At 42.5% G+C, this 213,377-nt stretch overlaps 6 protein-coding genes across 12 annotated transcripts; 4 read left to right on the top strand and 2 right to left on the bottom strand.

Annotated features, from left to right (window-relative positions):
- Window positions 1–20,456: 20,456 nt before the first annotated feature.
- HELT (helt bHLH transcription factor) lies at window positions 20,457–22,398 on the bottom strand. Of its 2 annotated transcripts, none has more exons than XM_064149392.1 (4): window positions 22,081–22,398; window positions 21,615–21,719; window positions 21,379–21,475; window positions 20,457–21,246 (listed from the first exon to the last, which is right to left on the bottom strand). In XM_064149392.1, exons 1-4 carry the CDS (start codon window positions 22,105–22,107, stop codon window positions 20,750–20,752), a joined length of 726 nt encoding a protein of 241 aa, XP_064005462.1. In that variant the 5' UTR covers window positions 22,108–22,398; the 3' UTR covers window positions 20,457–20,749. The 2 variants fall into 2 exon arrangements, with proteins under 2 accessions (XP_064005462.1, XP_064005463.1); XM_064149393.1 differs by having other exon boundaries at window positions 20,457–21,243.
- Window positions 22,399–72,861: 50,463 nt separating this feature from the next.
- On the top strand, window positions 72,862–110,088 carry ACSL1 (acyl-CoA synthetase long chain family member 1). The gene is made up of 21 exons (XM_064148978.1): window positions 72,862–72,937; window positions 81,873–82,100; window positions 88,264–88,378; window positions 88,739–88,803; window positions 89,975–90,076; window positions 93,570–93,669; window positions 93,809–93,987; window positions 96,569–96,601; window positions 96,775–96,826; window positions 97,617–97,690; window positions 98,653–98,730; window positions 100,459–100,593; window positions 101,607–101,741; window positions 102,473–102,568; window positions 103,907–103,979; window positions 104,649–104,737; window positions 106,860–106,976; window positions 107,295–107,438; window positions 107,897–107,998; window positions 108,079–108,150; window positions 108,346–110,088. Exons 2-21 carry the CDS (start codon window positions 81,900–81,902, stop codon window positions 108,484–108,486), a joined length of 2,103 nt encoding a protein of 700 aa, XP_064005048.1. The 5' UTR covers window positions 72,862–72,937; window positions 81,873–81,899; the 3' UTR covers window positions 108,487–110,088.
- Window positions 110,089–111,106: 1,018 nt separating this feature from the next.
- On the top strand, window positions 111,107–122,766 carry CENPU (centromere protein U). 2 transcript variants are annotated; one of them, XM_064148974.1, is made up of 12 exons: window positions 111,107–111,336; window positions 111,491–111,628; window positions 112,748–112,862; window positions 114,245–114,350; window positions 115,598–115,697; window positions 116,367–116,436; window positions 117,419–117,536; window positions 117,914–117,992; window positions 118,904–118,951; window positions 120,159–120,220; window positions 121,414–121,570; window positions 122,284–122,766. In XM_064148974.1, exons 2-12 carry the CDS (start codon window positions 111,578–111,580, stop codon window positions 122,419–122,421), a joined length of 1,044 nt encoding a protein of 347 aa, XP_064005044.1. In that variant the 5' UTR covers window positions 111,107–111,336; window positions 111,491–111,577; the 3' UTR covers window positions 122,422–122,766. The 2 variants fall into 2 exon arrangements, with proteins under 2 accessions (XP_064005044.1, XP_064005043.1); XM_064148973.1 differs by having other exon boundaries at window positions 111,108–111,336; window positions 116,364–116,436.
- Window positions 122,711–138,322, bottom strand: PRIMPOL (primase and DNA directed polymerase). The gene is made up of 13 exons (XM_064148977.1): window positions 138,167–138,322; window positions 135,041–135,225; window positions 133,886–133,977; window positions 132,522–132,663; window positions 131,989–132,136; window positions 130,242–130,508; window positions 128,065–128,227; window positions 126,790–126,887; window positions 126,407–126,493; window positions 126,214–126,322; window positions 124,986–125,068; window positions 124,856–124,902; window positions 122,711–123,407 (listed from the first exon to the last, which is right to left on the bottom strand). The coding sequence occupies exons 2-13, from the start codon at window positions 135,218–135,220 to the stop codon at window positions 123,105–123,107; spliced, it is 1,719 nt and encodes a 572-aa protein (XP_064005047.1). The 5' UTR covers window positions 135,221–135,225; window positions 138,167–138,322; the 3' UTR covers window positions 122,711–123,104.
- CASP3 (caspase 3) lies at window positions 138,275–152,171 on the top strand. Its single transcript, XM_064148975.1, has 7 exons — window positions 138,275–138,424; window positions 144,616–144,708; window positions 145,995–146,119; window positions 146,842–146,970; window positions 148,651–148,826; window positions 149,303–149,420; window positions 150,746–152,171. Exons 2-7 carry the CDS (start codon window positions 144,635–144,637, stop codon window positions 150,967–150,969), a joined length of 846 nt encoding a protein of 281 aa, XP_064005045.1. The 5' UTR covers window positions 138,275–138,424; window positions 144,616–144,634; the 3' UTR covers window positions 150,970–152,171.
- An 18,080-nt stretch (window positions 152,172–170,251) lies between these two features.
- Window positions 170,252–212,753, top strand: IRF2 (interferon regulatory factor 2). Of its 5 annotated transcripts, XM_064148970.1 has the most exons (11): window positions 170,656–170,744; window positions 184,852–185,058; window positions 188,103–188,224; window positions 189,137–189,244; window positions 195,214–195,313; window positions 195,915–196,091; window positions 198,878–198,924; window positions 202,699–202,810; window positions 206,297–206,461; window positions 210,397–210,443; window positions 211,372–212,753. In XM_064148970.1, the coding sequence occupies exons 4-11, from the start codon at window positions 189,158–189,160 to the stop codon at window positions 211,681–211,683; spliced, it is 1,047 nt and encodes a 348-aa protein (XP_064005040.1). In that variant the 5' UTR covers window positions 170,656–170,744; window positions 184,852–185,058; window positions 188,103–188,224; window positions 189,137–189,157; the 3' UTR covers window positions 211,684–212,753. The 5 variants fall into 5 exon arrangements, with proteins under 5 accessions (XP_064005038.1, XP_064005041.1, XP_064005040.1 ...); XM_064148968.1 differs by lacking the exons at window positions 170,656–170,744; window positions 184,852–185,058 and adding an exon at window positions 170,252–170,343; XM_064148971.1 differs by lacking the exon at window positions 184,852–185,058 and having other exon boundaries at window positions 170,648–170,744.
- Window positions 212,754–213,377: the final 624 nt, after the last annotated feature.

Genomic DNA, 213,377 nt, shown 5'->3' with positions numbered 1-213,377 from the left:
TTCTTCTATAGGCATTGTGATGGTCTCTTCCTAAAGAGATGGAATTATTACTTTCCTCCTAAGATGACAACATTATAAAGGAGTGCTGTTGTGTATGAGGTTTTGATTTCACTTAAAAGAGATGTTTAATCTCTACACATGTAAGATTTCTGCAAGGAAATTTCTTGTATTTTGGTGACCTCAGTAAGGAATTATGGCAAGACCGCAGCATTAGACATTTTGGTTTGTGTTGTGCATAACAGAATGGGTATGGCAAGCACAGTCTTTTTTATTAAAAACCAAAACCAAACAAACAACAAAACACCACCACCAACAACAAAACTCAAAAAGAATGTCCAGAAATGATAACAAGCAAGAGAGAGAAAATGATGACAGTAATAGTGAAGGTTTTTGTGCCCTCTTGCCCTGTGACCTTACCAGCCTGCACTGAGCCAGTAACATCTTGATAACTTTGGAGGAAAAACAAATTCTCTCCTGGTCTTGGAATGGCTCCAAAAGATGTTACATATTCCCTGCTGAAGATGACCTGGTTTAGGGTTTTATTTATCCCTACTAGGTTCTGACTTGGCCATTATTAAAACTCCACAGTGAAGCCTTTACTAGCTTTGTCCCTGTATTTACAATACCTTTTGACTGAGATGTCCAAGAGCTTTAAACATATGCTCTAAACAGTGGATGGTCAGCGCTGACATTTGTTACAAATCTTTTCAGAGGGCCATGTGAAATCGTTCTAATCCGGGAAGAGCCACTGACTCACACTGTGATCTGACAGAGTGACATATCACTTGACCTCAGTCACAGCAGCTGTAAAATGAGGTGGAAAACCAGGGCCTGCCAGAAAAGCAGAGGATACTTTTCAGGAGGGATTTCTTGAGCAAAAAAAATATTTCCAAACTGTGACTTGGCTTCTTTCTTTTTCCTCCAAAAATTTGTTATGACTTTTAGATAACAATTAAGTTTTTTGACATTCTTCTTTAAATCCGTTTTTGCAAGGGAAGGACATGTTTATGCAGCTACCTTTTTTTCAGTTACTTGGAGGGAAACGAAACTCCGGGGGCTGATTTCTACCAGTAGGCTGACAGAGCGGCAGCCCAGGCACCCCTCGTTGGAGGACAGGAGCAGCAGTGTTTCAGACAAAAATATCCCTTCCCTCTTCCCTCTGCGAAGCTCGGGACAGCTGCGGCAGGGTCAGCGGTGACAGCGGACGATGCCGACGCGACAGGGCTGCAGGGGGCGCCGCAGCATTGCCGCGGCGGCACCGCAACTGCTCGGCAGCGGCGGCGGCGGCGAGCGGAGCGCAGGCTGGCACCCCCGCGCTCCGCACTGGCACCCTCGGACTCCACGTCCCCGGCCCACCCACCCTGAGCCTTGGGGCTGAGGAGATAAAGGAGGGAGGAAATGGTCTTGCTCTTGCTGCAAGCGTCTTTGTGAAGTCGGGAGGAGACATCCCAGCCGTGTCCCCCCCTGCTCTGAGGTGGGGTAGTGGGAGCTCGGTTATTTGGTTTTTTTCATTTGGGCTTAATGTGGCCAGCCGGTTACTGGAGAAGTGCTGGGAAATGTTCGAGATGCCATCAGGTACAGTGGAACATGTTCTCTGTGAGATGGCTGTGGGTGCTTTAAACAGCAGATGAAACTCTATCCTGTTCAGGCAACTGTGTCCCTGACAGATTTTCTCGTGTTGACATTACCAGCGTTCAGATTTCAGTTTACTGGTGTTTGAGGACAACCTTAAGCAAGAGTCTGTTTCACCACCCATTCAGCACACTTATAGGTTCAACCCTAGGTTTTCTGCTACATATTCATGTGAAACTTTCTTCCTCACCTTAGCTGATCTCTCTGCATAGTGGGGTAGATCTTGAACGACTAAACATCTGGAAGGCTGTCCTAGGTTGTATCCAGATGCCACCTCTCTACAGAGGAATCTTTGGTGGGCAAAGTTTTTGTGTTTGGTGCTTCTCTTTGCAGTACCCTGCATGGCAGAGCAGAAGGGGAAGGAAGCTGACAGAGGAAGTGGACTCCACTGAGCCTTAGGGGTCAAACTATAAGGTACATCCTCCGTCCTCAGGTGTGAGACAAACCGAGATGTACCCAAAAAAAGCAAAACAAAACAAACTCCAAAACAACCAAACAAAAAAAAACAACCAACCAAACAAACAAAAAAAACCCACACTCAGAAACAAAACCAAAACAAACCAACAAAACCCCAACTAACCCAAAAAAACCAAACCAAACAAAAAAAACCAAACCCACCCTACCACCAGCTAAGCCTAGTTAAGATGGAAATAAGTGCACAAAAGCAATCTCATTCCAGCCTGTAGCAAAATTATTCTAACATAGCCTCTACTAGAGCTGTCTGGCATAGCCACTGGAGCTGATGCCCTGCTTGAACTGTGCTGTTCCACTTGCATTCCTGAGCTGTCAGAGGCTAGCATATGGCTGCATAGGCAGTGGTGAGCAGCAGATGCCAAGCAAGTTTGTTACAAATATAAAACACAATAGGTCTTTCTATCTCCCAGTGTGTTTTCCCTAGTCCTTACCCTTTTTATTGGCAATGAAATGTAGATGCATGTGAGGTGCTGTGTACCCAGCTGGATCTGACCTATGCACATCTCAGGGTGTTCCAATCTACCTTTAGTTGAGGCAAAGATGAATAGTTTTTCTCTGAGTATGCCCAAAGAATTTAAGTAGTCACATTATAAACAAGTTGTCGGTGTGGGACTTGTGCAGAATTCTTTTGTTCATAGTTTGCTTAATCTTATACAAATCAAGCAAAATTAGCCTGAAGGGCTGAAGCAGTTACAGACCAAGGAATCCTAGCAGTGGCAGTCCATGGGAAGGTGAGCATACCACCTCCCTCTTCCTGGTGTACCAATCACCTACTGCTTTCATTGCCATTACTGACCTGGTACCTATGGCACAGAGAGCTGCACTTGACTGCCTGACTCTGATGACCTCAGCTACCTCTGCAGTTGATGTATGACAGCTAGAATCATGCTGGCCAAGAGTACATAGTGTGCATCCCACGCATAACGCCATCACTACCTTTGGACAGTTTCACCAACTCATACAGTTTAGAATTAGGTATTTAGGAATTGCTTCAGTTTCTTTGTGACTGGTAACAGTTAAGTGATCCTAACTGGACAGTTCTTTAAAAATAAGAATTCATTTTCACAAGCAACCTTTAATTTAATGTTCCATGAATGCAGAAATAAACTCTTTGGGTCCCAGCTCTAATTTGCACATGTATTGCCAATAGACTAAGAGTAGTTTTTATATATATATATATATATAGTATTTTCACATAAGTTTTCTAGCATGGCTTTGAATTACCACAGGGACATTCTGTGATTCTGTAAAGGAGAAAGACATGTTCTCCATCCCAGGGATATGTAACGTCTACACTTTCTTTCCCTAGATTTTCTACATGGGCTATTTAATGAAACAAAGAGTCAAAGATGATGGTGATTCTGGGCAAAACTCTTAAATCATTCAGTCCATCTTTCTGATTTGGGCAGAACACCTTGCTGCATGTTTAAACTTGACTTTGAGTTAGCTATTGTGTGTTTGCATCTGAGCAGTCAGTGAAATTGCTTCCCTTCACTTACAGGATTATTTTTTTTAATTAATCTATAAAATTTTGAGGTTTTAATTATGTGGTTTTTTTCCCCTTCCCCCCCCCCCCGGCAGCTTCTAATGAATATTGAAATATGAAAATACCCTTTCTTCTAATCAATAATGTATTTGTATATAAAATGTATTTTCAGATGCTTATCCCAGATAGAAGTATAGGAAGCAATATGCATGCTGTCTCTGGAAAGGGCAGGGTCTACAGGATAACACTACTTCTAGACTTTTCAAGGGGCTCTTTTCTAGTAGTGTCCAGCAGAATAACTCCTGGTTCTGCGACTCCTTTTCTTCCATGTCTTCTCTTTAAAGTAAACGGAACCAAATTCTGTAGCACTACTGGGAAATTCTTTGAGAGCAAGGCTGCAGTATGCATCTGTGCCTGCCAAACAGCTTTCTAATTCCCAGTTTCATTTCCTGAAGATACCTGAACAGAGCTGAGCTTCTGGGTGTCTGAACTTCTCCGTACTGTCTGTATTGTATCTAATATCTCAGTCACTGTTCAGAAGATTAAATGCTGTATAAAAAAGCTTAACAGAAGTTGTGACCAAACCACAGTAAGTATATCAAAGGTTCATCCTTCCTCCCCCAAAATATATTTAAAGTTGTTTAATATTATAATATTTGGGGGGGGGGGAAGTCCAGAAATGTTGTATTCTTTCATGACTAAGCAGAGCAATGTTGCTAGTTCAGAATGCGCTGATGTCTTGGACCCTTTGACTTTTGTGGGTGGGAACTAAATCAGTGCTTCAGTTGCACATTTCAAGTGGTAAGGAAAATAGAAAGTGTACTTGAAAACACTTGTGTGGTAGCAACTGTCATCATGAACCAGACCCCAAAGGGGCAGATTTGCATTGCACTTGCCACCTCGATGTTCGTCTTGCTGAGTGTCTGATCAGCCAAGCCAGACTTCCTTCACTTGAAGAAAGCTTCATTGGGTTATTTACTGATATATTTATTAGGGCAAACTGTCTGTTCAGCTTTGAGAAGAAGTTTTTATAGCATTTTTAAACAATATTCTGCTTTCACACATCTTTTTATGATCTTCTGCATTTTTGTCCCCCATTATCTTTAGCCTTTATGCTGAAAACTGTTATTACAGCAGTTCCCAGTAATTTACATAGGCTTTGTCCACTCCTTGTGAAGAGGAAATCTTTGTATTTCAGTAAAACCTGTGAATCTGTTTGGAAAAGTATTTTGTGAAAAAAAGACAAAATTTTCATTTGAAAGCATAATTTTCTGTTTTGTCTCACTTATCACTTAGTATACCTTTTAATTGTTTTATTTTTCTCTCTAATACTGAAAATATTATACTATCAAAAGTGTTCTACTTTCAATATTAATGATACTAATGGAAATATTACTGTTTTATCTAATAAGTTTGACACCAGAAATAGGCAGAGAGTGGTGAAGTGTGCCCACGAGATAAAGCTAAGAGATAATGTCAATAAAGCTGAAGTCAGAGACAACGTAGAAAGTGAATTGGATAGTCTTGAGGGCATGAAATTCAGAGTATGCTCTTAATCATTCTCTTGCTTGCTGTTAATAGATGTTTCTCTAATGAGCTGGGGCTTCATCTATTTGAAACTGTGAGCAAGAACCCTGGCCTGTGCTGCTGTTTCTGAGATGATTGAGCTCTCAGTGCTGTGCACCACTGCTTTTGCCTCCTGACATTTTAAAAGGCATCCTGACAGCCAATGGAATAAGAGCATAGCTGAACAGGCTCCCTCAACTCTCAGAGGGCTGCAAAAGGTAGCATATTAGTGACATACTGGCATTAGTATTCACCAAATTCATCGCCCAAGCATTAACCTTCAAGGAGGAAAGGGGGACTTCTGGGATCCAGGGAGGCAACAGGCCTCTATATGGATGTGGGTTTTAGCACAGCCTGAGAAATTTGCTCACTGAGCCTTTAATCTGAGGCAATGTTTTAAATTTAGTATTATTAAAGACATTTGTTTTTTTTAAATGCCCTTTATTTCTCTGTTTAGCAGCCTTTACTTGAAAATTACACAGAGAAGGCTGATTTTGAGAAGAAGGCCTAAGAATGGCCAAAAGGAGGAAAATTCCATGTGCAAGCAGAAGTCTGTGAGATGGCATTCTGCTTAAACCTGCCTGTCTGGTTTCAAGATGTGTCTCAAGAGTCAGTTTTACTATCCCCAGCATATCTAGTGATGCCTGTCCTGAAGCAAGATAATCCATTACAATCTGGCCTACCCAAGTATCTACAGTATCTCTCTGAATTTAGTGAAAAATATTTCACACCAGCCAACCTTCAAGTGTATCTCTGCAGAAGGACATAAAACCCAGCAGGACTGCCTTATCTGATTTATCTGCATTAACTGAAGTGATGCTGTCTTTTTCGATACGTGTGACTTCTTGCCTCCAACCCCCATGCTGAGATCTTGTGTTCCTTTTTTCCCCCGGGTCATGTTGTACACAGAGTTCCCACTGTGGCTTTGCTCTGCTGGGTCAAGGGAAACATGAGATGACAATTTTTACCCTTTTCTATTAATGATAAAGTTTGGAGAAGGAAAAGCAAGAGCTGTGTGTGGATCTCATCTTCAAGATTAATTTCATAAGTCAGGGCAAAATGTGAATGTGGACCTTCTCCAGGGCTTTTGACCTCCTGTACCTTTAAGAGAGGAGTAGCAGAATGGCATCTAACTGGCTCTGTAGCTGTCCCAGATTTTAACTGTTTTCTTCTGAATAGCAAGTATGTGATTCAAAGAGCGCCTGGCAAAAGCTTCTTGTATGTTTGCAGTAGCAGCATTGGAAATATTTCATGCATATATAAGAACCAGCATCCGTGTAGACTGTTGTTGTTTTCTGCAACTTTCAGTGAGTTTGGGAAAAACTTATTATTAAGTTCTGCTTCTCTTTCTTTCTTTAGAAGAGACAGGGAGAGAAAGCTTGCATTTTCTACCATTTCCCAAGAGGCTTTTTATCTGTTTAAACCAACTAGGGATTTTTCACATATTGACATAAGCATTCATTTGCTAATTTGCTGGACATTAAACTGCACAGCATTCTTGAATGAGACTGGAATACTTGGATACTTAGTACTACTCAGACTCCGCATCATTCCCAGTACACATATGGTTTTCCTCCTCTATCTCCTAGATAAAAGTCACTGTTTGATCGCCTTAAGGAAAAGAATGAGTTAAATGGACCAATATTCTAGCCTTGGCTCTAAAACTAGGTCTTTTCAGAAACTCCTCAGCACCTGCAGCAGCTAGGTCATTTGCACATACATAAATAAATAAATTAACAATGAATAAATAATTTAATCCCACCACACAATGCCACCTTGCAGATCTGATCCTTTGCTCCCAGTGAATTTGTCCATTCCTAATTCTTTTTGATAAAGTCCTCAGATACTTGCTGACTGTCAGTCTAATTTTCTTATTGTTTTCGCTTGATTAGTTCTGTATGACCTAAGGTCGCCCTTAAAATCCACATCTCTCGTGAAGACTCCGAAAGGCCTTCTTTTTTTCAAAGGGATGGAAAGTGCCTGCCATTTCTCCGGACAAAAGCCTGGAAGGTTTTCAGTTATTAGCCTCCTGAAGCAGCCCTTTCGCTCACCCAAGCGCAAAAAAAACTCATTAGGGGGCACCTTTCTTTCTGGCTTCTTTATCTGATGCATGTAGCGTTTGCGTGTTTCAAGATTTGCAGGTCTTGGATGAATTTGGACAGCCTCCCTTTTAACCCTGCCGGCCCACAGTTATGCCCACCACAGACATTCACTGTAGCTCCATGGCCTTAACCACCTGGAGGTGCTTCGTTTATGTAAAAGCTACTTTACACTGCAGTTTGTGGTGAACAGAAGACACGTCAGTGTGCTGCTGCACTTTGAAGCTACACTCCCACAGGGTGTGGGTAGAAAGGCAGGCCAAGCTGCCAGCTGCTGATGGGGTCGGTGTTTTGCACTTTGCGATTAAAATATGAACTCAAAGTTAGTGTCTGGGTTGGGCAACCCTTATGACAGATTTGCAAGACTAAGGCAGCACAGTCTTGAGAGCCTGCCATGGCTGGCCTCCGTTATGCCCTGACCTACTTCTTTTTTTTACAGGCAGCGAGTGACCTACTCTTCTTGTAAAGGCTGAGTTGGCCCAGAGAGACTCTCCAAAGGTATGTCTTCATACATATTGTATCTGGGCACCTTGCCCTTCAGAGAGAATGTCTCAAGGTTTATGGCTCCTTCATTCACTTGGGCTGGCAGAGGTTACCTAAACAGTGCTGCCTAGCAATGCCACACCTGTGATTACCTTTTCAGAAGAAAAGCAAACTGAAATTGTACTGGCAGGTACTACAGTAAGGAATGTTTCTCACTTACCTAGGCTCTGGTATATCTGTGAAGAACAAACATCATGTGACTGAAAAGAGAAGTAGGAGCAAGCCAGTTGTATTTTTCAGAAAAGGGCTGTCTGGTCTCTTTGATGAGAGACCTCAGTTTGGGCTGGGATCCGAGCCTGAGAAAGGGAAAGATGCACAGAAACAGCAAGAAATAAGCAGGTCCAAAAAACGGAGGTAGACGATACTCTGGGCTGGCATAGAAAAATAGGTGACTTGCTATGCTGTTTGTCCTAAAGACCAGTTTCTCTTCCACTGGGGTAGAACTCACTGTGATCCCTCATGATTAAAATCTCATAAGAAAACTTAGGTCTGCAGGTGAGATTGTATTTTCAACCACACAAGTAAGTTTTGTGGCCATTAGTCATGGTCTTGGTTGTTTCAAGGGATATTGTCCTTTTTAGGTTGGAAGAATACACCACTATTGTTTTTCCTCACTTGCCAGTTTCCCCAAAATCCCCATGATACCAAGGCTTTACCTCATCTGATACCAAATTGAGTGAAACAGCCCTCAGTACAGTAAAGCAAGCTGAGTGCATAAGGCTGCTCTTATGTGCAAATCCTTGCAAGGTCAACATTGCAAACTGCATTATTCTTTCCAGTGGCATAAATTCTGAGCAGTGATTAGTTGGCTGTAATGTCAAGTAATGCAAAAACTATGTGATCTACTTCACAGTACAAGCACTTACATTATGATCAGAAGAACAGCAGAAACTAGAAGAAATGAGAAACCAGAGGGAAATTTTGAACTGCAGCCTGGAAATAATACAGTTTATTCTTGACTTGTGGTCTGTTAGTGGAGTCCTGCTCCCCATTTCTAATCTGCTCATGGAGTAGCTGTCAAAATTCATTCCACACTTTGTAACCTGGGTAATCTCATCTCCTGGAAAATGTCAGGAATACAGTGGATCCTGTAGCATGTTGTTGAGACCACATAGAAATTTTTATACTGTGGTATATCAAATCTGTAGAGGCAGCTGATGGCAATAGGAGACAAATCATAAGAAACTGCATCAGCATGGTAACAAGCAGAGTCTTGTTTATAACTTTTCATGTCAGTTTCCTTCCCTACCTCAAGTTATACAGGGGTATTAAAACTTCAGCAAATAAACAGTACCCAGCAACAGATTTTGAAGTTTCTGATGAAAGTAATTTCTGATGTCTCGCTCAGGAGATGATCTAACTTCTATTAAAGTGTTAAGACACACAACTTTAGAAATCATAATAAAAATAAGTTAGAACCATGGTGGCTGGTGACATCTCTGGGGATGCATTCATTATCCCTTAATCAGAAGATTTTCTATCTGAGCAAGCATTACTTTTGCAGTCTGAGGTCTGTTGGCCCAAAACTGTGGTCTTCAGAAAAAAATCTGAAGATGTCAGTGATATTGCTGGATGTTTGCTGGTTAAAAACATAGTTATTTGGCTAATAATTAGAATACCTTCCTATTTTTCTTCAGAATAGTCATTATCTGTTGTCACTCATTTTAGTGCCATTACATTTTGTATTTTGGTGCACTGAGCAAAGGGCTGACAGCCAGTCTGAAACAGTGTGTGAACTGTGCAAGGTGGAGAAGCTTTAATAAGGGTGACACACTGGGTTTTTGGGAGTTAGTGAGACATTTAGCTACTTCTCAAGCTTTAAGTATTTTCCTAATCCAAGCGTTGTTCACCCTGAAAGGGCACTGATAACTTAAGGTCATGGAGAACCTTAGCTATAATTCTGACATCCTGGTGGTCAGGATGTGGGCAAATGTCATTTATTTCAGTGAGAAAGAAATGTTGAGGGAGAAACTGTTCTAACATGGTGCACTGTTCCAAAAATGTAATGAAACTGAATGAGTAGGAGGCTCAATGCCGAAGCAGCATCTAGGTAAGGATAAGTTTTCTTTTCAAAATGCATGAAGGACAAGCTTCAGCAGCAAAACTGGTTGATTCTGAAGAAATCAATCAATTCTTTTTCTAAAAAAGGGATTAAACATTGTCTATCCTGTAATGTATCTGTGTGCGATGGAATGCTAGTTCTTAAGTACATTAACGAAAGCACAGCACTATTCTATTCACTTATGTTAGCAGCCAGGGCTGGTGAAATGTCAGTGACTATAGTGAAGAGGAAAAGAGAGAAGAGCAGGAGAATTGATTTCCATTTGAATCAATGGTGAAATTCTTCCCAATGTGCTTGTCCTTAAGAATTTCAGTTTTGTGATTTATGAAGGCAAAGGTGGCAGGGGAATAATATGGCTGCTATCAGGCAGACATCTTGGAGCTAAACTAGTGCTATGGAGAGACTCAAGCTTCTGAGCTCGACCTTTTGACAATCAGATTATGGAGAAAGGACACTGACTTTCAGAGGATGGCTAATAGATTTGTCTGGAACAGTGCTTGCTGGGGGGAAATAGTAAAAACCCATTCTTCCCCATCTGCAATTCTATCCATCTGTTCTTAGCAGTACATGCAACTAGTATGTTAAAAATATCCATCAGCAGAGATAACCAGCCACTGAGACCCTTAAACACTCACCAGCTGTCTCACTACCATAGCTGGACCTCCAGTCTGCATAACAGGCACACAAAACCAAGGCTCTTTTGTAGTTTTTTTAATGAGCAACAGGTCTTGCAGATGAGATGTGAGAAGTTTTTGTGTAACTGTGTCGCTGGAGGGTGAGCTTCTTTCAGTTAAGTGTGGTATTTTAGCATAGAGATGTGTAACTCCTCTGAAATATCTGAGCAGATTATTTAGGCCACGTGCCAGGTAGCAATGAGAGTGGGATTCTGATGCCCTGATTTTTTCCCCGTGCTTGTATATCTGAATCTGACCTATTGACCCTGTGTTCTCTCCTTATTCAAAAGGGGAAAGAGATATATTCCAAGAAAAATGAGTTCACTTTTTAAAAACTAAAGTCAGACTGAAGAATTGTCCTCTGGAAATGTCCATTTGTCCCACTTAACTGGAAAAGTCCTTAGAATGATTAAGTCATTCTTAGACCTCTATCTTTGAGATGTGCAACAGTTAATTTTAAGTCAGATGCTCATAAATGTCAGTATGTCCTTCTATTATGAGACCTTGGAAAAGACTTTTCCTTTTTGATTGGATGTTGCTTTATGAAACAGTATTTTTTCCAGGTACATGAATTTAAAAATCCCATTAGTCTCATCCCATCTTTGTATTTTAGTCTGGTAAGGAATGAAACTTGCCAGCATCCTGTCTGCATCTGTGAGGCTACAAGCTCCAAAGCACACTGTATCGTCACTTCAATCCCTGCCCAGCTGTGATGAGACACCCAAAGGGATGTTTTTGCCCTACCAAGTGACTGTCATTTTCCTGAAATAATCACTTTGTTACAGTGCCCTCTGAAAGACCTTTAGGAAGCTGAATATTGACCACAATAGTTCTTTGTTCCAGAACTCCATTTCCAAAGTCCCTATAAATTCCTGATGGAAGAAGATTGAGTTCATAATTCACTTTCTAAATATCATCCTACTCTGAAAAGGCAAATTGATTACATTTTTTTTCTTTTAAGATCATACAAAAAGCTAGCAAAATACAGTAAAAAATTCCTTTGCAAACCCTCTGTAAACTAACATAGACTATTTCACAGTGTCGTAGTGTCACAGTATCATCAGGGTTGGAAGAGACCTCACAGATCATCAAGTCCAACCCTTTACCACAGAGCTCAAGGCTAGACCATGGCACCAAGTGCCACATCCAACCTTGCCTTGAACAGCCCCAGGGACAGCGACTCCACCACCTCCCCGGGCAGCCCATTCCAGTGTCCAATTTCCATGATGAAAAGAACAGCATTTCTGTTCTTTGTGTTGCCTATCCATCTAGCTATGTCAAATACTTCTTGTAGACATGCATACCTCTTACCTGCTATATTCAATAGTGTAAGTTGCTTTGAGAATGGCTGGTAGAAGTTCCTTTTGAGAGCATAAAGCAATGCTGTATATACGCAGTTGCTAACTGCATGTAACATATAACAGACTAATAAAAATCATGCTACTAAGACTAATTTTCTGAAAAGGAGAGCCAAAGGTGCAGCATAGTGAGTTGCAAATAGCTTTTAAGATGAAGTACTTGATGAAGAATAGGATGCCATTTTGTTGCTTGGAACCTCTTCACTGTGGAAAAGAGATCCTTTGACCTCATTGAGTTGGATTAGCTCTTCACAGATAGAGATTGACCTCTCATTTAAGTATAGATTGTTGTTCCTAGTTGTGATTTGGGGTGTGTGTGTTTGTTTGTTTGGGGATTTTTGTTGTTTGGGTGATTTTTTTTGGGGGGGGTTTATTTGGTTGATTTGGGTTTTGGTTGTTTGGGTTGGTTTTTTTTGGAAGGGGTTGTTGTTGGTTTTTTCCCTTGGAAGAGTATTTTATGCACTGAATAACAGAGGCAGTAGGACCTGTTCTATAGATGTTCTGTATATAACTTCACTTTGTTGGCCAAACTAATTGTGTGGTTAGGAGCAGGTTAGGTTGTTTTCTTTCCATCTGTATAAACACTTAGCAGAATAGCTGAATTAATAAAGTTAATGTGAGGAGTCATTGAAAAATGTATGACTCATCTGTTTCATAAGCTCTCTGCTGATGCATCTCCATTGTGTCTACTCCTCATGGACACAACTGTAGCTTCTGGGATCTCCAGGATGCTTTGCCCACCTGTCCTAGCTAAGGATTTGGTCCAAAATATATACACATAGGTAACAAGCATATAGGAATACTGGATTTCCTACAGATGGGGATTTGTAACCTGCTGCAAACAGTGGTGCCTTTAATAATAATTTTACTGGCTTTCATAGAGCCTTGCTGTCTAGCAGGTTCTGGGACTATACAGTGAAGAAGGTACTCTTGCTCTTGCTCTTTATCCAATTATTTTCTCTCTCTCTCCAGACATCAGAGAGAATTTACAAGACTTCCAGTAATAAAGCTCCAAGATCTGTTTTTAAATCTCATTTATTTAGGAGTGGAGAAGGTACTGTGTGAAAAAAATTAATTGTGAGATAGAAAAATTATTATGACATTGTGTCATTAAAAGGGAGGTTTCTTAGTAGAATATGCAAGATCAAGTTTATAGTGATTCCCTTAGAACATTCCCATATATAGTTGTGTTATGTGTAGTGTACATTGTCTCAGGGTTCCTGAGGTTCTTGACGTCTTGTAATCTGTGCTTGGTGAATATCACTGCTCCTGTTTCGAAACAGAAACTATATGAGGATTCTTCTGTAGGTTTTGTTGTTATTGTTCCTTCTACATATCCAATTCGTATAAACCCATGAGTCAATTTGATGGTAAGAGTAAGTTATTTCAACCCAACCACCTTGGATGAAACAACTCTGTACCCAAACTTTTACTCACAGCTGTAGTAACGTAGAATCATAGAATTCTCTGTTAACATCACTTGTTGTACTGAGTGAAGGTAAGTGTATTAAATACTTGTTTCTGACAAACCATGAGGTTGCCCTGAGATAAATTAAAGACATTTTAGTTTGAGTAAAAAGATAAAAAGACCTGGCTTATATCTTAGTCATAAGACTGATCTTTAGAATCATAGAATCAACAAGGTTGGAAGAGACCTCCAAGATCATCCAGTCCAACCTAGCACCGAGCCCTAGCCAGTCAACTAGACCATGGCACTAAGTGCCTCATCCAGGCTTTTCTTGAACACCTCCAGGGATGGCGACTCCACCATCTCTCTGGGCAGCCCATTCCAATGCCAATCACTCTCTCTGTGAAGAACTTCCTCCTAACATCCAGCCTGTACTTCCCCTGGCACAACTTGAGACTGTGTCCCCTTGTTCTATTGCTGGTTGTCTGGAGAAGACACCAACCCCCACCTGGCTACAGCCTCCCTTCAGGTAGCTGTAGATAGCAATGAGGTCACCCCTGAGCCTCCTGTTGTCCAGGCTAAACAATGCCAGCTCCCTTCAGCCTCTCCTCATAGGGTTTGTGTTCCAGGCCACTCACCAGCTTTGTCACCTTTCTCTGGACACATTCCAGCATCTCAACATCTCTCTTGAATTGAGGGGCCCAGAAGTGGACACAGTACTCAAGGTGTGGCCTGACCAGAGTTGAGTACAGGGGAAGAATAACCTTCCTCATCCTACTAACCTCACTATTCCTGATACAGGCCAGGATGCCATTGGCTCTCTTGGCCGCCTGGGCACATTGCTGGCTCATGTTCAGCTACTATGTACCAGTACCCCCAGGTCCCTTTCTTCCTGGCTACTCTCCAGCCACTCTGTCTCCAACCTGTAGAGCTGCTTGGGATTGTTGTGGCCAAGTGCAGAACCCTGCACTTGGTCTTGTTAAATTTCATCCCAAAAAGATGAGATTTAAATGCTAATCTCTGTGAATTCTTCCCTTGGAATGGCACTAATGCAGCATGCATGGGAAGTCACAAGGATCTAACAAAGTCATAGGCAAAAAACAGAGCTAGACTAGCAGATACTGAGGAAAACTTAAACTGAATCTAGCTGTGCTTTGGAAGAGGACCTGCATGGGCTTCCTAGCTACAAAGCACGTGAGGCTACATACACCTCCAGAGGAGGACAATGGAGGTGCCAAAGTCATAGTCCCCACTCCTCCCTGCTGTGGAGAAAGCACTGAAATACTGTCAGTGCTTTGTATTTGCAGCTCTAAGTTAGATATCTCCTTCAACTTGATATTGTGAGACCAAACCCTCTCTGTCAGACTAACATCTAATCTCTCCTTTCAAAGGACAAGCCAGGGCAGAATGTTTCCTTCAAATAAATCAAAAGTGGCTTTGTAGAGGCAGAGTCATTATGAGCAGGAGCTCTCAAAGAGGGACATCATTTTTTAGCCTCAAAGACTTCAACCTTGATACTTCAGCTTCCTAGAAGATTGTCTAAGCCTCAGGCTAGGAACTGAGGGCTGAAAGATGAAGGAATAGGCTAAAAAATCAAGCAATTTCTGCTGTAATTCTAATCTTAAAGGTTGGATTGCACCCTGCTCTATATGCCTGCACCCTTCATGGGACTGAAAGCATAGTTTTGGTGCTGGAATTCACAAGAGATAGAGTTGAGCTCAGAAATGAGGAGCTGCCTGGCTTCCACAAAGCTAGGTACTTATACATATTTAAATATAGCACCACAGTGAGCTGGTGTAAATCCTTTTACGAGCTCTGGATTAAGCCCTCAGCAGGGACAAAACCACCTTCATAATCACACATAATCACAAAACTACCTTCATAATGTTCACCTAAAGTGTAACAACTGAATCATAGACTCTCTCGTGAGTTCCTTGTTGCTCTGAAGAACTTCTTTGTTCAAAAATCATATTTTCTTTTTTGTTTCTTTTTTTTTTAATTACACAATTGTTATATAGACTAGGACTGAACTTTGAGGTGTTGTATTACTACAGTAATTAAAAATTAAATTGCCTCTGAGCTCTTCAGAGCATCTGTGACAGTTTCAATTTCTTCTCCACAAAAGCATTTTTTAAGCCTATTGCCCCTGACAAAACATTAACCACATTTCAATTGCAGTAGTTTGAAGGTTAATGTTAACCAGTCTGTTTCCTAAACTCAATTGGATTTAATAATCTGAGTTTGAATCTTCCAGACTACTTCTCTTTCCTCACATTTAATGCTTCATCTACTTGTCCTCATTGTTGCTGTCTTACCTTTTAAAATTAGTTTTGTTTAATACACCACTTTGTATGCAGTATGGTATGTGGGTAGGCATCAGAGTTCTAACTTTATATACATGCTAAAATGTCTTCCTTCTACTTCTTGCCATAATTACATGTTCTCTTCAAGAGAATCTCAAGTTCTTTTCCTGAAACAGCCTTTACACAATCTGTGGGCAAGTTTGGTAGAAATAAAGAGGATGATGTGAGAGCAGGTGGATTCTTCCAAGGCCAGAGGCAAACCTGTGAGAGTAAATGCTGCATCTCAGCAAACATAAAATTGTCATCTGGAGGATTTTTTTCTCAAAGCCTGCATTTACAAAGAGGTTACTGAACAAATGTGTAGTTGCTTCAACAGCACACATCCAATACACAGGTTGCTCCCAACCACCACAGGTCTCCTCACCCTTGTGCTTGAGCCTATCTGGGCTTCCAGGTACATTTAACTCTTTTGGAGAATGTGGAAGCAGGGCAAGAACCTGATCTGCTTAGGATGGTCATTGTACCCAGGCACTTAGACACCCTATGCTCACAGTATCACAGTATCACCAAGGTTGGAAGAGACCTCACAGATCAAGTCCAACCCTTTACCACAGAGCTCAAGGCTAGACCATGACACCAAGTGCCACGCCAAATCCTGCCTTGAAGAGCTCCAGGGACGGCTCTCCTAAGCATTTCTAGTATGAGCCTGGTCAAATTGTGCAGGCTACCCAGGGATATCTTTGAGTCTAAAGAACAGCAGGTGCATCCCACAGAGCAGTGGACAGTAAGACTTGTGAACTGGCAGGATTTTTGCATGGGAAAGGGATCATATCCATACCACTAGGAAGCCATCAGTTGTGTGTGCTGTTCCTTCTCCTTCACTCGGCTGCTTCTCTGCAGTGCACAGCCCCTGTAGATGTGCTGATGTAACTGGCTGTGGTCCAATGTTTTGACCTGGGTCACTGACACAAAGTAAAATAAAAATACTATTTTCTCATTAGCTGGTGATGTAATTGATAAGTTGCCCCCAAAAATATGATATTGACATGAATTCAAGAATTATGCTCTGTGGCATGGACTCTTGTTTGCAAAGCTGGAAACTGCACAGTGCAGCACTGCCACTATAGCCCCCAAGGCTTTTATGCCTTCAGAGTTGTGCAAAAATATGTGAAGACAGAAGAATTCTTATTTCTGTTTTATATGTTCATAACCATTTTTTACTTATTTAAATAGTGAGAGTGGCACAGTAGCACTTCCTTTCAGTCTTTGTCTGTTGGGTGTTTAAAATTAGTTTTTAAGGCGGAGACTTTGTGCATGGTCTAGTTAAGTCTCTTTGATTTAATTGACAATATTTTACTTCTGTGATAGTGCAAATAAATCCTTATGATGATTTAAGAATTCGGAGATGTTTTTCAATAAGACAAAGACTGACAGAAATTCTTTTACTAAGTACTGTTTAATATTTTTATCAATGATGTAGACAGTGGGATCAAGTGCACTATCAGCAGATTTGCAGATGACACCAAGCTGAGTGGCACTGTTGATATGCCAGAGTGACAGGATGTTGTCAGCAGGGACCTGGACTAACTAGAGAGGTGGGCCCCAGTGAACCTCATGAAGTTCAACAAGAACAAGTGCAAGGTTCTGTACTTGGGCTGGGAGAATCCTCACTATCAATACAGATTAGGGAATGAGGTGATAGAAAGCAGCCCTGCAGAAAAGGACTTGAGGATGCTGATGGAAGAGAAACTGGACATATGCAGACAATGTGTGCTTGCAGCCCAGAAGGCAAATCTCATCCTAGGCTTCATCAAAAGTTGCACTTCCAGCAGATTCAGAGAGGTGATTCTGCCACTGTGCTCCGGTGAGACCTCACCTGGAGTACTGCTTCCAGGTCTGGAGCCGCTAATACAGGATTGAGCAGATCCAGAGAAGGGCCACAAAAATGATCAGGGGATTGGAGCACCTCCCCCACAATGACAGGCTGAGCGAGCTGGGGTTCTTCAGCCTGGAGAAGACTCCAGGAAGACCTAATATAGAGAGGCACACAATGAACTCCATGCAGGGCATGCAGAATCAACTTTATTACAGCTACAGCTACTTTTATACCATAATATGAACACAGAATTAACATAATACAAATTATTTACAGCCTCATTTTGAACTTACTTCTTCCCTTGATTTTGTTTCTTACTGAGACATCTCTCCTTATCTTAACTCCTGCTTCTTTCTTACAGGGGAGAGATCCTGTAACTCCCAGGAATCAACATTCTTCATTCTCTACACAGTTAATTATTTTTCTTTCTTGCATTCCTCTTTCTTGCATACCCACAACTTACTAGCAACCTTCCAGTACCTGAAGGAGGCTGGCAAGAAGGCTGCAGAGAGACTGTTTCCAAAGGCCAAAGGACAAGGGGGAAATGGCTTCAAAGTAGAAAGAGTAGATTTAGATTGGATATTAGGAACACTGGAACAGGTTGCCTAAAGAGGTGGTAGGAATCCCATCCCTGGAGATATTCAACATGAGGCCCAACAGGGCTCTGGGCAACCTGATCTAGTTGGCAGCACCCCTGCTTACCGCATAGGAAGTTGGACTGGATGACCTTTTGAGGTCCCTTCCAATCCAGACCATTCTATGATTCTATGAAGTAAATGATGAATGAGTCAGTTTCAGATATAGAACTGCAATCCCTCATTTTGCTATATTTTTCTATTCCCAAATAATTATTTCCCTTCAGCATACAGAAATTACTGACATATGATTTTGCACAATTGTTTTCTGGGTTGAAAATAGTTGTAGTGCATGTAGGACTCAGGAAGTGTGAGGAAAAAAAGGGAGTTCAGATAACATGGGGAAGAACAGGTGGAAAAGAGGATGTGAAAGGCATGGGTAAGCAAGACAAAATAAGACACAAGAAATCTGAAGCTCTAGGAAGGAGGGAGATGCTAGCTGGATGAAAGGAATAGGGAATGACTCAGCAAGTCATTCATTGTTGGGACTGTTAGCCAAGCAGGTGTATAAGAGAGAAGGTAGTATTTTAGAGTGCTGGTATGGCCTTTAACTGGCTCAGCATAGGTAATACCTACCTACTACCTACTCCCAAACAGCAGCAGCATCCACCTCCTACATGCTTCCATCAGAGCTGGTGAGTGATGCTCACAGCAGAGCTAAAATAATTTCAGAAAAAAAATAAGGGAAAGGGAAGGAAAGGGCTAAAAATCTCTGCCCTCTGGACACAGCAATGTGCACATATGCTGACCTGAGAATTCTCCTCCCTGTGCCCCTTCAGGAGGGTCACCCTGCACGGGTGCAGAGCAGACGAATGGGTGCGAATCCTGGCTGAGAAGGCACCTGGGCTTCCATCCCCAATACCTCTGACTTTAGAAGATGCCAAGATCATTCCTGGGCTGAAAGCCGAGGTCTGTGGGGCCAGGGGTGAGCTCAGAGCCCTGCACTGGCAGAGGGAGGGGGATGATACTTTTATCCTAAAATCATTATAAAACCTAAGAGGGGGGTTCTTCTCCACAACTTAAGGAAAAGGGAAAAAATAAAATCCAGAATAGCAACACTGGAGATACAAAGAGTGTCATGGACCAGCACAAGTTTGCAAAATTATATGTAAATGACCCGAGTTTTGACCGTGGTGGCCCTCTGCTAAACTACTTAGTAAAGGAAAGTTTTGTTTGGTTAACAGGGTCTAGAATGCAGACTATATTAATAATGTGTATTTCCAGGAAACGCTTTATTTTTAATGCTTCAAAGCCAAATGGGGTTCAGGAGAATTTACTTCTTACAGATTAAAAACTGTGCAGCATTTTCTCCGTATTCCACACCCAGCACTGGTTAAAGTGAGCGTAGAAGGCATGTGTATTCTTAACAGCCACCAGGCATTCTGCTCTGCCGCTGAATGTGTGTGGCTGGTCCCATATTGCTGTGTGTACACAGAGCAAGAGGGAGGTTTAACATCCTAAAGGTGTCCCGAGGAAATGAGCGAGGATTTCTCCCCTGTCTGGATGACTTACTACATTATCCCTCCGTATGACCTTTTCCTCACTAATCTGAAATAGCAGCTTTTCCTGTATTTACAGGTTAAATGGAAGATACACATTCTACTTTTTACTCATTGTAATGAAGATCTTTTTGTTTGTCTCCGAATAAAGGGTCGGGTTGGTTTACAAATTGTGGGTCAGCCCATTCGGTGACCTGGGCAAACACCCCGGGTCAAACCTCCTCAAAGGCTCCCCACCCAACTGGAATAAGTTAATTTACCCCTCGCCGACTCCCGCCCCGCTAGCCATAACCTATGCGTCCGGGAGGGTACCTAAGGTACCTCTGCCCTCCTGCCTGAGAGGACCTTTGGCTCTAGTGGGACCGCAGCTGCCCTGCCAGGCTCGGCAGGATAGAGCTGTGCTAAGGCTCCGCGCCGGCAGCGAGCTTGGAAGAAGCCGCTCTCAAGAAGTTTGATTTAGTTTATTCCCGGCACCGCTGCGGCTGCAACCTGCCTCTCAGCCCCCTTATTCTTCCTCCCCTGAATGAGCTGCGCCGCAGGGACCAGCCGGGAGATCTCCATGCATTCCAGACGCGTGTCTCTGGGAGCATCCCACGGGGTTCAGGAGAGGCAGGGCATACCCCACTCCGCGAAGCATCCCTAGTGACCGCCTTGGAGCAACGTCCCACCGTGTCGCGCCCTGCTCGCCCATTATGCTAGCCCGCGGCCGATGCCCGCAGCAGCCACCCCCTGTCCCTCGCCGACCACGTTTTGCTCTTTTTTTTTTTTTTTTTTTTTTTTTTCTCTCGTGTGGGTGAGAAGGGAACCCCTAACGGCACCCGAGGAAGCTCCCTCCGGGGAAACAAGATGGGGCGGCGGGTATAAGCATTTATTCCAAGGCATCGCTTGTACAGGCACTGCACTCGGAGGTGGGAAAAAGAGCGGGAGGGAGGAGGCGACGAGGGGCGACAGATCCAGGCACCCGGAGAGGACGGGCGGGAGCAGAGCTGGGCTTTGGGGGCTGGCAGGGGCCGGGGCTCCCCGCCCTTTGCGACCTCCTCGCATTTCCCTGCCTCCTGCAGGCTCCCCGTGCGCCCGGGAGTAACTCGCAGCGTCCGCGGTCATAAATAGGATTTTTCAGGCGGGGCCGAGTCTCTATAGCATGGAAGGGTGCTGGCCCGGGGGCAGGCCGAAAGCGTTGGGGTGGGAATGGCCGAGAAGGTTGAGGTAGTGGCGGTCCAGCCCCTGCACGGAGGAAAGGAAGGTGCTGCGTTGTTGGCCGGGACTGGTGAGGGGCACGGCGGCGTTGGGGAGGTGGTAGGGCAGGGAGGGGCTGCGGGCAGCGCCGTGCCAGGGAAAAGGCCCCCCTGAGGGCGGCTGGAGAACGGCCTCGCTGGGACTGTGGCCGTGCCCGGGGCACTCGGGACCAGGGTGCAGCTGGTAGGAAAAGTCCGGCTCCTGAAGGGAGCCCAGAGAAGTGAAGAGGGGCTCGGTGACGAAGCGCGCTTTGGACTGGAGAAAAGCCAGGATGCGGGCGTATTTTGTGTCTTTGGTCTCCATTCTCTCCACCGTCGTCAGGTAGTGGACCAGGTTCTTCATACACTCGTGGTACCCGTAGTGGAAGTAGTTGGCGAACTCGGAAAGCAGCTCTGCTGGAAAGGAAGGGGCAGCGGAGCCGAGCTCCTCAGGGTCTGGCCGGAAGGGGTAGGAGGGACCAAGAGCCGGCCCCACGCAGCGGGTGTCCCGACGGGTGTCCCGGCGGGGGGCCGCCTTCGCCCACCTACCCTTCTCCCGGCCGCGAGGGAAGTCCGCAGAGTGCAGGGCCCGCAGGTACTGCACGGTCATCTCCAGGATCTCCGCTTTCTCGAGCTTCCCCGAGCTCTGCAACGGGCGAGGGAAAGGGGCATCACCTCTGCCCTGTGGCTGCGCTGCCTTCCGTCAGGCTGCCCCCCAAGTCCTCCCTCTTCGGCAGGGGTGTCGCTCTATACCGTCGAGAGGCTGCCCCCCCTCCCCCGCCTACCTGTTTGGCCAGAGCCATGGGCACCGTCTTCCCCAGCTCGGTGAGGCAGCGATTGATACGGTCCCTCCGTCTCTTCTCAATCACTTTGTGGGAAACCGGCGTCCTCTACGAAACACAGAGGTGCGTTAGTTGGGGGGAAAAGCCAGATCCAGCCTCTCTGGGGAAGCCGCCCCGACCTCTATCCCTCCAGGACAGCCGGTCCCAGCCGGGCTCCGAGCAGCGGCGCCAGGCGTGACGCGGCCCAGGGGAGGATGCTCCGGTGGCGGGTCCTCTCCGCGCTGCCCCCGGGGCTTCCCGTCTGAGCGGGCGGCCCCAGCACGGCAGGCTTGTTTTTGGAGCGGGGTTGGGGGAACAATTGTTTTGTTGAGGTTGGAGTTTCTTTTAAGGGAAAGGCGGTGAGGGGACCAGGGTCGGGTCTGTCCAGAGGCTCCGCAGAGTTGTGCGCGCAAAGCGGGCGGCCACTCACCCTCCGCTCCTTGAGTTTGGAGGCCATGGTGGGCACTGCATCCCCGCTCCCTCTGGGCCCCTTATAAAGCCATCACTACTTGGGGGGGACCCCGGGGGGCCTCCACGGGCCCGCTGATCCCATAGGATTAGGGGCGAGCAGTGCCGGGGGAATGTATGCATTAAAGATCAGGGTGGAAGGGGGCGAGAGAGGGATGAGGGTTGGGGTTTTTTTTTCTTCTCTCTTCTTCCTTTCCCCCCCTCCCCTCCTCGCCCCCGTCCACGCAGCCAGGGGCGGCCCAGCTGTGTCACCCCACGTGGACCTCGGGGACACACGTGACGGTCCCACAATAGCGGCGGGGATGGGGCCGAGGATGCGGCGAGCGGAGCGCAGGGCGCGGTACCGCGCTCTGCGTCTCGCTCGCCGCATCCCCGGCCCCATCCCCGCTGCCTGCCTGCAAATCCCCGGCACCCCCCCACCCCTCCCCTTAGCCCTGGCGCTGACTGCATTTTAAAGCCTGTCCAGAGTCATTAAAGTAATTAAGTAAGCCCTTAATAGGCTGTTCCGCCCAGTTCAAGGGAGAACCCTTGGAGACGGAGTGGCCCCGTTTGTTCTCAGGCTTTTCTCACACGACTTGGTGACACGTCCATCTTTATAAGAGATGGCAGCGAGGCTTTTTTTGTTTACACCGCTTTATGCGCCGGGGACACCCCGGCAGGTGTGGGACCGGGGGGCTGGCACACGATATCCCCCCTCCTCCCACCCCCCCTCTTTATTTTTTTTCGCCGGCCCGGGGAGGCTCTCGCCAGCCTTTGGCACACGACGCTCCTTTTTTGTGTGGTGTGCGCGTCTGTGCGTTGTTGTTTTACCCCCCCTGCTCCCCCCCTCTCCTTTGGAGAGGCTCAATTTGTAGCCTATTATCCTATAGGAAAATGTCCCATTGAAAAGTATGAATAGTTTCATTGGGCCTAAATTTTAATAATGCGGGTCAAAGAAAAGAGGGGCAAATAAAGAGGGGATCGCAGCTGGTCCGAGAGTGCATTATTCGGTGTCACCTGCGAGCGGGATCGCCGACAGACCCCCTATTCATTTGCCTAATTTTGGTCAATTTAACAAACTTCAGGAGAAATTATTGTGGCATTGTTAAGGAGGGTAAAGCTTTCTGATCGAATTAACAGCATGTTTTGATCCGGTAAATGTCATTAAAAAGAAAGAAACAATCGCGTTTAAAGGGGGGCTCCGAGTTAAACGCGCCAAGTGGAGACGCCGGAGCGCAAAGCTCACAAAGGGAGCAAGTAACTGCCACAGGGGAACTTTTGTACGCTCACATTGCTGAGGTTTTTTACACAAAAAGGCATTATTTCATACTTGAATACGTTTAATCCAACAATTGTCTATTTTCTGCAAACATATTTTCACAGCATTGTTAGCTTTCCTCTCCGCCGCCCTCTGCCCGGGCAGCCGCGCTCTGAGCCTGGCGAGCGCACCGAGCCCCCGGCCCGCTCCGCCCCGCCCCGCACCGCCCCGCACCACCCCCGCCGGGGCCGCCCCGCCGCGCCGGGGGGGCCGCCCGCCACCACCGCCCGCCGCCCCCTCCCCAACCGGGCGGCGCGGCGGCGGGCCAGGCTCCACGATGGTCCTCTCCACGGCAAGCGGTGCGCCTCCGGGGCCGGCACAGGGTGGCGGAGCCCATCCGCTCACTTGCCCCCCCCCCGGCCCCGCCGCCACTTCCAGCCCTGCCACGGGGTGCCGCCACCCCCGAAGTGGAGAGGGAAAACCTAAGGGCCACCGTGAGGACTGGCAGGACCGCCCGGTGCCTGGTCCATCTTGTCTGGGAGTCATCGCCGAGCCCCGAGCAGCGCCGTAGGAACGGCATTCGTTTCCAGATGCGTGAGCTCGGGGAGGCGGCGTCTCAGACATCTTCATGTTCTCTTCCGTGTCCCGCATTTTCCCATTCCTTCCTCATTGGGACTGAAATGGAGAAAACACCCCCACATTGTCTTCCCCGGGAGTGCACGGCAAAGGGCACCGCCGCTCTCACCCGGTCATCTCCCAGAATGGGCAGGCGGCAAGGCGCGATGCCGGTCCATGCCCCGCCGCCCCGGGCAAACTCCGCAGCCGCCTTGGGCTGGCCGGGAGTGTGGAGCGGCCCCACGGGAGACGGCGGGAGCCCCGGGGCTCATCTGCTGCGGACGGCGGGGCCGGCCGGGCCGGCTGCCCGCCCGGACGCCCCTGCATGCGGTGCTGTTGACCGCATTATGCTTCCAGGAGCCTTGTAGGTTTCAGTATATTCATTCTCGTACAATGGGATTAAACACTAACCGTTATCATCCAAATTAACCAAACTCTGAATAGCAAATACGAGGGCTTTTATTTCTCTTCTCTTTTCCTCCATTGGCGGAGTTGGAGTTGATCCTCTTACTGTCTGTGTTAACCGCCAGCTGCAGGCACCTGCGAGGCAAGTTTTTACACGAGGGAAGTTGTTTATTTTCTCGCTGGCTGTTCCTGCATTGCCTCCCTGCGGGCCAAGCCGCCGGTCGGGGCAAGAAGGGGTAGGGGCGAGCCTAGGCAGCGGAGAAGGGGTAGGGGCGAGCCGAGGCAGCGGCGAGGGGACACGAGGAGGCCGCGGCTTCCTGGCGTGTGCTGCCGCCTCGCCCTCGGAGTCTTTTGGTGAGGCTGAGCCAGAGGGGCATCACTCGGCATTGCCACGGTCAGGTTTGCAGCCTCGTAGGGAAGCCAAGATAAGGCTTTTTTTTTTTTTTAATAGATTTTAAGTCCTTGTGAGTGCCTGCTCAATATCCCCGCGGAAACGCTGGTAGGGTTCTTTGGCAACCCAAGGCGGGCACCCGCGTCTCCATCTCCCAGCACCAGTTTTGTGCTCTCGCCCAGCTTCCTGGCCAGCTGCGGCCCTCTGCTCCGGCGAGGGGCTAGAGAGGAGCTGGGGCTGCTCGGGATTCGGAACGCGGACCCTCGGGACGCGGGGAGCAGTGCGCTGCCGACGCTCAGCTACTGCGGGAGCGGCAGCTGCAGATAGGTAGTTCTTAGCCTTTTGGTAGCGTTTGGATAGGTTGGACTGGATGATCTTGGAGGTCTCTTCCAACCTGGTTGATTCTATGATTCTATGATTCTTGCTGGCACTGGAATGCCATGCCCTGTCCAGACACGGATTCTGCTGGGGGGAGTCTTCTGGAAAGTGTCAAGCTGCTTTAAAGTGCCACCTGATTTTACCTTGCTATGAAAACGGCTTGCCTCCCTGCTTTTTCTTGTCTACTCTTCTGAATCTAAAGAGTTTTATGCCTCTACTTCACCAATCCGGCGAAGCTGCAGATATTAGGCTTGCAAATCTTTGGTATTGTGTGCACTCGAGAAGCAAATGAATGAGTCTCCTCCCATGGAAGGTGCTGCCCATGTAACTGGTGAATTGAGTGCAGAAAGTCAAGTGTTGGAGCAAAGCTGGGGCTGCAGTTTGCCTACTGCATGGTGGTCTGGTTCAGTGCTCCCAAGAGAGGTACTGAGATCCTGCTGTGTAATGTGGAAAAGCAGTCATGCTCCCAGATGATCTCAGAGCAGGTAGTGAATGAAAGAATGCAAAAGATGCAACAGATGCTACTTGTAGGAGGAGGCAGCTTTATTAATTGGCAATCTCAGAAGAAGCGGTGATCTTCAGATCATTGAGAGATGTTTAATTTAGTAGCTCCACCCTCAGCTGTACATACAGTGGTTCTGATGCTGTACTGGATTTTGCTGTGAGTTTGTTTACTCTTGCACTCTTGATGATGCTAGGCTGGACTAGCAAGTTTGTAATAACAGTCAATTTTTTTGTAGCTCCTAGGGCTCCTTGCCTCAGGTCTAGTGCTGCTTGTTTGTCACCATGTTCCCCAGCTGCAGAGATACCTCTTACCTCAGTGCTACTGTTGCTTCCAGCTAAGGGTCTGCCTCAGTGTCTTCCTTCTCTGTCGCAGTGGAAGGACCACATGCCCCTATGTTGCTCACTTGACACAAATGGTGGCATGAGCAGATGGGATGTGATAACATGACAAGACTTCGGGCCCCGTCCCAAGGTTGTCCTTCACAAAAGAAGCTCCATTCATATTGTTGGGTTGGTTACAAGACACTCTGCTCAAAAGCCAAGAGTGCTCTAGGAAGTGCTTTTATACTTCTGTATATCACAGTATCACAGTATCACCAAGGTTGGAAGAGACCTCACAGATCATCAAGTCCAACCCTTTACCACAGTGCCCAAGGCTAGACCATGATGATGTTCTTCTTATGCTGCAATATACAGCAGTGTCCATAAACTAAACTTTGATCCTAAAAACTCAAAAACTTTGGTCTTTACCTTAGGAAGTTGTCAAGTATCTCTCGATGTTTCTAGTGGCAGATAGGACTTCCAAGTCAATAGTGCTCCTGCATGCTGCTGTGTGCTTGTGCACCTCCGAAGCGGTGTATTTCATTGTAATTATGTTTTGTAGTGTGGTTTCAATCTAATCACTTTGTTCTTAAAAATTAAAAGCCTTTTATAAGTGTAAAATCTGATCTGATTTTCTTTTGTATGCTCTGGTTTGTGAGAACATCAGTTAGAAGGTTGCTATGTTCATAAAGGCTCACTTTCCATAATTTTACACCTTTTCAGCCTTACATTTGAACAGATGTTGGAATTTGGAGTCTGTGTCAGCCTCTGCATCATTACACTGTGGATGATTGCCAGCAGGAGAGGAGTATTAAAAATGTGACACTTGGAAAAGATCCCACTTTATTTATTTAAGGACTTAACAGAAGTTTTAGTGGATGAACAGAATACCTGAAAATGCCTAAACCCACCCACTCAGGAGCCTGACTTAGTCATTCTCAAAACGATCCACCCCCAAAATCACACAGAGATAACTGCTGCCTTGCCCACAGTCTCATTCTTTTGCCACTAAACTGACTGTGGTCTTTTATTTACCATCCTTCTGGAGTGGTCCTGTTTAGCAGTCTGACTTGCAGGGTATTTCCTGCCATAAAAAGTTAGAAAAGAGAACTGCTGCATGGCACCTGTGAAAACCAGGGCTTCAAAAGCTAATGATGTTTGGAAGATGATGATGTTTGGAGTACCGATTAGTTGCAAGTCATTCTTTCACATATGTTCTTGTAGTTCACAGCAACTCCTTTGCTGACTTTCTTCTTTTGGTCAGATACAAAATTTCAGGCTTATATGTAAGATATTCACTGATTAGAATCAAATGTGGTTATTATCTGTTACACACATTTACAGAAGCTGATGTACATCTAGAGAAGACCTGGCACAACTTTTACCTGTCAGACATTCGGATATGCATTACAACACTTGACTCCATGTGCTATGTGTTTGTACAAGGTGAGCCCCCCCAAAGCTGTAAAGGGATATTTGCAGCTTTCCTGATGACAGCTTTTTTCTCATCTACTTCACTGTTGAGACAGGATGTTTTGCTCTTTAAATGGCAGCCCATCAAAGTGAGAACGGGATGCTAAAATTGATTTCAGCAGGATTTAGGAATCTTTGTTGAGGTGTATGTTAGATTGCACGTGACAGAGATGAAATAAATAGCTAACCAGCTGACTGCCTGGTGTGAATAAACTGTTGGCTCAGAGACTACAAGGGCTCTTTCTGCAATGACACATATAATGATAAAACATCTACCTCCTCCTCTGCAGTCTTAGGTTGCAATGAAAAAGTTTTCCCTCAGTATGGTTTCACAGAGGACAGGCACTTGATGCACTAAGTAATCTTTTATGATGAAGTAGCTGGCTTCATGAATGAGAGAAGAGCAGTGGATACTATCTAGCTGGACTTTAGCAAGGCTTTAGGTACTGTCTCCTGTAATATCTTTACAGAGAAACTGATGATGTGTGGGCTGTTTGAGCAGACAATGAGGTATGCTGAAAACTGGTTGAACTACCAAGTTCAGAGGGGGATGATCTGTGTTATAAAGACTAATGTCTAGTCACTAGCAGTGTACCCCAGGAGTCAATACTGAGTCCAGTCCTGTTCAATATCTTTGTTAATAAGCTGATTAATGGAGCAGAGCATACCCTCAGCAAGTTTGCAGATGGCACTAAACTAGGAGGGATAGCCATGATGTCATCCACATGCACTTTGACAGGCTGGAGAACTGGACTGATGGACCTCATGAAGTTTAACAAGGTGATATGCAAATTCCTCTATCTGGGGAATAACAACCTCATAGACCAGCACATGCTGGGTGGTGACCATCTGGAAAGCAGCTCATCAGAAAATGACCTGGGGTCTTGGTGGACTCCAAGTAGAACATAAGCCCTTGCTGAAAACAAAAGGCTATTGGTATCCTGGGCTGCATCAGGAAGAATGTTGCCAGCAGGTCAAGGGAGGTCTATACCCTCTACTCAGTACTGGGTAGCCCAAATCTGGAGTGCTGGGCCCAGTTCTGGGCTTCTCTGTACAAGACAGAAATGGATTATCTCATAGTGGAAAGAGTCCAGTAAAGGGCCTTTCCTGTGGGGAAAGGCTGAGAGAGCTGGGACCACCCAGATTGGAGAAAAACCTCAAGGGCGTCTTATCAATTGTATCACAGTATCACAGTATCATCAGGGTTGGAAGAGACCTCACAGATCATCAAGTCCAACCCTTCACCACAGAGCTCAAGGCTAGACCATGGCACCAAGTGCCACGTCCAACCTTGCCTTGAAGTGCCCCAGAGACGGTGACTCCACCACCTCCCCGGGCAGCCCATTCCAGTGTCCAATGACTCTCTCAGTGAAGAACTTCCTCCTCACCTCAATACCTATAGGGAGGGTGCAAAGAAGATGGAGCCAGTGGCAGGACTGTTGGATATAGAGCAATGGGCACAAACTGAAACAAAAGAGGTTTTGTTTAAACAAGGTAAAAAGTTCTCTGCCATGAGGCTGGTCAGTTACTGGAACGAATAGCCCAGAGAAGTCTCCATCCTGGAGATACTAAAAAGCTGTCTGTATATGGTCCTGGTCAACTGCCTCTAGGTGACTCTGGTTGGGCATGCAGGTTCTATCAGGGACCTCCAAAAGTCCCTGCCAACTTCAGCCACCCTGTGATTCAGTAATTGAGTTGCCTATGTGAACGTTTGATTCCAATGTAATTCGGTCCTAGTTTGGTTCGACATAAAATAAATCTATTTTAAGGTACAGAGCTGATTCAGCTCTTTGACTCTCAATAGGATGAGACTCATTTAGATTCAGGGGTTCTACACCTATCTAAAACAGAAGAAATGGGAGAGAGGAACTGCCTTTCTGTGTATTGTATTTCACCTCCTGTTGCATTGTAACAAGACTCATTAAAGACTCATTAACGTCCATTGTACTTATGACTGCTTTGTAAACAATGCTAATTCAATAGGACTTCAGAGCCTAATTCCCTCTAGACTTCTTTGTAACTCCTACCCACGAATTTCTTTCTATCTGAAGTGGAAAAAGAGACCCCTGTGAGAGATCTATGGACTTTGCAAAGCCTTCTAATTTAGTAATGCCAAAGTTCAAGCATGCTATTATTATGAACCCTCAGTACTGAGCTTAATGCATGGACTAGGAGCTTCTTTTCAGCAAAATGATGAAACCTTTGGGCCAGTTAAGCTTTGTTCTACTTTCCCAGAGACTAAGCAGACCAAATGCTATTCCCTGTTACATTGGCTTCCAGGGAAGTAGTTCTGAAATGTTCTAAATATTTGGCTTGTAACAATCACGGTGCAAAGAAACATAGAAAAGAGTCTCAGTGATGGGAACCACTCCTTTTTTCCACCTCCTCTGTAGAAACAGTGAGGTGGTATCAGTGGGCTTGCTTGTTACACTGATGGGTGGTTATTGTGAAGTTATGAAGTATTAGCTTATTTATTCAAAGAGGGAAGAGAAAGACCAGAAGGCGACGTATGGGACATGCAGCTGAGCGGCACTGCTCTGTTAGCTGCTGGGTAAAGGTGTGTCGCAAGAGTTAAACTGCTGAGTTTTCGTTCCTTGACAGTCGTGCATTTCTTGTTGAGCTCTGAAAAGTGTCCTACTTCTGCCTGGGTTACTTGTCACCAGGATCTTTTAAAAATAGCTTCATGGGGAAGGATACTACCGTGAGTAGCGAACAGAGAGGTTTGCTACCCTCCTCCCAACGCACTAGCGCCTCCGCGGGGAAGCCTGCTCCGCCCTCCCTCCTTTAAACCTGCTCAGCCTTGTGGGGACATTAGGAGTTCGCTGCTTCCCTCTAGTGGTCGCCACCAGCAGATAAGGCTTCTACCTCCTTTCTGATCAACTCGCTGAAAATTAATGTCGTGTCTGATCAGATGCATGAAATTCTGTGTTATGAGCACCGCCTGATTCACGAAATCTCTGGATTTACACTTGGCGACAGTATGGACTGTTCGCCTGTGTCAACACCAGCTGACACCTCTTTAAAAATACAGTTAGTGCCTTTCAAGCCTGCAATTAGGCATCACCTATCATTTCTTTGCAATCCTTCACACATTAATATATCTTGCTTTGAATAAGCTTACTGAGATATTTGTTCCTTAAATTAAAACAATTCAGCCCTTTAAATATTATCTTTTAATAATGAGTAAGTGATTCTTTCAAAATGGTAATATTAGTAACAATGATGCTAATAATAATTACTGTTGAGAAACGTCATAGCAAATTAATCATTGATAAATAGACTATATGGTTCAAACACTAGTTAAGTAGTAGGACTTGTGCTTTTTTGCTCAGGTTATTGATTCAAAATGCTCGGGGCTCTGACTAAATTCTCAATTTTTATCCCAGGCAAATGCTGCCCGAGCACGGCTCTTCTGTTGGCATTAGAGGGCAGTCTTGAGGGTTTGAGTGTCTGTACTTCAACCTGGCTAGGATCTAATTTAAATCAGGCTAGCTTATAGCTATTTTTGCTCTGTCACCCAGGCTAAATGCAGTACAATCAATTAGGGAAAATGGTCTCGTTAAGTCTAGCTCCTAACCGTGCTGCTCATCAGTGAACAACAACAACCACAAGTTAGGTACAGCTGTGTAGTTCTGCAGATAGAATGGCTGTAATTATGAGATCCTCAAAACAAGGATTGTGTTCATCTACTGGCCTATGCAACAAGCACTCGCCCAAAGAAAGTCACCTTTACTTTTATCTTGGGAGATTAACAGAGTGGTTGATAGTTTTGGTTTGTTTTCAGCAGCACAACTTAGTGAAATGAATGTGCTTAAATTCTCTCCAGAGTTACACAAACCACTGCAGGTTTTGGCTCAGGGACATGATACCATCACACATATGAACAGTGCAGGTTGTTTGCTCTGTTACATCTTTTGTGCTCTTGCTTATAGGCCAATGAACGCTGGTTACCGTCATCTTTAGGTACAACGTCTTTGTATTTCACCACTTCTCCTTCAGAATTATGTAGGACAAAGGTTACAAAAATTCTTGGCATTTGCCATATGATGTGGGAGGAAATCATCATCAGCTGAGCCTCTTGTGTAATCTACTCGTATTTTGGGAGACTTGTTTGGGTAATAAAATGTTCGCTTTGTGTACTGATCAGGCTGCTTTCTATAGAGTAAAAAGTGCTTGTATAAAAATATCTTTGAGATAACTTTATAAAATTAAACCTTACAAAGGTTTGAGGATAATTTCCAAAGCCCAGGTTTGTGTGATTTACAAGGAAATGTTCCGGAGCAAATAGAAAACAAATCATTTTTCATGAACATGAGATGTCAGAGGATAGTGATTCACCATTCTGCCGAGGGAAGGGGAAGAAAAAATGGTAAGCCAGGGGAGAACATGTTTCAGATCCTGAATCACTTCTGTGTAAACCAGGCTGACAGCTATTCTGGTTTTTTTGAGGATTGTTCCAAATTCAAAATCACTTGTCTTGAAATGCTCTTGAATGGTCCTAAAAATAGCTTAGTACTGGAGATGTCAAATTTCCCAGTAATTTCTCTGAGATGTCAGCTATATTATCTGCCATGGGAAGTGATGCTCTACGCTCATCTCCTTGGGAAGATGCTGCAATGCAGTAGTCTAGAAAACTAGAAACATCTTCTCTGTTTCTATGATTTTCAGTGTGTTATGGATATCTGTGAAGAAAGAAGATGTCATCCAACTGTAGAGCTAGGAAGGTCTCATGTTCCCTAATCTGACAGCTGGACCATTCATAAAGGTGAATGGGGATCTTGCCACGTGCTGTGCCAGCAGAGCAGATTTTTCCAGGTAGTGGGGCAATGTAGCAACATTAGGGTGGTTTCCTATAATCTGTCTAAACCTGAGTTAGGCTGATTTTCCCTCCTGGTCCCATGACAGCCTTCTTACCATATAGATCTGTGCAGCAGGAATCTGATAAGAGTTTTTCCCACTCTTATCAGAGCCATACCAATTCCAACAAAGGCTGGGAATCTGGAAAAACCTGATTTCCACTAAAACCAGCCCATGGCAATGCCTTTTGATACTAGACAGAGAGCAATATCTTGGGTATCTATAGGAGTGCTACATCTGGAATGTGAAAATCCTGATCACCTTGAACAAATAGCTGCTCTAGTTATGTCAGTCAGCCTGCAGTATGTGTAACAGCTCTGAAACCAACTGAGAAGTCTGTAGGAGAATTATCTCAAACTGTCTGAAACTATCAAATGGCAGCTCAAGGAATCAGTAGTTCACACATTTGCAGGTGTTTGGTGTACAAATCAAATGTACAAGACTAGCCTACTGCACTTTGACTGAATGTCCACTGCCACCTAAAACCACAAAGTGGAAGCAGAGAAAGAGGTCATCTCAGGGAGCAGCATCTTAGCAGTGTTCTCTAGTACTGTAGCTGGCCTGTTCCTCCCTTTGGAGACCACAGTCTGCAGAACTCTGTGTTTCTTCACACTGTCCTCAGACAGTCTTCTCTCTGCCCTGCTCCTGACTGTCAACGTGCACCACTCGGGAAGAGGGAATCCTATAATAATGAACAAGTGGTAAAAAATTCATTGACTGAAATCCTTGCACTTGTAAATCCTTGCACTTGAACAGTCACAAGGCATTCCTTCTGCCTAGTTTGACAACTGGCAATCGTGGGTGAGGAAATCAGGTGAGGAAGGAGTCGTGTCACAGCAGATCTGATTTACAGGGCTGGGCTGGGTTGCACAAGCTCCCACTCAAACTAGGAGGCCCATGGGAGCCACCAGCAGCTCACCCCACTGCTCCTGAAGCAGGCTTCTCTGCTTGCTTAATTGAATAACAAGGGAGAAAGGTGATGAGAGATACAAATTATAGCTGAGAGAGTAGTTAGTGTTTAAATGGTGCAAGGTTTTCTCTTGTGCCTGCTGCTGTGCATAGGGCTGTGTAACAGATGTTTGAATGGAAATGATGAACTTGCTGGTCTGCTTGGTAGGTGCCAGCTGCCTGTTAGCTTCTCTTAGCACATATTCCCAGTCTGAGGAAGCTACCACAGCACTGCAGATCAACGGAGATGAAATACTGTATTTTATGGGCATAGTAAAAAAGCAGTCAAGGAAATGTTAACAGCTATTTTATACCAGTGGAGTAAAAAATGTATTTAGCACCATTCACAGCTAAATAGGATACCCAGTGACATATGTAAAAGGATAAGAGGTAGGCTGGGAAGGGAAAATCACCAGGTTTCCTAAAAAGTCTGTTTTCCCAGCATTTTTCTGCCACTTTCCATTCCCTTTCTGTCCTCTCTTGTATACTTTGGAATCGCTCCCCTCACTTCTTTATCCTGTCATCCATGGCTGGGATCTACCCAAGTAGTCCTCTACCTACTGTTACTTCACCTTTTTCCATGGAGGTGGGAGCTGATTGCATGTTCACAACTCCCTCTATTTGTGTTGAACTGTGATCAAAACCCTACAGCACACAGATATTTGATTACTGGGGACACAGCCTGCCAAAATTCTATTGCAGAAAGAGTTTATTAATTCAGCATGCACTTTTGCAGGTTGTTTTTACCTCAAGTGTTAACCTGTTCTGTGTGAGGAGAAATTGGTTTGAGATAATGATGGGAAAACCAGGCAGCTGTCTGCTGAAGTGCAAATGCACAGTGAAGAGCACTGGCAAGCAGCACAGGCAGTGCTGAGAGAGATGCATTTCAGTGCATTTGCTGCATAGAACCAGAATGCTGCTTGTAGGTTCAGTTCTCATCTTCTTCCCCATGCATCAATATAAAGTCAGCTGCAAAATCAAGAGAAAATGACTGAAATCTAGAAGTGATTTTAAGCTAAAGTAACGACAATGTGTTTTTTCTTTTGGAGATATTTCTGCACTTGATTTTTCTTTTAACTGAAAGCTAGAAGTGTTATTGAAACTGCAAGTTAAATTAGGGGAGCACAGGGTTGTCATTGTTACTGTTGTTGTTATTATTGTTGTTATTTTAATATTGGTACCTCCACCTTTAATAAAAGTGTCTTTATTTAAAATGTAATCTTAGCTAGAGGGCATTCCTCTGCAGGATGGGGAGTCTGTCAGGAAATATGTTGATGAACTAATAAATGGATGAACATTAAGGTGCTATGAAGCAGGTTTAAACACATAGGATATTAAATTTGTTTAAACACATAGGATATTAATTTTGTATTTCCATCAAGGAAAGAATCTATATTATCTTCTTGGCCTTTGTGACTGTAATTGGAGGCAGAAGAAGTGGGTCCAGGATGTACATAGCATGGTGCAGGGAGCCCACAGCTAGCACTAGCTGGAGTATATACTCCCCAGTGCTGTATGGGAGGTACCTCCTTGAGGCAGCAGAGCCTGTTAGTCATGTCGGGTATCTCAGCATCTTGCTACGTGGCACATCTGGGACATACTTGGGAACATTTAACTTTGTACTCCTCTTGGGGACAGCAATACAAAAGACCAGCTCGTGGTCTTTTGGAAATGGAAACATCACTGCAAATATTCAACTGCTTTTTTGCTTTTCAAAAAGTTATTGGAGCCCTGAAAAGAAAAGAAGCAGCTTTCATTCCTCACTTTTTTATAGATGTTCTTCACTGAACGTTGTCTTGTTCACCAGAGCACGGGACGCACCTTCTCTCTCACTGAAAGCACTTTTTAATGTGCCACTGTTGTGTTATTAGGCAGTTGGAGAGGGAGAAAAAGTGTGGCCTCAGATGAAACAGGTAAAGGTAGAAGGAGGAAGACATTAAAAGAAAATTTAGGAAGCAAACTGGACTGATGTTGTTCATTCGATCTGCTGTACTAAGGCGTCATCTTTCAAAGAAACAGCATTAACAGAGTAATTGTTAAGCATCCTGGGCAGGAAGCTCAAGGGAATTGTCCAAACCTGGTAAAAGGGAGAAGTAAATTGCTTAATAAGCAATTCTCCATTTGTAATCCTTTTTAAACTTCACCCTAATCACCGAGCTTAACAGCAGTGCTGTGATAGCAGAAGTCATACATTTTTTTTTTCAGGTCAGACAGTTCTTTCTCGTTTCCTGAGAACTTAATTTTCCAGTACTACTTTAGGACTTCGGCTGCCTTTATTTAGCAATGTAAATTTCAGTCTCCAGACACACAGGAGTGTCTGTTGTAATACCCTTACTGAAGGGGAATTGCCAGTATTCAGTATGTGGGAGATGTATTGTCAGGAAGTTTAAGATTGTTAGAAATTTAAAAGCAGGTACTTGTTTAAGTACTTTGCTAAATAAGACTGTGTCTAGGACTGTTTCTTTTCCAGTGGAATTTGTATTCTTAAATCAGTGTGAAAGGTTTCTCAGTGAAGTGCTTAACTCGATAAGCAAATAGCCAAACAGCTAAACAAGCTGTTACTGAGGGAGTTTTGTTTTCCTGTGATTCTTGGAAAAGAACGTGCATGAAAGGTGATACAATCTGACCTCTAAACAAGCTGTGAAGATTGCTAAACAATCCATGGTATCTCCCAGAAAATGAAGAAAGCTCTTTCAACAGATAGAGGCTGGTTGCAGCAATATTAGGCATAAACAGTGGGGTTGAGGGTTTTTTCCACTATTTGACCTATTTTTTACTGTCCTTTTGGTAGAAAATCATGTTTTCTCTATCTGATGTTTTGGTATCTGTGGGCTATATTTGAAAAGGAGCTTTAAGCCTCGCCCCAGGTGTCCCACTGGAGAAGCGCGGTTCTGATCCTTCAGTTAACCACAGGGATTGCCTGCACAGCGCTTTGAGGCAACTTACAGCCCACAACACAGGATCCAGAGTTGAGATACTTCTGCGCCACAGCCCAGTGGTTACACTCACCAGCAACATAAGAGACAGTGTCTACCTTCCGTCTGACACCAGTACACCAGTACTTGTTTTCCTTTGGGTGGATTTTCCTGCATATTTCTTTTGTTTTCTTTGTTGGGTGTGATTGCTTCTACATCTCCATCAGTGCTGCTTTCCAGCTGAGACATTTCACTGAGGTTTTTCAAGTTCTGCATAGCTGCCGTTTATCTTTGCTAATGCATCATGCTAGGAGTTAGCCTCCCGGTGCCTTCAGATGAAACTTGCTTTAATTCTCAGAGTTCTTTAAATTCATAATAAAGCCCCCCAAAATGCTGACATGCTATGAGATTTGGTGACTTTCTTCAGGGTTTGGTTCAGAGTAAATTTTACGGCTGCAGTTCACAGTCCATGGGAGACCAAACAGGGTGTATTTGACTTGGATTGACCTGTCAGCTAAGTTCTGGCCTTTGCCCTTCACTGATCTTGTGTTCTGCATGTTATACAAGACTGTAGTCTAAATGACAAATCATTTATTTGGGAGAGGGAGGTCCTATCAGCAATCGCTTGGTGTGCTAAAAGCACAACGGTCCTGACCTGTGAAGTATGGGAAAAAAATTCCAGAGTATTCTCTGATTTCTTGTGGACTTTGGCACTACTCTCCTTCGTGTGTCTCTTATTCACACCTGCTTTCATCTGGTACATTACATTCTCCTCTGTGCTCGCAGTGTCAGAGTACTGCCATGTGCAGTACAGTTGCTGTGTCAAGTGTGTTGGGGGTGCCTTTCTTTGCTTTGTCCCAAGTTAATTCTGAATCTCTCTGTAGCGTCTTTTGAAACATGTTCTTGTCCCAGGTCTGAATCATGTCGCTTGTTAGAGGTTGCCTGAGCTTCTCAAAGATAGCTCCTTACCTCCCACTAGTCACAGATGCTCTTGCTGTCTCAGCTCCATCTGCACAGCATCGTAGTCTGGACTAGTTTTACAGCAGCCTAATAAAGACCTGTTTCCCTACAAGAATGACCTGCTTTTGCCTCCTCACTCTGCACATGGGCAGTCCAGTGAGGACTGGAGAAAGGAAAGGAGGCATGATGGTTCAAGAGGAATTGAGCTGTGAAGAATTTGTGGCTGAACTGATGTATTTTTGTCTTGTGTATGGTGAGCTGACCTGGAAGACACTGCTGGAACTCCTAGATGTTCTTAGTGAGGCAGCAGGTTTTATTCAGGAGGCTCTCAAGGAGCAAACCTGCATTATTTTGACATTTCACGACTGAAAATGAATATTGATCTACCCACAATCATGCCTTCTTACTCTCTTTCTCCTGTGCTTCAGTTAGATCTTTTCCCTTTGGCAGGTGTAAAAACAAAAGAAGAATACTATCCCAAAATGTACTGTAAATGTAATGTCTGAGGAGTTACTTGAGGTTGCATGCCTAGAAGTATTGCCTGTTCAGGATTTTCTGCCAGGTGTTTCTTTTGATCTATGCCTTGCAACTGAAGACTTTCCTGGTAAGAAAGGTGTGGTGATCTTTAGATCAGTTTGTTTACTTTTAAGCTAGGTACTTAGCCCTCTGTACTTACTCAAGAGAGCCTGTCATTGAAATCAGGTGTTTTAGCTGAATACATATTACCATGATTGAGTCAGTCTGCATTTTGCATTTTTAGATAGAAGCATTTTAACCAGAGAAGGCCTACATCTAATAAGAGATTTTAAGAACAGACTGATATTTTTAAACCTTAAATGTGTTTAAGAAGAAAATAGTTTAAAACAGCATCTTCATATGATGCTCAAGTGGCTTCTGGGCACCTCTCCCTGCATACTCTCCTGCAAACATGTGCACTTCTGTTTTATATAGTCTACAACTACCTGAGGGCTGGTTGTGGCCAGCAGGAGGTTGCTCTCTTCTCTCAGGTGGCCAGCGCCAGAACGAGAGGACACAGCCTCAGGCTGCGCCAGGGGAGATTTAGGCTTGAGGTGAGGAAAAAGTTCTTCACTGAGAGAGTCATTGGATACTGGAATGGGCTGCCCGGGGAGGTGGTGGAGTCGCCGTCCCTGGGGCTATTCAAGGCAAGATTGGACGTGGCACTTGGTGCCATGGTCTAGCCTTGAGCTCTGTGGTAAAGGGTTGGACTTGATGATCTGTGAGGTCTCTTCCAACCTTGATAATACTGTGATACTGTGATATGGAATGGTGGCACTGTTTACAGATGTTTTACACATAATATAAGGTAAATAAGCTTTACAAGCAGTAGATATGTATGATGTATTTGATAAGGGTAATTGAGTTAAAATCGTATAAATCAGCATGACATGCATGATTTTCCTCAGTGACACGTTGAGAACATTTTGTGGCTTGGGATAAAGGCTGTTAGAAGGATTTCAGTGGGACCAAAGAGCCACTTTAGCTGCCAGACAGCTGTATGAGGCTCCTCCAGTCTTTGACTGGATTGTGTAAACCCAGTCTGATCTGGTTAGCCTTTAGATATATGGCCCCACTTATAAAATATGATGTGTATAATTGTATTTATGTGGACCCTTGGCCAACAGTGGCATTGACAAGTTAGCATGTTGAAATGTGCAGATGTGAGTATTAATAAGCAAGAACATTAATGTGTCTGTGTGTTTTTCGTTTGAAACTGTACTTCTTGTATTCCCCATTTGTTCATTATTTTAGTGAATGTAGAATAACTTAGTAGCCTCCTGTGCAGGCTATACCATTATTGTGAAAATGAAAGTCAGGTTTTGTAACCCTCTCCCTTCTTTATTAGATTATCCCTTGCCTCAGTGATCTTCTCCCAAATAACCTCTAATTATCAGTACCAATGGGAGCAAAGCAATCCTATTTCGTCCCCTCAGGGCACCTCAGCATTTGTGAATGGTTAACTCTGATCTCAGATAACTGGGAAGCCCAAGCCAATGGCATTATTTTAACCTTTTACCTATATAACTCTTCCCATAACAACTGCGGTTCCCTCTGCTCTCTCTACCTTGTAAGCTAAGCAAAATCTTGAGGTGCATTCCTAGCAAATGCTGAACATTTGTCACATGCAAGGGACATGCACTTGTTGCCTGCGGAATACTGTTGTCCCATACATTATTCTGCAGTTGTTGCTGCTTAAGAGACTGCAGAGATGACCACTTTAGATCGTTTTGTGGTTTATGGATGGGTGCATATTGCTCCAGCACGCAGTGTCACAATGGGGTTGACAAAGCCAGCCTGAGAGTAAGGTCCCGAATTGCTACAGCAGTCTGATGAAATGCTGTGGAAAACGCAGTTTTGCAAGTCAGACAGAGGTGAGCCGCAGACATGTCACTGGGAGTGTGGGGAGGACGAATCTGGGCCCCAGGAAAGTCAATCAGCTGGAGGCTCAGAAGGTATAAAGGTCATAAAGTCTGTGTCAAGTGCGAGAAGCCATGCCCTGCCGCTCTTGCCTATGGTACTGGTCACCTTGAAAAAGGAGCCCAGCTCAGCCTGGCTGTGCAGATTTAATGTGATCTGCCAAGACAGGATGCACTTTAGATGACATTTTCTGGTTGGTGTGTTTAAATACAGCTTGCATCCACACCAGGCTTCAACCTGACCTAATCTTCTCACAGAAACCCTATAGGAGCTAGTGGATGGTCGTGGGAAAGACGCCTGAAATAGCTTGTTTGCTGCACACACAGGCCACAGGGATCATAGAATCATAGAATCAACCAGGTTGGAAGAGACCTCCAAGATCATCCAGTCCAACCTAGCACCCAGCCCTGTCCAGTCAACTAGACCATGGCACTAAGTGCCTCATCCAGGCTTTTCTTGAACACCTCCAGGGACAGTGCCTCCACCACCTCCCTGGGCAGCCCATTCCAATGCCAATCACTCTCTCTGACAACAACTTCCTCCTAACATCCAGCCTAGACCTCCCCTGGCACAACTTGAGACTGTGTCCCCTTGTTCTATTGCTGGTTGCCTGGGAGAAGAGGCCACCCCCCACCTGGCTACAATGCCCCTTCAGGTAGTTGTAGACAGTAATAAGATCACCTCTGAGCCTCCTCTTCTCCAGGCTAAACAGGCCCAGCTCCCTCAGCCTCTCCTCGTAGGATTTGTGTTCCAGGCCCCTCACCAGCTTTGTTGCCCTTCTCTGGACACATTCCAGCACCTCAACATCTCTCTTGAATTGAGGGGCCCAGAACTGGACACAGTACTCAAGGTGTGGCCTGACCAGTGCTGAGTACAGGGGAAGAATAACCTCCCTTGTCCTACTGGCCACACTGTTCCTGATGCAGGCCAGGATGCCATTGGCTCTCTTGGCCACCTGGGCACACTGCTGGCTCATCTTCAGCTTACTGTCTATCAGTACCCCCAGGTCCCTTTCCTCCTGGCTGCTCTCAGCCACTCTGTCCCCAGCCTGTAGTGCTGCTTGGGGTTGTTGTGGCCAAAGTGTAGAACCCTGCACTTGCCCTTGTTAAATCTCATCCCATTGGCCTCTGCCCACCCATCCAGCCTGTCCAGGTCCCTCTGCAGGGCTCTCCTACCTTCCAACAGATCAACACCTGCTCCCAGCTTGGTGTCATCTACAAACTTACTGATGCTGGACTCAATCCCCTTGTCCAGATCATCAATAAAGATACTGAACAGGACTGGGCCCAGCACTGATCCTTGGGGAACACCACTTGTGACTGGCTGCCAACTGGATGTGGCACCATTCACCACCACTCTCTGGGCTCTGCCATCCAGCCAGTTCTTGATCCAGCCAGAGTGAATCTGTCCATACCATGAGCTGCCAGCTTGGACAGGAGCTTCTTGTGGCAGACAGTGTCAAAGGCTTTGCTGAAGTCCAAGCAGACTACATCCACAGCCTTCCCCACATTCACCAGGCGGGTAACCTGATCATAAAAGGAGATCAGGTTGGGCATGCAGGACCTGCCCTTCCTAAACCCATGCTGGCTGGGATGTGGCCATAGGGTTTTCAGGGGCATTTCCCAGGCGGTCTGCCTGCACAGCTTTGTGTAGGGGCAGCTTTTGAGCACATAGCTCAAGCCCACATGGAGTACCATGCCACTAGGATGTGCCTGGATAGGTGTAGGGCATGAAGAGGTAGGGGTCCATCAAACAGCATTTAGGAATCCTTAGTGGGATTTCTGTGACAGTGTTACTGGTAGTGTTAATGGGGAAAAATGAAAAAAAAAGACAAGAGAAGATGATGACATAGTATCCAAGCTAAATGAAGTGTCTTGTAGACTGCAGTTGTGCTGTTAACATTTTTTAGGGGTTGTTGAGGATGGGGGAAAAACTGAGAGAAGGAATTAATTTTGACTTTTCTTTTTTTCCCTCCTGAAACACAGATCTCACAAACCTGCACTGGCTTTAAAAAAAAAAAAAAAATCAAGTTTGTATTTGGTCTCTTTTAAAATGAAATTTAGTTTGAAATGACAGGCTGATATTTTGTATTGAAAATGTATTAAAAAAATATAGTGGTGAATAAATGGTGAGGTAGAGGTCTGAAGCTGTTGAAACGGATGCAAATTTATGACTAGTTTTACTAGCTGCAGGAAAAGACACAATGACCTACAGTCATGAGTTTGAAATCCCTGTGTACTGAGGCAGGAATTAAAACAGTAGTTGTTCAGACAAAATTATTTTCAGCCTGAATATTGTTGCCTTCAAGTAATGCTGCCATTCTGCTGTTCATCTTAAGATTTCTGTGCCTCAGGGCCAGTCAGACAGTTATGCAGAACAGGTACTTAAAAACAAAATAGGAAGGAAATATTTCCTTACTTAGAGCAGTCAAGCTGGGAAATCTTCTGCTATAGGTGAGTAAATTGTTATTATTAATTACTGTAGGCCTGGAAGATTGCTCTTTCAGCACGTACTAATAGTTTCTGAGTAAACAGATATTTCCACCCCAAGCTCAGTCTGGGCCAAAGGATGAAGGCGTTTTGGCAAGGTGGAAAGAAACTGACAATGTGTAGTACAACTTCATAGATGATGGTCCCAGAAGATCTTTTCTAATTGTCTTTCTAAAGGCTACCATAGTGTAGCATCATTGAGACAGAAAGAAGTAGGAAAATGTGGAAGCATCTCAGTAAACATTTTAATTTATCATCCTTCTTTTCAGTGGAATAAAAAAAGGCTGTGAATTGAATGAAACTGTGAGGTTGATAAAATATTTAAAGTGAGGAATGAGGTGGTTCTTCTATTAAAAAAAAACCCAACATAATTGCTATGAATGATTGTAGCAAATTGAGAAGATGGAGGAAGAAAGTCTTGAATCAGAAAGCTGGTGGGAAAGAGCTAGGTGAAGTTCAGGTAATAACACAGCAGAGATTATATGGGGCTACATGAGTATGACACAGATAGTGGGGACTGCAAGCAGCAGAAATAACAACAGTAACTACCCATGTCCTTAAATCTGTTTTCCTCCCTTTGTTGGTTTTGATCCAATATGAGAAATGTGAGAAAAATTAGATACTGTACTGGATTTTCAGGTCAAGTATATTTATATCTTTGTGAGTCTGTCTGCAGTGCTTGAAGGCAGAAGCTTTGGGTGTGACTTAGCGTCCCTTTCTTGGCTAATTTTCTAATACAGTGAACTCTCAGCCAAAGTGTGTTGAGATTTGACATAATTTGAGGTCATTCTGGACTTTAACTGCCAACAAAATAATGTCTGGTTCCTGTTTTGACTTCATGGTCCGTAGTATAGCTTTACTCACTCTTGAGTTTTTCCTGCTCACTTGTGAGTCCTAAACAGAACAGATATTTTCCCTTTGTCTTTCTGGAACCATTCTCTTACAACTGTTTGGGGAATAACATAAACACAGAGATGACAAATGTGAGATAAAATATACCTGTGGTGACATGTAAGGGAGCCCTAGTGTTGAGAATGTATACACTGACATGTTAAACTCATCTGTGTTTGAAATCAGAGTAAACAAATAGGGTTATGCAGTAAGTTTTGCAAGACTACCCGCATAATCATTCTATAAACCAACTTAACAATGCAAAAAAGATGCAGAGAATGATAACTGCCTAGCACTCCTTCCCTTTCTCTTTCCCAACCTTGCTTTGAGATGAAATCTGATTTAATAAAATTGTATCTGCTAATACACAACAGCTCAACAACTGAATTCCTTTGTGTGAACACTCTGCTGTCTGTGTATGATGCAATGCCAGCCTAAGTGATCTTGAACAGAGAGAGTTGTACAGATTCGCCAAATGAAATCAATTAGAATGGCATTTTAGTCTAATTGATTTGATTTCTTTGTGCAGACAAACTTCCAGTTTTCACGTAGTGAAACATCTGTTTGCACCAAACTATATCAAAATGCTTTGAGAGTGCTAAGTGCAAACATGTGTAAGCATGAAATTAATGTCACGCCCTTTGCTAACTGCAAAGTTAATCAATAAATCAGGCTGTCTTTTGAAGATCAGAGTATGTGCACAGTATTTTTGTGGACTTTATCAGAGTACCTCATCACTGTGAGGTGATACCAGCACAGTGGCCTGCAAAGGAGGACTTGGTTGTTACTCGATGTAGAGAAGGGAAAAACTAATACTTAGGTGTCCTGAGATAACCCTGGGCCTCCAGGTCATACCTGAGTTTTTGTCTCTTTAAAGCATGCTAAACTATTTGGTAGTATCTAAATTTGGCACTAGATGCAAGCAAAGTTGATGGTTGCCTAAGAGTAGGCAGACATAAGTGGAAAAGTGATGTTCTGAAGAAGGAGTTGGGGGGCACACAACACATCAAGTTATTTCTCCCTTCTCTCTTCTCCCCAGGTCAGCAGCACCAAGGGGAGATTTAGGCTTGAGGTGAGGAGAAAGTTCTTCACTGAGTCATTGGACACTGGAATGGGCTGCCTGGGGAGGTGGTGGAGTCGCCGTCCCTGGGGCAGTTCAAGGCAAGATTGGACGTGGCACTTGGTGCCATGGTCTAGCCTTGAGCTCTGTGGTGAAGGGTTGGACTTGATGATCTGTGAGGTCTTTTCCAACCCTGATGATACTGTGATACTGTATGTGTAATTTGCAGGTAATGAGGAGGGAAACAAAAAGAGAGACTGAATACTGTGGGTATTTACACATGCAAAGAGTTGAGCTAGACCGTGGTACCAGGGATTTCATTTAGCTTTGGTACCACGAGGCTCTCTGAGGCAGCAGTGTCTATCAGAGCCCTTCTGCCACTGCCCTTCAGTTGAATTTTGTCCACTCCAAAGGGGAGAGCAAAACATGCCGTTCTGCCTCATCCTCAGAGCAAGCACAGTTCAGCCTTGCCTAGAGTGCTGAGAAATGCTGAGTACCCAGTACCAATGTGCAATTGGTACAGCAGAGCTGCTAGAGCAAAGTCACGTCTTTAGCTATGCAGAGAAAGGAAACAGAAACCTTTGGGCTTGCAACACTGGACTTCGACATTGTACTCAAGGGTGGCAGACTGCAGACTGACGCAGGCAGAAAATGCATGACTCAGGCAACCTTAGTTAGTAGAGCTCAGAGGAAATAAACCGTGCTTGGAGGCATTGCTTCTGGGCATGTTTGTAATGGCTTTTCTGCACGTTTGAAGGACAGGATATTCACTATCAAAAAGAAGTAAGGAAGCAGTAAAACATCTTCATAAACAAAATATTCTGAGCAAGATGTGCACATAAAAGTGTATCACCTTCTGTAACATTAAGTTGTCCATAGATGGTCATCTTCACAAATTTAGTGTTCTTCTTGCAAAGAATCCCTCTCAGCACAAACAGATTTCAGGACAATGTAAACAAGTTTCATGGCAGCAGTAGGTCAGGAATAGAGGCAATTCACCCTACTACTCTGAGAATATTAGAATCATAGGGGCAAGAAGTGAAAGTTCATGTCTTTGGAAGTGGCCCACGCCTCATTTTACCTACTAGTAGTTTATCAATACCATCCATTGATAAATCTGTGCCATCCTAACACAGAGCGGATCAGGAAAACAAGATATCCCATGCTAGCTGTACTCTGACAGACTGCAGAGTGATGTAGCCACTCTACACTTTTTCACTCACTGTGCTGGAGCTAGCTGATGGCAGAAGAATTTGTAAAATCTACATGATAGATTTGATGACCTGCATGAAGTATAGTGTGAGATGTATATGGGCAAGATCCATGGATTCTGATGATTCTGTAACCAGAGACAGTGGCTTACAGAAAAAATATACATCCCAATAAGAGCTGTGCTGGAGAGGTTCCATCAAGAGGTCTCCTCAAAGCCTGTGAGATGTTGTCCTGAGATGAAGGAAGAAGTTCTTCACAGAGAGAGTGATTTCCCATTGGAATGGGCTGCCCAGGGAGGTGGTGGAGGCATCGTCCCTGGGGATCTTCAAGAAAAGACTGGATGAGGCACTTAGTGCCGTGGTCTAGTTGATTGGTTAGGGCTGGGTGATAGGTTGGACTGGATGATCTTGGAGGTCTCTTCCAACCTGGCTGATTCTATGATTCTGGCTGTTCATGTGAGTGTCCTGAGCACTAGGAGGAGCACTGAGGGCCTTCAGGTCATGGAGGCATAACTTTTTGGTCAACTCTGAAATCCTCTTTCAAAGCTACAGGAACTGTCTTTTCCTTACTGCAGAGTCTCTTCCTCTTGATGCTGAAGGGACAAGGTGAGGTTAAGCAACTGACTCCTGTAAAGAACTTCTGTAAGCCAAATTAGGTAGAGTCTGCCTCCCGTGGCTTGCCAAGGAGATGCTTAGTAGGTGTGATTAATTATGTTTGGGGTTGTAATGAACTCTGTTAAGTTCTCAAAGCCGTGAGGGGCTGCGTGACCACTTTGATATTTCTATAGTAGCTGTGAGTGATTCTAGAGGCATCTGGGTAAAACTGTGATTGTGAAATTACCTGTAGGCTGCCAAGTATAGATATGAAACAGATGAAAGCCTTAAAAGCAGTGCTTAAATCTCTCTCAGTCATGCTTAACCTTTGGTGACTAAAATCTCACTTCATTCCTTGCTGTATGTGTATATGACAATTTTCATGCCCTCCCAAGCTTCAAACAAAAATAACTTGGAAGCAAATTAACTTATTTTCTCTACATCTGTTAGTCTAAAAGCTGTCATCAGCTTTACATCAAGAAATGTTTTAATTAAGTTAATTTTTTAGAGCAAGTGGCTATTACAATAATTGTGGGGAAGTGGGGAAAGAGTGGCTCACTTGGAACTCAGACTTAAGGTCCAGTTTAATTTGTTGGTGGTTCTGTGGGAGGAAGAAAATGAGAGAGAGAGCAAGAATCAAAAGAGACAGCAGAGTTGGAGCCCCGTGGCAGTGATTTCAGGAAGGCATGCACACTGCTTCAGCACAGCTCAGGCAGGTCAAGGCCACTGTGCCAGTGTGCTAGTTTGAAGCTAGCTAGAATGTTTTGGTGAGAAGAAGTAGATTACAGGCTGTGAAAGGAAAACAATGTTGATGTCTACTTCACTCACAGGCTTGCTGAGATGTATAGGAACAAGAAATAAAAACATAGATAACCACTCTCGCTCAGGCTGCTGGCTGAGCTGCGTCTTAATCTCTAACCTCACCCTCTATTTTGGACTAATCCACTTTGCTTCCTAACCTCTGGCCGAACCTCCATTCTTCCTTGGGACTGGGGTAAGGTTGAGAGGGGTAGGGGGAAGGTGAAGGGGCGGTTGAGAGCCCCTCCTGGGGACTCAGGTTTCTGGGAGGGCTGTTGTGTTTTCTGTATTACCTTTTACCTTGTATGTTTCTGTATATAACTGCATATACTGTAAATATCTGATTGTATATTGTGCCAGCTGTAAATATAAGCTTCATTCATATTTCCAGAGCTGGCTGAGTGATTTCTAAAGTGTTGGGGGTGGGGGGGTGGGAAACACCCAAACCATCACAGCCAGTAATAGCAGAGCACAGATCAGCTGAGGACATCCACCTGTGTTTCCATCCAATGAACTAAAGCAGCTAACATGGACTTTTATATCCATGTACTCTGATGCCAGCATGAAAGAGGAGGGGACAGTACCTGAGCTGTTTCAAAGCCTGTCACTACAGTGTTAACTTGCACACAACTTCTTTGTGACATGTGCTTTCACTTAGCAAACCTTAGGCCGCCACTATTTGATGCAAGGCAATTTTTGATCCAGTAGCAGGAGTTGTGAAACTAGATTTATTGTTATGAAACCACAATAATATCCATATAGTCTTAATATCTGGGGTGGTGACAAGCTGGTGTTATGAAAAACTTTTGCACACTTTGTATGGAAACAAAGATGGGATCATTGCAGAGCAAGTCTTCTTGCAACTATTCAGATTGCTTCTCCACAACATCCAGTCCTTGTTGGGAGCAAAGGGCAGATGCTGAGCTACATGCAGGCCTGGGCAGGGATGAGAGGCACTCCTTGGGTGTCCCAGGTGAAGAAAAGCTGCTCAAAAGCTGGCAGGAGCATTTTGCAGTTGTGTAGATTCTGCTTTTTAACTGCTTGTGATTTCCAGTATTAGATCCTTGATGTCTTCAGCAAGGGCATGACTGTGATAATTCACCAGCAGCAACAGTCCTGGAGAGCCTGTCTTACAGCCACAAGTGCAGTACATTCCTCTATGTCATCTGCATTTCAAACACGTATCTGTGCTGTACTGACTGTGGAGAAATCTAGGTGTCAATAAGAGTAAGTGAAGTGCAACTGCAGATCAAGGCTGCAGTGCAGACAGGTGGAGCAAAAAGCTGGTAGAGCCTCTTTGTAATACCCAAACTTTGTCTTTAGGAGCCAGGAGGTTTGAGTTATGACTGATACTGGCAAAGAACTTATTTTAAATGAGAGTCATCCCTGTGACCTGTATCCTGAGAATGAAGTGCAGCTCACTCAAATGGCAAATCAGCAATATAATTTTGGAATTAATTATTCAGTAACTTTATTGAAAACAAAGTCCAAAAGCATGTGATAAGCAAGGAGCATGTGCAGTGTGTGAGGTGCATGGTCATGCCTGTGCTGAGGATGGAGAGGGGAGCACAGAGCAGGGAGGGACAGGCTTGATTGGATGTGAATAATGGGCTTGATTTCCAAGCTTTTCATCACGAAGCTTCTTCCAGACTGAAAACTTCCCTGTTCTTCCTGTTTAAAGCAGATTTCATGGCAAAACAATTCCAAGACTTTGGCCGTCATCCAAACATACTTGGAGCTGTAGTGTTTTAGCTGATCAATGGGCTCCTTTAATTTTTCTGTCATGCAGCCAAGATCTTGCTGTCTAAAGATAATCCTCCAGTTCAGCTTTATCAACTAAAATTACTCTTACTTAAGGAGTGCTGTAGGAAAAATAGTGTTTGGCTTTAGCGAATCTGGGATTTCTGTAGACTGATAATGGATATTACATCAAAATATATATATGCTGTACGTGTGTGTGTGTGTATATACACATAATACAAACTTAATAGAGTTCAACAGAATGATAAATTCTGCCTAAAAATAGCAAGTGACTGACATTTATCTACATTTCTTGAGGCAGTAGGTAGGGTCACATAGTTTTTATAAGCTCTTGTTTATCAAACTGTAGTTTAGTACACATCTTCACTGTAAGCAGTGGGCTTGTGGTAAGAAAAATCATGTGATGGCAAGCTGTGTGAAATGAAATTGCAAACTGTATTGTGAGTACTTCACTTTGTGGTCTTGTCTGCATGTGTCTTGAATTGTTTTCTGATTAAGGGCAGGATCCTAAAACTTATTCATAAAAATGATCTGACTGCAGGCAAGAGGATTGCTCCCCACAAGCTGTATTGTCTGCAAGGGCAGGATGTGCATACCCTGAAGTTACAGCAGATTAACTGGATGATGATGCACTCAAAAGGACGTTTTGAATTTGTTTGAGTCTTCTTTATTTGTTTTTATTCATTTGTTGACCTCAGATCCCTTTTTCTCCATCATTAAAAGCTGGTGAGGAGACATTGTGCTGAGCACAGCCTTGCAGGGCTGAGAAGTGGGGGCTGGACCTGTATGCTGTAGGATCTTAGGCCAGAAGAGTTTCTTCTGCTACTATACCCTGATGGTGCTGGGCAGATGTTAGGTGCTTGCAGTGAAAATATAAATGTTTTTTGATGGCTTGTGGCAGAAGGAGATCCCATGTCACTAAAACAAACAGCAGTATAAAAAAAGATTTTAAATCACTTTATGCAGGACTTTTTTCTGCATTAGGATTTTGCCCTTCCCTCTAACCTCAGAATCTCAGTTAGCTTTTATGTCCATTTTGCTCACTGGTTATTTTGCAAAACCTTGAGCTTTGGTTGTCCATGTGTGGGGCTTCCAGAAACAACAATAACTGAACAACTGCAGGGGTTTGGACTGCAGGCATCTACATTAGCTTGTGTCAATGGCTGCTTTATTGTCAAAGTTCCTAAATAGTGTCTGTCATTTTCAATGACTGGCTGGAGGGAGACTGTTTTGCCTTTAACGGGGTGGCATAGTTTTCACAAAGCAATACATTTGGAATGTATTCACGTCCAAAATTCCTTTGGGCTATCTTTTTGCAATCCCAGGATCATCGCATGCTTACACTAATGTCTCCTGATGGATTGTACTAACGTGGCCTTATCAGTGACATTCAGGAGGTACAGCTTTTCTCTTTTCTTTTTTTCCCATCTGCCCATAACTGAGTCACATTCGAAAAAGGATTGCTGACTTTTCAATGACATCGAGATTCCCACCATGCATGCTTAACTGAGTGAAATTTCTGCATTTCCTTTTAACCAGTGCTGTTATTTGGCAGATTTCTGTACACAGTGATTGTCACATATGCAAAGGACTGCCAATGGCTGCTTTGTGGTAACCGGGGAGGAGGAATTTTTACAGTCTCCTGATGGATTTGTATTTTCAGTTCATGATTTTTTTCATTCATTAGGCAGTTTGTGTGGTTTCAGAAAAATAGTATTTCTGTTCAAACCAAACACATCTCCTATTCTGCCTGTGAGAACACCAGCTCAGGAAACAGCACTGTGTGTATAAACTAGGTTTACATTTACTTACTTTTACTTGACATCCTGTGGGGCTTCCTTCTCACTTTCCTGCCCATCCTCCCCCATATTTTTTCAGGTAAATACATTTTCCCCAGGATCCTGTTGTTCCTGTGATAATCTCTGCTGTTCTTCCTGCGTGCAGCCTAATACTCTCTCAAGCCTGTTCAAGTGGTGAGACAGCTGTCCAGGTAAGGCCAGGTAAAAGTCTGAAGAACATCTTATCACACAAGTGATACCAGGTCTTTATCCAAATCTTGCCTGAGGATGTAGGAGTCCTTTTACTACCGTTTTCACCTGGCACAACATGATCTCTGCTATGCCTTCTTGCAGCAGTGTGTCTTTTTCAGTGGGTCATTAAATGAAAGTGATACTTCTTGTTTAACTCGACCTCCTGCTGTAATTTACTCTTCCTGAAACTCCAGAAGGTCTTCATGCTGCCTGAGAGGTTTGCCCATAGTGGATCAGTGTATGGTGGAAGCATTAGCCTGGAAAGAGACTAATCTGAACAAGTTTCCATTATATTTCAGGAAGTTCCAGTGAGCATAAATTCACTTAAAACAATTACAGAAGTGACACATCCCATCCGTAAGTTGACTAGAAAAAATAATTTATGAAAGGATGAAAAATAAATGTCGTTACTGGAACTCCAGATTTCTGTCCATCAGATTGAAGCTCAATGCTGTTATCTTGAGGTTTTGTAGTCAGAAGGAGCAATCTGAGTCTGAACTCTAAAATGTGTATTTCATTACTCAATTATTATTAAACCTGGAGAGGTTTTCTGGATTCATGTCATGGTATCTGACATATCCTAACACTAGCTCTTGTTTTTATAACGTGGAGGAGTCTCTGATCATAGAATCAACCAGGTTGGAAGAGACCTCCAAGATCAGTCCAATCTATCCCCCAGCCCTATCCAGTCAACTAGACCATGGCACTAAGTGCCTCATCCAGGCTTTTCTTGAACACCTCCAGGGATGGTGACCTTCCCTTCCTTGGCAGTGTGCAAACAGAAACCAGAAAAAAAGAGTCCCTTCCTTCTTCAGATAAACTCTGACCCAATTTGAGCTAATCCTGAGAAGGGTGACTGCCACTGAATGCTGCTGGGGAGTTTCAAGAGGAAAAGGACATTGAAGAGTTTTGTGTGACAATCCAATTTAAGACAAAGCTTAGTCACGAATTAGCTCAGTTTTGATGACATTATCAACTCTGCATTCATCCCTAGCTTCATTCCTTCAGATGTTTCATTGTTAGGGATTTTATTGATGGAGAAAGATCATGTAAAACATCAGCTTCTGCTAAACACAGTTCTGCTTGAAGTAATAGAAAAGCCCCAAATCACAAACTCCTTGGTAGATTTAGCCTGAGCATGGATATTGTAGACCTTCTTGACAGTTAGAAGGGAGTATCTTTTTTGCTTTCTTTTATTATGAATGGAGATGAATGAGCACATTTTCTTCTTTGGCTCCAGATATACAGTGGGAATCCTGAAAAGTTATGAAGGGCATGAAGGCTCTGGTATCATTTTAGAAATAAGTGGCCTCAGTGCTGATGTATTAGTAAGTAGTGAAAACCCAAGGAGTTTAAGTTCACAGCCTTGCTGTGTGTACTTTAACATGAGGCCCGTTGGCTTTGATGCTGAGTTGACAGTGTGATTCAAGTTGTGGTGTCCTTATGTCATTTCAAAGGATGTCTGCAAGAAAAGAAATTTCAGAGTTTGTCAAGTTGTGAGCAACAACAGAGTGAAAAAGGTCAGTGCTATGATTGCAACAGGAAGAGCAGATTTTATTGACTCCTATTGCAATGATCTTAGATATAAAATACATTTTTATACAATGAAAAAAGGTGACATTTGACAGTTACAAAGTAAACTGCAGCACTGATGTTATTCTGCTTTGAAAATGGTTTTGTCACTTCGTGTGTTCTTTAACAAAAGTACTTAATACTGGGAAATGTGCAAGAGAGAAAGTACAGGAAATGGATGGGTGGTTCCTTTCTTCCTTCCTTCCTTTCTTCCTTCCTTTCTTTCTTTCTTTCTTTCTTTCTTTCTTTCTTTCTTTCTTTCTTTCTTTCTTTCTTTCTTTCTTCCTTCCTTCCTTCCTTCCTTTCTTCCTTTCTTCCTTTCTTCCTTTCTTCCCTCCTTCCCTCCTTCTCTCCTTCCCTCCTTCCCTCCTTCCCTCCTTCCCTCCTTCCTTCCCCCCTGCCTTCCCTCCTCCCTTCCGTGCTTCCCTCCTTCCTTCCTTCCGTCCTTCCTTCCTTCCTTCCTTCCTTCCTTCCTTCCTTCCTTCCTTCCTTCCTTCCCTCCTTCCTTCCCTCCTTCCTTCCCTCCTTCCTTCCCTCCTTCCTTCCCTCCTTCCTTCCTTCCTTCCTTCCTTCCTTCCTTCCTTCCTTCCTTCCTTCCTTCCTTCCTTCCTTCCTTCCTTCCTTCCTTCCTTCCTTCCTTCTTTTCTTTCTCCCTAGCTAGTACTCAGTAAGTGACTTTAGCACTAACAGGAGTCACAAAAGTGTCATCTGCAGCAGTTCATCCTGAGTGGAACAGTATAGCCACATCTCAGCCACTGCTTTGCCAAGGTAACCAGCACAGACATGGCAAGGTAGCTCATTTATCTGGGTGAAACAAACCATACCAGCTCTTTCAATCGTCATGCTCTGTTGCCACCAAGGATCTTTGCAAAACTGTTGATACAAAGTTGTATCTTCTGCCACCTTTCTGTGAAGTACATCAGAGAAGGTTTGCAACATAGACCTGATCTGTTTAATTTGAAATAAAAATAAATTAAAAAAAATAAAAGATTTTCAGTCTTATTCTCTAGTGAGTAGACACTGGAGTAACACTGAAGTCTTAGTAGGCAGAGAGGAAGAAACATTTCTTGGTATTGCTTTTATTCTTGGTATTAATTCTTCTGTGTGGGCAAATCAGAGCCCTTCTCTTTGCCCTTCTTTCTCAATCTGTGAAATGGAGATAAAGTTGCTCTGAGATTTGAGATGGCTGGACAGCGCCATAGTGATTCAAATCCCTGGGCAGTTTCAGAAACCTAGAGGAGTCAGCATCACTGTGACTTAGTTGGGAACAGTCCTGGTTTGGTCTGGTGTGTGTCAGCAGAAAAATTGACCTTAGGAGGGTAAGTTTGAAACTGTAACTTTTCAACTAGTGACAATAATGCTGTAAAACATGAGGAAAGCTCTGCACAGTTGAAGGAGACATGCTTATGATGTAATCAGAGATGTGTCTTGTGATTTGTTCTGTGGTAGCTGTAGATCTGGAAGAAAATTAGGTAATGTGGTTGTGAAAGAAAAAAGATACTGATGAGAGCACGAGGAGATGATTACTCTCTTTTTATAGAAAATGGGAATCAGCTGTGTTCTTCAATGGTTGGAAATAAAATATATTCAACTTCAAAGGGAGTTCTTGAAAGGCTGACTTAGCTATACCAGTCTCTCTTCAGTTCAGCCTCTGGGTAGCCCTGTAAAGTTGTCCAAGGTTTGTTTGTAGCCCCATCACCTCCTGGCTAAGACTCAGAGGAGATGCTGGAAACAACTGCAGGCAGTACCTGCTCTGTGGGAAATTGTCTTTCTGCCAAAATGGAGACTTTTAAGCTCTCATACTATTGCTCTCATTCCTTTGCTTTGCAGGGAACATAGTGTGTCTGAATGACTTCACTTCAGTTTATATGCAGATTGTATCTACCCTGGCAGCAAAAAGAAACCAGGCAAAAGCTCTATAGATTTAAGGTACTATGGGGTTTGGGTCTAATGTGACATGCTACCTGAAAAACAAAATTAATTGGAGTGGTAGGAGAATGGCATTCTCACACATACCTCTTCATAGCTCTGATTTGCCATCCAGTCCCTGCAAGGACTTTGTGGCAGAGCTTTTGCTGTGTAGCCACTGGCTGACGTAGCTGGTGTGATCTCAGTTTCTGTCTCAATGGTGCTTGGAGTAGGAAGGGGTCATCAGAGAGCCAATGCATATAAGGGGTGAAATGATAGCTGAAAATGGTCTCCTTTCAGTTTTAAGCCATCAGGATTTGCCGACTCTCAGTGATCAGAGCCGACTGCCTGCACAGACCCCCGGAAGTTTCTTAATGTACCAGAAACTTGTGCTGACACAGAATGGGCCAGGACTTCCTCTTCTCTTTTACTGCATCACATGCGTAAGAGGCTGGTGATCCATTGCACCACGCAGTGGAAGCAGGTGGTTTCTTCTGGCAGATGCTGATGATAATCTGTCCCTGGAAGTTAGTGCCAGGGTTACTCCCAGATTGTACATCTTTGCCAATCAGAGCTTGCCTTGATGCTGGTTGATATGGGCCAGAGGCTGCCCCGGTGTCTCTCTGAAAAAGGAGGAGAGGGAGGTGCAGCCCTCTGAGCACAAAGGAGAGCTGGGCTCAGAGGGCACGCTGCAAGGAGCATTGTGCTAGTGCTCCTGCTGTGGCTTCTCCCCATGATGTCTCAGGACTTTGACTAGGATGTGCTCATTCTGTGCAAAGTGGAGGCCAGAGCTGCTGTCCAAGAAGTGTGTGATGTTGATGTTGCCCGTGGTCCCAGAGTTGTTCAAATTTTGAACAGGGAAAGAAATTAGGAGTCTTTTTCTTGGGTATTCATTTTCTCCTCTATGTGTCTGGCCTGCTGCTTAGAGCAGGGGAAAAAAGGTGATTGCAAGTTTGTGAGTTGTATTCTTGAAGCTAAGATGTGTAAACAGTGCTGTGCTTGGGAGAGTTGGGTACGGGAAGGGAGGTTAGGATATGTGCTGGGGTTAGAGGGAGAGCAAGCAGGAAAACTACTGCCAGAAGAAAGGTAAGAGATGCCTTGGAAATAAAGGACAAGGAAGAACATTTCCCAAGTGAGAGAGACTGGAGAAGGGAGCCCTTGGTGTAGAAATTAAATTCGTTGTCACTGATCCAAAACAGTACCTGGGACTAAGGAAGTGAAAAACTCCTTGCTGGTAGAGAACCTTCTTGGAAAGACATTTGCAGGCTCAACAGCTGGATAGTTCGTGCTCACAGGCAGGTGGGTCTGAGGGAAAAGCCTCAGCTGCTCTCTGACCATGTTTAAACGTGCAGAAAATATATTTTACACAAGCAAGAAAAAATATATTTAAAACAAGCAAACAGTTATGTCCATGACCAAGTTTTATAACCTAGATTTGTGCAGGGTCAGTTACTGCCCCATCTCCCAGTTTTCTGATTCTGCACCAGGTGTTATTTCTGTTCCTATTTCAGAACTGTGATCAATACTTTAAGATACAAAGTCTGTGCCCTTGTTTCACAGGTGTGTCCAGACTTTTCTGGCCTTGCTGCAGTGCACAGCAGTCTTCTGCTTCTTACTCTCATCATCCTTCTCTGATGGCATTCAAAATTTTCTCCTGTCTTCCTTCACTCTTGTAAATTAGCTGAGCTGATGTGAGTGCATGAGGCCTGTGGGGCAGTTTGGTCTCAGGACTGCTGTAATACAGCTTAATCCAGTCAGACTTCAGATCCCTGCCTTGTACCATGAGAGCTCTCTGAAGCAACAGGCATTCCTCCCTAAAGGCAGCTGTAGCATTAGAATAATTTTGTACCACAGAGCACACCTCAGGATTCTTTGTTTCTTCGACACATCCTTGAACACACATGCCAGTATATGTAGAAACCTGAACCAATACTATTCTTCTTGGCCTTTCACAGTGAGCACAGATGAATGTGTGGCTTAAGCCCTTGCTGTAACAGACTGCTCTGCCATGAAGTGCTTCTCAGCAGTATGGCATAAAGTGGCAAAGCTATGAAACTCCACTGCAGAGAGAGGTGCTGAATTCAGAAATCAGCTGCTCCGTGCTTTCTGAAGAGGTGTCAGCTCTATAAAGAAACCTTTCAGCATTAAGTTCCTCACTCCAGCCAGGAAAAAGGCAGTGAATAGCCTGCCTAGAAACAAATTAACCCTCAGCACTTCTCCCTTTCCCAACTTATTAACATATAAAATCCTTGAACTGACCTAGAGTAGATTTCTTACCCAGAAGAGAGGGCAGGTGCCAAGAGTTCAGTGGCCTTTTACCATTGTTGTTGAGTGTATGCAGAAGATGGTCTGGTTTTGATGACTGCCATCAGTAGTGCAGAAATATAAGCTGCCTTTGGATGTGGTGGATTTAGAGTTGTGCACCTGTGTTAAGGAGGAAGAAAGCAAGAGGTGTGTAATTGCCAGGCAGTTGCAATTAAAAATAGAAGATAATTTACAACACATCATCTTTAAATTGCTTGTAAGACCAGCTCCACTGTCTGTAGACACCATGCCTGTGTGGTCTGAATGTGAGTAACCATGCTAATGAAGCATTAATAACCCACACTGAAATAAGCTAGTAAAGCTAATCCAGGGGAGAAGGAGCTACTTGAATGCCTTCTTTCAATTTATTACTGTAATTAACATTTTGTTTGGTAGTCACAGAATTTACCCTCCTATCTGGACTAGTCAGGAGATAAGAAAAAGACTACTGCATACAAAGACAAATGAAAATGTAGGTCAGAGTTGTGGCTACCTATGGAGACTAAGGGCTTGCTCAAAGAATTAGTTGTGACTATCTTTACTGTTGTGCTCTTCTTTCCCATCGTGCTCTCAAAGATTTTGTGTGATGGACTGTGTTGCAGATTAATATATTGCTCCTTGTCTCCTTAGATATTCCCTTTCAGTTTTCATAGGTTTGTATCCCTCAAGGGACAGTGATCAAATGGTTTACCACTGTTAAAATGCCACAGTCAGTTAAAATCAATCTTGCTTTTTTTTCTTGTCCATCTTACCCAAGCCCTAAGTGTTCTTCATGTGTGCTTGAGATTTTTTTTTTGTTTTAAATAATAAAGTCTTCATAATAAAATCCAAGCTCACATTAGAACACATTAGTACCTACTAAAAAAAGGAGGCCCTAAACAACTGTTAAGATCGTTGATGTTTTGCTTTAATGTAACACTGCCAGAACAGCCCTTCCTATCAGTCAGAAGGTATCTGGAGCCATCTGTCTTCAGGTCCAGCCTAGCACTGTATTACCCACTCATATCACTGAGGGTCTATTACTGATGCTAATAAAGTGCTTTGATGATAAAAGACTGTAGATGTTTGAGATACAAATACCAATATGCTCAGAATTCATCAATCACCTATCTGTAGATGCTTTGCTCTAGTTACTTCCTGTAACAATGGCAGCACATTTCCTAGAAAACAGCAACATAGCTGGTAGGGAAGTAGGAAAGGAATGTACAAGCTTGTCAGCCAGCTTTATGACTCCAGGGGTTGTTGAGCCTTGCATTGTATAATGGAAGTTAATGCTGGTTTTGGATGTGGGACTGAACATGACCTTCCACAAACAGCTGTGAGGCAAGGTAGCAAAACATAAATATTCAGATGAGCTAGTATTACAGCTTCTCCATCAAAATGATGCTCAGCCTTTCAACAAGTCATGTGTGCAAGCAGCACAGCATGCTTGTGCATATAATGAGGTTTCAAAAATTAGGTTGCTGTGTAAATGAGGCTGGGTAGAGCATTAGGGAAGAACAGCCTGTTATTGTGAAGGGTCCATGTGACTTCATGCCTTTGGAGAGCTGGGCAGTGATTGCGCTCTGCTTTGGGTTCCACTTATGCACACAAGGGGGCTGATGGAAAGATCAATTATTGATCATTGTTTTATTCTAGACCTTCAAGGTCAAAGGAGAAGTTTAGTCTCTCTTCAGATAAATAAAGCTTGCAAACTTTTTGAGAAGAAAGCTGCATGCTTTCTTGAAAGAGCTGTGGGGAGTTGAGTGTGCTGACCTACAGTGTTTGGTGCTTGACCACACTTGAAGGCACTGCAAGTCATGGGATGCTGCAGAGGGCAGATGGGCTTGGAAGAATTACTTGGAGTTGGAGACACATCTGCTTTTTCCATCCTGCAGGACAGTAGGAATAGCACTAACCAACTTCCTGTCTTCTGATGGCCACAAGTGATAATGAACAGCCTTGTACAGCTGTGCAGTGCTGCTGGCGTGGAACTCAAAGCAAAGTCAAGTCTGTGCTCATTGCTCATCTGTTGCTGTTCCCTGCAAGTGTTCCATACTGAGTTCTGTGCAGCTTGGCATGAGGAGTCTTGTATCTGCTGTGTTGGAGGAGAATAAAGCTAAAACATAGTCTGGGGCATGGAGACTATCTGAAGGGCTGCACTGTGCTGTGTTCTGCTGTGACAAGGAGAAAAATGGCCACTGAAGGCTGAGCCTCTCCAGCTGCTAGTGACTGTAGAGAGGGAGCTGCGTTCATTGCACTTCTCAGGTTGTGCTCATTCTAGCCAGCAATGTGGATAATCAGCTATTCAAAGCCATCTGGACTTGTTTGTCTAAGTAGAGTGTCAATTCTGGGCTGGTCTTGCCGATCATCTAATAATCTTGTACCACTGAGAGCACTAGCACAGTGATGCCTCTGTAGTGGTCATTCATTTGTGTGGGTTTGGCTGTTTATACCTATGCTTCCTTTATTTAGCTGCACTATGTGAGGATGTGTGTGAGCTGCTTGCAGGGCCTGAGTGATCTTAATGAAAGACTCTAGAAGGCTTCACTGGTTTGGAGTTTTGCACTCAAGGCACAATGTGCAGGTTTTGTCACTGGAATTACAATTTTTCCCCTTGAGGAAAGGTCCTTGGTTTTCTTTTTTATAACCTTGCTTAACTCAGCAGCTGCTCATGAAGGTTTCAATTTCTGATTTATCTCTCCTGGCTCACAGTCATGCCCCTGAGAGCCAAACTGGGAGTGATTCTCAGTCCAGATGTGGTAGTAGCTCTGCATCAGGGCCCAGCTGCCCTGATGCAGAGAAACAAGTGGGGTGAGTATGTGGCTGGATTTAAGTAACCTGGTGATGTTGGTCTCAGAAGTCTCTGCTGGCATGCTCTTTTCATTCAGTCTGGGATTGGGATTACCCAATAGTGCATGTGTCAACTCAACCCTGTTACTGGTCACATGCCATAGTCCCCTACAGAAACCTCAGATCAATGTTGTTTTAAACACTACACCTTTCAGCTTGGTCCACAGTTCACCAATGTGATATGCAACCTGTGTGCAGCTGATAACTTCCAATGCAATAGAATAAATGTTGATGCCAAGACTGGTCTATTGTTTTAGCATGGGAGATGTGGAATGACTGTTCTGGGATAGCAGAAGAGTGGAGGAAAGGGCTCCTCCTGGAACTGTGATAATGATATGACAACACCTTGCAGAATGTCAACAAGCAGACTCACACTGGAAACACAAAACAAAAGGAAACAAACCCCCTGGAAAAAAAAAAACCACCAAACCCCAAGCAATTGGAAAGTAATGATTTTTGCATCAAAAGAAATTTTCATCAAGCAGAGGGCCTACCCTGTTCCTGTCGACTTTAGCTGGAAAGGACTCTGGATATTACCAGAACAAGTAGCCTGATGCAATTTAGGATGGATATACCATTAGATACCCAGTGCTTTAGCTATGATGTTACAAACACTGATAAGGCATGTAGCCACTATGTCCTGCACTTATTTGCAAACACATTCAGCCAGAATAAGATACCAGTTCCATGCTTTTCAGTTGTGCAGAGATCTTTTGATTAAACATATCTCCATAATCTTTCTGAGTTTCATTGTCAGTACTTTCAGGTGCTGTGTGTATAAACAAGAATATTCCCTACTTCCTCAGTCGCTTGAGAAACAGGGGAGATTTAGGCTGGAGGTGAGGAGGAAGTTCTTCACTGAGAGAGTCATTGGACACTGGAATGGGCTGCCCGGGGAGGTGGTGGAGTTGCCGTCCCTGGGGCACTTCAAGGCAAGGTTGGACGTGGCACTTGGTGCCATGGTCTAGCCTTGGGCTCTGTGGTAAAGGGTTGGACTTGATGATCTGTGAGGTCTCTTCCAATCCTAATAATACTGTGATACTGTAACTCAACACAAGTATTCTTGTCACTTGTGAAGTTTGTAGTAAATCTAATTCTGTTTAACGCACACAGTTTTCTAAATGTCTATTGCAAAGTATGCACACAAGCTGTATGAATAAAACAGATCACGGAAAACAAAACAGCGTCATAGTGAAAATGGAAGTTTCATAACCACCTTGAAACAGTGTCTGTGTTGTAGGCTTGTTGCTAATGCTTGCAAACAGGAAAGAGAGTTACTAATCCTGACTAATCTATCCCCAGCAAGTGCTTTTCTGTGACCTGAAGGACTGAAATAGGATCTGTTTGTTTGCTTGTTTTGGAAAAGAGTAAGTTTTTCTGTGCAGCAGGAAGCAGGACAGAAATGTAGCTCCTGGGGAAGAAAGGGGAATTTAATGGGACTGCAAATTCATCCTGGTTCTCCCCACTGACTGTCTTCTCACTCTTTGCTCTCTTCCCACTTTGCAACAAAAAGAAAGGCTCTTATTACAAAGCTTTATTAAAAACTCCCACACTTTCCCCAAAACATTTGAGCACCCAATTTACTGAAAGAAAGAGCAAGTGTACACTGAGTTGAGCAATGTACTCTTTTTTTCTTTTTTAGGTAAGGATTTAGATCTGGATTTGGAATTGCTGATTCATAGAGGACACATTAAGCAAACTGGACACAGCTTTCTTTTTACAGGGCTGTATCATGTGGAAAGCCAGGGGTATCTTGTCCTGGATCTCAGGTTAAGCAGAGTTAGATTAACCTGAGAGGCTGTAAGCACCAAAATCAGCTTGTTTCTGTTGGACTGGGAGTCGTTTGTAAGGAATTTTGATGCACAAACCCAATTACATTAAATCTTAAAATTGGAGTGTTTTATGAAAGATACAAGTGTCATCCTACAAAATTGAAACCTTGTTTTTAACCTTTAACTCTGAATTTCTTTCATGCTTTTATTTCATAAGGAAAAAAGAATTAATTACTTTAATAGTTGTGGTCTCAAACAAAAAAAAAATACCCTCTCCCCAAAAACCCCTCATATCTAGAGCTCTGTTTTCCCAAAACTTAGATTGCTTTTCTTCTCATTAGAGGTGCTACATAACTGCAGTTTGGTGAGGAGGACCTTTCATATTTGCATGTCCTGCTGAGAAGTCCTGCTCAGCTGGAGGGTGCTGCTACTTTACCACAGCAGTACATGCTGTATCATTGAAAAAAAAAAAAGTAATGGTTCTTTCTTGAGAAATTTTATTAACATCATGAGGAGTCTGGAAACTTGAAGGTTTTAAATAGTCAGAAATACTTTGTTCAAACCCATTTGTTTTGCTACTGTAAAGCTCTGTTGGGGATTCTTTATAAATGCTGAAAGGATTTGTTGTTGTTGTTGTTGTTTGCTGGAGAACCTGCATTTTAAGACATATATGTTCTTAAATAATATGTGCATTTAAATTCTGATCATACAAAGGCTAAATATGAGTGTGAAAAACTACTGCCACCTTGCTGTAGATAAAAACTCAGTAAGCAGCAATAAATCTTCTAGGCTCACTGTGGATTATTAATATGCTAATCTAGATTCTATTGAAACTAGAGGAAAGATTTTAATCAACTCCAGAAGAAGATGAATGAAGCTGTTAGCTGGTCCCAGTGTTTATGTGCCTAAACAATCTTGTTATAGGACTGCTAAAAATTGGGTGCTGGCTTGTAAGTTACTGTTAATGAGGAGACCATTAAATTATATAGAACTATGAAATCATTTAGATTGAAAACAACCCTTTAAATCATCAGTTCCAGCTGTTAACCTAACAGTGCCAAGTCCACCACTAAAACAAGTCTATAAGCACCACATCTATACATTTTTTAAATGACTCCAGGGGTGGTGGCTCCAACACTTCCCTATGTGGCCTGTTCCAGTGCTTAACAGCCCTTTTTTGGTGAAGCAGTTTTTCCTAATGTCCAATCTAACTTCCACTGATGCAACTTGAGGCCATTTCCTCCTGTTCTATGCCTCGTTACTTAAGAAAAGAGACCAACGTGGCCTGTTTGGACTAGCTGAAAAATGTTGAAGCCTATCTCTGCACTCTCCCCACTCTGCATTGTATTTCCACTTCACAACTCCTACCAGATTAACTTCTCGGGAATTTCTTCATAGTTCACCACTCTGTGCCACAGTGGTCAATGATAATGTTCAGGAAACCTCTTTTGCCAGGCTTTACTTGAGTAGATTTCCCTGAAGTTTAGGATGATGTAGCTTTTACTTTGTGCTCTGAATGGCTGCATGATGCTGCTGAATGCTAACATTTTGGTGTCATTGTAGCAAGCTTAAAGCACTTTCTCATGAGAAGGAAAACTTCTGCATGGGGCAAAGTCATACCCTCTGCCACTTTCTGGGAGTATGATAAAGGTCTTTTCATCCCAGTGAATGCAAGATCTCTGATAACTCAATGTAGCTCATGACTGTTGCTGCTCCAGGAGTTTATAGCCTGGTCTTTGAAAGTTTTGGGGGGAGTTGCTTTGTTTTTTGTTTTGGTTTTGGTTTTGGTTTTGGTTTTTGGGGGGTTTGGTTTTTTGTTTGGTTTTTCATTTGGTTGGTTAGGTTTTTTTCAGTGCTTAGTGGAGTAGGTAACAGTTGAGAGCAATCTGCATTTGATAAGCCTTTGAGGACAAAAAGAGAGCATTGAGTGTACTGAAGGAAAATGAATGAACTCCTACTGCTACAAAGCCATGATTCCTTTTCAGCTTTGGCACCTTGTACTGATGGTTCAAGATGAGTCTGTGCTTAGTAAGAAGGATGCACCTGGTGTGATGTGGCTTTCTTTCCAAAGGGGGCATGCAACATGGGTATCACACATGCTTGTCAGCAGGGTGCCCTGTAGATGTGCAGTTAATAACCTAAGCACAAATACCAGTAAGCAAAAACTTCTTTATCTGGCCTAGATAATTTTCAACTTGCTAACTCAGGCAAGCCAGGCTGAGTTTCTGTTTCATTCCTCAATGAGTTGTGCCAAGTCATATGTTTCAGCTCTTAGTGATTTCAGCTGGAAGTCTACTGAAATCTTGCACTTGTGTTTTAAAATGTACTCAGATAATCCCCCTGGGTCCTAGTTCTTCAGAGGCACTTCAGGCAAATACAAGTAAACCCAAAAAAGTAGATATGTGGGGGTTTGAAGTTCTGTTAGCAAGTCCTCATATCATGGAAAGTGTGTGTGTAACTACAGCAGTAGCTGCTGCCAAGCAGGTGAGATGGGAATGCAAATGTAGGTTTTGTGCCCTGGCCACTGCCGTGCCAGGCAGCTGGAAGGCACAGATTCCACCATGCCCTTGGGTCCAGCATTGCCACCTGTTGCCCTTTTAACACAAAAGCAGTCTGTGCCAGCCAGCAAGAACAAACTGACCTTGTCAGGGAGAAGCAAATGGAGGCCAGCAGGGCAGTGAAGCACTCTAGCAGAGCAGCCTGGTTTAGAGTACACAAAATGCTTGTGACTGCCATGAGAACTCTGGGTGTCAGGCATTGTCACCACTGCTGAGAGCCTCTGACAGTTGGGTTTGCATGTCTCTGCACCCAGCACTGCTGTTACCATGGCCACTTACTCCAAGCAGTGATGGCTGCTCTTGGGGGGAGCAGAGATTAAAACTGCTCTTTCAAATTCATTGGTATTGATATTTGCAGTATTACTTAACTTCAAAATAGGAATAATGAACGTGGCATCAAATAGGAAAAGTAATTGCAAAATGTTTATATATATTGAAGTAAAATAATTGCTTTATTTTAACTAATCCAAACTTAAATTTGGCTTTAGCAATTTTTTTTTTTTTTAATTTCACAGAATTATAGAATGGTTTGGGCTGGAAAAGACCTTAAAAATAATCTAGTTCTAACTCCCTTGCTATGGGAGTTAGATCAGGTTCCACCAGATCAGGTTGTTCAAAGCCCCATCCAATCCGGCCTTGAACACTTCCAGGGAGGGGGCATCCACAACTTCTTTAAGTGACCTGTTTCAGTGTCTCACAACCTTCACAGTAATTCAGCTAAAAGTTAAGGCTGAAGTTTAAATTGTTGCTCTTTTCACCCATCACATTGATCTATTAATTTCTTAACTACTAACTTTGTTTTTCTCTACAGTGAGGGAGAATACATATACACTGCCATGCTGTCTTTGCCCTGTGGGAAAAATGTCTTTTCTAAACAGTGGCTCACCCACTGAGGTGTTGTACTTGTATATCAAAACTCAGGCTGGACACTTGTTTTCAGAGGTGCTGTAGGGTTTTGTTGTGGACAAGTCCTGGCCACTGAGAAGCAGTGATGGTACTAAGTTGTTTGGTGGCTGGACTCATTCGCCCATTCTAGAGGTCCTAGTTCTGTTTCCTTAATTGGTATATTGACACTTGAAAGAGGCAAAGAACATCATGCTTATTGATGCTTACAACAAAAAGACTCAGGTACCCTAAACACAATGGAAGGGGGAAAAAACCCTATGGTGAGAAAGTCCTTAGAATTTCAAAGTGCTTGCATAAGCTGGCCAGTCTGCCTGGTCTGCTGGTGGACTGCACAGGACTCATGGTCAATGGAAACCTTTCCATGTGTTCTGTAACATGCTGTAAGTAATGTGGTACTTCATTTTAGGGTCTTTGTGTGCTTTATGGATTCCAAAATTATGGTAGTGCTTAAGAGACTCAGATACCTTACTCTGAGCGATCTCTTAATCTGGTAGTGATTAGAACCTCAGAAATAACATCAGAGATGTAGTCATATAAAATTTGTATTATCACACACAAGTTAGACAATCTTGCAGTAAGACCTGCCACTGTTTCACAGCAGAAAATTAAGGGATTTAATGTAGTTATAAGGAGGAAAAATTAAGTGACTTCAGGACGTTATAAAGAAGAAACATGATGTAGTAGTTTTTGAGATAGAGAAAATCAGTGGGGTCTAATAAAAGTTTGTTGCTGCTAGATATCTCTAGACAGATTTTTGACATTTCTTCTCTGAAGTACCAATGTGTAGGGTGCCAATGGATGTGGCACAAGAATAAAAATAAAGCCAAGCATTTCAAATAATGATGTTTAATATCACTAAGCAGTTAGTTACACAAAGTAGTGCTCAAATATAGGCCCATCTCTATATAAGAAACAGGAACCTAATTACTGGGGTGGATAGGTAAAAGATACCTTGCCAAGATCAGGAGTATGACCAAATGGGCTCTCCATGGTGTGTAAATCGGGTGGTAGGTGTCATAAGAATGGCAGTGAACTGGGGGAAACACCAGGCTGGGAGTGATGGCCTGACCAGCTTGTGCTGTTCAGGAATGGGATAGTGAAGCTTAATGTCCAGTTACTACTCATCATCCCAGCTCTAAAGCTTGCTTGGGCCCATGCATGATGGTAAAGTGCATAGTAGTCAGTGCTCACTCACAAGGAAATGATGCTGATAGCTTGTAGCTATTCTGTGTAGACAACTGGATATATGCTCAACATGTAATTTGGTTAATGGTGGTTCCTGATAACATAGACATGCCCCCCCCCGAAATGCCGATTCTCTACTTATTAGGACCATGTTACCATGAAGAGGAATATTCAGCCTTTTTTATTTCCTATAAATGCAAATTTGCATAGGAAGCTTTATTCTTCACAAGCCAGACTTATTTGTTTTCCTGTGCAGCAACAACTCTGTGAATCATTTCATCACAGTGCAGAGGGTGGAATTGTTTCCACCCATTTCCAGAGACAATACAGGCGATTTATGTTGAAGGGCCTTGACAAGTTGTTCTTTTTAATCCCTGGATTGGCTTTTATCCCAAATGGAGATAGAGTTCACTGACGTACCTTATTGTGGAATACCTTAACGGGGTGTATGTGTGCCATACTGATCTTATCCATGGCCTGCAAGCATTTTCTTAAAAATATTCCCAGGACTTGCCTTCCCCACAGAGTTAACCTCTTCTGGCCCCTTGCCCTGTCTAAGCGCTGCCTTGCACTGAAGTGTGAAGGAGTGTGCAACCTCAGCTTTGCAGCCAACAAGGAGCATTAACTGAAGTCTGAGCTACTCTGACTGCTAACCTGAGTTCCCTGCACCTAGTCCTACTTTGCTACAGGAGCTAAGCACTGGAGCAGGGCTTGCCATGCATGGGAAGCAAGTTGTTGGGTTTTTTTTCAGAAGCTCATGTTTCAGTGTCTTTTTATGCTCAGTGGCTTACATGGGTGGCTTCTGTGGAGCTTCCAGATGAAGCTAGGTACCTGATAACCTCCAAGGCCTGCTTGCCCATCATCTTGGACTGGCATTTGCAGGCTTGCTTTGTTTGGTACTTGATGGGCTTGAGCAGGTGAGGTATGGAGCCACCCTTCCAAAAGCAGAGCTCTGTTTACACACGTGGTTTAAGTGTTGTGACATGGGTGTTATATGAAAATGCAAATAACACAGCTGAGGTATATGTTCCAGTATGCAGATGTGTTTTGTAGGAGATAAGATCCATTGAGGCTTTTTTGAATAGTAGGTATTAATTTAAAACCAGAGCATCAAAATAGCTATGTTCTTTGCCTTTCAGAAAGGGCTTGATCCTCATTAATTCTTTCTATGTTCTTTTTTCTGACTCCTGTAGCCACTGAGTTGAAATGACTTCTTGCAGTGGTGAAGCATGCTTCTGAGCTGGCAGATTTGGGGAGGTGAGCATGTTCAACTTGAGACATCCTTTAGAAGCAGGTGCTCCTTGTCACAACATCTGGCCTGCTTCTGAGGCTGACAAGTTCACCAATACCCATCAGAAATAGTTGCAAAGAAGTGTGGGCATGTGCAGAATGTGAAAACGTGATGTGCATTTGGAGGTCACTGCTGATGAGGGACATCCAAGCCTGGCGCTCTCAGGGCTCAGCTGTGCAGTTTTGTGTTAAACATGTACTTGTGAACTGTAAACTCTACCAAATAACACAATTTACTCCTTTTGTCAGCCAGAAAAGATTGTGCTGGGGATATGTTCCAGCAGAAGAGATGGTATTTTATTCTTTGACATAGACCCTTTGTTTCTTAGTTGGAGTTTGAACATCATAAATATTTAACTTCTGAGCTTTCTCGCTCTGATTATCTCTGTGTAATATTTTACTTAATATTCAGTTAAGCAGACAAAATGTTGTTGTTGGTTTATATATTTTTGTAATACAGATTTCTACATTGCAGCTTCTCTTTAAAAGCAGATTCTAGAATAGCAGTAAGCTTTTCTCTTTTTTGTGTGATGTCTTTGACCTTCAAAAAAGACAGAAGATAGAGAGGAATGGTGATTGAAGCAAATATTTTACAAGAGGAAAAATGAACAAGATGGCTTATTCCTATTGCCCTGGCCAACGTAACCAGCAGAATATCCTTTCTTGTGTTTGTGAATTTACTTACATAACTCTCAAATTTGTAAAGCTTTAGGTGGATCACTTAAATGAAGCAAGTAGTAAACTTGGTAGTAAACTTGCATATGTACAGCTTGGAGGAGGAAGGGATGCAGCAATTGAAACAAAATTCAGAGAAAGAAAATGACTGGTAGCAAGTGAATTGGTATTAGGACAATTTAACCTATTCATGTTTTATGCTGGCTTTTTCAGTCCCGCGTCCTTGCACAGGTACCTTGTTGTTTATGTTACCTTCATTAGCCTGACATAAGCAAGTTGAATCAGTCATGGCCAGGTTGTGGGGGGTTTGTTTTGTTTCCGTCTGTTGGATTTTTTTGGGTGTGTTTTGTTTGTTTGTTGGTTTGTTTGTTTTTCCCCTGGACAGAATACTATTTCCATAGGAGTCCTCTACCTCCTTCATATCTTCGAGAGTTGAAGCTGACACCCCAGTGCTGTGGGAAGTGCAGTCCCTATGCGCCGCATGTGAACTGAATGGGAGCTTTGTCAGTTCGTACAGCTGCTGGTCATCAAAGCATCCCAAATGATAAGCTATTTAGTTAACTTCAAGAAGGTAGGGGGCAGGAGAAGGAGAAATATTTGGCAAACAGACAGTAACATAAAATGGAAGCAATAGGAGGCATGGATGAAAAATCCTTCCTAATTTAAAAATAAACACAAAATCCTCAGAACCCAATGAAGCCATTACATGTTTAAGAAAACATAGATGCTATTTAAGTTGACTTTCTTCCTTTCCCCCCCTCTCTGCCTTGAAAAAGTCTCCCTTTAGATATTTGTGCATGTATGTATAGATCTATCTCACATCTCTTTGCTGGTGTGCAATAGAAGTTTTGCATCTTTTTCCCCCTGTGCTTTTCTACGGAGGATTTCATAGATGTTTTCTTCTCCTGGTTAGGTATCTCAGTGTTCAGAGGACCTGTATTTCATGGAACATAGAGCATTCATGACTTCCTTACTTCTGTTTTTCTAAGTTGAAGAACTATTTAAGGTAGCATAACAAGTGTTAACTGCAGCACGTTTGAGACTAGCTCTGCTCAGACCTTTATCCAGACCCCTGTCAGTACAGCTCATTCACGACATCACTATGTTTGAATTTGCATTAACTCGTGTGTAAGAAAGGCAGAGGACTGATTTTCAGAAATGTCCCCATAAACACTTTTATCTCTGACCTAGGACAGGGTTTCTTGGTTTTGGGAAGCTCCTACCTTCAGACTTTTTGCTAGTTCTACCCAATTTAGTGTTGTTTTTCAGATAAAAAGGCACCTGTATAATGACACAGATCTGAAAAAAAAAAGTTATAGAAATAACCATATTTATTCATCCTCAACAAGCCAGTCCAACTGCTGCAAGCCTGCAATATCTTATTCTAGTCTTTTCTTCACACAGCATCTTTTGCATCGGCTCTAGCTGTCATATAATCTCAAAGAAACTTGGTACCCATGCCACTACTGTCTTTCAATGTGTGGCAGGAATATCACAGGTGACATTCAACCAGACGCAGTTCTCATTTCTGTGAGAGCAGGGGGCACTGACGTTGCTTCCAAGGCCATGTGGAACCCTTGTAGACCTTAATGGCCCTGAGGAGTCTTGCCTGGGACCTCCACTCATGCCCCAGCCTAGTGGTCCAGACACTCTGCTTAAGCTCAGACCTGGGCCTTTCTTCTCCCAGCTTCTTGGTTTGTTTTTCCTGGATGGAGCTTGGAGGGATACTACAGGTAGTTTATTTTCCTCTCTGTTTCCTGGATGAGGCCTACACATTTGCCCAAGCCTTGTCTTTGGTCTTCACGCTGGCTCCTGCTGCTCCCCACTGGGTCTCAACTTGCCAAGGGCTGTTGGCAGAACCAGTCGGTGTCACCTGCTCAGGTGCTCTCAGACTGCTCCTCAAGGGAGAGCATTGCCTCTACTGGGATCCCCTTTGGTTTCTTGCTCACTCCCCATTATGGAATGACTCCATTCCCTCTTTCTGCTCCCTGGCATTTCCTATCAGGACTTATATTGCCCTTCTGAAGTGTATGAAACAGTTAAAAATGCAAATCAAAAATTATTCCACTTCCCACTAGGGAGAGGGTTGATGAGACACAAGTACATAAGTAACCATGCCTGCTCCATGGACTTGGCAGCTCATGTTTTTTAATTTCAGTATTTGCTAGACATTGTGAAGTGTTTATTTACATATCATTGCTTTGCTTTTCTTCTCTTGAGATTCCATGCATTAGCAGATGCAGATACAGTGTGGCAGTCTGTTTGGTATAAAAATGATGCACGTGGGGTGGCTCTTAACGATACACTTGGGAAGACTCTCAAATGGTACATTTGGAATAACCTGGTTCAGCAGTGATGTGGTGTCCTGTTTAAAAAAAAAAGAAAAAAGAAAACAAAAGAAAATGCAGCTATTTTGATTTTTTTTTTTAGTTTGTTTGGGTTTGGGTTTTTTTTTTGTGTTGGGTTATTGTGGGGGGTTGTTTGCTTGTTTGTTTGGGTTTTTTTGTTTTGTTCTTCTGGTAGATGCTTAATTTACATTGCCAATGATAGCTAACAAGAAAGCCAGAATCTCCTTTCAGACCTATTAATTTATCTAATCATAGAATCATAGAATCAACCAGGTTGGAAGAGACCTCCAAGATCATCCAGTCCAACCTATCACCCTGCCCTATCCAGTCAACTAGACCATGGCAATAAGTGCCCCATCCAGTCTTCTCTTGAAGACCCCCAGGGACGGTGCCTCCACCACCTCCCTGGGCAGCCCATTCCAATGGCAAATCACTCTCTCTGTGAAGAACTTCTTCCTAACATCCAGCCTATACCTACCCTGGCACAACTTGAGACTGTGTCCCCTTGTTCTATTGCTGGTTGCCTGGGAGAAGAAGCCACCCCCCACCTGGCTACAATGCCCCTTCAGGTAGTTGTAGACAGTAATAAGATCACCCCTGAGCCTCCTCTTCTCCAGGCTAAACAGGCCCAGCTCCCTCAGCCTCTCCTCATAGGATTTGTGTTCCAGGCCCCTCACCAGCTTTGTTGCCCTTCTCTGGACATGTTCCAGCACCTCAACATCCTTCTTGAATTGAGGAGCCCAGAACTGGACACAGTACTCAAGGTGTGGTCTGACCAGTGCTGAGTACAGGGGAAGAACAACCTCCCTTGACCTACTGGCCACACTGTTAATGTACTTAATGAGAGCTGATTTCTCTAGCCTATATGTCCCATATACTGATAAAAAGAATTGGTGCCACCTCAAATATAATTTAAAATGCATATACAAAAGGGTCCTAGCCCATGGATCCACAGATGCCAGTTTCCCCCATGTGTACAACTGTCCAATGTTGTTATTGTAGATATTGTTTATGTACAGCTCTTATTTGTCTGTGGCGTATATATGTTATGCTATGTAGTTTGGTTGAGACTGGGACCCTTTTCTAAGCAGCAGGGAAAAGACAATTTCAGAAAGTATTGTTGTCCCTGGCTATATAGTCTGATGAGGGTCAAGTAGGAGTAGAGAGGTAATACCTGGCGTTAGTGAGACACCTATTTAACTATTACAGAGTTGGGACATTTTCAGTTTCACACTGATGACAAAGTAGATTCAGGTAAAGGTATGCATGAGAGGAACTTTTTAGAAACTGTCTTTCCAGTGAGAGATAAGAGAAAATAACTGACATTTCTCCAAAAGAGGCCTAAAGCATGTAGTTTATGGCCTTCAGAAACCTAGATGTGAAGAAAAATATGATACTGAAGGATTAATTAGCATGGCAGACAAAACTACAATGAGTTTTGGTGGTTAGCAGATGGAACATAGATGCATTCAGGGCAAAACATGAAGTCACCAGTGCCTGAGATGATGTATTTTTTCATGAACTTGGTTCTTTCATCCAAAAACCTGGACATAATGCAAAAGTCACTTGGCAGAGCCTGGTTGTGTCTACATAAGCACAAAATGTGGTGCAATAGGAACAAACTAGCAAAGCCCATTCATAACAAAGCAAGTGATGGAGAAGAGGAGGCTCAGGGGTGACCTTATTGCTGTCTACAACTACCTGAGGGGTGGTTGTGGCCAGGGGGAGGTTGCTCTCTTCTCTCAGGTGGCCAGCACCAGAACGAGAGGACACAGCCTCAGGCTGCGCCAGGGGAAATTTAGGCTTGAGGTGAGGAGAAAGTTCTTCACTGAGAGAGTCATTGGACACTGGAATGGGCTGCCTGGGGAGGTGGTGGAGTCGCTGTCCCTGGAGCTGTTCAAGGCAGGATTGGACGTGGCACTTGGTGCCATGGTCTGGCCTTGAGCTCTGTGGTAAAGGGTTGGACTTGATGATCTGTGAGGTCTCTTCCAACCCTGATAATACTGTGGTACTGTGTGATACTGTGATGTCCATGCTGCCTGTGCTTTGGGGCTTTTCTTGGAATAGCTTTTAGTGGAGCTGTGGACTCCATGCCCATTAGCAGCTGTAGCCACTCAGATCTGGCTACAGAGAAAGGAATTTATTTTCCAATTCTGAACCCCTACACAGTATGAACCCAGATGTAGTTAACTGGGAACTATCAGTAGCTAACCAAGTGCCCTCCTCTGTGCTAAAAGATGAGTATAGGTTTGTTCCTTTGTTAAAAATTCTGTTTCACAGTAAGTCCTATGCCTGGTGTACTCCAAAGCATCATGAAACAGTACCTGCCTTTACAAAACATTATATATATCTATATATATATCTGTCATACTCATATATACGAATGTGTATAGCCTTAACCCACACACGCACTTAAAATAACCCCACCCACAAACCTCAAGAGAACTCTTTCAATGCACAGTGAGACTGAGGTGTGGGTTGATGATTTACAGGTTGAAGAGACTGATGAAGCATGCAACCAGCTCAGACTCAGTCGATCACTGTCAGAGGCCACTGACATGGCCCCATCTGCCTCTTCTTTACCAGTAACCACCTCAAACCCGCCGGTCCCTCACAAAGGCCAGCAGCGGTGAACGGATGAACCCCCGGGCTGCTGCAAGGTCATTGTCCACTTCCAATCCTTTCACCCTAGCACACAAGTCCTTTTCGCCTGTTTGTACCGGGTGCAAGAGTTCTCTTACAAAGCCGTAAGAAAACCCCCTCCCGCAAGCTGTCACTTCAGATCGCCGAGGTGCACGATCGCTAAGTGATGAGTACTGCTCGTCTCGCTTCCCTGCCCTTTCCCCCTGATTCCTGCCCGCGCCTCCCGTATTTTCACCGCTAGCACTGGGCATTTGCACAGACTACCGCAGTGCCCCGGGCGGCAGCGGGGAGGCCGCGGCACACCGCCAGGCGAGGGCCGCGCCGCGGCAGAGTGACAGGCGGGCGCGGCAGCAGACAGGCCGCCGGGCGGTCCCGCGGCACGGGCCCTAGAGCCCCCCGGATGGTGCGAGCGGGAGGGCGGGCCGGCGGGCGGGCGGAGGAGGCGGGCTAGGCAGACGCGCACGCCGCTCCCGCCGAGCTCGGCTTAAATAGGGCGGCGCCGAGGGAGTCGTGTATAGTCGTGCTCGTTGTTGCTGCCGCTGTTGCTGGGAGGTGAGCGGGGCTTGGGGGTGCTGCCGCTGCTGCCCAGCAGGGTCGGGCTAGGAGGCCGCGGGCCCTGCCGCGTTGCGGGGCGGGCGGCGCTGCCGGGGGAGCGTGGTCGGGGGCTGTCAGGGACGCGGCAGCCCAGCTCGCCCGGCTGCCGCTGAGGCGGGCTGGCTCCGCACGGGCCTGCTGCAGCCGCCGCTGTCCGGCCCTTCGCCACAAGGTTCGGACGACCTGCGCCGCCACTGTCACCTGCGAGGCCGGCGGTTGGCGATAAGGGGCCGTGAGGCGGTCCCGCCGCCTGTCCTCTCCGGGGCCGCGGTGTTTTCCCTTCCGCCCCGTGGTGAGATGAGTGTCCTCTGGAGCCGGCTTGGCTTGCCCTCGGCACAAAGCCTTTAGGAAAGCGTAGCCGGCTGTCTCTGGCCTTCCTAAGCGCTGCGGCAGCCTCGGCTGGCAGGGTATTGTTTCGACTCCGGCACTGCCCTCTACCTCGGTGCGAAGAGCTCGGGCGGTGGGACGGTTGCCCCGGCCAGCTGCGGCTCCCGGCCGAGCAGCAGGTAGCGGGCTGGGAAGCGCACCCTACCTGTTAACCCCTGGGGTTTAGCGTTTAATTGCTGCACTTCTCTTTCAGGTAGGCTGTGTTTACGAGCATGAATGCAGCGTGTATTTGAAGCAGCTTTTCGGGTTTTCAGGCAGTCGGGAGCGCCTGTGGAAATAGCATACCGTGAGGCGAGCTGGCCTAAAATGGAAGGTTGAGTGGCTTTGACTTTGCAGGCCTGCTCTCTGCTGTTTGGTAGCACTTGCAGTGCTACAGCGCAGGGATTTAGCCTGGTTACACGACGCTTTTGTTCTAGTATGCATACATTTCTCGTTCCTGTTTAACAGGAATTGCAACACTTGAAGCCTTCTGAATTTCTAAAAGGCATGTCTGTGAGCTGTCAGGGGTATTATAGACACCCTCTTGGACCTAGTAATCCATCTAAACGTGCCTCTCGGATTAGAGTCTTAGCTTTGATGGTCAGGTCCTGTGACAGGAAAGTGTGACATCCAAAGAAACTGCTGTAGAAACCCCGTGGTTCTATATATCTGTACCTAGACCACAGAACTATTCTCTGTGATGTTAGCACCTCTTTTTTTTTCATCTGCATTACTTTACAGGGAATCCTGCAGTCTCCTGAGCCTGCTCAGGAGAATTCATATTTACCTTTCTGCTCTGAACATGCTCTCAAACTCAGAAGCTGAGATTTCTGAGCTTGAGACTTGATAAGATTTCTTGGATCAAGAAATTCTGTGTATAAGAAGACAGAGTTTACTAAAAAATACCTTTTCTTTTCTGACAATCACAGTATTAATCATGCAAAACCCAAAATGGCTGTGTCTTTCAAGTCCCAGGATATCTAGCTTGCTTATATTGGAGGATGGAAATGTCTGAAGATGGTTAATGGGGAAAATCTAAAGCTTGTAGTTACAAGTAGCTGTTGTGTGTAATGTACTCAATTCAAGGTCTTGAGCAAATGGCCTTAGCCTGAGGACTGCATAATTACAATGAAAGCAGTTTCTAAATTTGGTGGATGCTGGTTTACAACTACAAATCAGCCAACATGAGGTTGGAAGTAAGTCTTTAGTTCTTAAGAAGAAAACCCTTAAGTAGCTCTTTGCTTCAAGGGCAACTATGAAGTTTGTATTGATGGAAAAACAAACCCAGTAATGCAAAATGGAAGGAAAGATAACTTTGCAACCGTTCTCTGGGTAAGTGGCTCCTGTTTCTGGAGTAGGCTCTGTAGCTGATTCTCCTACATCATTGCTTTGCTAAAAATGAATAAAACACATGGGATTTTTTGAGGAGCTAGAGATGGGTTATACCTTCTGTCCTGGATGTGTGTCATAGGTGGGCAGTGTGTTATCTCCAGTGAGGAAGATTAATTTTTCTTCTCTTCCCCTTCAAGGAAACAACACTATTAGTAGTGTGAGCAATAGAAGATAGTGGCAGGTTTTTTGTTTTATTTTTCTGAATCTTGGCAGTGCAGTTGATTTGAAGTTGGTAAGTTCAAAGCAAACAACACAACTTTTTTTAATGTGTAGCAGAGACAGAGGGAGAGGTTCTGTCCCAAGGAGATGCATTACTTGATATATTCAGCTTTTGGTTGTCCAATGAACAGACAGCCTGCCATATCCTGCTTCCCTGCTGTGCGAAATTACAAGCTCAGATATGTTAAATATTGTGTTGTGTTAAATGTAACTAATGGTAAGCTCCCCTAAATCCTCACAAATAAGAGGGGAGATAGTGTGTTCATTGGTAGGTGGCTTTGTGTGGGATGTTACAATGCCATGTGGTTCAAGGAAGCGCTGCTGTACAGCACTGACCTTTACAGACGGTAGGCTGAACCTTGGCTGCAAGTGAGGGGCTTGTGTTCCTGCAGATCCTGCCTGGCTCATGAAACAAGGACATTTGATAACACAAGGCTTCTGCTCTCTTCTGCTGCCTTTCGTGTTGAGAGTTATTCATCTCCAGAGAGTAAAATAGTAGTAAAATAATTTTTTTGTTGGTGTTGGAATCTTACTACTACTGGTAGCTTGTCCAAAACGGACTGAAAACAGCTTGCATGGTTTTGTAGAGATTTAGAAGAAGAAAAAAAAATGCAGTTGGACTGTTTAAGGCTTGTAGTAGAAGTGTATGATGTCCTGACTGCAGAAGAGGACTTCTGGCTTTTTGTTTGAATTATTCTTCTTAAACTCATTAAACTTTTTAGTTTGATGCTGCATGTGCCCTGTTTTAAAAACTTGGCCTTTGCACCTGGCCTGCATCAATAGCCCAGTGAGGATGAGTTAGTTTCCTACGAAGGCTAGAAGAAAAGGCTATCATTGACTTACAGGAAATACAGATATACCTTAATATGTGAGGTCAAAAGGTTGCTTGATTTGTCATACTCTTTGTGACGCTGGTCTTGAGAGGTCACTTGGTGAACCAGTTGCTTGTCTTAAGTACTTGCTGATCTGCCCAGTGTTAAGGGTGATGTGTTTTTAAGACACCCTTCTGAACTAGTAAACACTATATAGTGTGATGCAATGTGGTTTAGTGATCCTGAACGGGGGTTGCCTTCTGCTAGACTTCAGGTGACCGAAGCATGAGTAAGAAACTCATTCTTGCAAGTCTGAAGTGGGCCTTTGAAGTGTGTGTTCACTTGGTGTTGCACACTGGGCTTTCTAAGCAGCAGTCTTTTCCTGGGAGGGGTACCATGAATAAGTTGGTATGATATAATTAAGCTGTTAATGGCACAAGAAAGCTGCTAATTTGTAGTAGTTTTCTCCTGTAAAGTGATTTTCATCTAAACTATAATTGAATTGAGATAAAGTTAAGAGTAGTGTTATACCGTACCTGTAATTCTGATGTAGGGATGCTGTTCTAACGGGTAGTACAGAGTGCAAAATATTGGTAGCATCTTCTGTGGTTTTTGAAGATAAGAAACTGATGAGGCTATTTAATGATATGGGTTTTTTTGTGTAGGCATGGATCAGAGAACTTAAATCAATCCATGTCTCAAGGGTTTTAGCAGAAAGTACTGGGTTTTCCTTAATGTACAGAGTTTCCAAGTGCTGCTGGAGGACTGCAATTGCACAAAAGGCACTGAACAGGTCCTTGTCATGTGGATCAACTCCTGAACTTGAATAAACTCCAGTGACCTCATTGGTGTGCACTTGGATTACTTTGGACATCGTTAAGAGGGAAGAATCCAGGTGTTCCATTTGATTGCAAGAGGATTGCAGCCAAATGGCTGAGGACAAGGCTGTGACTTTCCTTGGAGATGAGACAGCTTTGACACATTGGTATCAGGTGTAGTGTTCCTTAAAGGTTTCAGTAGTATTAACTTCAGTGGCAGTTTATGAAGTAAATCACTTATGGTTCAACTGCTGGAGTTGAATCTAGCTTGTAGGCTACTGCTCTCTACTCTTGCCTTGTCCCAAATGCAGGAATATAAATCATCATAGTATAAATGGAACCATAAGAGGCAGTTTGAAAAAAGTGTGATGCCCTGTGGTTGCCTGGAGCCAGGCTGGATAGCTGAAAGGGGGTTGAAGGTGGAAGAGTGAATATTAAGGACCTGCTGGTTCTTCTCTGTGCATGGCATGAGTTCCTCATTAGGTTTTTTTTTATTCTCCTCCTTTATTGTTGCGGAACAGTGAATTTGTCAGTTACTGTTTAAAAGGAGGTTTTATAGCTCTGAAGCCTGACTGGGCAGTCTAGACAACTCTCTGTATAATGAGATATTTAAGTTTTTTTAATTGGGGAAAGGGAGGCAGGTGACAGAGGGTAAAAAGGATCTTGACAGTTAAACAGTACTTAGTTTGTTCAGGCAAGTATTTTATAACTCAAGGGACTGTTGTGTCATGCTTGACATGATAGTACCACAGGAGACACCTTGCTGTTGTATTTGTGTTATACAGGGCTTAAACTGAGAATTCTATAGGTCTCAATTACCTGTGCTCCTTTACTGTGCCTTAAGGATAGTTGTGGTTTTCTTGCTGGTTAGTTTGGCTCTGTCACAGTTGGTAGCAAGACCTCAGTCAAGTTACTGCTTTGGCTGCAATAGGGAGATAAAATCCTAGGAAGGCTTGCATGCAGTATTTGGAGTTGCATATTCAGTAGTTCATCCCTTAACCCAGTTGTGCCATCCTGTTTCAGTCTGGGAGAAAACAGCTATTTGATAAGCCAGACAAGAGTTGATCTACTTGAGAACTACCTTCAGAACTAACCCAGGATAGTGGTGTTTGCCAGATCACTTCTCTACTGTGACTGCACAACCAAATGACTGCTTGGCCAGCACAAAGGGTTGTAGGATCATGTATCTGGGACAGGTTGGACTAACTCAAATTTAAGCTGATTGTAAATGCACTCTGAGAGTAGGGTTATGTATTTTATTCAGACAAAAAGTTTTATCTTGTTAATAGCCAAAGCTATTTGTTGCTCCCTCATTTGTACTTGATAAAGGAGCTGGGAGGTAATTCTGCACTTTCTCCTTTTACCCCTTGGAAAGGCAACTTAATGACAGAGCCCTGTGGGAACTGTGCAGTATAACTTGTAGTGGTAAGAAAACTAACTGCAGTGGGAGAAAGCTGTCAGAGGTACATGGGTGGCTGGTCCCCTGTTACAGCATGTTGTAGTGAAAGCATCTAAGTGACATGTAGTTCATAACAGAAATAGGCAACTTGTCTTGCAGCTTCCTCCTGCCTGCAAGAGGCTGTAGAAGTAACATAGCCGCTTTTTACACCATGTGGTGGACCTGCCTTTATGACAGGCCACTGCAAGTGCTAGTGTGGTGCTCATCTAAATATTAGAATAGAGAGGAAGAGAGGCCAATTGGTTCTTGGGGTTGTTTTCTTTGCAGTACAGAAGCTGGCGGCTGCTCTCCTGTTCTCTTCCGTTGCACTCGAACGATGTCTGGCTATGGATAGACAATAGGCAGGCTGCTGCCCGCTGTAAATAGCCCATTGTATGCCGAGAGTAGGAGCAGCAAAGAACGGCGGAGTCCTGCCAACTTAGGCTGTTGCCTTGAGATAGTGGCTCTGCTGTAAAGAATGGGTCTTGGGTGCTGTGGAGTGTGCGTATGTGAACAGAGCTAGCTTTGTCTGATCCGTACAGATCTCCTTAATGGAATTGATACAATGAGTTCAGAGGGTTGCTTTTATGCACAGGAATTCTAGGAACTGATATTTCTGTGGAAGTAGCTAGGACAGGTAGTTATCTGAAGCAGTTTTGCCTTTTTATTAGAACTGCTTGCCCATATCTGTCTGGTATTGTTTTGAAATGCAAAAAGGAAGAAAGGTCTGCTGGTTACATTGAAGAAAAAGTGCTTTTGACCTTGGCTGTTGTACAGCTGCTTCAGGTTTGTTTGCTACGTGTAGCACAGTCTAGTAACTTCTCTTACCCAGGATCTTCTACCTTGGAATCTCCAGTTGTGACTCCCAGACACTTGATATGTCCAGTCTTTAAGTGAAGCTGTTACTGAGTCCATTTCTTGTAGTCCAGAGCCTGTCTGGACCAGACAGTTGCAGGACCTGAGTTTGAAGACAGCATGAGTTTTTTCTTGTCCTGAGCAGACAGGCTTAGCTGGGCCCTTTCTTAAGGGGGGGGGAAATATGCAAAGACAGATCCTAGCTCCACTGGCAAGGTCTTTGTATCTCAGTTTAGGCACTAAACTGCATTTGTCATGGTAAGCGCTCTGGATGTCTAATGTGATTGGTGCTTGAGCCAGGTAGATGCTGAGATGAGTCAGAAGGTTGGGAGACACTGAAGCCCCCTTTCCTGATGGGGCATATTGGGATGCATAATTTAAGAATTGGTTTATTCTTCTGTTGCATCTGTCTCTGTTTTAAGTATAGGAAAAGAGTTGATATGACTTAACAGTGTTAAATGTAAGAATTGCTTATTCTAGCAGAAAACTGTCTGAAGTTTTTGAGCATTGTGCTGAGGCAGAAAGTGTAAAAGTAATCCCTCAGTATAAACATAAGAAACATAAGCAATAAAACATCATTATATAACTGATAACTGTGGTATAACTGCTGAAGAAAGGTTTTCTGTTACAGGCTGTTCTGCAAAGAACCAAGGAAGTGACAAGTAGTGGTGTGCACTTTTCAACTAAGTTGAAATCATAGTACCTTCTTGACTACAATGGGATGCAAATGAAGTGATCATGTTTACTTCAGTTTTTGTTAGCTATAATGGCACCACAGACTCTTGAAAGACTGTGTAATTATGTTACATTCTTAAATCTTTGTGTGTGCAGGATACCTCATGACTAATGCAGAGAGAAAAACAAGTGTCAGTTTCAAAAGTCAAAGGTGCTTATTGTAGGGCTTGAGGAGAAAAGGGCAAAGCTTGCTCTTGGCCCTTATATACATTATAGTGCCCTTTTCCAGTTTCCTAACCTGATGTCTGTGATACACACAGTTAACTTGTAAGCCAAGATTCTCTGTTAAAATGACTTCTTTTTCTTACCATTCACCTGTGTATCTTGAAACTTAAGAACACATTTCATGTTTGCAATGATAATGAGCGTGGTTTGATACATAGAAAGCAACAGCATGGTGATTCTGAAGTCAGTACTTGATTTTTCTTAAATTTTATTTTCTGCTTTGAGCTAAGGAGAGATGAAGAGGTTCCTTCTCAATATTTTTATTTACTTTCCATTACTATGGCCTGTTGCATTGTGGATTTTAAGTACAGTTTGCTATGTATCCCAGTGCAGACAACCGAAGGGCATTTCTCTAGTGACCCTGCATTGCATGACTAGGTGAATGAAGCCCTGTACCCAGAGGCTATGCCATATAAGAAAAGGAAGGAGGGAGGACGAGAGGGCAGTGCCTGCAGTCTGGGCTGTGTTTCCCGGGTTTGGGACCCTCCCAGAGATGGAAACTGATTCCATCCTGACATTGCCCCAATCCATGACCTTACTCCATCCTGTCCTGCTGGCATTGCAAAACTATGGGCCCTTTGAACTAATTTTATGGCTTTTTTTGCTCTTTAGCAAATCTTTGTCAAAATACTGGTTAGGCTTTCTGTGAGCTGGACAACTGTTCTGTGTCCTGTTTGAATAACTGATTGCAGCAGAAAAGTTTTGAAGGGTAGGCTGCAAGCTAGGGATTCTCACATGGGAATATTAAATCTTATCTTGGTATGGCTGGCTTTCAAATAAATAAGCATATAATTCTGTCTGTTTAGATTGCAGTGTATCCTCTGCTGCTGTCCTGCAGCAGTGCATTGTTACACAGTTATGTTCCAGCTATTTAAACATATTGATTGTTTTTTAGGTCATTTGTTTAGTTGACCATAGGAAATGGCTGGACCTAAATCATCTGAATAAATGCTTGGCACTTCACACAAGCAGGAAAGCCTCACTCCCCCCTGCCTTGATAGGACAGTGGCTGTGGCCAGCCCCTGGCTGGGCAGCTGAGTGGGTGACAGGTGCCTGTGGGTTCCTCTGCCAGCTGGGCAGGCAGGGCTCATTGGTGGGGTGACAGGGGTGTGGGCTGCCATTGGCCCCAGGCAGGCTGGCTGCCTGCTGCTTACCTCTCACCTACTGGGCAGAAGCTGGTGGGTTTGGCATGTGACAGGCGTCCCGGGAGACCTTGGCCATAGAGGAGAGCGCTAGCTGATGAAAATGTTACCCCTTTTTTCCGTGGCTGGTTCTTGCAGTGGAATATCCATGTCAGCAAGCACTAGTGGGGAGCAGCCTCTTTTGACTCTTGTTTCTGTGTAAACGTGACAAATCAAATGTGCTTCCTGTACTTGATTGTACTGCTGTGTGCTGCTGCCTTGGGCCCCCTTGGATGCTGCATTCATCTGTGTCGTGGCCAGATATAAATTGTGGGGGAAAATAGGAAGCTTGCTAGCATGGAGGAGCTGTGGGAGGATGCCAGCTTTGAAGGCAGCTTGCTATATTGAGCTATCTGTGCATGATTGAAGGGAGGGTAGAAAGGTTATTTTTCTGGATTTAGATGAAAAATCTTGATATGCTACCATAGGGTTAGGATGCTTAATAGAGGCAAGTTTATGTTGTGCAGCCCAGGCCTCCCTCTCTGACCTCCCTGTTTTACACGTACTGTGTAAACTGTCTTGCAGTACAGCTACTCAACTGCAAAATAGGTTTCTTGTAGTGAAATGCTGCCCTTAATAAAACTTGTCTTTTTAAAAGTACACTGTCAAAAATAATGTTAAAGCCCTGAAGAAGTCACCTCCTGTCAGCCCCACCTGTTTTTATGCAGTATGAACCAGTAGCTGCTTGCATAATTGCAGTACAGAAGTCTAAAGGTATTGCCTACTTAGTGGCAGGTCAAGCTATCTTGATAGTTGGAAGCTGGTATGACAAAGCATACGTTTTGCTCCCACAACAACAGTGAATAGAAAATGGCTTTCAGATCTGTATGTAACCTTCTTTCATATCAACAGATTCCAGCAGTGGGACAACTGCACTGAATGGCAATGCAAGCACATGAGTTGTTCAGAAACCTACGAATGCCAGAACTTGGGGATGTCAGGCAGTACGTGCGCACCCTCCCGACAAATACCCTGATGGGCTTCGGTGCTTTTGCAGCTCTCACGACCTACTGGTATGCTACAAGACCAAAAGCACTAAAGCCACCATGTGATTTAACAATGCAGTCTGTGGAAGTAGAGGTAAGTGTCACTTCATGACCTTGAATTTTGAAGCCTAACAGAGCGAACACTGGTTAGGGTGTTTCTGTACTTGTAATCGAGGATGATACGTTTCAGGGCTTGTTGTGTGGTGTTTAGGTTTTTTTCTGTTTTGATTTTTTTGCTGGGGTTTAGGTTTTTTTTTTCCTGAATTAGGGCTTGAACTCAGTTTTTCATCTTTGAAAGCCAGTTTGGTGGTAGATATCATAGTGGTAGTAACTAGCATGGTAGAGAGACTTCATGCTGAGAACACAATTTCTCATCTGACTGGTGGCAGGAAACTTGTGCATTTTAGAATTGGCACAGTAGTTTTCAATTCCTGTTAAATTAGACCTTGGGGTCAGTATGTGTGCTGGTGTATCCTGATTACGCTAATACTTTTATGTTACAATATTTTGTTTATACTAGCTGACAGGTGAGACTTTATATTGAGTTACAAGCATGGAGAGGGTACTAATTGTCCTCAGATGATTTGTGGAAAGATCTATTAGTCCTGCCAAGAGAACCCAACCATAAAGTTGAAAGTAAAGCAAGCACCTGCTAAATTCTGGATAGGCTATCTTAGTTTTTGTCTTATTTTTTTTAGAGGCAGATAGTTGCTGTTGAGTGGTACTTTTTTAATAGTGAAGTTAAATATGGAAGCAGTCTATAAGGAGCTGTTGCTTAGAAGAAAGTATAGGCAAGGCTGGGGTTTCCTGAGCAGCAGTTTGGTCATCACCCTCTTCACTACTCATTTTGTGCTCTCAAGAGTGCCTCTATATTTCTTCAAGGTAGACAAAGGTGTGCTCTCCTTTTGAAGGAAGGAGACAGCTTTGAAAGATTGAGGTCCTTAAGATAGATAATTACAATGTGGGACTATAAGACTGATAGTTGGAACCTAACACTATATATCTTTTTATATATGCTTGCAACTGAAGTCTCCCTTTACAGCACATTCTTCAGTATTGATAAACTGACCTAGTGGTCCTGTATCATGCAATTAAAATTACTACTTCTTGAGCTTAAGAATAGATGTCACTACAAACTGATGTAAACAAATCTCTGAGCAGTGTGAAATTTCCAGTAGCTTAACATTTGTGAGCTTTAGCAAACTCGTCATGTTTTCAAATTAGGCACTTCCTCTGCATTGTTCCTGTGATACTGAGATTGAAGCATTAATTGGCACCTTCATTCAAAAGTCCTTAGAAGCACTTGCTTCCTAGTCTTCCCAGTAAGTTTACAGACACAGTATGTTGCTATAGCAAGTAATGGTCTGCTACTAGAGGTATACCAAGAGGAAACAAAACTATGCTCTGGAATTGTAGTAATTGCCAACAAATACCTCTTTTTCAGGGAGCATGTGTGGTGTAAGGATCTAGATGTTAGATCTTGCTTGCTTCTCTTCATAAGGTTTTCCTATCTTGACTGCAGAGGCTCAGACAGTGGATGCAATAGTCTTGCAGAGCAGTGTGTTTTAATAGCTAGAATAGAATAGCAGTAAAAGTTTGCCAGCTGTGGGGAGCCTCACTAGTCAGTACAGACTTGCAGATTTGGAGGGTGTTGCCTTGAAACATGGTAAACCAGTGGCTTGTAACTGACCATAAAGTTAGTGGCAAATGTTTATTAACTTGAGCCTCTTGATAGCTGTCTCAGTTCATTGCTCTTCAAGCTGAATTGCTTGTCACTGCTGGATTCTATGATTGGAATCATTGGTATTATGAGACTTCTAAACTCTTAGATGCATCATTGATCCATATTGTACTAATTAACACTAACTCTCTGATCAGAGCAAGGCAGGTGTAACAGTATTTTGCCTCTTCAGTAAATACATTTTAGTGTATGGAAGACTGAACAACAGTACAACTTGAATGAATAACTGAGTATGTTAGCATGTCTTGGTAATGAGAGCTCAGACTGAGAACACGGTGAAATGAGCAAGATCTACCCTGTTTTGTTTGATTGTTTAACTGCAGTCTCTAATGTTGTAGGCTGTAATCAAGCAAGTCCCTAATGTTGTAGACTGTTTTGAGGCAAGTTTCAAGTGACTGTTGGAATTGGTACTCTTATAACTGTAACAATGTATTACAGTGTTTGACATAGAGTTTCTTGTTATGTTTTGCTTAGCACTTGGCTTCACTTACTCCATTCTGAGACATCTGTTACGATGGATTGTCACTTCCACAGAAGAAAACCAAGAAATACTGTTTTCAAAATGTATCATAACAAATTTTTCTTGTGGCTAAGCAATACAATATTAAAAGGCCTATAGAGTAAGCTATGTGCTTCAAGAAAGACATGGCAGAAGACATTTTCTCTTAATGTCTAATCTACCTGTTTACTGGTGATAACAATTTTGAGCTGTAAGCTTCTGCTTAATTCTTGTGACTTATCTTGGCCTTTAACAAAGTTAAATGAAGTTGACTGGAGCAGGGTTTCTACATGTTCTGGTGATAAATCTTCATAACTTTATATGGTAGGAAAAATCCTATTTACTGCTGTTCCAGGTAACTTCCCATCCCTGTAAAGCTTTGATTTGGTAGGCCAACAGCTAGTGACCAATTTTAATCACCAAACAAGCATAAAGATTGCATACTGGGTTGAGTATCAGTAGAAAGACTTACTGAAAATATTAGGTCTTCTTTTTAATTGTGGCATCTGCTCTGAATGTGTACCCATGATCTTTAGGGCATACATACTACAGCTGCATTTCACTGAAAAATACCCCATAGTCTTCAAAACTCACTACCTGATCTTTTCAGGAGACCTTCTTAGAGGTATAGCTGGAAATCTTTCAGGATCCACTTGAATCCCTTGTCTGTAGGAGGGGAGTGAATAAAGCTTCTCTGCTTTGAGGCAGCATTGCTGGGGCTCATGCGGTACTCAGTTGTGCACTATATCAGTAATAATAAAAATAACACATGTATTTATAAAATAAAACAATAATAGAAGTGCTATAGGAGTGGTAGAAATAGGGTCTTTAGTCCTGTGTTTTGCAAAACGTGTGCACTCAGTGTCTGTATTTGCACATTTGAATCTGTGCTTGATAGATTGCCTTTTTTCTACTGGTGACTGATAGCTAAACAAGTTTGGCTGTTGATTTGAATGCAGTTGTATGGCTGTCAAATACAAAATTCTGCTTTAGAAGCACAAATACTTCTGACTCAAATTCTACTAAAGCATGTCAAGGGTAGGATATAAATAAGCTATAAATAGTAGTAAGCATCTGCATTTGTGACTAGCTTCTTTCTTCCCTTAAGATGTTCAAATGTGGGGAGAGGTATTGAACTCATAACACAAACCTACTTACATTCCCCTGATACTCTAGCTTACTTTATAGTTGTGGTTGTCTACCTATCAAGTGATCAGTTTTAGCTGTTGTGCTTTTTCCTAGGGATTATAATTAAAATTATAAAAATGCATAGCCAACTCAAAATTTATACTACTTTCTCATCAGAATATGCATGCTGATGACCTACACACCACTTGCTAGTATACTTTCCTTCTCAGGAAGGCCAGAATATGGTCTCTTGCCTTTGAGGCATGGCAGAGCCAATGATGTGTCTTGACATTACTTCTAATCCTAAGAAGCTTGTGTCAAGAAGCAAACCCCTGGCTCAAACAAAAGCAGCTATCTTATGAGACCGAACAGACTAATGCATGCCTCTGTAGAGAGTAAGTCTGTTTCCTTCAGCTGTTGCTGTTCTAAATCTAATGTCCAGCACGTGCTGTTTAATGGGTCAGTTTGCTGCAGCTCCCTGAACTGCTGCAAAGGTTGCCTCTTATGCATAACCAGAGGCTGTTCTTGAATTAATGAGATTTTGTTGCTTAGCTGCTTAACACTTTGGGTAATGCTGACAACCCCTTTGAGTGCTTACTGTTGTGCTAGTCCAATCTGTTAGATCCCAGTTTCAAACAACTTATGTGAAATCTGTCAAACATCCCAGTCTTGAGATTCAGATCTTTGGCTGTAATGATTATTGGGTTTTACAAGACACTGATGGGAACAGAACTTTATCTGATACTGCATGAATTCTGGACAGGCTCTTATAATGGATTTCTTGATACTCAAGCAAAATGTAGACCAATACTATAATCTTACCTAGTTGATTAATACAAACTGGTAGCATGAGGTAAGAGCTAACTGATTTTTAGCATATCCAGATGTATTTCACTGCATATCTGAAGAATTAACATTGAACTCCTGATCACCTTCACACAAGGTGCTGCGTGTTTTAAAGTGGAACTCTTACTCTAAGGCTGTTGAAAATTCAGTTAATTTCACTTTGCTTTAGGAAGAAGGAAGAAGAGCAGGACTGTGCTTTGGCTATGCTTCCTTTTGAAAAGTCATGAGAATGAATGGGGTCTTCTCAACAGTACTGTTAGAGCTCCTGTTTCTCAGACAATTCAGCCAATCTTCTGTCAAAACAGTGTGCTGTCTGCTAAATTTCATCCAAGTTTGCAGAGCCTGAGGCACTAACCAAAAACTGCTTTTGTGGTGCTGAGTAATAGGGTGTGTAAACAATACAATAGTAGTTCAGACTAAGAAAACAAATATTTCTTGATTGTAGCTGAGGAATGGCTTAGTGTTTCACTTGAAGTAGAAATTGTAGCATGTGAAGGATGGTATTGATACATTGTACTTGCTGACATTACCAATGAATGCGGCAACCAACTACATTTTATCTTCTTCAGGTGAGCTCCAGAGGTGGTAAATGAGGTAAATAGAAGCTGATCTTGGTTATCCAAGATCTCAGTAACCAGTATAGTAAAGCAAGCAGTTTTTCTTTTCCTCCAGCTGGAGACATATATTAGTGATCTGGTCATTTCTAGAGTAGATGTTGATCTGAGTGCAAGTATGCTCTTGAATTTCTAATGTTATGAATTTTTAGAGGTAAGCCAGTCATTAACTTGTTCTGTGTCACGTTAACAGTGTAGGTTTCAACTTACTGTCAAAGGAGTGGCAAGCAGTGTATTACGCAGAGCGTTTTGCTAAAACGAGTTAGACTTGTTCTAGTGTTAAAATCTTTTTGTCTTTAATGTGCTACTGTCTTTCTGTAGACACAGACAATATGACATTCTGCAGAGAAACCTGTTCATGTAGCTTATACGTGAGCACCTGCACTCTGGTCTTTCAGGGTACTTTGAAAACAGGAAAATAAAGCAGTGGCTGGGAAAAGGCTATGATTGCATATGAATGCATTTTTCAACATGATGGGTAGTAGCACACTTCAGGCACAGATTTAGTTAGTCCAGAATTTGACTTTGAAAGGGCCAAGAACTGACTGCGACCACTGGTAGAGAAACTTGGTGTTTACCCTGGATCCTCTTGTTTAACCCGCTAGGCTCTTTCTGCTTGGAATGCACTTGTAGGTGTCTGTCATTGTAGCAGGACTAATGTCCCAGTAGTACTTGCATCACTATAGTTTGTGGAACTTCATCAATATAATGAGATTTAAACAGCCAACTCTAAAAAAGGCTATGTTCAAACTATGAGCCATTAAATTATTGCATTGACTTCCAGCTGTAGCCTATAAAATGCTAATTTGATGGAAAATAGTGATTTTAATCCTCAAGATAGTCTTCACTACCTCTAGATCAGGAGGAATTTTTTTTGTAAGAATGAACTTTATATTAAAGGACTCCTATTTTTATCTAGTACAGAGTATTTTACTTATGAGAGCAGTTAGGGTGGTGTTGACCATCCTTAATCACTTAGGTTTTGTAAGCACAGCGTGGAGTGTGATCGTTTTGTAATCTTAGAAACAGATTAGGATCTCTGCATTAATATTGTATCTAGAGAGCTCTGGGGCTGTAAATCACAGCTGTAGAAAGCTTGACTGAATTAATTATGCTATATGCTGCAACAGTGTAAAACATTTCTTAAGGAAAATCTTGTCTAGTAAGGGGTGTCTAGGGGCATTTGTTCTGTGCTATCATGGGTAACTGGGGAATATGATTTTTTTTGCCTGATGTATTTTGGTAATGTGGGGAGCAATCTGACTTTAAACAGTGTTCTGGGAAACCTTGCAGATCTTTGCCCTGATGGTGAAAATAACATAAAGCCTAGTGGAGGAGATACTCTTATTCATTGAGAAAGTTCCTCGAGGCAATTCCTCTTCATTTATAACTAACGACTGTGTTTAACCTTTCTAATTGATTTTCTTAGGGTGGTGAGCATGCTAGAAGATCCTCTCTTCTTAAAAGCGATGATCTTATGATTTACTACTATGATGATGTGAGAACAGTTTATGATCTCTTCCAAAGGGGTGTGCATGTATCAAGTAAGTCTAATTTTTTTCCCGGTGTGAAAAACAAAAGGTCTAAATTCCTGGAACAATTTGGGTTAGGGGACATCTACTGAGCAATATAATAATGTATTGCATGTGAGATTTCTTGAGGGGAAGTTAACTGTGACCTCTTGTAAAGCAGAGTTGTGTGGCTAACATCACTGCTGTTCCTTAGCTTAAAAGTCTGTTGTTTTCCTTCCTGCTATGTCTTTTGTAAAAGAAAAAAAAAACCTTGTCTTCTGAAGATTTCTGTGAAGAATTTAGAGATTTATCACTAGGAGTCACTTGTCAGTGTGGTAGCAAGACTGAGGAGTGTAGGGTTACATTTTGAGTAACTTTTAAATCTTTTTTTAGATAATGGTCCATGTCTAGGTGTTAGAAAACCAAACCAGCCCTACGAGTGGATCTCCTATAGAGAGGTAAGTGGTCTCTCTAACAGCAGTTAGACCTGCTGTTGTTTGCTGATACCCATTGATACAACATCCAGTAATGTGATATAACAAATCTTAATTATTTATGGATGCTTTGAACTAGAACCTTTCTACAATATTCTTCTACTAGATTCAATCAGTGTTTTAAAGAAACATCCTCAAATGTGTACAAGGGGGAGAAGAATTTTTCCTGCACTTGGTTTATTAACATGTTTATTTGGGATTTTTTTTCAATCTTGGCAGCTTTTAGAATCTGATTGCTAAGTTGTTTAGAACTTAGACACTGCCTCTGGTTACAGGTTTGAAGTAGTGTTCAGAGACTCAGACTGCTACTATAAGGTCTTTGCTTTTGAGTGGCTCATCTTACACTAGGAAAAGTCCTATCTGCAGTTGTTCTTTGTGCTTCTTGACAATGTGTCTCCATAGCACTGAATGCAGGTTGTATAGACTGTAAAGATATTCTCCTTCATGATTGCTAGAAATAGTTATGCAAACTTTAACAGCTGCACACTTTTAGATCATCCCTGATTTTATCAGTTGTCTTTAAATGTGTGTAATCTTTCCTATTGCCTACTGTTGAGGTCTCCTACATACAGGTGTTTAATGACCTTACTTTTTCAAATGTGATTTTGCTGATCACTTTTCAGTTGCTTTGCTGTTTTTAGTTGCTTGACTAACATTGGTTCAGGTCATGATATGTGGAAATGTGTCTTGCCAGTCTTTAAGTTTTTGCCCTCTTGATTCTCCCACTTCTTGCAGAGAAATGCCATTCCCATGAATGAAGCAGAAGAATTGCATATGCAGTGCTTGTAATGGAGCAGGAATGTAATGCTGAATCATTCCAGGATTTCTTCTGGGTTTTAATACAGACATAACAAAACTCTGCCTTTGAGCTTAACATTTACACTTGCACTTAACACTTTGAAGTCCAAATGAATCAAGTGACTTCTGCATAGAGAGTGCATGTATAGTATCTACAAACAGTGCCATGTAATGGCACTATGATGTTTGGGTTACCAGAGTCACAGAGGACATACAAGATAGCCTAAAAAAAAATTTGCTTTGTAACTTATTGCCTTATTATTTTACTTTAAATATTACAATAACCTTGAGGGATGTATACTGATGAGCTTTCTCTTTTTACCTTCTGTTCCTCCAGGTTGCAGACAGAGCTGAATATGTGGGCTCTGCATTACTCCACCGAGGCTTCAAACCATCTCATGTTCAATATATAGGAATCTTTTCACAAAACAGACCTGAGGTAATTGACAGTGTGTGTATTGGTGGTCTGGCTACTACTGGAGTGCACCTCTCATCTGTTGCATTTTTGCAGTGTTCTGAGCTTTCCTACTAAGAGCTGATGTTGGGAAAAGGCTAACATTGTAGACCCACAAGCCACATATAGCAAATTTAGCTAAGAACTGAAGCTGCTACCTGATTTAGCTCTTGATGCCTTTTCCTCCCAGGGATGACTGTAGAAGGCTGGAGAGCAGGATAAGAATCAGCTAATCTGGAAGAACTTAAGTAATTCTATCCTCTTTTCAGTTTATAGAGGAGGCCTGTTTAATAGGAGGCTGATGCAGTACTTGGGGAATGTAATCACCATTCATTTTCTCTCTTAAAGTGACATTGAAGTATAATCTAATTTAAAGTGGTTGGAAGTCACAAGCTGTTTACACACTTGAAAACCACATAGAAGATGACTAAAGGTGATCTCTCTGGACACACAGATTCTGGAAGCAGTTCATTAAATGGATAGAAAGACTCAAGAAAATGACCTAATTAAAGATTCTCTGAAAAAGCAAAATGATATTTTGAATTTAAAACAACTATGGGCATAATTAGGTTAATTAACTAATTTCTATCCAATTTAACTCAGAACTGTTTCTAGATTGCTGTTTCCAAAAATATTAAGAAATATTTAGTAAACACTTTCTGTATTTGTTTATTACATTTATTTAATAGATGAAAGAAATTCAGCTCTGTATTTATGCAAATAGTAGCTTGAGCTGGTACCTGCTGTATTAAGCTCAATCAAAATGTGTTAAGACAGGCTGGTTAAGTTTTGTCAAAAATAAGCTATCCTTCTTGATTAAACACACTCAGATAGGTGCCACTATCCAGAGCTATCTCCAGTATTGACAGAAGTTGTATCAGTGTCTTGGTGATGCTGGACAACAACTTTCTGTTGGATCTCTTCTAAACTCAGTTTGTCACTGAGTCTTCCCTACTGTTTAAAATACAAGCTGTGTGACAAGTGACTTTGACCTCCTTCCTCTCACAACCTACATCACAAACACCCCCTTAACTCTATAGACATGTAAAAGTGAAGAAAAGCTCTTTTTTTCTCTCCAGACTCTTAAATCTGTAATAACTTACTGCTTGGCTTCTCCTAGAATTCTGGTTCTAACAGCTTCGTTTTTATTTCTGCAATAAAGTCTGTGATGTTTATAAGAGGCTGCTAAATGACCTGCTGTTACAGCCTCTTCAGCTGAGTCTCCTGTGCTCATAACACTGTGGACTAGAAGTAAAAAGAGAGCCAGGCATTAGTGATGTGTGAGTTTGAACTGTTTCTCTATGAATCTGTAGCTGCAAGCTCTTTAGGTCAGTGGATTTTCTGAAGGAGAGTATGGTAGTATGGTCTGCTCTTCAAATCACAGACATAATGTGCTTGAGTTGCATTGCTTCAGCAGGCTTGTGAGTTGAGCCAGCAACTTTAAATCTGGGATTTCCCCTGCTGAGAACTACTGGATGGGTGTTGTGACATCCCCAACATAATTGCTAATTTGGAGAGGAGGTTGTAAAGGTTTTGTGTGAAAACTGTCACATTTTCCAGTTCAGGGAATAACTGCTGGGGAAATTCCCTAATGGAGAAAATCCCAATATGCTACTCCCTTAAGTGTTCACTAAAAAAACAAACTTGGATTGGCAAAGATATTGCTTTCTCTTTGAGTAACTGGAAACCATGTGGTGAGGATTGAGAAAACAGGACAGTGAAACACAGTATCCCTTAAGTGACCAGAGCCATGACAGAAAGGGAACTGAAATGTTGAAGTTTGATATTTTAATTTAAATACTCTTGACTTCAAAAGGTAGAATGGAAGAAAAGTGTCTTGGTAGTTCAGAAAAGAAAAATGTTGGTTGTGTTGAGAATGATGGTGTGTAAGAGTTGTTGGAGGCTGCAACAGGAAGTCTTTATCACTGTGTGCAGCTTCTGAGGACTGCTGTAGTAGACCCCCATACTATTAAAATAACGACTAAACTTCAGGCTGATGAATAGCAAAATAGCTGCTTCCTTGTTACAGGTACATGTGAATGCTAATCTGGGAAGAAATACTGAATTGACTGTTTCATGGCCAGTGTAGGTGTGCTTGTATGTCTGTCTGCAGGGAACTCCAGTTATATAACTGGTCTTGTTTTAGCTTTATTAAAAACCCTTTTCAGATGAGATATGTGCAACTTGCCTATTATAAAAATGCTTTCAGAAAATATCTCAAAGCTGTCTCAACTAGCAGAGAACCTGCTTTAGGGAACTTGCCCCTAGTAGTTCATTTAACAAAATTGCCATGTCTTTTTGTATACTCTCTACACTGGTTATTGCATGGAATAAGCAGCTGAATAACATTTAAATGTCATCATACAAGGGGGAGGTAACTGGCTAATGTCCTACAAAAACTTTGGAAAGTGTGACAGAGTCTGGAGGTGGGGAAGGGAAACAAGCACCCTTGTTAATGAAGCCCTTGTTGAATTGTAAGTTCTGATAATCCTTCTAAAGATGCATGTTGTGTCTTCCTGTAATTGAAACTGACTAAAGGTACCATGTTGGAGAAGTTCTGTTGTCCTTTATGAGGGAAACCTGAAATGTTAGGTTTGTTGACCTCATCATGTGTCCAGAAGGTCCCATTTCAGGAGTTGCATGCTAGTTTGTAATCTGTGTAGCTGGTGGTTTGCAAACTGTGCCACATAGCTACAATCTAGGAAAAAATCACTTCACTATCTTATCTTGGTGGTACTTTGGATGAAATCAGTCTTGCTGTAAAGTACTGTCAGTTTACATCACACTGTGGTTGCAGCTTCCATGATAAGTACTGCACTTGTTAGCAGGCAAGTCTTTCTTATTGCAGCTTGCATGCAATTGCATTTTTTTCATAGAAGTCTTCAGATTAGACTTCTTTAAAGAAGAATGGTTATTCTTGAGAAATGCTGAGGAACTTTCTGAGGCTGGCTTTCTGAAAGACTTGTTGTTTAGCTGCATATATTGCATGTCTAGCCATCAAGTGAGTTGTAGCTAAGGTAGAAGTGAGAATATAATCTGTATATAAATGTAATGTGTATCAAGACACAAGCAAGACTCAGATTTGTATACTGTGGTATTACAGAATATTGAGGGCTCTGGCTGCCTTTAACCCAAAAATGAGAGGAAAAACTAATTACTTGTACTCAGTCCCTCTCTGTTAATATGTAAACTAACAAGACAGTTAATGTTTTCTTAAGAGCTTAAAATTGTTCTTAAGGGCAGAGTTGAATTTTACTGCATTGGATTCTTTAGCTCTTCATTGTTTGTGCTCTTTCCACAAGTAAAATGTTTTACTAGATATTCAAAGTATAAAAAACACTAACTGCCACCTCCTTTTTCAGAAAGAGTTATCCAAATGACCTCTATTCTATTAGCTTCCTTGTTAGAAACAAAATCTGAGTCTTTATTGGAGGTCTGGTATAAGCAAACAGTGACTTGCATCTTCTTTTTTGTGCAGTGGGTTATCATTGAACAGGGATGCTATTCATACTCCATGGTTGTGGTGCCACTTTATGACACATTGGGAACTGAAGCAATTTCATACATTGTGAACAAAGGTAGGATGCTCTCAGCAACTGAATGCATGATGGCAAAGCTGTAGCCCCCTTCAGAAGAGTCTTTTGTTACCAGTTCTTATGTATGGATGGATCTAGTCTAAATTCAGCTCACACTGGTAATGTCATTCTCTTTCATCAGCTGACTTGCAGTTGGTTTTCTGTGACAAACCTGATAAGGCCAAGCTTCTGCTGACTGGTGTGGAAAAAGGGGAGACTCCAATACTCAACACTATTGTTATCATGGAGTCTTTTGGCACAGATCTTGTGGAACGTGGCAAAAAATGTGGGGTGGAAGTCTTCAGTATGAGAGAAATAGAGGTAAGCATGCTTAACCTGCTTTACTGCTTTTGTCCTATTAACTTGTGGAGGAAGAAGACAGTATCTCTTGAACAGATTTTTAGGGCCATGAACAAAATGTGGTGGATTAGTTTCAAAACTAACTCTTGGATTGAAGCTTACATACAAGATATTTTTGAACGATAGAAGAAAAACAAGTCACTAATAGCATTTCACACTGCTCAAAATATAGGAGTGTATATGCCAAAATGACAGAATGAAAGCTTAAGATTGTCCAGACTGACCATAAGCTATGGGTCATAAGGCTTGCCTATATGGAGCAGTTATGTAGCTATATGTGGTGACTCACACTTCAGAAATAATTATTTCAAAAAGAGCCTGTGAAAAATGGCTTCTTTCCCTGCACCCTTCATGCACAAAATGTTTTCTAGAGGAGGATGACAACAGCAGTAAGCTGCTTGCAGAGTGAAGTGGTAATGCAAGGGAATGAGACTTACAGGTTTTTTGGAAGTAGAGGCCACTTTGCTTAGTGACCTGGTGGTCAAGTCTTGGTTTTACTTGTAGTTATTTTGACTGTGTATAGATCTCTTATGCAAGTCTATTTCATAACTTCAGTCATTTGGAGAACTTTGTCCCAGGAACAAATTGCACAAAGTACATTTTTACTGTGGTATTATGAAACTGGCTTCAGCCTGGTTCCAGATGGAGTTCTGGTATAGGCTTGACTCACTAGGACTTAACTGTATCCAAGTGCTTGCCCTGTGTAAGTGTCAGTAACTAGTTCGAAATAGTTAATTTCAACTAAATTTGTTTTCATAGTAGTCTTAAGTGCTGTGTTAACAGTCACCTTCTGGTAAATATATAGAAATACCAGCATGCATTTTTAAGAGGTTAGCTGTATGGTAGCTAACTAGTCTGAGACTGCGAGGTCAAAGTGCAGCTCAAAACATTATGCAGAGGAAGAGATTTAGAGTTCACTGGCAAGAAGTTTGGGTTAAACGTGCAAAAATACTGGCCCACCTGCAAGCTGAACTACAGTTTCTGGGAAGGGAGGATGCTTTCTGATGGACCTTGTAGCTACAGGAAAGAAAAATCAGGGTGTGAATGTACACTGAGGGAGTCACTTCCAGTAGTATTTTGTAGTTCTTATCAAGCATTGTTGTTACATGTTTGGGTTAATGCAGTATTAGGTTCTCAATGAGCCTCTTTTATATTTGTCTTTCACATTTAATGTTTCTGATACTGTTTCAGGGAGTGAGCATAACTTCTGCACTTTAAGGGGTAGAAGCTTTTAGTATCTCTTGAAAGGCAACTATGAACTGTTTAGGGACTTAGACATGGTTGTTCTAGTCTAATTTAGCTTCAAGTACTTGGTTTCTTGGTTTCCAGTTTAAAGCATAACTGAGAAATGAGCTTACAGGTTTTGACACTAGTTCATCTGTATCTTCCAGATGCTGTAGGCTTGGTTCCTGTGTGTATACTGTGGTTACTTAGAACTGAATATCTGTGAATAAATGGCTATTCAACAGGAAGAGAAGTTGGAGTTCTAGGACATCAAAGGACATGTGTGGAGATAGGAGCATTTACTGAATATACAGCTAGATGTTACTCAAAACAGGCAGTAGGGAGGTATTGCGCTCCTGGTAGTACATGAAATGCAGATGATGTTTTGAGCAGCAGCTACATTGTCATAGTGGCAATTTTTTGCATAACAGCACTGTTTTAAAAGGACACTTGTGGATGTGAAATGTTAACTGTTTCTAGACACTGCCTTTTTTCCTAAAACTTTAAGATGTACCTTAGATTACTCCAAGACATGCATAGTACTATTGTGTACTTGAAATGTGAAAGTAATGGTAAAGCTGATGTGTCTGCCTTCAGAGGGTGCTTCCAAAACTCTGCTTAACAAAAGGTCCATTTTAATTTGCAGAATTATTGGTTGTAGCCTTAGATAGGCAAGACAGTAAGTCTTGATTTGAAACTTTAAAGTTCCTCAATATCAAACATCAGCTTTTAGAACTTTTGTCTCAATCAGTTATATCCTTGATGATAAAAGGATCATCATCTTGGTATCCATTCACTTCTGCCTAAAGAACTATGACATCACTAATGATCAAGTCTGAATAATTGTAAGGAGAGAGACAGAAGTGGAGATTGTGGTGCAGAGAATCTAGTTCTCTGCTTTTTAGTCTACAGAGCTGCAGACCACCACTGACCCTCAAGGGGAAACTTAGTTGTCACTCTAAGTGCTGATGTTAGTGTGAGGTGATTAGTGTGATGAATCTTGCTTCCCCTTCAACATTTCTCAGTGGCACATATCACTGCTCAAGGTATAGAATGGAGGTTTGTCATAACACTGTTTAACATTGAGCTTCTGTAGTGAGCGACTCCTGGTTTACTAGCTGAGAGAAAACCTATCATTTCTAGATTAGTTCTAACCCTTGGAGAGCACTGTAGTTATTCTAGATATCTTTAAAACATCCTTTAAAGCTTCTATTAATCTATTAATAAGTTAAAATACTGTAACAAAACATATAAATGGAATATTATGGTGTTTGTCATGCTCTGTGTCCAAACTGACTCTCCCCTTCTGTTTTCATAGGAGCTGGGAAGAACACACAGGCAAAAACCTATGGTAAGTATGAAATTAACTTGAGTATCAGAAGCTGGATAGCTTTCTGCAAATGAAACTAGCAAATCTCCTTATGTCCTGTAGTTCAAATGTAACACTAGTATTTCAGTGTTTTGTCCAGAAAAGTCTTTTTCCTTGCCATCCTAACCATACTAATACTTTCTTAACTCTCATAGCCTCCAAAGCCAGAAGATCTAGCAGTCATCTGTTTCACCAGTGGAACGACAGGTACACCTCATTACATTATGCAGAATTATTATCCTGTATATGCAAAATCAATTCAGAAGCCCTCCTGCCCTCCTATTTTTTCAAGACTCTCCCTTGCTGCTGTATCTTTTTGGCAAGTAGTAGCTGGGGAAGTTTTATGGTAAGAGTCCATTTGGTTTTTCCCATTGATACAGAGTTGTGGTACTGGGGGTGGAGGCCTTACATTTTGGAGCTTGGAAATAAATGCTGAACCTGTGTTTCTGTTACAACGAGGGGTCTGTGTCAGACTTCATACTTTCAATTCTTCCATAGTCTCTTTTGTGTGCTGTGTTAGCAAAACTTCTTCCTTAGCTCTAGGCAGCCTTGCTGTAAGATGAAAACAAAGACTGTCTAGATGTCAAGATGTCACACACTTGAGGTTTATGAATTAATATCAAGCACTGGCAGGGTACAAAAAGGGAGCACTACAACAACAAGCCATATCTTTAAATCACACGTGAGAACCATAAATTAGTCTGGGTTTGACAGCTGCATCTTCCCAGAAGTGTCAAATTTTTTTGAAGGAGAGAAGCTTATCCAGGAAACAGGACAATTTCTTAAAAAATTGAGAACAAACTTACTACTTAAGTGTTACCAGCTTCTTGAAAGTATCTTAGCAACTTCTCTGCCTTTGTTTAATTAATATAGAAAAGTATTGATACCAAAGAAGGGGCAAATTCATTGAAATGCTATTGGATCAGTTTTATCATTGATAGGTAGCTTAAAGGACCTAAAAATTTCATTGTTGCATCCTGATGTGCTTTTTCCTTAGGAAACCCCAAAGGAGCAATGATCACTCATCAAAATATAGTCAGCAATGCTTCAGCTTTTGTGAAAAGTACAGAGGTAAACTGCAAGGATTACCACTGTGTTTGCATGAAGGGAATCATCTCGGGAGTTAAAAAAAATTGAAATCTCTCATTAACTTTGGTCTCACTAAATATTAAGATATAAATGAAAATGTCACTTGACAGCACTCTGCCCCATACTAGGTCAGAAGTCAGTGATTACTGGTTTCTTCTGTCAGGGTCAAGAGCTTTACAGTTTGGTCCATGCTCAGTGTGGCAAAAATCTTGATGTCTCTACACCAAATTCTGCCACAAGCTTAGTATGTTTGTCATCAGTACAAGCTTTGTATCTAACTTTTTCTGCTAAGGGTAGGAGAAGATGTAATGTATTAAGCCTCCAAAATACTTAAAGCCCCTGTGTAAATCAGCAAACAGCATGACTGCATATTCACTTAGTGTTAGCTTTTAGTTCATGTTAGAGTACTATGGTTCATCTGCAGGTTAGCTAAGAAGGTGGTTCTAATACATGCAGATGTAATTAAACGTAGTTGTACTTAATTGCTAAGTACTTGACATGCAGAACTGTTCTGAAATGAATCAATTTGTTTTACAATTACTTTTGATATCAGCCTTATGGTACATTGGATAAACAAACACCAAGCTCTTAGTGTGTGTTTTATAAAATACCCTAAGGTACACTACTTTAACCTTTTGTTCCCCTTCTCTGCCAATGTATATAATGAAACTTTATAACTTCTATCAGAATTGTTTCTGTTCATAATCTTAGGAATGCTAAGTTGAATTAATTTGGTCACTCTGCTCAATTCTAAAATACTGCTTTTTCTGCAGTGGGTATTTACTCATGCTAGAAGCCATAGCTGGAATCTTCTAAGTGACAGAAAAACAAACTGAAGCAGGGGCCATGCTCTAGAGTCCAGATGGTACATTTCATTGTTGTGTTTAACTTTGGCAAAACAAGGGATCAATGAGAATTAAACTTAATTTTATTAACACTTTCAGAAAACATTTATGCCTTCCTGTGATGACGTTCTGATATCATTCCTGCCCTTGGCTCATATGTTTGAGAGAATTGTTGAGGTAAGCATCTATTTGTTGTACTGAACTGCTGAAGCTTACTTTTCCTGTCTCTTGAATCCCAATGATACACACTATTGCTTTTCGGCTTTTTCACACGTTTATGAAAGCTTGAAGTAAGGTTCACAAAAACAATATCCCGTAAAACAAAACCCAGTGAGTACTAGACAATTGATTTTCACACTGAAATAAACATTAACCTTAGAGCCAGGGTTAATAAAAGAATACTAGAACATGAGACAATCCCTAAGGACATATACACTGCCTACAAATTCCCTCTATCTTCAGTGCACTATTAAAAATCCATGCTGTTCTCTTAACTGCAGACTTAATATTGTATCATGTGGCATCCTGATTGCATACCTTAAAATTAGCTTTGGGTGCTTAAATTTACCATTGCTTCCAAGAAAATTCAGCATAAAGGAAGGAATTTGGTTTCAGTGGAGCCTTCTAGGAAATAAAAATGGCTTTTAATGCAGTGTAATGATAAATTTTGAATTTATCTTAGCTTGTACTACCATACAGTGAAACCTGGGGCTTAAGTTTTGAGGATGGGGAGGTGGGAGTCAGGTGGTCTTAATACTGGCAGTAGTAAGGACTTCTGAGCCCACAACTGAGTGGCATGCACCACTGAAAGGATGCCATTTCCTCAAGCTTGTGTATTGCAGAGGCTAAAGTTAATTTAACACCTCTCCCTTAGGTGAGGCTGCAAATAGCTTATGTGGCAGACAGTCACGTACTACTCTATGTAGGGAAATAAGCAGCCTCTGTGCAAGTGTAAAAGCATAGGGCATCAGAAATTGTTCTGTGATTTCAGTTAGGAATCCTGATCTGTGTCTTCACTATATATATACACATCTGAAAATATGTTAAGTGCCTGTATGTGTATATATGTGTGTTATGAAGACTGGGAATAGCTTAACTGAGGTGTGCAGTTGCTGCTCTTAGGCTTATAGCACTCTTTCTGCTGATAATCTGGACATACCAGTTACACTTCAGTGTCTGTTTTACTTACTCTGGTCTTAGACTAGAAGGTACAGACTCTGTAGGTAAGAGCTCTGCTTTTGATCACACAGTAGAAACAGAATGGTAACTTGTGTTCTGAAGGATAAATTGAGAAGAAAGTGTTTGGGTCTCAGCATTCCTCCACTGTTTGAGGCCTTTCCAAAGTAGGTGATTACTTGTATATTTGCATAAGGAGATTCAGCAAGAACACTTCTGGTAGAATGGAGAAAAGTTTATACCTACCCCATAGTAACAAAACATAGGCTCTGTAAGGAGCAATCTTCAGAGTCTGCCTGTTGTGAAGTTGGTGAATTTTGATGTCCAAAGGAAGTCAGAAGGTCAATGAATTTGGCAGGACAAATGAATTCCCACCTAGCAATGACAGCTGCTGTGCAGTCCACCTGGACTGATGCATTTACTGCCTTTTAACAAATCTTGGCAAAGCTGAGGTAGAGGGGAAAAGTGACACTTCAGCATGTCTCATGCAGAAGAGGTGAAAATAGATGGCAGGAGATGAAGGGAGAGCTGTTATAGAGGAAGCAGAAGAAATAAGTGGTGGTGTTGTCTTTCTAGCCCTATAGTCTGAGAATGCTGTAAAACTAGTTGAGAAGCTGAGGTGATTTAAGGGTGGTTTCCACAGTTCACCCTGCATAGATAGGACAGTTGCACTTACACAGCTAGAACATTATCCATCCTGTGTTTTTAAACTGTTTTTTTTCTTTTAAGTGTGTGGTTCTGTGCCATGGAGCTAGGATAGGATTCTTTCAAGGGGATATCAGACTACTTATGGATGACCTAAAAACACTGCAGCCCACTGTATTTCCAGTAGTACCAAGACTGTTGAACAGAATGTTTGACAAGGTAAGTCCACATTCATGAGTCTAGACTTGAAGTTTGCTCTGGGATTTGAAACTGGATGTTAACATTTGTGTCTCTAAGGGCTGAAAGTGCAGAGAGTAGTACTAGTTGTATGAGAACGCTTTCAGGCAGCAGATACTAATGTTGGAATGTCTGACTAGGGAACTTGGTTCTGTCTAGTGTGATTTAATGACTTGCTGTTTGGGTTTGAACAAGCTATTTCAGTCCAGTCTACAGCATGAATATGAAGTTCAGCATCTTCATGCTAAGCTTTTATCCTCTGGTTCATGGAGTGATATTTGCAAACCAAGGTCAGGTGTTTGCTTATGTTTGCATGGATGCATACAAGATTTCTGTCTAGCAGCCAGTTCTAGCAGGGAGAACTAAATCAGCCAGCCAAGAGCGCTGGGAATAGGGTGATGCAGTCCTTCTCTTATTTGCTTACTACCTGCCTGCTTAGGGTCATCTGAGATGGGGATTCAGAATTCATTCTTGGACTTGAGATTTAAAATTATCCTTTTGCCATATGGATCATTGAATCTTACAATACTACTGGAGGAGTTAAATGGTCTAAATCCTGTGACTGCTAAAGAAATGGCAGAGCTGTCTGTGCTGTCTTAGACACTACAGTACTCTAATCATGAGACCAGGGAACAGCAAATAATGCAAGTTGTGTTTGGCACCAGGAACAAATAGTGCAGCTTTGATCCATTTAGAGGGATGGTCTGTACTGCTTAAAAAGCTGCCCCTCATTCTGCTCGTGCATTTTGTACTGGAATTTGTGAAGCAGAGCCAAAGCTTGTGACTCTTCTCCTTTTATGATGTCCTCTTGCTTGTTAACCTTTGTGCCCTGAAGCTTATAACGCTTTGGTGGCACTGTTTCAACCTCTACTCAGCAACCTAGCATGTGAAGTGGACAAGTGAGAAATGGTGGGGACTGCGTCTGTGCATGCTTCTGTAAGGAAAGAAGGAATGCTAATCTGAGGCTTCTAACCACAGACCTGTTTTCTCAATAGATTTTTGGACAGGCAGATACTTCATTGAAAAGGTGGATGCTGGATTTTGCTTCCAAAAGGAAAGAAGCAGAGCTCAGAAGTGGCATAGTTAGAAATAACAGCTTCTGGGATAAAGTCATCTTCCGCAAGATACAGGTATGCTCTACAGCCTCAGTCTGCAGTTGCTGTAATTCATATGAATGTTTATAATCTAGTGTGGCTTTCATCACCCATTAAAGGCTACTCAGAATAAAAATGAAACCAGTCTTTTTATTGCCAACTTTTTCCCATTTCCTTTTTGTTACAATAGAATCAGCTAACTGTATTAGGGAAGTTCACTCTGAAACACCCTGGTGCTTCTCTGTTACCACTTTAAAAGCAACCCCTGCCGTTCTGAAGGAGGAATGCTAAACGTGACACAGTGCCACCTGTAGCTCCTACTGTCTCCTCACTGGTCACTAGTAAGCTATGTCTGCTATTATTTCTGGCACTCACTTGCTATGGCTTTAACCTTGGTTTTGCAACGTGCCCCTGTGGCTGCTTTTTATAGCAGTCAGTATGTATGAGAAGCTGATACAAGGCAGTTAAAAATAAAGGCGTTCCTTTAAGGCCATGACTGAAGTGGTTCAGACTGTTGGCAGAGGCTGTATTGCCGCAGCACCACAGCATAGTTTTTGTAGGTACTATGTGTTTGAGGTACCACTGTTTTCCATCCATTAATGAGATTTAAAACACTACAAGAAAGATGGCTTGCAACAGGAGACTAAACTTTTAATCTCTAGCATTTGTGGGAGACACTGTAGGTGGATAGTGGCTGAGGGTGGGACTGCTTCTGGAAATCTCTCTAAAATGTTTTTGGTGTCCACAGTATCTTGTGTCTGTTGTAGGCAAGTTTGGGAGGAAAAGTAAGGCTGATGGTTACGGGAGCAGCACCTGTATCTGCAAGTGTACTGACCTTCCTGAGGGCAGCTCTTGGATGTCAGGTGAGTTTCCTGGCCTCAGTCATAAACCAAAAACTTCAGCTTTGTTATAGCAGTTCTAGTACTCTGATCATATGGATAATGCTTCCTGGAGACTATATGAGTGTCTACTGCTTTTCAGGGTTTCTTTCTTGGTCCCCTAAGATTTCTGTATTTGTCTTAAAGCCTTTACTACAGATAACCACCTGAACTATCTTAAGGAAAAGACTGGAGGGGGGAGGTTGTAAGCAGTAAGTCACATTCTTGGATTACATTTCTGGGGCTTGCCTTGATTACAGAAGTATTTGGGGCTGCTGTAGAGCATCTAGTCAACATTTTGATATTGTGGTGGTGTTGCTTTGAAGATGAAATTGAGGGGAATCACATTGCATGTGACACAACCTTCAGAGTAGATGCCTTTTGAGGTAAAATTCAAATAGCAGTGATAGAGGATGAAACAAATGTGTAGAAATTGAAGGGATAGAAAATGAAACTACTCTAAAATATGACGCTTCTGTAACTTGAAGTTTTTCATTAGTGCAATGTATTCTGCACAGAATAGGAAAGCCCTCTTATTACAGAGTAATGACAGCTGTGATGGGGTAGAAGGATTTGATTCCTGGCTGTCTTGGACAGATCTGTCTTTAAATGATGTGTGTAAAGTCATTGCTAGTGCCAGTGTTCTTAGTTTCTGCTTGCTCTCACTGTTGGTCTCAGGTGTAACATACCATGTGAAGTTGAGTGAAATGTTGACTAAATATTGGAACTGAAGGTACAATATTAGCACTCTTTATAAGGTGCTGTAGATTTTACTAAATTGACGTTTAAAACACTAGAATCATAGGGGGTGGAAGGGAGCTCAAGAGATCATCAGGTCCAGCCCCTCTGCCAGAGCAGGATCGCCTAGAGCAGATGATACTAGAACACATCCAGATGGTTCTTGAATATTTCCAGAGAGGGAGACTCCACAAGCTCCCTGGGCAGCTGGTTCCAGTGCTCTCACCCTCACAGTGGAAAAAATGTATCTTCACGGTCACATGGAACCTCCTGTGCCTCAACTTCCACCCATTGCCCCTTTTCCAGTCACTGGGTGTCACCAAGAGGCTGGCTCCATCCTCCTGGCATTCACCCCTTACATATTCAGAAACATGGATGAGGTCACCCCTTAATCTTCTCGCCCAGCTCCCTCAGTCTCTCATCATAAGGAAGATGTTCAACTTCCTTAATTTTTGTAGCTCTGCACTGGACTCTTCCAAACAGCTCCTTGTCACTAGGAAAACAAGCAAAATATTAATCTCATTTTAATAAATAAACTGCACATTGAAAAGTAAGGATCTTAAATATTCTGCTTTCACATCCTAGTTCTATGAGGGTTATGGACAGACTGAATGCACAGCTGGATGTTCGCTGTCGCTGCCTGGTGACTGGACAGCAGGTATGGTGTTTAATAGTCCACCTGTCAAAACTTCAAGTGCTGCAGATGTCCCTGATCCCATTTAGTATGCAGTGCACCTACTATGAAGCGTAAGGTTCTGTCAATCACATGAAGTGAAAGTTTGGAAGAGATCCCTTGAATTTTCTACACCTAAACAGCTAGGAATGTTCAGTAATCCAAACTTTTAATGGGCTTTGTCACTGTAAGTTGAAGTAAATGTGGAGATGGAAGATCACCATATCAAGCTTTTAAATGTTTACAGAGTAGGAAACTTTGTGTATAAGCAGTGCTGGAAACTTAAAAGGCATTTTTTGGTGTTGGAACTAAGTCTGCATTTCTGTCAGTTGTTACATATTCCGCTCCCTAATTGAAAGAATACTGATAATTTAAACTATACAGAGACTTCTGCTTAAGCATGCTCATAAAGTGAGTACCTTAATTATAAGAAAAAGCAATCTTGAGTACACAGTTCAGCTTGTAAAAATTCTAGAGATATCTGGAAATTTAGTATTTTAGTTCCAGCAAGTTAAAACTATTACTGTATTGCTATTGGTGTAGTACGTTACTAGGAATCAGTGTTCCATCTTTTGTTTTAGCAGGTAACCAGACTATTGTTTTAGCAGCCTGAACCACTTTTTAGTCAGACTCTTAAGTGTTACTCTTTAATAGGTCATGTTGGAGCACCCATGCCATGCAGTATCATCAAGCTTGTTGATGTACAAGAAATGAATTACTTGGCTGCAAAAGGAGAGGGTGAGGTAAGATCATCAGAACCCTGATCTCCCTCCTATTGACAATTCCTGTTTGTTGTATTTCAGATAGGCAGCATGCCTCTATTTTATGCTTATGTAATCACTGAAAATACTTAAGACTCGCTTGTAAGAGCTGGTCTCTGAGCTACAACAGTAATTTCTTCTAGTCTGAGAACTGATATTGGTGACAAATTTATCCAGTACCAATCTCCATGACTAATAGTTGGTCTAGCATTTTGAGTCCCTGTAGTTACTTAGTGTCAGCTTGGCTCTAACTTAAAACTGGATTTTTCTATCTCACTCTTCTAGATCTGTTCTAGAGTCCTGATACTATTAACCAGACCCTTCTATAGTCTCCTGTCATCCATGTGTGCCAAGCCATTCCCAGGCTGGTATGAGGGTTTGAATTCTTTGTTGCCTCAGGACTCTAGTACAGGACTTTTGGGGTTTGCTTTCAGTGGGCATCTTTAAGTTTTGCTTCCATCTTATTTTGCCTATCTGTGACCTAATTTCTAAGGAGGCATTTTGTAGTCTTGCTGACAGAAGTCTTATCCTGTGTCTTTTCTCTCCCTGCCAAAGAAAATTTGCCCAACCTTGTGTGTTATGTTGAGGAGAAAATACTTAAATCTGGGATCCTCTCTGAGTACTTCAGGCTCTCTTCCATGTTCCACACTAGTTGTTTTACTTCTATGTTCTCTTACTGACAGATACTCTAATTGTTTTATCTTAAACCGTTCTATGATTTTTAGGTTGGAAGGGACCTCAAACATAATCCAGTTCCAACCCTCCATCATAGGCAGGGACACCTCCCACTAGAACAGGTCACTCAAGGTGTCATCCAACCTGGCCTTGAACACCTCCAGAGAGGGAGCAGCCATAACATATCCCTGGGCAACCTGTGCCAGTGTCTCACCACATTCACTGTAGAGAACCCTTTCCTAACATCTAGTTTGAATCTCCCCTTTTGCAGTTTAAACCCATTCCCCCTCATCCTGTCATTAGAAGACATTGTAAATAGTCCCTCACCAGCATTCCTGTAGGTCCCCTTCAGATACTGAAAGGCCATTATAAGGTCTCCTTGAAGCCTTCTCTAGGCTGAAAAGCCCCAGCTCTTGTAGCCTGTCCTCATAGCAGAGGTGCTGCAGCCCTCCAATCATCTTTGTGGCCCTCCTCTGGACTTGCTCCAACAGTTCAATGTCCTTCTTGTGTTGGGGGCTCCAGAACTGTACACAGTACTCCAAGTGGGGTCTGACAAGAGCAGAATAAAGGGGCAGAATCTCCTCCCTTGCCCTGCTGGCCACACTTCTCTTGATGCAGCCCAGGTTGCTGTCCAGGCTGCACATGCACACTGTTGGCTCATGTTGAGCTTTTCATCAACCCAGACTTCCAGGTCCTTTTCCTCAGGGCTGCTCTCAGCCATTCACCACCCAGCCTGGATCTGTGCTTGGGGTTCTGTCAACTCAAGTACAGGTCTTGTAAGGTCTGATTTGATTCACTGGCAACTTCTTTGCCTATAAACGTTTAATCTTGATGGTCCTTTTACATACCTTCTAAGCATGTTGTTTTGATCCTAGTAATGCCCTTGCATCCAGTTATATCCAGAAAAGTTGTTTTTGCTTTTCTACTTGGTACACAGATCCAGACAAACCCCTCAGTTTAAATAAATTACAGGTTTCCTTCATATAGGGATCTTGAGTGCTGTAGGGCTTAAGGTATGAACTGGTTTACTTTGAGATAATCAGCACATGATTTGCTTCATATAGTTTTTTTCATTGATAGTTTTAGCACTATTCTGCTGTTGCTTACCAAAGCTGAAACAAAGACATCTTGAGGTTAAAGGGTAATATCTCTAGATCCAGCAGAATTTCTTCAGATAACTAAGTTTCTTCTGATAAATTGAGATTATTCACATAGCATGCTGGAACACTGCTGCTTCTAATTGCAGTGTTACACATTATACCAATGGGAAGTGTTAGGTTTCCAAAATCCATAAATAGACATCCCTGTACTAATGCATAAACTTAATCTTTTCAGTGGGGGTTATTGAAAACCATTGGAGAAAAATGTTCACTGCACACTGTTTAGCTTCCCTTCAATGCAGCATGCATTAACAAATGGCTACTTTCAGGTGTGTGTAAAAGGGCCAAATGTGTTTCGTGGCTATTTGAAAGATCCAGAAAAAACAGCAGAAGCTCTGGATAAAGATGGCTGGCTTCACACAGGAGATATTGGGAAATGGCTACCAGTAAGTTAAGTTAAATTTGTGAAATGCATGGCTGTAGTTACTAGTAGTAATGTACAATATACTATCTCATTATTACTTAACAAATTAGGTCATCTTAGAAGGAGGGTAATAACTGTTGTAGATAAATCTGGGTGCCTGAGGCTAAAGTATTAGCCATGTCAATCCCAAGACTTTCCCTAGTTAGATGGGTGCAGAGCCTGTTCTCTTCTAACAGCTTGACGCACTCTGGCTCTAGCACTGGTTTAGTGTGCTTAAGCTGTCTAGATTGTGTTTTCACCTGAAGTACCTCTTCTGAATGAAAGCTATTTCTGCCAACAGAATGGTACATTGAAGATCATTGACCGGAAAAAACACATATTTAAACTAGCCCAGGGAGAGTACATAGCACCAGAGAAGATAGAAAATGTGTACCTGAGATCTGAAGCACTTGCTCAGGTGTTTGTCCATGGAGAGAGCTTGCAGGTAAGCATTCCTCAGGTAGCTTAAATGAATGCAAGAGGAGACTGCAGGAAAGTGTTTGTCTTTGTTCCTCCCATCTCTAACTTTAGGACTGAAACCTCCATTTTCTTGAAGATTTAACACTTATGTTGAATGTACTTTTGAGGCCACCTATTGCGTAGCTTGTTTCTAAAGTTAGTTTCAAACCATGTGGTGGAGCTGGATTAATTTTACTGAATATTGATGACAGTGTAGAAGTCACTAAGTGTGCAAAGAAGATGAAAAGTTGTCCAGGTTTTTGCAAGTGTAAATTGAAATGTGGATCTTAACAGGAGTAATTCTTGAGTCCAGGCTTCTGAACTACACTCCTGTGTTCAAGTAGCAGAAACAAGTGCTGTTTAAAACCTAATGCTGACCAGTAAGAAACACAGAAACTGAAGGGTTGCACTTCATTAAACTTATTTTAAAAATTCTGGTTTTAGGCTTTCTTAGTGGCTGTTGTGGTACCTGATCCTGAGACTTTGCGCAGCTGGGCCAAGAAGAAGGGAATTGAAGGCTCCTATGAAGAGCTATGCAAAAACAAGGTAAGTCATATTGAAATACACAGTTCAGCTGTTCTGCATTGATACCTTCAAGCTATACAATAATGTTTCTGTATCCACAGGATGTGAAAAAGCACATTCTGGAAGACATGGTGAGGATTGGGAAAGAATCTGGTTTGAAGTCATTTGAACAGGTAAGGTGTTTGTGAGAACCTAGCACTAACTCTTTAAATTTTGCAAGGCAAATATAATCTGACTCTTTAAACTGCTTTTAATTTGCATCTGGAGTATGTTTAAAGTGAGGGACTTGATATGATGTCTGGGCAATTTTTTAATGGCCTTGTCTATTTCAAGCAATGCAGTTTGCCTAGTAACTGTTTACTTTCCAGGTCAAGGACATTGTCTTGCACACTGAAATGTTTTCTATTGAAAATGGCCTGCTGACACCAACACTGAAGGCGAAGAGACCAGAACTGCGAAAATATTTCCAAAAACAGATAGATGAACTCTATGCCAATGCCAAAATGTAACTGAGAATGGAATGAAGGTGGCACGTGTCTGTCTACTGTTGGCCTTCATATCTGTAATTTGACTACAGCAAACATAGGGAAGGAAACTGTGCAATCATTGACTTGTACAAAAATGGGTACTTGCCATAGGAACATTGAAGAAATGGAACACTGCCTTACTGTCAAGTTGTGTTGCATACTGTTTTTATGGTGACCTACAATTTCCAAAAAGAGCCTTAACTATAAATGGTAACTATATCTAAGTTATTTAAAACATCCTTGGCCAAAAATGGGACTCTCCTTCACCAAGGAACTAAGGTTTTCTTATTGCCAGCATGTTTGCTGTCTGCAGTGTATTTAGCAGTTGTCAATTCCACAAAGGATTTGGCAGGTTGGAAAATGCCTCTAAGTATCTTACATTGTCAGAGGATTAATTGATCTCTTAAAATCAACCACCAGAAAGACCCCACACCCTTACAGCTGTGTAACTGGTACTTCTTGTATTAGTCCTAATATTAACTGAGTATTTTGGGGTGGTTTTTTTCCCTTCCAGACCTGCAGCAAATTCTGAGATCTACTTCTATAAGGTAGAAGTCAGAGCTCCATGCAAAGGAGTTCCTCAGAGCAAGTCTGTATTTGGTGGTTCTGCCCTAGAAGTGTGGATGCAGTTAATTCAGCAAGTGTAGCCTTTGCTACACTAACACATCCAGAGTAATACCAGCCCTGTACACAAACAGATCCTAGCTCTGGCAAGAACACTAGAGACATAAAACCAAAACCATTCAGGAGGCTGGGCTACACTAACAATCAGGTAAACACTGCACCTGTACTAGCCCCTTGTTTTCCCTGTAATGAATATGTATTTAAAATGCATTTTTTAATGTGCCAGGTCCTCTGTAAGCAGAAGAGCTTCTGACATAACCTCTTAGTTTTCTGTGCTTTATGTATGAGCCACTGAGTATTCTTCACTGAATAGCAAAATAAGTCAGGTACAATGTTTTTTTTTGCCTGATGCTTTGCAGCAATTGGAAGTATTTATATATGCCAACAGAACTGTTGGTACAGACTAGGTATTTGTTCAGGGATGAAAACCTAATTCCCAGATAAATTACAAAAATAACTAGTTACCTTTTTGTTTGAGAAATCAGCAGAAATAAAGCCTTATTACAGGTGAAGTCTTGCTATCCTTAACAGAGTTGGTTTTGCATCAGCATTCATTGCTGTTTTTGAAAACATGGATATGTAAAATACAAGCACAACAAGGTTTGCACTAAGGTTTGTGTGTGATTGTAATGCACTACTCTGTAGCATAATTTCATACATGTGTGCAATTCAGGTACACAAATCCAAGTCAACTGTTAGAGCAGTAGTTTGTTACATTGGAATTCAAATGTTTGCTTAGTGTTGGCGATTTCTATGTTTTATAAAACCAAAACAATTTTCAAAACCAATGAAGGAAACCAAAATAAATTTCTGCATTTCAACTCAGTGAAGTGTTTCTTAATCAGGGAAAGTTGCTGCTGATGAACAGGTGTAATTTGGTAACTCTTAACATGATGTAAAAATAAAACTGCTGCTACAAATGTACTAACTACATGATAAATGCTGGTTGTTGAAACTTTACTTTTGGAAGGTAACTTTCTGACTTATTATGGCATTTATGTGAATGTGTGGTTAAGAGCTGCAAAAAAGGGATGCTAATTCCTGTGTTATCTATCCTACCCAATATTTGCTGCTGTCAGCCACTCCATCCACTTTTAAATCACAGTAGAAGGGTTGTGCTAGAGCGTTAGGCAAGGACAAATTCACTGAAATTCAACAAGGGCAAGTACAGAGTCTTGCACCTAGGAAAGAACAAGCCCAAGGCTGAGTATCACCTGTTCAAGAGCACTGAAGCAGAAAAGGATTTGGGGCTCCTAGTAGAGGGAAACTTGACCATGAGACAGAAATGTGCTTTTCTGGCCACGGAAGCCAGTGCCAGGCTGGAGTGTATTAGAAGGGGTAGGGTTAGCATGTTGAGAAAGGTACTCCTGCAATTCTGCCTTTGAGGGTATTTTGTCTGTTTCTGGGCCACTCAGTTCAAAGACAGGGAGCTGCTTGAAAGAGTTTAGCCCCAAAAATGGAGTGGAGCATCTGAGAAACTGAGGGAGCTTTAGCTTGGGAAGAGCAGACTGAGGAGTGACTTCAGCAATGTTTATAAATAAGTAAAGGGTGAGTGTCGGGACAAGATGCTTGGGCGAAGTCTTTTGAAACTGAATCCTTGCATGTGCTTCGGCCCGGAGCGGGCGGATAGTAAAACATAATTTCTTGCTCAGAAGAGGGGGCACAACTACCTTTTTTTAAGAAAAACACATAAATTTCAAAGTTGCCCCTTGTGGTGACCCGTTACCGGGGGGGCAGCAAGTGCGTTACAAGCCTGTCAGGCCAGCGCCACATCGCTGCCGACCCCCGCGGAGGAAGGAGCTTCTACCCTGCTTCGCTTCCCCGCACAGGGCTCAGCTGCGGCCACCCCTGCCAGAGCTTCCGTCCGCCCCATTTGGGAGCAGCGGCCAGGGCTGGAGCTCTTGGGTCGCAGTGCCCTTGCTGTTGCCGCTCTTCCTTTTCCGGGGGCGCGCCGCCTCGTCGCACCGCCCCTTCCCGCCCGCTCGGAATTGCGGCGGGAAGGCAGCGCCGCTGCCGGGGTGCGGGTCGGGCGCGGGACTCAGCTGCCCTCACGGCGGCGGTTGAGCAGCGCGAGGCGGGGCCGCAGCCCGCCTTTTGTCCTGCCGAGCTGCGCCGGGGGCCGAGCTGCGCCGCTCCGCTGGCAGGGTGCGGGCAGCCTGGCCTCTGCAGGCAGCCTGGCCTCTGCAGGCAGCGGTAGAGTAGAAGGGCGTAAGTAGCGTTATGCGTTGTCTTGCTTTGACTCTTTAGCGCGCACTTGTGCTTGCTAACTTTACGTGCTGCGCCAGGCTGGCCTGGCCCAGTGCATTTTGCTGCTGTGGAGTGAGTTGCGCATAATTAACCGACGCTTCCCGCTCTTCCTCAGGTACTGAGGCAGAGAAAGCAGGCTGGTACCGGGGACAGTTTTTCGATAACTTTGGCCTCAGTTGTGTGTTTAGCAGCATTTAGCGAAATGTCCTCAAGGAAGAAAACGAAGAGAAGCCATTCTGGAAATAAATTACAGGTAACTTGCTGAGTTGAGCAGAATTAAAACATTGGGTGTTATAGGATGCTTCATCGCGCTTGCAGCGCACTGGACCCGGTGATGCGCAGGTGTGGAGTCTCCTTCTGTGGAGACATTCAAAACCTACCTGGCTGTGTTCCTGTGTGATCTGCTTTAGGTGATCCTGCTCCGCCAGGCGGGGGTGGGCTAGAGACTAGAACCTTCGAGGTCACTTTCAACCCCAAACGTTCTGTGGGTCTGCGTGAGTTAACGTGGGGCTTGGTTGGGCAGTGCGGTGCAGGACATGCTGCTGCAGGCTTGGAGTCGGGGGGATTAGCTGCTGCATCAGGCAAAATTTGGCTTTTGAACAGGCAGAAGTCTGAAAGCAGGCTTGTTTAACGAGATCAGATTATAGAAGGAATAGTCAATGTGTCAATATCTGGTACCGTAACAGAACTTGTGAGACATTGCTATGTGCTGGTAAAATTAAAAGCTTAATAGGATAGTGTGTTCTGGTTCTAATTCTCCTTTTATGCACACACACGAATTAGTAAAGAAATTCAATCCCACACTTTTTATTTACAAATTATATATTTTTATATATATAAAATTTTCATATAAATATATACAATTAACTTATTTCACAAACTAGTGTCATTCTCTTCTACTGTTCTGCTTTACAGAAGCATCTGTACAATATTTGATTTATAAATTCTGCTTTTTATTTGAGACCAAGCTACAGCTTTTCAAAATTTTAAGTGAAAATAATTATGTAATGTAGAGATAAAAGAAGAAATATTCTAACACCTGAAAATAAAAAGGCCACAGATCATAGAAACCAGATATGAAACTGTTACAAAATTTCTAAACTTAGGCAGAGTTTCATAAAATAAGATGAAACTTGTGCTACTGTATGGTGTCAAGTAATTTAAGCATTTACCATGTTTACACTGTCACTTTTAGGTGAAAAAAAACTAGCTTGAGCTGAAAAGCACGTTTCAAATACTTTGTATTGTAGCTCAGTAGTCGAGTCCTGATTAAAAGCATTTCTAGTCATATGTTCTTGAAATTCCTGTCATGATTAATCTGATTTGCACTCAAAGCCCGGATGAACTGGCTATTAATTTCATACCTATCTAGGAGCACGGCACCAACTCCCACCCTCGGAAATTACCTCCACTTGATGAACCAGATATCTCAAGGATCCTGAAGGTAGCAGAAGCAGGTCAACTTGAGGAATTTGGCGAGTCCTTTGGTTAGTGTTAACCTGAATATCCCTTAATTTATGATTTTCATGAACAAACCATACGGGCAAAATACTTCTGTTCTTAACAAGACAAAGGTATTATCTCTTTGCTAGAGAATGTTATGGCCAGGAGAGACAGCTGCTTTTGAGGTTGGTGTTTACTTTCTGTTATTTAGAAACAAGTACAGTGCTGTAATTTGTGGAAGTAAAGGCAATGAAAAAAATACAACCTGTCCAAGTTTCATAGCCTGAACAGTAGAATTTCACACAAGGTAATACTGCAGTTGTTTAAGGATTTACATTTAAAAATGAAAGATCAATAACTTACTGCTCTCTATTAAATCACACAAATTATTCATTTTTTCCTGTTGCGAGACTATTCATGCAAGTGAACTTGGACGTTCACAGGAACATTGTTCTGCCACTTTCAAGTGTTACTTTAAAAAGTAGTTTAATGAAGTCATACTCTTTTTGATTGAAACCACTTTCATGTTTCTTATGGGGCTTGTGCAATGAGGCTTCAGTATACTGGAAGAGAATCGGTTTAGATGGAATAGACACCCTTGTGTGAAGTCCTCTCATTAAATACTTTTAGGTCTTATATGTCAGTGCCTGTAAGAAAAATACTAGAAAAACCTTAGTTAAGAGTTGTAGAGAAAGTGCTAAGAGCTATTTCTCAGCTATAATAGTGCTTACTCTAGGAAAATTATGGCAGTATGCATGCAAGTAATAGAAACAGCATTGAAAATGAGCTATAAAGAACAATATAGCAAAGGGGTTGTCACAAGGGAGAGGCTGGAAAGTGGAAAGGTCTTTGTTTCTTCACTTCTATAGCGTGCTTTTAAACTGTACAAAGGGTAAAAAGGATGCACACTAAATTTTGTGATAATGTGCTTGAAAATACAAATCTATTCTATGGAAGATATACTAAAACCATGAAGTTCTGAGAGTTCTAATCCATTTTCATAGCTACATTCAAGAATTCTATATTTACAAATGTTTTGTAGCTGATATAATTGCTAAACGTTTGTGTTATATTTGAAAAAAACCCTAAAATTTAGAAAGTAATTGTTTAGAAGTGGAGAAGCTTGATGTGTACCTTAGGAAAGAGAGGCATTGAATGAAATACAAGATGTTTTGCTTGTTCTATGCCATATATACATGCTGAGATTTCCTGTACTTATGGTTTCAGTTTGCATACAGAAACCATGAAGCTTCTAACTGTATGAATTTCCTTAAAGAATACTTTTAATAAGGCTTCTTTCATATTAGTGAGTAAACCACAGATATTCTAACTAAACATCTAATGGCAGACAGTGCTGGCATGTCCATGCTCTTTGCCTGATCAGATGGGAGTAATTTTCATGCAGTTTGTTTTCTGTTCTTCATAGATCACCCTTTGCACAGTACTGCTGTTGACGCTTATGGAGAGGAACAATCAGGCAGTGAGTCACTTGGTCGTGCTTCAGCACCGCAGAGGAAACGTGCAGCAAGAAAGTTAGTACTTTAAATGCTGCTGTTTAAAGTTAAAAGGTGGAAAAAAATTAAAAATAGGCAGAAGTCAGTTAAATTACATGTAACAAAGAAAATTATTTTAAAAACCTTTTAATGGAAATGTTAGTATATTTCTCATTTGTTACACTTAAAAACTGAAGTAGAGGTCAAATGAAATAGCCAGACAATAATAGTGCTTGTATTAGAGTGTGTTTGGGGGTTTTGGTTTTCTGGGGGCTTTTTTGTGTGTTGTTGTGTTTTGTTTTTTAGTTCAAATACCCCACTCCTTGCCAAGAAAGCCTTCTCCATTTCTGCTAAAGTAGCCTCAATAATATTTTTGGCTGTGTTCTGAGGTTTCTGCTCAATATGACATGACTATCCCAGTGGTTGGTTAGTAAGGGCTTTTTAAATTGTTGTGTGGACTGCTGTTGAGAGATAAAGATTCTCTTCCCTTTATATAGTATTTGCAACTTTGAATGTAATCTATTTGGGTAACAGAAGCTAAATACCATAGCAATACAAAATGTTCCCCAAAACAACAAGATTTTGTTGTGTGTGTAGTTGAAGATCCTTCTTTCTTAGCATTAAAGAATCTCAGTCCAAAACCTGTGTTTCCTGAGGGCAGAATCATGGGCACAGAGCCTCATAAAAATAAATAATTTAACAGAATGGTCCAACATCAGGGTCAGCTCAAGCTGAGTGCCTCCAAAGAGAGACCCTGACCAAAGAAATCCATTAGCATTTATACCCTTACAGACACTGCTTCTGACCTTCGTGTGGTCTTCACATGCCTTTTGGTCCTTTGGTGATTCTGGTCTGAGATCCTCCCAACACCTTCTAACTTCTTGTTGGATTCTTTCACTGTCTTCAGGCAGCATGTCGTTATATTGACTAGTTCCAGCTGATGTTGATGGCTGTGGCCTTGAACCCTCTGTATTTTTTGATTTATGCTGGTTTTGGAGGTCCTTCCTGGTTTTTGTCTAAGAGGTGCAATTCACTGAATCCTAGCGGAAGTTCACAGCTTGCAGCCTGAGGCTTGAGCATATCTAGTTACTCATGCTGGGATCAAAGCTAAGCAACATACTGAAGCACAGGTTTTATTGTGAAGTGATTCATTCTGTTTAAAGCTAGGTTATTCAAGCTAAATAACTAGTAGCTCTTAACATGTAAGCTAAATAGTAAGATCTAACTATTAGATCTTAACTCTCAGTGTGTAGTGGTTTTACATGTGGGTATTTTTCTTTTCCTAGTAAAATGCATCCCTCAAAAATACCTGATGATGATGTTCAGAAAATCAACACATCTGATCCTAAAGATAAACCCACTAAGGAGGACATGGTACAGAAAAAGGTGTATGAGTATTATCAGTCAATTTAATTTTGACTTACTTTATGTCATGCCTGCATTATACTCCATTTTGAGTGTATATTAGAGTTTAACAAAAACCACTTGGTTTTGATTCAGTGTTTTTCTGCACTTTTACCTCACTTAGTTTAAAATACCTTTGGCCTATTTTAGCTTCCAGGCATACAGAGGAAGTTAACTCTGCAGACTTGAGAATGTAGGCCTATGATAAAAGAAGCTATGTTGTAGTGGTTTGCATGAAAATTTTGTCTATCAGAATTTATTGCAATTGTTGAAAATCGCGATGTAAAAATCAGTACAGCAGTAATCTTTCATCAGTAAACTGCAGAATAGCTACTGGTGTCACAAAGTAGTCAAAGAACTGGGACAGTGTGAGTGAAGAGGAATGTTAGCTGTGCTGCTGGTCAGAGAACTGTCAGTAGTGGGCAGTGACTGCTGAACTGCTGTACAGCCAGTGGCTAACAGGTCAGTTGGTCAGTGTGTACTCTGCTACTGTACCATCATTCTGGTGAAACAGGCCTAAGTAAATGTTACTGACCTGTCAGTCAGGAAATGCTTTCTTGCATTCTGCCTAATCGCCATCTCTCAGAATTCTAAGTGTGCAAATTTAGGGCTCCTTTTTTGGAACTTAATCTGCTTTTTATTTCACAGAAGGCTCTGAATATTACTCAAGTCCAAGTTAAAAAGAAGAGAACTTCAGAGAATACCACACCTGACCCATCTGGTAAAGCAGACTTTTCAAAACTCCTATAGAGCTTTTCCTCATTCAAGATCCATGTTCTCCCATAACACATACAAGAAACAAAACCTATGCAGCAACGTACTGCTTCTAGAAATGGGTGATCTTAGTTTCATTTTTGCTATATACATTCATTAACAATGATTAAGGGGATGCTGTGCCACACAGCTCTGATCTCCGTGGTTTGCGTTGCTGGACTTGTCTTTTACTCCCCTGAAGGGGTAGAGCATTAATTATACATTATTCCTTGCATGCTGCCTGATTCCCTTTGGAATAAAGCTGGGAGACACTGCAGTACATGCCTTGTTCTGGAAGCCTGGAACACCACCTGTGAAGCAGAATTTAGAGTGCCTCTGGCTTACAGTGTGGGCATAACTATTAGTATAAAGACCTCTGTGATAAGGAGCTTCAAGACAGTAGCATGTTTTGGTGGAGAGAAACTGTTCCTCAAGTACCATCTTGCTTCCTGTGAGCAGCATCCTGCTGCATTCAAATTCTAGATTTACATTTGGAAGTTCATGAGGAAACATGGTTTAACTATTTGTGGAATTACCTAATAATGCCATTGCAAAGTTTAAATAAATATATTTGTATATAGCTTTGTTTTGAAGCTTCTATGACATTAGTACAAAATGTGTGCAACAGCTCACGGTTCTTTGAGGCTAGTGACTTTTGCATCACAAGCAACTGTCTGCAGGATACTGTGTAGTTTATCAGTTATTTTACTACCATGCTCCTGAACTTGCTTGAAATTGTGAAGAAATAAGTTGTACCTGATTGTTCATCCAGATTCTAAAATGTTTCCAGTTAAATCTATCCCCCTTTCTCAGCCAAAGACAGATGACATCATTTATATATCTCTCTTATCAAGTTTCATATAATACACAACTTTTTAGATGGTTATTTTAATGGTGGGCAGGATAACATTCATTTCAGAGTGTGTTCTTAATGTTGACTCTTATTCCAGTGGAGAGCCCACGTTCTGTAGAGATTTGGTGTCCCAAAGAGATGAAGAGATCTTCTAGAGATATTACAGAACTGGATGTTGTTCTCACTGAATTTGAGAGGGTAGCAGCAAATTACAGGTAAATATTTTGATTTCCTGTGGCTGAGTACCCAAAGTTTTAAAACCAAATTACCTGTGTTTTCACTAATGGCCTGCCTTTTAGGGAATGCAGTATTGCAGCATTGCATTCTAATGTGATTTTAATGACTATTAGGTTTCTGTCATACAACTATTTTCTCATATGTGACCTTGAGGTATTCTCCAGGGATCTGATATCTTTCCAAACCTAAGAACAAGACATCTCAGCTGATGTCAAGCTGTTGCAAGTACATGAAAGGTCTGCAGTTGCCTGTGCTGCTTAGCTTTGGGGTTTATTCGTTACTCCAAGGAATGTTTTTGGTTGTTTTGGTTCTTTACTACGCTGGATGGGTTATTTTGTCTGTCTGACTTCTCCAGACAAAGTGTAGAATCAAACGTTTGCAGAAAAGCTATCGATGACTTCTGTTCTGCTTTCAAGGACCAAATCACCGATCGTGTAAGTACACCATGAATAAAATCAACTTTGTGGTAGTGATTATAGAGCTGAATATTACGTTGGAGTCAAAATGCCTATGGTTTTATATTTTCTTTATACATTTATTATATGATACTTCAAATTTTCTAATCTCTTCCTGTTCCCTAATAGTAAGGGAACAGGTTGTGTGCGGGTTGTGGTTTGTTGGCTCTGCCGGCTCTCATGAGACCTGTCATACAGGTGTGTTGTACACTCATCAGCTTTTGAGAATAGGAAACCAATTAATAATCCTGAAGTTTGTCACATCTGAAGCATTATGTAGTAAAACTGAAGAGCTACATATTTGGATGAGCAAACAGTTTCATCAAACTTTGTTTTAAAAGCTCAAGGACTAGAGCTTTGGGAGGTTGATGGTTTAATCTTTGTCCTGTATCTCAGTAACTTTTCTGTAGGGGCCTCTAACATAGTTTAGGGAAAATCACCCTTCTTTAACTCACAGTTTGAACCTAGCAGTAAAAAGGTTATTAGCTTGGAAGGCTGAGATTGCTTCTCATTAATTAGTAAAAGAAACTTTGTAGAGAGTTGTGATAAGTACAATGGATAAGTACTAAAACTATAATTCTAAATGATTGGTTATAATCAGCAAGTTTTAACATTACAAGATTTAGACATTTTAATAGAAAATTACACTATTTACTACAAGGAGCATTACTTACACTAATGGTGCCAGATGACTAATTTTGTGCAACAGTCTTCCTCTGGCTGATACATAACTGATACCCTTGAAGTTTCCATTGAACCAGGTTTGTTTGGTTTTGTTTTTTTAAAAAGCTTTTTATGTTATTCCAAAGTAATTCTTGCAAACGTGTTTAGGAGGGTAGAGGTGAAATCAAGGCCCATAGTCAATCTGTAATTCTTCCTTTCTGCTGTAGATCATGGAAGCCCAGGAATTAAAGAACATGAAGAAAAAAAATACTAAGGTAAATACAGATACTGTAAATCATACAGAAGTGAGTAGTGAAACTTAAAGATATGGACTAGCAGAAGTAAAATAATTTACAAGGGAAATGTACAGAATCAGCTCTACAAATGGAAGCCAATAGAGGATTTTGAAAAGATGCAAGTAACTGATGGTATGCAAACTCCATCTGTATATTGCTATTCTGGAGAGCAAATCAAATACTGAGAGCTAACCTTCTGGAAACATAGATGAATATAAAATCGGGAGAGCAGCAAAGATGGTGACCTGTGAGGACAGAATTGGATTGCTTAGTTTAAAGCAGAGAAGTCTCGGGGAGCTGCACTCTAAATTTGTGTAGCAGTTTTGTTCAGAGGAAGTCAGCTCCTCTGCTTGTTCAGAGTGAGCAGTAATCAGCTGAAAATGCAGCAAGAGAGTGTTGACAGAAGAAGGTACTAATGTAAGAGCAGAAGAACACTGCAGTGGTTTCATCAGGAGAGAGGTAGATGGCCTGTGACAAAAATCCTTAAAAGCAGGCTAGGCACTGTCTGCCAGAAGGTTTTTGCCCAGATGAACATCTTCCTAAAACTTTTTTCTATTACAAAAGAGTTTAAACAAGTAATGTCAACAGAAAGCTTGTTCTGGAAGGTAGCAATTAGTGTGCTAAAGCCTTGTTAATTGGAGGTGATACAGTAGATTACTTTGCATGTAAAATGAACAGCTGCACAGAGTTACCCTTATTTTGCTTCTTATACGTTGGTTTAAAATCAGATTTGTAGTTCCTAGATTTAAATTTATGATTTAGTTTTGGGCTTTTACTTTAAATTGGTTGTTGTACTAAAAAAAGCTTAATTATGCTGAGTGCCTTAGCTATGGCAATCATACTGAACATACATTTGGTTTAGTCTGCATTTTAAAAACAAACAAAAACCTACCGCGGTTGGTCACATACAGCTCAAAATACCACAATTGCTTTTGTGTGCTTGTACCAGTGCTCCTTAAGGGACATCTTGGATGCAGATGAGACTTTCACACTTTAAAGAGCTTTAAAATGTGTAAAGTACAAATGTCAAATATGGCAGTTTATAAGGCCTTGGTATCCTGGGATTTTCCACACCCAGAATCAGAAGCATAAAACCTCAAAGGGGAAAAAAACCAATGAAATTTGAGTTGTTTGCCTTTGAAGTTACAGAAACTGTTTCAAAGACTTTTCTCACTGTTTGTTTCAGGTAATAGCAGAGATCAAAAAGAAAAGACAGCAACTGTTCCAACTCAGAGAAGACCTAATAGGGTATGTTTCTAATGAGGCATAGTAATAGCCTGAAAAACTGAAGGAGTCTGGTATTTTGTAACTCAGAAGTGAAAGTAGCTTCTTTTGTTACTTCATTTTTTTTTATGAAACTCTACTTCTGTTTTGCTCTATTGCTTTTGGTTTTACAAAAGCTCAGGATAACCTCTCCTTTCCACATTTCAGTTGCCTAGATACTTGTTCTTAGCTAACTAGTTACTGTGGATGGAAAACTGGAATTACAAAGGTGATGAGTCATAAATTTTCAAAGGTAATAAGGAGGGCTTTGTAGATTCTGAATTGAATATCTTCCACCTTTGCAGTTTGGCTGGGATGCTTCTGAGTACGTGGTTTGCTACCATCTCTTGTGTCCACACACTTCCTATTCTCTTAAATTGGCATTAATTTTAATTGCTATTTACATACAGAATACTTCTTTTGAAGAACTATTAAACTTGCCTAAATCCACTTGGTTATTAATGACAAGCTTTATACTGAAGCTAACATTGTAGGGAACTATGTGCTTGGCTCCACAAAGGCAGATAAAAAGCCTTTTCTCTCTAGCCATGAGAGTGTTTTGTTGGGTTTGGGGTTTTGTTTTTTTGCAGTATTATGGACAAACTTCACTCAAAGGAATAATTAAAGGTATCCCTCAGTATGGGTGTGAATCCCCTCACAGATGAAAGCTGTCTTATGTTTTCTTTATTTGTTGTGTTTTAATCCTTTGATCATGTTTAAAGGTTTTTTAACTGTCACACCGTTAAATGAAAGTGGATGTTGGTGTTCAGTTTTTGCAGTGATATTTTAATGAGTTGAGACCTCCACCTTGTTTAGGCAGAGGCATAGGTGGTTTGTGGATCCCAAGTGTGCTTCAGCATAAGCACTGAGCACCTCAGCCTGCAAGCAGGTGTGCGCAGAAGAAGAGCACCAGGTACTTCAGCTTTTCAAGTGATGTTTCTTAGGTGCTTGAGAGAGTGGCTATATTGTCAGCCACATCTCAGGTAGATGTGGAAAAAAGTGTAGGGTTTTTTGGTGGATTTGCTTCCTTGATCCTATTTAAATGTAAGTTGCACACTAACCTACATTTTGGATTTCTGACCAACCTTTCCCTCGCATTTTCTCCAGAGAAAAGATGTTCACAGTTATTTGTGCAGTAAGCAGGCAGGTAAGAGTCATCAAAGCCTTATGTTTTACAGAGCTGAACCACAACTGGTACAACTACAAAGAGAATATGCAGAGCTACAGGAAAAGAGGTCTTCCTTGAGGCAAGCAACTGAATTACTTACTGATTTGAAGGAGCTACAGCATGACTGTTTGGATTATAGAGAAGAAAATCCAAAAGCAAAAGTGGTAGTAAGTACATATTCTGCATGTGTTTCTGAACTGCTCTGGATCAGTGCACAGACACCCTTTTTTTTCCCCTCTTTTTCCTGCACCAATGGATATTTGTTATGTTTAGCCTTTATCAAGCAGCAATATTTTGTTAACTGCCTTTGAGGAACCAACTGGAGAATCACTGCTGTAACGGTTGCAGTATCTCACTCTTTGTCTCGTGTTAGAAATTAGAACATGTCAGAGAGGATTCTGCTACCTTGCTGTCTCTGCCCAGTAATTCAAAGGGCGTAGAACCATGATAGTTGTCCTCAGGTCTAACATTTTTTACAGAATTAGGAAAAAAAAAAAACAATGACAAGAGTCTCTTAATTGTTGTTACTGTTTAAGATGGGGGAGACTCTGGTACTTACAGGTCTGTTCCATAAGGTATTTAATGTTAAGAACAACACATGCATTCCGTGGCCAGAGTAATTTCTTATGTGGTCTTGGAACTCCTTCCCTTTGCCATGGCTTGTGATCTGGCACCCTGTTTTCTGTTGACAGTGCTATATGCCTGCCCTGTGTAAGGGAAATGCTGCCATTTCAGAACTCTCTGGTACTGATTGTTCGTCACTTTTAATAATCCTGTTGTACCTCTTCAGAGTGAGGAAACAAATACAGACATTGAAGTGATTATTTGTTTTTTCCCCCAAGGGTTAAAAACAATGTTGCCTTCTATTTCCTTGCTACAGTATGGAACTTCCAGTCTCCCTGCCCTTCTGGTGGAGTCACGGAGAATTTTAGGAGCAGAAAGACATTTTCACAATACTAATATGAAGCTGGAAGAGGCTTTGGCTGCACAAAGAGGGAAGTTATCAAAGAAACCTTAAGTGTTTGTAATGGACTTTTAGACATTTGTTAGAAACTATTATTATAATGGTCAGTGCTTAAAACTTGGGTAGTCATTGTCACTCTCTTCTGCTTCAGTGTTTAAGAGAGGTCAGTGACTTAATCTGATTGTCAAATAGTCTGTGTGACAACTTACTCAGCATGTCAGTGGAATCAATGATGTAGTAATTCCAGTTAGAGCCATAAACCATCTGTGCTCCCTTAATGTTGGTCTTTAACCTCTGGCTATTCAGGCAAGGTGATTTAAAAGAAAAAACACAGACTTTGAACTTCAATAGATAAAGCTTTTAATTATATTTGTATTTGAAATAAATAATTTCCTCGTATTTCTGGAAGTAAATAAATCTGTTATACTTATCAGTAAAACCTGAGCATACAACTAACAAAATAGAAACTACACAGCAAGACAGCATTAAAAGTGCTAAGTATTCATGCTGAGGTTTTAGTCCAGTACTCTTCAGCCCCCTTGTCATCTTTCATGACCTCCCTTTGCGCCAGTTCAAGATGACCGAGTTGCGAGGATACCTGTTTTGTAGTAGTCACTCTGTTCTTTGCCTTACAGCTCTGGAAGAGCACTTTTATACTGCATTGCACCATCTTTCACAGAGGGCATGCAGTACACAAGCTTCATTGTTAGCAGAGTGTCTGCTAGCCAGGTCTGTGGCTAGGTGCCTTCTTTATGGAAAGTGTTCTGTTCCCTTAAAGCTTCCAAAATAACTTCATCAGGAATTTCTTCAACGGCATAATTCAGACTAGCATTTGCAGCTTCAGCTAGTTCCACGTCTTCAGTAGCTTCTAGGAAACAGGCATCATCACTTGCATTGTCCCACTTACTGTCAGACAACAGGGAGTTCTGAGACAAGGTTTTTTCTAGAGATATTGAGCTTTTTGACAAGCCTGACACATTAGAACACAGGTTTTCTTCTTCAGTGTTCCCCCTTCCATCCACTACTGTATATTCTTCTTCCTTTTAGAAGCAAGAATACTACTTAGTCCATATGAAATTGGTCCTTGTGCTTTTAATTACTCATCTCAAAGTATGAAACTTGTACTCTTATGTATAATTGACATTACCAGAAGCTGGCCAACAAGTCATGATAATTTATAGCCACCTTAACCTGTAGAAACCTATTTCAACAGGATTAGAAGTTCGCTCTTTTTCTAACAGACTTTAAGAAGTCTGTTGTACACAGTTCCTTAAAGCAATGGAAGGTTTTAGTGTCTGTTCAAAGATCTGAAAATGCATTTAAATTCCACTTCCTTTGAAGTAGCACTAATAGCTGCTAATCTGCCTAAGTAGAGCTCACTGTGCTGTTCTCCAGTATGAAGTGTAAAAATTAAAAGTTGCAAAGATGCCAACTCCTACTGCCTACCCAGTGGAAAAAAAAATAAATCTATGTTTAGGGGGTAGAATCTAGGTGCTGTATCAGGTTAGTTCAAATACTTTACCCACACAGGTAAACATAACTGCTTTTAATATACTGGAGTTGAGTGAACTTCAAATTTGCAGGTCACTGACTTAAATTTGACTCTGACTGACTCAAGTCTTCCAGAAGCACTTCTATTTTAGCTGGCCCTGTGTGAAATCAAACATGCGCAGCAGAGCTTATCTTGGGTAGTTTTCCCATTCTGCACCTGCAGTGGTGCCTTGCTGGTTTATGCACTGGAAACTGCAGTTCAGGCCAAAAGAGAAGACAGTTGGCCCAGGTTGGGCTGATCCCTCCCCCGGGAAGAAAATTCACAACACAAAACCCATCCTTTTTGAAAGTCAGGGAAAGATGAAATTGCATTTTCTTATAGTATAAGTATAACAATGTAAAGAGAAATAATAACTAGAGAAGGAAGGAAGGGAAAAAAAAACAATACAATAACCTTAAGGGAGATGGGGAGGGGTCAAGCGGCGGCGAAGCAGCAGAAGCAGCAGTAGCCAAAATAGCAGCCGGGGATGATAGGCGAAGCTGCAGCAGCAGAAGCCAGCGGGAGAAGGGGCAGAACAAGCTGTGCTTCTAGACATTAAGTTCTTGATGCTCCAATGAAATTATATTAATTTATTATTGTTGCCATTTATGTGGCCTATCCCTGGAATGTTCATCTCTCCCCTACGTCTGAGCTAGAGGATCAGCTCAAATGGCCACAACAGTCTTTAGTCCCAGGCGCAGTCAGACTTTTCCAGTAACTCAGCTTTACTTGTGCTGACCTTTTTTTTTTTTTTTTTTTTGTGCTACATCTGCTGCTGGAAAACTTAAAAACAAATATATGGAGCTAGTGTACTAGCATAGCTGCTCTGGGGAGCTGTTCCGTACCAGTGTTAAGTACTGTATGGAGCAAATCAGATTGTGTCAGTGGGGGCTTTCCATGTCTTCCAGAGACAGATTTACTTAAGAGCTTCAGTATATCAGTAGGAACAAAACATACCTCTTTGAAAAGAAATGGGAGACATATCCTAGGTGGTAGTGGAAAACCTAAATCAAACACAGGGCATTAATTACAGTTGACATTCCAAAAAGTACTTAGTATAGTTGCCTGGAAATCACAGAATACATACTTTGTGATTTGAAGTTTTTTTCTCTGCAGACTGGATCGTGGCATTTTTGATACCAGACTTCCTTCTTTAGATCTACCAGAATCCTAAGAATGAAATAATTTAGGCTTTGTAACAGTACAAAGTAAGAAACTCACTCAAAGTGAACGCATTTTGTTTGTCCCCATCTAGGGATATTGCTTTCATACTCTGACATACTTGTATTATATATTCATTTTGTACAGTCTGATGTATTTTTTTTAGTGAACTTCAGGCTTAAGTTAAAAATATATTTATTTTAAGACTAACATTCAAAAGTGAAATGTAGGCAACTTCATTATATTAAGCTTGGAAGAAAACATCATTAAAGTAAGATTAGTATGTGGGGCCTAACTGTAAGATAAGGTTGCTGCTATTGCTGTTACAGATAGTTCCATTATAAAGGCCAGGTAAAATCGCTGTTTCCTGTCAGCTGATTAGGCAGCCTAGCTTTTTTCGGCTGGTGCTCTAGAAACACCAATCTTCAAGGAAGTTGCTTGAGGAACACCATGTTCACCTGGTGTAGTGGCTGTGGGTGTTTTCATACCCTTATTTCTCAAAAACACACTCCTTGTTATTTTAAATGTTACACAGAATTACTTTTAAATCAGAACACTGCAGTGATACACTGCAATTCTAACATCATCTAGAAAGCCTCTGACTTTTCAACACTTGTTTTTGTGGAGTCATTAGCAAAACTCCTTTGGACTGAAGTTGTTGCAAGAGTTATCTTTGTCATTTTGATAATACAAGAATGTAATTTTACTCGCACTGAAAATGTTTTATCTCATTCGTGATTGTTTGGCTTCCTAGCTAAGCACATAAATCAAACATACTCTGAACTATAAGTTAGCATCTTTAGATGCCTATTTTTAAATAGCAGAAATGTTCTTCTATGAAGAACACTTCAGAGAAATATTAGAAATACAAGTTCAGCTATCACAAACTAAATTTAGGAGGGAGAAAAGTCTGGTTTGTTTCTTTCTGCTTGTTTGTTTGTTTTGTGTTTTGTTGGTTGGGGGTTTTTTAATTTGTTTGTGTTTTGTTTTTCAAAAGCTTTGTATCCCCACAGAGCCAGGGAGCAGAAACAGTACCAAGTACTGATTCTACCCATAAGTTTTTCCAGCCCTTTTTTTTTGTAGAATAGCAGCTGAGCAGCAAATAAATAAAGCAAGCTGGTTTAAAGTGAATAGTGAGCACTTAAAGCACATACATTATGTTGTTACTTTTGTGAGCTCTGCCAATATTTTCACACCACCGGTAACCAGAAATGTCATATACAAGTATTTCTTCCAGAGAGAAATAATTCCATCGCCGGATCCCTGGAGGGAAAAAACATAAACAGTGTACTTATTTAAGAGTACTGCTGCAGAACACTAATTTGTAAGTAGCAAAGCAGTCTTTACCTCCTTGGACCCCATCTTTATTAACCAAAGAATGAACAAAAGAATCAATTTCTGGATATGGTGAAACCTGGTAACCTTCCATGGAATCTGTTAAAACAAAGGCACATATAAATATGGTTACTGGCTTTGCCTTTGTAATCCGTAATCATAACACTCCTTTTATGCACTATATAGGCCACAGATAGCAAATATACCTGACTCACACTGAATCCTTAAATATAACTAAGGAGAAATCCACTGTTAGTTTCCTGTAGATCGTTTAAACTGCTGCCCCCTACCCCCAAGGTAGAGAGGAAACAGACAAAGCCTGGCAGCTATGGTTATCAGGTGTGTAAATCACACCACATCTAATTTAAGAGTATAGTAGAAAAGGCTCAAGGTACCTTTACTGCTTCTGGTAGTTTTACTGTTTAAAAAAGCAGACATTTTTCTATCCTCTTCTGAAAAGCCTGATGACAGAACTTTTGTATTGTCCCGTTCTCTGAAGAAAAGAGAGAATACAAAGGAAAATGTGAGTCTTAGAGCACAACATAGCATAGTAAACACGGTGTAATATACCATCATATGATTGTCCTAACATAACGTAGTCCTGGGCTACCTGCTCTAGGCAGCCCTGCGGGAGCTGGAGCAAAACCTATGCAGGTCAGACGCCCTGCAGAGGTCCTTGCTAACATCACCAGTCTGTGACCGCTACCTATCGCCATCCCCGTAGCTCTCCGTCTTCTCATTTCGAGGGTTTCCTCCGGCATGCACCAGCAGGGGGCAGGGTTTCCTCCTCCAGAAAGCAAAAACCCGAAGGCCCGGCCTAATGGTTGGTCTGCATGCCTACAGTAGCACTTGTCCTAGTATGGTATTTCTGCATACACACTCTGTGAAAGGTTTCACATTTGTTTTTCCCTCTACAATGAGCTACTTTTCCTTGCTGTGATACTAGCTGGAAGCCAGATGATCACAGAAGAATAAATTCAACACAGCAGAATCTCTCACACGTATTTCTGGCCGACACAGCTGACAACTCTGATCTGAATAGACCACACAATTTATGCTATGGGGCTACTGGCATCAGTTGAGGACAATGAACATTTCAGGATACAAATCTGAAGTCACCACAAATAGACATCTTTAACAAAAACATTATATTCATATTCTGCAGTTAAATAAACCTTTTTAACCTTCCTGCTGTAGTAATGATTAGGATCATCTTATGACAGTGCAGGGTGAAATATCAGAGGCTTAATACAGAAAACTTGATTATTCTGTGTACCTGTATCCAACCAAAGGAAGTATCTATACCAAATGGGAAATATGATATGCAAGTAAACATGTACTATAAAAAAATCCTTCTTAGCTTTTTTAATCACACTTCAGAAAATATTTTTATTCTTCCTAATTGATTGTAAATATGTATTTTTTCCTTTCAGAACTACACAGCTCTAAATAATGGGTACATTGTCATTTTGAGTTTGTACAGAGAAATGAAGCACAACTCAAGAGCATGCGCCACGTGTTCTGTGTTACTAGGACTCCAAAGTGACAGAGTAACAACACTCACGGAGTAAATGACCATCGATAGCAGCTATTCCTAACTACTCCAGGAGAAAAAGCACTACAATGTGTATTTTGAAACAGTTCAAATTCCACCAGAATTAAGCAGTTACCTAATGTTGCAGATCAAAGAAGAAAGAAAATATGCTTCTTCCAAGGAAACGTCATCTTCACAGTTAGGCACAAACTTATTATCCTCTGCTATCTTCAGAATCACATTTTTGCCTGCTTTTGATGACTTATACATCCGGAAATTTCTATTCCTTGTATAAACTCCTACAGGAAAAACAAGTGTTTCTTAGCATAGTACTTAGCACTTTCAAATTAAACATTTTTCCTTAGCCCCAGCTGAAGACAAAACGGTTAATGACTTCATCTCACATCCCACAGAACAAATGCAACAAAGCAAGATCATGCTCACATGTACATCTTTTGTGTTTTAGAAGAATTAAGGCAAACACTCAACACCTCTGCACAGGCATTTTAACAATTCTGACATTACCATTGCTAGAAGTTTCCCTTCAGTGTAAGAAATTGGTACTTTTCATGTGATCTTTGTGAAATGCAACATAAAAAGCTGCACCACCATTTTATCCAGAAAGGACTTCACATTCATCAAACTTCGTTTTCTGTGGACTCTGGTCTCAAAACCAAACAAACAGACAAATAAGCAGGTATCTTAAACACTGCCTAATCTGTCTAAGAACTTATTGAGGCGGTAGATGCTTTATTTATTTTTACAAAGACAAAAACTTAAAGAACTATTAATGAAGCATGGCAGGTAGCTTTTCGTCACTGCAGTAGTTCAGTATTTCAGCTACTCTGATTTCAGCTTTGCAGTTGTGAGGTAACATGTCTAGCAAACACTGCAGATGGTTAATTTTTGAGGACAAACATCACGTTCGTAAAAGGTAACAGTATACTGGGGTTACTGGGATTTTTTTTGTTTAATTTCTCTCCAGGAATGTGCTTGAAATTTTGCACAGTAAGTGCAAAGTAATTCTAAATCAGTTGTGGAGGAGCCTACTGCAGGCTCAACTTTGGGATTACATTTCAACAGGGCAGACACACTGAAGAGGCCAGCCATAAAAGTGAGCCTGAATGCCATGAGAAGAGTGAAGGAATGGGTTTTCTTCAGAGAAGTCTGGGAAAGAAACTAAGCCCTCAAGTGCATAACCCTGCTCTAGAAAAAGCTGCTGAACTACCTTCACTTCACTGAAGGCAAAAAAGCAGAGAAACCAGATCTGGGGATAGACAAGGGTGGAAATTTCAAACTTAGTTTGACAGTGGGTGTTGTGCTCCGGGAGATTTGTAACATTTTTAAGCCCAGCTGGGCCATGAAGTGCCCAACCCAAAACTTCTATTATTCTGTCATCAAAACTTAATAACTGCCATTGCAAATAGGATAAGGCAGCTCAATTCATACATGCAGAACAGCACAGAAGTCCTGCCTGTAAGACTGGTTCAGTGAGGAAATGGCTTCTAATTCAACTGCAATGACAGAAATGCAATGCTTGCTATCCTCTTTTAACCCAAATAGCAGCACGTCTTGGGTTGAGCAGACAGAAGAGGTATTTTACTCCTTCCCAAAAGAGTAAAATAAAAACTCTCCACACTGGATTGGAAGCTTAAATGGAAAGACTATTTACAAATGTATAGAGAAATAAAAAATGCACAAATTCATATTCAGCTTCACAATCTCATTAGGCCATATTTTTCTAAAGTCTTTGCCCCGCATGCCTCCCTACCCAGGCCTGAGTGACACAGTAAAAGTTAGCCAAGCTGCTCAAGGCCAAAAGCCTCAAGTGCCCAGTCAATACCAGAGAGGTACCAGCTCAGCTCGCTGGGAGAAGAGAGAGGGGAAAAAAAATGGAGAAACTGACTGTGCAGCCAGTTTATATAGGAAAGGGAGATGCAGCCTGATGGGAATGCAGTAACAAAAGGTTACATTTTCTGGTGTCCACCTCCTGGGATGTCTAGTCCCTGGAGGACTTTCCTTGATGGTTAAGACATCCCAATTCTCAAACCCATAACACAGCACTAGGTTCTTAGGAACAAAATCAATTCCCGAGTCCTGTGTGGCAAGAGTTTCTTCAAACTTCAGAACAAAATAATTAAATGCAGTAATGTAGGAAGTTACATGGACCAAGAATGTAAGGCTGCTTTCAGGTACAGCATTTGTGATCAGGGTTTCAGGACATGCTGTACTTGATTTTAACTCCCACAACAACACTGTTATTTCTTAATCTTTGTTGCATTCAAGAGGTTTAAAAGCACTTCTTATATTTACCTAGATCCACAAAAAGCTGCTTGTTGCCTTCTTTATCATTTACTACTAGAAAGGAAAGTTCCAAATTTTCTCCCTGTTGTGATGTTTCCATATCCTTTGTTTGGTGAGCAATGGCTGGCCCACCTTTGGAAACAAGAGAACCATCTAATCCAATTTCTTCTACAGAACACTGGGAAACATGTCCTGCTCCTTCTGGCACTGCAGCAGCAGCAGCTTCACTCTCCATTAACATTATGGCAGGCTGCAAAATGCTTCTCACAAAGTTACCTTAAAAACAAACAAGCAGAACAACCCAAAAGCAGACAATGTCCTTTATGAATCAAGAAAGAATTTAACAGTTCCTATGCAAATGCTTTTCAAAAGAACCAAGATGGAAGTGGTTGGAGCTGGGGTTTTTCTAACCCTTCTGGGTTTTTTTGAAGAAAAATCTTTTGACCAACTCACTGCATGAAATAGTTATAGTCAGTAACTAAGAAACTCATGCTTGACAAGAATTTGTACTAACTTCTTTTTTTTGTTTGTTTTAAGTGAACATAAACAGCTGGGTGTATGTGTATCATACAGCAACAGTCTTCCTCCTTGCAATTTTACTGCTGGGAATAGAGAATTGAGAAGCAAGGCAGCTTGGTAATCACCTCCTTAGCTCATTTTTTATGTTTTGGGTTTGTCAGCCATGTAGATCAATGTAAATCCATTGATCTCTGCAGCTTTCCTGTAGACCCACATCAACTCCTGTGCTTTCTTACATGAGCTACAAGCTCAGTCCCTGTATTGTAATTATAACCGGTAACTAAAAGGCATTAATGAAAAGTCTAAAGTACAGCGTTATTGGTAACATGCATGAATTTGACACTGATATTTACATATCTCAACTATTAAAAAAAACACTAAATATTTGCTGCAGCTTCACCATCTTGTTGAAAAAGGAAAAGCAGGACATATTTGAAGTCTGACGGTAAACATGCCAGATGCAGTCACACTGGAGATACAGAACACTTACCTAATGGGCTAGAATCAACACTTCAAGCTTCTACTTGAAAGAACTGACCAATGTGATTTAGTTAGCAAAATCACAGGCTAACATTGCTGTCATACCCAATTTATCATCCATATATTACAGAGTTTTATAGTGCCAGAGAAGTTGAAGGCTATGCTTTTGAACTAAAAACTGCAGTAATTCTGTTTAAGTCTTTGAGCCTCATTGCTGTTACCACTATGCCACTCAAGAAGGATCACGCTTGGGGCTGGCAGCCAGTGGTATAAGCATCTGCTCGTAACTTTGACAATCTGCTCAGACTGCCACGTGAACTACTACTCCAAAGGTTTAGGGACATGGATCCCACAGTTCCCAAGGATGAGAAACAAGGGTTTTTTCATCTTAAAAAAGCCTCTTTGTTTCAGATTAAGGATCTGAATTTTGGCCAAGTTCCTCAACACATCTATATCTTTTAAGTATTTGCAGGGAATGGTGATTCAATCACTTCCCTGAGCAGTCTGTTCCAATGTTTGACAGCCTTTTCAGTGAAGAAAATTTTCTTAATGCCAAACTTAAACTTCCTCTGGCATTACTTCAGGCTGTCTCCTCTAATCCCGAATGAAATAGAAATAGGTAGTCATTTTCACTTGGAATACAGATTTGTTTCCATGTGTTGTTCCACTAAAATAAATATCCAAATGGGAGGTGGCACTGCTCAAAGTTAAAAGCTCACTTTTTATTTCTTGGAGTAAGAGAGAAGCACATACTTACCAACATGCATATTGTCCTTAAATACAGTATTTTGAGGAAGAAATATTAAGTGTCGACTAAACTTTTCATCAGTACTAGAATCTAAATTCAGGACATCTTCTGCTGAACAATTCACATCATATAGTTCTTTTAATTTTTGGCTGACAAGCTGTAATGACAAGCATTAATTAGGCTAATTTTTACACTGCTATTGATAAAACCTAACACAAATGTAGATTTTGACCTTTTTTTACCGCCCAAGTTTTCATGCACACTTTAAATACACAATTAATTTAATTCAATTCCAGTCCAAACTCATAGCAAACTTTTATCAGCAAACCCACACTGAATGCAAGCATTCCAACAACCACCATTTTAGAGTTTTTCCTTTCACTTAGGGAACCTTTGCTTTAATTAAAACAGTACCTTTTGCTTCACTAAAAATGACCACTGAGAAAAAGAATCTACAATTCTTTTTCATTTTACTACAGAACAATAATAAAGTAGTCAATACTTTGGTTTCATATTCAATCAGAAACTTTGCTCCAGTTTACCTCAATTAACTTTGCGACCATGCTTTTGCCATCAGCACCAGGATTTGCTGGTTTGTAGAACTCCAAATCAAAATAAAGCTTGCAAGCATCTTGTTCAGGAATTACTTCATAGCAATGCATAAGACTTGTTTTGTAACCTTTTCTAAGGAAAAACAAAGCCAGATCATGACTCTTAGGATAAATTTTACACATGCTCATTAGTTCCAAACAAGGATGCCACAAGTGTTAAATATTCTTCTATTTTTCACTCAACCACGCACACTCTTTTAGAGTATCAGCCATATAACACTTAGAAAAAAATGTAACTGACCAGAAAACAACAACAAAGATATTTGTCTGGCCTAGATTTTAAGTGTGTAAAGTATTCTCCCTGTGCCCCCAGGTAGTACTTTCAACAGAAATGCTGTTGAGAATTTAAGGAATTATGGAAACTACAGTTAAAAAAGTTACTCCTCCTACATCTTGGACACTAAAAATGAGATCACAATTTTTTTTCCCGAACTAAGTTAACAAATAACTGGCCAGCCAGGAGCCACAGGCTCCTACCAGCTCTGAATCAGCCAGGACAGATGACTCGAGTTGGCTCACAGCTGCATCCCATGCCATGAGCATCACACTTAGTATAAAGAAGGAAGTTCCCTAAAGACAGGGGAACTTCCTGCTAGAGTTTTATGCTTTGGCTTCTCACTCTGCTCCTCTGCCTTCTGCTCCTGGGGACTGCTTTCCTGCATATAATCATTGCTGCACTTGTGCTGGGCTGAGTATAACTTTATATGTTTAGTACTGACACTGGTACCATTTAGCTATTTCATTAAATCTCTTTTCATTTTAGCCTGTGGGTCTCTTTTCCCCATTTCCTTTTTCTGCTAGAGAGAGGCCATCAAGTGTTAGAGCAGCTGCTGTAGTTTAGCCCCAGATACAGCTAAACCTAGGCAAGAGTTCAGCAGATGATCCTTGAAATTGCATCATGCAAACAAATCCATTAATTGGTAACCAGATGTGTTAATGCTCATTTAAATTAATGTATGACTAATCATAGAAATGTTTGTGTCGCGTGTTGGTATGATCCCTTGAGGAAAGCTGACAGCAAAGGTGAATCTACTGCTTTTAGATTTAAATTCAGTTGACAAGGTCCTTAATTCACAGAAAATAATGGCAGTCTGCAACTCAAAAAGAAAGCTGAAATCTACAATAGAATTGATTAGGTTGTCCTTACGAAGATTTTCCCTCTAGTCAAGATCAAACCTCAGACTATCCATGATGGCCACTGGCTACCCAGGAATGGCTGTTGCCATTGGCATGTAGTATATACAAGTATCCTCCCATCTTATGATAGCATGTAGGGTACTTTTCCAAATACTCACGTGTAGTAAAACCAAAGCTCTTTATAAGTTGTCACAAGGTAAAATCTCTGCCCACTTTGTGTGTTCTTCTCTAAGGCAAACACGTGAACATCCTTTAAAATAAAAAGATTGACTCTTCTTATTCAAGCAACCAGTTAAATTTGTTAGAAGTTCCTATTTGACAGTAATTTCTTAATAACTAAAGATTAGTAAATACTAGAAAACTGTAAGTGGACCACTTATCCTCTTCCAAGCTAAGCAGCACCTGGTTTTAATGAAGGACATCGTTCTGATTTCAGTTACATGAGCAAATTTTGAAGCTTTTCTTTGTTGTGCATTCATGTAACCTGTTTACTCTGTAAAGTTGTCTTTTTTCTCATTTAGTGGTGAGTGCACCTAACAGGAGGAGCAACACTGTCCTGAAAGGAGTGGCCTTGTGAAAGTGATGGCAGTCCATGCCTTTGTAGTAAATATTCTTTAGACTCTATTTTATCTAATTAAAAAAATGAAAATCTGGAAAGAAAATGCAAAAAAAATAAACCCAAAAAACACCACAGTGACAAGCCAGAGAGAGTGCATTTTGGAAAACAGAATTTCAGGCTCAGGCAAACACCTACAAGAGTGTAGAGGAAAAACCTGATACTTTCTTCAATATCAGTAACCAATTTGAAGTGTATTAAACTGAAAACATTTGGCATAGCATTCATCTAGCTCATGGCTTCATTTGAACTTGTTCATCTGATGTCTTTGGAAAGCTGTATTGTCTTCTCTCTGACTCTGGGGTATCTTTTTTGCCCTCATCTCTCTCTTCCTCTTTTTTCCTACTTGACTCTCACTACCTTCTCATTCTCCTGCCAACCCTGACAGTTCAGTCACCTCAGAAGGTACAAATCTATCACTACAATGATTTCAAAAAACACTTCTAATGTTAGAGGTGAACTTCAAATATCAATTCATATGTTAGAACGAGCACTTCTTAGAGCTACCTCCAGTGTAGCATGGTCTCCTGCAAAGACAAGAAAAATACTTGCTGTATCAGGAATAGGAAGAAGCTGAGGGAGGGAAGAATGAAAGAAAAAAACATACCCTGAGACCTGGTAAAGACTTCACTGTCAACCAAGCTCTTAAGTTCAACCTTGAAAGTACTTAGAGACAGCCAGTTAACCAGTAATTTACCTCTTTGCAGGTTTTTACATACTCAAAAGCTTCAGCCTGCCGGCAAAATATTTTCCAAACAGAGGATGGCTGAAAGGGTTTGGATAGTCTTGGTCTATAAACTGGAGGAAGAGGGTTTCTTTCATAGTGAGAAGCAAGTTCTTCCACTTTCTTCAGTCTTTCTTCCCATTTTCTCTTCATTTGGCCTAAAGCAATTACAAGTACTCAAATCAGTACCAATTTCTGTTTGAGTCAATGCATCCTGTACTCTTCACTGCTTTAGATTCTGGTTTTGCTGAGCTTATTTTATTAACTAAGAGCTGCCAGCATTCCAAATCAGCACCCAACCTTGCTATGATGACTGTTTTGATGTTGAATCTTTCCACAGGGTTTTGGAAGATCATATTAATACTATCAAGGACAAACACATCGGAAGAGACACAAATGGGGAAGGCCTAGGAAGTTTCATTTCTGTTTACAGAATGGTATTGCATTCCTCCTCAAAGAATACACACAACATCAGTAAGGAGTGAAAAAATACTATTACTTCTGCTTTATGGATGAGGAGACAAAGGAGGTAATTCACACTTGCATTCCTCAGAAAAATTAAGAGTTCAGTGACTCCAGCTCTGAGCTCTGCATCTCAAAGCAAAAGAAAGCAAACACAAAATGAGGTCTCTGTGCTTCATTTCTGACCTTTGCTACTGATCAGGAACTTTCTTGTGTACTTTCTTGCAAAGGTAGATGGTGATCTTATCTCTCCTCAGAAACAGCACACGATGCAGTAAATGCTTCGTGTCTTGCAACCTTTAAACTTCTATTTGCATTAATCCAAATACTACAAAGTAAGGTACTAAAGCATAGCCACACATTAACATGTACATTTTTTTTTCCAGTTTCCTTAGTTTTTTTCCTGGGAAAATAATTACCCCTCTGAACACCTGCAAAGTGATAAAGCTAAGAAAGTGTGAAATAAAGGGAGGAAAGACAAGAAGTAACCAAAGCTAAAGGTGCACTTATTTGGTCTGTCTAGCACAACCTTTTACCAACTCTTGGTTCTCAAAACAACCTCACAGTTGTAATAAAAGATGAAAGTGATTATACTAAAAAGTATTCAGCCCTTTAACCTGCTGGATCTATAAAGGTGAGTTTCAGTATCTAGGCATTCTGCTGGGCCCTAAAGCCCAAATTTCAGATCTTCTGAATTCCCCTCCAAGTTTCCCACAGTAAATGCTCCTGGACATTGCATTGCTGCCCATGGTATGTTTAATCTTGGCTATATTTTGACAGTTTAGTGATTGTGTTGAGCCTAAATGAATGTTTTTTCCTCCTACCAGGGTCAGACAGATCTCCACAAACTTTGTCAGTCTCCTGATCTGTGATTTCCTCCACACCCTATCTTTTCCAGCAATTAGTGTGGTATTTGGAAATGAAAAGTAAAGTTATAGACACGATCAGTGCTTCCTGGAACTGGTAACAGAACCTTCAGTTTCATTTTGATGCTGTTGGCTCTGTAAATCAATTTGGTGCAGAAGACATTCCCTGTATCAGCACTTTCCCACAACATACAACCATTAAAAAAGCAAAGGACAATTCCCGTAATTCTCTACACCTTTTACCTTTCCTTGTTAGCCCAAGACATAGTTTTGAAGAAACACAGCTCGGAGGACATCAGGGTTTCTTGGGGGGTTGTTTGTTCAATTGCAAAAGAACCCACCAAGACAACAAACAGGCTTGCCATAGCAGAAACAGCAATTTTCTCCCTTGCGCTACAGCAGAAGGCCAAATACAAATACACGGTTTCATCACATGCATCCCGAGTTTTTAGTGAAAAACAAATAAACAACAAAATCCCCAAACTCTGTAACAAAACACACTACCTACACCTGCTGAGAAATTAAGTTTAGACATGTAAATCAACTGCTATGCAAAACAACATGACTACAGTGGTTTCCTGGCTGGTGCATCATGCAGCATAGCTCTGTGGTAGCATCCACGCTCCTCAACACTAATAACTACGTGAGGTTTTCTCCCACCTGCTGTCTCTGCAGTAAAAGAACATTATTGTTAAGTAGCTTACTATTTAGTCCTAAATTTCTTCAGATCAGTGACAATTAGCTGAGTTATCCTTATGCTAAGCTGAACTAGGGTATAATGCTGAACATCATTCACCTTCCCTCAGCAATAACATGAAGTTTTCCGTCTTGTACTCTTAACAGGAGAAACAGCTTCTACAATTAACATTTGAGATACTTGTACAAAACGGAGGTGGTAGACCTGGTGATAAGGCCTCAAGAAGACTGCTAGTTCTTGCCGTGAGAAGCTGGAAGATGTAGTTTCTAACGTTTAGCTTTGGTTCCTGCTACTGAAGGTCAGCGTACAAACATGAAACTAACTAACCTGAAAGCTGACGATGAAGCGGAAAATCAGCCCTGAGCTTCAAAGTGCTGCGGTGTAAGGCTGCCCCGGCAGGGCAGCGGGGCACTGGTGGGCAGGTGTATCTAGGTGACATTTGCCATTCAGCAGTGTGATTTCCAAGCTTTCACCGTGCAGCAGCGGGTGACAGACCCTGCCTGCTCTGCTGTAGCACAGCACACCCACGCTTACCTAACTCACCGAAAGACTTCTTCTGGTAAACACCCCCAGGAATTACTTAACACGACGATTACAAACCACCGTTCTGTCAGAAAGGTGTTTTTCAGCACACAGCGAACTAAACCCAAAGACAAAAACCAGCGGGCTCTGGATTACGAGTTAAACCTCAGAGCAGGAAGCGCAGCGCGAAGCAAGGCTCTGGGGCAGCCGTAACGGGCTCAGCACCCAAACTCGCCCCGTTCTCCCGTGGGCACCGCTACATGCCTGGGAGCAGCGTAACTGCGGCCAAGGCCCGCGGGCGGTGTTTGCCGCCGCGACCAAGCGGAGCCGAGGGGCGGTGCGGGGCGCGGCCCAGCTCGCTGCCAGCAGGCCCTGCAACGGGTAGCCCAAGCGGTAACGGCACGGCTGGGGCCCAGAGGCCACAGGCAGAAGAGAGGGCAGATGACGCCCGGCTTGCCCTCGCGTTGCCTCCCCTCAGTGCCAGGAGCCGCTTCAGCCGGCAGGACACAGCCTCAGGGAGCACGGAGCAAACAACCGGTACCAACAACTCACCGGCCGAGCCCGCGCACTGCCGCCAGCGCTGTTCGAAGGACGGCAGCGGGGCGGGCTGCCCGGCCTGCCCGCCCCGCCCTGCGCCGGGAGGAGCCGCGGAGAGCGACCGGGAGAGCGCCTTCGGCAGGCGCCTTCTGTCCCTCCCTCCACACTGATTCACGCCGAGCTGAGCGGAGCCGAGCCTAGCGTAGCTGAGGCGAGCCTTGGGGACAGCAGATCCGAGAGCAGCGCCGGTGGAGCGGGAAGGTGGCAGAGCCGGTGGGTGGAGGCGGGCGGCGGCGTCTGAACCGAACAAAGCAGCGGGGATGTGGGATAGGGCTGGCGGCGAGGGGTAGGGCGGGCTGGTGGCTGCCGACTCTCCAGCTCTGCAGGGAACGGCCGCCTTCTCCTCTCCCGTTTGGGAGCCGGATGATGAAACAGGAGCCTACTTGCACCTGGACCTGGAGGGGAGCTGTAGCTCTCCCGGGGCCGGCCCGGCTCGGAGCGCCGCCTTTACCGCTCGCTATCTGTCCCGGGGGCTGCCGCTGCAGCGGGCCTGGCGGCAGGGTGGCTGTTTGTTGGGGTCGGCTGTCCCCGCTCCGCCCTTCGCAGCGCCTTCACGCCCGGTGGCCGCGGGAGGGGCCGGGCCGTGGGGCCGCCCGGGCGGTCGCCGCTTCCACCATGCCGGAGCGGAGCGAAGCTGAACTGTTATCTTAGTTATCCAGAAACTTAAGGCAGCCTCTTTCCTATTTTAAGAGTGTGTTTGTGGATAAACTGACTGAACAAAAGAAAAAGGAAAAAAAAAAAAGCTTTCTTTTTAAAACCGCTTTCCGGAATCTTTCCGATAAACTGCTGGCTGACTGGAAGCACAGGGCCTGGAACGCTGGATGCAGCGGGTTAAACCTCGTCGGAAAACGGCCCTGCAGTGACCCGGTTGCTAACCGAGTGCGCGACAGCTGCGGCTGCATCCCAAGGGAGGGCCGGAGGGGCAGCGGCAGGGATGCTTGCCTGCATCGTGCCGGCCCTGCCAGCGCAGGCAGAGCCTGCTCCAGGCCCCCAGACCCTGCCGCCAGCTTTTGATAGCAGGTAGAAGGCCCTGTCCAAGGTGCGGTCAGCCTTTTCCCTGCTAGGTTAAGGGACAGTGCTGCTACTCTCCAACTGGTAATCATTTATCTACTTCTCATTTTACGTTGCACTTGCAAAGAAGGCATCTTTGCCTTAGTAGCCTTGTCAGGCTCCTTAATGCTTGTTGCGGCGGTCATGTGGTTGTAGGTAACCGTGAACAAATAAGGAAGTGTCTGTCCCGTGTGCTCTCAGTGTAAGTTCAGCCTGGCCGATTTTGCACATCGATGCTGACTGCCTAAAAGTTCGTTTTGTATGGTCCGAGAGCTGGCCCAGCCCAGCAGCCATGTGAAGGGCTATCACAGTGCTGGCATGCCTCCGTCTTTGTCAGTAATATTGGACAGGGACCACACACAAAGTGCAACGGTGTGTCTCAGGTGTTTTTAGGGTTTTTTTTGTATCATCAGCTTCTGTATATCCCTTATGTTATCAATTATATATTTGTTGGTTATCATTATGTATTGCAGAAGTGACATTTTTTAGTTTGCAAATCTGCGTTGATTTCACAGTGTGACATGAGCCAGCAGTGTGCCCAGGTGGCCAAGAGAGCCAGTGGCATCCTGGCCTGCATCAGGAATGGTGTGGTCAGCAGGAGCAGGGAGGTCATTCTGCCCCTGTACTCTGCACTGGTTAGACCACACCTTGAGTGCTGTGTTCAGTTCTGGGCCCCCCAGTTTAGGAGGGACATTGAGATGCTTGAGCGTGTCCAGAGAAGGGCGACGAGGCTGGGGAGAGGCCTTGAGCACAGCCCTACGAGGAGAGGCTGAGGGAGCTGGGATTGGTTAGCCTGGAGAAGAGGAGGCTCAGGGGTGACCTTATTGCTGTCTACAACTACCTGAGGTGTGGTTGTGGCCAGGGGGAGGTTGCTCTCTTCTCTCAGGTGGCCAGCACCAGAACAAGAGGACACAGCCTCAGGCTGCGCCAGGGGAAATTTAGGCTGGAGGTGAGGAGAAAGTTCTTCACTGAGAGAGTCATTGGACACTGGAATGGGCTGCCCGGGGAGGTGGTGGAGTCGCCGTCCCTGGGGCTGTTCAAGGCAGGATTGGACGTGGCACTTGGTGCCATGGTCTAGCCTTGAGCTCTGTGGTAAAGGGTTGGACTTGATGATCTCTGAGGTCTCTTCCAACCTTGATGATACTGTGATACTCTGTGTGATACTGTGATCTACGTATTTATATACCTTCACTGCACACTTGATGCTTTTTCTTGCAGTCGTGTGAGGTGGCAATCTGCCTTTTTCTAATCTTTAAGTTTATGAGTTTTTGTTCTGGACATGTATTTTAACATTCCTACAGTGATTGCTTTATAGCAGCTGGCATATACTGAACATGTCTCCTGTGGTTTGCATGCTTCAAAATATGTTTGATAATTAGACACTAGCTTTCTTCCCTGTCTGAGAAACTGTGGCATTATTTTTGTCATTATATCATTTATCCTGTTGGTTCACAATTCATATATTGCTTTTAAAAGAAATCTGATGGTTCTTATGGCAGTGATGTGTGGTGATGTGAATTTATTTTTATTAGGTCGAGGCAGAATAAGTAAATCCAGGTATGAATGGAGTATGGATTATTACTGTATAATTTTCCTATCAAAATAAAAGCATTGGAACAATTGCATTTATATAAGGCAACATATATTTTTGCTTTTATGGCTACCCATAAAGACTTTGGTCATTTTTGGTAGCTTTCTGAGCATAGTTTTAGACCTTTTTCAACCACTTTATTTTTAAGTACTTAGTACCTATAAAGATCTTATATGTATTTGTGTATGTATAATATATGTCTCACAGGCTTTTAAAAAACCTTCAAGTTGGTGAAGACTTCAGGGGAGAAGTGTAAAATATTGCAAAATAAGCTTCCTAAAAATCTATAGAATATATTGTTCCACATTAGAAAAATGCTGTTGCTCATTTCACTTAAGTTTCCTTACTGTTGAATGCTCATCTTACCTAAGCTTTCAGAGAAAAGATGAAGGAGCAGAATGACAATTTTTAATCAGGACACTGCATTAAGAATTTAATTCATTTCCCCATACCCAACAACAGCATGAGATCATCCTCTACAGGGAAATGTGTATTCTTTTTGATAGAAGATGACATCATTGCATTACCTCAACCAAGATGAAGCAATTCTTAGTAGTCTGCTAGTATCAGCATCATCCTCCTGAGAGCGTTGCTGTTACTCTACATAGTGATTCAAAGCAGAAAACATCTATTGGTTAAAATTTGCATTTGAGTGCCTAGCAACCAAACAGATATCTCTTTGTGGATATCTTTTGTTCTTTAGAGAAGTACAGGTGATTTAGTGCCTTTAGGTGCTCAGAAGTTGATGCATAATGAAGGTGAGTTACAGATTCTATTCTGAAGAAAAATGCATGTATGTTTTAGGTCACATTGCACCCATCCTTTCTTCACTCTCTAACTTCTGTAGATTCTTAGAAAAACCAGTTGTGATGCAATAGAGCATGAGTGTAACACATTGTTAATTGAAACTGTAAGTTGTGAGCTAGGCTTACAAAGGCTTTAGTAAGAAATATTTTTGTCAGACAGTATCATAAAACGTGGCTTATTTTTCAGAAGCAAAGTATTGTGGTCCATAGATTTTACTAGATGTGTCTTAAGATTTCATTGGTTCTTCAGCACTGGATCAAGGACAGCAGTTTTATAATTTTGAGGTTGCAAAAAGCAATAAGTTTTAATTTAAGCTCACTTGGAGATGTTATTTCCAGCATGCTTTAACATTTATGTTATAGAAGCATTCAGCTGTCTCAGTGTATTAGGTCTGCTGCTGTGTACCAGTGTTATTCACACAAGCTTGCTAAAACCAATTTCTAATGGGATGCAGCTATTTGTTTGGAGCACACCTGATGTGAATCCAAGGCATTCCAATGATCCACTTCCTAATAATTCCAAGGTCTTACCTGTTGACCAGAGTGTTGGTAGCTTTCCCTATACTTTAGCTGAGTCTTTCTCGAAGTAATTATCGGTAGCACAGACTGGCTCGTAAGACAGACAAGTGGCAACCACAGCCCGTGTAGGCATTTATTTACTGGTTTACACTAGCCATTTCAGTGCCTGCAGCCCTGGCACTGCAGGCTTTCACAGTGCCAGACAGCTGGGGTAAACACCTGAATTTAGAGCAGAGGTTGAATCCCTGCTGACAGGGCCATGCTGCTCTCAGTACACCTGCTGGCTGCATTCAATAATGTGGTTGGTACTGTGCTCTTTGATGTGGTGTGATACTTCATACTGTTGCCAGGCAAAGAACAAGCAAGATAGGAACCTAACATTTTCCATGTCTCTCCAATTCATCTCAGCCATGGTGATTGATTTGGATTGTGCTTTTGCACATAGTGCTTCTCCAGAAGAAAGAGCAGCGCCAGTTGCATCTCAATTGTGGGCCAGTCTGGTTAGATGTTTCCTAGAAAATAAAGATTTGTTCAAAAGTGTCGGGGTGAGAGCTCAGAAAAGCTTGGAACCGTGGCCAAAAAAGGCATAGAAACTCCTGGAAGCTGGGTTCTGCTGGAGCAGGGGATCTTCTAGTGTTCTCATCAATGAAAGCCATTCTTTCCACTTTGCAGAGATCAGAAGCTCTGCTTTTCAGTTACAGCTGAGTGGATGTACCGACTTCTAGACAAGACTTTGTTGTCAGTGCAGGTGTTCCCTGCCCAATGATAAGACATAAAGTTGAATCACTGTCATGCCACAGGTCTTGGGTACTTGAAATACCATTTGAAACCACTGATGATTTTTCTCATAGGGAACTTCTAGGGAATTAGGCTTTGAAGTTAGGTTGAATGAATCCAGGTCATGATGAATGAATCCAGGTCATGATGCTAGGCAAGCAAGTTCAACACCATAGATGTAGTTCATGACATGGCCTTTAAAGTATTTTAGAAAGTTTATTTCTAAACTATTAAGCTTATTTGATACATTTGTAATTTGATTTTCAGGAGATTTCCTGCATGCTGCTAACTTACATGATACAGACCTTGTATAATTTTGTGAACAAGAAGACTTCTTAATTATGACAATGCTACAAGATGCAAAGAAGTAGTATTCAGAGTAACTTTGAAAACTTTTAAAGTCACAAAATGTGAGCAAATATCTTCTAAGAAAAAAAAAAAGAAAGAAGGTTATACATACCAGATTAGCACTTCTGATGTGTCAGTAATTGTTCCTACAGAAAATGAATGTTCATGGTGTACTAGCTAGCTTGCACAGATGAAGTTAAGAGACTTACTGTAATGGTAGTATGGTGGTATATGATGGCAAATATAGTTTGCCACCAAGGCACATGAGCCTTAAGTAAGAATCTTCATTGTATCTGACTGGCAAATCTTACTACTGCTTGGTCTGGTTATTTATGCATCCCTGTTTACTCTCAATATATCTACTTATGTTTCTCTTCATTCTTGTGTTGTGGTGCCCTGTTTGTTTCTTGAGGTATAAGCACTTAACTTCATTTATTCCTTTTCCTATCTGATGATTTAACTTTGTGGTACTTAATCCTCTGAATCCTGAGCAAGATAACTTGTGGTAGTGTGTTAATGAGTACACATAGAGTAATTGGGAGGGAGATTTATTGCTTTTAAATAGATTTCTGGCTTGATAGCCATCATAATTTCTTTTCCTGTGTTCTTGTAAAAGTAAATAGAAATAAACAGCATGGAGTTAATTTAATCAACTATCTAAATGTACATTGTTGTGGTTCTATGTTAGTTATATTGCAGTTGCCTTTATCTGCACCAATTATGGTTGGGTGCAGTGATGTTTCATTTGCAACAGGATGCAGAGAAATTATTTATTTGTCAAATACTGTGACCCAAAATCTAATCTTTTGTGTTAGTCCTTGCACATATCTGATGACTCATGTTGCTTGGGCTTGGATCACAATTTTTGTCTTGCTGAGATGAAAGGAATCCATACATGACACTGTTCATAGTATTAAAATGCTACTAATGCATGTAGAGACATCACAGTATTTTAAAGATCACAATTTTCAGTTTGTTTGTTTCTTACTCTACTTTTTGTAGGCATTTTCGGTGAAATGGTCACAGTGACCTACAGACTGATTCTCCTGGAGTTGTTTCAGAACACAGTAATTTAGAAAGATACTTCAGATTACTCAGAATTGCTATTTTTTGCTACCAATGCTAGTGCTCATAAGCTAAAGTTATTCAGTGTGAATATCCCCTTTTAACATTCCTGGTTTTCCCTTAATTCTAAAAAATTGCCCTGTCTTTGTGTAAGGCTTTAAGGCAATGTAACAAAAATAAGCAATCTGAAGATATTATTTCGTATGAAAATTAATTGCCATATATTTCTATTTTCCCGTGTTTTAAAGCTGATAATTGAGAGCCATAATGGCAGACACAGGAGATGGACCACATGTGGAGGAAGATCTGACTGATGCAAAATCTATTCCTAGTTCCAAAGGGTAAGTGAGGTTTAAGACTTGCAGAATCTTGTGCCGTAACACAAGGTGAGAGCCATAGAAGAAATAATGTGTAAAGGAAGAATTTCAATTATGGTAAACTATAAGCAACTATTAGGGTTGTTTTTTCTGCCTTTGAAAATACACAGCCTGTGACAGAGTAGGCCATACCTATATACAAGGAACTGAAATGCAAAAGACTTGGCTTAACAGCATTATCAAGTGGCTAACTGCTCTTGAAAAGAGATTTTTGTCTCGCCTTGGGCTAAATGTTCAACCCTGTTCTTTAACTGCTTCTAGAGCTCAACTGAACCTGTGGCAGAGAGTTCAGCTGCTTCAGGTAACCTGCTGCAGGGTTTTATGTGCAGAGGAAGTACAAGTGCAAGGGAAATGTAGAGGAGAGGAAGCAAGTAAACACAGGCCTGTTCTTCCTGATGACAGCTACACTGATGTAGCACTGTCATCAGATTATGCTGTCTCTTGCAACTCAATTTCTAAAGTCATTCTTTTAGCATTTCATTAAAAATGAGATTTAAGAGCATTACAGACTGTTTCTTTGTAGAATACATGATAACAGCTTCCAGCCTTGTAACCTCTTACCCACATGCTTCAATGAGAAAATGCATACTGACTTCATCATCTGTGGACTGATGAAAATTGACAGACGCTGCAGAGTCACGAGTGGTAGTGCAGTTGGTCTGTTCATAAAGGCAGGGTTACAACTGCATTTAGAGTCTGGGTCCTTCTAGGTTTTGAATGTTTACTTGTGAAAATTCAATGGTTATATAACTTTTGATTAGAATGTATAAAAGTCTCAGTCTCAGAGACTTTCCAGGTACATAACTTTTAAAGGATGTTAGTAAAAAACCCAAATGATTGCTTATTGTAGGAACTGATTTCCTAAAACTAACATTTCATGTTTTCCTGTGAAGAGGTGTCATTTTAGACAGGATTCTTCCTTGAGTCTTTAAATATTGTGCTTGTTAAGAGTTGCAGGGAACATTCCTACAAATAAATCCACTTTTTCATTAAAAAATTATTTTGTGTATGTACATACTTTGCCCATTTTGAAACATAACTTTTATGTGGCTGCTTAACTATACAAAGTGGTTTTATTTATTTTAACATCTGGGCAAGTACAGCCTTCACTAGTCTTAAGTCACATCTACCAGCTGACTTCACAGGTGTAACTGAGAATCATATAAAATAACCTTATTTTATTGTTCTTTTGAAGCTAGAGAAGAGAAATCAGGACTTAACACCTAAAGTTTGTCTTAATTTCTATGCAGAAAGAACCTACCTGCTAGCAAATCTATGGGCTCTGGAATTCAGCCAGACAACAGCTACAGAATGGATTATCCAGAGATGGGGGAATGCATAATAATAAACAATAAGAACTTCCACAGACATACTGGTACAACTTTCAATTTCCTATTTTTTTCATTCAGTAGATTAATTAGTGGCCTGTATTAATGCTCTGAGTTAAATATGCAGATGAAATTTTACTGCAATCTAAAATGCAATCTAAAATTAGGTAGTTTGAATGAGTGTGATTCATTTCACTGTAATACTTCCAAATGTGGCTAAAAGGAAGAAGTTAGGTATAGTGTTGTAGTTTGGATTTGGATCCCAACAAATTGGAATTTACCCCTGCAAGACTCTACACTTGTCCTTGCTGAATTTCATTAAATTTTGCCCTGCCTAACCCTCCAGCCTGTCCAAGTCTCACTGAATGGCAGCACAGCCTTCTGGTGTGGCAGCCACTCCATCCAGTTAGGTGGCATCAGCAAATTTGTTGACAGTGCACTCTGTGCCCTTATCTAGGTCATTGATGAGTATATTGAACACAACTGGTCCCAATACTGAGTCTTGTGGGACCCCACTAGTCACAGGCCTCCACCTAGACTCCATCCCATTGACCACAACTCTCTGGCTTCTTTTCTTCAACCAGTTCCCAATCCACCTCACTACCTGATCATCCAGACCACTGTGTAGCAGTGCAGTTGTTTTATTCTATTAGAGTGGATCCAGAATAATATTTCAGGTTGACACAGGAATAAGTGAGAAAAGAATTTGGCTCGATCAGACCATGCCATCTATCTCACATAAAACGTAGTACTTTTCTCTTGCATATAGGGATGTCTCCCCGTTCGGGTACGGATGTAGATGCTGCTCATGTCAGAGAAGTTTTTATGAAGTTGGGATATAAGATAAAGATCAACAATGATCTTTCATGTGAGGACATTTTTAAACTATTGAAAAATGGTAAGTAATAATATGTTCAGTGTATTAAGTCAACCGCTGTTTCCAAATACATCTCTAGCTCTCACATCTCTTCTTCCACAGTTCTTTTAGATTATATATTACACCTACTGGTAATTTATTACTAAGGTTGACATATTGTAGTTTCTATGTTTATTCATCTTTACTATCTCTATCCTTAGTGCCATGAGTGTTGCCTCCATATCCTTTCTTGTCTTTTAAAGAAGGCTGGAAAAAAGATTGAAACTTAAATGCAGATTGATCTACATTTTGACCCTGGAAACACTAAAGCTCTGAGTTGGAAGGAAACCTGCTTAATTGGGCAGAGGGATTCTGTGCTGTATGCTTGGTGGTACAGCACAAGAGGTGTTCTGATCCAGGGGGTTCTTATCAAGGAACCAGAATTACAAATGTGTGGAATGAATTACTCTTTTAGAAAATCAACTCATGTTTCACTTGACTTGTAAAACAAAACGCCCTTCTGTCAAATAAGAGCTTGGTACTGCTGTTTGTGTTTGTCCTGCTTTGTTTGTACTTGGCTACATCTAGATCAGTAAATTACCTGGTGCCTGGGGGTATCTGTAGCCCTGGAACACAGTTTGTTCTAAGAAGCTGTTGCAAGGTTCCCTGGCATGGCTGTGGCTTGTGCCTACCAGTGCTCTCCCAAACTGCCAGGTCACAGTTCAACAGTTAGCCTGCAGCAATCCTGTTTGGGTTTTCTGCTAGTGTTTTTTGCTTGTTTTTTTTTTCAAATGTGTGTGCTAACTTAGATGTAGGTCTTTTAGTGCCAGTTAATGTTTATGCCAGAGAGTGCTACAAGCATGATGTGTTTATGAGTAGAGTTGCTGCAGCCTGTCTCTTGTACTGTCAAGCAAAGCTTAAAGCGGAAAGGCCTGTGTCTTGCTTGTGGCATTTTTCCATGCCTTCCTCTTCATCAGGGCACATCAGTGTTGGTCTTGGAGTAGGTAATCCTTGAATTGTAACCAGCTTTCTTCGGGTTCTTGGCCCTCCAGAGCTTTCTCCCATGGTACTCCTCCTAGCAGATCTCTGAAGTGGCCAAAGTCTGCTCTTTGGAAGTCCAGGATAGAGAGATTGCTGTTCACCTGCCTCTTTCTCTCTTAAAGATCTGTAACTCCAGCATTTTGTAGTCACTTAAAGGTCTTTAAGTACCAAATTCAGAGACCTGAAAAATCATTCTAGATGTTGCTACAGAGTGAGAGTGGGAGCCTCCTCTCTAATGTTAGTACCTACCTCCCTGCAGCAGCAAGAACTTTAATGCTGCACTCAGTTTCCTGTAATTCAAGTAATTGCAATGTCTCTAATTGGAAAGAATGCTAAGACTTTCCATCCTTTCCTAAAGCTAGGAACTTCTCATCAGTCTGATCACAAGACTTGACCATTACTTCCTGAGCAAGGTGTATCTTTGAGACACTATGGGAATGTGGTGTTCTTGGCCTAGTTCTGTGACTGTGTTGTGGAATAGGTAGGGTCCACCTTCAGTTTGGGATTTTCCAGCTTCCTGAGGTAAAATAGGCTGACTCCTTTTGTTCAGAAGCGAAAACTGATGGAAGATTTCTAAACTTGGGATTAGTTCTTAAAAACTTCTGTCACATAAGAAGCATCAAATGTTCAAGGCCATTAGGGATTGCAAAAAGATAATTGTCTTTTTTTTTTTCTTTCAAGTTTCTGAGGAGGACCACAGCAAGCGAAGCAGTTTTGTTTGTGTGTTGCTAAGCCATGGTGATGAAGGATTAATCTATGGTACCGATGGCCCCCTCGAACTGAAAGCACTAACCAGCCTTTTCAGAGGTGACAGGTGCAAGAGTTTGGCAGGAAAACCCAAGCTCTTTTTCATTCAGGTGATGTACAGCTGAGCAACGATCCTCAAAGCAGATGAATACTCAAAAAACCCCCATACTGTTTCTCATTAATTAGCACAAAAACAAGTTAGGTGTTTAAAAGGCATTAGTTTCAGAATAAGATTCTGTTCCAGACTGAAAGGGACACAGTCTGCCCTATTAGTTAGGCAGTATTTGAAACAGCTGAGATTGCATGACCTTAATTCTATGGATTACATAGAATCTTTCTGCCAATATTTTCAGGGAGTTTCTGAGTACACTTTTTGAATTAACATCTATCTTAACCAAACTCTGTCATTAAAGAAATGCTAGTTATTTATCTTCTATCTAATGGAAATGTGAACATATACATTTTTGATGGTTTAGCATGTTTTGTATTGGGATATACTGATCCAAAAAAAATAATCAGTACATTGATCATGATCACTGCCTTTCTGTTTTAAATGTTATTTTCCATTCTTCTTTGCTCCAAACAGGCTTGCAGAGGGACAGAATTAGATTCCGGTATTGAGGCAGACAGTGGATCAGAAGAAACAATGTGTCAGAAAATACCCGTAGAAGCAGACTTCCTGTATGCATATTCTACAGCTCCAGGTAAGAGACTTGCAAAGTTTTGGTACTGAAATTGTATCTATATATCAGATTGAATTGATACTGCCAATAACAGGTTGCAGCCGTAGCCTGTCAGTGAGTGACTACTTCATTCGCTTTCATGGAAATAAGAGTTTTTTCTCCCCTGATTTGATTTCTTTGAGGTAATTGCTATTCTCAGTTCCCACAAAAGGACCCCACCCAATTGAAAATAAACCCAGAATATGCATCTTTCTCACTAACACAACCTCAAGTGTTCATCTGTTCTAAATTCAGTTAGTCTCAGTTGCGCAAATAACTTAGAGCAGGACATAAAAGGTGTTATGAACTCGGAGAACAAAACAATCAGGTTTCTGTAGATGCATGCACAGAAGTGGGTGATAAACACCAGCATATTATTTGCCTGTCATCTTAATCGTGTCCTTAAACAAAATTAGTAGTGGCAGAGTTCCTTACGTTCTCACTTGTCAGAAGTAAGTTCCAGTCTTTAATTCATGCACCTACTGAAGATAGTGACGCTAAAATCCATCTTGCGTCCTGGCTCCGCTTGCACTGTCACCTCTCCTTCATAAATGTGTACTCTATAAGAGAGTGGTAAGTGGTAAATGGCTAAGACTGTTGCAGCAGAAGATAGTTTTCACAGTATCACCAAGCTTGGAAGAGACCTCATAGATCATCAAGTCCAACCCTTTACCACAGAGCTCAAGGCTAGACCATGGCACCAAGTGCCACGTCCAATCCTGCCTTGAACAGCTCCAGGGACGGCGACTCCACCACCTCCCCGGGCAGCCCATTCCAGTGTCCAATGACTCTCTCAGTGAAGAACTTTCTCCTCACCTCAAGCCTAAATTTCCCCTGGCATAGCTTGAGGCTGTGTCCTCTTGTTCTGGTGCTGGCCACCTGAGAGAAGAGAGCAACCTCCTCCTGGCTACAACCTCCCCTCAGGTAGTTGTAGACAGCAATAAAATCTCCCCTGAGCCTCCTCTTCTCCAGGCTAAACAATCCCAGCTCCCTCAGCCTCTCCTCATAGGGCTTGTGCTCAAGGCCTCTCACCAGCTTTGTCGCCCTTCTCTGGACACACCTTTTGCCTTTTTGGTGTTCTACCTACTTAATTTTCCTAGTTTGGAAAAGATGAGAGGATTAGAAAAAACTTTTGAGTTGGAATCTGGGGAGATTATAAAATCTAAATGTCATTGGTTAGTGGTTTTAACTTTTTATTTTAGAGTATGGATTGCTATTGGAAACAACGCACTGCTCTCCTAATTGGTATCCTGTCCTTTATCAGAGGCTGCTACATCTGATCAATTTGACATTTTTCTCTTCCACAGGTTATTACTCCTGGAGGAATTCAGCTGAAGGCTCCTGGTTTATTCAGTCACTCTGTAAAATGTTGAAGGAGCATGCAAGAAAACTTGAAATCATGCAGATTTTAACTCGCGTAAATCGCAGAGTGGCAGAGTATGAGTCCTGCTCAACTCGGCAGGATTTTAATGCAAAGAAACAGATTCCTTGCATTGTCTCTATGCTCACCAAAGAATTTTACTTCCCTTGATAAAGAATTTCACCTCAATTTTTCAGTTTGTGTTTTCATCTGTAACTTATATGCAATATTTGTATGGAATACCACTTTTAAATCTGAGTTGCTGTTTACTACTTTAGGTGGTGTGATGAACTGACTCAAAGAATATGTTCATTATTAGAAGTGAAACACAGTGTGGCTATATTAGAAATGCAGACTTGAGTAGCTGAAGCATGGCAGATTTGGAAGTAGTGCTCTGAGTATGTTGAAAAAATTGGGAAGAGATTGAAGACAGATGAGATAATATTATCAGATTCCTTTGGTGCTACATTTCACTTTGCTGAAGAGGCAAAGCAAAGAAACTGTCAATAGTTTGGTTTCATATTTTTGCCAACAGGAAAAAGATCCACAGTGTGATATGTTTACTAATGATGATATGATAGTAGTGTTGTCATACATTTCTTCTTAACTCAAATTCCCAAAGTTTAGGTTATAATCTAACCTAACCCATTTTTATAACTTAGGGCATAAACTGGGAAACAACCATTTCATTTTTCACAAGCAATTAGGAAGCACGTTTAGAATGTAGTCTTTTTTTTTCCCCCTGATTTATTTTATAACTTGTTGCATAGAGTATTAGGTGAAGCAAATTGCATCAACATGGTAGCTGCTTCAAAATACATTTTGTATTCTCAACTTGAAGCTGAGTGACTAAGGGACCAGTCTTCCAACATTTCTTTTTTTGCAGCTCCCTAAGGGGGAGCTGTTAGGGCACATTTAGGGCTGCAAGAATTGGTTGCAAAATGAAGTCTACACGCTGAATAAATTACTTTCCTCTTTTGGCCATAAATAAAAACTGAGTTTGCTTTGTGCTATGTGTTTACCACTTGTGTGGAAACCTAGATTTGAGGTACCAGACAAACTTCTTAAATCTAGTATCAGTTTGAATTAATTACAAGACTTTAGCTGAAATTACCTTAACAAATAATAAATTTGTATCTTGAATTTTATAGAATGAGCTTTTGCAAAACTCTAAAGTGTGTTTGTTGACGTTTCAACTTGTGACAGTGTTTTCAAATGTGTGGAGGACAACAGTAAACGACTATCCAGTGCTTGCAAAACAAGATTTGTAGCTCTTTCAACTGTGTAATGTAAACAGTGTTAGCAAATGGATGTTCTCTTTCAGAGGCATTTGATTTTTTTTTAACTTAAATTAAATACTGTTTCCTAAATTATATCATGTTTTCCTTTGTGTATTACTTGTTTAGGACCTGGTATCTTTTGAAAATTAATCTTAGTTACATCCCTTTTCCTCAGCATCCTACTTTCCTTTTCCTTCTCCATCTGCCTTAGCACCCAAAGATGAAAAGAAGCTGCTTCAGAGCATTTCATACTGTATAACCAGGTAAGAAAAGTACTGACTGAGACCTGCAAAATGCAGATTCAACAGGTAGTTTTAAACATTGTAGATGATTTCTCTGGTCATTGCCTTCTAAATAAGAGGAATTGTCTCTCTTGTAGAAATGTTTTGTGAGCATTTCTATTTCAACTGAAACTTTAGCTCCAGGCTGATTTCTTTCCCTCACTTCTGTTGAAAAACTGAACAGGGCTGTCAAAATGTACCTAAAAATTACATATAGTTTAGTAAATGTGTAAATGTTGAGTCCTTCATATAGGGCATCAACTACAGCAAGCAACTGCACAGTTACATTTTAAGTGACTGACAGGACTTTAGTTAATCTTTGTTGAAGTTAACTGCAGTGCTCCTTGAATTCTTGGTTATTTTTCTGGGAAAGAGTCCTGTCACAGAGTTTGCTCTTCCCTTAGATATAATACGTTGTGGTCTTGATCCTTCTTGGTCTTTTAAAGGGAAAATGATTCTCCAACTTTTTCAACAGTCTTTAAGAGCAAAACAAAATCAGAGCGAAGCTACAATGAGTACCCAGTCATTCAGGAAGAAGTAGAGCTTGGGGACAGAGGTGATCTTTTTGTCAGTGCTTTCTTCTTGGAACACCAACTGCATCCTATGCCCAAGTGCTAGGAGAGCTTCTGGGTCTTTGTAGCTGAGGGCTGGTGTTTCAGTTAGGACTTGTGGATAAAGAATAGCCTGTTGGGGAAGGGAATGGGGCAGGTGAGAATGTTCTTGAATACTCACTCAGCTTGGCAAGAAGATCTGACTGGACGTCAAGCTCAGGGTGATTGGAAAAATGTGATCTAGTCTAAAGGTAGAATTTGAGGAAGAGGCTGTTCCCATTACAGTGGAGAGATTGCAATGGGATAAGCATTTAGGAAAGACATGAGGAAAATAGGACAGTGATTGTAGGCTGATGCTCAGTGAGGACCATGCAGAAATAGGTGTCCCTGCTAACTGCAGGGAGGATTGAACTAGATGACCTCTAAAAGTCACATCCAACCCAAACCATTATATGATTCTAGATATTAACAAGTCACTAGGTCCTTTTCTATATGTAATTCATTGCTCTTGGAAGGTATATATAGAGAGTTTTCTTACATTATTAAACTAAATTACATTCATACACAATTCATATTTTTAACTATAATCTTACCTTTATTTTCTACTAAAGCCAGGCAGTATGCATATGAAATCACTACAGAATATTAACTATATCAATAGTGTCTGAATAATAATAGTAACAGAAAAATACTTGTCTCCTCATATGCTATAGGAATGCTACTCATTACCAGGAAGACCTGCATTTCATTTGTGTTTCCTCCTGCAAATGACTGCAAGCAGCAGGGCAGTCAGGGAGCACTTTTGTTTGTTTTTGAGGTAATGGGGTGGGAGATAAATTACTCCTTCATGACCACAGGGTGTCACTGTAGATAGCACAACAATCTCCAAAACGCACATTTACGAGTCCTTTGAAACCAAACCCAAAAGCCTCCCGAATGAAGCAACCCTTTCATGCCTCTCAGTGCTTGCTTGCCGTCAGTCACCTTATTTCTTACATTCTGGGACTTGCATCCTGAAGCACGTGAGAACATTGCATTGCAGCTTCCCGAGAAAACCTCGTCTCTCTTATTACATAGATTAAACCAGGATTAGATAATTTGGAGGCAAAAAGGCTTGTCTCTGCTGTCCTAGACCTATGAAGAGAACAGTTCCAGCTGTGGAGCGTGGCCCCTGGCAGATCACTGCCATCCCACCGATAGTCTTGTAAGGTTTAATAAAACCTCACCATACCTCTCAAAAGATCACACTTGTGGTGATGGTCTCCAAGCAGGATGGTGCAATTGCTTGCTTTGCTTGCATCATAAAAGGGTATTACTGGATCAGAGAGAAGAACTTACCTTATGAGCTCTTAAATTCTATTTTCATGTCTTAAATTCTGAAGTTAGGATTTTCCTGGATAATCACAAAAGAAAAAATTAACTTCCCAACTTTTCCAGCCAAGTGAAACAATGTTCTTTTTTTCCTGCTAGAAACCAAGATACTCTGACATGAAGACAGTCACACGATTCAAGCGCTTTAAAAGAAAACAAGGTGCACAGCAGTCATTTTCATTCTCCAAGAGTGTTTTGGTTTAGTGTTTGCAGGCGAGATTTGGCATACTGGATTCAACAGCTCACCACTGCCACCCCCAGCGTCTGAGCTTCAGCAGTGATGCTCTTCCTCTGCCTGCTGCCCACAAGACCAAAATGTCTCTGCTTAGCTGAATGTGGTGAGCTTCATAGTGACTTACTTGGTGAAATTCCGTATAGGGGGTGTGCAAGAGACCAGCCTAAATCTAATAGGTCCTTCTGGCTTCAAAATGTGTACAGAAAGAGGCCATGCAAAGCTGTCTCACTACCTCTAAAGGAGGACAAGATAACAGGTTATCCTGCATATGCATATAGCTATAGCAATAGTGTCTGAGTAGTTTCAGAGTATCTGATGCAAAGATATACCTGTGGATGAAGAGTACTATCATAGTGCTCCATGACTATTAAGACAATATTGGTTCTATTTATTTAATCACAAGACCTTTAAAGAGAGCAGTGTGCAATAGATGTCCTTCTGTACAAACCCATGAGTAATACTAAACACTAACTTTTGGGGGTGGGGTAAATTTGCAGGATCCTCCTTCTCACCCTGTCTACTTACGGTACTAAGCTCAGAACATTTTGCGTTCCCTTTTCCCCCATTCAGCTAAAAGCAGCTTCCTTATATGCGTTGCTCACAGTTCTCCTGCATGATGCAATGCAAAAAGGTCAGTTAAAGGCAGATGTAACCATCTCCTGACAGAGTGGTTCTCCTGCAGAGACACTTTACCCTTTGTCTCCTTGTCCTCAGCTGGTTCTCTGTGTTCAGCTCTCCCACTTCATCTTCATCTCAGATGAGGCTCTGAGCTTTCTGGGTGAAGGCTGACCTTCAGATGATGGGGATGCTGCTGCAGGGGGTTCTGAGCCTGGATGTGCATTCAAGGAACCATGGCTTCCTCGCCTGATGTCTGGTCACATTGGCCAAACTGCTGGTAAGACTGTGATCCCATGTGTGTGACCTTCTCCATTCAGCCTGTCTGTTACTAAGACCTCAGGAAGGCAGTAAATAACTCCAAGTGTGCTGTAGTCTTTGTACCCTTCAGGGTTGACATTTAAAGCAGACAAGTCCACCCAGAAGTCCATAATTCTTGGTTAATTACTTTTTACCCAAGATAGGATCTAGATAAGATTATATGACACTATTATGATAAAAATGTCTCCTGAGATCTACAAAAGATGGAAGAAGCATTAGAAGGTGGAACCAGCTTCACTGACTCCCCTCAGCAGCATGGTGGGAGCTGCTGCTACCCCTGCCTTATGATTTATGGTTGCTGCTTGCTGAAATACCACTGAGCAAAAGCATTTAGAGGCAAAATAAGCACCAGGCTCTTCCATCCCTTCCACTAGTCATCATATCTTATGCCTGCAGTCCTGCTGCGGCTGTATGTGATGTGTAAGTCTCCCTGGCCAACATTCTGCTGTAGTGAGGGGTTTCCTAGTCCCACTGTAGACCATCTCTAACAGCTAGTGCTGCACAACAGGAGTCTGGGTTTCTGTAGGCAAGCACAAAGAGTGGCACTAGTTTACTTTTGTATGTCAGTCGTGGAGAAAGGGTGAGGGTCGTGCTGAAACTGCTGAAAAATAGCAGGTGGTTTAGCTGCCTAAAGTGACCTGGGTCTGTAATGATGACAGGAGAATAGCAACCAACTGCTGAAACCTAGAGCAGTGGGGAGGGACAGGAGCCCAGTGAGCATCATGACCTGTGCCTTGTGTCCCCAGCTGGGAGCTACAAGGCCTGCATCCCCTTGGGGCCAGACATAGGCTGGGTGAGCTGGGGAGACCCTGCTGGGCTATACAGCTTGATCTGCTGGGGCATGTAAACACAGGCACTTTTTGATCAGCTTTCAACAAAGGTACTTCTGTGGAAGGCAGTGTAGGGGGGCAGAGCAAGCAAAAGGAGCAGCAGTGAAGTGGGACACTTGTGAGAGAGAGGTGGCACCTCCAACTGCAGCTTTCCAGCACCTCTGGAGAAGAGGAGGCTCTGCAGCAGTTTATCAGCAACTCTGAGTCTGAACTTGGATATTGACCTTAGGAATGTAATTAGAGAGCTGATTATAACTAGTTTGTGCAGTTGTTGATGAGATTAAAACATGCTGCAATAGAAGGTTACTCGTGTGTGCAGGGGATGCTGAACCCTCAGTCATCTACAGCTGAATGGCAAGTCTGAAAAAGGGAAGTGGCTAAGAAAAATGCTCAGATAGTGGTCTCAGGGAGGGGGAAGGGGAAGGAGGAAGCTGCCTGGCTTAAAAAACAGAGGGTGAAAGATACAAGAGAATGTGCCAGAGAGCAGAGAAATTTGAGGAGGGAGGACAATCACTGAGAGATCACAGTCCAGGCATGAGGTGGACTTACCTTAGAGCTAAGACACAAAAACATCCTGCAGGGAAAAAGAATAAACCAGCAAAACCCTAAAACCAGTGGAATGCTCTTAAATAACAGAAGTAAAACCTCCAGATGAACCATTACTGCTAATCTGTATTCAGATGGCAGTGTGTGATGGGAGAAAAGAAGCAAAAGAAGGTGGGGAAGGAGAAGTTTAAGAGGTAGGTAACCCAGGATGTTGGAGCAACTGCTCTAGCAGAGAGCTGCTGCAGCACTGCAAGATGGGCACAAAATGTCCCTAGGAATGGCTTAGGAGCTGCTACAGACCTGTGCTGCCCTGGCCAGTGAAGGAAAACCACTGCCGCCGGGAAAACCCCAACCTCTACAGCCTCAGAGACTCCATAAGCAAAGGACAGGAAAGAGAACAACAGACAGGTCCAGTAGGGCAGGGAAAGGAGACAAAGAGATGGTGCTGGGCAGTGTAGAAGGCAGCAGTATGAACCTGCTGTGAGGTTTTCTGCGCTTACTATGAAGAGTTTTATGAAGCAATTGAAGAGATGACAGGAGCTGTGCAGGATGCTGTTCTAGAGCATCATCCAAATGGGGTTGGCAGCTAGAAGAAAGCAGAGAATTGCCTGTGGGCAGTAGAGTAAGAATGGCTCTTGTGAGCAGTGGGGACCAGGAAGGGCCTCAAAAGCAGAGACAGGCAGGCTTTGTCAGAAAACCTTATTTGGAAGAGAATGGTAAAGCAGCAGTCTAGGAAATCCACCTCCAGGAAGCTGTCTGTGAAGAGAACCACCTGCATGAGACCCCAGCAAAGTGGTGGTGGTGGCCAAGATGCAGAGCTCTTGAGCAAAAGTTCTGTCTGTATAGATTCTCTGGAAAAGCTGGACCACAGAATCCCTGCAGGTGAGCATGTGGGTTAGGTGAGCTCTGCCAGCATCCCTCACAGGCTGCTCCTACATTTGGAGAGGTGCTTAGCTTTTCCCACACTGGCTCCCTGCTAGCTTACAGTGCAGACAGATCCACAGATACTATTCAAGGTGGATAGACAGGGAAGGTTCAGGTTTCTCTCTGTGCTGTCTCTAAGGACCACTTGGAGTGTAGTATGACAGAAGAATAGTGCTGAAGCAGAGTGGATCAGTCAGTTAGCAGCACAGGGGGTGGAGCAGTGTTTGTGCCTGTGGATGAAGAAAATTTTGAGGAGAGCTGTGTCAGGACAAGAGGAGGAGATAATACTCAAAACCTCTCATTCATGGCTGAAAGCTGGAGGAGAAAAATTGCTCATCTGTGTAATTCCTAGAGAGCAGAATTTTGCTGAGAGAAGCAGCAAGAAAACATTATGAAGGATTAGAAAAGTGTTCTGAGAGATACTTCAAAGCTAAATATTTTTTCCTCCATACTTCAAAACAAAATAGCAACCAACCTTGTCCTGGTGACTGCAATGCACAGAGCAACTGAAGGATGTCATCCTGACACCTAAGTGGCAAAAGCACATGCCAAGCTCTATAAAACCAAATCAATACAATATTCCTATTGAGCCTGTCTTCCCAAGTTCTGGATGGAGTTGTGTCCCTATGGCTGGGCTTCTATATCCCCTGCCATGAATTTACAGGCTCAGCATCACCAGGATGCAGCATTGCAGGAGGCAGAAAGTAAAGCAATCCATAAGCTAAAGGGACTATATTCTATCCAAGGTCTGAGCAGAGTGAGAAGACAAGCACTGCTATACTGCTATAACACATAACGGTAGAGCCAGTAAAAATAATGCTTCTATAAGCGGTAGAACTTCAGTCATCGAATTTCCTGTGGCTTTATGCTTCCTGTTTATGTGCCTTTCACGCCATGACTATGGGGTAAGTTCTCCTCAGGGCTTTTTTGGGTGCTCTGTGTGGTCCTGCCTGCCTTGGCCAGTGCCCTTGGCTGCATCTGGGCTTGCCCTGTAGCCACCTCCCCAGCACTGCAGCTCCTCTACACATCTCCTCCATGCACCGCTCAAGTCAGGCAGCAGGCAATGGAGCCAGTCAGGACGCTGAGGGCCAGGTAAAAAGGACATTGACAGAACCTGGTCACAAATGTGTTCTCTTTTCTTTAGGAAAGCTGGCTGAAAAACAAAATAAAAGCCAAATCCAAAGCTTTACCAGGAGAACTGACTCCTGTGCACGTTTCTTCACAGGGGAAAGCATGACAGTGGCAGCTGCCGTGGGTAATTTGGTTTTGCACTGATTATCATGAGTGTCTGCAGCACCTCAGAAGTTAGCATACTATTGAAACCTGTGTGTAGCAGAGCAGAGTGAAAGCATTGCAAAGAGAGTGTGACCTTCCAGGATGAATTAGTTTTAATGCCAGAGGTGATTTAAAAAGCCAACCAAACCTTGATCATAACCTCACTAAACCAACCACCTTTTTTTTTTGCTATCTCACATTTAGGTTGCAAGTACAAAGCACTGGAGAGCCACACGAGGAGCCCATTTGCTCTTCAGCCTTACTCTGGGTTTGAGCTGAAAGACACTTTGCTTATATTCAGACCTGTGGCTGAATCATGACAGTAGGGGAATAAAACCACGGTGGTATCGAGCTTACACTGGGAGATCTGAGCACAGGCGTAGCTGCAAACGCTTGCAATGAATGACAAGGCATTCCTGGGTGAGGGCCCTGCAAAAGAGCAGAACAAAATGTCACAAAGCTATGCAACTGAAAGATATGCATTAGAAAAGTGTAAAAATACAGAAGCAAGCTTCTTCTGCCCCGGGCTTCTTGTTTTGACTGTGTCCTGATCTCTCCACAACCGCAAGAGATAAGGTATCTGCAGTGGAATTCAACATTTACCTCGTTTCTGTAACAGAGGATCATTTGTTTTGCCATCTTGCAAAATGTTGCAAAACACTCCCAAACAGTGATTGCAGGCACAAGGCAACAGCATGCCTGCCTTGCAGGTACCGCCCATGTCCAGGCTCCCTGTCTTGGAGATGTGGATGAGAGACAGTATCAGGGCCACAGCAAAATTTGTGCAACTCAGCTCGCTGTGGTCCTGTGGGGATTTTGGGTTGGGAAATGGGAAAGCTGAAACTCAAATCTAATGCGATTAATGTGAGATCCTGAGGGAGGAGCAAATGGCAAGGAGAATTTAGCCCATGATTTTCACTGTTGTGTTAAGGCTCAGGCAGTCTGCCAGCCTGACCAGCGTTGTGCTGGGCAGCAAGGAGAGGCTGTACCTCTATGTCTCCTCTTACTTCCAGGGTACCCAGCAGTGCGTTAAGGCTTGGTGTATTCGGGGGTGTTAATTTCCAGCCAGGATTAGCTGGCTTTTGGCTGGCAAAATCGAGATAGCCGTGTCAGGTCAGAAAGGTTTACCGAAACCACGGAGTAGCAGAGGTGGTCTGTGGACTTCTGAAGTGATGCGGTGATGAACGCTGAAGGAGTCCTCCGAGACCTGTGGCTTTTCTTCTCCGAGGCATTTCCTTCAAGTCAGTAAAATAACCAGCATCTTGGAGTGTAAGGAACAGCATCTGGGTTCTGATGATGAGTGAGACATGAGGAGATGGCAAGCAACTTTGCAGCACCAAGGTTGTGGGAAAAGGTCATGTCTTTCACCAGAACCACTGAGAGAAAGGGACATTTTGTGCCACCTGTCTTATATTGCTTTTCTCAGGTCCCCACCTCGTTAGGACCATCACACCCAGAACCTGCCACTTAAGAAGGAAAACCAGTAGTGCATCTTGATCTTTTTGGGGCTGATATTATAGTTATACTGTCAAGTTAAGGAACAGAAGAGCAATGGTGAAATATTTGACATGAGTGATCAGAAGGGATTATAGGCCAAGTAATGAAGCTCTTCTCAGAGCTACCTTCATTGTTCATTCCCTCTTGCACATGAAACTGTTTAATGCAGGGACATATGACACCAAGCTGGGAGCAGGTGTTGATCTGTTGGAAGGTAGGAGAGCCCTGCAGAGGGACCTGGACAGGCTGGATGGGTGGGCAGAGGCCAATGGGATGAGATTTAACAAGGCCAAGTGCAGGATTCTGCACTTTGGCCACAACAACCCCAAGCAGCACTATAGGCTGGGGACTGAATGGCTGGAGAGACCTGGGGGTACTGATAGATAGTAGCTGAAGATGAGCCAGCAGTGTGCCCAGGTGGCCAAGAGAGCCAATGGCATCCTGGCCTGCATCAGGAACAGTGTGGCCAGCAGGACAAGGGAGATTATTCTTCCCCTGTACTCAGCACTGGTCAGGCCACACCTTGAGTACTGTGTCCAGTTCTGGGCTCCTCAATTCAAGAGAGATGTTGAGGTGCTGGAATGTGTCCAGAGAAGGGCAACAAAGCTGGTGAGGGGCCTGGAGCACAAATCCTATGAGGAGAGGCTGAGGGAGCTGGGCCTGTTTAGCCTGGAGAAGAGGAGGCTCAGGGGTGATCTTATTACTGTCTACAACTACCTGAAGGGGCATTGTAGCCAGGTGGGGGGTGGCCTCTTCTCCCAGGTAACCAGCAATAGAACAAGGGGACACAGTCTCAAGTTGTGCCAGGGTAGGTATAGGCTGGATGTTAGGAAGAAGTTCTTCCCAGAGAGAGTGATTTCCCATTGGAATGGGCTGCCCAGGGAGGTGGTGGAGGCACCGTCCCTGGAGGTGTTCAAGAAAAGACTGGATGAGGCACTTAGTGCCATGGTCTAGTTGACTGGATAGGGCTGGGTGCTAGGTTGGACTGGATGATCTTGGAGGTCTCTTCCAACCTGGTTGATTCTGTGATTCTATGATTTGGTTTTGGCCAAGGGGCAGAAGCCATTAAAGTGGCCAGGCAAAGACTCATCACTTGGACAAGTGGGAGCTAGGGCTGCTGAGAAGGCCAGGTGCTAACATGGACCAGCATCTGCAAATGAGCAAGTACTTGCAGATGAGCTGAACTGTTCTTCATAAGGAAGAAGATTCCCTGGGCTGGGAAGTGAGAGAAGACAATGTGATGAAAATTAGAAACACACAGCTGGAAAAGAAGAGGGAAGCCTGTGCGAACACCACCAGCAGCTCTGCTAACGCCTTTCCTGCAGATGTGCTCTGCAACTATTCCACAGACTATTTACAACTGGGTTATGTACATTAAGTGTTGGACTGCCAAGCAAGGAAACATTACCTTTTCTTTGAAGCTGTCTGGGAACTTAACACCTGCTTATCTGGTTTTTGCACATCTAGCTCGAGGCACGATTTTAAAAGGCTTTCCTACACAGAGAACTCTTGGCTCTCCAGCCAGATGAAACATGGTGCATTCACCACAGGAGAAATGGTGATGCGGGAGGAAAAGAGATGCAGCAACATCACACGTGATTGCTTTTTCTCCACCTCTATTACACAGGGAGCTGGTGAGTCAGCATTCCCCTAGAGTTACTCTACTGGGAAAGGAGGAGCTCTGCCTTGGCTTGGCAGCTCTCTGTCCTTACCGCTGCTTTTGTTAGCCACACACTAAAACTTTCCTGCAGGGCTAGTTGCTGCTTATCAGCACCACAACATGCATATCTGTGGAGTACTCCTGTCTTCTTTCATTATAGGGAGGAGTCGTCACCCCACACAGAATTATTTAAAGCAGGGTGCAAACAGCCAGAGAGTAACCACAGACACCTGAGTTGTGTTTTTCAAAATAGTCTCACTAATTTAGTGTTCTAGTAAAGGCCGTTGGGGTTCACAGGTCCAGGTGCCTTGTCATGACTTACAGAGCTAAAGAAACAAGCCTTCTCCTAGCTTTAAATCACCTAATAGCTGCTTCTGGTTGTTGTTTATTTCTTTCAGATGATGAAAACTCAAGTACAAATAAGTTGAGCTGGTGGAGAACTACTGTAAAGAGCAGTATTATTTCTTGTAAGACAGTTGAAGAGCTGAGTTCCTGAGAAAGCAATGTACCAGGCATCGTGAAACTGAGTAAGACAAGACAGCTGTTATCTCTGGGAGCTTATCGTTGAAGCGGACATAAAAGATAGTCGAGAGGAGCAGGAGCAATGGGAAACCTTGTGGCAGGCAGGTAAGGCTGGGAAGATAACTTAAACTCCCAGAATCTGTGCTGGCACTGACTCCACTGGCCTACATTCAGAAAACATCTCCCTGAAGATCAAGGCTGATTGATCTCTTGATTATTTTTTAGTTTGTGCATTTTAGTCCAGCCTGTTTAAAACTCCCTTGCACGGCAAAGGGTTTTTTCTGTCTGAGTTTCTCTGATCTGCACTTGGGAAGTCAGCAGGTAGAAGTGCATTGAGAACCTTGCTTCTATATTGCATGCCACTAATTAAAGAAGCCATTCAAAACAGGGCTCCATATTCTCTATTAATAGCCAACACTTTTTTTCCCCCTCCCTTTCCTCCTCCCACAACCCCTTTCTTTTAAAGAGATAAAGCAACTCTGCCTGAGGTTTTGAGATCCCTTGCACTCAAATACCAACTCAGCCCATTTTCAGCGACATTACAGCAGCATTCCTCAAGGAGGTTTCACCATCAGTACTCTAGTAACAATGGCAAATTCTGGGAACAGATAGCTTAAAACTGATGTCAGCTTTTACTGTGCTGTGAAACGTTTCTTGTTCACTTGCCTCCGAAAGAGTCCTCCCTCAGTTACGTGAGCTTAGCAAACCTGAGAGTGAGGCAACAGTCAGAGCAACAGAAATGACTTGTCAAAAGAGGAGTGCAGTGAGATGAACTGCAGAAGAGGTGAGTCATGGGTGAGCTGCAGTCCAGAAACAGCTCAGCAGGGACAGCTGCTGCCTTTCAGAAAATGAACTTGCTGGACTTGATGGGCTAGTACCAGAAGTGCAACAGGAGAGCTCAACTTCAGCTGGTTCAGTGCATTCAGAAAAAGCTGCATTTGCTCTTGCTTTGGGAGAACGGTCAGTTGGGTGTGAAGAGACTATGGAGAAACTCTCTGGAGACTGATGTTGCCAGGCCTAATACATGCAGGCAGTCAGCAGATGGGAGTCATTATCCAAAAATTACTCTTCTGTTAATAATTAAACACTGATTAGGAAAGGCAAAAGAGACAAGAGCTTTGAAAAAACAGAGAGTGCTGACTTGTAGCTTGCAGTGACCAGTTTAACATAAGATAGAAGAGACTTAAATTAAATGTTTACTGGTGGCTCCTCTTTTTTTTAAGTCATACTTGGCTGTCACCCAGGCTGTGTTGCAGTATGAGTTGAGGAGTGCACCGAAGAGGAAAGGCTTGAGCTATTTAAGTAGCCCCCTAGACACATAGCATCAAAGGCTGCTGCAGGCTCAGACTAGCTGGGAGGCATACCGAGCACTGCCTGTTTTGCTATCTGGAGACCTGAGCAGGGTGCCACTACTGGCACCTCTCTGCCTCTATCACCCTTGAGTGGGCTCAGATGTGGCCACATCACAGCACTTCCTGCCTGTCTTCCTGAGGTGGGCAGTGGTCTCAGCTGCCCAGCACAGTGGCATGCTGGCTTGGACTGTGGGAGGTGGGGATGGGAGATGAAATCCTGGTGCACCTGCCGGGTGATGCCCAGGACAGAACGCGTAAGGTGCCAAAGGTAGCTTAGCTCCCTCTGTTCTGTTCTCTGGCCCTGGGGGACAGGAAAACACCATTAGCATGGGGTGGGACCTTTCTCCCACTCAAGCCATGGGACCTTAGCAGGATTTCCAGAAGAAGAAGATCTGCTACAGACAGTGATTGATGAGGGACTGTGTCTGAGGAGTATTTCTGCAATGGCTCTTCTTTATATGTGAAAATCCACTACAAAATATAAAGTGACAAGACAAAATGTCCCTTCCCCCTCAACGTGGAGGATTGACCTGATTGTGATAATAAGTAAGTTTTGCATTAAGGAATCAAAGCCTGTGTTCACCTGATAGGAAGCAAAGATCTTACTATCTCATCATTATCCAGAAGAATGAGTATTTGTTCTGCTTTATCAAACCAATAGGCAATATAACAATTATCTTTTTATTCCACCTCAGTTTCACTGGGAAAATTGCCATAAAAGTTTCCACTTCAGCAAAACTCCCTATTAAAGAGCTAAGGACTAAGCAGGATCACTTTCAGGTAGGATTTGCTGAAGCAGCCTGGCTCCTGTCCAGATTTTCTCTGCCAAGCTCCACTCCAGATCTAGAATGTCAAGATGCTGTATGTGGTTTTAAAGGACTGCTTTCCCTCCTAAATTTGCTGCAAGGGCCAAGAGACCTGAATAACTGAAACCATCTCACAATACTGGTGTTAAGCAAATTCTTTGTTCCCTCTGTTCTCTCCTTCTAAAGAAAACGAACTGTGTACAGAAGCTGAGCTGGCAGTGATGGGTGAAAGCACTGCAGCCAAATGAAAGGAGTGACAAGCAAGATGAATAGGCATTCTAGTCCCTGACAGTGTTCTTCTCTGTCCTGTATGTGTTGTTGGCTCAGAAAACAGGCTCTCCCCACCTACCTGTCCTTCTGGAGCTCCTGGTTGCAGCCAGACCAATATGATTGAGAAGGTATAAAAACTCCTTAGCTAAAAGGATCTTTGACATGGATTATTATTTTGTCTTTTTTTTTTTTACTGAATTTGTTAAGAACTGGATAAAGCAGCACCCTTGCCTTTGCTGTAAGTGTAAAAGGCTTTAAGTTGAGATGGAAAAGTTTTATTCTGCTGGATAGAGAAGCTACTGTTCAGAGATCTGGTCTGAGCAAAAAGTGTTTTCCATCCTGGAACAGTTTTCTGTAATTACTACTTTATTATTATTATTATTATTATTATTAGATAATAAAAGCAACACTCCCACCATCTAAAGTCTTAGCAATCAGCAGGTCAGCACAGCTTGAATATGAGAGCACTCTTTAATTTAGATACCCTATTAAGCCTCTCATGGGAGGGTTAGGTCTCCCTGCTGGCATAAGCCAGATGAAGACAAAGGATAGATGCATAGATTTGGTCTGAAATGCATTAAGGAAATTCCCTCTTTGTGCTGTCAATAGTGCTGAGTTGAGCATAAAGTATTGCTGCTGTCAATGTGTCCCTGAAATGTCAGGCCAGGATGCCCTCAGGCCATGCCTCTGTCCCCTGAGATGACACAGCTCAGGCCCACCAGGAACAGGCAGGGATCCACATCCCATGGAAGCAGGCTGAGCAAACTGCAAGCCACCCTACAGCTGACAGAGTGAGAAAGAAAAGGAGGAAAGGCCACCAAAATGTTGAGCTAAGGAATCTGGACAAAGCAAAGAGGGTGACCCAGAAGGCTCTCCTCATCCACACTCCTGTGTGCACATGTAACTTCAAGAATGTGAGGACTCTCTGTAAACTTGAGAGGAATTGCTCATGTCCTTCCATCTAAGGGCATATTTCCTCCTTTGGATTCAAGTGCGTGGATTTCTGCCCTCTGTAAATGTTGGGTGGGGAAAAAGAGATCCAGCTTTATCTCCAGTGAGCCACCTGCAACTCTGAAGGATTCCCATTTTCATGTTGGTTTTGGTTTTGTTTTCTCACAAAAATTAAGGCCAGGCCAGAACAGGAGGGTTTGTTCTGTTTTGTCATGAGGGAGAGGCAGGATTCTAATGGAAGCAACCTATTCCAGCAGCTGGATCTCTAAGGAAGATGATTAAGAGTAAGCTGAAAACCTAGTTAAAAAAAAAAAAAAAGGAAAAAAAAGGGGGAAAAAAGGCAAGCTGTGGATATTTGATGCTCCTGGGCTACATTTTCTGACTTTAAAGCTGCCAAGTCTTACTGAAACAGCAATGTCAGAAAAGGTAGAAGTGCCTTTTTAAGAGAATGAGTCACCGCTGAAAGTTAAGCAAACCCAATCTGCCCATTCCCATTACCTTTCAACATCAAAAAGAAGAATCACAACAGAAGATGTAACTTCTGATATAGCATGTGATCCTGTGATGTGAGAAGTGGAGGGAAATACCTTTGTCAGTGCCTTGAATGTGCCCCATCTGAAGATGAGGGGGAAGAAATGTCAAGAGAGAGAGGCAAATTCTGCTCAGTGGTTTGGCTACTGTTTCTCAAGGAAGCCAGCTGTGGTTTATTTGGCCAAGCCCAATTAATGCCATTCAGGGTGTTGCCTCTTTGCAAACTCTCTTCTTACAGGGCGGACAGTGCCATTCTGAGGTATATTAAAAGGGGTGTGACTAGTAGGTCAAGAGAGGGTCTCCTGCTCCTCTACTCTGCCCTGGTTAGGCCACATCTGGAATACTGTGTCTAGTTCTGTGCCCCCCAGTTCGAGAAGAACATAGAACTGCTTGAGAGAGTCCAGGGCAGAGCCACAAAGGTGATGAAGGCAATGGAACATCTCTCTTAGGAGGAGAGACTGAAGAAGCTGAGGGCTCTTTAGCTTGGAAAAGGGGAAACTGAGAGGTGACCTCATTCATGTTACTAAATATGTGAAGGGTGAGTGCCAGAAGGATGGAGCCAGGCTGTGCTCAGTGATGCCCAATGACAGGACTAGGGGCAATGGGTGGAAGTTGAGGTATAGGAAGCTTCATGTGAACATGAGAAGAAATTTTTTTCACTGCAAGAGTGACAGAACACTGGAACAGGCTGTCTAGAGGGGCTCTGGAGATATTCAAAACACTCCAGGATGAGTTCCTGTGTAATCTGGTATAGGTGACCCTGCTCTGGCAGAGGGGTTGGACTGGATGATCTTTTGAGATCCCTTCCAGCCCCTGACATTCTGTGAAATAAGCAATCCTCTGAGCATGGTATTAAATAATCAATGTGAAGTCAAGCACGTTTTCCCCACAATATCTGCTGATACATAAACTACAGCCTTCTTCACAGCTGGCTCATTTTGTAAGTTAAAGGCACATACTAGAAAAGACGAAAGCCGCCAGGCACCACAAAAGCCAGTCCCAGCCACTCTTCCCTTTGTTTGGAAGCAGGTGATGGAGCAGCACCAGACACCTCTCCTGTCCTGAGCCAGTGCAGACATTTCCAGTTAGGCCTTTTTCAAGGTTAGGACAAGACCATCTTCTGTGGCTTTAGGAGGTTGCTTGAGGCAGAGTTGATGTCTCTACATTTAATAGCACCTCATGGGTTTGTATTTTTTGCTTCAGTGAATGTGTAGAGGTGCTTCTTTTTTTTTGATCTGCTGTGAACTTTTGCCACCTCAAAGCAGGATGTCCCTCTGTTGAATTACTGGCCATGTGAAGATTCACCTCCTTCTGCCTGCTTTAAATCTGCCACCTGCTAGTTTCACTTGATGCTCTCTAGTTCTTATAATACCGAAGAAAGCAAATGATCAATTTCTGCGCTCTACTCCCGATTGCGTATTTTCTTGTATGACTGTGTTTTGTTGGTTATCATGTCTCCATCTTAAATAATCCTGGTCATTGGAATTCTCAAATCACTCTTAACATCGAAGTAATTTCTTATTTTTAGTTACCTTTGTTGCTTTTATCTGGATATTTGCTATTTCTGTTACCCATGGGCCAGAGCTGCTGCAGGCAGGCATACCACAGCAAGATTTGAAACCTTTTGGCTCCTTTCCCTCCAGCCACAGCCTCATCTGACTCTCCTATACAACCTGTATTGTCACTGATATGTCCTGCTAATTATCTTCTTTACCCACAATTCCACTCAGTCAACACGTCAATGTAAAGCCAAGCATCCTAGGTTAGAGAATCAGAGAATGGCTTTATAGGACGTTGGAAGAGACCTTAAAGATCATCTAGTTCCAACCCCTCTGTCATGGGCAGGAACATCTTCCACTGGATCAGGTTGCTCAAAGCCTCATTCTTATTCCATTGTGGCTTCATGGAAATCTGGTCTCTTCTCTTCTGGCAGTACTCCGGAGTATCTGCCATATGAATATGACCCTTCCATGCTGTTCCTTCACAGACTCTGGGGATCTGTGTCTCTCCCTATCAGTGTGGACTTGCTTTGTGTTTCCTGAGAAGATTTGGGAGAGATACTTGATTTCACTATTCTGCTTGACACCCTACATCTTGCTTCCAAAACCTCTCCCTTGACTTTTCCTACTTCACTGGTGCACAGGTGGTGCACAGGTAGACCACAGTCACCTGCTAGGCCCCAGTGTTTTGGGGAAACATTTTTTGTATGCCTGATGTCAATGCTTCCCTTCCAACCTAAATTATTCTGTGTTTGTGTTCTCTTCAGTGCAAGGAGAGCATTTTCCAAAACAGGACTCATCATGCACAAGGGCAAACTCCCTATCTTGTTGCTAGCTTGGTGTCCTCTCCATGTCCAAGGATCTCCACGCAGAGGGTCCTTACAGAACCCAGAACCTGGGGAATATCTCCCTCCTAATTTGTCACCCAGCTGGAGAGCAGACCGCTCCTTAGCCATCCTCTGCACAACACCTTGTGTCCTGGCACTCCTCCCACTGCTGATGGTTGTACATCACATGTCTGCTTGCCCATCTGAATATGCCTACGTATAGATGCACATGCGTGTGACACAGATGTGCACATCTTTCTCCATGTCACTCCTTATACAACTTTTTATAACGACTACATTCCACACCATCCCCAGTCACCCTGTGCTTGGGACCTTTCCTTCATCATCTCTGGGTAAGGCTAGGAATGAGGTAGTGCAGCCTCTCCTCAGTCAATCTTACATGCTGTAAGATTACCTAGGTTCTGCAGAATACCCTCGGGGTCTAACTAGACCTCATGACCAATGGCAATTTGCAAAATTTGGTGACATCCAGGAGCTCTCTTGAAGTAACCCGACTGCTTGAGAGCTGCAGAGTTCAAAGGACCGGGTCCAAAACTGTGCTCATCTTAGGTCTGTGACATAGTCCTTCTAGAAAGGCAATGACTGTCCCTGCAGGCACATGCCCCAGACCAAGACCACAACTCCCAATGCAGCAGAGCGGGAAGAGATGCAGGGGATGATGCAGTTGGCGTTGGTGAAGCTGAGCTGAGGGAATTGCCATATTTCCGGAAAAGCCTGCTCTGAATTATGGGTTTATGCATCCCGGCGTAGTGTTCTTCTCATCCTTCGCTGCTTGGAGCCGTCCCGCCTTATCTGGGGATGTGCGTGGGAGTTGTTTCAGTCGCAAGTCACGCCATGAATGAAATGTCAGACCCTGAATTAAAACCATGTAAAGATGCTGCAGGAGCCGACGGTCCTATACCAGCGCCCGACAGGACGCCTAGCACCAGAATCAACGAGCGCCGAAACGATCGACGCAGATCTCCGGGATGAACGGAGGTTCGGGGAGGAAGGGGCTGACCAGGTTATCCGACTGTCGGGGTCGGGGAGAGGGGTAGCGCCGGGCACAGCGCTGTGCAGCGCCGCGCCGTGCCCTGCCGTGCCGCGGCGATGACGGGCGCAGCGCGCTTCCGCGCTTGCCGCCGCAGCCCTGCCCCCGCTGCCTGCGCGGCCGGCCCGGCCCGGCGGAGAGGCGGGGGGATTTCCAAGCGCCGGCGGCCTCGCCGCTTCCTCTCCTTGTTTTGCTTTCGATCTGGACCTTTCTCTGCCCGGGCGGAGGCAATTAACTTTTAGTTTTGCTCCCGCGATTATTCAGCGCCTGTTTTAATTTCCATTTCGCGTCCCCTGGCAACAGCGGTAACCTTGAGGCATTGTGTAAGGGCCGCGGGAACGGCCGGCCAGGTAAAAAACTGATATTTTTTAATGCTTTTTGTAAAATTAATTGTTGCTGATTGTTTTTTGTTTTTTCGCATTGCCACGGTTTTCGAGTGCGGGGCGGCGGGGCTCCCGGAGAGATGCGCATCGGCTTAAAAACAAAAGGTCGGGCGGCAACGGCCGGAGCCGAGCCCGGTTCCGCCGTTGCAGTTAGGAAGGGGCGGGGGGGGGGAGGGGGGCGCCGGGGGGAGGGCGAAGAGGGCGGCGGGTTGCGGCGGCGATGCAGTAGGTACTGGGGTACCGCCGCCTTCTGGGTGGGGAGCTCCGACGCGCAGACAAAGGCGGGGGCGTTGGATCTGGAGGGCCAGGGCGCGGCGAGAGCCGGGCCGGGGGGTCCTCCGCACTTGTTGCGGGCCTGGCGGTTGCCGGTAAGCTCGGTGAGGAAAGGGGGCACCGGCAGTGGCGCAGCGCGGGCAGCCGCAGGGACTGCGGGTGAGGGTCGCGCAGTGAACGGGGGGGCACTGCCCCCGCGGGTGCCCGGGGCAGCGCGGGGCGGGGGAGGGGTAGGCGCGGGGGGAGGGGGGGGCGGACCTCGAACCCCGGAGAGGTGGGGCCTGTGCGCCCGCCCCGCGGCCGGTCCGTTACACAAGCGGCGGGGCGGGGCCTTCGCGTCCTCCCGGCGCGGTCCCCGCCTTCGCCCAGCTCCAGCGGTGTAAGGGCTGTGGGGTCTCTGTCCTTGTGAGGGGACGGCATCTGCCGTGCGGCAAGAGCAGCGGTCGGCGCGACAGGATGGAACGGGGCCCGAGGGGCGCGGGGCCGCCGTGGAGGGGTTCTGCGGAACCGGCGAGAGGGGGAGGCCTGGTGGAGGGCTGCACAGGGCAGGCCGCTGATGGGCGGCGGTGTTGGTTAGCTCCTGTGCGGCAGGGCCTTCCGCCGCTCTGCCCAGCACACCGCTGGAGAGCTGGCATTTCACTTGGTGCTCCCCCTTAGTCTATGGTCTCAGTGAATCCAGCGTTAGCGAGTGAGTCGTTTGAACACTGCGCAGCCTTGGGCTGCGCTCCGCTCTCTGTTGTTTTCAGGAACAGCTTCTAGTGGGGGCAGACAGTGCTACCATGTCGCAACTCACTGCGTGGCGCTTTGCTGTGTTGTCCTGCTCTGTGCCAGCAAGTGGAGGGCCAAGTCCTGGACATCTTCCCCTAGAGGAGATTTATGAACAGTGGTTTTGTTTGTGTAGCACAGGGGGCAAACTCCAAGCATCTTGCAGTGCCGAGGATCCCTCAGCCCAGGTTCGTAGCGATGCTTAGGTCTTTAATTTCTGTTTTAGTTGCTGTGAGTAATCAGACAGCAAGGTGTTTGAGTCTTACTTGTTTAAGAAATTTCAGTGCAGAGCTTTGTTCCTGGTTAGTGTAACATTGTAATCTGTTGCCCAACTTCTCTTGCTAAGATCTTGCAGACAGCAATCTCTTTAACGTAGGAGCAGTTAGTTGTGAACTACAACTTCAGTTCCTGGGTATGAAATACGTGTTTATAGTTATTTAAATCTTAGTGGATTTGCATATTAAAACCTTTGCGGAATGCTGATGTTAGTATCATAAAAGACAGTCGAGTGGGGCAGCAACAGTTACATTCACTGTAATACAGGAACAGTGGCATAATTATGAAAGTAACAGGACCAATCAGAGGCAGATGTTTTCCTTCTAAATCATAATCTCTCAGTGCTACTTGCCTCTTCGGAGGTATGAGTGTACTTCTCTGCCCCTGTTGGTAATGTCCCAGAGGGGGAATTACTTCATATGGCCCTTGTGCACGGTTCGTTTTCACTGCTGAATGGTGGTGGAAGGTGTGAGAGCACCGACTACTTTGATAGGGCACTGCTTCATTGCGTTTGCGTGCCACACTGGGGATGTTCAGCTAGGTACAGACACAGTGATGTGTCAGTCTGCTGGCCCCAGTGTTATCTTTCTGAGGCTGGAAGTCCTAGCTGGTTCACAGAGGTAGTTACAGTGGTTAGCCATTGTATTTGACACCTGTCTTTGTAGTGCCGCCTGATTACTTGGTGACTACAAAAAAGGACATTTCAGAAGATGTAAATTTCTTCAGAAAAGCTGTTTATTGCAGGCCATGTTATATGGAAAGGGGTAGGAAGAGGCAGCCAAAAGTGTAAAATACTTGCAAATGTCATATCATTCTTTAAAAACACTCTAGTGAAGGTTCAGAGCCACTGCATGGCATCTGTCAGAAATACCAAAAAAAGCTGAGCAGGCTGACATGAAAAAATCTTCAATAGAAGTAAAAAGACATCTTTCAAAAGGTAAAACTTTGTCTCCTAATAGAAAAGGTGGAAAAGAACAAAAAAATCTGTTAAACACAGTAAGCTAGGCCAAAAAGAGTCATGGAACAAGTTGCTAAAGGCATGAAAACAGTTAGTAAATCGTCTTTGAAATGCATCAAAAGCAGGAAGCCTGCTGATAAGTGATCCATGCATAGAAGGAGTGTGTAAGGAAGATAAAGTTATAGCAGAAAAGTGAAACAAATTCTTTGAGCCTTGCTTCACTGGGGAAGAGTTTAAGTTGCTCCCCTTGCAGGAATTTTGGGTTTTTTTTTTCAAGGAGTGAGTATGTTGGAGAATTTTTCCCAAACAGAAGCGTCTGTTAGAGGGAGTATTAGAACAAACCATTGAGAAGGATGATATAGATGGTAGGAGGTAATACTTGTTGAAGAATTTGAAAGGAACAACTTAAAATGTGAAATTACTTATACATTGCCTGAGCCTGCTTTGATGCTCCAGGAATAGAAGGTGACAAATGAGATGCCAGGTTTTCAAAGTCTCTAGTGAGATTGAGAACTCCAGGGTATTAATTTTTGTTTACACGAATTTTGTTTAGCCAGGGATTAATGAATGGAATTAATGAACACAGGTTAAAATGTGATACATAGACAAAGACTAGGCCTGACTTCTGTGGAGGAGGAGTTGTGCATTGTGAGTCTTTTGGAGTTCTGTAAAGGCACTACTGTGCTGTGGTGGGAGTCTGATTGATATATACAGGGCCAATTCAAAAGTGATATCAGATTGCTCTGGGTTGTATAGTCATAGTCAGTTTGCTCGATGAAAGGAAGTTGCCAGTTGTTGGCCTTGAGAATCTGCCTAGGGTCTATGTGGTTCAGTGGTTGGAGGGGAAGGGTAGGTGGTTATGTGACAGGTTTGCTGATTGTGATAGCTCATTTGGCACATGAAAATCGCAAAGGCTGAACCACAAAGCCTGTAGAAGAATTTTATATGGAGAGTCCAGATGTAAGCTTGCAAACAAAATTCAGTACAGACCAATATAAGTTTAATGCACACATAAGGGAGTACGACTTTATGTACACAAGGATGAAGTTTGAACTGACTTGAAAATACCATACAACACAGATAATCCTAAAAAAAAAATAAGTCCTGTGCCCAGAGACAGGTAAGGAGAGGGCAGGTTAGGAACTACTATCAAGGAGTAAAAAATTATATAGGAAACACTGTTATGCCACTATAAATCCACATTGCTTCCCTCTCCAGAATAGTGTTAACAAATTTTCTTCTTTCATCTCAAAAAGGATCTAGTGAAAGTTGATGAGAAGGGCATCAAAGACAGTCAAGGATATGAAAGAGCTTTCATGAATGAGAAATAGCTTGGAAAAGAAGTGATGGAAGAGAATGTGGGGGTGTTTAAAACCATTAGTGTCTTGAAGAAAGCAAATAGGTGACAGTACAGATAAGATAAATACAACCCAAATAAAACAATTGGGAGGCAGCTTCAAAACAGCGGGAGTGTTTGTCCTGCATCATATAAATTCTGCTGCTTTTGGCCGCTGCATATATGTCAGGAATTTACGTGGGTTCACAAGTGATTAGGCGGCCTGTGGGAGAGAAACTTGCTGTGCAACTTAGCAGTCAAAACAGTTCAGTATCAAGTTTGGGCACTGACTGTCCACAAAGAATTACTGCAGATTCTGATCAAAAATTATTGCTGAAAGCTGCAAATAGAAACCTTCGCTAAGAAGCATAAGCTACGGTCCATTTGCAGATAACAGAGAAGCAAGCCATGTGTTGCCTGTTGTTACGTGAGCCTGGTGACATAAGATCTTATGAAACTTCCAGCAAAATACTGTTTCTGTGATGATCCTGTTTAATCTGTGCTTGTTACCCTTCAACTTGTTAGCCTGACACAAGTTACTGTCAGGTTAACTGCATCCTGAATGCATTTAACATTGAATAGGAGTGGTGCTCCCAACAAAATTCTTCTGATGTTTGCAGGATTAAATCCTCAATTTTCACTTTGTGGCTCTTATATTTAAAGTCACAGTCCATTTGTAGGTAAAGAAATAAAAGTGATCATGTATTACTTATCTCTGTGACTGCTTTGTAAAGAATTGCCTTTTGAAATTCTATTCATCAAAGGCCTACAGTGAATGTGATACTGAGGGCGTAAACCAAAAGGTAGTGTTTACAGAAGTTTTATTATAGCTTGTGATGCCATAAACTCTGATTAGTGTAAAACACTTTCAGGTTTGTCCTTTGAGATCACAAGTGCAAAAGGAATAAGCAAACAGAAAAGATTCTAGATATGGTGAATGAAATGAAAAGATTTTTTGTGCTGCATATTCCTATGTATTAATAACATTGTGGAAAAAATCAGTATAATTAAATAATTTCCCTTTTTTTCCAGAAGTATTGGTGGAACTATATAAAACTTATTCCTTGTATTGACCATGTGTGAACTCTTGTGTTAAGCTTAAACTAGATTAAAATAGACAGTAAGAAAAACTATAATCAGCAACTAGCAGTAATGGTTAGTGGAAATGAATGCATGTTAACAGTTATGAGCTTAGTATGTGTATGCATGTATATATATACACACAGATTTACATGTGTATAGAAATATTTTGCATATAGCAGAAATAATATAGAGCACACGTCTTATTGATAGACTGCAGAACAGTTTTGAAATATGCTCTTCCAGTTAATGATTGATATGTTTTAAATTTGTTGGAGGTTGATGAAAAATTACAGGTTGTTGTTTGGTTGGTTGGTTTTGGTTTGTGTGTTGTGGGTTGGTTTTTTTTGTATGAGCTAGGGAGAAAAGGAAAAGTGGTAAGCAGTAAAGTCATGTTTGGGTTTTTAATGTGTAATATACTAGAAGCCAAGCTTTCTGTGTATTGGAACTCTTCTGACCCTTTTATTTGCCTGGGGACAGGTTGCAACAAATGTGCAGCAGTTTTTAGTACAAGGCAGATGTTTTATCTTGTTGCAGCTTGGACACAGGCATCCAGGTGCAAATCCACCTTCATGTGGTGTGTTGTTTCACTTAAGGTGCAGAATTAAATCCAAACTAAATTATTTTAACATTCAGCTGTTGCTATATAGGTTGCTGTCTTTCAAGATGAGCTTGGAAATGAGCATTTCCATATTCTTGGCCTTTTAAAGAGTAGAGTAGGTCATGTTTTGATAGTTTTCTAGCTAACAGGATTGTTTTAAAGCTCTCAGTGTATCTGGTGTTAGGAATAGAGTTAAGGTGTGGCAAAAGCAAATGTATTTAAATTTGTCCTTTAGTTTGAACTGCATGTGACAGTGAATATTGTATAACCTTTTGCTGTAAAATTCTTTTAATTACTTTTAAGACTTACACACTTGACATGGATATAGCACAAAAGAAGGAAAGGTTGCTTACAGGTTTTGTTTTTAAAAGTCTGAAAGGTGATTCTGTTTTTTGATGTGTATGCAGGAATATATGTGACTTGAAGGGCAAAAAGGCAGAGTCTGTATTGTAATATTCCTATTGATATTGGGCATTGCTTGAGAGCATTACAGGCAACTCTCTCACAACTTTTATCTAGGCAAGGCAATGCCTTAATTGGCTTTTGTGCATTTGGTTCACTGGCTGTTCTTTTGATGTTCTTTGTTGAATTGTGTAAATGTACTTTATATGCAACTGAGAAATTAATCCAGTGGAAAGTACTGAACTACTGAATTTAGTTGGACATGGCATGTAAATTTGTAAAGTCAAACACCCTCCACCTTCATAAACATTCAGAAATTGTGACAACAACTTAAAGTTAAACTGAAATAAAAATAATTCCACAGTAGAAAAAAAATAGGTGGGATAGAAGATTAATGCTTTTAAATTACTGAAAGCTGTCCAGCAGGATTAGAAATCACAACAGTGTTATATAACAAAGATGAAAGCAAAACCTGAGGATAAAATTGAAACCAAGTATAAACAAAAGTGAAACTGACTCCATTGGTTTTCATTTCCCAGTTGGTAAAAATGAAAGAATAAACACAGAGCAAAGAAGTATGAGACCTGTACTCGAAACATTATTTCAGTTTTATTTAACAGTAAATTAAGCTTCTACATGGCACAGTAGCGAGCAGGAGTTGCTTCTCTCCATGGTTTATCTAAGTACCACTTTTCTGACTTAATGGATGGGGAAGTGGCCTTGCAGTATGGGAAGTGACATCTTCAGTCAGAGAAGTAATGTTTTGAAATGCTGTGACAAACGTGTGCAGGAAGTACAATGGAGATGATGACATTAGTATGTTGGGAGGCATTTAGCTGGTAGGTGCACTGAAATTGTGTTCATGCTGAGATTCAAGTTGTTAGTATGGTCAAGGCTAAAAATATTTGGTGAGCTTTTTTTGCTCTCCACCTTTGCAATTGTCCATTCAGATCTGAGTCAGATCAACAGTAACTAGAAGATGTTATCAAATATTAACTTCATTGATGACATGAAGTGACTGAATGATTTCACTCCATTCTCACAGGTCAGTCAACACTTAGAAGGTCCTTTTTGACCTTGAGAACTAGCTGGTGAATTAATCAAAAGATGGGTAGCTGTGGAGTCTTGAATGGATATCTGTCTTATGTAGAGACACCTGCTTCTAGGCTGTGTTGACAAAAAAGTTACATGTTGAGAAGCTTGGACAATTGCTGCTCCGCTGAAGCTGAGGTCTTATTCTCACACACTGCATTCAAGCACTATAAAAACTAAATTCCTTGGATGCCAAAAATGTTGTGGAGATTTGAGAAGAGTAGTTTGTTTAGTTTTAATAGTATTTATCTGGCTTAGATGAGAAATGAAGGTGGGTTTGGTGGTTTTACTCTAGCTCAGTAGTTTCTTTAGGAAACTTCCAAGATAGAAATACCTGCTGCAGATCAGAAATCGAGGCTATCTCATTGCTGTTGGTCTGTAGTCAATACAGAAACTTTTAGGAGTGCATTTTGTATCTGTTCCTATTAACTATTTATAACTCAATGTGAGAATGACTTAAGATGTTAAAATGGCTTAAGACATTCTGTATGTCCTGTAGCACTGTCATCAATGTCGTACATTTCAACAAGCATTAGTATTAAGCATTTAACACTTCTCACTGTTTAAGTACAAAACTCTTCAATGTATGTGTAAAAGAAAAACGTTTCTCTGACGTTCTCCAGTGTCAAGCATACCTCTGTTATAAGTAATTCAATTTCTTTTTTGTGCCCAACACATCTGCTCCTTTCATGGTGCTATTTTTGTAACTGTAAATAAGTGCATGTGACAGACATGTTTCCAGCTCACACTGTGGATGATTCAGAGGATCCCAGCCCCCAGGTCTGTGCCTGCTGTGGTTTGTAAAGAAACTATCTAAGCAGGAGAGTGTTTTTTATTAATCTGAAATAGTGTATACTTTGATGCTTTCTCTTGGAAGTAAAGGACAACTGCTTTCTTGAAAGCGCTGGTTTTGGTGCTTGCTGTGAGGTTAAGCAGGGGCGGTTTATATCTTTTGCTCTCAGTTCTGGGTGCTACGCTAGAGATTAGAAGTTCGGGTAGCAAAAGTGTAGGTGTGGATTAGCTATTAACTTTGGTGGTGGAAACTGGCCTTGCCCAGACAATAAAATGAAAGCTTTAAGCAAATATTAAATCGCACTTTAGTGTAGTGTGCAAATAGTTTTTGCTGCGTGTTGCAGAACAGTATGTTATGCAAACAAAGGTAGCTGTGAGAAACAAACCCAATCCAAGCAAGGTGGATTACATCAGGTGCAGGTCATGGCCAGTGAATATGAAAAGTCTTCCTTGAACACATTTCTCAGTGTTAGCTATCTGGAATAATTTTTCTGCCTTTCTGAGTGCCTCGAGATGTCAGTGTCTTCTCTGCGGTCCTGCCTGAACCTCAGAAGCTGAGAGTGTGGGAACATTCTGATTAAGGACTTTGGTTTACGATGCTGCTTTCCTTGTATGTAGCATCCTATAAAGCACTGACACTCTACTTAGAAAGAAGAATGAATACTAGGCAAGACATGGAGATGAAGTCTGCTTCATGCTTAAAAAAAGTACTTTTACAATTTAAGATCCTGCTCTTGCAGATACTCACATGTGATTTTTTTTCCACCACTTTCAGAGGGACACATGTGCTTGTTACAATTTTTAGAGATATCTCCTGTAGATGCAGTCACAGAACATGTAAGAGTGCTTTAGTCTAACATGAGAGACTTCAAAATGCTGTAGAATTGTATCAGTATGATAAAAGTAGTGATTCTTGATAATCGTGGAAGCCTTAATAGCCTTCCAGTTTTCACCAGGCTGGAAAATTCTTTATGAATCAGGTGTCAAATACCGAGTTCTCCTGGCAGCTTTCAGGATTTGTCTTGTGTGGATACTGAGGGAAACAGCTAATCGGCAGCAGCTATTATGTGCGAGTGTTTGGGAGTGGATTTCTGTGAGAGCACTTAATTCTGGAATAGCATTGCTTTATTGGGGGAAAACTGCTCCCCATTGCAGGGAGTTAATTATGCCTTGACAACCATGCCAGCAATTTTCTTGCTGTGAACAAGCCCTTCCCAAACTTGTCTTGGTGAAATCCATCTCTACTACTGAAACTCACCACCTCTCTTCTAGGCAGCTTTTTGAGGAAAAATAGTTGGACATTCCAAATACTGAAGACAGATCTTGTTCAGTCATCAGATGTACCACAGGGGAAATAAATAATAGTAACAGTTATGGCGGCTTTGAGACTCCCAGTGGAGGTGGAGAGTTTTCTGTAGTCTTGTGCTGTTGACCATCACTTGCATAGATGCATTGTCATCCTGATGCCACCAGAATCTGGCATCTCTGTCTTCACTCCAGACTACACCTGTGAAACAAAAGAAACCCTGAGGAAACAAGGCCTTCCTTTGAAGGTGAAAGTAAAGCAATCATATATTTTATTGCCACCAGACTGTCAGACGTTGATGTTTGTGCAGATCATTGTGGCAAAGATACTTTAACAATGTATTTGTTAGAAGTCTGGGCCAAGCTCCCAGCTGATATAAGTCACTGAGATGCTAGACAAGTGAATGAGCTCAGCCACGGACATTGTGTTCAAGTGTCCTGATAACATTCAATGCAGAAACCAGCACAAAGGACGTTTTACTGTAGTCATTGAGAGTTTGAAGTGTTATTTCATTAAGGCTAAGTCCAGAAGCAAAACCCTCACCTTTTGGTTCTGTTACATTAGAGTAAAATGGCTTTAGTTCAGTGCATTTCTAGTTTGCAAATCCAAGGACTACCCTTAATGATGCCTGAGATCACCAAAAAATAATAGCTGTGTCTTTGCTGCTGACGGAGAATAAGCTTTGCATAGAAACCAAAGGAAAGAGTCTGTTTTGATGTGTAATGTCTGAATCCCAGCCAGGACTTGTTAACACCCTTTGGGTGGAACAGAAATGCTATAGGGCTGATGAAACACGCTATACACAGTTTAAGCTTCCATTGTACCTTTTCCTGGACATGTTTATCGTGCAGCCTGCAATGCTGATTTCAGTATGTTTGAGGTATTTGCTGCCCTTGTTTTCTTTGGTTGTGGTTGTTTGGGGGTTTTTTGGGGGTTGGGGTTTTGTTTTGGGGTGGTTTTTCCAGGGAATATTTGGTTGATTGGTGTTTTTTACCCACTGTCCCTTGAGGGCACAAAGGCTTTTCTTCCTTCTACTTTCATATATCTTTCTTCGATACAGCAGCATGACAAGAGGCCATGCAGAATGCTTCCCACTACTTTGCACCTTCCTACAGCCCAAGGTGGGCACAACCTGGCCCCTATGAAGCAGGGGCTTAGGAAGCTGCCAGCTTGACTTTTCAGTGCAGCAGCCTGTGTTCCCAGGTGTTTCACCACCCCACAGAGCTTTCCCTTTACCAGACTTGGTCCTTTTGTAGCCCTGCCATGTTTGGTTTTGGAACCTAGGAAAGCAGGTGAAGTATTGCCCATTGGTTGGCTGTGCAGGTTCTTCCTTGTGTCTTGCACCAGTTCTGCCCAGGATCTGCACCCTCCCAACCTGCCTGCTATTCAGTTCTTAGCTTTCCAGCATGTGTTGATGGAGCTTTCTCCTTCTTGTAGACACTTGAGGAAATAAGATACCACCTTTCATATTCACAGTGAATTATTTTTCTTGGTGATGGATAGGAAGGATATAGTGTGCTCGTGATACCTTTGCTGCTGTCACCAAAGTGTGAAGAAAGAGCAGGAAAAATGTTGCCATTACTACAGCATAGATGAAGCATTCCAGCCAACACAAGAGCTGGTCTGTGGCACTGTGGCCATGGGATGTGCTTTAAGGGAACCTAAGGCAAGAGATGCTTGTCGATAAGCATTTCTGCTAGCAAAGCTGTGCATCATTCAGCAGGACATCACTGACAGAGTATTCTTAGGAAAAAAGAGAGGCACCATTACATGCAATTTTGTTGTCTGACTATCCATCAATTCAGCAGGTCTCGTTATGTTCTGTATGTTTATTTGCTCTGTATCTGTTTTCAGTGCCAGGAGCTTCAGGATTTTATTTTGAACTCTTAACCCTTGTACCTCTGAGAACAGAAGTGCACACTTTCCCTTGTTTGCTCATCCTACTTTAGTTACATGCTTTACTGTTGGTTCAAAAAAAAAGATATTTGCATAGTTTGGGGTTAGCAGGAAGAAGACATATTAATCTACTCCTGCAGCATTAGTGGGGAGATTGTCCTCATGGCAGATAGAAAGTGTACTGGGTAAGGGTCTGTCTCCCCATGGGCTACAAGCAGGGAGCTTTCAGGCGACTGAAACTGGAGCAAGTCTGTAAATGCAGTTCAGTTGTCTGTGTTTTCAGTGTCGATCTCACATTTCCAAAGTATTTCTGAGCAGGGTAAGGCAACAGTTTTCCCTACCCAGAAGAAGTCTCTGTGCCTGACAGGTTTTGCTTCCAAGCAGGGCTTTGCTTAGAGTACATAGGGTTAGACATGTATTTACCTTTGATAGGGGCACTCATAGTGGAATTGCTGAAAAAGGTAATCCTATATGCAAAATCCTATTCAAAGGCAGAGTCTGAGCTGTGACCAAGGGACTTTTGCTCCAAGTACTGTTCCTTAAAATAAGATCATGTTTCCTTGTATCCTGGAACAGTACTGGCGTAGAGACAAATACAGAACCCACTTCTCTGAATCCTAAAATTAGCCTATGGTCTCATTTCAGTGTATCTGTTTGGTTACACAGAGTGATTGATGCTGTTCTGAACTGCAGCAGCATTAACAAACAAAGGGAATGCTGTCAAAGTTTATCAGCAAAGTGCAAGATAACTTTTTGAAAACAAAAAAATACTGTCAGTTCTGTATTTACAGAAAAAAGAGAAGTGGATACCATGCAGTGTTCTGAACATGTCCTCGAGGGAGCATATATTTTTTCACAGCTCTGGAGAAAGGCTGTAACCTCTTCACAAATCCACCTCCAAGTATCTTATCCCACCTTACCTTCTCACAACCATTGATAATGTTTCCATATACTGGCGTATATCTTTTAACCTGGGTATTTTGTGAAGGGGAGAGAAGAATTGCTTTTTTCAGATTCTTTTTTTCCTCCACAGAAAGAAACTTTTCAAAAATACCCCCAGACATAGAGTAGCCTGTCTTTTGGGGATCACCTTTGTGCCTTTTCAGTTACACAGATGCTGTTGGAGCAAAACTGAAGGGACAAGAACATCTCGTACTACTCGGATTTAATGCCTGCCATGCCATTGCTTTCACTTTCTGTCTACTGCTGTAATTCTAGTGAAGAGCTTCTCATTCTCAAAGGTTACGCTTTCTGTATGGCAGTAGTGTTATCTCATCAGGGTGAAAAACAAAAGTTAGACCGACTAGAATGCTTTAGCAGAGAGTAGGGAGTGCTACAAGCTCTTCATTGATATTACAGATTAAAAGTATTTATATGTGTATATAGATTGCAGCTATCCCATCTTTTCTAATGTCTCTTTAAAGATTATTAGCTCTTGAAAATAACTGTTTTTTCTAATATCTCTTGAAAAATTGATGAGTGCTCTGAGTTCTTTTCTTAAGAGTCACCTGTAAAGAATCTTAGGTGAATGCATCTTGCAGAGAAGTATAGAACTGAAATTCAGTATGATTTATTGTGTCTTAAGGAGGCTGTGGTGACAACTACCTGCTCAATGCTCTCCATGTTATTGCTCCTAAAAATGTTGTTAGACCTGTGCTTCCCTCTCATATGCTGTTATGACTCTCCTTTCACCTGTATCTATCTTGGGAAACTGGCTTGCATTGTTATCTCCAGGCTGCAGGTGTAATTTCCTTGTAAAATGCTCCTTTTCAGGTGTAATGTGTGGTAGTAGGAGGAGTGTTCTTGACTGGCCTCTTCCTGGTCTGTGTGTTCCTAATTGGGTTATACTGGCCCTGTGTGATGGAGGATATTAATGATGTGAGATAGGATTTTTTTCAAAATCAGTATTGTTTATCAATTTTGATATTCAGTAGTCTCACCACCCACCCAGTAATTTTTAATTATAATAACTTCTCTACAATGGTCATGAAAACATTACACACATGAGAACAGAGTCTAGAGCATTTGAGAAATAACTAGCAATAATACAAGCATTAAACCATTGGAAATGGAAAGAGGTTCTTGTGGTTAATTATACTGCTTGCCCACTAGATGGACTCAGGAAGCTCCTTTCTGCTTATGGCAGGAGGGACTTGAATTCAGTTACAATTTATGGAGTTTTGCTAAAGAGCCTTTGAGTATTTACTCACAAATATTAATCTCCAGATTCCTGCAACTAACTACAATTTCCAGAGAGTACCCAAACACCTGCAGGGAGTTCTGCCGGTGTCTTCTTAGCCACTGAGGCTTCTGATCTTCCCCAGCTTTAAATGTGGGTGCTGGGAGAGAAGCAGACAATTTCTAACCTGATCCTGGTTCCTTTTGGCTCCAAACTTGCATGGAGCCTTGCAGGCGTAGGCAGGATGTCTTGCAGATGTGCAGACTTAGCACAATGTCGTGCTGGTTAAGTAAGCCTATCACACAAAGGCACCTAAGGCCTGTTCCTGGTAAACTTAAGGCACAGCAAGTTTCCAGGTAGACAAACCCAGAGCAGGTTTCCAGGTAGACAACCCAGGGCTTGTTATTATGCAGCAGGGCTAGCTTATATCTTAGCAGACATAATGCTGCAGAGTGTGGCAGGATGCAACAGCAGTGAGGCAGAACTGCTTCTGGCAGTGCTCTGCCACAAGCAAAGAACACATTAAAGCAAAAGCCATGGCAGCAGCACTAAGGCAAAAGCCTGTTGTCTTTAGCTGCTCATTTCTTTTTATCAATACAGCCTAAGTATGATGGCTCTTTGGCCACAGATCAGCCAATCAGATTGGCAATTTGCCAAGTTTAAGCATATTAGGTTACTTTTACCTTTTTAGGATAGAACACAAATGTATAACACCTATGGGTACTATGTAAACAACCTTGGAAAGGGCACGGAGGAGACTGGAAGACACCAGGGCCTTTTGTCCTACTTTCTCATGGTGCTTTCCCCATCAGCAGAAGGAGAGAGGGCAAAAAATATGTTTGGGCAAGCCAGGACATGTTTAGGCCTAATCTGGCCTATTTTGGCTTTCCACAACACCCTGGCTTCAGTAGATCATATACTGGCTGCCCTTTGCAGCTTTTTTCCTCCAAGACAAATCTGCAGGAATAGGACAGTTTATAGCTTGTCAGGGGTAGCCTCCACCATGTTTTTTCAGTACCTAGGTGCAAAAAAAAAAAGAGGCTGAACTGTAGGACTAGAATGAATAGTGCAGTAAATAAGGCTTAGAAAACCCATCAAAATAATCCCTCCATCAGCTGACATCAGCACATCTGTGGCCCATGCTTCCAGTGGCCTCCCCTTCCAAAGAAGTGCTGTTGTGTGCGAGTTAACGTCTCACAAGCTCAGCACTTGTTTGGGAGTAATTTTATTGATGTCTTAATGTTGTTTATTGGCACCATCAAAAACAGAATGACTCCTGCCTGCAGAATGACTCCTGCCTACAGAACCCTTTAAGAAGGCAGCAGATGATAAAAATGGAGTGAGAAAAAGGAAATTATATTCACAGTGCTACCAACCTTCATACATTTGTAGGAGGCATGGTTAAAAATTGTGGTTCTTGAAGATTGAGTAGCTTGTTAAGAACGGCAACTGTTCATAAAATGAATTCCCAGCAGGTAGTCCTACTTCAATGTCTAAATGAGCTCCTCTTTTCTTTTAGGGCAGGAAAATGCTTTCTTAAGTCCCATCTGCATTAGCAGTTGACTGTGTTTCTTGGTCATTATTCTTCTCTTCCCCCACCATGTGACAACAATAAACCACAAGAAAAAACAAACAGGAATTATTATGAACATAGTACCAGAAAGTTTGGCTCCAACACGAACCTGGAGTGTTGTTTTCCTGAGCTTACCGCAAAGAGATGCAAGAGGTCAGTACTGTCCCAGGTTTGAAGCTGTGGTCTAAAAGCACAGGACCTTCATTAGTGGTTTTGGATTAAAGGATTCCTCTCTGTCCTCCCCAGCTGCTCCTTCCCACTCCCATGATGGAGCACTTCTCCTTTGGTTATGCTCTCCCAAGTGTCTTTGAGAAGGATGAGAGCTGTGATCTGAGTTCAAACAGACAAAAAAAAGCTTTACAGAAAGAGTCATTGCTTGTAAGCCTGCTGAGTACCATGGTTGATCTTCACAAAGCTACCTGTGCAGAGTAGTGTTGGAATGCAACAAAATTTGCATTAAACTAAAGGGTGAGATTGATGGAGTGCCAGGTGCTCCTTTGCCACTGGTGGAACTGCAGATTTCCCCTGCAGCCAAGCAAGCTCTGTTTCTCTCCCCTGGCTGCCTTCTATCCACTGAGTCTCCAACATGGAGGAAGATGGTGTTAAGTGACCCACAACCTGCATTCAGCCTTTTTCCTCCTGGTTAACTCAAGTGTGAAGGTTCAGACTGGCAAAGCTAATCAGACTTTTTAAGAGGCTTGTTTGGGCCAGCTCAGGGGTTCTTGGTGGTGGTGAATTTGGTGGGATCTGGATGCCTTGACAGCTCCGAAAATACCTGTAGAAGTCCACTTGTCCCGATACAAGAAGTACAGAGAACTGCACAGAGCTGCTTCTACACATAAATGTGCAGAGAAAGTGTGGTGTTAACATTAACCAGGAATGTGAGACAGGTGCATAGGTGCTCCCAGATTTACAGTTTACTTCAGATTCTCTATGTTGATGCTTTGCTGTCTTTGAAAGAACTGACTATTTCTGCTTTTTCCTTTCTGCTGTGTAAACACTGGAGAGAAGTTGAAGCAACTTGGCATGCCTGCTGTTTTGTATGGTTCACCTTAGTTTCTGGCTCCCTAGGTTTGTTTTATAATTTATGTACTCTGATAGAGGGTGAAGCTGATGTTAGGTGGTAGCTCCTGAAACTTTACGTGTCTTTGCTGCCCATTTTGGAGAATTTTAAATGTCTTTACAAACTTGTGTGACTCTTAGCAGACAACCTCAGGCAAAAGGTGATTGTCCTGCTGCTTACTGATGAATGGACTCCAGGTTCTCCCACCTGGAGCCATCTGAATAAAGCTCCAAAGTGCATCCATTAGTCCCACTTAGGGAGAGACAGAGACTACTTTTAAGGCACTGGAGAAGATAATGTTTCTTTATAAATACTGCAGAAGGTGATGTTTCTTCCTATATAAATAAATCATATATTTGACATCTCTGGAGGGGAGATGTGGTGCCTTTATTTCTCACAGGCAATTGCTCAGTAGAGTTGACATAGTATTTTCATCACAGGGTTGTTGTTGACATCAGTTGTCAAAAACCCCACTACATTTTAGAGCAATTTTGGTTAGTGCTGTCTTGAGTGACATAGTATTTTCATCACAGGGTTGTTGTTGACATCAGTTGTCAAAAACCCCACTACATTTTAGAGCAATTTTGGTTAGTGCTGTCTTGAGGTAGACAGGTTTTCTTCTGAAGACACCAGGCTTTACTTTTGACATCATGTGCTCTTAGAAGAACGAGGTTGTGTTTTCAGGAGCAGAAGCATGCTGTGCTTGCCCCTCTGTGAAAGACATGCCCCCAGAAGGTGCCTGTCATTTGCTCCAGCTGGACATCATTGCAGGTTATTTTTAGCTGGGTTTGGTTTTACTTTCAGATAAACAGGTCTTGGGAGGCACTCCTCCCTTCTTGCAAGCCAGAGCTCTTTTCTGATTACCTTGGATTCATTTGCCTTGGTGTGGGTGATGGATGTGAAGGTGTGTGCTGGCAGCTGCAAGGTGCTGATCCTGGAGGAGTCCCAGGATGCTGAGAAGAAGAGCACTGCAGCATCTGTGGAGGGGCAGCTGGAGGAGTCCCTGGGGACATGACAGGGAAGAGAAGACTGGCTCAACCATGCTGTTTTGCCCAGGCCCTGCTTCTTTGTAGTAGCAATGTCGACAGCTTTCTTATCTCCTGAAATACATTGTTTCTGCACAAAGACAGCTTCTATTTGCTTGTCTCACGTGGGATTCACTGCTGCTGCCTTCAAGATGACTTTTCTGCCTTCTGACTAATTTGTTCATTCAGATGGGCTTGAAATTTGTCTTAGGGGCTCATTACCCAGAAGATGAGTCTCACTGCTAAATGGGAGCACTCATATGTAGAATTCTGAAGATGATGCACAGTTTCCAGGAATTCTCGAAGTGCTTGAAGATATCTTACAAAGAAATGCATCTTAGATGATCATTGCATCTACTTGTTTCTTCCTTGACAGACAAATGGAAATCTGCTCGTGTTTTCAGTACATTGCCATGTGCATTTTCACCTTCAACCCAACATGTACTAAGGGAAGATCCCCTGTACACGCCCTGTGACCTCATGAGGGTAATTGGCACCAAGTGGAGGGGGCTGCAGCAGCATGGCTGGCTACTTACCACCATTACTAGGGCTGAAAAAATTACACTTGCACCAGTCTTTCCCAGAAAAGAACTACTCTCTTGCACAGAAAGGAGATTTACACAAGGGCTCAACTGATGTCAGATTCTCAGGTTGTCTGTTTCTTTGTGCCTGATGTGAACCTGAAAGGGAGAAGAGCAGTTGCAACCATTTTCTGAGTCATTTGTAGTCAGTGGAAGAGGCTACAGCTGAAGCTGGAGTGATCAGCTCCACGCAGTATTAGAGCAAATACCAGTGTGTTTGCTAAGAGATTAGTGTGAGCATGGCTGCTGGTTAATTCTCTGAACACATCAAAGAACCTTATTGTTGCACTCAAGTTTTAATTCCTTATTAGTTTCAGGAAATACATGTCCTCAGAGCAATGAGAGGAAACTTTGAACGTTTTTCTTCCTCTTGTGCTGGGTGTGGGCTTGGTGCTGCCTAATTGTTAGTCTGTCTGATGCTTGTACTCCCATAGGAAGCAAGAACAAACCCATTTACATTTGTGTCATTGCTGTGTGCTTTCAGATTCGTGACCCATTCATTTTTTTTCCTCTATTCTATTTCTCAAGATCAAAGGTGACAAGAATAGCAGAGAAGTTAAGAATGATGCAGAGAACACAGATGTGAAGAACAAAGAAGAGAAGAAGGAGTTGAGCCCAGTGCAGTGGGGGAGAGGAGAAGAAGCCTAAATGCAAGTACTCAAACAAGGAAATAATGGGTTGCAGGCTGCTTAACAGGAGTTTAATGTGGTGCTTTCATCTTTGTCTAGTGCCAGTTGGCATTTTCAGAGCAGTGCCTGAGACAGGTTAATGTTTTTAAAATTATCTGCCTTGAGTTCAAGACTTTGGACTCTTATGTCAATAATTTACAGCGCTAAACGAGGAAGTGGCATCAGGGTCACGTGTGTGTGAGAGACAAAGAGAGAGAAAAAAACCCAAAAAGGTCAGTGTGACTCTTAAAGGAATAATGTAGCAGTGCAGTTGAGGAGGCTTTAAGGCTCTCACTTCCTAGCTAGGCAGTATCGAAATGTAAAATAGCAGGTGACTGAGCTGATCAGAGAAAGCTGGAGGGAGGGGTTCAAACTACTCAGCCAGAACCAAAGTTGTCTGATAAATAGCTGTCATGTAAAATGTTGTTGGTTTGTTTGGTTCTTTTTTATAACTATGGTCGAGTTTATGGGATAGAAGCAGCAATTCAGAAGTGCTGTCATTAGCATTTTAGCTAGCGCAGTGAATGTTTGAATGTGAATTCTTCTGGTTGTATCTTTTCTCTTGGGGAGAAAAAGGCATTTGCAAATGCAAATATGTGGGCCAAAAAGAGGGCTCTTCAGGAGAGTAACTATTTTTCTTCGTGGCCACCTGTGTCAGCAGACAAGCTTTTGCTAATATGGTGTATCTTCTTCAGGTGAAAAGTTCTCCTAATTCCAGGCTTTATCATCTCAATTACTCTTAGAGGGTGCTTCTGCACAGATCCAAAGTCACTGTTATATTTATAATTGTTCACTGCTTGCAAAGCCTTAGTACATCTGTATTAAGCTGAGGTAGGGGAGCTGCCTGGGAGTTCTGCCTGGAAAATCAGTGATCTTGTCCCTTGTTCCCTGCAGCTTCTTCCCAGGTGGGTGACAATGCCTGTCGAAAGGATGCGGATGCGCCCCTGGCTGGAAGAGCAAATCAACTCTAACAGGATACCAGGGCTGAAATGGCTAAATAAGGTAAGGGGGGTGCATGCACACGTGTATGTGTGTGCTGTAGAGGGACTTTATAGTAGTGCCTGAGGTTTGGATAGGTAAATCAGCTCATTCCTGGTTTTCAAAGGGGTGGCATGGGGAGGAAGGGCAAAGCTGAATGCTTCCTGCTGAACCTGTTCCTCCAGACTTGCCTGCCAGATCCAGGCACCCTGCTTTAGCCTGGTGGATTCGTGACTCCCTTGAAAGCATTTTTAAACTCTTTGTTGTTGGAGCAAGCATTTCTGAAGACTCAGCTAGTACTGTTTTGTTGTTTTTTTTTTCTTAACTCACCAAATAGCATCAAAGGGATGTGAACAAAATGCTTTCCTGAGGTGGAAGGCTATATTCTGTGTTAGACTTCAGGTTGAAGCAGTGATCTCCAAATTCAAACTTGTGTGAATTCTCTGAAACTTCTCAATCTGGGACAAAAACATGGTTACTTTCCTTGTCATATCTTAATATTCCTAGTGCTGAGCTGTCACTGGGAGCTCTACACACAGCTGTGGGCTTCAAAATGGCCATCCCCAATTTGAAAGATTTTTGATAGGCTCAATAAAACCAAGGAGCGTAATTGAGACTTTGAGCAGCAATAAATCCTAGAAATACTGTCCTGCATCCTGCAGAATGCACAAAGTAATTCACCACGCTGAAAAGCATGAAGCAGTTTTGGCTACAGAGACTATTTTATTATCAAAATGGGTAGATATGCACCACATTGGGTGCAGAAATGCAGGAGCTGCCACTCTGATGGAAGACACTAATTGAATTAATCTGATGTTCTTCTTAGAGTAGTAGCTGTGGTGCTTGAGTGTTCATTTCTAGAGTTGAAGACTGGCAGTTAGATCATTTGTCTTTTTTTTTCAGCATTCAAAGCTGTAAATACTCATGAGTGTAAAATTATCAGGAGCTCTTTAAATTTCTAATATAAATGTTGTTTATCAGGAACTTCCTGCATCAGTGAGTCTCACATGCTGTGACAGGGTAAATAAATACTGCTTTATCTGTTCCCTAGTTAGCTGCCCTGTGAATTTGAGTAGGTCCTTTTTCTTGCACAATGGTGTCACAGCCGAAGCGGAAGAGGAGACCATTTTTTTACTGCTGACTTTGTAATTTGAGTCCCATGTTCAGATTCTTCTCCTTGTATATCTCTACTTGAGTGCCAGGTCTTTCCGGCTGGCAGTCTGTCTTGGCTGTCCTTTACTGGGCATTCCTGCCCAATCCTGAAGTAATTTCCCTGCATTTAGTAGGGCACACTGTTTCAGATTTAAGCAAAATACAGTACTGTCATCTGTAGATTATGTTCACGTAACCTTCTTCAGTACACCTCAGGGAGGTACTTGCATCTGCAGTGTGAAGACAATATCACTGTACTAACAGCTTCATTCTTCTTCTAAGTTCAGCTCAGCAGCCCATAAAGGCAGCTTGGAAGGCATATCATGCTGGTGAATGTTCACAGCCCTCGGATTGTGTCCTTAACAGCGGTTTCTGCCTTGTGCGTCTGGCATGCAAGAGATGGTGGCAGACTTTATGCTTAGTTTGCATATTCTATATTGGCCAAGGCTTGTCTCATAAATGTTTTGATTTTTTTTTTCCTGAAACAAAGCTGTGGCTCCTACCAGAAAGAAGATACCAGGCTATGTGGCCTGCCCTAAAGTTTATTAAGCTCTGATTTGACATGGTTCTGAGTTGCCTCTGTTGTGCTCAACAAGCTAATTGCACTTTGCAGCATTTTTGTTTAAAAATGTTTAAATATTTATTTCAAAAGTGAGTCATTAAACAAAAAATATTTCTATTTTTTACTGTAAATCCTGAGCATAAACAAAGCTATCCATGGATAGAATCAATGATAGTGTCATGTGTATTGCAGCCCTTTCTGTACCCACACTCAACTCTGGAGGCTGTAGGATTTAGGGATTTGTGTATTTCAATCAGAGTCTGACAAAGAAAAGGCAGTTCATAGTACAGAAAAAAAAGTGGGTTAAATGAGCAAGAGAACAACAATATTTAAAGCCTAAAGAAATTATTACCATTCTAGGTTTGTCACTGGCATTCTCTTCTTGGGGAATTTCTCCATCTGAGAAAAGAGTTAAACTTCTCATTTAAAAATGACAGAGCAGGCACAGCTAACATCTAATTCCTTCCCCTACTGTCAGTTGATCACATTATACCTCCTCCTTTGTGTTCTCTATCACAGTATTATCAGGGTTGGAAGAGACCTCACAGATCATCAAGTCCAACCCTTTACCACAGAGCTCAAGGCTAGACCATGGCACCAAGTGCCACGTCCAGTCCTGCCTTGAACAGCCCCAGGGACGGCGACTCCACCACCTCCCCAGGCAGCCCATTCCAGTAGCCAATGACTCTCTCAGTGAAGAACTTTCTCCTCACCTCAAGCCTAAATCTCCCCTGGTGTAGCTTGAGGCTGTGTCCTCTCGTTCTGGTGCTGGCCACCTGAGAGAAGAGAGCAACCTCCCCCTGGCCGCAACCACCCTCAGGTAGTTGTAGACAGCAATAAGGTCACCCCTGAGCCTCCTCTTCTCCAGGCTAAACAATCCCAGCTCCCTCAGCCTCTCCTCGTAGGGCTGTGCTCAAGGCCTCTCCCCAGCCTCGTCACCCTTCTCTGGACACACTCAAGCATCTCAATGTCCCTTTTAAACTGGGGGGCCCAGAACTGAACACAGTACTCAAGGTGTGGTCTAACCAGTGCAGAGTACAGGGGCAGAATGACCTCCTTGCTCCTGCTGACCACACCATTCCTGATGCAGGCCAGGATGCCACTGGCTCTCCTGGCCACCTGGGCACACTGCTGGCTCATGTTCAGGCGGGTATCAATCAGCACCCCCAGATCCCTCTCTGTTTGGCTGCTCTCCAGCCACTCCGACCCCAGCCTGTATCTCTGCATGGGGTTGTTGTGGCCAAAGTAGTATAAAAGACTCCTGTCTGTGTCTTAAAAAATAAATTCTTTGTACCTCCCTTGTGAAAATGTTATCCTGCTGAATGGCATGAGGGAAGAAGGGAATTTCTTTATGTTCCCAGAGAGACAAAACTGGAAGGTGTGAAGGCAGTGATGTAGTTCATTAGAGGGCAGAGGTGGTGTGAGGACGGGAGTAATGAGAGGTCAGTGTCCCTCATGGATCTAGAAAAGGAAATTAGAATGGAAACATTCTACAGCTACAGAGTAGCTGTAACAGGAGTCGAGAGGCAACCTGCTGCTTTGATGGGTGCTCAGAGTACTGCCCTGCAGACGGATGCTGCTATTTAAAATTTGTCCTGTGACTTTCTAGGTAGAATGTGATCTCGTGCTCGTTCACCTGCTTGGAGCATTCAGCAACACTGTGGCTGCAAGCATCTGATACTGTTTTCCTCTTCCTGCCTATTTCTATAGTGTCTGGCACCTTTTCCTTTTTGATATCCCCATTGGAATTGGCACCAATTCCTGTTACATTTTGTGAGTTGTGCTTTTCACTTTAGGTGAGGCTAATTTTTTAGTAGAAATGTGAGACTGCCCCACAAGTGTCCAGTGATGGAGTGCTGTACCAAACTGCATGCGGGTTTTTTCAAGCACTGATGAGCCTTTTCTTAAGATCATTATTAGGAGGCATCAAGTGAAGAAGGATATAGGTAAATGTTTGGTAATGAGTGAAACAAAAAATTAGCATTTAAATAAAATAAGTAAAATAGGGCAGAACACACAACCACATGGTATTACTGCAATCAGCAGTCTTGCAAAATTTCAGAGATTAGGTATTTGATATTTGATGCAAGAATCTGTAATTTCTATATAGGTATGTAAAATTATATTTCTTTTATAATATATGTGGCTTCTATGATTTTTTATTTATATTACAGTTTTCTGTAAGTCTGTGTGCTTTGAGACATCTGGGCTTGGGAAGAACTTCCTGTAATGGGCAGAAATACTGTAGCAAATACTTAGACTGCTTTTGAGTGTCCTGACCTTCCTTTGAAGCAGTGAATGTAATTGATGGTGGTAGGATGCTGTATTTGGAGTCTTGTTTGATCTGCTAGGTCCTATAGAACTTGAATTATCAAACAGAATATGAAGTCCATGATATAATCTCTGTAGCAATTTGTAGTGTGGTTCAAACCTCCCCCCATCACCAAACATAAGAGGACTTTTTAATCTGGTCAATTGTTCTTGTTGATAGAAATCGCCTTCTATGAAAGTATGAGGTTTTTTTCCATGCTTATTGTAGTCTAAAGGCAGGGAAGCTTATTTTAACTGATGAATAACAGCAGTGCTGTGGGCCACAGGGTAGTGGAGTTGAGGCTGTCTTTAGACAGCTTCTACTTGGGGAAAGAGGAGAGCCTCTGTAGGATGATTTAACTGGGTAGATGGGGGAAAAGTAAGGAGGCAAAAGGCATGTGAGAGAAGTGATGAGAATAGATTAAGAGGAAGTATGAGAGTGTGAGGGCTTAAAAGGGAATGAGGACTGTGTCAAATCTCTTTAATTTGGTGAAAGAGCAGAAGATAAAGCCAAGCGAGAAGGGAAGAATGCAGTTCTGAACAAGTGAATGCAGATGAGGGAAAGGATTGAAGATAACAGTTGAAGGATGATGCAAAACACAGGCTCAAAAAAGAAAAGACCACATGGAAAGGAAGGGAAATAAACCTTGACATTAGTGAAATATTAACCAGTGTACAAGGAAAAAAAGTGGTTGTTGGAGAAAGGGGAAAGGGCAGAGGATTCATTTCACCCAAGAGCAGACATCTACAGTGCAGTCGTTTAAACAAGAGCTGTCTGTCTAGAGTTATTCATAGTGGAGAGAAATGGGCTCTTTTAGGGTGCAGTTCACTTGACATAGCTCAGGTGGCTTACTGAAGAGTTCATTTTGCCCTGGAAGTGCTTTTCTCTTCACAGACTGAGAAGTGTATCTAAACCTCTAGTAGTAGATATAGCACAAGATGTTAGCATGTGAAGTCAGATAAGATTTCTCTTAATAAGGGATACAAAAAAGTGTTGTGGAGCAAACTCCTTATGTGTGGCATTGCAACAATGAACATAAAGACTTCTGAAGCAGCCCTGTGGGTCAGCACGAAGGAATTCACTCATGTGTTGCATGGCATAAAAGTACATCTGACCCAGCATCCATCTGGCCTGGTATTCTGTGTGCTAAGTGCTTGTGGAAAGAGTATGGAAAACATGTTGTTTAAACTCTGAAAGTGATGGAGCTACATCCCAGTAACATCTTTAATAGTCATCAGTGTTCTATCATAATGAGCTTTTCTGATCCCTTTGGAAATCACTTTATGCTTCCACCACATAAGGCATGCCATGGTTTATCTACGTGTTGTGTGTTTAAGAACTAATTTAAAAGCCTTCCTTTGGGTTGCTCTGAATGCACGTCTCATTGGCCTAAAGTTTCTAAACTGAAATATGATCAGCTATCTTCTGTGTCACCCTCTTCACATGAATGTCTTGTATTTTTTTACCCCCACTGGAGAGATGTCTTCATTTGCTACAGTCACATGTCCATTTGCTTGGCATATAAATTTGAGACACCTCTTCCCTTCACTGCACTAGCATTTTACAGACTGAATTCCAAATACCTTGAAATGACTCCATTCTTGCAGTTGTTTTGTTTCATAGCTAATTTTTCTAGTCATAAAAGGGTCTGTGTTGCCAAAACCAACCTTCATGTGAATGTTTAGAAATGTGCAGCACTACATGTTTTCCCCACGTGTGACCTTGGAAAGCTGCCAGACTCATTGTCTCTGAAGGGGCTTCTGAGTATTTCTTATACTTAGGGCTGTATTCTGCTCTGTGATGCCAGTGGATATTTTGCTGTTGAGTTCAGTGACGCCAGTGCTAGGTTAGAAGGAAGCGAAACACTTGCAGGTGCTGGAGCTGTGCTTTTAAATAAGTGTCTCAAAGTCATCAGAAGATCCTTCAATTCTAACGGTGTTGGCATTTCCTGTTTGTTTTCCATTCCAGGAGAAGAAGATTTTTCAGATTCCCTGGATGCATGCTGCAAGACACGGGTGGGATGTTGAAAAAGATGCTCCCTTATTTAGAAACTGGGCAATTCATACAGGTATCAGAACTGTCTTCCAACAGGGCAGTTTTTCACATTGTTTTGCCTTTTAAAGTTACATTTTCCTTCTCTGCTTTTGCTACCACAGAGTGAATCCAAGTGTGTAGCTTTGTGAGAAGCTGAGATTTTTTTTTCAAGGCCTGCAATACTTTCTGGCTTTACTGAAGTGCTGTAACTCATTTGCATTGAGGAACACAGTACAACTTAATTGATTTAACTGTTAACAAGATTGGGTTCAGAACTGTTGAGAGTAGATCACACTCAGCACTTTGTAGACCTGGGCCCTTAGGGATTTTTGCCTTTCTGTGGATTCGAGCCAGACATAATAAAGGTAAATGCTGTGCAAGCTTTCCCACATTGTTGTGGACTCACATCTGATGTGCAGTGCCCTGGGTCTTTCTTAAGCAGAAACTGTTCATCATGTGTTCTAGAAATGTGCATGAGAATGAGATCACAACACTAACTTGCAAGCTCAGCTATTGTTTGAATGCTTGTCATGGGAACCAAAGGCTGATCTCTTGCAGTTAGCCTACACTGTTATTAATTCACTTCAGGTTTTCAGTTGCACGTCTTCTATACCTGACTTCTTTTTCTTGCTTAGGAAAATACCAGTCAGGAGTAGATAAACCTGATCCAAAGACATGGAAGGCAAACTTCCGTTGTGCTATGAACTCCCTGCCTGACATAGAAGAAGTGAAGGACAAAAGTATAAAGAAAGGAAACAATGCCTTCAGGGTGTACCGGATGCTGCCGTTATCTGAAAGACCTTCCAAAAAAGGTAAAAGGGAAACCTTGTGGAAAACAGTGCTGAGGGCATTGTTTTTCTTCGGGGGCCCACAAAATGTGCCCCTTCTACTTCTGCTATGCAGCTCAGTGGTTTAGGGAGATGTTCCCTAGAACTTAAGAACAGCTATGTGAAAAATGGGCTACGTTCAGTTAAGAAAACAAGCTGTTGGGAGAGAGGATCAGTGAGATGTGATGCCCTCAAGCTGGTGACAGGTGTAAATTGTGTTAGTTTTGTTAAAACTGATAAGAGTTGCTGTCAGATGTTGGTCCCAGATCACCTTCAGTCAAGGAAGATATCAGAAAGATAAGTTAGTAGATTTAAGTCTGTAGGACTCATTCAGAATGAGTCAATGGCAGACGTGTTGGTAACTTCTTTTAAGCACAAGTAGAAATAAACTGGTGCTCTGTTGAGCTGAGTGGGAGCAGTACTTTATTTCTACTTACAACACTGAACCGTGAAACTACTTTTTTAGTAGCTACAGCAGGCCCTGAAAAAACAGCCCCCACAGCAACATAATGGTGAAATGAGAAACTGTGTTTGAATCCCTAAATTTAAAGGTTTAGTCTCCCACCTGCCAGGAGAAGACCTAACCACCAGTTAATCTCATGAGTATTTGTTTTCTTATGGAGTAGAAATATTTGCTTTGTTGTGGCTCATTGGCTTCCTTAAGGCTTCATTACTGGTTTATGGACTAGAACGATGACTTCCTCTAGTATCCTCTAGTGTCTGTGGTTTTTGGACATAAAGATAACCTGCAAGTGAAACACATGGTGTTCCTCAAAAAGTCAGTCAGTTCACCTGTAGCTCAGTTTGCTGCTTTCGTAAATTGAGAAGCAAAAGGCACAACCTCAGTTTGAGGTTGTCATATTGTGGGTAAGGTGCAGATGTCTGCGTATCTTAGAGTCCAGGACTCTTACTGGAACTGCTTGACCATATTAACTTTTGCCTCTTTAAGTGCCCCAGTAAAGGCTTGCACTGAAATGGTTCCAAAAGTTACAATAATTAAAAGGTTTAATGTATTAAAGCAACAGATACAATGATTGGGGATTGCCAGTGACAAATGCACTAACTGCAAGTGATTGAGCTTGAGTGAATAAATCCCAGGTAATAGCCAACAAAGTCAGGGACACAAATCTCTGCAATAGCTTCAATATATATAGTAGTAATGTAGCAAAAGTTAAGCTGTAAACTGAAGGTGCAATTCTCATCAAGAAAGTTGTCCCTTGGGTGCAGGAACAGGAGGAACAGCCTGCGGACTGTCCTTGTCTCTGATAAATGTGCAGTCTTTCTCTTCCAGCTGCCACTGTTGCTGCTGGTACTGCTGCCCCAAGAGATGGTCCTACCATGCTTCATGCAGGCACTCTACTATTCAAAATCTATTTTGAAGTTGGCTATTTATGTTGTTTTATCAGTTCTAGACAAAATTTATTTTCACAAGACTCCCTCTTTCAGCTGCCTGGCAGGCCAGCCCCACAGATCATAGAATCATAGAATCAGCCAGGTTGGAAGAGACCTCCAAGATCATCCAGTCCAATCTATCACCCAGCCCTATCCTATCATCATTTAGCAGAAACACTCTTGGTTGTAAATTACCTTGGTCCTGAAGCTCACTAAATTGACTTCCATTCCTGTCCCATGGTAAGCTAGGCAGTTATCCCATGAAGGTCAATGTGCAAATTATGAACTCCAGCATTTTGGGGCAGAATCATACTATGAAAGACGATCCAGAGCATTTGCTTTGAAGCTGTTTCATCTCTTGTCAGTGGTTTATTTTGTATGTTCACACATATTTCTCTGAAGCACAACCTGTCACGTTGTGATATATTCCTCTCACAACTGTAAGAACTGGGAATGTTCATCACAAAAGCTGAGATTCTGGAGATGGAGCTTGTAGCAAGAGAAGATTCTGCAACAAGTCCAGTTACTATAAAACTAACATATTTTGGACCTCATATACATTCTGACATACCCTTTCTATGTGGCTGAAGTTTTGTGTGAGGGAGAGTAAAAGGCTTAGGCTGCAAATATTTCTAAGTGCTACCTTGTAGTAGAAATGGGAGAAATTCCTTGGACACATCTGTGCAAACAGTGGGTTAGAGCTGAGCTGCACCAGCAAGTCTGAGGTTCCACATCAAGGTCTTGTCAGGTCAAAGCAGAGGTCTGCCAAGGCACATGACATTTCGTGAGGGTTATATGTTTTGTGGTCTTTGCATTCTCGAGTCCAGTATGATGGCATGAGACACTTCTGTGTGAATTATGTTGTATATTTACCCCCTCTCAGGTTGCAAATATTTACAAAAATGTTTGTTGAAGTTTATTGTGATCTCTTTTCATATTAAATCAGTGAGTAATCTCCCTTTTCCTATAGCTACAGTGAGAGTGTCACAAATGCAATGAGATAATTTTTTTTTCCTTGAAGAGTATTTTTCTTCCTCTTCTTTATTTTTCAACAGGCTTTACTTTGCTTAATTTGCCACTTCCACCTTTTTCACCTTGATTTTTTTTACTGCAATTGCTTTCATCAGTCCCATTGTGGTTCTTTTTGTAGCTCTTAAAAAAAAAAACAAAACCAAACACAAAATCAGAGTGTTTGAGGTGAATATTTTACTGCCCAGGTCTAATAGTATTTTAAAAGTAAGCAAAATGTGCTCTCCCTTTCCTAGGAGGTGCTGCCATTTTGAGGCACATTTTGTGGCTATTTGTTGGTGAATATAGAAAGTGTGAACAATAACTCATATCACACAGGGTTTTAAGAAATTTTCCTTCTGTTGTTGCAGGGAAAAAAACAAAGTCCGAGAAAGATGACAAATTTAAACAAATTAAGGTAAGAAGTGGCTGTTTAATAGTGGAAGAGCTTGTGAAAACAATCTGTTGCCTATTTTTTTTTAATGGCCTCAGTAGCATATTGTGGTGGGTATTTGCAGATCTCCCATGGTTTGGTTAAGTAGCTACAGTTACATGGGATGTTTGCGGGGGGGTTAAAAACGTGAAGGCTGTTAGAGCTGTGACTGACGTCAGCAGTTAACACAGCCCTTGTGTTACAATGCCTGGAGGTTGGAAAACTGGCAGCCTTGACAATACATTTGCCATTTGTTTGTCTGTGTAAGTAGAAATACAGTAATTATGGAAGGAATGTTTCTGAACAATAGAGCTACCTTTTGGAACAGTTAATTTGTGTGCGTAAGGCATTGGAAATTCATTTTTGTTCGGGCAAGGGGGAGAAGTTCTGTCAGAGCTGCACCTTCTGCTTTATGTATTGTCAGTTAAAGGCCTCACTTGTGGAGCTCCTCAGTCACTGCCTGAGATTCCTGCTCAGATTGAGGTTAGCTTTCCCTACTAAGCATGGTATTCCCTAGCTTTCACACCTCTGTTGGGGGTCTTTATGAGATGGTCAGAATTATACACGGGCAGCATTTGGTCTGCCTGCTACTTTTCAAAAAAAGCTAAATCACAAAGATTTCAGGCTCTCATGGTTGCACACAGCAGCCATGTCTGCAGCCTGGTCCCCTGCTGCTTACTTGTGAAGGGCTGTGCCACTTCTGCCTAGGCACAAATTCTGCACCTGCTGGCCAGGTAAACATGGAGGTCTTGGAAAACTCCTCCCCTGAAATCTAGTTTGGGAGGCAGATGCTGTCCCAGTGGTTGTGATTTGTGGAGTTACCTGTCAGAGTGTTGTGATTTTTAAATAGTCTTAGAATGGCTAAAAAGTGATTCCTTTATCTGGATCACACAGGCACATGTACTTACTGTAACATGGCTGTGATGGTAACCTGTGTTCAGAGGAAGCCAGTAAATTTGGTCAGAGCAGAGCATCTTCTAATGCCTGTCAAATGCTCCACCACTTTGCCATTCCTCTCCTTCATAATCTTTTACTCAAAGTGTTAAGTGCCTGAAGAGCTGTGGTGGTGCTTGAACAATCTTGTCCTCTCCATTAAGGTTAATTTCGCAAATGGTTGTTGCTGAGAGTGCCCAAATGATGGCTGGCAGATTAGTACGTGTGGATTAGGTGCTGGTGAGGCAGTGCTTGCAGCTTGTGAGATGACTTGCCTCCATTTCAGCTGCCCAGAACTGCAGAGGTGATGCAGGAGCAGTGAGCTGAGCTGGATGTGCCTTTACCAGTGATACCCACAAAGAGCCATCAACTATGGTATGGCCATTTAGCCTCTTGCAGGCTTTGAGCTGGGTCCAGACACTATTCCTGTCTGTTTCCCCTTAGTCTGAAAAATGTGTACATGAGCCAGCCTCCAGACATGGCTGGATTTTAAAATAGATGCTCCTTCCGTGCTCAGCTGCTGTTGCCTGACTATTGAACTGAAGGCTATGATAGAGGAGGATTAATGCAAATGCATGTTGCTGAGCACTGAAAGCTGCTCATGATTGTTTTGCTTGGTGATGTGAATTGCTAAGTTGTGTGAGTTGCTGATGAGTTGTGTGTTCTGCATTGAACACCTTGCAGTTACCCTGAAAGCCTGTCTTTCGTGGAGGTAAGTGAGAGGCTGCTCCATGATCTGCCTAGGAAATGCAACAGGGTGATTTCAGCAGAAGGAGGAACTGCAGATCTGCGAGACCTCAGCATAGCAAGAGTTTTGCATTGGGCTCCTCTCTTTTGCCACTGCCAGACCCTGTGAGCACCCACAGCAACCACTTGTGGGGGGAACAAGCCCTGACAGACTTTGCTGAGCTTGAGCAATGTGCTCAGGGTACTCACTGCTTGGTCCTGTGATTGTGAGAGACCTGAGCCTTACCAAAGCTCTGTTCTGTGTTGAGTAAGGAAGGCTGCACGTAGGTCTCCCCTATCACGAACAGGTCTCCTATCACTGGGCATTTTGGTCTCTCCATTAAAAAAATGAGTTCTCAGCTTGGGAAGAAGCTATAAGTTTCAGAGCAGCCCCCATAATTTAGGTTGTTTGAAACAAAGGGCTGAACTGGTAACCTGCCTGATGATTCATTTCTGCCTTATCTTAGATGTATCCTTTTGACTGTGCATGCAGGTCCTCCTTGAGACTTTTTTTAAATCTAAGTGACACTGTTCCCCATGCATTTAGCTTAGGCTAAACATCTGGATGCTGAAAATGTAGATGTTTTAACACCAACTGCGCCAGTGTCCAAGTCTCTTTGATTTGGCATCATCACCCAAGTTCCAAGATGCAGTTTTGTTTCTGCAGTTCAAAAGAGGCTAGCACAGAGAAGGTTCTCTATAACCAAGCCTCAGTAAAGCTGAGCAAGATGCTGCATGTGCAGCATTCCCATGCAGATGCATTTTGGGTGTTTTTTCAATGAGGCATTGCACAACAGCAGAGGCTCAGGTCTCTGGTGTGCAGTCGTGGATCCTCAATGAATCAGTAGTGGCTAGTTTTATCTTTTCTGGTTCTCTGGGTCTTTGACCTCTGTGTCGGCACAATCAAAGACCTAATTGCCATTAACACTACCTTTGCACCCTTCTGAGGGGCCATGGAACAGGGTGCATGTTTGCCTGCCTTAATGTCTGGAAAGGTGCAGATCTGTGTCAAAATGACAACTCTTTGAGTGCATCACAATCACAGCATGTGGCATTCAGGAATGACCTCTGTCACACTGTCCTCAGTTTTCTGCCCCCATGACGACAGTTCATATAGCTAGCACTGTGAAGGGCTGACACCACAAGTCTTGTCCTGCCCTTACCAAAAAGCTTTAGAGCAGTGAGAATGAGCATGGTGTGGAATCAGATCCAACTTGTAGGTCTGCATCTCTCTGTCGATGACTTCTGATAGGGAGGTAAAACATCCCTTGCAGTGAGGTAGAACATACCTTGCAGGGCTGGCATGGCCAGCCGAGAGTAAAACGAGAAGACTTTAGACTTTGCAACTGATAATCCTGTAAGGGAGGCAGTACTGGGGAAGAGGTTGGACCTATCCTTTAAATGTGTTTATAGCTTTTAAAAGAAATCTTGAGTTTATGGAATTAAACTTTTTGGTGTCTATTCTGAAGGGATGTTTTTTGGATTCCCACTCAAGTGTACCAGACCTACAGAAGTGCCTCTTGTGGAAAGCTCAGTCTGTGTAGAACAGGTGGTGTTTTCCCAACACTGTTGCCCTGTGGTAATGTTTATGATGTGATCTAAAAGCATGTATGTGGTGTAAACACTTTGATTTGCTTTCAGGCTTGCTATAGGGAAAAATTAAAGGTAGAATTTAGTAGCTGCTGTACAGAAGCTGAAACTTCCTTTCAGAGGGTGCTAAAAGATACAGCATGTTTGAAAGGGAATGAGGATGAATATTAAATAGCATGTTGTTTTAAACCAGTGTTTCTTCCTTGTTTATTCCAAATGTTAGCCTCTTGTAGTAAATAACACACTAGTTTCTTGCTCTCTAAAGGCTCACTGTAATTCCGAAGATCAAAAATAGTTTTCATTTCAAAGCAGAAGATTTGGAAATGGAGTAGACTCTGGCTTCTTCTCTGAGAACCAAAATATTCATTCTAAGACTGTGCCTAGCAGACAGCAGGGGGTATGTGGCAGGCAGAAGCAATATGATTTATTACTGTCTCAGAACAAAGAGATGAACTGTGTCCAGTCCTAAAATAAATCAAACCTGACCCAACTGTGCTGTTTCCATTCTAGCAAGAGCCAGTCGAATCATCTTTTGGGATTAATGGGCTAAATGATGTCACTTCTGACTATTTCCTGTCCTCCAGTATAAAAAATGAAGTTGACAGTACGGTGAACTTTGTAGGTAAGTACTTCAATGCTTTTCTTATACACAAACCATACAGATGACTTTAAAAAAAACCTTTTGACTTGGCCAAAATCAGTTCTTCATCAGCATTTTGCTGCCACAGTTCCAGTCAGATTGACCCATTTTTCACTGACCCAAGCAACACAAGTTCCTGGTTGCAAGCCAGCCCCACCACCTTGCAGAGTAAGAAAGCAACACTGCAGCAGCGTGGTAGTTCTCCTGAGAGCAAAATACATACTGACATGCTCAGATGGTTTTTCCTGACACAAGCTTACTCCACACAGGAGACTGTATCTAGTGTCACACAGGAGTAAACTGCAGTTGGATGGAGGTTTCCCATTACTCAAATCAGAGGTTTGTGTAGGTTACTGTTTTATTTGGGAGTTTAAACTTGCAGATGAGATGGAGAAATGTCTTTATTTTACTGGCACCTTAGTAGCAGAGTTAGTTCTTAACATCACTAAGTTAACAAGGATCAGCAGAGACTGCGTTTAGAAACAGGTACATTAGGAATTGGCTGTATCTCAGCATGTGAATAGTTGGTTCTCAGTAGAATAATTGGGCTGATTTTTGACAGCTGTCTTTTGGCTGAGGTTGTCACTGCAATGAGGGTTCCTAGAAATGTGACCCATATACCATTTTGTCTACAATTCCACTCTTATGTGATGAAAAAGTGTTTGAAGGATATATTATTCTTCTGCTTGGAGAGATGGCAGAAATTATGTGCAGTGACTATTTTTGATGCCTGTTTCTTAGGTCGCAGGGCTTTGCATAATCATTCCTCTCAAGTACTTCTGTGGCTGAGGAGTTTGTGAGTAGTTTTCCTCTCTTTATGGCAGTTCATTTTAATCAGCTGTTACTTTGTAAGAGTGTTAGAACATCAGCATTGTTCCTACGATTACAGAGGATTTTTATAACTTGAAGGAATAGCAGAGTGGTACTGCTCATGCTTCCTACTTACTGTTTGACTCTTAAACTAATGTGAAACACCCCAGGCTGATATATGCTCCTAAGGAAGAAGCTGTGTACACTTTTGCTTTATTTTACAGCCCGAAAGTCAGCCAGAGGTCAATTAATACCAGTCTTTGGAATATACCTGGTGTTCCCCAAAATCCACTAGCATCAGGAAGAGTAATTTAGCTGCATACATTTTGGTTTCCTACAGTGCAATGTATCCTGAACTCCTGTTTGATTTTATGGTGAGATGAAAGCATGTTGCACCTTAGAAGATCTCAGTAATTTACAGGATAGGACCTATGGTGGCAACATCAACATCTATGAGCAGTCAAAGGTCTGTCGTAGAAACCAAGCAAGATGTTCAGAGGAACAGAACTGAATTTGCACCTTTTTAAGGGCTTTCATTTTTCTGGACTCACAGAATCTATTTTCAGGGCTAGGACAGCAGGGCTTGGATGGATAACTGTCACCCAGTGTTGTTTGTTTAATGGCTTGTGAAGTGTGCTGCTTATCCAGACTGGAGAGAGAAGCCCTTATTTAGGACTGCAAGTAGGATTTTAAAGTAAAGAGGGAAAAGGTTAAAATAGATCTGTCCTGCAGAAAAGATGGAAGTCAGCTGGAGGAGAGGAAAGACAGACAGCACCTGCAGTGTTTCTGATGTACGTGGAGCTCATGGGAAAGTTGTGGCATATTGCCCAAGCGAGCAATCATTTTTGCTGTGCATGTTATCTCTCAGGGTGGGTAAGAATTTGTAGGGTGCTGAGGAGACAGATAAAACAGTGCAGATGGCCTGCTCATACCCTGACAGAGTTGCATAATATTGGTTTCTCACAGATAAAAACTCTGTATGTGTGCTCTTCTCCCCACACCCCACTCAGTAAAAAACTGGTTGTTTCAGAATGAGGAAAGGTGCAATTCAATGGGCATTAAATACCTGAAACAAAATCTCAGTAATTGTAGTGGTTGAGTTTTTAAAAAGAGGACTCTCCAGTATGTGTGTAATGTCCTTTAAGCTGGAATTGTTTGATGAAATACACATCTAGGTTTGGGGGGATTTACCAGTGGTTACCTGATACTTCCCAAAGCAAAATGGCAGGCAGCTTTTCTCTGGGAGAAAAAAAATACCATTTTTTCAAAAAGCTCTGCTCTATCCTTGTCTAAAGGTAGAAGGCAGGAGTGGGTTCTTTGTATATACATGTGCATTCATCTTAGTTCACCCTGGATTAGGTGCTATCTTTTGCCTTTTTTGAAATTAGTAGTTAGATTACTTAGGGCAGTTAATAGAAGAGTTTCAGGATCTGCTGCTTTTCGTTGCCTCCATGGGTCTAGAAAAAAGTACACTCTGAATTTCTAACACAGCACCATATTTGTACAGAAACTGTCTATATGAGATTGTTCCTTTTGAAGCTTTATGTTCCAATGAATGTCTATAGTCCTTCCCCTATCTCTTGGGACAGCTGTGAATTCACATTAGCCATCCACTGAGATGTTCTTCTGATCCAGATGGAGGCTTTCAGCTCTGTGCTGGATTAATGCAGTTGTCATCTGTGCCTGCTGCTGGGATCAGCTGGGGAGTTGTATGAGACAGAGGGAGTTGTCTCAAACACCTCCAGAGAAGTGAGATTCTGGCTTTCACCACACTTTTGTGTTGCTCAATAACTTCTCTTAGTACCCTGGTTTATTCCCCAGTTTCAGAAGGGTGTTGTGTAGCATAATTAATGTCTTCCAAGCCTTTCAGAACATTTGTAAAGCATTCATCGTGCCTTCACTTAGGAACATTATTCATTTCTACTTTGGTATTAAATATCATGTGCCTGGGGGAGTAGGAAAGCTCACTGTTAATAACTAACCAGACTGTAGCTTTCTGTCACAGACCATGAGGATTACAGACTACAGGTACAACCATGTTTTCTTCATACTATTAATGGCATTGCAAGGATCAGTAAGAATAAGCATCTAATTAGAGGATAAATTTTTCACAGATTGATGTCATATATAAGTTAGAGTCCCACCATGTTTTATGTGACCATGTGGCCAGTTTTTTGCATGCCAGGTCTGGTTTTCTGGTGCATAATTTTCATGTGAGCCTCCAGAGGTCACTTGGGATATTGGCAGCTTGCTGAGTGAGGATGCTTTCCCACATTAGGAAAGAATGTTGTGGTCCATATGTCATGGTAAGACTATGTTTCTGGGTGGAGGAGAACTGTGGTTGTGGTCCTCCCTGGGAAAGCCTCTGGACAGCTGGCATGTCAAGGAGGGCTCAAGGGTACTATGTGCAAGAAGCCAGTGGAGATTTAGGCATTTTCAGTTGCCACAAGTGGGGAAAAAATGTTTCTGAATGTGATGGAAACTGAATAAATCACACAATTTCCTTTAGAAGTTCTGTTGAAAGCAGGTGGTGGGCATGGAAGGAAGCTCAGAGACAATGTTCAGAACTCAGATACCAAGCAGGCTCCGAGGACAGGCTTTTAGCAATCCAGAAGGGTCAAGGTGTTACAAGTAATTATTTCTTTTTCTAACCCCAAGTTGTAGGACAGTCTCACCTTGATGGCTGCAGCGAGGAGCAAGTGATAGTTGCCAATCCTCCTGACATTTGCCAAGTAGTAGAGGTGACAACAGAAAGCGATGAAAAGCCCCTCAGCCTGAGCCAGCTGTACCCGCTCCAGATCTCCCCTGTCTCATCTTATGCAGGTAAGCATTCTGGCCTTCCTTTACACTCTGGTTTTGGAAATGTTTAGAAGTCACTAGGGAAGAGGGGTAGCTGGCAGAGGTCCAGAAATGCCTGTTCACTTGGTTTGTGCATTTTTAATGAAACTGGAAAACTCGCAGTCCTCTACTCATTCTGCTTTGGGAAACAACTCAGCAGATCCAAGACTGGAAATGTAAGCTGCAGATTTTAGCCTGTGACTAATGGAAAAAAGAGAGGTCCTTTCATCTTCTGCAAATACTGTGTCCCCTCTTGCTTCTGAGTTACTAAGGATTAAAGCTCTTCTCTATTATGTTTCCTCAGCACCTACCTAGCACAGTGGGCATAGAGTATTGAGGGCTGCACTAATGGTACATGTAATGCAAACATGGAGCTACAGGCCCTGGGGCAGTAGATCTGTCTTGTTACAGTCTGCACACTACAAGAGCCATGTAGCAACAGACATCAAGTGGTCCTGCAAGCAGCATAGCTGTGTACTTCTGACTTCCAACATCTGTCTTCCATCTGGATTCTGTGATGGATAGAAAGGGGTGAGATAACAAGCTTTTCCCCAAGTCAGGGTGCTTGTGGTTTCGCTTTTTTGGCTTATTCCTTGTTTTCTTTAAACTAGTAGGAAGTTAGGTCTTTGGTACTCATTTATCCCTTATCGAAGCCTAGCAGTGTGTCCAAAAGTTCTTAGTGGAGAAACAGCAAATGCACATGTGGACACACTATAAAGTTCCTGCAATCATACAGGCCTTTCCATAGGACACAGGTCAAAGCCACATTTGAAAGTGGAAAAAGTTTCAGATCCAACCTGTCCTTGCTTTTTTAACATGTTGCTAACATGCAAGCTTCAGGAGACGATGAGTAGAAACACAAATGTCATCTTTTTAGGTAAACTTCTGTATTAACTGTTCCCTCTGCAGTTTGTTACTTTACATGTGGTTTTGTCTTTGACTCATTTGGCTGAGATTGGTTCCAGACACTTGTTTTATAAGATATGTACTTAGTAATTTTTGTCTTCAGGTCCAGGTGAATAGTATGATGTTCTTTTGAATAGCCTCCAATGTTAGCCTTACACATGTTGATAAATGATTATGCTTCCCAATGTGTTTAGTCTAATGGCCAAAACATTTAGAAGGGCTTTGCAAAGCATAAGGCAGAGGAATGAGAGGACTTTGAGTTACTAGCAGCTGGGACATGGGGCCTTTGAAAAATTTGTCTCCTTTCCAAATACTTCTTGCAAAACTTCTTCAGTCCCAGTGAAAACATCAGTGATGCATTCTTTTAATCTCAGCTACAGGATCTAAGTTCTTGGAATGCAAACACAAGTCACTGTCTTGGTCTGAAAGTCATGGTGGTTCCTTGGACTGGAATGATGGTGAGGGGTGGTCTGATGACAGGAGAACTATCCTGACAAGATCAAGTCACGAGCTACCTCCCTAGAACTCAAGGCAACAAGACTGCAGAAGGAAGAAAGCATAACTGAATAAATTCTGCTGTATCTTTGTTGTCTTGGTATTCTGATTGCCTTTATCTGTCCAGGACCTGCTAGCTTGTACTGCAGATAACAGTTTCATCTAGTTACTCTAACTAGAGACTAATGAGAAGTGGAGTACTGCGAGAGTCTGGGAGAAGTCCTATTTAATGTATCAATGAGCAGAAGAGGTGTTGGAGTACACACTTGCAAAGGTTACAGGTGACATCAAATAGGGACAGCTGTTGATGTGCTTGAGGGCAGGGCCACCATCCAAAGAGACATGGAGAGACTGCAGGAATGGGCCAGCAGAAACATGAAATTCAGCAAGGGCAGGTGCCAAGTCCCGTGCTTGGGAATGAAGAGCCCTTTGTAGTGGTAGAGATGGGGATCAGCTCTGCAGAAAGGGGGGTGTACTGTGAGCAGAATGTGAGACAGCAGCGCACCCTGGCCAGACAGATGGCCACCACCTTTCATCCCCCTCCACCTCAGCACTAGTTACACCAGCAGAGTATTTGGTCCAGCCTCAAGCTTCCCAGTCCAAGAAAGATACAAACAAATGGGAGCAAATACAGGGAAGAGCTGGCAGGATGATCAAGGGCTAGGACACTTATTCTGTCAGGAAATACTGAGAAACTGGGGCTTGTTCAGCCTGGAGAAGAGATGGCTTTGAGCAGCCTGCTCCTACCTGCAAGGTTGTCAGTGTAGAAGGCAGAGACAGACTCTTTACAAATGTGCAGGCTAGAAGGTTGCGAAACAGCAGGCATAAGCTGGAACAAGAGAATTTGGTCTAGGTGGATACAAGAAAAATTACTGTCATTTTCACCTCAAGGCCAGTCAGGCAGTGGAGCAGGATGCCAAGGAAGATTGTGCTGCTTACGTCCTTGGTTTTGAAGAGCTAACTGGATAAGACCCCAGACAACCTGATCCAGTCTTGTAGCTGGTCCTGCTTTGAGCAGAAGGTTGGGCTGTGGACCTTTTGAGGTCCCTTTCTGCATGAATCATTGTGTGAATCTCTTTTTAAAAAAAGATCATGTGTTTGCCTTTGAGGCAGGAGTCAGGACAGGAGTCTGTGGTTTATTAGAGCCCTGAAACTTTTAGGTTGATCTTGTGACTATTTATGGCTTTGTCTTGCTCCACACAACCTCATATGGGAGAACCACCAGAGCCCTGGCCTATGCTTATGTGTTACTAGGTAGAGCTGCCTGCTCTGTCAGGTGCAACTGCTGAATGCCCTGACACCTGTGCAGGAACAGTCTAGCTCTTCTGAAACAGCAACAAAACAAAGCAGCCTGAAGTATCAACTGTCCTACAAAAATCTGCTTTATTTCAAACCCACTTCTAGATCCTTTCTGAGGTTACTCAGGCAAATGATACGAGTGGCCCTTGTGAGTTTTCTCATGGTTCCATTGAACCATCTATGAAATCCATTTTTTTTAATGCCATTAGTGTTGTCAACCTCCTCTTGTGCTGGATACTGATTCAAATAACCTTCCTGGTTGAAATAACCCCTCTAACTTTGCATGCCTAAGTGGCTAGCTTCCCTGGCTTTGCTAACTATAGTGCTATCTCTTGCTCAGCATTTTGTTATGTATAAACACCAAGGATGGATTCCTTCTCAGCTGCATCACTCTTTTTTTCTGTTGCCACATGTTTCTTCATGTCAAGGAGTATCTGTTTCTTGTCTCTATATGGATTCCTCCTATGGCTTTGCACAGTTTTAATTTCTGTCTCTCCTGCCTCAGTATGGATTAATTAGTTTAATTGTCTTGGAACACCTGTCTGCCTGGGTCAGTGAATGAGAAGCCATGCAGAGAGCTAACTTCATAGGACTTTGCAGATAGATTTAATGTTTCTGACCGTGCCCGTGCTTACTGCTCACTGTGGCAAAGGCCTCAAACCAGCACAGTGGGAAAAGTGAAACAAGATGCAAAGTATAACAACAGTAATAAAGCACCAGAAGTGACAACAAGCGCTTGAGGTAGCAGGCTGAGATAACAGTTTATGAAACAAAACCACACTTAACTCCCCTGGGGTGGAGTTGTTGCTGTTTTTTTCAGGGAGATAAAAATAAGGACTTGGACAGAATTTTGCCCTTTTCCAGACTTGGAGCTGCTGAGAGAGGGTGGGGGAGTGTCCACTACTTGTGGGAGGCTTTTCCCTCTGCCCAGAAATCACAAATCTACTTCTTTCCTCTCCATTGCTGTCTGTTGCAGGGTATAACCCATGTTAACTGTGACAACCACATGGATTTACCTGAGTTGTTCAATGCAGCTGTACTATCTAGCCCTTGGGTTGCTGTTACTGTGACACAAGGTCCATGCTTCTCCATTGTTTTCTTGTAGTTTGTCTTGACTCTGTTTCCGCTCGTTAGAACTGGATCAGGCTGCTTGAGCTGGAATTCTGCTGCTGCAGGCAGAACAGCCTGAGTTTCATTTTTTGTTCTGTTTTGTTTGACAGAAAGTGAAACGACCGACAGCGTTCCAAGCGATGAAGAAAATGCAGAGGTAAGTATCTTCTGGATTTTTAGCACTGCAGGGCAAGTTCTCAGGAGCAAGGCTCCGAATTGTTCTGCCCCCTTTTGCATTTGCAATTCTGTCTACCTGTAGAATATTCATTTTAATAACAGCTGGGGAATTAAACCAGCAAGGTTCAAGGGTAACAGGCATTTGGGTTATTGTTACAGAATGGCTATCTCTGCAAGTTCTTTCCTTATTGTCTGTCCAAACTACAAGGAGATTAATTAGTGTGATAAGATGTTCTGGAGAGCCATCAACAGTGCCAGCTAGTTTGTTAATATGATGCACTGACATTGTTGGGTAGTGAGTATTTTGTCTTGGTTGAAAACGTGCTCACTCTGTTCTCCTTAAATGACACCTGAACTCATACAATTGGAGGAAATGCTGACACGTATGATAGAAATGCAGCTTGAATGTTTGAGCCTTCCCAAACAGTCAGTTGGGTATTGCTGGATGAAAGGAATCCATGGGGGAAATACCCACCCTGCAAATGTTTCTTGCTCTGCCCCTACGCAAAACCAGCACTGATGTTTTCTTTTGGGGCTGCCATCAAGTGACCAGACTTAGTGATCTGCATTAGTACTTAGGTAAAAGGGAAGCTCACTGGGGGCTCTCTCTGGTAAAAGAGAAGATGCTTCTATTTGGAGCTCTGAATGGCTGATTGTCTGTGTCCATTTTTGTCTCCAACATACTGGAAATAAGGCCTTTACCTTCCATCAGGGTTTAGGCATGCAAGTTCAGAAAGAAAGTGGCTGAGAGCCATTAAAAGCCAGGGGCTAGAGGCTTAGGCTTAGAGATGGGGTAATTCCTGTGCAGTTGGTGAATGTTTCTGTCTTCATCTTGTTACTCGTAGCACTTCTGAAAGCCTCGTTTGCTCATCCACTTTCCCCTCTTCCCCTCCCCCCCCACCTTTTAGGGACGGCTTCATTGGCAGAAGAAAAACATTGAAGGCAAACAGTATCTCAGCAATCTGGGTATGAGGAACACTTCTCATATGCTTCCCAGCATGGCAACTTTTGTAGCCAACAAGCCTGACCTCCAAGTCACCATCAAGGAAGAAAGCTGCCCACTGCCTTACAACAGCTCCTGGCCCCCTTTCCCAGACATCCCTCTGCCACAAGTAGTGTCTACAGCCTCCACTAGCAGCGGCCGGCCAGACCGCGAGACACGGGCCAGCGTCATCAAGAAAACATCAGACATCACCCAGTCAAGAGTCAAGAGCTACTAAGCCTTTGATGGCGTGGGGTTTTAGCTTCGTTTTGTTTGGGTTTGTATTTTATGTTTCTCTAGGAGAGGTTCATCCCTTGACGCACACGAGACAAATCTAAGGTAAAGCCTTGGCAATATAAACCATTGCTGTGTCCGCCCCCAGTGCCACAGTGTTTCTAACTCAGGACTCCAGCCGTCAGTACTTACACCTGAACCCAGGCGGATCTCCACGGTTGCTGTGCAGGCAAACAACCAGAGAACTTTGGCCCACTTGCAGGTTCCAGTGTTTCATAAGAGGACCAACCAACCACAAGGGAAGTGGTGCTGCTGCGCTTCTTGCTGTCAAGGCTGTGATGGAACTGAAAGCCTCAGAATGGAAGAGAAAATGTGAACTAGCTGGAATATTTTTAAATAAAGAAAAAAATCTATTGTGAATATTGTACATAGTGCAGTACTAGCAACGTTGCAGTCTGCTTCTGCACCTTATTAAGAAAGCACTTACAAAAGGCCTTTTATTACCTTGCTCTACTTAATGGCACATTGAAGGTCCCTCCCCACCTGTATTCTTTTCCAAGGCTATTCTTGCTAAAGTGTCTTTAAAGAATAGAGGAAAGGAAAGGAAGTAAAAACTTCCATGTGGATTTCATATGTTTTAAGACTGCTTTTCTCATGTTTGTTTCTAATCAGCTATGCTTGAACGCTGCGTGGTACAATAGAGAAAAAGAAAAAAGAAACCTATTACAGAGATATTATGCAAATTCCCAGATTTAAAAGAAAAAAAAAAAAGAGAGAAGAAGAAGAAAAATACTCTAATTCTAACCAGAGCAAGCTTTTTTATTTTTTATACAGGGGAATATTTTATTCAAAATAAAATTCTAAAATGAATATAATTTTTTTTAATCTTTTCTACAGCAAATTTATAATTTTAAGAGTCAGTCCTTGGTTATCAGCAGTTATTACATCCTTGTGGCACATTTTTCTTTTTTTTTTTAATTTTGTAAAGGTGAAATAGCTTTTATGAGCTCATGTAGCAATCAGATTATCCTGTGGATTGATAATAAATATGGTATATAGTTAAATTTTTAATAATGCTCTTGTTTGTCTCTTTTAATCTTTCAGAAGCCCCAGATGGCATGGGTTTGATAGGTGAATGCAGCTTCTCAGCCACGGCAATTAGTATTGGACACTAGTACCCATCTCCCAGTATTGGAAGTGCTGTGCTTGAGGTGGAGTGAGGTAGAAAGAACTGCAGTTTAAAGGTGGCTGTACTCAAGTTTACTCTCATGGGCAGAGCCTGGGAGTTGCGGCAGCTCTTCTGCTGTTGTTCGGCAGTTGCGCTTTGAACAAGGCATTCATGAAAGGGATCTGGTGAAGGTCCATCCACTGCCCAGCACAGGGTCAGCTGTGCTTGCTCCATTCCTCACAGATCTCTGTTTAGCTTCCTCACAGTTTCCTTTCCTGAAAAATCTCTTTAAGCAATCCCACTAATGAGGGGTTCCTTATTAGTGGAATGAATCAGAAGTCAAAGGGGGAGGGCCACAAAGATGATCAGCAGACTGGAGCACCTCCCCTGTGAGGCAGACAGAGAGTTGAGATTGTTTAGCCTGGAGATGAGAAGGCTCTGGTGAGACCTTACAGTAGCCTTCCAGTACGTCAAGGGGGCCTACAGGAAAGACAGGGAGGCAATCTTTATCAGTACAGTGGTAGGATGAT

The sequence above is a fragment of the Pogoniulus pusillus genome, chromosome 9 (genome assembly GCF_015220805.1).
Source record: "Pogoniulus pusillus isolate bPogPus1 chromosome 9, bPogPus1.pri, whole genome shotgun sequence".
NCBI classification, from domain to species: domain Eukaryota; kingdom Metazoa; phylum Chordata; class Aves; order Piciformes; family Lybiidae; genus Pogoniulus; species Pogoniulus pusillus.
The sequence above is the reverse complement of the archived record's forward strand: the minus strand, read 5'-3'. Positions and strand labels throughout refer to the sequence as shown.

Coding starts and splice junctions, on each gene's coding strand:
- HELT (XM_064149392.1), bottom strand. CDS start 22,107: ATGGCCTCCAAACTCAAGGAGCGGAGG. Junction 21,720..22,080: donor CCAAACTCAAGGAGCGGAGG/GTGAGTGGCCGC, acceptor TGTGTTTCGTAG/AGGACGCCGGTTTCCCACAA. Junction 21,247..21,378: donor CCCTCGCGGCCGGGAGAAGG/GTAGGTGGGCGA, acceptor CTTCCTTTCCAG/CAGAGCTGCTTTCCGAGTTC.
- IRF2 (XM_064148968.1), top strand. CDS start 189,158: ATGCCTGTCGAAAGGATGCGGATGCGCCCCTGGCTGGAAGAGCAAATC. Junction 189,245..195,213: donor GGCTGAAATGGCTAAATAAG/GTAAGGGGGGTG, acceptor TTTCCATTCCAG/GAGAAGAAGATTTTTCAGAT. Junction 206,462..210,396: donor CCCTGTCTCATCTTATGCAG/GTAAGCATTCTG, acceptor TTTGTTTGACAG/AAAGTGAAACGACCGACAGC.
- CENPU (XM_064148973.1), top strand. CDS start 111,578: ATGTCCTCAAGGAAGAAAACGAAGAGAAGCCATTCTGGAAATAAATTA. Junction 112,863..114,244: donor GGAATTTGGCGAGTCCTTTG/GTTAGTGTTAAC, acceptor TGTTCTTCATAG/ATCACCCTTTGCACAGTACT. Junction 121,571..122,283: donor ATCCAAAAGCAAAAGTGGTA/GTAAGTACATAT, acceptor TCCTTGCTACAG/TATGGAACTTCCAGTCTCCC.
- ACSL1 (XM_064148978.1), top strand. CDS start 81,900: ATGGCAATGCAAGCACATGAGTTGTTCAGAAACCTACGAATGCCAGAA. Junction 96,827..97,616: donor TTTCACCAGTGGAACGACAG/GTACACCTCATT, acceptor CTTTTTCCTTAG/GAAACCCCAAAGGAGCAATG. Junction 103,980..104,648: donor GCCTGGTGACTGGACAGCAG/GTATGGTGTTTA, acceptor ACTCTTTAATAG/GTCATGTTGGAGCACCCATG.
- CASP3 (XM_064148975.1), top strand. CDS start 144,635: ATGGCAGACACAGGAGATGGACCACATGTGGAGGAAGATCTGACTGAT. Junction 144,709..145,994: donor TCTATTCCTAGTTCCAAAGG/GTAAGTGAGGTT, acceptor ATTTCTATGCAG/AAAGAACCTACCTGCTAGCA. Junction 146,120..146,841: donor GAACTTCCACAGACATACTG/GTACAACTTTCA, acceptor TCTTGCATATAG/GGATGTCTCCCCGTTCGGGT.
- PRIMPOL (XM_064148977.1), bottom strand. CDS start 135,220: ATGAAGAGAAAATGGGAAGAAAGACTGAAGAAAGTGGAAGAACTTGCT. Junction 126,888..128,064: donor TCTTTGATCTGCAACATTAG/GTAACTGCTTAA, acceptor TCTTTTCTTCAG/AGAACGGGACAATACAAAAG. Junction 126,494..126,789: donor AACTACCAGAAGCAGTAAAG/GTACCTTGAGCC, acceptor TTGTTTTAACAG/ATTCCATGGAAGGTTACCAG.